General features: G+C 38.9%; 4 protein-coding genes and 1 long non-coding RNA gene across 13 annotated transcripts; 2 read left to right on the top strand and 3 right to left on the bottom strand.

Annotated features, from left to right (window-relative positions):
• Nucleotides 1–125,367: 125,367 nt before the first annotated feature.
• On the bottom strand, nucleotides 125,368–142,585 carry LOC106491272 (uncharacterized). Of its 2 annotated transcripts, none has more exons than XR_001293755.2 (5): nucleotides 142,558–142,585; nucleotides 132,718–132,822; nucleotides 126,548–126,622; nucleotides 126,085–126,146; nucleotides 125,368–125,618 (listed from the first exon to the last, which is right to left on the bottom strand). It is a non-coding gene; the product is annotated as an uncharacterized lncRNA (long non-coding RNA). The 2 variants fall into 2 exon arrangements; XR_001293756.2 differs by lacking the exon at nucleotides 142,558–142,585 and adding an exon at nucleotides 136,806–136,829.
• Nucleotides 126,218–180,719, top strand: PPP2R3B (protein phosphatase 2 regulatory subunit B''beta). 5 transcript variants are annotated; one of them, XM_013950830.2, is made up of 13 exons: nucleotides 126,218–126,663; nucleotides 157,007–157,192; nucleotides 159,078–159,181; nucleotides 159,779–159,881; nucleotides 160,623–160,697; nucleotides 164,231–164,317; nucleotides 164,750–164,906; nucleotides 166,888–166,936; nucleotides 168,205–168,294; nucleotides 169,009–169,184; nucleotides 172,592–172,710; nucleotides 172,795–172,901; nucleotides 179,230–180,719. In XM_013950830.2, exons 1-13 carry the CDS (start codon nucleotides 126,316–126,318, stop codon nucleotides 179,372–179,374), a joined length of 1,746 nt encoding a protein of 581 aa, XP_013806284.1. In that variant the 5' UTR covers nucleotides 126,218–126,315; the 3' UTR covers nucleotides 179,375–180,719. The 5 variants fall into 5 exon arrangements, with proteins under 5 accessions (XP_013806284.1, XP_067152036.1, XP_067152052.1 ...); XM_067295935.1 differs by lacking the exon at nucleotides 164,231–164,317; XM_067295951.1 differs by lacking the exon at nucleotides 179,230–180,719 and having other exon boundaries at nucleotides 172,687–172,710; nucleotides 172,795–172,878.
• A 1,341-nt stretch (nucleotides 180,720–182,060) lies between these two features.
• On the bottom strand, nucleotides 182,061–245,063 carry LOC106491237 (cohesin subunit SA-2-like). 4 transcript variants are annotated; one of them, XM_067295898.1, is made up of 33 exons: nucleotides 244,973–245,063; nucleotides 244,350–244,530; nucleotides 239,457–239,541; nucleotides 238,694–238,840; nucleotides 237,141–237,237; nucleotides 236,067–236,143; nucleotides 232,517–232,588; nucleotides 229,881–230,085; nucleotides 228,626–228,777; nucleotides 225,876–225,949; nucleotides 225,320–225,443; nucleotides 220,121–220,219; nucleotides 218,023–218,102; nucleotides 208,326–208,433; nucleotides 206,240–206,348; nucleotides 205,254–205,371; nucleotides 204,297–204,400; nucleotides 203,765–203,857; nucleotides 203,587–203,676; nucleotides 202,371–202,574; nucleotides 200,801–200,877; nucleotides 199,474–199,561; nucleotides 198,381–198,458; nucleotides 196,206–196,298; nucleotides 195,311–195,476; nucleotides 193,279–193,430; nucleotides 192,339–192,440; nucleotides 190,867–191,021; nucleotides 190,645–190,773; nucleotides 187,000–187,190; nucleotides 185,825–185,999; nucleotides 184,723–184,816; nucleotides 182,061–183,173 (listed from the first exon to the last, which is right to left on the bottom strand). In XM_067295898.1, exons 2-33 carry the CDS (start codon nucleotides 244,391–244,393, stop codon nucleotides 183,165–183,167), a joined length of 3,591 nt encoding a protein of 1,196 aa, XP_067151999.1. In that variant the 5' UTR covers nucleotides 244,394–244,530; nucleotides 244,973–245,063; the 3' UTR covers nucleotides 182,061–183,164. The 4 variants fall into 4 exon arrangements, with proteins under 4 accessions (XP_067151999.1, XP_013806262.1, XP_013806273.1 ...); XM_013950808.2 differs by lacking the exon at nucleotides 244,973–245,063 and having other exon boundaries at nucleotides 244,350–244,592; XM_067295910.1 differs by lacking the exons at nucleotides 182,061–183,173; nucleotides 184,723–184,816; nucleotides 187,000–187,190 and having other exon boundaries at nucleotides 185,902–185,999.
• Nucleotides 245,064–245,423: 360 nt separating this feature from the next.
• On the top strand, nucleotides 245,424–257,121 carry GTPBP6 (GTP binding protein 6 (putative)). Its single transcript, XM_067295876.1, has 10 exons — nucleotides 245,424–245,839; nucleotides 247,911–248,048; nucleotides 248,470–248,540; nucleotides 250,123–250,253; nucleotides 251,012–251,082; nucleotides 251,540–251,698; nucleotides 253,044–253,252; nucleotides 254,047–254,195; nucleotides 254,500–254,649; nucleotides 255,133–257,121. Exons 1-10 carry the CDS (start codon nucleotides 245,452–245,454, stop codon nucleotides 255,272–255,274), a joined length of 1,608 nt encoding a protein of 535 aa, XP_067151977.1. The 5' UTR covers nucleotides 245,424–245,451; the 3' UTR covers nucleotides 255,275–257,121.
• An 80-nt stretch (nucleotides 257,122–257,201) lies between these two features.
• On the bottom strand, nucleotides 257,202–276,845 carry PLCXD1 (phosphatidylinositol specific phospholipase C X domain containing 1). The gene is made up of 7 exons (XM_067295885.1): nucleotides 276,776–276,845; nucleotides 271,768–271,910; nucleotides 267,786–267,922; nucleotides 264,790–264,918; nucleotides 263,492–263,647; nucleotides 258,842–259,025; nucleotides 257,202–257,731 (listed from the first exon to the last, which is right to left on the bottom strand). The coding sequence occupies exons 2-7, from the start codon at nucleotides 271,877–271,879 to the stop codon at nucleotides 257,448–257,450; spliced, it is 1,002 nt and encodes a 333-aa protein (XP_067151986.1). The 5' UTR covers nucleotides 271,880–271,910; nucleotides 276,776–276,845; the 3' UTR covers nucleotides 257,202–257,447.
• Between the last annotated feature and the right edge of the window lie 11,513 nt (nucleotides 276,846–288,358).

The raw sequence follows: 288,358 nt of genomic DNA, 5'->3' as shown, positions 1-288,358 counted from the left end.
TCACTTGACAATGATGTATGGGTCTGCTGAAAAACACTTTTCAGGTATTATCATTAAAAAGTCTCTCTTTTTTTAGTTTCTCTTAGACTCTTGATACACAGAGAAATACAAGATGTCATGCATGTGAGGGCTTTTATCAAGCTTCTAATAATACCACTTAATTAGAAACCAAAGCCTGCTAATGTTCCTTCTGAGAGCTCTCCAGAATAGTCTTTCCCTAGCTTTAGTCATTCTTCTTCAACTAAACATTGTCTAATGACTTTATTAGTGATTTCAAAGGCTAGCAAAGGCTACCACTCTGGTCATTTCTTTCCAGATTACATCTTGCTGGTCAGGGAATTTGCTGAGCTCTACCATCAAGCAACTGGTTTGAATTGGGATTTTTTTTTCCCCTCTCTTGCAGTTAGCTACTTATTAGCATTTGTCAAAACAGAGGGAAAATGCAGCCTCTGAATGTTTAATATTGTTCAGCATTCTCTGAGAAACACAGTCAGACAGTGAAAATATACCAATTGTTCCCTCTGCCGGAACATACAGTACTGCTGAAACCCCAGTGGGATTACTGAGAGTAAATCTCTTAACTTAATCAGACTGATCACATAACTAAAGTTAAAGTTATTTAACTTTTTGTGTTTTTATAAAAGCTTTGGAAAGAATTTTTAAAATGTATGATTCGTTATGCAGAAGCCATTCACGAACCCACCAGCCAATGCAAACAGACTGCCTCACCAAATAAATGAAAACTGCCTGACTGATAATAAAAAGTTTTGGGTGGTATTTTTTTTCCCTCAGAAGACTGGTGCCTAAATATGTAGCATTATCAATTCTATTTCCAGGTATTTACCAAATCTGAGGACATCCATTAACAATAAGGAAAATGCCATTTTCTCTGAAGGCTCTCAAACCTAAGTCCAATCACACAAAACTAAAATACTCGAAGGATGAGAACTTAATTCCAAAGTGGATTAATTTCCTTAAGAAGATAAAGACTATTGCATTCATTCAGTTGCTTTTGTTAAAAGTCATCATTTTATCCTGAACAGAAAGGCAGAGTTGAATGGTGGGGGAGAAAGAGGTACTCTGGAAGGAGATATGCTAATTACATTAAAAAACAGATTTTATTTTTAAAACCCCTCGAGTATGAGCTGTGAATTTATCATTTCAGCTGAATGGTACGTTCTATTCTACACGAACTCAGAGCTAAACTCCCCCTCTCTCACTCATTCGGTATTCAGAAACACTTAAGAAATTATTACCACATGTCCAGGAGTCACTCATGATGATGACCACTAATGCCATTCCTCTTGTTACAGTATTAACTCAAAATATACCACTGTTGTCTTTGATTAGCACGAGCAAAGTTAAGAACAAAGACATACCACTGACATAATGACAGTTTTATGGCTCCCGTCTGAAAAAAACTGTGCTCATTAGCATTCAAAATATAAAACACTCCAATACTTCAGCACAAAACGACGTAATCTTCTTTTTGCTGAGAAGCCTCAAAACCACTGACAAGTTACTTATTTCCTGCAACACACATCTGGGGTACTTGCTAAATATAGAAATTAAAATATCAGGTAAGCTGAGCCAAATAAAAATTCCTCTTCAATCTCTTCCTGCAGCCTCTGAACAAACCCTTCCTCCTTGACCGAGAGTTTCTGAAGAGCAGCCATCGCACCAAGACATTCATGCAGCAACGTGGAGAACCATCTACAGGTGTCTGCAGGAACCAGCCCTTTGTAAACTCTCATCCACTGGGCCGCCCTAAAGCAGAAATGCCTTTTTGCTTCTCAATACACATTATGAAACAGCACACATTAAGCTGACCTCTGTGAAGAAGTCTTCCCCTCCTTCTCCCACCTTTGAAAGAAGTCCTACACATTTCCCACCAGGTCCCTATGAAGTCCAAATCAATAACTTGTTTATAAAATGTTTCCTTTAAGCATGGCACAAGCAGCTATTAACTTGCTCTTCAGTGTTTAAGCTAATGAGGTATAAGCACATCTGCTATAACTAAAAATAACATGCACCTCATTGATATTAACTGACCAGATTCTCAGCCAAAGATACTCAGTTCCCTTACTTATTTCTTTGCTCAGTGAAGAGATGGACCAAAAGGGTGGGAAGATCAAATTACAGCATAGAGGGCCCGTAGCCAAGAATATGCAATTTCTGGTCCCCAGATGTTGCTATCCAGGGAGCCTTGTCTCCTCATTGCCACACGCAGACATCTCCCACAGTTGTCCTAGGGAGTTATGTGCCTGCAACAGCAAAAGCTGACAGGGCCTGGAGTCTGCTAGTGAAAACATCGGCATGAAAGTAGCACCATCGATCTTCAGTGCCACAGTGGTTCATCACATAACCCACATAGGGCTGTAAGGATCAAAACAAACATATTGAGTAGCATGTAGAAATAAACAGAAAGAGAGGGCAGCCATCAGAAAAGAGATTTTACATGTTCCCTACAGTTAATGCCAACAAGAAGTAAGCCACATTTTGCACTTGCCTGGGCTCACAAATTGAAGATGTACCACATGCAAAACCTCTGCAAGTGAAACTGCCTGATACTTGAATAAAGGAACATTACCCTTGACCTCTCCTGCCAGTCCTACCACATAGGCAATTAGCTGCTGCCAGAGAAAATCACTCCTGTCAGTGAAGTAAGCCAAAAATCTCTTCACATCATTTGTGTGCTCTGCCTTCAAGTGAAGGAAGTCTGCAGACTGTGTACTAACTGTTATTCTCAGTAAACTATATATGAAAAAAACTCCTTTGTGAACAAGTTTGTAGGGGAGGGAGGCTGGAAAAAGACCGATGAGGTAATGGGGCAGTGCTGGTAACTGTTATTTGAGTGCTTGGTTTAGGAGTCCCAGAGCCTGGGGGTCCTGCTCTCTGAGCCCTTGGAAAATATAGACATTATGGAGCTCCTGAACCCTATGGGGCAGGAAGGGCTACTTCTGCAAATGGCTAATGCTGAGTAAATGCACAATCCAGAGTATTTCACATCGGAATGGTAACAAAGAAGACGTTTTGCCTTGTCAGGTAGAAAATGAGCAGGACGGTATTGGGAGAATACGAGAGAATGGGAAGGGAAACTTTACTGGGATACAGGGATCTGGAGAAGCTTCTCTTTCCAGTAAAACGAGAAACAGAAGCAAAGGCAGACCATGTGAAGCAAAGATAGACTTGCTCCAACAGATCTGCTCTAGGACTTGTCACAAGACCAAAAAAGGACAAGACCCAAATAAAGCCTTCAGCCAACACTGATGCTCAGAACAGCCTCAGCTGCCATGTGGAGCAGGGCCCCCCATGAGCAGCCCACAGTGCGTACCAGGGCACTGTGAACAGGAGAGACCCTGAGGGAAAACCAGAAAGTGCTTTGGGATTCCAGGGTATCTAGGCAAGCAGGCGGGGCCTTGTCAGCTCAATTAGCGGCCCCCCCCCCCCCAAAAAAAAAGCACCTATGCCCTTTTGTGCACCTTCCCAATCTCAATAAACCTGGATATTATTTGGATAGACAGGCTGCTCAGAGCCTTCTGCTCTGCTCCTTACCATGGCAAGGGTGAGCTCCACTTTGGGATGAATCTATAAGAATTCAAAAAAATAATAATATCCTCCTTACAAACAGAACCAGTGAGGACTCTATAGTCCAGTCAGAGGAATCAATAATCTGATCAGTAATTAGTACTAATTAGAGATTTATTAGTTTAAGCTACTCATAAATGTTCAGGTAATGTAAAGCCATTCATGAGAATACCAGTGCAGCATTTAGCTAAAACAAAATACCATGTGTACTGCTTCCCAGGACTTGAGCTTTCATTACCGCAGGCTCCAATCTTTCTTTCAAAGAGAAAAGACTCTAATGAATGGTACACAGATTGTGTGTGAGAAGAACATCAGTTTTTATTCAGCAAGATGAGAGAGACTTAAACCAGAATTAAAGATAAATTACATGTGAGGGATCAAGTTTTGCTCTCATTTACACTGATGTAAATCTGGAGTTGCTCTGTTAACTTCAGTTGTGTTGATTTCAGTGATTACATACTTATATTAATGATACTGAGCAAATACTAAAAGCAGTGGGGTGGGGGATTGTTTTCTTTAGCAGACTGAGTATCATCTGCAGCCTGAGTTTTGCAGAGATCAATGACTGAAATTTTGTAGCTGAAATGTTTGCATATGTCTGCTGTAATGAGTCCAAAAATTTGATTTTGGATGTGCAGAGCCACTTACAAAGTTCCAGTTCAGTGTACATATTATCTTATACATTCGGTTTTGCTGAAAAAAGGGTGTACTTTGAGACACCCAGAATCTTGCATACTTACTATTATTGGAATATATGTGGAGATAGTGACAAGGGTTCTTCGAAAGCTGGTTTCTAAGAGCATTTCACAAAAAAAAAAAGAAAAAAAAGAAAGGAAATGTGGTTAGAAATGAGACATCTGAAAATAAATCAGTAGCTAAAAAAAAAACCAAAAAAACAGCAGAAGCAAAAGTAAAATCAGGAAGATAAAACCAGAGAAGGCAAAACAATGAAGACTGCAATCAAATCATGAAGTTCAAAACTGATGCTTGCCTGCAGAGAGACGCTATTGATACTGGGCAAGGTTCTGGGCTTGGAGAACTGGGGGACAAACACGAAGACCTTTGTTGTGATTTCCTGACTCAGGAGCTGGCACTACATAAGACCCAGCACCGATGCAATGTGAAACAGCTTTGGGATTGCTCTAAATAGTGCCAGACAGCTACAGCCCTAAGAGCCATTCACTGGCATGAGCAGCACAGTAGTACTCCAGCAACCAGTCCATGACATGGCCCTAACACTCTGTGTACTAGGAGACACAAAGGGTAGGATTCATCTGAGCAAATGTTGACACCTGTGGTGCAGATTTCTGCACCTGTGGTAGTCACCTCAAACTCCTTTTCTAGTCAGAGGACAGAAATAGGCATGTCCCTGTTCCTCTCACCCCAACATAGCTGACCATAGCAAGCCAAATAAGCTGTTCCTTAAAAGACCCTATTTCTCTCGATTGAACTTCAAGGGAACCTCAGCAACCTAGCTGCAGGGCAAGATTTGGCTGCCTACATATAGGCATCTTGAGCCATTTGAGATGTCCTAGGGTTTCTGACCTCTACATCCTGTGCCATATTGACCAGCTCATGTGGATATCTCAACTACCCTAGTGCATCTCAGATGCCATCAGGTGCTACACGTGGGCAGCTGAATCTCACCCTGAATGCTCGGTGAGATGGATCCCATAAAGGGAATCGGCTGGCACTTCCCTGAGGGAGGTGCCCCTCTGGGACATCAGTACAGGGCTAGAACATGCTCAAGAAGCTGGGACGCTGCCAGTCCCACACTGTCATGAAGACAGGCCTGTTTAAGCAAGACTCCACATGGATACAGGTCTTTCCCTGGTTCTGACACGATTTCACTGATTTCAGTCATTTGCATGCATGCTTTCCATCTCCTAGGGATGCATTACAGAATCACAGAATCGCATTATCTCACATTATCTCCTAGAGAGGCATTATCTTCAACCCTGAGGGTCAAATCAGACTCTGGACTACCTGGCATGTTCTTAGCCATTCAGCAAATTCACGTAAGTCCATATGCAAACACTAGAAAACAATAGATCCAATGTCTTATGAACCCACTTACCTTCAGTTTTCAGTAATGCAGATCATTGCTAATTGGCATCCCTCTGCCAAAGACAGCAGTTAGGATCATATTTCATAAGGATGCTAATGATCTTCAGTGCCGTGATGCACCTGGAAATAGAGAGGCAAAGCAGAGCCACAGTCATCAGGTTGCTTTAGACATTTTGAGACCCCACAGACCCCCCTCCCCTCCCCCAGCACTGTCCTAGCAACCCAAAACACCACCTCTGAACCTGCTCAGCCTAGCAGGACAACTCAGGCAGCTTCCCCCCATTGCCACAATCACTGCTTTGAAGGAGGAGAAGCTGCCTTCTTGAAGGGACATGTCTTTCCCAGCACCTACTGCCTCTCTGCCTTCTCATCCTGCCAATTAAACCACTATCAGCACCATAGAGGCAGCAGTTGCCACCAGCTCCACCTCCATCTCCAGCTGGGGCTGCTAGCAGGCACTGCAGAGGGTCTCCCTGTGTGCTCTCCATCTCCTCCATTGTGGGGCAGGGGGCCATTGAGAAGTTCCTCACAGGCTAGATTTGACCCACAGGCCACCAGAATGCCCCAGATTTTTGCAGGGTATTCAGATACCTAACAGTAATGGCAGGCAGCTTTTGGGATTGTCAGCATGTGATTTCCATGTGACTTGAGTGCCTGGATACTTCTGAAATCCCCACTAGATGTCTATCTGCCTCCTTAGGCTTGGAGATACCTTTTTAAATCTTGTCCCATGTGACTAGCAACTGTGCATGAAGCACCAGCAAATGTTCTGGGGCCCATCCATGGTAGGTAGACCTCACTTTGGAGATCATTGAAGTTGATGTCCTTATGAGAACTCAGAGGGAGTAAATCTGTTGCCACTAATATTCCAGCTTGCAGTTCTGCTTAGTTCATTAATCTCTTTGCAGAACCATGCATAAGATTTGGGATGTATAGCTTTTAGCAATCTGCTTTTTTATGCTCTGATCTACTCTTGTGCTTAGATACCACAGCAATAGGCTACTTAAATAGAATAGCTTGAATTCTTTGTTCTTTTGAGTCCCTTCTCCATATATAATGCAATTAAGTGTGTTGTTAAGGCAGTCCAGATGGGCGCTGTGTTATCCTCTGATATACCCAAATATCAAAATCTTAATGATACTATGATGTTTCATTTGGTTTGTTTTTCCCTCCAATTTCCTGCTAACTGCAGCTTTTGAAGTTTAAATGACTGAAAGGAAAAAAAGAAATGTTGCTTACAGAAGTTACAGAGTTATATGAAGGATGTGATCAAAATATAGTTAAGTAAATAATAGCACAGCTTATATCTGCCTACTTTTCTGGTGAGTCCACAGGAGACATGAGCTCTACTGTTTCAGGTCCATGGACAAGAATATTGCCTGAAGCTATAGAGGTTTTCAACTTCCAGCAGAGAAGAACGCTAATTTATTAGGCAAATGTTGGCTGGATTCATTGCCTCTTTCTTTGTATGTATGTAGCTGAAGAAGGAATTTGGCCTCCTGTATCTTAGTAGATGAAATTTCTCTTTTACTAGAAGCTTATTTTTTCACATGTAAATTGTTGAGCACTTGATATCTTTATGAACTGTAATTATTTTTATTATGGAAGTGCAGTCTGCCTTGTAGTAGGAGACAGTTTCTGCCTCAGAAACCATACCATCTGAATACAAGAGGAATCACTATATGACGGCTGATCTATCGTTAGAACTTGATCCAGTGCTGAAGTTCAATTCCCTGTTTCTCCCTTCATTTGAACAAGTCACTTTAGTGTGAGCTGAACTGCTGAATGTAGGTATTTGAGCTGAATCACACCAGAAGCAGAGACCCATCTTAGATCCGCTGAACAGCTCTATAGGTTGCACTGTGTGGCAGAGCACAACTCCCCCCCCCATATCAGGCCCAAAGTGTGGTGGAACACAACCATCCCCCCTGACACACACACCTTATCTCAGGCCCCAGCTGACCACAAATAACTGACAGTGCCCAGGGCTGACGAGGAGGAACTAGGCGATACTGGTTGCAACTGGCGAGGCCAGAAATGGGCGTGAGGTCAGCAAAAAGGTATATTTTCCCCAACACAGCGTGAGATCAGCAAAAAAGGTACATCTCCACACCAAATATTGTATGACCATGAATAAAACTCCATGCCCATAAATAGCGCTGCAGCCTAGAGCCCGTTGAGCGTTCCTGCACAGCAGCGGGCTGCACGGCAGTGAATATCCCCTTAAGCTGGGACACCTCTCAAGGTTACTCTCTGTTAAGAGTTGAGAGAACCTCTGACAAAAAATCATTGGAGTGGTAAGAAACCGAGACTCGGGCACTAACAAATGTGCAGTAAGATTCGCTTGCTATGACTACACTGTATAGCCATCTTCAATAAATCTGTTTGCAATAAACCCAGAGTTAATAATAATAATAATAACCTACTAACCAATAACCTCCCCCCCTCCCCGCCCCCGTGACGCACTGACAGCAGCAGCTAGAGATCCATTGTGCCTCAGCTCCTGCGAGCTCAGACTTGAAGACACCTACATGGAGAAATCTAAATGCTCATATCTCTCTTTGTCCTCTCCTACTTCAGGTTCCCACCTATAAAGCAGTCATAGTAGCATTCTTTTCCCTCACCACAATGCTTTGAGCATAAGTGCCTCCAAGATTGTGAAATGCTCAGATATTATAGGTATGAGAGCTGGAGGAGGGGAAATTCACATCATCAAACTTCAAGCATTTAATTTAGCCAAAAAGGCACTCTCTAGAGTTGATAGAGAACATGTGTTTCTCACCCTATGGAGGCAATGCCTGTTTTGCACCAGGGTCCTCATCCACCTTCCTTCTGGGGCAAACTAAACAGTTTCCCAGTCAGGGAAATGCAGGTACCAACTATAAGAAGCAGGCAGCAGTGTCCCTCCTCTGCAGATGGTAACAGGGGAACCCAGACTGCCACGGGCCTGGGAGCCACAGGCATTCTCCAGTGCACCCACCAAAGGCTGTGAAAAGTCAAAAGTGGGGGGATAACTCAGAGTAGGAACCTGATTTAAATGGGCTGAATCACCTTCTGGAGGACCCTAGTTCTCTATATTGCATGTAGAAGGAGGCAGACAAGTCAGGTCCCTCAAATTAGGTGGTGTTAATATCTCCTGAAGGCCAGTTTTCTCCTTTTTTTCTTCTGAGTACTGCCAGCACTGTCATTGAACTGTTAGGACTGTGTTAGGAACTGTCTTCACTGTCTTTACCCCTGTTGCACCACAAATGAGAATGCTCCAGACACAATCTTGCTCCCACTGAAAGATAAACCAGTCACAAATTTTAGCCCTCAGTCGCTCACTGATTTTTTACCTCATGAAGGAATGCACAGCTCTAAATCAGCATCAAAATCAGCATCACAAAAACTTTTCTTTTGTTCACTGAATACAGGACAACCACACAAAGAATTAGAAGGACATTTAATAAAAACCGAAACAAGGGAGCGGTATTTTCTAAGACCCCAGCCCACATGTCAGGCCCTGAGCTTAGCTTCAGTCGTAACTGTTACGAGAGGAGGAAGCAAAGCTCAGGGAAACAAGCAGGAGCAGCTTTAACGGCTATACTGCTCCTCCAAGTCTTCTTTTTTACACCTATAGGGTGACTTTCCAAAGGCTCTGGCTGGCCAGGCACCGCTCCTAGGAGCTAATAAATCCCATCCACCAGGCCCCAGACTACCGGAGGAGCTTTCCCCGGCCCCCGGCCAGGGCAATGCCCAGTGGATGCAATTAGCCGCAGCCCCACCAGCACTGCCCCCACAGCCTTCCCCTCCATGGCCCGCGGGGCTGCACGCAGTCCCTGGAGAGTGTGGCTCAGCAGCCGCACCACATCTCCACTCCTTGCCCCACTATCTGGCCAGCTAAATTGCATGGGTACCATGCAGCTTCAGTGCCAGCAAGATGGGGGAGTGCATTTTCCTCTGAGGGCACTTATAAGGAGAAAAAACTCAGTGTGCGAAGAGCTTTTCTGTCTGTCCGTCTGTCTGCCCTGCCCAGCCCTGCCCCTGCAGGGTCTGAGCTTCTGGTGCCAGGTGCATGCGCATATGCTGTTTTCCCTCTTTCTCCTCCTTGGGTGGGTAGGGTTTTTTTTTATACTGACTTCCTCCAAATGATGCGATGCAAATTTGTTGACAGCTCCAGTGACATTTCAAAACATTTAGAAAGCAAACTCAGCCTTCCTTTTCGTTTGAAGTATAATTTTTAAACATAAGCATGGATATCATATACAGATGCATTAACAAAAAGACTTATAAGCAGGATGCTGGTATACATAATAAACTCCCAGAGAAAAGTGCCGAATGTGCAAGTTCACTTGCCACTTGCTCTGTTAAATTACTGAGTTGTTTGACCTCTTTCTTCTTTCTCCCACCCAACCCCCACTTTCAAAATACCAAAAGCAATTAGAGCACATTATAGACTAAATCACTTGTTAAATTTCAGTTTTTAAGTCAAAGCCAATTCTGAATTATTGCAAGCAAAAAAGTACCTTAATTGCAGTAAAGTTTAGGGCACTTAACTGGTCCTAGCTGCCAGATTTCAGGAGGATTATTGCTATTATAAAACAGAACAGCAATACAGCAAAGCAAGACACCGATAGCTTCCCAAGTGGGATGTGAAAAAAATGGATTTTTCCAGCAGTTGAAATAGAGAATATGATGCTATACTACATTTATAATGATTGGTAAATCAAACTATGCATTTAACTCTCTGAGTAGATTTCAGGTGGGCACAGAAATTCACTTCAGGTTATTCTCCTCTTCCCTCTAAATGAATTAACAGCCTGAGGGGAAATCCTCTACCTGTCTGACACTAATGCAGACTTTCCTAACTAATACTTTTCACCTATGACAGTCACAGGTCAATCCCCCAGTGCTTGGCACCTGGGACAGAGATGGAGTAAACTAGCATTTTCACAGCAGGAGAATAAATAACTCTGTGCTGTGATCACCCATTATGTTTTGCATGGCAGAAGGGCTTTTCTCTCTTAGATATTAGCTAAGGGCCCATTAGGTAAACAATAAAAAAAAAAGTGTTGTCTTCTTCATGCCCCGCTAAGTGACAATGGTGACTTCAGCGCTGTAGCTAAAGCCAAGTCTCAGGTGAATTTTAATCCTTCATTATTCAGGACATACTGTTTTTTCCCTTTCCCTCTAAAATGACAGTCATGCCGTTAAGCATAATAATTGTTCATGAGTGAGCACTGCTTTTTGTCCCTCTTGATTTTGCCTCTAAGGCAGGCTTCTTACTCAGCAGAGGTCAAGGGTCACCTGCTAAATCATGCATACCCACAATCCCTTGTGAATTATGCAGTTGACAAACTGCCGCTAATGATTAGTACAACCTGCATTAAAACCCTGGCACTAAATTGATATTACTTGAGTGATGGATTACACCTCTAATGAGCGGATTATTGCCACAAGTGACCTTGTCGGCTGAAAGAGTGTTTCAATATAACTAACATCTCTCACATTCTCATGTCACAGCAGTTCTAAAAAAAAAAATTCTCTCTCCTTTTTGATTTTTTTTTAATTCCAGTGTTGCTTTCTAGTCTCTCAAACAAGTGGGTAATCTGTAAACAGCACCTCTAATGGGATTAGTCATTAGAACCACACCCCAATTAGTGCATCCTCAGGCCTCTGAAATAACGAGTGCTCAGAGAGATAATTTTTCCTGATGAAAACTGCCATTTTTGTTTTACTCCTTATTCTTCAGAGCATTGAAGTTCACCTAGGAGCAGCTTGCTTGTCTGCAGAGAGGATCACATGGTCCCAAGATAAAAATGGATTTGTTGCTATTTTACGAAGAAAAGATGAAATGATGGCTGTGAACTTCAGTGCTCTTTCAGAGAAAGTCATCACTGCACAATCATATAGATGGGACAGAATGTGTTCAAAGGATCTTCTTTATCAAAACACGCAGCTGGAGTTTATCACCTGCACTGCTCGATTGCACTGAGTGAAACCATAAGCCCTTTGGAGCAGGGAGCATGCATTTTTAAATGTGTTTGTGAGCACTAGAGAAATGTATCGAACTTCCCCAGTGTTTTGTCGCGCGACCATTCATCCGGCAGCGCTGTGGCTCACCAGCATCCGAGTGGCGGTTAATTCACCAGGAGGGAGGAAGCACTTTTTACCAAGTGTTTCACCAAGTAAGAAAACCCTCCTGCAAAGGGGCTGTGTCTCAGCTGAAGCTGCAGTCTGTCTGTGGAGTTAATGGACCCCTCGTGAAGCCTCCTCACGCCTTTGTCTGTACACAGCTAGTGGTATATTCACAACGGCCTGTCACGCTAAACAAGTGCAGATGAGGCTGGGGGGGCACCGTATATTGATGGAATTAATTGAGCATAAGCCATGCTGACTGGCAGGGAAAATCACGTGAGAGAAACAAAACACACGTGCCTCACCAGTTATGTGCTCTAACAAAGAATGAGCAGCTACAAACAAATAAAAATCAAGGCAGAGGATGTCAGCACGAGCTCTTTATTACTAGTGGCATTTAATTCCCGGAGGAACCCTCACACCCCTTGAAAGCAAGAGTCATTCCCCCAAAGCCAGCAGCATTATACCAGAGAAAATCCAGTCTAAATAAATTCGATATTAAGTCCTGTGGCAATCTCTGAAAGGATCGGATTCAGTCTCGTGGTCCATTTTGCTTCTCTCTGATCACAGACTTTGCCTTCCGTGCTCCTCCCCCCTGCACCCTGCACACGCTAGCTAATACGTTTGATGTTCTGCAAAATAAGGAAAAACCCTAGCGCTATAGCTATAATGAGAATGTGTTCTGTGGATGCTCATTAATTAATCCTGAGAGACCTCTGCTCCCCGGTGCCTTACCGTTACAGTTACAATCAGCTAGGTTGCTCTTCCTGGCAGTTCGCAAGGCTGAGGCAGAGGTGGAGAGGACAGTTTGCAGGGCGCTCTGAGGCAACGGCTCTGCACATCCTTCTTCTCACTGCCTACCCGAGATCTAGTTGGCCGGCATCCGGCATGTGCTTACTTAATTGGCCATTTGACCTGGCTGCATAACGGTTGCAGCAGATACTTATTTCTCCCATTGCCCAGTGTGAGAGGGAAGAGGTATCATCAGTTTGCATTGAGACGTTACAACGAACATCAAGACTGGGTAGATGACCCTATGCACATGACAGCACGCGCAGAAATAGCGAAGGCAGTGGGAGTCAGAGGCGTATAATGAGCCTCCTCTTTCCTCCATTCTGTGGGTGTTCATGTTATAGACGAGACCGGCATTCTTACGGTACAGAGACCTCTGCTTTTTTTTAGTATTTCCAGCTCCCAGATGGTGTTTTGGCACAGCTCTACAAAAAGAAAAAAAAGTCACAATTTGAACTGACAGGTACATTCATTGTAATATTGCCACTAAGAACTTGTCGGGGGTGGAAAGGAGGAAGGAGAATATTAAAAATATATATTTCTCCGGCAAAGAAATTACCAAGTGCTGCATGATGCCCAGTTTTATTTCCTGTTATTTATAGAGAAGTTAACAAAACAACACAGAAACATCCTCTCACCCTCTCTGTAGTGATTATAGCATTTACGGTAGCTATGAGAAGTATCAATGGGTAGCAACAGGATTTGCAAGGACGCTGAGAATAAGAGAACTCTGTCACATTAGTGTGGCGTCAGTGATATCAAACATAAAGTGGCAGTCACATGCTTCAGAAACCTAATGGCATGATCAGTCTTCTGGCATTCACAGGAAGTGCTGTGCTGCAGGCTCTGGAACAATTCAAGGAAATTCAGTGGTAGGTCCCCTTTGTGAAGAGGCATCAGGAAATCCTATCTTCTCATTGCCAAGACCTGTGGTGCTACCTTTGCAAAATATAATGGGTTAAATTGCCTTTTGCCTTACTTAGCTACTCCTCATCTCTTCACCTGCAAAATAATCTCTCACTGTTCATAAAGTCAGACCTAAAAATATCCTGCCTTCAGGGTCAATAGACCATTTTGGACAATGCTGATGAGAAAATTTCCATTCTTTTCAAGTGTAAGATGTATATGAGAAAGGCCTACTCTGTTTCTCTCTCTCAGCTGCCTGGTGTGAAGTCTGAATGCATTCCAAAATTATAAAGAAAACATATACAGACATTTTTTTCTTCTTCTCTCCAGCTCTTTTCCATTCAGAGTCAGCAGGGAATGAACTTTGTTTGTACTTATTTATAATTGTGGTGCATTGAGGAATGTTCGGTCAAAGAGATGTTTCACATCTTGCCTCAAAAGTTAAAGCCTATTCTGATCTTTTCCAAGCACAGGATCAGATATATCTCCGGTTGCTTAGAAAGTTTTGTATCCCACACACATGAGTTCTGTTCTTGAGGATGGTAGATTTGTTCTTCTGCGGAAAGCAAGTGTTGTGGGTCGGAAAAGGAACATTTTGGTTATATGGCTCCTTCCAGTAAATTAGTCACTGCCTGATTTTGTTCATTTGAAGATGCAGCCCAACACCTGCTATGTCCTATTATGTTAAGCAAAGAATAGCTTGCTAGAGTAATTTGCTTTTGGCAGCGATTTGCAGAGATGGGTGCTGTGTGCTGAAACAATTGTGCCGCCCACTTAGCACGTATTGCCCTAATATTTTTATAGCTATGTACACAGAGGAGGGCTACTCAGATATTTTCCATAGAAAAACAGTTTACTGAAGGTTTCCATAAAATGCTTCTTCTTTCCAAGGAAAATTCTGACTACTGGCTGAGAAACGAAACAACTGAAAACTAGTGGGCTTTTAGTCTTGGGGCAATAACCAAAAAAATGTTAATTAAAAAAATGCAAAAATGGTGATTCAGAAAGCCGAACAGCTTTTCCTGTAGGAAAGCTTTATAAAGCAAACAGTGCTTTATAGGATGGGTAGTTTAAGTGCCTTATGTTCCTGTCCTGTTTTATGTACAAGGCTTTTCATCTGGACTAAATCACACATAATGTATGACAGTCAAAAACCTACCGTGATGCAATCAAGACAGGACATCGTGGCACATCAGAAGAGATCCGTATACAAGTATTGAAATATCAGTCACCAATAAGAGAGAGAAATTACACTGTGACCCTTACTAATTATTCCATTGTGAGTCTCAGATACTGGGGAGTCTTTCTGGAGATTCTTTTCCTGGAGTAATTTCAATAAATGCTGCATGTCTCTGCTTCTACTTTAAAAATAATAAAAAGATTTCAAAGTCTCTTGGTGGGGGAGCAAAGATTACTAATGTGACTGAGTGTACACTAAAAGCTTTAAAACATAAGGCAAATAAAAAAAAATCAGAACATATTGCTTTTATACATTCTCTCATCTCTAAGGCAATTTTGTGATCTGGGAGAAATATAACTCACATTTTTTCTCACCAACTTGAGTTGGCAATTCTGGACTTATTTAATATGATAAAAAGTAATAGAAGAAGATGTAGTTTGTTGAAGTTAAGAAACATCTCAACTTTTCTCACAATCAAATTTATTTGCTTAATTTCCCATGGTTGTAGAATACCAGTGTTTGAGGCACTTTGAATTAAGTACTGAGATTCTAGCCAAGAAATCATAAAAACCGTGAATCACGGTGGTTATCCAACAGGTTGGGGCATAGTTTTCTAAGTAACTGTATTACACTAAGACTATACTAAAAATGCACACTGAAATCCTTCACTGGCAGAGAAATTATATGACTAGGTCTTTTCCATCTACACTTTCTCTGGTTCCAGGTTTCTGTGGTTTTATTATTGCAAATTGTTTTAGGAATCCTTTTTCCTGTAACAATGAACATACGTGTTCTCTATCTTAATCACTGTGAGACACAACAAGGCTTATATTGCCATATATTAAGTAATTGCAACACTGGGCCTTCAACCATGGTGATATCCCATGAGATTTCCCCTCCTGCAGGGTTTTATCACTTAGACTACATAGTTCCTGTATACTTTCCCTCTTTTGGAGGGACAGAGTAAAATGCTGGCTAAAGGGAGAAAGAGGGGAGTCAAACGTTAGGCTTATTTTTTTTTCCTGGGTGTTTAAATTATTCAGTTGTCTTTCCTCTTATGACTATCCATCACTCCAGTTATTCAGAGACCATTCTGACATGAACTCTGTGAATATAAGCCTTGAACGCTAGCCAGGAGTAATGAGGTCCCTTTATCTGGGCAAAACTGTGGTACTCTTAATCTTAACAAATAATCTGAGTTTGGTCTACAGCCACCAGTAAATTAAGTTGCCTAACTTCTGGAGTAAAGGGGAGCTAAAAGCAGCTATGCTTTTGAGGAACTGAAACCCCAACAATGCCAAAGGCTGATATGAGGAGCAAAGCACTGCCAAATGGCCTGAAAAGCATCACTGCATGACCTTTTGTGAATGAAGGAGGCTGGAAAACACTTGCGCCATCCAGTTCAGAGTGGAAGCCAGGTAGGGGTTGCAGGAAGCAGTTTTGCTTTGTTGCCTGGGCTAATAATGTCTACTGCTTCAGACTGCTGCATCACAAGTAGATTTGTCTGAAGTGAGCAATTCTGCTGTGATCACTAGGAGTATTTCCATTAGTTACACATTTGTGGAGCTGAACCTCAATATAATGCCCACATTAATCTGAGTTGCCACAGAAAACAAGAAAGAAGAGGTCAAATAAATATGCACAACTAAAATCTAAGAGTCACTGTAGTTGGCCTGAGTGAAGAGTAATAGGATACTGAACTAGTATGGTCTGCGGAAACATCTGCAACCTAGGAAAGATACTGCAAGTGAAATGTGCATTATACCCTGAGTATTAAAACGCTGTGCTTTGTTTTAATGCTTCGTACAGAGGCAAACCCCATTTTTTCAATGTTTGTAGTGATCTAGTGAAAGTGAACTACTACAAGACCTTAACAATGCTCTCTCCTTCCAGTAACGAGTGCAGGCAGTGCCATTCCTTTTTTTCAAAAAACACTTCCTTTTTTTCAGTTTCTTTATGCCGTGCAGCACAGAACATAATTACTTTACACTGTAGGCTCAAAAAGTCACTAAGCAGCTGATAAAAGGCAAAGAAATCAGTACGATTTTCTAGCTGAAAAAAGGGCTTTTCTTATTGGAGCTGATAACTCTCACCAAGGGCTCCAGGCTTTTGTTACATCAATTTGAGGAACTCATAATCTCTGCATTATGAATGTTCAACCAGGATATTTCCTGCTGTAGTGCATCAGGCACCCTCAGTATTGCAGCTCCTGTTGTCATTGTTGGGTAAACAGCTTTTGACATGTTTTCAATATGATTACATTAGAACAAGTGGGTCATGATTGATAACCTAATATTCAGGCCATGCAAATCATCAATCACGGGAAGTATATTAATTATTCAATGTAACCGTCTAATGCAAGAATCAATGTTGGAAATGAAGAAAAGAAACTCACAGCTCCCAGCAGAGGCTACAATAGATAATAAAAAAGGAATACTAAATAATCTCAGCCCGTAATCCTGTTTAATAAAATCCATTTATTTAGCTGTCAAAAACATGATGCAATTATTTTAAGAAACAAGATAATGAAAAATATTTCTTTTTTTTTTTTCTTGTAGAAAAGAGACTTTTGGACTTTTATACCATGATTAAATGTGAGGTCTAAAAAAGACACTGTAAATAATGAGAATAGCTGTGACATATGTTAATAAAAAATAACACTCAGAGAAAACAGGTGTTCTCAGTTATGCTTAGTGAGGTTAAATCAGTTATGACAGTATGACACATGGTCTGCAAAAGCCGAAAAAACATACAGTTTCCCTGCACGCACCCCCCCCCCCACACACACACACTCACACCCCCCACACACCCCACAATAACAAATCCACTCAGAAGGGGACACATTGCCTCTGTAAACAATCTAGAGCCAAAATGACTTCAGTGGCCCTAGAGAAGAGTCTTGCAGGGTCCAACATCCTTTCAAAGGGTCAAAAATTGTTGCCAGAAATGTTTGTAATACAAAAATGGAGGAGCACAGCAAGCAATAGCAGAAGGTGGGAACTTGCAGAGCAGCCCTGATTATATGTTTTTGCATGGTGGAGAGGGGACTTAGTGACACTTACCTGGGCAGGTAGCTCTCTGTAGGCACTCACTGTGCCTCCCTCTGTCAGACTGGATGTCAATGATTTCCCAAGTAGCTCAGCCTGCTTCAAACAGCCCATAGCATTTTGAACATAAAAATATCTGATAATTAACACTGGCATTATCAGCATTCACTTAGGCAAGATTCTACACATGGATTTCCAGTCTTTCCTTGTAATATGATTGATCCCACATGACTTCCACTCCATCCACCTTCTTCCTGGCTATTCCCTCCTTTTATGACAGCACCTTATCCCTAGTCAACAGTGTCCTTTTCAATTTTTTGCATAACACTATTTAGGCTATCATTGAATAGTCCTGACATAGCTACCTTTCTTTTAATGCATTTTAGCTATGAATCCCTTTTTCCATGTGCTTTCCTACTACATTTTAGCATCAGATTCTTCAGATTATATCTTCTATTTATAAGATCTGGTTTTCTTTCAAAGGAAACATCAAAACCTATTGGTTCCCCCAGATGGAAAACCGTGAGATTTTTCATGAAAGCACTATGTCACCAGAAGGAGAAAGAAAAGTGAAGACAGGGCCACTTGACTTCCTCTGAAAATACAGAGCAAATCTCTTGGAGCTTGTCCTCTTTGAATTCATCTGAGACTTACAAAGGTCTATATGTAGTGACAGAGGGGCAGACTGTGACAGTCTGCAGTAAGAAGTCCACAAAAATAAAAAGATGACCATCAGCATTAGTATTACCCACATCATGCCAGTCCACCTGCAGAAAGAAAGGTAATAAACACCTTTATTTTGTGGCAATATCAAAGGCATTTTATCACTGCCAAGAAATAGAATACTCTCTACCAAGAATTACAACTTTTAAGGTTAGATATAGGAAGGACAGTGACAGTCATAGCAGTATCTCACAAGCAGCTCCAGGAACCACAACCCACTGACTCCAGAGAGGCAGCAGCCCTAACAGTTACATTACCTGCAGCACCTGCTCAGTAAGATACAGCCAGAGATTTCACTCAGCCAAAATTGCAGACTTTGCAGTTTACCTTCCCGCTGGGAAACAGCATAACAGCTTCAGCATCCACCAGCTTAAATTGGTCTAGGATCTGGCAGTGGTCTGTAGGTAGAGAAGCACAGGGGCTTGGGGGTAAGGTGACAGTGACTACCCACAGAATCATTAGTCCCCTTTGCCTTCATGCAATTTTTAACAAAATAAGGTTTGATTTTAGAAAAGGAAATTCTGAACAAGTGAAATAAGTGAAAGTTCCTCTCATTTCAAAATCACATTTTTAAATGTTGTTAATCTGGTTGGACTTCTCTTCAACTGGACAGCCACCCAGCTGTTGTTTAAGCCCTTAGTATTGGGCTCTGTGTGCTCATAAGTTTCTACAGGTCTAAATGCACTCCAGTGCTGTCTCTTACGTTAGCATCTTTTGAGCACATTTCTTAAGCACTGGTTTCTATCTGTCACTCCTTATGAATATAAACAGCTCAGATGGTTTAGGCCCAGACCAATGCCAGCCCTAAAGACATTCCAGAATTTTAAATACAATCTTTCTTGTATCTCCAAACCTGTTTCCTCTTCACAGACATGTCAACTGAAACCAACAAACACAAAAAGGTGATAGGGTTCCAAAAGCAATCAACGTTTATGAATATAAGACTGGAAAGGACTCCTAAGTCCAGAGTCCAGTCTCTTGCTCTTACAGGGACTATTTATATAACTGCTTTCAGAAACGTACCAAGTTCTAACTTTATATATATGTACATACATATATATATATATATACACACACACATATTTATAAACATGTATATTTTTATTTTGCACTTACCACTCTGATGGGAAAATTGTTCCAGAACCTCACTGCTGGAATATATAGAAACTCTACAGCCACAAGTCATAACTAATTTCTGCTGATTTATTCTGTTTCTAACACTGTTCTGTAGTTGTTCTCCTTCCTGATGTTCATTTTCTCCCCTCCTCTCCCCAAAACATATCTATAGAAAATGATCAAAAGATAGATTAAACATCTCTACCTTAATTTTGTTAGATTGACAAACTAGTATAAGGAATTATAGCTCTTGACAACATGTTATAAACATACCTATACTTATTTCTTTGCCCAAGTTTCTTCATGCTCCCTTAATCATATTGGGGATATCTGTTGGAGTTCAATAAAAAGTTCATGATCCCACATGGTTTCTCCTACAAATAATGGAGTTTCTTTGTCTCTCTCCTGTGCAACTTCTTTATATCTTGTTGGGCAAATCCACATTCAGAAATGACCTGCCATCATGAACCTGACCCTCTTTTCCTGTGCTTTGCCAAACTTTCCTTGCATCTCTGCAAACTGTTTTCTCTGGTTCTGCTTTGTCCCTCCTCCCCATATATCTGTCATTTAGTTACCATCTCCACAGGATCCACATGAGAAAAACAGTTTTGATGTGGACAAGACCTTTCTCCTCTTGGAAAGGTAACACATTTGACCGAATAATCTTCAAAGTTAAATGACCTTCTGTTGTTAAGCATCTGCAAGGATTTCTCCTGTCAACATGGAAGCAAAAGACATCAGAAAATGCAGACAAGGCCCATATTCAAAATGGAGTTTGATGCACATAGACATAGAAAGACCCAATATCAAACAGAATTCTTGTGTTGTACAAAGACAGTCTTCTCCAATTTGTCACATTAATAAAAAACTTCATGTCTGCTTTCTAAAAAGACAGAAAAAAATAGCAAATTAGATGCTGAATCAAAGCTTTAAGTGTTGAACCAATTCAAAATGAAGGCATACTTAATAAGAGAGCACAGACAGCTGCTTTACTGGAAAACAGATGCTGAGTGTTTCCAACTCTTTCTATCCAGCCTGTAACAGAAAAAAAATACAACAAAACAAGTGGGTTTTAAGTAACAGTTTTCCTTGGTAGTATATCAAGTAGTTGCGTTGGAGGATATAAAAAAAAGAGAAGAAATAAAATCAATTCACCTTTCCAGAGAGGTTTCAAAAATATTTTCCAGCACAACTGTGTGTAAATACACATAACAAAAAAGGTGGAACTCTATATTCAAGCAGCAGTATGACTGCACTTGTTCATTGCCTCTCCCACGACCTCCAGCCCAGCATCTCCCAGCCTGCTGCCCTGTCATGCTGCCACTCCAGGCTGCCAGAGAAGAGCATTGTGATTCATTGGAGGAGAGTCAGCACATGAAGTTACAAGCAGCTTCCACTATAACATAGCAAGGCACTTTGAGACTCTGTTAAACAAATGTTCTGATCACTTATTCAAGCACTTGCAGTTCTTATTTCAAGGCAAGTGAAATGATGGCACTGAGCAAAGGAAGTTCAACCATACTTAGAGCATTTTGATCACTAAAGAAGATAGTGCCATGCAGGCCTTCCTGATTGTTGTCAACTCTTGTTACTACATTCAGGCTTCTCCTTTAAAATAATTTTTTAGTATATCTTTCACGTTTAGTTCTAAAACGCATTGTATTTACCTGAGAGATCAGACCAAGTTTCTGCCTCCAAAACATTTAGACAGATTTAGAAAAATATATTTGCACAAGAGACCTAAATTCATCTTTCTGGTCTCCCAGGCAATTACATATTTAGGCGGTCAAAAAAGAAAGCTTTTCTTCCATAGCCCAATGGGCAGTTAATTAAATACACATTATTTTAGCTGTAGATTATCTTTACAGCTGTTAAATCAGAACACGTATTTTGGTAGGTACCTGGCCTCTTGCACAGAGGGAAATTACAAGTCACACAAAAGGCAACCAAAGCCACACAAACAGAAAACTTCAGTCAAAGCAAGTGGAGCCAGGAAACACATCAGAGAATAGAATTTGGCTCACAGTCGGTATCTTGAAGTTACTTACGGCAATTTATCCACAACAGTTTAGCTTCACTTCATTTTGAAATCTAATCTCTATATCAATTTTAATCAAAACACAAATTTGACCCCACATCTCCAGAGACAGAAGATAAATTTTGCTAGTTTTGCTTGGTATTAAAAGGCTCTTGGACCAGACTTTCATTGTCACTGCCCCCTAACCAGAGGTTCTGACCATAGCTCTGAATGTTTTCTCAAGCCACCTTCTATTTTCATAGTGCCAGCACTTCCAATATTATGGTATTGCTCATAGGAAAGCGGGCCAGAACAACTCCAGCATATTAGCATGCTGATGCAGCTCTCCAGGTTTTAAGACCTATGCCAGTATCTCCAAATGGAGTTCTTTCTCCTTTCTGTGCCTCAGGTTCCTCACTCAGTAGTACCAGGACATTCAAATCCCTGAATGTTCTCCTGAAGGTAGCTGTCTAAACCTTTTCATTCAAAATCTGAGAGGAGGTCAGTGCTTTCTTCCATAACTACGTTAGGGTTTTGACAGCACAAGCCACCAACAGGTGGGAGAACCAGGCTCATTTGCTTCTTTGTGATAGGATTCATGTGCCTGATTTCACAGAATGTTTTTATCTTCTCCCACTAGGCTATTCTGTAGAGAGAAGAATGCAGTTTCAGTCTTTCTTGGAAGCTATTCCATTCTGCATAGAAGTGGCTTTGAATGGCTACAGGTATAGAGAGGAACTAACTGTAGGTTTTTCACCTAGTCTAGACAAATGCTTCAGCCACTTGGCTGAGCAGAGGGAAATGAGGCAAAGGATGGAGGATTAGAGGTGCACAGCAACTCTATTTTGCACAGAACCCAATCGTCTTGGTATGTTTGGAGAACATCTGTTGGATTGAGCCCCTCAGGAAAGAAAATGGAAGGAACACTTCACTTGTGGATCCAAAGTTGAGGCATGAAACAGGCTCTGAGCTGCTCAGACTGTCAAGGCTGAGGCTCCTCTGAGAATGCCCAGAAGGAGAATTTAGGTGTCTAGAAAATCTGAATGTAAAAAATTTAGGCAGACGCAGAGTTTAAGCAGTAGCTGAGCAGAAGTTTTGAAAAATCTAGATTTTAGACTAAGGCATAAAAGCCCCACTTGGAAACCTTGGTTGTTTTATGGATCTGGCCCTCATTTTTTTCAGTGTTTTCATGCCTCTTCTGCAAAATGAGGATAGGAGCATTCTCTTCTCTGACACAAATACTGCAAAAATGAATGCAACAAAATATGTGAGGTGATGAATCCTATAGGAAAAGTGCAGGCCTTTGAAAGAGAAATTACAATTCATAAGTGGATTTAGCAAAGTAGGTCTTTAGCCAACAGCAAACATCCAGAAAAACCATTTTCCCTCCGGGGCAATGAGGCCTTGCACCTAACCCAGGACTCTACTGTCTGAACCCAAGTCAGCTTGCACTAGCGCTCACCAGTTTCTCATCTATAATACCTGGTGTGTTGTTGACTGTTTTTATCACACCATGGAGTACAGGACCGTATGTCCTATTTTGTACATGCGACACAAAAATACATGCAGAACATGCTAGTCCCTCATCCCACCCTGCTGATTCTTTGTGCTACCTGTGCAGTGGCAAAAAGAAATCCTGCTCTGCTCCCAAATGAGCCTTCTTCTGCTTCCTCCATCATGGAAATTGTCCAGAGTTCCAGAGAAATGTTAGCAGGCATTTGTTGCATGCAAATAGCTGCCAAATAAATCATTGTATATTGCAGCACAACCCCTGAGGGGGTTTGTACCTATGGAACTTGCTACTGTCACTCCACTTCCCCATATACCTTAATCATGTTATTCATTCAGCAAGAAGGATGAATGTTACAGCATGAGGCTTTAATCCCTCACTGCTGAGGATCTGATTCTCAGAGAAGAATAGCAGGAAATCCAGAGAAAAAAACTTTAGGAAGGATTCAAATACCTTTATTCCTCAGCACTGATTTTAGGCAAAGACTTCGTTATAAGAACACCTTACTAAAATACTTCAGAAGAAATTTACTGTGCAAGTACACATTCATATACATGTGCATATGAGAGTGTATGTATATACCTAAATAGTCTGTACAGCACCTTTAAGACTGTGAATTTCCAACCTTTTAAAGCATCTGAAAAAGTCTTATCTACTGTCCTCTATGGGGTCATTCTATGGATCACAGAGCAACTTTACAAGAACGTTTCCTCTATCCTCTAACCCTCTGGATTTTTTCCATAAAAACAATAAAAATGAAATAGAAGCAGACATCAGAGAAGAAGCACAGCATTTCACAGTAATCTAAGAGCCTTTCTTTTTAATAGCCCTAGTACATTTCAAAGGTGCCAGTTTATTTGATATCTTTTTGATATCTCTCTGTATTAGGGGCAATGCCTATTTCTTTATGCTGGGCCCCTTGACCATAACCCAAAATGTTGATTTCCATGGTAATTTAAGCTCTCAGACCTCTGTTAAAACTGCCAGCAAATAGTCTAAGTAGCATGTCCTTCACTGTAGGCAAATCTAGAGGAAACCATACTGAATCCACTAAGTCACATCCCATAATCCCCCAGAATAGCCATGCTGTAACACTAAGGGTGATTGATACTTTTACATACCTCTGCCAGGGGGTGGCTATAAATTAGCAGCTGAGAGATACGAGGCTATCTATTTCATTACTAACTAATCCTTCCAGCCCAACGCTATTATTCCAAACTCAACTAGCAAAGCAAATAATCAGATGGAAGAGTGCAGCTTTGCATATTTGCAAAGTATTATGCTTATTAAACAATTCAATATGAAAAAGGGCCAAATAAATCAATAAAAAGACCTGACACAACACAATCCAGCTTAGAGTTCATGAAAAGCATCTCTAACAAAAGTTTTTGTAGAGCTTTCCTCTGAACCTGATTGAGTGAAGACTTATAAACCATCTTCATAATGCTAGATCTACTTATACCAGCTGAAGATGTGTTCTCTCTTTCTTTTCCAATATGTCTTTCTGATCTCAGGCCTGCTCCAGAGATTGACCAGCAATAATTTTCTAGATCCGTTTTGACATAAAGGTGTCTGAAAGCCTTCTGATTGTCTCCCTTCTTGGCCTCATTCCAGGTCCTCTATCTATCAAGATGGGAAAGAGTACTGCCTTCCTTGAAACTCCCTACATCTGAGCAGCAGCAGCATAAGAAGAGTCATGAAGTTGGACATAACAGAGTGGAAGAGTTACTTAAGGTGGATATAACAGAGGCCTTAGCCCATTGATCAAATCACTGGTTTTAGTAATAAATCATAGTATTATAGCACGTAGTAAAAAATTTCATTGTTTCTGGTCTAGGAAGGGAGTGGGAAAAATAATTTATTCAAACTAGAGTAAAAGATAGACATTGATTCCAAGACCTCACTTATCAATCAGATTTCCCAACTGGTTGATGAGGAAATCTAAAGCTGGGGGGGACTCACTAGAATATTACCACCATTCAGTGATGTTGTGCCACATCTATATTTATTATTTTCATTCTTCCAGTACATACTATTCTCTGCCAGACAGGCTCTACACCCCTGTCTGCTCTGTAAGCCCCACATGACTACAAGTTTCCCAGGAAGGAGAAACCTGGCATGTAGGAGTAGAAGGAGTGATTCCCATTTCTGCTACTGCCACAGAGTCCTGAGAAGCCACAGCGCACAGAATAGTGACAACCATGACATTCCTGAGTCACCATGGATTTGCTGCAGTACTTTAATAGGCAAAATACAAAGGATTATAATGAGAAACAGTGATATAAAACCCTACACACTTCCTCATAACTATTCCTTCTAACTTGTGCCAAGCTTGGGAAGAATAATGGTTTATGGAAAATCTCAATTTACTCTCTTGCCTTTTACTATTAATCATGCTATGCCAATGAATGAAAGTATAATAGCATAACAGATTAATAATTGCTGCATCTTGATCTGTAATTAAGGGATTACATGTGTGATAAGATTTTCAGGCATAGATATATAACAGAATATGATGGGATACAGTATTTGGCATGAAAGTCTTGCTGACTGCACAAAATTAAGGTTCACCTCTGAGCAGCTACCCAGAAGTGTTTGAGTTCTGTGCCATATCATCTCAATTTGCATCAAACAGAGGAATAAAGATAACAGACTACACCATTTGAACTACTTGAATATCTAATGGAGACCAAGGCCCAGCTTAAGCATGTGTTGTGTGAGGGAGAATATTTTATTAATATTATTATTTTTTTACCAAAAATAAATGAAACAGAAAATGTCAGTGTTTTGTATTTTTCATACAACCCACAAAGGGGAAGGCACCAAAAAGGATGATTTTACACCAGATATTTTCTTCACAATAGTTCCCAACACACAAGAGTCTAGATCATCATGGTCCATTCTTACAACTCCCCATGGATGGACTCTGCCACACCAGACCTCAGAGCTTCATTGAATTGCTCTACAGCTACTATTCTATGTCGTGGCTAAGAATGGTACCTGTATCTTTAGGCCACCAAATCTGATTAATTGCCTTTGATCCCAAAGCCTTCTGCTTCCATCCCAGTGCTTCCCCAGAGCAGAATGTCAGGACGCATGTTCATCCGTGGTCAACATTTCCCCTTTCCCAATACTAGAAAGCCTTGAACCAGGACTAAAAGAGTTTTATTCTTACAATGGAGAAAGGTAATGGTTGTATATTCTAATTGACTGAATGAAACCACAGTTGTATGGGCAACTGAAAGTTGGTTGTTAATTTTAAACGTAACAGGTGCTCAACAAAAAGGTGAATAGGTTAAGAAAATATACCCAATCTTTCCGAAAACTGGAAGTCTGTGCAACATGAATGCAGTCCAGACATTCACTACTGAATGGTTTGGTCAGGTTGCAGGCACTGGTTTCAAAAAAAGTGTGCAAGAAATAGTTTTCTCGTTATATTTCTTTAGCTAGGTTATCCTGGAAAATACTAATTTAAAAGTGCCAGCATATGCTCTTGCAAATTAATGACAGTTACATTGTCAAAGGCAAAGACATTTTACTGGAAAGGGATTTCTTATATTATTCACCACTTTTATGAGGTTGCATTGTTTGGATTCAGCCCTAAGTTTAGAACTGAAATCCAAACATAAACAAACACGCACTCTTAATCCCTAATGTCACCCTGGATGTAAAGGCTATTAACATTTTTCTCTTAATTATGTTTCTCTGGTACAGCCTGTATTTTCAAAGACATTCAGCACTTTGTTTTGTACAGTGTGCAGAATTTTATTAGAGCACATATAAACTATTAAATTATAGAGAATATTTAGGATATGCACAAAACATGTTTTTTCTTTTTTTTTCTCCTTTCTATATTTTTCCTAGTTCACTGGCCAACATCAGCATAACAGCTATGCTGTCAGAAAAAAAAAAGTTCAGGCCATAATAGGCAGAGTCTTTGTACAGAAATTCACCCTATTCTGACAAGCCATTTCCTTATTATTTTTTTATCAGCGGAGACATGTGTTTTACAGGACAAATAGGAAGACACGAGCATTACCCCAGTGACCTTGCAATCCAGTCTTTGCAAAGCTGTGAAGGTGAGATGGCATGCCATAGACCAGGCTTTTATTCCTAGCTCTGCCAGTAGCCTGCTAGCAATTTTGGGCTCCCCACACCTCAGTTATCTCATCTGTAAAATAACAGTAAGAGTACTAAGTACATTCAGATCAATGGTTGACAACACTAGAGCAGTATAATACCTAATTTTCTGAGGGAATAAGTGGTATTCCTTCTCAGAGCTTGAATAAATTGGTGGGGCAGGAGGGAACACTATAGACCGAATCAAAGACAAAACCATCAAGCTGTTCCACAGCTCTAGCATAGGGGTCTGTGGCTAATGTGTCCCCCTTCATTCTGCCTGTGTGCAAGAAAGACCAGAGTCTTACAGATTTTCTGTTTCTCCGACCTGGGCTTCCCTCTTCCTTCAAAGTGCCCCTCAGAAGGTGGCTGGCTTTGCAGCATGCTCCTCCACATAGCTATATGCATAGCGGGCCACCTTTCTTACAGTCCTGCTGCACAAAGAGAGGGAAAGAATCAAGAATTAGTCACAATGAATGAAATGTAGCAGATTCAGCCATGTCACAAAGCATGCACATCCATGTGCACACACACACAACCAAATTTTTTAAATTATTTTTATGTTCTTACTGCAAAAGATCATCAGGTGCAATTGTCACCCCCTGATTTGATGACGCTGCACTAGTTGTAGCCCTGCCTCAAGGGATCTCCCAAGAATCACTGTCTCAGAGGAATGTTTGGACAGTGTAAAGCCATGACAGTAAGTTTTATGATATTAACCAGTGGCTATATCCCTTTGCATGGGGCATGTCCAGGAACTGGGAGAACTGGGGGGAGAAAAGTCCCAAGGCCCATCTCAAAGGCATGAGGCCATGCTTGCCTAAGCTCACCTCAGAGCTCTGGGACTACATCATCACCTACCACAAGCCTTAAACAGATTCAATAAATGTGGAAGAGCAAAGCAGCATGGTAAAGAGATATTGGCCTATCAGATGTTAAAACTGGCCAGTAGGAAGCCTGATAATGAATTACTACCAAAGCCTTCTTGGGGAGCAATATTTAATTATTATTCATATAAATATTACATTTACCAAGCTAAGTGTTAGTTGTCTTTTTCCTTGATGTAGTTTTCCTTGATGCAAAGGGGGGGGGGGGGGGAAGAGGAGCAGAAAAACTGCATAGTAAAGTCTGTCATATATTGGACCTAGTTAGCCTCGAAATTGTAATAAGCTGAGTTGTTTGTAGCTTAAAGAGGGAATGTCAAACATTTGAATTCCTCCCCACCCAGGATCATTTTATCAACTGGTATGCTTAAAACACCTCGCATAACAGTAAGATGTGTAAAAATATCTTCTTTCTTAATTTTGTTTTTATTTTTCTCAAATTCATTCTGTGGCCCTGTTTTTTATGTTATAGAAAAGTATTAAGAGAGCCCATGATATATTTATTTTATACCTTTCATCATTTTATATACTTTTAACATGGTCTCTCCAATTGTCCTCTCACATTGTAATCTTTTCATTCTCCCTAGATACAGTGTTCTTGCAATGCCTTTAATAATTTTCATTACCTCTTCTATTCACTGCCCCTTCTCTTTATGCTCTAAATGTTCAGGTATAATTGTATGATGACATTCCAGTATTTTCAGTGTTCTCTAGTTCCTGTTTTAAATATTTTCTTTGCTTTTCAGCCACTGTTGCTCACTGATTTGTCCACAGTGACAGCCCAGCCTTTTCTGCAGTGGCTGCGGTTCATTTAGAACCCAGCAATGTGAACAAGCAGATCAAATTATTCCTTCCAGTATGTATTACCATGTATTTGCCAGCACTGAATTTCATCTGACATCATGTTCCCTAGTCACCTAGCGTTGTTAAGCCCCACTGGAGTTCCTCATAGTTTTATTTAGTTTTGACTAACCTAATTTTTCAGATTTTGCTATCATTCCCCTCCCCCACCTCTCAGAACTTATACAGGGGTATGTTAAATACTTGGGATCATGCACAAAAACATCCTCATATCATGCTGAACACTGACCAACACCTTTTTGGCCTCAAAGCCAGACATGATCAGTGATGGAATTTCACTCGTCTCACCTAGAATGACTGGATTTTGTTGCCTAGATTTTCTCAGTGGCTTTTTGAAAGGTGAAAATTGTGCCTACTAGTTCTCAGAAGCTGAAGACAACTAGTAGTCCTGATTAGTCTATCAGCTGCTGAATGTATTAATTTGGAAGGATACCTTGTCTTTTGACATCTCACCTTCCTTATTCTGGGAGAGTATCCCTAAATGCTTGCCCCATTTTTATACTTTTCCTTAGCCATCTACTATTGGCTGCTTCTGAGACAGAAGCTGGGATAAATGGGCCTTTGGTCTAGCCTCGTACAGCATTCTTATGCAGTAATCTCATCTTCATTATCTGAAATATTAGGTTTCAAGTCGGGTTTTCCCCAGACTCTCTACGATGACAAATGATTTAAAGAAATCATTAAGACAAAAATGCTCAAAGGTGGCTGATTTTGAATGGCATAGGATGACAGTTTCGTATCATGTCTGAATGTAAATAACTTCCTGCTTACTCTCACCTTCGAATCCTTAATGGAGATGGTAAAATAAGACAAATCTTATATTAGTACACCCTGGAGCCCATCAATCATTTCCCTTCCTCAACAGAATACCATTACCTTTTGTTTATGATTTTTCCTACAGTTTTGAATCCACATGGCAGTGTCCATATCCAAGCACCTTTCAATGAACTGAGAAAAATATTTTTGAGATGCAACTGATGTTTTCCATGCTCTTAACCTTTATAAGCTCTGTTTTTTTTTAAGAAATAAAAATAGCAGGCAAGCATGTATATAAAACAAACAGTTTATAACAGCCTGCTTATGGTCACAGCTCCAGAGATTCTGCCGGTTTTTCTTTTCTTGTCATATTTTTCTTTTACGGTGTCAAAAAGACAACTTAGACAAGAGATTCAGTCTTCTTTCTCTTTGGGGAGATTCACTTGCCATTATTAACACTATATTTGAGTGGCTGGGTCCTAGACTGTTCCACTGACATTAGTTGAAAGTGTCTCCAGTATTAACACTGGGCTCTCCCCGATATTTTAAACTAGCAGTTGAAGAAGGGCAAGTATTTGTGCTGATTTGCTCATTGTACCAAGGCAGACATGTACTCTTTTGACAGTAGGAAGATTAATCAACAGTGAATATTTGGGTTATATTCCTCCTCTGGGCCTGTTACTTGCTGCCAGTTTTTCAGAAATGTTAGGTTTAGAGTACTGGTGATCAGGCTTTGTACTTTTGGCATGAGGTCTGACATCTGGACCACCCAGGTGAAAGTCCACTGCAGTTCAAGAATAAGTTTCCCCTAAATGCCTGGGAATGTCCCCTTCCAAAATGTTGTTTGGGAGCTGGTCTGTGAATTCTACATGTGCTGTGAACATCCACTAATGTTCCAAGCTCAGAAGAAGACCTCTGAAACAATGGAATCAAATAAACACCACAATGATTTAACCAGTAATTATTCTTTCCAAGAGCCCAAGCGGTAGACTCCCAAATCTGAGCCTGACAAGATTTTTTTTTAAAGGCAGTTTAAGGCAACTGCTCTGGGATTCTTTATCATTTTCTATTGCTATTTAACCTGGAGATGCCATGTTCCACCCACAAATCACATGTTCAGTAACCAATCCACCCAGCCACAGCCAGCCAGTAATTGTTTGCTGCACAAACTCTGTAACACTTCATTAGTTCTGCCACACATCTACTTCCACTGAAAGTAACTTTCCAAAATGAAAAAGCACAAGGCAACATTACAACTTCCATCTATTTTTAGTGCAACTTTAAAAAAAAAAAACAGGAAATGCAATTGAGGAAAAGGGCTGCTTGCACTACAGTTTACAATTTACAGCAAATATATGGTCTGTTTTGTTTTTTTTTTTCCTGTCAATCTTACATTTCTCCAATGAGACTGTGAGAAATGTGCAAAGTTATATGATCATTTCTGACAGTTCTTGGCAGCTGGGCAGGCAAGCATTGGAAAGGATATCTCTCTCCCGATCCAAGATTAAATTTGGACTGAAACACAGGGCTCATTTAGGCAGCAATTAAAGGACCTTATAGACTGAGGGAGAATGAAATGATAAATGCAAAGAGGCTTATTTAATGGGGATATTAAGTAAACTGCTGGTAAAAATGCCCATTTATCATCCACTGATTCCTAATTGGTTTCCTGTTCCTGCCTGCATGTGGCATTTTCAGAAGGAATTACCTTCCTTTAGAGCGACTGTTGCAAATGCAATAAATCAAGCCCATAGATTTTTAGCTAATTTAGATGGAGGCTAAATTGGAGCCAAAGCATGCAAGAGTGCTTGCAATTAATGTTCATTACAACTTTTAGCTTCAAAAACAGGAAGGATCATTTTAATGCACCATTCCCAAGCAGGGCCACATTTCAGGACTTGGCCACCCTTTGTATGCTCAACAAAAATCACTTGCCTTTGTAAGCAACTTGACTTCCTAAAAACTTCCCAGCAATTCAGGCTGAGTTCTAGAAACCCTTTAAACACCTGTACTTCAAGAAAATTCCCCGCCTTTTGTTTCCATTACATGCCTGTCTGTCCATAAAGGCCAACTTACTCAGAAATAGCTTACATTCACAATAGTTATTGATCACTGCTGCCTGATTCTAGCAAGGTAAACTTTATTTTCACCAAGTACTGTGAGAAGGTAACAATTTTCTGGATGAAAAATCAATAAAGTAAACTGCATTTTCGCAAGCAGCAACTTCAGTAGATGGTCTGTGGTATTTCAGCATACTCCTTTTCCAAGGGTTCAGCTTTACTGAAGAGAAGAAAAAGCTTGCTAGCGTGGGAAATACTTTGTTTTGCCATTCTCATAAGGTGCTTTAGAGATGGGGTCTGTGTTTCATTTTATGGCATTTTATTGTTTGATACAGCAAGCTACTTTTTAAAACACAGTGACCCAGACTTTCCTCAGCTTTTGGCACTGAAAATCTAATGCTGCTCCATTTGAACGTAACCCTGATATGCAGCAATGTGAGCGTAAACAAAACTTAGTTTGCTATTGTAAGTTCCAAACAAAACAAAAAGAACAAAAAATCTTCCACTTCCTGAATTCACTGAAGTTAATGGAACTCATTCACATTCAGTGGCAGGAAAATTAGATAGACTGGGCCTGAATCCCCAAGACAGGGGGGGTTTTTGAATGTGACAAGAATCTTTTATTCCCTGTTTGTTTGTTTGTTTTGCTTCCAAAAGTCTAACTGACACAATCTAAGTACCTTCTGGCAGTCCAAGAGAAATACATTGAGAAACACTCTCTGTCAGTGGTATCACAGAACAGGAGATAATCTATCTTTCATTTAGACTTGAACCCAGCTATAGTCAGGTTTTTTTCTTCTCTCTTCTGCTAGGTCATTTACCCTTTCTTTGTTTTCCTTTTGGATCAGCACTCACTGAATTAACACTCAGAATTTACAGCTTTCAGAGCCGGAATGTTTGTTGCAAATGATCAGTTTTGAGTGGGATAGGTTGAAACCCAAGTGGGTGATAAAGAAATCCATTAACTTACTGACACACAAATCTTCCGCCTTCCTCTGTAATGTACCCATGAACGGTTAAAGGCAGCACCCTGGGGAAGATAAGAGTTACACTTGTGCCCCCCCCCCCCCCACATCTATATGCAGATAAATATTCATTGAAAAAAACCTGACATGGAAATACTAATGTTGGTATTAATGCCCACACTGAGAGACCGTGCTGGGGAGAACACGGGCTGGCAATCTGAAGATCCAGTTCTGTTTTCTGGGCTTGGCTACCAACTTAGTATTTAACTGTGGGCAAACCACTTCATTTATTCATGCCTCATATTTTTCCTCACCAAAAAATGACTTGCATTCCACAGATGGGAATTGCCATATACAAGTGCTAACTAATTTTACTTGTTTTATTTTAAACAGATTCAGGTTATTTACTCTGAATGCCAGGAGCACAAGGAAAAACTGAGGCAGGCCTGGGAATGCTCTGCTATCACTGAAAGCAAGAAGTAAATGTTCCTGAAGTCAAACAGCCGATCTAGCTCTTGCCCTGATCACACTACCAGTTTGATGTGCGCTGCATACACAGTCAAAATGATATATGTAGTGTTAAAAGAAAATTTAGGATATACAGAAAGGGAGAGCACTTAAATTTGCCATTCTCCCTAATGATTCTAGTTGATTTGATACTTGATGATGCCAGCTGAGCCTCCCAGTAATGGTAGCTCACATTTAATTTAAAACAACACCTCCAACAATAGAAAGTTACACTTTAAAAAGTACTTATTCCCTTTCTTTCTCTTTTTGCATTTACCTAATACCTTAATCAGGGGCCTTCCCCAGTCGTGATTGTGTCTTCTCTCTACTCCAAGACTCTGCTCTTCACTCAGAGGGTAAAGCCTGTCATTTGCATGGATTTGGCCCACCTTTTACCAAAGCCAAAGCTCTGTAAGCCCAGGACTTGGCAGGAGAAGATGCAAAGTGGGGCCAAAAACAGATGTCCCAAGCATTGCTTTGCCTAGGTGCCAGCTACTGGGCCACAACTGGCAAGATTAGTCTGCCTGCTGAGAGCTTTCCTATCTTTCAGCCAGCCCACAAGGCAAAACTCCTTTCCAATTTCTTTTTCTGATCATTAAAAGGCCAGAAGCACATTCTCCTAGCAGAACATATAAAGGTGCTGGGGCCTGGTACTCTGAGCTATTACACTTCAAAAGGCAGGGACTGCAGATCTTGGACTACAGTCCTCTTAATTCCAAACAATTGACCTGAACCTGATCTCATATTAATGGGTTTTATACTACTTTAATTCCATTGAGTCCAGTGAAGCTACTGATGTTTTCTTAGCAATGCAAGTGACATCAGAATCAGGCCTAAGCCTCAAGTTGGTAGGCCCTCTTACCTAACTAGTTTGACATTTTTTTTAAAGCCTCATTTTACCACTATTAGCACCTCACAGTCTTCAGAAAGGAAGATGTTTGGGTTTCCTTTAAACCAGATGCAGCTTTTCTGCCAAACATTTAGTCCAATTAAGTCCCAATTTTATATTATTTTTCAGCCACATGTTACAACAAACAACAGAGCAGAAACCCACATATGGTTTTTGATACAGGAATAATGAAACTCAAAGAAAGAAAGAATTGAATTTCCTGTGGTTCCTTTTAAAAATATAAAATGTGTAATATTTTAATGGACTAAAATCAGTACACATGGAATATTACTTGGTCCCAACTGAATACAAGGTTGTACATTAATGGAAAAGTCCTGCTGATGCAAAAGAAGAGGCAGAACACTGCACTAAATAAGTGGGAATTTATTACTCAACCAAAACCATGTACAGAATTGGTACAAGTCAAATCCACTGGCAGAAGCGGAAAGCATGTTCATGTTAAAAGTAGCTGCCTTTAGCCCATGGTGGTAGAATGAACTGATTCTGATCTCACATGCCTGAGAAAGAGGAGTAATTTCAGTGTTTCCACAGGGGCTGCAAGAGTGCAAAACAGTTGTGGAGAAATCTTACTCAGTCCATGGTGTAATTGGCTCAGCCAGCCTCATGAACTCATCAGCAAAACACACAGTAATACTGCAGTTCAACAGACAGGGTCAACTACATTTAGTTCTTTTTAAATGGCATCCCTGTCCCATAAACAGTCTTTTTGACCCGTATCAATTTGTTGCTTGTTTGTTTTGCTCTGAAATGAATGGATTCAATAAGGGAACATCAGTGCTGATGCCCTAAAGGTCCTCGAACACAAAGGCGTGGTAGTGTGTGCTACTGGTCTGTCCCCTGTGTTAACTCCACAGAATCAATTACCACCCAGGGTGAGAGAGTTTCAGCTCAAGCTGTAGCTGTTCACGCTTTTGAGATCCTTGGTTCAGTCCCCAGCGTGTCAGTTGAGATGCCAGCAATCATATATGCACCACAGAAAGACTGACTGACTTCAGGGGGCAATGGCTAATACCCACAGGGCATAGCCTTCAAACCTGGATGTCTTACAGCAAGCCATGAAGACAAAAAGATGTTCAGGTGCAAATTATTTCTTCCCTGTGGGGCTGAAAGGAAAAGAATAGCAGAACCCAAAGCCTCTCTTTTCCTTCCATCTCTTAATCACTTGCCATGAGTTAGGAAAAGAAAATAGTGAAATAACATAGTGACCTGTGCAACCCACCTCAAAACAGTACTGTATGAGGAATGTACTGTTATTAATCTTCCCCTTGGCATATATTAATCCACAGCATTCTTCACATCTGTAGGGTATCAGACACAGGAGGAAAACAACTGCACTAAGCAGAAAACAGCACAAAGTAAAAATATAATCTGAGTGTCTTGAACAATAGTAAAATACAGTAATCCACAAGGGGAAAGTGACCATTTCAAAATTAACTGCAAGGTTTTACAACAGGGAATTAATTGCATCTCTATTATTATGTCAGGTAAAATAGTAGCCGTTATACACTAATTTATATGGAATCACAAAGGAAATCCTATTTCATTAAGTGGATGAAGCATTAATGTATTACCCTTTCCATTTTTATCTTCATTTCATAAAGTGCCTAACAGGAGGTCAAATTAAGAGACCAAATTAACATTTAAAAAAGTCATAGTGAATGCTATACCACAGTGATTCTAACCATAGTATTCTTTATCATCATGGTATCAAGGCTATTTTAGCCTTGGTGCTGGAAATGAATAACTGTTATTTCCGCAGGGACCCATTTTTCCTGAATGTAAATCATTCAGTAAAGTCTGGAAGAAGAAACAAAAGCATTACTCATTTCATACAAAGGTAGAAAGAAAGCAGAAAGTGCTAAATCAGTTCCACTTTATCCCAGAGCAAGCCATACGAAGGAAGCCCTCACAAATCTCAACTTGTGTTTATGACAGAAATCAACAGCATCATTGGCTTTCACAGACTACTCCGAGCCAATAAATCATATCAGCTATTTTGAAGGCCTTCCTTTAATTACCAATTATTCAAAACAACGTGACATAACCAATGCCTATGCAAAAACTTACACACATGCAAAGACTTATACACAGTTACACACCAGTAGAGTTATCCAAATCAAATTCCAGCCATATATTTTGTTTGCTCTACTTGTTTGTGTTTCTTTATATCACAGGTATTGTCCTGCTTCAACAGTTTCTGGTCTGTTGTTTGCTATTGGTAATTCATATTATCCTCAACTAGCATTAAAGGTTTATCACTCCAATGTTATTAGATCAGTTTTCTGAGGAATTTCTATTTTACTTGTGTAATGGTGTTTATATGTCAAATATGTGTCAAGTCTGAGGGCATTGAGAGTTTAATATCTTGGAGTAACTAGTGAAGTCACATCTGGAAAACAGCATTTGTTGGAATCTGAATAATAAACTCATCTTCCCGTTATGCCAAACAGGAAAGATTTCTGTACAGAAATACATAATTTAAAAAACATATTTTTGTACTCCAGTCTTCAAAAATACCAGAGCCAGGATGTAGCTGGACCATTTTATTTCATTAGCACATGTAAGAAAATCCATTTTTCCCCCTTTATTCATAGTAAGCTTTAATTTGGAGTGCTTTTATGCACCAGTAAAAATAGGTTTTCCACACCACATGGTAGGGAAATGAATAAAAGGAAAAGGACCAAATGCAAATTGAACCTGTCCTCTGCAAAGGAGTTAGATGTGCCATCTTTCCCACATCCTCTTCCCATTAGCAAGCAACCCCCATCCTCCATGTCTTTTCCTAACAGCCACTCTTTCTATGTAAGCCATTTTACAAACATCCTTTTCTAGCAGTGGCTGACTTCTCCACTGTCCTCCCCACCGTGCTAAAGGATAGCTTTCTGTTGGCTGATATTCTTCCTTCTTCATATTCCTCCTTCCTTTTTAAGTGACAGACTTCCTTTTCATCAGATTCTTCTTCCTCCTTAGAGACCTATGTTATGAAAAGAACACAAAAATATCTTTGACCACTCTCTGCCAAACTCTCCTTCTTACTCTTCGTCCACCTTTCACTGAAGGGCATTTCGGGTCTGTTCCCAGCATGCAAAAAAATGGCTGATAACAGTGGCTGATAGCTGTATGGGGAGAAGAAATGAAAATATGATTGGAGACATTTACAGAAAGTCTTTTCTGGTCAATCAGGATCAGTCCCATGGATACTGACACTGACAGTATCATTCAGGTTACAAAACTTTTGCAAGTTCAGGCTACTTTTATCTAATCCTGAGGATCCAAATAATAACTTGCCAGATTTACAAAAATTTGTATCCTGTAAGTTTTATATCTCTGTAGCTGAAAACTTATTCCACCTCTAAGAATTATTGCTATCATACTGTACAGGAAGTCCAGGAAAGGAAAGGGCCAAGTATATCTGAAATATCTTCTCTTCTTATTCAGCATGGCATGACTATCTTAGAATCTATCAAGGTCCATTTTTCACAGTTATTTTCAATATACATTTGAGCATGTAGTCTTGTAGAGGTGTTTAGGTAAGAAGTGCTAGCCTTGGATCAACTGGCAGTATGGAAATAATCTCTAAGGTTCTCTAAGGAAAAATTCAGTAAGAGAGGAAGTTGGTTTTGTAGTTCTGTCACAAGTACTCTTGAAAGTGAATCAGCACCATTCTAGCTTAATCAGTTTGGCCCTCTATACAGTCAAACGACAAAACACAATTCATGCCAGCCAGATATGCCTCTATGACAGCATGTGTGATTTGCTCTCTGAATGTGTTTATCTTTCTCAGCTGACTATGGAGAGAGGCTCGATGGCTAGTCTAGACTACCTGGACTTTTAGATGGCTAAAGTTAAATGGATGAAATCGACTATGGTCACGCCAACGGCCATGAATAAATCTAATACCATTTAATGTTGACCTATGACAGAAATAGAATAATTTCATGCCAGCCCAGCCAGTTCAACCAAGAAAGACAGAAAAGAAGGGAGAAAACAATGAGATGTTCATTCAATCAGTGGCTAGGTCTATTTATTACTGATAATCCAGCCATCTTCTAGTCTTGCACAAAACAAATACACAGATGTGTAGATGGGGAAAAGAAACAGGTATCTCTTGGTACTATGTTATAGCTTATTTGAAATGCTAAAGTTTACAGAAGGTACGTTCAATAAAAGTCACATTCTTCGAGGAAAATTTCTTTCTCTACTTTCCATTTGTCCAGGGAGTCATTGGGATGGCATCAAGAATGTAACAGATTGAGGAAAGTCACTTCTGGGAACTCAGAAGGGAGCTAGGAAAGTAATGTTCAATTTTTTAGAACTTGCTAGGAGTCCAGTGCATGGCAGCCCAATCACAGATCCAGCAGGCTGGTAAACAGAAACTGGCAAAGGGGAGAGTGGTCAGGAGTCCAGAGAAGCTGCTGAATGAGGTTGGTGTCCATTCATTTCTTCATAGCTCTGTTGCCTACATTGAAAGGAAGGCCAAAAAACAAGCCAGAATGGCCACACTGGCCAACCTTCCTGATGGCAGCCCTCCAACAGGTGGAGTGGATTATGGAAGGAAGAATGGTCTGTTCTGTACAACTTACTGCTGGATAGTTCCCAGATGTGTTATTAAAGCTGTAGTCTATCTAAACAACATCCCTGTGTCTATCCTGGTTCTTCCTCCACCTTAAGCTTTAAAAAACAAGACCGTTAGGTAAGCCAGTGACTGGCTTACTTAAGAGGTCTCACTTCGTCCTGTGAAATAGAGCAATTTTTATTGGAAAAAACATCAAAAATTCCAGAAACATCAGGAACTAGTAGGATTAAGCTGACTGACAAAAGTGGAATGACAGAGACTCGACATAGGTTCATATGCAAAATATCTCAGAAATCCGAAACAAGGACTTGGGTTTTAATGTAGGACCATGGATAGAAGTGTGAAAATAACTTTGCACAAAACTGTGCAAGGTTACATGGCTCTGATATAAAAACACATTTCTTTCAAATACAACCAAAATGACATGATGGCCTACTGAGCTGTGTCTTTCTTTTTTACCCAGTGAGCTCCCATTTTTTCCATCTTTCGGAGTCTGTGACTGAACTACAAGAAAAAAATGACTTTCTAGGTATGATCCCTGTCAACCGTTTACTTTCTCCATAACAATGCAAGAGAGACTGCTACTGCTGGCTTTTCAGCAAGCACATGACCAGCAGAAGTCAGGAAAATTGGCTTACTTCATGTTTTACCTAAGCACTGAAAATAGACATTCAAGCACACAAAAAATCTGCAGACATCATAAGATTAAGGTCTTCCTGATGATTTTGCTATGTATTCTAAACCTTTACTTTTGTTTGAAAAACAATGAAGTTTTAGCCCTCTTTAATGCCTTCACTATGTCAACTAACTGATTCTGTGGCCAAACAGACTGAAATAATAGCTTTATTCATTTAATAGGGTGTTAGCTTTGAAGTTTAATTATCAAGGATAGGAACTCTCCACATTCACAGAAATGCAAGCTGAAGTATGAAATCCAGTTGGCTGCAGATCATTTCTACTCCATGTCACTGCAAGGAAGAATTTCGATTGTGTGCCTGGAGAAGTGAAATCAGATCTGTAGACTCTTCTTGTTGCCTATTACAATCCCAACATTTGATCCAACTCCTCCAACCTCTTGCTCATTTTCTTCCAAGTCCTGAAAAATTCTACTCCTCTTTCCCCACAGTGGCCCCTAGGAGAGATTAATTTGATTGGATTGTATTTTTCATTTCTACCGCTGTCTGTACTGATCTTTGCAGCATCCAGCATTGCAGCTTTGGCACAGACATAAATGACCACATTAAAAATCCTGAGACTTTGGGAACAATCCCAACTGCCTGAGAACTCTCCCAAAAGAGGGAGGGACCCTTCACTGCTGTTTTGCACATTGAGTAGTCATTTTACCTTTGTGTGACTGGATGTAACACAGTCTCCTCCTAGTAAAATAACACTTGTCACTTGCTTTGGAATTATGTAAATTGGATTGATCAATCCAACTAGCAGATCTGGCCCAAACAGTCCCTCCACCCTGATGCCTCTTCTCCTTTGGCCTCAACAGAGATCAGGAACACTTGTTAGGAGAGCACAGAGAGCCCAAAACCATGTGGAAGCCTCTTATGCTTCCAGCACACAGTCAGGCATTTGGACCTGTGAGGGGCTGCAGTCACATGGGACATCAAGACAGTCCTCAGGCTGGCATTCAGCCCCAGCCCAACTGAGAAAGTTCAGACATGACAAATTGTAAAAGATCCCAAGGAGATAAGGCAAGAGCAAGGCAAGCCATGTGTCTGCAGCAAGGCAGATCTGCTTGGAATGAGGCTTACTTCTCAGGATTTGGGGCTTTGTGAACATTAAGCCTCAAGGTTTTTGAACGGCATTCTAAATGTTCTCTGAAAATGTCACAGCACTTCATCCAGATCATCAATCCAAACAATCCAAACTGGTAGCAATCAAACCAATCTTTTCCAAATTGAGCAATGGCCTCTCTTCTCAGTGCCCATTCTCACTCAGTTTATAGGCTTAAATGTCAGCCATTTTTCCTAGAGCCTGGTTCTCAAGCAGTGCTTAAAATATTGTATTTGTTACAGTAGACAAAAACTGCTCCTTTGCTCATCTCCAGTATCTCCAAGACTAAAGATTTCGTTTAAATATTGCAAAACCAAGATATGCTTTGTAAAAATCATTCACTCCTGCATCAATAAAATCAATTAGCACAACTTCTCAGACAAATGATTTGATATCTCATCTTATTAAGATTTTTCTAAGTGATTTTATATAGCTGAACAACCCTCTTAACCAAGCAGTGGGAAAAACACAATTATTTTGACTGACCTATCAATTATATATCATAGTATATATCTTATTGCACTATTTTAGGACTATGATAGATGAACATCTAATACAGAAAGAAAAATGTAGGATCATTGAATTCAATAGATATGCAGTGAAACTAACCAAGAATTTTAAGACATTAATTTCAGCACTGGTATAACGTGAATATGCAATGAACTGCACATATTGTGTTCATAGTAATTAACTCTGTGGCTTCTACCCCAGTATTAAAAGATCAGGCAGAAAAATAAACATTTATTATCAAAAAGTCACACTTCTGACAGATAAATCCCCTTAAGCTAAAAGAAGGCCAAAAGGATGCAATAATTAGGATGAGTTATCCAATATGCAGATCAGTTCCCATGGATTGCTCTGGAATGGCTGAAGGTTATTCAGCAGGTTTATCTAGAGACAGTGAATTTCCTTTAAAAAACATCCCGGGGAAAAAACACAACGAAATGAATAGAACCTGCCCTTTCACGGAACATCTAGCTGACATGTAGCTTGCTAAAAAAATGTAAATGATTTAAAGAAAGGCTAAGCAGAAATGTACATCAAGTGCCATTATTTTATCACCCACTTTAATCACACACTGCTGTTCAGAATGGCTTGGGTTGTTACAGAAGAGATTTCTGTACCATTATTAGTACCTCTGAACAAATGTGGTGAGCAGGGAAAAAAAAAAGACGGCGGGGGGAGAGAGTGAGAGCGAGAAGGAAATGTAGCAGTGGTTAAAGCATAGTTTAATAACTCCAATCTCAGTCACTTTTTTCATATGTATTGTATGTGCAAGTCCATAGTACAGCATAATGTGTCATAATTTGGCCTCCAATTCTGACAGCACTGCTTGACTTGGGCATTAAATCATTGCCCCGAGGAATTCACATTCTGGCAATTCCTGATGGTAGGACTGTCATCTCCTCCCACACATGACCTATCATTTTTGACATGATTGAATCAAAATTAGTCAGTACATTTAGATGTAAATTAGAGACATCCAAGAATAATAATGAGCACAAAAATATAGCTCTGTGTAATTGACACGGCAACAGCTTAGTACAGTCTTCCACAGTGTCCTCGAAATTATTAATATCATGATAACAGAAGTACGGTATCAAAAAAGTGAGAAAACTTTTTCTTTTTTTTTTTAGAAGGGCACATTTAACTAAGCTTTAAATCCTAGGGAAAGCTATAAATGTTAACTCCTCCTGCACTTGCATTATCCAGGTGGTCCTAACCAGAAAGAGATGTCATTGGCCATTCATGCAGGAGCTCCCGTATCTTGCCCATACTCATGTCTTACCTATCGATCCTCCCCATCTTTTTCTCTTCAACCACGGACATGCGGGATGCCCGAACGAGCAGCCAGGGGGCCCCGCCGGGGTCCTTGCCTGGGGCACTGCCCGGCCCTCTGCGATGGTGGAAAGCCACCCAAGGCATTCACACTTTCTGAAAAAAAAAAAAAAAAAAGACGTTCCTGCCCTCTGTGTGTTTCCCAGCGCTGTCCCACAGGGATGCCCAGTCTACCATTTTTTTCCATTTATGAGCATTTTCTTAGGTGAGGTGTGCATCTGTGTCTACGCGGGGCGCCGCACCTCAGGCCCTGCTCTCCCCACCACCACCCAGGCAGCCCTGGCCAGCCCAGCCCTGGCTGCTCTTCGGGCTCCCCCTGCCAACCCACCGGCCCTGGGGGCAAAAGTGAAAATCCTGGCGCACACAAGGGAGGAGACCCAAAACTCCTGAAGGGGCACAGTGGGGACAGGCCCCGCCATCTTCCCGCAGGGCCTCCTGCCGCCGGGGCAGCGCCTCACCCCGGTGGCTGGGGAGAGACCAAGAAACCACCACCAAACTCAGGGAGGGGAAGACCCCCACTCCAGAAAAAATGCCATAGGTAACACCACCACCGCCACCCCGCAACCCCCTAACATCCTCTTTTGTCCAGTGGGAGGAGGGGACAAGGGGCAGAAGGTGTCTTTTTTTTTCTCATTCCCCCTATTTCCAAATGGTTCGCTCCCCCTCTGGGCACGCAGGCCTGGCCACCCCCTTCGCCCTGGAAAATGACGGAGGTGAAAATAGGTGCCGCCGCAGAGGAAAGACTGAAACGCCAACCAGTTTCAGTCTTTTTGATGTGAAATACCATTCTGCGCTTCCGGCGGCGGTGTGTTTGGCGCAGGGTGCGACAGCACCACTGTGCCGGAGGAAATGTGGTGCCTGCTTGACTGTCCTGCCGTGGCAGTGCACGTGGCAAGGGCAAAGCCCGGATTTGCTCCCCTGCGCCCCATAGGAAAACAGGCGACTGTTTAGGACCAAAACAGTCTGCTGAGCCCTTTTTTTCCCATGGTGGGAGCATTTACATGTGTTAATGTGGCACTGAGTGATCTTGATAACCCAACTCTGTATTACTACCTTGAAGCAAACCTAAAATCTCCTGGGGTCATGCCAACATCTCAATGGTTGCGTACTGAGTATCTCCCTAAAGTCTTTGATTACCATGTTGCCGGGGGAAAAAAGAAATTAGCTGGAACAATTTCTGTGTCAGTTGTCTGTGATGAAAGAGGAAGTGCCCAAGATTACTATGTCCTCGATGCACTTGCCATACCTTCACTCAACAGAGATGTTAATATTTTGAGTAACCAGGTGAAGCAAGTGTCAAAGCTGTTTTATTGGAATATGTTTTTCTGGAAGCCACAAATCATAAAACCGTTTCTGAAACAATATTGCAAACACTACAAAAGTTTCCCTGTGCAGAGCATATATGGCCAGAAACACTGCTTAGTGAAACAAGAGCTGGTAAAAAAGAAAATCCCCTATCTCTTGCAGCTTGGTTTTCAGGGCTGGTTAGTACTTGCACCCTGAACACTGCAGTTTTCAGGCTTAGCACCTCTGCGAACTTGGCTACCGAGTGCATGTAATTTCTGACGCTTAAATTCCAAAGCTTACTGAGTGAAGAAATCTCACAGTATACATGGCCTCGATAGCTCTGTTAAAAAAAAAGCAAAAAAAAAAAATCCATAGTTATTTGTGTAAGAGAAGCAAAACACAAGCAGTCCTTGTGCACTCCTGGCAAATGCTCAGCACTATCCAATTTGACAGCAGTTGATGATAAAATGGTTGTTTTCTAGGTGTTTTCTACCCTAAAGTGACACTGGATATGTACCACCCTTTGAGACTGTCATAGCATCCAACGTGTGCTAACACACATTACATCTTACACTCACAACAAACTCGGGCAGGTGGGAGTATAGGTTGCTCCTTTGCTACTTTGGGTTGAAAATGATCCACCCAGCCATGAAAGAAAGCCAGAGCAAGGAAACTTAAATCCAGCTGCTGCTTGTGCCAGGTTTGGCTGGATGAGATGAGTTCTGTAGGACATATATTTAATGACAAAGAAGCTCAGCTGGACTCAGAAAAGGTGGCAGCAGTTAAGCTAATGAAAAGACTTGGGCACAGTACAAAGATTCACAGTCATATTAACATATCTATGCTAATTTATCAAAAATGAAGGGCATCTCACAATATTGTTTGGATTTGATACAGAATGCCACTAGGAGGATTGGCATTTGGGAATGTAAAAAATGTTCTCTGGTAACAAAGGGTTTTTGAAATCAACACAGAATGCCTGGCTTTCTGTCAATGCTTATGCCTGAAAATGGCTGTTATCTCCCATTTCTTCTTAACAAGGACTGACTCTATATGGCACTCTCATTTAAGAGGCCTTTTTTTTCCTGCTCAGGAGATGCTGCTCCTAGTAGAGATGAGCATTCTGGTGGGAAGTGACCAAAGAATAAAAATGAGGTAAAATAAAGAAATAGGATTCTCTTATATTTCCCAAATGGGGAACAAAATAGAAGGCATGGAAGAGAGAGGAGAAAATAAAGAAAGTAGGAGATGGAAGTGGGACTGGAATTCCTTTTTGGGGCAGTATTACTGGGCTAGATTCAGAAGCCTTAGGAGAAGGAAAATGAAGGAGTTGGCAAAGGACTGAGCGAAACACATTCCCCAGTTTTACAGAAAGCAGCTGAGACTCCATGAAGTTCCAAGGAACTGCCAGTGGGAATGAGCATAGAGAGGAAAGGCCTGCACTTCAGTGCATGTATCAGAGAGGGAAATCTGAATTCATCAACTATAAATTCAAGATGAGAGCCCCTCACTAAGGCTGAAAATAATCAGGACAACCCCCCTAAAACCTGGCAGTGTTTTATTTTAATTCCCTGCATTTTGGGAATGTGAATAATGTTTTTTTAGCTCCTGGCTACACTGCTTCTGATAAACCGTTCTACAGTCTGCACTACATCTAGCAATCCAAAAACTCAGAATAGGGGCAGAATTCAGCATTTCCAAGCAGCTACAGAAATTAAGTGATACTTTTTACAAGTTACTTGGGCAGGCTGCTGAAAGATACAGGAAGCCCAGACAGAGGACCCCATGAATTTAGAATTGCTTGGTCGACCCTTTTAGGTATGCATGCTCATGTTTGAGCCTAAGTACATTAGAGCGTTAAAACAAGGAGAGAAATTGCCACAGCAAACCTTGCTTGTGCTGTGTGCTGCTTCTCCACACAAGGAAGCAGAAAAGATTCAAGCTCTGTGCTAAAAAACTCAGAACCATCAGGGGAATTTACCCACATGAAGGAGCAGGGGAACTTCGGTGGGTGCTTGCCGAATTGGGGCCCCAGTCAGCAAGCTGGTTGTGCATGGTTTGGCAGATTAATTGCCAAAGCAACACTTCCACTTTTGTATCTGCCTTTTTTTCTCCATCTTACCCTAATGGTGCCAAGGAAACCAAATGCAAAAAACAAAGGTATTAAATATTACATTATAAGAGAGAGCATAAAGCGCCTTGATAAGGCTGACAAGCCAGCCTTGTGGGGAAACATTACAAAAAAAAAAAAATTCTCTTGCAAACTTTAGCTATGTTCTGTTGAAACAAGTCTTCAAAAATTGAGGCAAATCCCACCTCAGTTTGACATGCAACAATAATAAAAGGCAAGCATGATATACAAAATTTCTGTCTGATAAATAGATCAACCAAGCTACATTAAATTAGGTAATTAACACTTATTTAGTTTGTCAGACATGTTTAGAAGAGCAACCTGATTCATGAATATACAATTAAATACACAGACAGTCTCCTCTGGCTGTTTCTGCACTTGCTAAGAGCCTGATATAGTTAAAACTATAAGGTGTCTCGGATACATTTTGAAGTAGAGGGTAAGACAAATTATACAGCTGTATTTAATGATTGCCTCTACACTGTATCAATGACTGGTCTAACTAGGACAAGGTGAAAACCCGCCTCCAGCTCTGTAGAGGCAGGAAAGCAGAATGTATGTTTATTATCACCCTAGTGAACGGAAACTCACAAGTAAAATAATCATACATTGTTATAAATAGGGCAACGCAAAACTCACCTGCAAAGAAGAATATCAGCATCTTCCAAAAGTGCTTTGGCAAAATAAATCATGAATCACATGAAAACAAATTCTTTAGTATTTTGCATTTTAATCTCCTTTACATCCTTTGGTATTTTTCCTTGTATTTCCACTATAGTAAATGGTAAACATTTTGAATAGTTGGAAATATTTCAGTTTAATAGTCTTCATCACAGCAGGGAAAAGCTTTGTTATTACAGAGGCCTGCAGAGGTGATAGAAAAACTGACTTAATGCCCAGATTATGTTCTAGTTGCCTCAAGTAACCAGGCTTTTTAAGTGGCAAGAAGTATTCAGCAAAAAGCATTTATCTTAAAAAAAATCTTTCTTCCACAATTTACTTTTGAAATTAACTGGCATTTTCTGACTTGCAGAAGATATCAGAGAATGTGTCATTCCATGAGATTACAGGATTTATGCAATCCCTGATACCAGCTATGTCACAGAAGACAGCATTCTGGAATGTCTTTAGCAAATTAACAAACACCAGGAGGATTTCACAGGAGAGAGAAAAACTAAGTTTCACACTAAAATAGTTTCTCTTGCGTATTCCTCAAGGTGGTTCATAAAGGTATTCACACAGAAGTCTAAGATCGATTCAATTTTCTTGTTAGCACACCTCATCTTGAAACTATTACAGAGAAAGAACAAATTATTTCATACTATATGACAATTTTTCACAGTCTCACATTATATTCTTTGCTCATAAAAGCACATTTTCACATGGATTGATGCATTTTCTAAAAGATTTTGGATAGGTAAGTGGTTTGAATAGAAACAGTCATTGGCTTTAGTTGCAGTGTTCCAGATCAAGATAATTTCTTTAGACCACGCTAGGTCTTATCGAGATTTCAAAACCTTCCCTTCATTCACACACACTCAACACCAAAAATTTAAGACGGAGCCTCAGGAGAAGATCATCCTTTAATTCCCTGGGCTACCCTGGAATACGTTACTTTAACTGCCAGATTCTCAAAAATTTCCCCTGAACCATTTACACTTATTGTCCATCTGCGTCTCAGATATCCTAGTTCCTGAATCCTGCACCTGCTGTTAGTGCAATGACATGGATGCTTTTTACCAGATATTGAAAAAAAACTTCTTGATTGGCTGCAGTACAGTTAGGCCTTGTCTTGGATTTTTTTTTTTAAACTGAGTTCACTCCATGTTTCTTTCATCTGCAGATTGGATGAAAAATGAGTAGTTCACATTAGCATGTAAAATACATTTCCAGTCAGAGGGAGAGCTAGAGAGCTTAAACTCAAGCCTTTGTGAACAAACTTGCATCTCTTTTAAACATAATAATCTGGAAATTACCCAAAGTTACACTTTCATGAATGTAAAACAAAACAGAAACATCTCAAAAGTGTGACTCTTAAAGAACAAGTTCCAGTGCCCGTCATAGTAACAAATATGTGTTTTACCAAATATAGAATTCACCTTGGAGAAGAAGATAGTGCCTTTCCCCTGGCAAGAAATGGAGGATGATGTTTCAGGAAAAGGGTCTCATGGAAAACAATAATCACATATTTTAGTTTTTGAATGCTAAACAGGCAGTAACACCTGTTGAAAAATTTTCTTCTTGTTTCTTGCGTATTTGCTCATCAGTTGAATAATAGCATCAACTCTGAGACAGCCATCATTAGGTTTCAGAGTCAACAAGATATTGACGTGAGAGGAGTGAATGTAGGCCATTCTGAGCTGCTGTCTCCAGTTATTACAGAAGCTAGAGGCAACACGGCATCAATTTACTGTCAATCCAAGTGGGGAAGGCTATTTTTGCAATTATGTGCTAGAGGCTATTTTTAATGAAGGATTAGAATTTGGAGCACAAGATGACAGCTTCCTAAAACAATAGGGCTTGTTCAGCTGCTGTGAGCCAACGTCGTTCATCCACTGAGTAGTGGCCCTGATCCACCAAAGCACTGGACTTCAGTGAGAATATTTGCATATTTTTCATTTTTATTACTTGAGCACCTGGAAGCCTTTTGTCATGGGCAAGAATGTGACTGTGAAAGGCACTGTATGAACACCAATGAAACAGCCCTGTCCCTAACAGCTTACTGTCTAAGCTTTCTTCAAGTTAAACGTATACTTAAGGATTCTGTTGGATCAAGGCCTTCATTTATCTCCTAATCCAGTTCTAGCGATGCAGATGTTATGAGACAGTGGGCAAGCATGATATTTCTGTCTTCCAAACTGCACTAGTAAAGAAAAAAGAAAAAAAAGCCAGGGAAATATTTGAGAATGACATTAGGAAGCCCGCAGCTGGGCTAGAAAATGAGTAGGAAAATGCAGATTACCAGCCCCTAGTGTTGAATGCAAGCTGATATGATTGGCACTTAAGAATTAGAGTGTGCTCTGTAGTATTCTATTTTAGAAAGTGCACTGTCTTCTAAGGACTCTGTAGTTTGGCTTCCAGAGCCACTGAGTCCTTTACTATGTAATTAATTTACTCCATTAAAACATACTGCAAATTCCTTGGCTGAACACAACAGCCTTATTGAGGGGGTGAACCGGATTCTGAGCTGCCAACCCACAAGCTTAGTGAGGTAACAAAATTAAAATGGGCTTAAATTGTCATTTTTGGAAGAGCACTGTTTCCCTTAGTGTTTTGGCTCATCACAACACAGACTGTTGACATGCACAAAAATCTAATGCAACATGGTGAGTCAAATTATTTGGCTAGTGTCACTGCGCAGAAGTCTGTCACTGTGTTAATACCCAGATTTGATAGATTTTGGAAAAATGTCATTGTATATCCAGCGTTCAAGCTCTTTTAGCTAGGAGTGTAGTGAAAACTATTGTACCTTTTACATTACATAGAATACTCTAAGAGGCAATTACCCTGAAGTTTTATGGTCACAACTTACCATGCATTTACAGAATATTACACAGACATTCTTGCAGATAAATTAAAATAAACAAACTCCAGTGTGACTACAGCTCAACAGGAACTCAAAGCGTCTTACAGTGAGAAAAAGCACAGCCCTTGTATGTTTAAATAGGGGAGGGGGGAATGAGAGAGGAAGGTAGTTTATGACATTGGTGAGCAGATGTGGTGTCCATACTTTAAGAAGGAAATGGAAATAAATGGAAAATGTGAGGAAAGAACCACAACAGCTATATAAAGCCTGGAGAAAATGCTTTACAGTGAGACACTCAAGGAGCTCAATATATTTATTTTATTGAAGCAAGACTGAGAGGTTACATGGTTTCAGTATGTAAACACTTTCTCAGGTAGAAGATACTGTGCAAAATTCTAGAAGAAAAAAGTATGACAAGTATGAACCTAAAAGCTGGGGAGCTGACGCCAGACAATTCAGATCAGAATAAATATTTTTTCAGATAAGAATATGTTTTTAACGTTGCAAGAAGGCAATTAAGCTTGAGAACTCGGTGCCACTAGAAATAGTATTTTTTTTTAATATTTCTTGGCCTCTTCAGTGTAAGACTGGTTGCCTTTCTGAAGATATTATTTCACTGAAACACAAGTTATTTGGGTTCAATATATGTAATTCGGGATATGTAATGGTCTGTGATAACACAGAAGGCTAAACTAGATGATCTAATCACACTTTTTGCTCTTCAACTTGACACATTTTGAGAAATGAACAGATGCAATTTGTTACAGCAAAGTTTTTCTTTCTTCACTAAAACATTTTAATTTAAAATAAACTGGTTCTTAAGTGCCTACTTCTGTTCACTGACTAAAAAGGGAGCCTAGGTTGACTAATTCATCTCTGGCTGCGTAAAACCAGACTAGAAAAATCTCTCTGCTAATAGCCAAACAAGATCACTGTCCCACTGTACTAGATATATAAGCAGGAAGTAACAGACAGCCGCTACCCCCAAAAGCCCACATTTCAGACTTGACAAACAAAGGAAGGAAAAGCAAAGCATTATGACAGCAAATGTGCTGTTAGTTCTACAGTTATTTTTCACGAAAGGGCAGCGTGTAACAGGGAGGACATAATCTGAAAGAGCAGAAAAGTGAAAGGTGAAAACACATGGAAGAGAGGAATGTGAGAGCAACAGGGAAGTGGGGCAAAGGTAAGATAAGAAAGAGCCGAGCAGAGGTTAAGACACTGTAAGGAAGACGAGGCATGAGGGCAGATAGCCAGTCAGCACATGCAGGAAAAGCCCATTTGATACTGTAGAGTTCTTTGAGATTTTGGCAAGGGAAATAGAGGCCATTTGGAAGACATCCCTTAATTCTGCTTATTTTTGGACAGAAGCACTATCTCTAGGCATGCCATCTTGGTCTGTGAACCCATTGCAGTTGCGAAGCGGTCTTCTCCATGTGTTGTAGTTGGGCTGGAAACCTATAAAGAAAACCTAGTTAGTGAGGAAAACAGTACAAAATAGTTCAATAGGTGACATCTTTCCTCTGCATCATTAGTGAACAGAGAACTTTTCCATGTGTCTCTGCTCTCTGTGAGGCTTGGGGAGTGTGTTTGATAAAGCTGATCCTACCTCTCTATCTTGATGCAGTGTCACATCCAGGCATTGCCGTTCTGAAAAATGTTGGAGAAACAAATCAGGATGTAAAACCGGGCAAATCTTGCCTGCTTCAGCTTGCAATGACAGACAGCATGCCGATAAAGAATCTGAAAACTTCCAGAGAAGCTCACTGGCTTTATAAACTGATTTAGTTCTGCACAAAGGCCTTCTTTTCACATGGTTCTTACTTCTTCCTGCATCCATGTCATCTTCCAATTGAAAAAGCCGCAGGCATTCCTTTCCCTTCCTCAGAATCAAGAGGACGGGAAGAATTGACAATACTGTCCTAAGGAAACAGCTATTTGTTTGATTTCAGACATCTTCAATCTTCAAAGTGCTAGTAGTAGAACTATTTTTCCTTCTGCACATCAACAGGGGCAGGGAATTACTGCAAAGAGGAAAAAAAAATCACTATATTTTTCTTCCAACACCATTCCCTGTCTACTGGGCAAAGACATTTAATTCAGCTAGTAAGTAATTACAGGTTACAGAGGAAAAAATAAAAGAGAAAAATAAAGCATAGCTACCAGTCCAAATTCTACCCTCCTTGAACACTCCAATAATATTAATCCAGAAGAATATCACTGAATTCACTGGACTTGTTTCTTTGGATTTCCATTCCTGTAACTGGGAGCAGAATTTGGGGTCATCTTACGCAATAATTTGTTTAACACAAAAAATATAATAATTTGTTTGATTTTTTCATCTTTTTCACTTAAAAAGAACACAACTTTATGAACAAACTGACACTTTGCAAAAGATGGATTATTCTTAAAGATTTTGGGATGAATATTACAAAATTAAACACAAAATGTAGTTTTTCCTTTTACTTTCTTGTACTGTACATTTTTCTGGCTGAAAGACAACTTTTTATCCAATTGAGCTAAACCAATGCCTGGCAGTGAGGAAAAAGCACAGACTAGGGAAATGTCTCTGAATATAGTTTTAAAAAATATTTAGAATACATGTAAAAGAAAAGTAAATGTCATCTAATGTCATGAAAAGAACCTTTAAGCTGTTTAGAAAGTTCAGAGCAGACTTCTGGAGGGACGTATATTGCACTCAGGGTCCTGCTTCTCTCTCATTGCAATGGCAAAAGATGGACACAGGAGTGATGTCTTCTTCTGCTTGTCATGACAGGACTGTTAGGGCTTTCAGTGGCACCCATATGAACTACTCCATACAGACTGGCCTTAGCTAAAAACCTGTGTGACAAACGTGAAGCCCCATAATTTGGATGATTATTTGGATGATACGCAATGCAGCTGGTTATGGCAAATGAACCAGAGAACCGTTTCTCTAGAAATGATGACTGTTGCCATTCCTTGACACAGTATTTGCCCTAAACTTTTCTTGTGGACTCCAAGTTAACTAATATGTTTGCCTGGTGTAGAATCTTTTGATTAAATATATAACATTTATTTATATATATAATATATGTATACGCATACATATATGTATATTGTATATATGTATATGTATATAAAAGTATATATAAATATATATAGTCAGTATGACAGAGATCCATAGAAAATTAAAAGGTAATAAAATCTTTGTAGATTTAAAATCTATCAAGCTAACCATGAACAAAAACACACACAAAAACCAAAGCCCCCCCCCCAAAAAAAAAGTGAGCAGGAAGGGATGTTCGTTTTAATGAGAGGAAGACAAAATAGCTTTTCTGCAGAAGCTAGGTCTGGCATCAGGACACCTCAGGCTGCCTGCTGGCAGAGAGCCCATGCAGCACCCCGAGCAACCTGACAACCCCCTCAAAGGTGCCTGGTTCACGCCAAGAGGGTGCTGAGGTCCCCACACTCCCACCGCAGTGCCACTTGTGGTGCCCTATCTCAGGAGGTGTTTGCTGGAGCAGAGGGCCTGGCTGAGCCAAGTCTGCCCCTCACTCCTGCTGGAGAAGCAAACGGACAGTTCATGTACAGTTTGTCTCACCATGTTGTGGGCAGCCTGAATTAACTGTGAGAGATTGATTTCAGCTGCTTGACATCAAAACCCAACAGTTGCCCTTTCTGAGGCCAAGAGCAAGGCTTCCTTGCTCTGATAAAGTGTTCTCCAAAAGGAACTCATTGCATCTGACGGAAAATTAACACAGGGCAAAGAAGATCACAGAAGAATATGACCTTTCTCCTATATAAATATTTAATCAGGTACTTGACCTCACTGGATTACAAATTAACAGTAATTGGGACCCAAAAGGTTTCTTCCTCTTAACAATTTTTTTTCAATTGAACATGCTATTAAATTGGTTCAACTATTTTTTTTAGTAGAAGGGAATTTGTTACTTACAAAAAATATATTGAGGGACTTTAGGAAGCCTGCCATCCCTCTTCTTACCAGTTTTCTGAATCCCCATGTTCCTCTTCCTCTGCACAAGGAAAGTGCCTCAGCTTCACCTGAAGAGATTGTAGACACGAGGCACGACATTGTTTGTCCTGGACCTCACTTCCAAGACAGTAGGTGACATGCTTGGGGACCCACACTAATAACCTTTCCTCCTTGTACACATACACAACAGAAACAAGGAAACCCTCCACAGCTTTTGAGCATTTCCCAAAGCAGTGAAGGATAGATCTTGATCCAAGCTGGGACTTCAAATCCATTCAGGACGATGCTTTTCAGGCCTGGGGATTTGGTTTGTAACTATCCCCATTAAATAACATGCACATGTCATAAAGATTATGTGGGCATTCCTGTCCATTCACGGAGCTTGTGAGTCCATAATCTGCAGTCAAGCAAAACTACCACTGAAATTTTCAAGAGGAGTTTGACTTGCCCCAGGCTTTTTGATTCAAAAAAAGTTTCTCTCTCTTTTTCTTCATTAGTGCAGCAGTTTCTGCTACTCATGTTATATTTTTATCAACAATACAATTATTCACCCTGCATTTTCAAAAGTTCATAAAGCATACGGAAAAAATTGATATGAAAGGAAACAGAGTCAGCACGTTTTTTTAAGAGCTTTTTTTTTTCTTTTACTGGATATAAAATAATTTGGTTCAGCTGTGTTTAAGTTAAAAGAGCATAAAATACAAATATAGCAATTTTGTGGGATTGGTTGCTTTTTCTTTACAACTGTAATTCTAAAAACAGCTTTGAAATGACAATTCTGTATTAGGACAGCGATTTGTCCTTGTCTGCAAAGTGCCAAGGTCACGTTTAGTGCCCTGCCCCACAAGAAAAATCTCAGTGTCACAGTGATGTCTGTTCCTCCCAAATAACAAGGGTCTCATCCCCTGAGACTGCACATCTGCAGCTTCCATTTCATCAGGAGTTAGAGTGCTCAGCAAGACTCACTTGAGGCCTTTTGAATCTAACAAAATTTGCTTTGGATGACCAGATACTGCCCTGGATATAGAAAATGAGAAAGAGACCTGTGTGAGGAAGAGCTCAAGGTGGAGTGCACTTATCAGTGGCTGCCAGAGGTGGTCCATAGCACAAGTGAAAGAAAAATTCACAGAAATGACTTGTGGGAAGCAAGACTTGAGGTTAATTCAACTCTTTCCCAGATTGAGCTCAGTGCAAGGACTGATGGAGGTACAAAAGTGAATTTGTACTGAGTCTTGATGATTTATCGCTGGTGATGGAAGAACCAGGAGCTCCTCAGTGCTGGTTCTTCACTTCTTGAAGACCAGAAGATCAAGATCATGCTCACCCTCCCCCACTATTTACAATGGTCATTAGTCTAGCAATGGGGATAGCTGAATCCATACCGAACACCAGGCACCTACACACACATGTGCTACACCAGGCAAGTGCTGGGTGAGCTAATCAGGGAATCTTCCAGCTCTTTTATAAGGTGACCTTGTAGCCCTAATTTAAAAAAGAATGGGGATATCAGCCAAATACTAGAGTCTAAATAAGTTTCCCTGTAAGTGCAATATCAAGATGATAAGTTTGTCTGTGAAGTCTATTCACTGGCTGTGATCCCAGAATGTAAACCAGGTGATGTATCTTCACTCCTCTTTTCTGACAGCAGTAATCTTACCGAAGTCTGTGTTTCTGGGCTGTGGCAAACACCTGGTGACTGTTACAGTTCTGCATCCATTTTGGCTTCTCTAGGCTGTTTGCCAAAAATCACAGTTATATGTTTTCCTCTGATTAAGGCTTGTCTATGTGTCTCAAATATGTATGCGGAGACTCTATGGCTGATCTTCCAGTTTGTTTCCATGGTTCTCTTGTGTCAAGTGTTTTTTGAGCAAATCCTTCCTTATGCAGAGTGCGTGTTCTGCTAACTGGTTTGCTTCTGGATATGTATGATTAAAATGTTAATTCAGTTGCTCACATAAAGGTACTTTGTGGATTTGAGATGTTCTAGGGTGTCCATCACGAGCTCCAACTGTCATTCCAGTAAGACATATGTCTCCTTTAAGTCCTGCATCATATCTGCCAGTTCCATGTGGATGTTTTGGGTATGCCTGTGCACCTCAGATGGCACAAGAAGCTTATGTGTGGACAACTGAACCAAGTCTTTCTTGTCTTATGCTAAAATGCATACACAATAGAGGCATTCAGGAAGTCAAAGTAAGTGAACTGTGGTGCAATAACGTCTGTTCTCTTTCCTAACAGCTATGCATCAGCTTGATCACAACTAAATCTGTGGTCTTTTCAGTTATCTGTATGTCTTGTATGCTTATCCACAAATACCATGTTTTGCTTCTGATTTTTCATCTGGAACATATGAACATTATAGATATCCCAGTCTACCTCACAGAGTGCTGCTTGATGCTTCTGTTCCATTAAATGCAGATTTTATTTATGTTCACCATTTATGGATATCTCCCTTCATCTGTAACTAAAATACAGCTTCACTAGTATGCTTTTTGACTATTCATTCCAAGGTGTCCTTGATGAACTTCTTTCCCAACATTTTCTTTCTCCTTACAGCAGTAACTGCCATTATTGTATTTTTTGTGATTGATTTCCAAAAGATTCAGTGTGAGCATGAGAACTGTTTTTTATCATTCTCTGCTTGTAGCTTTTAGGACTGCTCGCATAGCTCATCCCACGTCCATGGTAAATACAGAGTTTCATGCATTTATAGTGTTCATACACTCTCTTATAGCTCATTCCAGATCAGCTGGTTGTCTGTCGTCAAGCAGAGCATATCATTTTGACAGCATGCTTACAATTACTAGTTAATGTCTTAGCTGGACCTCCACATTCACAGCTTTCTTTTAGCCTTCCAAAAGGAACTGCAGTAAGCTTGGCAACGCTTCACCAAGTCCTTTCTTGTGTTTCGCAAAAAGTGATTTATGGTTAGTCTCTTGTCTTTTGATTCTAGCCAAAATCCTCTGTGGCCATTTGCATGTTCTACACAGAATATGCATTCATATCCCTCTTCTGGGTGACTGTCAGAGCCCTGGCAGCCTCTGCTGTAGACCAGCCAGGCCTCCTTGCTTTCAGGGTCAGTTTCCCTCGTTAGCCTGAGACTGACAATTTGGCATTGTTCAATTTGAAGTTGTTTCTTCCTGCAGTTTCCACTATTCTCCACAATCATTCCTGATGTTCAATAGCAGTGCTGCCCCTTTCTATTATGTCATTCACATGCATTTTCATTCCTGTGAGACCTCCTAGCATTTGGGTCACTGTGCTGCAAAATGCTTCTGGTGCTAAAAAGATTCCAAAAGGCAATTTCAAGAAGCAGCCTCTGCAAAATGGTGATTTGAAAGTGCAAATTTCAAAGCATTCAGAGTTCAGGGAATCTGCCAAAACCCTCCCTCTGCATCTAATCTTTTGAAGAAGTTGGCTTCTGCCATCTCAGCAAACATTTCATTCCTTGAGAGCAAATGGAAATGTTTCCCTTTTTAAATGATCTTGTTCAGCATCTTGCGGTCACTGCGAAATCTAAGACCAATCCTTTTTACTATTTTTCTCCACAGCTACAAAGAACAAGTCTGTTTTATTGCCCTGGCTGATCCTGTGAATGAAGCCATCTGTTGTCATGTTTTGCTGCACTTTTATTAGTGCCACATGTAAGAGATTCTGCATCCTCCATTAACTGTACCTTGAATGTCACCAGGTGACCCCTTTTGTCTGCAAGCACACTTCACTTCATGCATTGGCACATTCACGTCTGGTTCGGGTTTGTTCATGAAGCTATGAATCTATTGGGCTTTGGCACGCATTCCTGTGACGACACCAAGCTTATGCCCATGGACTACTTGCTCTCCTTAGCGCATTACCACAAAGTCTTGTTTTACTCTTTGTGCCTTTGAACATCAGTGACACTTCACACTTGGCCAGGCCTGGAATTTGTCCCTTGCTTTCAGATTTCAGTCTCACCTTTGACTTCTCCAACTTTATACTTTCTTTTGAACAAGTGCGTTTCAGTTTCTCTCACTTCTTTCATTTGTGCTCCTGGGCCTAATTTGTGTATCACATGGAGGCCATTTGTGCTTTGTTTTATTAGCCATTCTTCTGGCTTTGCAGCATCTTTCTTTGTTGAGCAAATGCACAGCTCTCCCCTGCACACTACTCATTCATTTCCCTACCTGCTTTAGTCTGAATATTTTTGCAAACAGCATAGCTTCTTTTACTTTCTTGATATTGGCACGTATCCTGGACTTTTTTATATTCATTCGTATCAGCTGCCAAACCTATTTTTGGCATTTTAAAAAAAAGAAGTACCTTCATTTCTCCCTCCAGATCAGTTTAACTGGTGTTCACAGTTATGGGCGCAAATGTCTATTCTGAGTATTCAGAGAGCTTTCCAGCGATCCACCATGAAGTGTGTTGTTTTGAACAAGAGTGCTTTTCAATGCCCTAAATTCACAAGGACTGGCCTGGAAATTTTGAGTTCATGATACATTTCTCTCTCATTCTTTTTATATTCTGGAACATGCTTCTTCTAAAGGCTTTTTTTTTTCCTCTGGGAAGTTTGATGATCAAATTTTTTAAATTTATATTCAAAGTCTTTGTCCATTTCTTCCTCCTCCTCCTCATGAAAAATGTGGTATTTCTATGCACCAGTCTCACTCAAAAATTGTTTTGTCCCTCTTCCATTTTATTCACCTTTCCAGCTTTCATATAGCCACTGCATGTCTTTATCCTTTCCAGCACTCGCCATAATTTCAAACATTGGAGACTTTTATCTACTCATCGCACTGACTGTTTAGCCAGAAGAAAAATAAACTACTATTTTTCTGTGCAAGGAACAGCCCTTGTTGGCTCTACTTTTGGCATTATTTTTTTTTTCTCCCCTAGACCCTGAAATAGATTCTCTTGGTGGCCTGTTGATGAAATCTGGGAGCTACTCTAATTGTGTCTCCATGTGATGAAAGTAGTATCTCCCATCCACAAATCAGCAACAGCCCCATAAGCCATTCTCTGAGCAATCTCTGCATTTCCAGCCCTTACGACTTCTCAGGCAATCACAGAAGATTTGCAGACCTGCCAGCTCTCCATCAGTTTGTGAAAGTTAGTCCTAATGAGGACAGGAAAATGTCACACCAGATTACACTTCCCTGGACTTTTTGCCAAATCCAAAACACTCTGTTTCACTTCCCTCTTCCTCTTACCATTTATCCCGTTTCTTGGACTCTTAGCACCCTGGTTTGCAATGCATTGCACCGGCAGACCTTCAGATTGGTGCACCAGTGAGGCAGACTACTAAATTTGAAGCTGCAGCTGATATGACAGTGTTATATAACAGGCATAACCTCTAACACTGAACTTTTAGTAATGTATTTTCAGGGAAATCTGTGGCCTCATTTTATAAATCAAACAAAAATGACCATTAAAAATGATGAAGCTGTGCAACAGAAGATTTGAAAGACAAGCTAGCACATTTGGATCCAAATGGATAGGCGAGTATTTAATATACTGTAGCTAACCTTACCCAACCTAATACAGCTGCTCTCCCCCTTTCTCTGAAACTGCCTTGCCAACCTTCATGCCAGGCTTTATGGGGGACCATTTTTAAGCAGAACAAAATAGTTTTGTCTCCTCTCCTGTGTAAGAAAGAACCTACTGACTGTCTGCTCTTTGAGTCATTTCTCTGTCTCTTCTTGGAATCTTTTCAGATAACCTCAACTGTTGCATCTAGTTCTCTTCATATCAATACAAGGTTTTGTTTCATATTTGTTATTATTTATCATGCTGTTGAAAAGTTGTAATGTGTATGTGACCTAGAAATATCTGAGAGGTTTTGGGGGGGCTTGGTTTTTTGATTTCTTTGTTTCAAACTGTAAAATTGAGGTAAAAGTAGTAAACTTTGTATTCTTAACAAGTCTGGTGTAAGCACTGTTAGGCTGACTTGGGGCCTGATCCTCTGTACTAAACTAGGCCAGTTTATACTGGCGAAGGATTTGCCATGCAGCTTTGGGATTTTAACTGTCATAATGTTCTTCAATAATGTAGCAGGTGGTTTGGGGCTGAAGTATTATATTCAGTCCTTTGAAGCATGCAGCAGGATAGGTAGTATTGCTGAAATGACAGTGAGCATGTCAGAGGGGTGACTGGGCAGGTGAAGTGCCATGGTGATAGCAAGCTAATGTTAGGACCATTGTATTGCGTTCAGTTAAAATCTTATTTCAGACATAAGGCATTCTGCTGTGCTGATTGCTATAAGGAAAAATACTTCTGATATATGTACATATATTTAAAAAAACTCATACTGTTCCAAAGTAACTATACAACAATGATCCCAAATGCTGATACTGTTGTAATATAATTCCCTGAGAGTGGTTTGCTCGCATGTTTGCTTTTGGAAATGAAAGAAACAATATTCCAGCTTTGTACATCAGAGAGTGTGTTGCCTTTCATGTTTTATTCTTTATTCTCAGGCTTTGTCATTATTTTAAGAGTCAAAATATTTGCACCCAGGGAAAGGTATTACTCTCAAACCAGCCCAATTACACCTCTGCACTGTAAGTCTAAAGAATCACTGGGTAAGTCATTCAAAAGTGTCTAAGTGACTTAAGCACCTGCATGAGTTTCCAAAATGGGACTGATGGATTTGAGGGGGGGCTGAAAATCCCCATCCAAAAGGAGGCATCATTTTTTAATTTTGTAACCAGAATCAGGCTAGTTTAAATTTAAATGTCATTTAATGTAAATATTTTAAAAGATTTTGCATTTAACATTTCATTGACAAAGTGGGAACATTCTCTTGAAGATCTTCCCATCCAAATGTTGTATCATAAGAACCGTGAAAAAAAGCAAAAAAGTAAGATTAAAAGCAAAAAAGTAAGATTAACTGGTCATGTCCTGTCCATTAGGGATGAAATAATAAAAACTAACACAAATGATAAGTCACTTTTTTTCTAACTTTTATCTCCTTCATATTAGGAAAGCAAAAAAAAAAAAAAAAACTTATGCAACATTCTTTCCCTGATATTGTTCCCATGATAAGAATTGTACCTAATTTTAACAGTATCCACATTCATGCCCTTATGCTAAAAATTCTGTTGCTTTGCATGAGCCTCTTTTCTGTTAGAGTAAAAATATGCCATTACCATGCAACCAACCCATCCCACTGTGCATTTCACTTGTGCATTGAGTGTTCTCTGTAAATAAGAAGAAAAACCTACAAACTCTTCGCATCCAAACAATTGTTTCTTTTAATGTGGAAACCCGAGCTAAGGTCTAGAATAGGCAAGTATTAAACAAAATTAGCTTAAACATATGCCTAAGGACAGCTTTATGGTAATTCTATGTACAATCTCCTCCACAGTCCACTGAGTTAAAAGAAAAAGCACAAACATGAGGCAAACATGGAAAGTGCCATTATAGTATTTTGAGAAAAGAAGCAACCCAATGTCTATGAAAATTTAATAACCATTGACTTTTTTTTTATTTCTTATTGTGAATCCAGGACAAACTTTTATTTGACAACCATATGTCCTTTAAAAGAGATCCATAAGTCTTCAAATAACCCAGACTGTTCTTCCTTCTCTCTCTCTCCCTCTCCCTCTCCCTTTCTCAGTCTCTCTCTGTCTTCCTTTTTAATGCCCACATCTCCACTATCAGGAACAAATATGATTTCTGATTGAACATCACTTTATTTGCCAGTTCTGTGGTCTTTTCTTATCTTGTTCCACACTTCTCAGGCTTTGTGGTTAAATTATGTATTAAGGTCAATGTCAAAACACGGAAGATCTGTAATCTACAGGGAGCTCCCTTTTATTCGTTATTACAGTGAAGGCTGAGCACAACTGTCAGGGAGCTTGGGATGTGCTCAGCATGGAGGCTTGCTACACAGCAGGGCTCTACAAAGCCTCTCTCCTTGTTCTCCCAGGACGAACCCTTGATAGATTTACCCAGATAACCCATCTCACTTTAAAGCTCTCTTGTCTCTGCTTCAATCTGAAAGCTGTCAAGTGCACCTATATAGTAATGTCATAAATCAAACGTAAAACGTGTACACTGGAGACACTGCGAGTGTCATGTATTCACTTGTACTTTGAGATCTTCTAAAGTAAAATGGTGGCAGAATAAGGAAGGCTGGGAGGAATGTTTTTTTCCTTAAAAACGACAGAATATTTGAAAAGGTTGGCTGTAAACTTTTTAAAAAAACTTTTGTTGATATAAAGCCAAATTCTAGTTTATCCTAAATTAATCAGGGACAGCTATTTAGCAAACAAAAAAAAGAGGTTGCAAGATATCTATCTGTAAACAATGTGATTTAATGTAAGACCATGTATTGATTTTGTTTCTTTGGTTTTCCTCTTGACAAGCATTTGTCAACACGGATTTGTATTAGTTCCCAGGTTTGTTTATTAAAGACGCATCATTCTTTCCCTGAACCAGAAACAATCCTCTTGCAGCAGGATTACAACATCAAAGAGGAATCCTAAAAAAAGATGCCAAGCATGACAAGAAAGAAAAGAAGCCCTCTGTGTGGAAGGTACCACCACTGAACTTAATTTTTTCTTACCCTCAGATAAAGAGAATGTTAATTTTTTTACTGGAAGAAAAGGCTTGCTAGTTCTTCTTTAGAGGAGCCTGCATTTTATTTTTCTGGAGGGAGGGAGGAAGGGGTTGCATTTGCAACATCCAGGTTGCCCTGTAGTCAAATAGCTCATAGCAAAATATTCGTGATCCTACAATTCAGACTTTCTTGACTTTAAAAATTCTGGCTCAAAGCATATGAATTTGGGGCCAATTTCCACATGATGCTTACTTAAGGATACCTGTGAATCATACTGTAATGGGAGGTCACTAATCTATGTATTCCAGACTGCATCCCAAACAATTTTGACAGATTACAGCATTAATCTGCCATGGGCACTAGCATACCATTAAAAAAAATCTCACCCATAAAAGCCCTAAAAGAGGATGATGTCTCCTTTTAAATCACTTGGAAGTGAAAGGTTTAGATGGGATCCAGAACGTGTGTGCTTTCTGGTGGAGGGTGAGATTCTGCTCTGGAGACAGATGTGTGAGTCTGAGCTATAAACCAGAATCACAGAATCACAGAATGGTTGAGGTTGGAAGGGACCTCAGGAGAAGATCATCTAGTCCAACCCCCCTGCTCAAGCAGGGTCACCTAGAGCACATTGTACAGGATGGCGTCCAAGCGGGTTTTGAATATCTCCAGAGAAGGAGACTCCACCACCTCTCTGGGCAACCTGTTCCAGTGCTCTGTCACCCTCACAGTGAAGAAGTTTTTCCTCATGTTCAGATGGAAGTGTCTGTGTTTCAGTTTGTGCCCGTTGCCTCGCGTCCTGTCGCTGGGCACCACTGAAAAGAGTCTGGCTCCATCCTCTTGACACCCTCCCTTCAGATACTTGTACACATTGAGAAGATCCCCTCTCAGCCTTCTCTTCTCCAGGCTGAAGAGGGCCAGCTCTCTCAGCCTTTCCTCATAAGAGAGATGCTCCAGTCCCCTAATCATCTTTGTAGCCCTTCACTGGACTTGCTCCAGCTGGTGCCAAAGGTCACCCCAGAGGTGGGGTCACCAACCTGAACAGGATGTGATCCTAGTTTTTTTATTCCCTCTCCTATCGCTGGCTGCAAATCCCTGCTGCTCCTTCACCATACACACCTATGGTCTGCCTAGGCTTATGGTGATACTTGGATGTCTTGAAGTTATAAAATTATTCATCTTTCCATGGAGAGCAATCCAGTATTTCAAAAGGCTTCAAGGGCAAGCAGTGACTTTATCTGTAATTTATACTACCAATGGAGACATCTTTGCTTCATGAGGTGTTACTTTTGCACTTTCCTAATCTGTATGTTTTTTATCTTCTTATGGTTTTCATTTAAAGCAAAGGTCATTCTGCATAATAGCTTCTGTTTCATCCTCTTCAGAAATGCTGTGGAAATGCTTTGCCTTCAAGATCCCAACATGACTTCTCAAGAGCCGTAAAATGAGAACATAACAGTGGCCATGCTAGGTCAGATCAAAGGTCCATTTACACAGTATCCTGTCTCCATCTTTGGCCAACTAAAAGAGTATAGAAACAGGTCAAGTAGTGATACTTCTACCAAATTGCTCACAGGCCCCAACAATTTGCAGTTCAGGGACCTTCTCAGCCAAAGATGGCGTCTCTATATTTAATAATCAGTGGACTTTTCTTCCATGAACGTGTCCACTCACTGTGTCACTATTTAAATTTAAGCATCCATAGCAGGGGTTCCACAGCTTCACATTGAATCAAGGGCCTCACTTACACATTTTTGAATAGTTTACCCAAGATTCATAAAATGGAAGAAGAGCGGAGGAATGCTAAAAATCACCTGCATTTAAAGGGGTTAGAGGCTGTCATGTTTTGTTGTCATCATCTGGAAGCTTTTGGCTATTCCAAGCAGGAGAGGACTTTCATGTGCTTTGTACTTTGAAATGCATCTAGATATGCAACCCTATTGGTTGTGTTGTGCAGATAGATAAGATTTTATGGGGAAGGCTATTCCAATCTGTGCCGCTCCTTTGCTACGAGATTTTTTTCCTGTTTCCTCTTAAACATTTTATTGATTATTGAAGATGCAAAAGCCTGAAAAAAAGCTTTCTTTCCCCCTATCCTTCAGCCAGATTTCTTTGAGGTGATCCTCAAGTAATCTCATGCCCTGCCCTACTGAAATGTAAAGGACTGAGATATCACCAACTGTATCTCTGCTCTGCAGGTTTAAATTCTGTTAGAGGAGGCATTGTCTGTGCGAAATAAAATACGTTGGCTGGATGCTTGAATGTACAAATCTTTGTACAACTTCTCTTCTCAGGTAACATTCCACTGAGTCTGGTTATTACTAGAAGTAAGTAAGGATTTGCATGTTGAGAATCATGATTAGCCAGATTGTTGAGGGCAATAATGAAGTACAGAAAGGATAGATAGTGCTGTGCTTTTAGATAAAGGTAAGTTTAAGCTTTCCATAGAAAATATGTTTTTCTCTAAAGCTAGTAATTTGCACTAGAAAAACTTCACTTTCTTTAACAATGTCCAGGAAAAAAAAAGTTCAGTTTTTACTTGGTCCTTCCTCACAGAAAAGTTCCTGCAGCCTTTCAGAAGTATCTCTGGGTTCCAAGAACATCTTGAACTTGTGTGCTTAATGAAGTAACAACTAGTCTAACATGACTTTTTCCCCCCTTTTTTTAATAAGACACAAGTAGGATTGTTATTCAGTGTTTCTCTTTTTCTCGAGGTCAGAGGGTATACCCTAAAAGCTGGTGGTCACATTTTTATCAGCAACATCTGATCAAGAGAGAAATAAACAGTCAGAAATACAAATCACATTGTCATCCGTCATCCATATTTTGTACCTGCAGTTTCTTTTGAATATCAACATTCCTAAGTGGCAGCATCGGTGAAGGAAAGTCCCTGAAACCACTGCTGATTTTTTAACAGGTCACTCCGGAGAGCAAATTTAGGGCTTTCTTTAAATTCATGTTTTTATATTCTCAAGCCGATGAGTGTCAGGCTCACCAGTGCTGCACTTTACATACATGCTTTCCACTTCAGAAGGAAAAGCCATGGTGCATCTGAAGCAAACCCTATCTGAAGAGCCATGAAAATAACTTCTGACTACCAGGCCTAATTAATGCCTCCACACTGACCTCTACATCCAGCCCATATCAAAAATGTTACAGCAGAGCTGATTCAACATGAACTCAAGATCAGGCAAGACCTGGTACTAATGAATACTAATGAACAGTAATTACTGGAACTCTGCCATGGAAACCCACTGCAGAGACATATGCTAATGGGCTTTATACAGCCAGGCACAGGACTTCATACCCACTAAGAAACTTCTGCTAGACTAAAAGCAAAGAGAACCATATGTCACACTCAGCCCTGTTTGCATCCACTTCTTCCCTTACTCCTAATGTCTGACACCCAGCCTCTGCACCCCATACAGGCTAGCTTGGGTCCAGCTCAGTTCTGGTCCCCTCAGCAACATAGGCAGTCATTTGCATCTACTCGGTGGGTGGCTTTGCTTCTGTTCTTTGTTCTCCCTCAAGATGGGCAAAACATTACATTTGAAGCTGAAAAGGATTTTAGTAGGACAGGTCTTGGTGTTTGTCCATAACAGTTGTCCAGGTAGTATTATCAGTCAGTGGGAAGACATAATGGGAAGACAGCTGAGCATGACATCTGGACCTGCCATGATATATAATGGAAAATAACCATCCAGAAGGAATGCACAAGATATTTTTAAACATTTTATTTGTGAGTTTGACAACCCTCCTCCCTTTTCAAATATCCAGTGCTAGTCCTGCCCCACTGAGTGGATACCCTGACCTCAGTGAAAATTACTCCTGAGGTGACCTTGACCTTCTCATAATTTCCTAGGCCTAATGCTGGCAATAAAGGAATAGTCACAAGAATAAAGGTAACAGAATCATGTTTTATGCAACAAACATGCTACTCCGGGCTAGTGCAACAGGTCAACACAACAAAAGCAGTCAGGCTTAGGGGCAAGCTTCTAAAGCACTACTGTGAGTGTGGGGCAGCATGGAGCCAGAATGCCCCAGTAGGATGTTGAAGAGGGATTATCTATTCCTCCATGGACTTCCAGACACAAGTTCCATGGTATCTGTATTTTTACTGAAGCCTCAGCTCCTGGAATCTCATAATTGGGTGAGAATCTCAGCTTCCATTTCAAACTGTAGGCAGCTTTTTAGTCCTTATAGGGGTGAACAAAAGCTTGCAAATATGACCCATGCGAACACTAATGGCTCCAAAAACAGGAGCTAATAAAACAGTCCGATGTTCATTGACTTGTTTTAACTGTGTGATTTAAGACAACCTCCTCTTTGGTGTAGATGTTGACTTGCAATGCTTAAAACTTAGGGCTGTGTGCAGGATGCATAGGGATTGCGCTGAGACTGCTGCCTGCCAAGTGATTTGCACAACGCATAGTGACTGGCCCTGCTGCCCCTTCCTCAGACCCTTCAGGTCTCACCAGGTCCTCACTGGTCATACCTGACTCCTGGGCTACTTCACATGCCCTGAATTTGCCATGTGTTAGTGGTAACTGCTTCTGTGCTAGCCCTGGTGTCCCAAAACACTGGAAGGAGTTTCTAGAGGAAAAAGCAAACTGTCCCCACTCTTTGGCATGGGAACAGTAAGGTAAGAGAAAGCACAAGGGCACACAGGAAGCCTACCTCCCCACTTTACCTTCAGTAACCTGGCTGCATGCCCATACCCTTATTTTTTAAGATTTGGGATGCTAGCTTAGCACATGATTACCTAACATGAGTCAGAGGAAGAAAAATGACTGACATCACCAAGCAGCCACATGCTGGACCCTGTAGGGTCATGGACATTAAGGAACGCAGGGAACTGTGGTTAGCGCTGCCTATCATCTGTGTCCCATCACTTGCATAGCTGTCATTTAGAGCTCTATCTATTCATCTTGATTTGTTGTTCTTTGTAACTTTTTGGTTTACATTTCCTCTCTGAGGGTGTTTTCTGTCTCTGATCTTCAGTCCCCACCTCGCTCTCACTCACTTTGCCCTCCTATATGTGGAAGTGTCCCAATAACTCACTCTATCTCTAGTTTAGAGGTAACAGTTTGATGAGTTGGGGATGGAGAAGTTCTGAAGGTTTTGAGTGGTTGTTTTAGCCAGTGTGCTCACCCTGAGAGAGAGATGGCTGCATCAGCTTACATTTGAAAGTCTCTAGCCTTGTGGCTAAATCAGAAGTATTTTAGGTTTTTCCCCTTTAAATAAAAGCCTAAACTCCACAAAATTTGAACTTAGCACATCATCCATAGAAATACTTCAAAGAAGAGAGAGCCATCCCATGGGGAAGCTGTTTGACACTTAGTTCTTACTTCTGTACTTTTCCATCTCCCCTCCAACCTCCTCCCTCTTCTTATCCCTGCTGTGTTCATATCTTGCTAACTGAAATTGAACAAAACAGGACATCACAATGTACCTGTAATGGTCAGCAGAACAAGAGGTGTATTTGTCAGCTGTAACTATTTAGGAAAAACATGTACCTGCCAGCTGAAAGACCTCAATATACTTGACCTTCAGTCTGAACCAGCAAGCAACAGAGTTATTTTGCTATCACCCAAGCGATGCATGAAAAACCATATTCCTTGACCTCTAGGATGTCAGTGGAGTTATCCCATTTCTAGAAGTTAAGGGGTCCTATACTTCCCTTGTCTCTTGACCAGCTCTTTTCGCCTAACATTCTGGAATGGCTCTTGCTCATTTAAGTACCTCCTGAAATTCCTTGGGCTGCAGAGTTTGCAAAAGGGGATGGTCATTTTTCTTTCCAATGGAATCTTATTCAGTTTCTTCCCAGTTTCTATTGTTCAAAAGTAAGAAATTAATTTGATTACAGAGGCCTGGATCTGACTGGATTATTTCTGGAAAATATCCACAGTCTCTCTAATCAGCTACTGCATGCCGAAGGAAACAAATGCAGAGTCTCTCTGCTTTGGCTGTAGAGCAGCTCTTCCTGATCTCACCAGAACCAAAGCTTTTCTACCATTCAGCAATCAAGCCATTAAGCTAGAATTAGTTTTTCTCAATCAGGCAAGTTTTCCAGAATTTAATGCATTAACATTGTTGGTCATCTTCATCAACGAATGCCTTTCTCCAGGTTTTTCTCATACTATTTTCTCATAGGTGATAAATCAAATGCAATTTTCAGTGCAAATAGGCAGGACTTAAGTAAGTCAAAGGAGATGCTTCACGCTCTGTGAAGTCTCTCAATTGCACCATAAAATACAGTAAATATTCATTACCATTTTTCAAACTATTCAAGAGCAGTTACTCAGATACAGTCCCTATAATTCCCCTACAAATAAAACCCCTGCCAACATTTAAATACCTGCTCATTTCAGAGGAACCAGCAAATGCATCTGATGGAAAGTGGGCTCGAAGGAGATGGGTTTGAATCTTTTGATATATAAAATTCTAGATAATGGTGGTCCTAAATCTTCGCATCTGCCCCTTTCTTCTAGCAGAGGGAGAGCGCATTTGCAAAGACTGTAGCATGAAAAGCCAGTGCTGGGGCCAGTTTGATTCAAGAGTTGTCACAAGACATGGGCAGATTCACTAGAGGACAGACAAGGACAGTAGCTCTCAAACAGTCAGGCCCACTGGAGCATAGATATATTCCTAGTCACACGATGCTGCAACAGCTACAGAGCCTTCCCATTCACTTTGCCACTGTAATGGCTGTGAGATATTGTCCTATAATATCAAGTAGTTTGATATCAATATCAAAGATATTAGTTATCTTTACAAACTTTTACTGACTTGTATCCTTACATCTGCACTGGTATATTAAGACACCAACTATTTCATATCGTAACTGCTTTAACATTAGCAATATTCCTGAACTGTATACATAGTACTACTCCTTTTCTTCTGAGAGGTATTTTGGAATTGTATAACATCCTTTAGAGTTCATTAAGTCATAAAAGAACAGGGTGTATATGGCATCTTTGGTACTAACTATACCCTTAAGTTCCATAAAAAATACACTGCAGACTACTGGAGAGGGGAAGATGTGAGAGTCCAGCCCCTTGAATACTTTGATATCAACACTGCAACAGCCACACATGAGAAGAAAGAGATTTATCTGTGCATATGCAATAAGCTTTGCCAGAAGATTCCCCTTCCACCTGGCTGCTCATTATTATACCAGAAGGCAAAAAAAAAAAGTTTTCTATCTTCTCCTGTGGAGCAACGTGCTAAATTTGGGAGACTCCTGAAAACTGACCTCTTTCAAAAGCTCATCTGCTGTTTCTGAGGTCTTCTTCTTGCATGTGGGAAGACATTGCCTTTATTTGTGAAGGATTTCAGGTTTCCAGGAAGCTTAGAATAGCTGCTGCTTCATTCCTAACAAAAAGCTCCTCTGAATGATTAATAATGAGTGACTTCCTATCCATCTTGTCTATCAGCATGTGAGCAGTTTGCTAAGTACCTGAAATGCCTGAATGTTTCAAAATACAGTGTCTTTTAAACCTAAATGTAACTTAGCTTCAGCCTTCAAAGTCAGAACGAAACCAACAACATTGGCAATATGTAGTTTTGCTCCCTCCTGAGCCTGCTTTCCCTTGCCATGTTCTTCAAAGAGCTGCACGAATACTAAGAAAGCTCCACACTTCTCCGTAAGGCTAGATATCATTACAGACATTTTAAATATGGTGGAATCCATGAGGGATGAAAGAGTTAAACAATTTCAACCACACAATACATCAACTCCACATTGGGACTCCAGCATTAAAACTTTACAGAAACAGGCTGCAAGTTAGCTCAACACATCACTGACAACCTTTAAAATATGTAGTAAGCATAAAAACTTTCCATGTCCCAGCAATGAAAGCAAATCAGATGCTCGGCAAACAGGATTTTACACAGTATTAGTCATGAAGCACTTCAGCAATTCATATTTTAACAAGGCATGACAACAGGTCTTGTGCTTGAAACTTGAATCCTTGAAGCCTAGTCCAAGGTTATCAAGACAAAGGTCAAGTCAAGGTGAAAAAGCATAGACTTTGCAAAGCAAGTCACAAAGCACTGCACAACTGCAATCCAAACCAGAGTAGAATAAAATGTAAAGTATGCCAGATGTAGCTATTTTAAAAAGCTACAGAAAACTATGATCCTACAAAACTTTGGCTGACATCACTACAAAACTAGTAGAATCCAACATACCCTTCCCATTACTAGTTGGTTATGAAAGTGTTAAGCTGTTAACAGTCATTACATCATCAAAGAAGACATTGCTTTAATATGCTGTCAGAACAACGCAAACCCCTTAAATATTCCATAAAGAAATGAGAACACCACTGTGAGAGGGAGTAAATGGTGTTTTAAGATATGGCTCAATGGTATCCTTGTATTGCATCATTGAGGGCTCAGTGAACAGGTGCTTAAATAACATATTGAAATCACTGATGTTTCTGGGCTGGAAGTGGACCAAAAGAAGTGTGTTATGAAAATGAATCACTCATCTTCTAGGCTGTGTTGTAGATAGCAATGAGAAAGATGTGGACTTTATAATCAATGTTGAAAATGTTCCATGAATTCTGCAGATTTAGTGAATGGTAGGAATGGTAGTTTATCTTGATGACTGCTTAAAGGGCATCATTACATGCAGATGACTGCCTAAGTGAGTTTTTCCACTGACTTCATTGAGCCTTAGATCAGGTCCTACAGGGCTGGAATCTAATTTAATTACAGACAGATCAGTGAGTTTTTAAGTGAATCTTTGAAGATATGCTCTCTCAGGCTCTGTGCTCCCATGCTTCCTTACTCAGTCATAGCTTGGTTCTGTTGTATCTTACTGCTTTTGACAGAAAATGTTATGGCAGGATTTAAAAAAATATTTTCCAAGGGGTCCCCTTCAAACACCATCTCCAAATGCAGGCAATGTTTGAATGCCCAACTTACAGAAAAATAATCTCTTTCACTATTTTAATTTCTTCATTCTCCCTTATCCTTCAATTCATTTCATTCTAAATCTGCTGCAGATAAACCTCACCTTGACTCACCTGGTCATAATGTTGTAACCTGGTTACATGTTGTAACTTGCTGGGCAGAATTCTTTATATTGGTGCTAATTTAATTGAAGGTCTTATCTTGCAGTATTGGAGCAGTCTATCAGCAGTAAAGTCACAGGAGAGTAACTGTGCAACTGGGTATCTGTCAGTGACTTGCGAGGAAGCTCTGTCAGGAAATCATGAAAATTCAGTTTTATACAGGGAAAAGCTAATTTGTAGGACCAGAAAACTGCTGGAGCTATGCCTCTGCCCAGAAACTTGCTTACACATTTAGTTTGTCTTCCCCTTTGACAAACAGTACATTTCACAACAGGCAACACAAGGCAACTTCCAAGTATATCCATGTTTCTGCACCGAAGGCATGTATGCTCATTGTTGAAGACTATTAGTCACTGCCTAGTCATCTTCACCCCAACAAGGACAGACAGTTGTTAATATTAGCTGGGAACCTATATTTCATTCATATGGCCATCTGCCCTTGTATTTATGGAGGTACAGTTTAAGACAGAGTGTGGCAGACAAGAAAAATGATGCAAGTGTGAATGGTTATGCTGCAAGTGTTGCAACTTTTGGTTGTTATGCAGCACAACAGAACGTATTTGAGGTTCTTTGGTATCTCCGCCTTTTATAGTCAGGTCCACCAGTTTAGTCCACTGTCCTGGACAATCCATATCATCAAGCAAATCAGAAAGTACCAAAACACCAAACATTTTTGCTTTTGCCTATCTCATCTCTATTTGAGGATTGACGAGGTGAATGATTACGTTATAGAAAGTGACTGCTGATGTGAAGGAAAAAAAGATACCTCTTTAGTACACCATTTCAAATATGAAGGCAGAGAATAACTTTACAGTGTTCTTTTCCATCTCTTTGAATGCACTGCTCCTAGAAAAGGTCACTGATGCTTCCTCTGCCATTCCTCACCAAGATGGTCCCTTACTGAGAGCTGTATGAACACACAGCCATTTTCTAAAAGTGGCAAACTAAGGAAATGAGAGGGAAAATGGCTTCTGGCACTTTCACAGAGAGCTTGTGGCAAGACTAGGATGAGAACTGACCTGGAAATCTGAGATAGTAGCCTTATGTTATACCTGTTGATCAGCATTGCTCAAGTCACAGGGAGTACCCAATCAATTGCACCTCCCTGTCTACAAAAAAAAAAAAAAAAGTAGTGGGAGAAACCTTGGTAGAAGTCTGCGGTTGCCAGTACCCCAAGCGATGGAGGAATAATATGTTCCCTCTTTGGTCTTGCAGCTGTTCGGTTTCTGCTCCCTTTATCTCTTCTTCAAAATGCTCCTATCCTGAACAGGAATGTTGTCATTCTGTGCATACAACAGAAATCTCCAGAGCTTTGGCAGTGAACTTCCATTTAATGCCTCCCTTTGTTTTGCCACTAACCTTTTCGAATGCCTAAGACTACTGTGGATTCAGTGTACAGTGAAATCCTGCCACCCAACAGATAGTGGAGAAAGAGCAGAATTTACCCTTTAGTCAATTCCTGACTATACTGCGTTGTCCCTTCAGATATCATTCTGTTCTTTTTCCATTGTATCCAAATTGTCAAGAGTGATAAACCAAAAGCTGAAAAGATATATTTCCCAAGTTTCCTTTCAGATCTGATTGTACCATTTTATCACTCTAGGTTCTTTATTTTTTAATAAAAACAACCATTTCCCAATTTTTCAATAGCTTCTAATTTACTCTTAACAAAGATCTTCCTTTTTCTTTCTCTTTTTCTTTTCTGAACTCAAATATTCAATCCAATTAAATTATCATCTTTATCTAGAATTTACCATTAAGAATCTTACTGTTTAATACATGCACTCTTCTCTTTCTTCTGTCCACTACTTAGTTTCTTTCTCAACTGTTTGTACCTTGAGGGAGATACATATTTCATCAAAAGATCCAATAACACATTAGACACGTATTCCTCCTACCTTCAAAGATCATGCCTCTCCCCCTCTTAATTTGGTGAGGTATGCAGCCTTCACCCAGTTTCCACTGAAGACAATGAAAAGATAAATTCTGTCTTTAAAACAGCTAATTCAGGCCCTTGACAAGCACCTACAGTCAATCCAGGGCATCATTTTCATAACTAGAGGAGGACACCAAACTTCAAGCTATCAGTCTGATGCTCTCATGTGCTGAAAATCCATTTAAACTATTCCTTTAAAGAAATAGCGATAAAAAAACTCAGAATATCATGTGACACAATATAACCCATCACAGCAATAAATCAAAGGTTCTGTCCATGATCACAGATATTATCTCTTATTACCTGCAAGGAAAATATAAACCAGATATCCTATTTTGTAACCATAATGTCTCTAGTGGCTTTGCAGCTTTCTAATGAATATCAGCTTAAAATAAGCTCATCTCCTTAGAGATCTGCTTCTGTAAAGGCAATATTCCCAAAGAAAACCCTTGACTGCTAAGTAACTTTTGTTATAGTCACATGGCAATGATCTTTTGGCCTAGGAAACATGTACACTTTGTATAATTCTCAGTAAAAGGTAATTTTTTCCCTGGGAGGTTTTAAGAAAATATCCCTTTAAAATGTTGATGTATTACTAATTCTCTTTCCTGAGTGATTAACAAAAAACATTGCTACTGTGGAGGAGAAGTGTTGATTAAAGTGACAGCAACCAAGGCTTGATTTGAAAAACAGTAGAAGAAAGGCAGAAGACTATGAGGGACATATATTAAGGTAATACTTTTTTTAACAGTCTACTAAAATGGCATAAAAACTTTTAAAATCTTCCATATGAAAAATGAGTTTTTATCACTTGTATCTACTTTGTACCAATTTTGTATTGAAGAATCCTAGCGGGCTCATGATGCAATTTTTATTGTATCCCATGAAAGCTGTTAAAAAGTTACCACATAGTACCTTATGCTAAATCAATCAAATGAAATGAAAATCCATTATTTTACTACACCTTCCTGACAGCTACACTGCAGTAATGGGAAACTTTTTCAGCAACCAATCTGTATCCAGCATAATTACAACGTTTAATAGTTTAGTTTTGGCATATTTGTTACTTACCTCATTATCCTCCTATAAACCTAGATCATCACATTTAATGATATTTCAAATGTCTTCCATCCATGTTGAAAAGTTTTAAGCAACACTCTTTCTCTTGCTCTTTCAGTACCTCTGGATTCTGTTGCTTGATTAGTGGATGCCCTGTCCTCATTTAAATATGCTAAAACACTCACCTCTTCTGATTAGCAGAGTCTGCCATGCAAAGCCTTTGTGTTGTACTTTTTACTGATTTGTACTGTATTACACTGAGATCCAAGTATGTGTCTGCTCTTTTCTATTGAAGTCATTTATCTTTGACGGTCAGCCTCACATATGCGTTTGGTGTCAAGTGTTGGAGAGAAAAGCAGGCACAGAAATGCCTCTTCTCCTTACTCTTAATTTTTGTACTGAAAGGAATGTGGATTCAATGCCTAGCAATTGCCTTTCAAGTCGGCAGCAGAACCACAGATAATTATCAGAGTTTGGATTTGAAAACACTGTGCCAGACAAAAGGCTTCTTGACAAGTCTGCCTCTAGGGGATGGGAAAATCTAGTAGGATGAAAATCATAGTGGCCTGGTACAATGAGCTACAGTAGTATACAACCAGTTCTTGGCTCAAGCTCCCACGGCGATTTCAAGGTATTTTGCTACCATTCCCTGTCCAGAGTAGGGGAGGATGGAATAGGTGTCTTGTTGAATAGGTGTCTCTCTGTCTTGCTATATAAGCATTTCTAAGGTTTGTTATAAAACAAAAGGACCTTCTGGCTTCTTTTCTGCTAAGTTATCTTTCAGCTCTACAAATTTCAATGTAAATAAAGGACCCAAGCAGCAGTAACTATACGCACATGACCATTCCAAAGAAAGATAGAGTAAATCCTGGCTTACTGAGGCAGTCGATAGCTCAGGTGGCAAAACTGAAGCCTCCAGTATCCCGTTATCACTGGCCCATGTGGCAGCTCTGCACTGTGCAAGGAGTCCAAGAAGGGAAGACAAGGAAAAGGACACTTTGCCAAACTATACTAGGAACAAGAAACTGGACCTATATCTTCAGGTCTTTTGTACATGCTGAAAATCTTCTAAGAGCCATAAAGTGCTGAGCTGAGACAAATGAGCTGAAATCATTGAGATAGCTCTGAAACTTTACTATAAGCATCCTTAGTGCCAGCTCTGTTAACATCACCAGCTTCATGAGTCAAACTTCAATATGATACAGCTACATTTTTATCTAGCAATATTTGCTTGCTTTGGATGAGAATTTGGGGAAATGCTAGCCCCAAAAGGGACACAAGGCACACAGCAAATACTACTGATTCAGAAGAGTTGCACTGTTTTCTCTGAGGACAGAACTGAGCCTACAGGCTGCAAAGCTCTTATTAATGTTCACCTATATGCTGTTTCAAACCACTTCATTGCATTGGAAACATGTGTGTAGTCAGCTTACTGGGGTCAACATTCTTATCCATACAAAAGGTATACTGTCTCCTAAGCACCTGGGTCCCAACCTCCAAATATATCTCAGCAGCTCCAGTATAGCAAGGCCAGGAACGGTCAGTCTTCCTCTGGGATGAATGGGGTATGCAAACTGTGTTTATTCTTCCTGTGCTGTCTGCAGCTTTCCATGCCATGTGCCCAGTTTTGTACCTCACAGAATTTGTCATAAACACTTTTCCCCCCAAATCTAGGTGATGTGGAGATAGAATAAAACCCTCTTCGACTTCAGTCCTTCCATCCCCTTTCCTCCTCTCTGAAAACAGAATCAAGTTCCAGTCTTAATGGAGAGTCAACTAGAGGCAATTTAGCAAGGGAGAAAAAAAGGGCATCCCTAGTTCACTGATTATTCTATGGCAAATGCACTGCATACTGGGGAATTACTCTCAGAGGAGAATGCTGAGTTCCCATGAAGCAAAAGGTGACTTTTCGGTTGGAAAATGCTGGCAACTCTAGAACCCAAGTTTTTCTGTCTCTTGATGAAGATATGATTTTTCAATGTGCAAAAACAATGAGAAAAGAGAAACCAAAAGAAAACACTTTTCTCCCATTAAGAAAGTCTGATGAAAACTGTTCTTTCATCTAGTATTTGATACTCAAATGCACTTTCTCATTCACAGTTGGACAGAGAATTTTTTTAAGTTCAGCCCTAATTTATTTATCTTAAAGCAGGAATGTACTGTAATTTTACAATAAAGGACTCCCAATCAAAGCTTACCTTATCCAGAGGTAATTAATACAAAGATTGTTGAATTAAAGATGTGAGTCTTGACACTTTGGCAGGGGGTAAGGGACATGGTCTCAAAGGCCCAAATTATGCCTGAAACAGACCAATTAACACCATGTATCTTCTTTTATGTTAACTTCAATTAAGGTTTCTTAAAATTTTTAAAGTTATTTTCTTCTTTACAATCTCAGAATGTCAGAAATGTACATCAAAGAAAAACGCTTCAGTGTGAACACCATAGGTAACACTCATTTGCACACAAATCTGCATATTGCAAAGGAGTTCAGAGCCCATTTTGCATGAATTATTGCCGGATGTGAGTCAATGAATTAAACAGCTAAAAAATAACAACCATCGAAGTGATGATAAGCTGCACCTACTTATGTTGACATAATGAATTTCAAAAAAAAGGACATCAGAATTTGAGTTAAGTTACGGTGGAAATAAGGAGGTGATTTTAACTGCAATGCTAGGCAGGCCTGTATATTTTACAGTATTTTTCAAATTCCTTTTGCTCATCATGATTCAACAATCCTATACTGGGATAGGATATTCTTTTTTCTATGAAACAGAACTGGATGAAATTTCACTCTCTTGTCTTTTTGGTTTTGACAGTAAATCCATTGACTTTTTTTTTTTTTTCAGTGTTACGTATGGTGTGTCATCTACTTAGCTTTTATTTTGCAGTCATCTGTCTATAAGATCAGTTTGTCCTTGTGCAATTCCTCTTGCAAGATATCGTTTCTTCATTGGCCAGAACCTTGTGCTGATGCAAGAAATTTATTCCTGAAAATGCCACGGCAAAAACGAATGTAAGACAGCATGACTAATGCAGAAGTGTTTGACTAAGGAAAGAGTTAATTCTTTAAAGACTTACATTTTAATCATCCCAAAATGAGGATGAAATAAAAAGCACACCAAATCCAAAGATTTGCAATGTAAAGCCTTGTTTTTCTGTCAAATCTATCCCTTCTAGAACCTGTATGTGGCTCCTACTGGCTCCAGTGTGTTCACTCCTAATCAGAACAGGCTGCAAACAATGGAGTCCTCTGCTGGGGCCTTTTCTTTTTTTCCGTTGCAAATTCTCCACACATGTGGCAAGATTTTTCTGAGCTTGTATGCTCTTTGTAATCGTTTGACTGATTGCTTTATGAATATGCTTGGGTTTACGGATTTTCCACCAATATTCATAATGAGTGTTCCACAGGGCTTTCACCATTTAGAATTCAAAACCCAAATTGTGTGATTGGTTTTATATGTCATTTGGCATGTTTCTTCTCTGCTCATCAGATGACATCCCTTTTATAAAAAGAGTGGTAGCTGGAGAAGTCTGAAGTTGACTGAATTTTTCAAAAAAAGAATGGAACTTTAAGGAAAAAGTGATAAGTAGGATTACAAAAATTCTGATTGCATGTAAGAGGAAAATATTTCACAGTGAGGGTGGTTATGGACAGGAACAGGCTGTACAGAGAGGCTGTGGAATCTGTCTGTCTTGGAGATGTTAAAAACGCAACTGGAAAGGCCCTGAGCAGCTTGATCTAACTTGGAAGTTAGGCCTGCTTTGAGCAGGGGGTTGACCAGAGGTCCCTTCTGCCCTAAATCTGTCCATGATTCTAATCTGTATTTCTGTGGCCTCAACATTACTGGAAGAAGAATGAACAAAAATGGATTGGGCCAGCAGCCTGAGGTAGTTAACAGCAATGTATACATTTTCCCACATATTCTCTCTGCTCTCGTAATAGTTGCAGCACTCACTACAATGCTTAAGCCAGTGACAACTCAGAATGCATGCCCAAGAACAGAACAGGGTGTTTTTGCTAACTGACATGTGAGTAGCAAGTCTACTGTGGGTTGCACTTTCTATAGTTTATTACATTTATTATAGTAATTATAGCTGCTTCTCCTTTACAGAGCTTTAGGAGAAGTGGAGCATGACCCCAGCTTCCACTACATTAAAAATGGCTTAATCATTCCCAAACACCACAGGAACAAGTAAAAGTTAAGGTCAAATGCAGGTTTTATATTTGCTTTGCTCTCTAAAGACCCTCAAGAGTTTGCAAGTTATAATAATTTTTACACCTATATTACCTCCATCTTTTTATTTTTGTGATCACAAAAAAAAAAAAAGGAAGAAGAAAGAAAAAAACAGATCAGCTCAGACTGTAAGGGCTCAAATTCCATCTGTTTTAGCTCATTTTTTCTCTGAGATGTCAGTATTTTTCTAAAGACCGACTGTGATAAAACTTATCTTTGATCAACAATTCTGAAAACACTGACCCTTGGCCAGAATTCATCTATTTCTCAGTTCAGGCCCAATTCAAAATCTCTTCTTTTTCATGAAGTCTTCCATGAAACTTCTAAAGAACTGCAAATTTGAATAGAGGAGAACCATCCTGTCGGGGCAACAAGCAAATCCTGCTATCCTTGCTACCTAAGACCTTTTCTAAAATCCATCACAGAGCCTCATCCTTCTGAGAATCTCAAATCGCGCTCATTGTCATGAAAGAAAACTCTGTTTGACTAAGAGTGAATTTTGGCCACAACAAAGGAAACATCCTAAATGTTTTTGGATTTAAACTATAAAAATTCTGACTGTCATATAGATGTGTTGTTCCTCAGCTACAGACTGAGAATGACAGCAAGACTGTGGTAGCTGACATTTAGCCAGCTGATGGGACTGTATCACCATGTCAGTGTTTTCAGTGAAAAGTCTGTGTACAGGCACTAAGCTGCAAAGAATGCAGGTGGTCTGTATGATATTTTAGGATTGACTGTGGTCTCTTGTCCAAAAAGCTTGGAATCAGTGGTTGAAACAACCACCATTACTGCAAAGAGAAGCGGGTGCCAGTTTAGCATCTTTTCTGAAGAAGAGAACATCTGATAAGGAAACCATTAATGTTTTACCACAGTAATACTGAATGAGTCTAATTCTTGCTAATTCAGCCTCCAGCTAGACAAAAGAGCTACAGAAAAGGAAAAACATTGTATCCTTCCCATGTACTCTTGTTCTAAGGAGTTTGTAAATAGTAGGTATGAACAATGCTATCACCTCTGCAAAAAGGACTGAGAGAAGACCACTGTGCAAGCAGGGCAATCCCACACCGTGTTGTATCAGGGCAGGGTAGTAGAGGAAGGGCTTGCTAATAGTTAGCAGTGAATATTAATTTAGAGACAGGTTATTAAAGCTATTCAAGCACCTAACCTCCCATTAAAAATATGCCATGGGGCACGTGAATCAGTCTATTTAAACCGCAGGAAAAAAACTGAATGCTTTAATTTACAGCCAACCCCTTATAAACAGAATTGCAGAATTCAGTCTGCAAACATCATCATGAACCAAAACCTACACAATTCTCATAGTTATTACTATTAGGCCAAGTAATCATCTCCAAGGGTAAATGATGGAAGCACTGTTGCTTGAGTTATTTAAAGCTAGATTGGACAATTCCCTGGGGAATATTTTGGGGGGAGAAAGTGGGGACTTTGTTAAGATTAAACTGAGGCTATAAATAGGAAGACATTAATGCAGTGCAGCATTACTGAAACAGCAATGCTGTTTTATGGTTTTTTTATAATCTGAAACTAGGGAAATTCTGCCTTCCCACAGCAGTCTCCGCCATCCCCAATTGCTCCTATTACACTGACCAATAATAACACCCTGTGGCTTTTCATTCATTCTGCAATGCTGCAGCTTCTACCTTTCTTCCGATCAGATGTCAGAAACGGAGAGATCTTGTGCCTCTCCTGTGAGCTTGTGCATGGCTTTTGATACCACCAACCCACATACATTTGGTTGATCTAGTATGGTGTGGACCTTTAGAGCAATATGGGAAAAATAAGTGCAGTCCAGCAGCTCTGTGCTGTCCTTCCCAAATTAGGAATGCCAAAGACAGAGTCTCAGGTCCCTGTAATGAGGACCAGGTAAGGACGTGTTACCCACCCCTTTAAAAGTGGGCAGCATTTCAATCCACACTTTCATCGACTTTGGAAGGTGTCATGTTTTCTTCTGGATGGCAGGGATGGACAACAAATATGTTGCTTCCAGTAGGTGGGAAGGTGAGTTCAGGGTTAACAAGAGTGAGACCTGACAATTGCATGGAAAGTGGAAATAGTGGGCTGTCTCCTCAGCTTCTTGGCATCACAGGCATTTACATTTATGCAAGTGAAGGCAAAGCAGAAGTAGAAAACATTTCCAACTCAGAAGAACCCATGGTGTGTTCCCCATGCCCAAATGTAAGTCATGCACCATGTGCAAAGCACGGAAAAGCCAAGTTCTTCAGAGAATATATCCTACCCACATAGACAATATTTCAAGGGAACACATATCAGCAAGAAAGTTTGATGACTGGAGGAATCTGCTTGTTTATTTTTTTGTCTCCTGTTTTTATTTAAGAAGATTTCCTTTTCCAGAGTTTTGTTTGTTTGTTTTAGGAAGAATTAAAATGCCTTTCCAGTTCAGTCCACTCCATGAGGATTCTGGAAGGTGCTTCTTCCTCTACTGGATTTCTAATTCTGACCTGTAGGATCATTACAGGCACCAACATACAGTACAGTTTGTCATTAAAATGAACCTTTTCTTCAGATGCTTTCTTCAAATGGGGTTTATGTGTCTGTCAACATCAGCCAGAGCGGTGCGTATGAGCACCTCTGAGATCCATAGGTCTCATTCTGAATTCACCAGGAAAATGGGACGTGACACCCAGCGCTATGGGATATTCAATCATTTCTGACCCACTTGCACACTTGCCTTGTCAAGACCATGTGACTCAGTTCTCAACCAGCTTCTAACATCCCTGCAAACAGTACTTGGAGTGAGAGCTTGTTTTTTCCCCTTAGACTTTAGAGTGTAGGTTTAAGATGAAGCTGAGGAAAATGTTCCATAGGCACATGCATTAGAGTTGGGCAAATAGGTTCAGTAAGCTTGCCTGTATACACACACACACACACACACACACATACTTAAATGCACATAGGAAAACATTCTGAAGGCCTAATTCCCATCCTGTTCCTGCCCATCTTTCTTGTAACATTGCTATGCTCGTCTCATTTTCCTGCAGGAATAACGGGTGAGTTGTGTGGACAGGTATGTGAAATACCTACAGAAGTGGTATCAAAAAAATCACTGTTCATGAAAATAAATAATAGTAGCACTTCCACTCTCCCCATGAATGTACAAGGGGACACACTGTGAAACATGTCAAACTGTTTACTAGTTCTTGTCTCAGTTCTCACTGTAAGTCCCCACTGCTTCCTACTGAATACTAGTCCTTTTGAACAGTTAAAAAAAATTTTGGTACAGTGGCATTCCAGAAAGCACAAGCCATGCTCAGACCCCTCTTCTAGTGCAGTTAACATCCTTCTTTGTCTATCTGAGCAATGGTGATTTACTGCAGGCTCATAGAGAAGAAAAGCCCAGCACCTCTTGCACTGCGACAAGTAGACCTTCAGAGACTTAGCCCCACCCTTCCTACCACTGCTGTGTGTGGCCTTTGAGCTTAAAAATGCTTTTCTTTCACTGTATTTGTTTTAAGCCAGATATTTAAGCTGCACATTAGCAAAGAAAAATGTTCTAAATATTGTCCCAGCACCCAACATGAGGAAATTTTAGTGTGCACAATGCTATGGAAATGGTCTCTGCCCTGTTTCAGCCACGTGCTGACACCATGCACAGAGCTGCTGGTGACATCTCAGCAGCAGGCTAGTTACAGCCGCAAGGAAGCCAGGGAACCACCTCACAGAGAAGAAATACGGACCTTTCTCTTTTCCCATTGTAAAAAAAAAAAAACTTTTAAAAGGTGAAGTCTTGTATTTCACTTCCCCTCAGTGTCATATATGGTCAAAGTCCTTTCAGTAGCAGTAACTTGATTTTAAGTTTAAGAATGCCCAGAACTCTCCCTCCCCTGACCTGTGCATACAGGCATGCCACAAGGTATTTTCCAAATCCCTCTGCTCAACCTGGTTTAAAATCAATGCAGAGACAAACAGCAGAACGCAGGCTACAGTCACTGTCCACATTAACAGCTTCTTGTTGAAGACAGAATTAGCAGAAAGGCACTGGCAAACTGAAGGGAGGTAAAAAACCACAGTTGTTATCTTCTCTGAGATAGAGAAGTGCCTGTTCTGATCACTTTTATTTCAAGTGATTTATTTGAAAGATCTCTCACTTCAGCCAATACAGATCCCCAGAAGAAATCAAATTCAGTGTATAGTAACAGAGAATCAGTGAGTCCACTCATATCACAGCTTAGTCTTGCCCAATTTTTTTTTCTGCTTTTCCATTCATCTTTATGGGCATTTATGGATTATTTCCCATATTTCTAAATAGATAAACTTGTACTGTAGATATTTTCAGAGGTGTGTCTTCTGCCAGGACAATAATATGAGAAAAAAGAAATGCAGGACTGTCATGCTAAAAACATTAAGTCTCACAAGAACTTGTTTTGCCGTGGTTAATTTGTGTCAACATTCATGGTCCATGTTATGCAAGGAGTGAATAGAAATATGCCTTACAGCAGACTGCCTTTGTCAACATCATATGATTTGGCAAATTTAAAATGTAACCGTTGCAAAGCAAAAAGTAAACATCTGAAAGACCATGTTAGGAAACTGAAGCTCTTCCTGGAGGTTGCCTAGCATGTTCATTGTACTGCTAACTCTCATCCCCCTCAGAAGATTTTAACCTGACACTTCTCAGCTATTTGCCATTCTTCATCCAACAATTCACTCACAAACCTGAAGTTATAAAATTGTAAAAATCTTGGGCTTTATTTTATAGTGTTTTGGTTTTAGATTCTTTTTTTGCTTTTTATGATAAAAACCTATGTGATTAGTGACTCTTGTGACAGAGAGCAGTGAACAGCCTAGAAATAAATGTCAACTATAAACAAAAGGGCAGGTATTGAGTAAGTCCTAAAAGCCATTGGCCTTTGAAATAATGTGTTTTCTACAGAAGCTGTGTGGCAGAAGGTAAACTAACCCACCAGTGACTGTCCCAGCCACAGCCATAATCCCAAGGCTGCCTCTGTCATTCAAGCCCATTCTACTCATTGCATTAAGTCTCTTCTCAATACACTTTGGCTAAAATAATGCAATTAAGAAAGAGGTGAAAGGGGTACAAAAAGTCTTTTGTATTTACCTGCTCTTTTATATTAGAGCTATTCAATGTTTTTGCAGAGCACAAGGCAGAAAAGGAAGCAGGGAGGTGAATATAAGGAATATCATTGCTTCTGCTTATCCAAGAAGCCCAAAGTTCAGACTAAATACTTCCTTTTAAACTCTTTGAGAAACAAGTCATGAAACGAGCACGAGAGAGAAGAACATATTCATCACTCAGGTTAGCTTAAAAATGAAAGGATACATTCAATGTCCCTTTCCTACAGTTTGCCAGTCTTCCCTTGAGGTGATGCTTATTTCTAATGCAGTTAGAGAAAAGGGACCTCATTTGCTACTTCTTCCCATCTCATGCAGACACTGACATCTGTGAAAAACCCATCAGGCCAGCAGGACAACATACAGTGCAGATAACTACCCAGGATGCCAGGCACCATAGTACTAGAGCTGAGGGAGAGATTCTCAGATAAGTTACATCTGAGTAATTAGGAATCTTTACTTCTTGCAAGTTGTTCCTCTGGCTCCTGCCGAGGATTTGTGGACAATGCTTTTGCCCTCCAAGCTAATAGGAATTAGGATATAAAAAAAAAGTAAAACAAACCATTTTACTGTTGCCTGAAGGCCAGTGGGCTCTGACTGGATTCCGGCAAAATAAATCCAACAAGCTGCTAGTGCAAAGAACAAGTTCAGGATTATAATATATTGAAATGCTGAGTTAGGTACTGTATCAGCAGATTATACTGTCATCTAGTGGCAACTACATAACTTGCATTCCAAAATACTTGAGGCCAGTCTACACACTGCAGATATCTACCAAGGAATTTTCTCTTGACCGGTTTTTAAAATAGCCAAATGGTCGAAGATACTTTCAAGGGATGTCACTATGTTAATGGAAGAGGCAAACATGCATTATGGATTTGATCCCCCTGCATACCTTGAAAATAAAAAAAGGGACTAACTGGTGATATTTTATTCTTTTTTGTAGGTGTGTTTAGTGGAGCTCACTGACATAAGACTGCATAAAGCTAAATCTTAAGCTGGAAACAGACTTAGCAATAAAGTCAAATGTTTGACTCTCCAAATGTTCAGAGAGCATAAGTTAATGGAAGCGAAAGGACAAATTCATCACTAGATGAATATGAGAAGTAGTTTAAGAGTGATTAAGAACCCACAGGCCTATTTAAGAGCCACGACCTTAAGAGTTCATCCCATTCTAACAGAAAACTACCCATAAGATATTTAGTTAAGGGATTGTTAGAGTCCAACCATTACTGATACAGCCAGCCAGAAAGGAGCTCAACAGCACAGAAATGTTTATCAAGCTAAAGTACTGATCAGACTGCTGAGGGAAAGACCAGATTTAAACATCAAAGCATGAAAATCTTCCCCCCCCCAAAAAAAAAAAAATCTGGATTGGATTTAAGATCACTGTAAGAAAATACTGAATTCCTTTAAAGAAGCAGATAGAAGAAACAGTGACTTTCAGCCTTCTCAGGTCACCAACCAAAGCACATAGGCTGAAGGATTTTACTGTCTCCTATTTTTCTGAAGGTTGGTACAGACATGAAAGAGAGCCAGGAAAGAAGTCCAAGAATATCAGAAGGAAAGCAGCAAAAAAGCAGCAGGTTTAGCCTGAAAAAACACTAAAGGATGGACCCAATAAAAATACAGACAAGACCTACTGGGCCAGTTGCGGACTGAAAGAGAGGAGTGTGTCTTGTTCTTCAGTTCCTTCTGGTGTCCAGCAATAGGGATGGGTATGACTTGGGGCAAGGGAGAATACACAGTCCTGTGGCTGTGACCATGTCCTGCAGCAGAGAGACCCCTGCCTCCTTCTATTGCAGATATAGCTCTGCCTATCCAGAAAAACAGGCCTTGTACATGCAGATTTGCACCCAAAAAGCAGCTGTCCCTAGGACCACCCCAAATGGAACCACAGATTTAACCAGCCCTTTTGGATCAAAAAAGGGCCTTGAGTCTTACAGCCAAATTCTGCCTGCAGTGGTCTGCAAGTGTAAGTATAACTCACCTGTAACAAATCTGTGTAAAAGAAAGTAGAAACAAAAAAGTTCTTTCAAACCTCCTGCAAGAAGGCAGTCTTTCAGAAATGTTGCTGTTAATTTTTAAAAAAGCAGATAGTTACACTGTTTTCTCTGAATTATTTTATATTCCATTTCTTATACATCCTGATATTTAGTTTGCTTTGTGGATTGCTGTGGGAAAGACACTAACATTTGTTCATTTGCTGCCCCACATTAGACCTGTGCAAATGTCCTGGTTGTGAAATCCTGCATACTCCATTATGCATTATCCATCTCCCAAGCCATCCAGTTCTCCAGTGAATTCCCTTTTTATGGCTGTACCAAGTAAATTTTCTGGCTTTCACTGCTCATGAGGAAAGACACTGTTCCCTAATTTATTTATACTTATATTTTTGTAATTTGCACAAATGAAATGATCTACAAGAAAGAACTCTCAGTAGTATAAATATGTGTTATCACAAAGAACACATTTGTAACAGCATTAAAGAAACTTCAAAACTAAAAAGCATTTTGATTGCAGGCCATTTAATATGCATACCCCTCACTAAAATTAAGCTACATTAGCTAATCATTGAAGAAATAAGAGAAGCAATATCTCGGTGTGAATTAACAATACTGGTTCTGAAAGATAGTTAATTGAGATCTGAAACAGAGAATTACAAGCGAGAGACCAAAATACTTGGAATTAGCACATGTTCTGAAGTTTGACAGTACTTCCACTTAAAGAAAAACACCTGGTCTTTTACATAGAAAGTCATCACCAAAAACAAACACCAAGGGATAAAAATTTATTCATTTAACTGCAGTAATATTAGGTTTAAAGAGAAGAGTGGAGGCAAAAGAAGAGGCGATTGTTTTACCCTGTTGTTTCTACATCTGTATTATCATATGATTATTATTATCAGTACTTACTGCCACAAGGTGCAGCAGCCTTGAACTGCACCTTGGGACTCTTGTCCTAGGCACTGTACAGAAAGAGACAGCGCTTCCTTAGTTGCTGTTCATGAGACAACAGATGGATGGAGACAAACCATAAGGACATAATAAGCAGGCATGAGAGACTGCAGTCCCACAGCTTGGGCAGCCCATCGCTATCAATTATTTCATACTTTCTCGGCATTTCTCCGTGCTTTGAAAACAGTACTTAATCGAGGATACTAAAATCCTTCACAACATGATAATTAGATGGACTGTCTCCACTTTATAGGTGGTAAAACAATCTCAGCCAAAACATTCTCATGGATGAGATTCTGGATTACAAATGATGGTGACTGCACTACTTACAGGGCCTGTGCTGGGGAAGCCTGCAGTGCCTCGCTGTCCAAACGTAATGCTCAGAAACCAAAACCTCTGCAGCGTAAGCAGCCACTCATGTACACATGCATCTCTTCCATGTACTGCACTCTGTCAAGCTTGTGACAGAGGAGAGGACTAACACAGGTCTGCCCATTCTGTCCCTTGCTTTAACTAGTAAACACGCTAGCTCTGTAACATACCACTGTGGTATAAGCTTATAATATAAGACACATTACTAGATAGATTCCAATTTTAACTACTGTAACAGTATAAGCACTATATTTCTATGGGCCAACCTAACGTTCATTTTATACAAATAATCTTGTATTGATTACACATTGCATTTTTTTATTATTTTTCATATAATGAACTCTTGACTATCAAGGGCAATGGGGGAGGTTGGAGAAAGAATAACCCAGATAAAGCAAAAACATGGGTAATACAAAACAGATGTAAATTAGGCTGTAAGTAAATATATTTAACTTTGAAAAACAAAGTTAAAATGAAAAATGAGGTAGTAAACATAATGAAAATAGGTGGAAGGGGGAAGTGATTAATCCACAACTCAAATAATCTTCACACAGCTAATCAAAAGTTGACTGTCCATGTTTACACCTGCAATAAGCCCAGCTGTTGTTCTGACCAAAAATTCCGGACTTGGGGTTATATAGGCCTGAGACTGTAGAAACTAGGAAAAAAGGAAAAGAAAGAAAGAGAAAGAGAGAAAGAGAGAAAGAGAGAAAGAGAGAGAGAGAGAGAAAGGAAGGAAGGAAGGAAGGAAGGAAGGAAGGAAGGAAGGAAGGAAGGAAGGAAAGAAAAATCTGATCTGTCTCAGTCAGGAAAATCCAGTCTCTCATGGATATAGTTCTCAAATTGTAATTAGTGAAGGTGGAAATCATAAGACTGGTACCTAATGCTTTGCAGACCATAGATTCCAGCAGACCACAGATCTCTCTCTGGAGGTGGAAACTAATGGAAAGCAGCTCCCGCACTCCACACACATGCTGCACTTTCTTCAAAACGTCCTCACAGATTGCTGAACTGAGACAGCCAGCCTGGCTAAGCAGCCATTTCTGGTGCACTTGTACAAAATTAAGATGTGTTTCAATCCCTCAGAATTTTTTAAGTAAAAAAGAAAAAAAGCTTTAGTTCTCCCATTGTGAATCTCAGCATTAGTGACCTGCCATCATTCAATGACTTGGCTGTTTTCAAGCCAAATGAAGTTAGAAAGTCCATTTAGAGACATGTGCTTGTAAAGGTCATGATGAAGATAATCTAACTGCTTCAGGATTACATCTTCTGCTGGTTTCCTCCCTGCTCTTGTCCTGCCTTTTGAGTGCTTTTTTGCACCTGACACAAGATTCTTTCTTTCCTTCTGCTCTGTTTGGTTCAGAGCATCCCTTTTTCTGCCTTGTGCAAAAGATGCTCACAGTCATCTATTTTTCAGCCTCTCCTCTCCTGGGTCTTTACAATGCTTATGCAACAAAATAGGCTTTTTCAGGTTATTTGTATCATGGTGGCAGTGATGATCCATAGCTGAAAAGTCAGGAGTCATGCTCTGGTGCCAGTGTCCAGCGTTTGATGCACACACTGCGCAACGAGACTTGACATAGTCAACTGAAAAGTGAGACCAGGGCAAGTGAATGCCATTTACATGCCACACCAAGCAAGAAACTTTGCCCCACCTCTTCACACTGCATATATCAGTTCCTTTGTCTTACCGATGCAGTCACAGATAGGTTTTCGTGGTCTGTTTGCTCTAATAATGAAGTAAGAGCAAGAAAATCAGAAAAGTTATGGAGATTTTATGTCATTTTAAAAGCTGCTCTGAAAATCTCACATGCTAAAAGGAAAAAGACATCATCTCCCATCCATACTCTGGTCCCCAATGCCCTCCCCAGAAAACCAGACCAAAGAACAAATGACTTAAGAACACAGTGCTTGTTTTCAATACTGATTGAGAAGGGCGGGGAAAATGTGCCATGGGACCAGCGAATCTGGGAGATGTTAGACTGGGAGGCCTCTGGTTCCCCTGCTACAACACAAGAACTTATTTCAAGAACTCCTTTTGGTTTCTAACAAAAGACCTTGCTTACTTCAAGAGGTTTTGGTCTTTCATGAAGAACCAGATTTATTTGCACTGCTGCAAAGAGCTTAAGAGGGAAACTGGAAATGTAGCTCCATTGTGCCAGGTGCTGGATAAAGTGTATACTGAGTGACAACCACTGTTTCAAAGAATTTACAATCAAGAGGGAGAGGATAAATGCATTCCAGTTTTACAAATGTAGAACTGAACAAATGTAAACTCAAATTACACTGAAAGCCCATGGTGGCATTCAACATTCGATTTACATTCCTGAATCTTATTTAATGCCTGAGTGACAAATCTCTTTCTCTTTTAATTGTGCCAGTTTACTTTAAAAGTTATCTCATTTACAAAGGTTATTAAAATTGAAAACCAAAAGTAAAAACCAATGGAGTTTAAAGCATGAAATAGGAGAACAAGCAAGGCAATCTTGCACCCAGTCCAGATTCATACAGCCTAACCTCTGTCTAAATTCCCCAGTATCAGGATACCTCTTGACCAGACACTAGTGACGGCCAGCCAAAAGAGACTGAGTAGCACTTAGCTGGCTGAATCTGGCACAAAGCAGCACAAAACTAATGTGACTGCAACTGTGTGCTAATATATCAAAACCTGTCTTCATTTAGACAACCTCTTAGAAGAATGAATGACCTTGAACAGAAATGCCTTAGTTATGTGAAAATTAATAATGGCACAGGTGAAACAGAACCACGATGACATTAATGAAAATATCAGCCATATATATTTAAAAGAGGCTTCCTCAGTTATGTGAATACATCGTTTGTATCAGGAGTCTCAAAGTGAGATGTAACCAAGCCTTTTCAAGTTCCATCACTTTTAGGAAATGCAGAAACAAAAACCAGTTCGCCTAGCAAATTATGCACATCAAATTGTTTCTTGGCTTCTCCTGCTCTTTTAACCTGAGTCTACACTAGCATTAATTGCATCTAGATCAGAAGGCTATATCTATAAAGAGCTGTCATCATTTCAGTGCCAAATGTCATACAGCCAGTTCAGGAATCATCTGAGCTACAAGCTGCTGGAGGCTGGGAGACCAAATACCCCAGTACACTCATGCCACTCTTATGCTTCTCCCTAAAGATCTGCTACTGGCAGAGACAGAATACAGACTAATATACAACACAAACCATATAGGTTCAGGCCAAGGGATTGTCTGAGCTGCCTTTTTTCAACAGTGACCATAAGCAGACCCTTAGAGGAGAGTAAGAGCAGGCTAAGCACATGTGATACTTCCCCTCAAACTCTTCCAAATGTTTTCAGTTCAAGGAACTCTTCAGCTTGATGCCGTTTGTCAGTTTAGTAATCCCCATCAGATTTCTCTTCTGAGTACTTATCCAGTCTCCTCTGAAGCCCATGTAGACTTTTTGTCTCCACTAGGTCTACTAACCATTGTATGAGAAACAATCTCTTTCTTTTTCTTTTGAACTTGGCTATGGAGTTACATGGACCTGCAATCTGACCTGGTGTAGCTGTTCTTACATTCTTACACAGACACTTGGTTTGTGAGATAAAATCTGCAGCTCATACCTAATTTTACCATGAAACTCACGGAGAAGAGCTAGCTCCTTCAAAAAGGATTCTCAGCAGCCATCTGGCCCACAGTGTTACCTGAACTAACTGAAAGGAAATGTTGGAAGAAAGGGTATTGAATAAAAACCTTGGCTTTTCAGGCTAAGGTAGCTAAGGCCTCAGGGAAACACCAGTGTCAGATCAAGTTTTCTAGCCCTTATACTTCTGCTTTCTTACCACCTCTGTCATTCCTCTCCAAGCTGGAATGGGTATCGCTTTTGTCTGTTACAATATAAGAGGAGGAGCAACTCTGTAATAAGTTAGGATTTAGCATACTAGTCCAGGAAGAAGGAAACATTCAAATTCTTCTTTAACCTTCCAAATTTCTTGTCTTCCAGGATAGTGCTCCATCCTCTCAGCAGCAGACAATTTTGATGGGGAATCATTGTCAGGCATTCAGCTCCTGCTCGGTCACCATGCTGGGGGGAACTCTAAAAAACTAATGCCTGATAACGTACACAGCTGTTCTGGGCATTTACCTCCTGGGGGAAGGGGAATCAGCAGTTTAGTCCCTTTTCCAAATTCTGCTTTTGTACTTCATATTGAGCAACCTGGGCGAGTGCTCCTATCACTAGCTATTGTGACAGCTGCACCTCTATCACTTTTTAATAAAAGTGGCTGTAGACTCGGTGGTTTGTGAGGGCTTGCATTCATCACGTGGTCTTGGTCCTTGGCATTCACAGGAGGAGAAGTTCAGGTGTTCACTTGCCCACCCATAAATATCTGGTGCCACTTGAGATGTCCCAGGGTATCTGGCTTAGCCTCCAGCTGTCCCTCCAGAGACTGCAGGTCCTCCATAGGACCTAAGATACATTGCCAGCCTTATGCAGATGTTTCAGTTATCCACAGGTGTTTCAACTGGTACTAGATGCCTAGGTGTTGGCAACTGAACTGAGTCCTCCAATCCCTGAGCCCTCCTACATGTCAGGGGAACTTCACAGTGAATATTGAACACCTGTAGGATTAGGAAGAGGATTTGAGGCCCGCACATTACTTAAGTACATGAATTCTCCTTAAAACTCTCTTTAGGAACCTATAATCTCCCATAGATCAAGATCTTGTTGGCTGTCACATCTCACATTGACAGTGTAGGGTAGGTGTCTTGCATTGCTGCTGGACTTTCCCTTTCTCTGCTGTGTATTGTCACTGTGCTAGTGAAAAGAAATGCAGTAAGTACTTTCTACCTGATGCAGCATATTGTATTTAGGAGTCACAAACTAGTATGGCCATGAATCTCATCATATTACCTACATTTTTTTCATTACTCAGATTGCAAGAAACTTCCCATTATACTAAAAAGCTATATATCTTTAAAGTGAATGCTTGGAGTACATTTAGATCATACCTTCTCATGGTTAGTACTCAGTAGAAGATCACCATTTTTCTTTAGTGGACAGATCCACCACAGGGAGATAAAGTGACTTCCTCCTTGAAGCTATGTTCTAATAAATTTCAGGACTTTAACTAAACTTATATAAAGGCTGGATCTCAACAGTTTCTTACTAACTAGAGGTGGATTCTGCCTGTGAAGGTTCTTATCTTTGCTGCGGTCCTGGTGCATTATGAATTTGAATTTGCTGTTCAGAATCTTTAAAGGGATTTGCCCATATTTCAGAGCTTACCACTTGACCTGATCTTTCTGAGCCAGGGGAAGGTTTTGAGCGAAGCACATCTAGTCAAATAACATGTTCCACAGCTATATACCTTCTAAAAGACACAAAAAAGTTGTTTTTCCCTGCAGAATAGATGACTGAGATTTTCATTACATATAAAGTATCTAATACATTAAGCATATTTCCTTGATTATGAACCAATCCTGAGTCCTACTGATGTTATCATTCTTCACAAGTATGCTACCAATAGCTTGGACAAATAGGAGGTGGTTTGCTTGGATCATTTACTTTGAATATTTGATATTTGTCATTTTCACTGGGTGATATTTACCTTATGTCAATAAGGTAAATTTCTGCTCCTGTTTCTGCTCCTTGATTAGAGGATAAAATTTAAAGAGAGAAAAAATCGTACAGATAGAAAATACAGAATAACAACTGTTTCTCTTTACATTAATATTGCACTTACACATGTGACTTACCTCCAAACCCACATATTAACAAAACCCTACGTCACTGACAAACAACAAACCATATGAAAAGGCAAACAGACATTTTCAAATGGAAGCTGAGTACAACCAAATTTTTGCCAAGTCTTTACATTGCAACATCCAGGCAGCTCTAGCCTGTGCTGCCATGGTGTCTATAAAAAAACGGGTGATTTGTACACACACCTGAGATATTTAATAAGCCACAGGGCCACAAAATGCTGACTAAGAGCTCCTTTTTTTTCTTTTTTCTTCTTCTTTTTCTTTAACCTGAAAGATACATTCATCTAGTATATTTCTGCAGAAACTTTACTTAAGATTTTCTCTAAGTGCCTTTTTGAATAAGGGCCAAAGACCATAAAGTTAAGCACTCAGGAGTACAGAAATTAATAAGCTGTTATGCCTAGGGGAGCATATGAGAAACCACCATATGATGACAATAATAATACTTACATATGCATATACATATATAAGAATACGTGTGTGTGTGTGTGTGTGTGTGTGTGTGTGTGTGTGTATTTATAACCTCGCTTGCAAAGGTGTATTACTCAGTACCTGTTAGTAAAGTATTCATGACAATTATTTCTAGAAAAACATATGGGAGAGATCATACAGAACTTATTAATATTAGTAACTGCCAGTAATAATTCCATAGATCAGTTGTATTCTCTCTTGATTCATGTGCCTCTGATAGCAACTGTTTGCAGGACTGGACACCTAGGGAGTGCCAGGCTTTTGGGGAGATACCTGCTGGTACAAAGGCACCACACAAAGGGACCTTCACATTCCTGTGGAGCCAGTCAAAAACCTCCTACAGGACAAGTCAAATTAGGACAAATTAGGACCCCTGTCATGCATAAATGTAAACTTATACATAAATGCTTTTAGGACTCAGGTCTAAGCACTCTGATCCAGAGTCTACTGAAGATAGTGAAAATGTCCATTGTGTTTAATGACTGATGCATTGGCTCTAATTTTTTGCTAAATTCACGTCTTAATTCAAGCCCAGCTCAGCCACTTGATTCTATTACTGCCAATCCCAGCTACAGGAAACTCATGATTCATCTTCTTCCAGAATTTAATTTGATGGCTAAAAATGGTAAGATCTTCAAATAGTCATGATATGGGGTGCTTTCCTTCTGTTTTTTAGAGCCTATGGGTTAGAGTCTAATGCACTTATATCATATTTTTAAGTTGTCCCTGCAATCCTAAAACTTAAAAATTCATTTATCTTTTGTTAATGAAAACAATGATTCTCGCATAGACACTTGCTCCAAGGATGCTGGGCTTTAAGAAAGACACACTTAATGAAAGCACAAGGGTGAGACTGTGTTGATTTGCGGTTAACTTCTGTTAACTACGCTAAATAAAGCTGAGCCATAAATCTGGGGAAAACAGTATTGCTGAACAGTAAATTTGACAAAAAAATGATTTTCTAAAGAGTAAGAATATTTGCCAAGTCAAATCATCTCTTACAGACTGTTTGGCCAAAAAAAAATGAAGAAGAAATGCCAAAACACTTATTTTCAACATTTTTTAAGTGAAATGTTTTACTTCAGAAACATCAACATCTTTTAACCTCATTTACCAAACAAAAACACTTAAGTTTTCTTTTTGGAATGGCACTTTCTGCTTACAAATTGAACCAAGCTTCTGAAATGAGGCTTTAGAAACAGCTAAATAGCCTGACAATTAAACAAAATGAGTGGCCTCAAACAAGCTGGTCTTGGTGATCTTTTTTTTAACAAAAAACTTCAAATTCATTATAACTTTTTTTGATGAAACCAATAGCTTCTTAGCTGTGTGGAGATAGTTTAGTAGTTTGAAATGATTGGGAAGGATTTATCTTCCTAAATTTGACTGCCAGTTTTGACAATATTTCCTCAATGACCTTGAGTACATAATTCAACTCTCTTTGCTTCAGTTTCCTCATCTATCTACTTGGATTTTACTAGGATAGTATTGAAATCACCTTGTGTCAAGAATATTCATTTATCACTATGGATTGTCATTTACTTATGAGTTTATCTGTGACAAGGCTGTCCTGTAATGTCACTGTCATCTTCTTAACTGAGAAAGTAGAGCTTTAGGTGTATTTTTATCCTACAATGGATTAGAGGAGTTTGGTTGGTGTGATTATTTCCATCCCACTAAGTGATTAAGTGAATTTTCTTGTTTATTTGTATGCATTTCTAAACCATTCCAGCTCACATTTGCCCCTCAGTAGCATTTCCTTCAAAATAATTGTATTGAACTGTGAAAAATAATAAAAAGAAATATCTTTGTATTCATGGTGCAGGACATGATTTCTTTTCTAATGGAGGAAGTTTTCTTTTGCGACCTACTCCATGTTCATTCTTTTGGTTTTCCTCACAAGAAAATTAAATGAGTTCCACAACCAAGCTTTCAACTGTCAGTAAAATACCAGCCCGCTGGCCACACAAAGTGACTTACATAGGAGTAAGTATTTGTGCCAAATTTGTGCTATGGAACCTCTTAGAAGATTTGCAATATCAATAACTCAGACTAGACCATCAGAAAGATGTTTGTGCACAGCAAGTTTCTAACTTTTATCTTTCTAGCCCACTAGGTGGCATCTATTACTACATGTGTCATTAGGTGACATGACATCCCTTCACTTAGGGCAAACAAATCTCTCTCGGTAACAGGCTGTACAATACAGTACGCTGTGCTCAGCATTACTGTATGCCAGTAGTGGTAACATAAAGTAGTACAGTTTCTCAAACTGTGGTGGCATTTGCTAACTGAAACTATCCAGTCTTTCACTAAAAAGCAAGCACTGAAAATACTGGACTATTACCAGCACCCACAAGTTTCATTTTTTTAAAATGGAAGCGTTCTGCTGCTTAACTGTAATAATCCAAACAACTATATTTATCTAGCTTAGGTATGGATTTGAAAACTACTTGTAGCCACATTTCTCATATTGTTAAGATAATGGAAACCCTCCAATTTTCCCCTTCCAGATTATGCCTAAACTCCTCAATTAAACATAGCAGGGACTATTCTTTCTCAAATCCCCACACTTAAACTCTCTTTCTCCCTAAGCAGGGTGGCCAAGTCCAGAATGCCTACTGGGAACAATCCCAGCCACATGCTGTGCTGCTTGGGGGAGCCTGGCTGCCCTGGTCCAAGCCTGTGCCGGGCTGTTGGCTACCAGTTTAACAGTGAGAACACCCGCATATGGCTGTGCTGTCTTGGAGGCACTAATGAATATATCTTGGAAGGAAAGGTAGAATAACACTGCTACCGCATCAAGGACGGGACACTGATTTTAGCAGAACAACTAAATTATTTGCCCAAGGTTACTGCAAGAGAGCTGGGCAGAAAGTCATAGCATTGGCTTACCACCCAAGTGCCTTTATCTCCCAACTGTCTTCTGAAAATACAGGAGTGTCAGTATGTATCTTACTGTCTCTCTTAGAGTAAAAATGATCACAATAACACGTTCCTCTACCTTCTGTCTGTAGAAAGCAGAGTGGCTACTACAGACAGTTTTAGTTACTGATTCCTAGTTCAAGGACAATTTATTTCACAGTTCTCCAGTTCCTGATAGTTAGCAACAAACAAAAATAACTTCTTCCAAACTTCTTCCATAGAAGCACTATGACACATACATAGTATGCCTTTTGGGGTGTGACTTGTTAAATAACGTGCATCTATGTTTTCCAACAAAACTGCAAGGCAGTCAGTCAAGATAAAGATCTGAATTCTCTCAGTACCATATAAAGACCCGAGCTCCCAGAATCCAGCGTATTCCATTTTGGACCCAGGAATTGTACACTTTGTTTATAAACTTTCTGCAGTTTGACAAGGATAATGTTATATTTAGCTTCACATTTCTTATTCAAATCCAGCAATGACACCTCACAATCTCGTAACTTTAACAGGACTTCAGTATAGGCTTAACTGTTTTGCTGAATAGGAATGGATTTGATCACCCACACAAAGATAATCAAATGCTTCATTCCTTGAATTCTCTCTGGAAAAGAGGTCAGAAGAAGCATGAATTTCCTTCTCAATCCTAATCTAAATTTCTATTTTATTCATTTTGCCATTACCACTAGTTCCACATTTTTCTGTTCCTTACTGAAACATTCAGAGAACATTTTCAGTCATCCCATTGTCTTACAGAAATAAAATATACACTTAACTCCATAAAAGATGTGCTTAGTACAAAAATCCAAACGTTTGACTAATAGTTGTTACATTTGTAAACATACCTTTTAATGCAGGGACCTGTTTCTGAAACAGGGAACACGCCCAGGTTTCCAAACTAGTAACACATATTTTTAACAGGGAATTGTATTTTTTCATAAGAACTTTGTTTTCTGAGATTATACCCTCTGCAATAGTCATAAAAGCTTAGTTTTTAAGCTTAGAATTCTTCTCCTGTTAAAATCTATGGCAAAATTCCAGTTGAATTCTCTGCTAAATGCTCAGAACCATCTTCCTTTCACTATATACCAGCATGGCCAACTTTTCCTTAAAATATTTAAATTGTAGTAGGGTTTTTTTGAAGATATTACAGGAGACTGAGAATTTATTTGCTACAACTTTTTTGTATCCCTGTAGCTGCACATTAGGTATTTGCATGTTTCAAGTTTATCACTACTCGATACTATCAGGTCTCTGCGTATGCTTGCTGGTTTCTCTCTGTTATTACAATTTCCATGTGTTTTTTCAACATAAGAAAGACTTTGATTTTAACTAGATTACAAGAAAGCATTTTGATCAAAAGGCAGTTTTGTATAGTACTTCCAAAGAAGTAGGTACAGAGAGAGTTTGTTAATTTGAAATGTGGAGTAGCCCTGATCTTCAGATTCATTTCTTATCAAGGCACATCTCCCAGAATCAAATCTTTCATCATTGTTTATGGTCTATGCTAGGCCAAATCCCCCCAAAATCAATGGAAGCTTATCTTCATTGACTCTAAGGTTTGTCCTCTACTGACTTGGTGATGCGGATGACTGAACTATCAGAGATGTCTAAGGGAACAACTCCTTATGGTTGCTGCTGCAAAATGTCAAAAGCAAGAGATATTAACACCTACACTGCCACTATTGTACACTACGCAATACAACAGAGAAGATTCTTAAGCAAGAGGATTTTTTTTGATGTTTTATTTGCCTTAGGCTGGATTATAGAACATTTTCTCATTGTACATACATCTTTTAAAAATATGGTCATTATCAGAGCACTACCTCTCCAAGAAAAAGATTTGATAGGAAAAAAAGACAGCTGAAAATCTGTTTTATTTAGAAAGTCTGTGTTCTTCTGCACTAACATGTTCATTTTCTTATTGGCCTTGAGGAAGCATTGCTACATACATATTGGCTGGTTAGCAAAACCAAGCAAGAATGACTGTCAGGTATTTGAAATGCCTGCACATCTTTTCCATTACACCAACATGAACACAGCTCTCTGCTATAAATGTAGGGTCTGATCCTATTCCCATTAAAGTTAGAGGCAAAATTCCCATTGACTTTAACAGTGAAATACAGGATCTTTACAAAATAGAGAGGGCACCTTTGTATTTCTTACTGAATACAAAAAAGAAAAAGCTGAGTACCAAAGTCTTTGATCAAAAAGAAAATGAGCATCTCTTATGGGCGTTTTAATAACTTTTTTTCCCAATAAAAAGAGTATGGTTGGTCTGAAATTATTATACCTGTTTGAACCGAAAGCATATTTTCTTCCTAGCTAGACATTATATCATTCAATATCTGAACACAGAGATGTAATATAAAGTAATAAAGAGGAAATACAACCTAAAGTAAGATTCAGACATATTAAATTGCTTAATGAAAACACAAGAGAAAAAGAGTGAGTAGGAAATATGGTTTGCTTTATTGAGAAAAATCCCTTTTCAAATGCTTAATCAATAATAAAGTTCATATTTCCTGACTTGAAATATTTTACACATTTATTTTTTGAGAAAATTATTAAATATCTTTAATGAATATAGATTGTCATTTTTCTGCAACATGGCCTGACAGCATCCTGGATAGATTGTTCTCTGCTTAATCTGTTTCCCTTCTGCAATTGACTGTTCCAAGCAGAGCATTTCATAATTTCATTTCAGGATCATTCTTGTCACTGAATTCTATCCAGTAAATGTAAATATACATTTACAAATGCACCTGGGAAAAAGGAAATCCTATAGGATCATGCTGCCAGTAATTTGGAGATGAGTCAAATTAATATGGAATATTTGTTACCACTTAACAAAGTATTTAATTTTCTTGTACTATGTGAGCAGATTCAGGCTATACAAGTATTGATCACATGCAGTCTCCATATTCTTTGAACTTAATTCACTGTCTACAGATTATTAAATATCCAGAGTCCAGTGACTAGGACATAAGAATGTGGGACTTCCATTAGTGTATTAGACTTTACATCTATCTACTCCACTAATTTTTGCCTGAATATCTAAGGTACAATAAGCTTCTGAGCCTTCTTACTCCATGGGATTTTATACTTTCTGCTCATCATGGCCATCTTTCTGCCAGCATGGGACTGCAATCAACCAGTACCAGCAAAGCATACAACTGGTAAGACCCAAACCACTGCACGCAGTTCCCAAAGGGGGGTGGGGGGTGGGGGCAAGGCCCAGCAAATCTGTGAGATGGTTTGGAGCCTTCACGGTGCTTCAGGGTGCTGGTACTCTCGTAGGATACAGATTCTGCGGCACGGGGACCTACACAGGTCATGGACAGGAAGCAGAAAATTCCCAGTGCCTGGGGAAGCTGGAATGGGAGTGGGGAGAGAAGGGCATCTGCGGGGGGCTTCAGTCCAGATGGTGCAGGGAAGAGGAAAGGTTCAGGAGTTCTAAGAGATAGGTATGTAGACAGGAATGGGGAGCTGCAGGACGTCATACAGACAGAGCAGTACAGGTCAGAATTAGGCCATGCAAGCAAAAAGAGAAGAATACAGGGTTCCTGGGGTGCAGGGTGGCAAGTGCAGGTAGAGAACAGGGACAGGGGTGTTCACTGGGGGGTGCAGTGCAAAGCAGCAGTCAGGTGTGCTGGGAGATAAGGAGTACTGGCAGGAGCACCCTCTGGGGCAGAAATGGTGGGGACAGAGGGGGAAAGATGCAGGAGGCTCTCAGCCATATTCAGATTTTAGTGTATGGCTTTTAATATAAAGAAGTATGATCGCTCCTGGGTTAGACCATTTCATCAAGACAGCAACTCAGAACCTACATATATGTGAGCAACGATGTTCGGGACAGCATGATATCCAAAATAAGTGCCTAGGGCTGGCAGACATAACAGAGAACCTATGAAGACCTAGGTTCTTCTGCAGTGGCACATGGTTGCCAGCTGAGAGGCCTCTAGGCTTCCAGCATGGCACCAATGTTCAGGTTATATTTATTCTTTGGTAACCGGTCCCCCCCACAACTGCTCTCTGACTTTCTGGAGATGCTTTGGATGGTCTGTACAGGGAAGAGGGAAGCCACAGAAGGTCAGGCAGATAGCAAGTAAGAAAGAGGTGACAAATCAGGCAGAGTGGTTGTCCTTGCAAAAACTGACAAGTTGCCTTTCATATTATTAACTTTATAATAAATACTGTAGTGTATTGAGACAACCTTATTTACATATTCAAGTTAAATTTGGCTCATTTATAAGGACTATCACTACAGGCAGTACACATATATCATCTGGAACACCCTCTCCTTCTATTATAAACACATAATAAAGGTTTATAAACAAAAGCACGGTCAAGCTAGAAATAAGCTGTCACACAAAGTGCTGGCATCTCTCAATACCAAGTCCAAGAGATTTTTTTCTCTTCTTAAAAATATTGTATTTATTTTGCTCAGAGGAAGCAGAAGTCATAAGAAAAATCAACATAATGTGACCTAATCTTTCTCATTTTCATTTTTAATTCCCCCAGTATGGGGTTGGAATTGCTCAATTCCTTTACGCAGAGTGTCATGACAACCAACAGATCCATCAGGTATCTGCATAGCCATTCTGCTTGTTACCTGAGGAAAAATGTAAATACCAAATACTCAAACTCTTTTTAAACCTATTAAATATAAATAACTAATAGGATTTGACCTAGATAACTGAATGTATCATAACATGCCAATATAAAAAAAAGTGAGTGTAAAAGCACTTATGTATTTTATGGAGACTAAATAAAGCCACTACAATGAGGTTTATCAGTTGTATTATGATTTAAGAGAACCACTCCTTAAACAAAATGCTTTCAAAGTGAGAGATGTGAGTCAGGTATTCAAAACTTTAGGTACCACTTGTAGGATGCAAATACAAATTTCCATGAACAGTGCAGTTAAAGCATCTAGGACATATATATTTTTATAAGACATCTCAAATCTCCATAATTAGTATCCCCAAAGATAAATTTATTTTAAGTTGCCCTTACAGCTCTGGCTTTTGCATCTTATTGAAATCTAGACTGCACAGGTAAAATACTGTATCGCTAAACATTATTAATTACTGTATGAAACAAGCCATAGTTATGCACATTCAACCACATCCAGTTTGCCTTTTACATTGGATGTACAAACACCAACAATATATCCAGCTTTGCTCCTTGTCTTTATAAATTATGCTATTAGTAACTTATTTTAATTTTCTAATGTTTTCCCTAAGAAGCACCATCTTTCTGGCAGCTGGCCTTTGCAAGAGAACATAAGATTCTCATTTAAAAATGACAAAGAGATGTAAATCCAAGCATCACAGTGTTAAGCTGGCTCAAGGCTTTCATTTAATTAGCACATCTTTATCTCAACCAAATTTAAATGAATACATTTTTTGGTAATACAGACAATAAAAAAGGTCTAGTATTTGGACCTTATGACCTACGTAAAGATATTGCTTTAAAGATGAAGGGTTTGGAGTTCTCTGATTGATTTCAGCTTTATTCAGTTTAATTCTCTGATTCTCTAATCAGTATTACCCCTTCTATTCTCTTCCAATGCATCTGTACCTTCCTCCTCAAATACCTCTCCATTCTTCCTTCCCTATACTGCTGAATTCCCAAAGCATTTATTCTGTGCTTGATTTTATTTTCTTCCTTTAAATGTCTCTCTAAACACTTAACTGCTTTTCCAGTTTCCCAGATAGCATCAAGAGATGTTTAAACATTAATGACTGCTTCCAGCTACTGATCAGCCATGTAAATCCGTTCACACACCACAACTCTTTTTCTGAAAATTGGGTTCAACTCTGTCCTAAACTTCAATACAAAATCTGTTTGAAATCAATTGACTTAAACCAGCGTGCCCCTAAAAACACAGTTGTTGATGCAAAACCAGTACTTGCACGACCCTAATGTTCTGAGACATTTGAACCTGCCAGGAAGTCCAAAACAAATGAATTTCATTTGCAGCTGTGAGACAAATAAAATTCATTTGGATGGAGGTTTCACTGTAAACTAATCATATTAGACTCACCACTGCTTTTCATCTTGTACCACATTCATTCATCTCTTGCCCAGGAACAGGAAGAGGAGGCTTCTTCCTCCTAACATAGCAGTCTCTGCCATCCCTGATTCAGACCACATGGACTCCAGTGAAGATGCACAAGTTTGCCTTGAGGCAAGGATTTGGCCCACAGAAGCCGGTGAAATCACTTTTTCTCTGAGACCAAATGAGACCAAGCTACACTCGCAGAAATGCAGCAGTAAGAAGGACTGTACGAAGATATAACTAAACTGTGTGTATAGTATGTCCTCTGTGGAATGTTTTATAATATATTAAATTTTTATTCCTCTGCTTCATGACAGTCTAAGTGAAAAAAAAAGAAAGGAACACTTAACCAACATTTGAGAATACTTCTCAAGATAATACTTTTCAAGGTCACCCCAATTATTTATTATTGGGACTTTTTTTTGGTTTGCAGCTGTTGCAAGGAAATCCCTTTCACTGAAGTATCCTTGGCTGCAGTTTTCAACAGAAAGTCCATTAACTGGAACTGAGTATCAAAACTACCAGGTATGCATAGTTGCATCGTAGAAGTGTACATTACCTGGTCACCTCTTGTATGGTATTCCATTTTTTTAAAGTTCAAATGAGTGTTTGAAAGGGGAACCTGGGTGTATAAGATTAAGAGGAAAAATATGTAAAGAAGCATCAAATAATGCTCTGCTAAAGACTTCTCTCAAAAGAAGGAACCAGAAAAATGAAGCCCCCAGATATGACCCCATATGACTAAAATGACCAAATATGAAATACATGTACCATTTTGTTAGCAGAAACAACTCAGAAGTGTGTTTTCAGCAAATGAGGAAGACTGACTAAACGATGCATAAGCCCATCCCATCTGTCTGGAGAACAAAACCAAACAGACCACTGTTCATAATAGAAGAAGCAGATAAACAGGAGAGAAAATGGAGAAGCCAAATGAATAACAGGATTATAGTCTGAAATTGTGCGAATAAGCAGGGGGTAATGAACAAAAGCAAACAAGGAAAATCAGAGATGTCAAGAGCAGAAAACACAGCTATCACATATGCACAGACACCAGTATGTTCTATTTCTGGGAATGCTGCATTTTGGGACTACTTGGGCACTATTTTTGCTGAATTACTGCATATCAGCTCTGGAATGGTGTTCTCCTTAGAGACTGATATATTGCTGAAAATGCAGTGCTGGCAACATCAATGGCAAAATTGACATCCGGGTAATGTAGACAGTGCCCTTTCTGGCAGTCAGCTACCTGCAGCCAAATTCCTTCCAGTCCATACAGTTTCAGCCCTGCGTATAATAGTAATTATAATATCTCTGTAACAAATTCACTTGCAGTTCTTAGGCACCCAGATCTTGCCAAAATATTTGCCTCCCATTCATGCACATGATGCTAAAGTTACAAACAAAAGTTACTTTCATTTCTTCAGTATAGTGTCCCTTTTCCTACACTACTGTTGCACTGGATTATCCTAAGCTTGGGGTCAACTCTGCACTTTTCAACTTGTGAGCCATTAGACTTATGCTAGTCTCTAAGTGCTGTTTTACACTTGCTCCTTTAGATCAGACAACCATGTGGGGATCACCTGAAAAGAATCAAATGAGAAACTCTTGACCCTCCCTCAGATATAGGATGTGGTGATCATGGCCAGAATCTTGCCCACACAAAATTGTACTTTTGATCAGAACAGTTCTAATCAACAGGACAACTCATGGACCACTTTGGTGTGCATATGGTCCTCAGTGTCAGGCTCTTGGGATCAAGCAACTGGATAGAAGTGCTAGGCAAACTTTCCACAGCTTTCAGTTCAGGGTAGTCATCATAAGAATCCAATGCAGTGTTGTATCATGTCTGCACTTTAGACACTGGTCATATATATCACAGTCCCTTTGTCAGCAAATGCAGCCTACAAGAAACCAAGATATTCAGAGAGATGTTTTCTTACATCTCTGTGTGCCAGTGCCTTGACCTCTCTGTCTCTTATCTTCAGCAAAACTCTTAGTCTACTGGTGTAACCATGTAGCCCTGTAATATGGTATTGTCATTGCTAGTAACTGGCCATAAGTTTTGTACTGAGTTCACAAGGCATCAGGACTGAGGCCTGCCAGGCCTGCTCTGTCTGAAATTTTCTTTACCTGCATGTAGCTTTTTTTCACTTGGTTTAACTGTGGTTTCTAATTGACAAGATGTCTGTGGCTTTTTTTTTCTTACTTTTGTTTATTTTTGTGTGATACAACCTTTTTTTACAGACAGCAGTAACAAGCAGTTATTCTATGTAGAATGAGATACCTATGACTGTAACACAATGACATAATGTAGAGAAATACAGGCCTGGTACAATAGCAGAGGCCTTGAGAAGCAGAGACACAAAATGAGGCATAGAGGAGTACAGGCACGGGGTGAAAAGAGATGCAGCGCAGGCTGGCACTGGAGACCCCACAGCTATAAACAGCTCACTAATGGTCAGTTTTAAAAACGCAGACCTGGAGCTGAAAAAAAATGGTTTTAGGGGTAACAAAGAGAACAAAGAAATAGTATCTGACATGCATAAAGGGCACCATGTATAGTAAATTTGGATGTAACCTGGAGCTGCAGATCAATGAAGAAAGAGAAAGGTGTGAACGTGTGTTAGCAAACATAAAAATGACCCAGGTGGGGTCATTCCTAGGGGGGAAGAAAACATCAAAATGAACATCATATTCCTCCCAGTGAAGACTCCTAATGCTGACAACTTGCCATAACATCCCCAACCCACTGCCAATATCAGAGTGAAGCTACCAACTGTAAGACACAAAGATTCAGGGAAGGATGAGTACAAAGCAGGAAAAGGGGTAGAAAGAAGTGTGTGTTACAATTTTAATTGTATTACTACTTTCATTGTGACCTTTTCTTATATAAAAGTACTCTAACTGCATTATTATTATGTCTTTTTCTGTAATAATTAGATCTGGACTAACGCTGATTCTTGAATTAGGCTGTTAAGATTTCCAATATACTAACAATAAATTCTTGGCTTTACTTACATATGTATGTAGAGTGCTTCCTCTTTGTCCATAAACAAGATTTTGAGTGCAAAACTAGTGAGAATCTGCATTCAGGGTTGAAATAAGGAAAAAAAGGAGGTTTGACAAAGTATGTCCTACGTACAAAGTGTGTGTGGAAAGAAAAAAAAAAACAAGTATAAATTTCTGCTATCTTTAAGGATACAGGCTTTGGCATCGAAATTTTCCTCCTCCCTCTATCAGTCCAGTGTTGTTTTTAAATTCATTATGTTCTAGCTCTCTTTATTTTCAGTGAACTATTCCTCTGTCATTTTTACTGTCAAAGAATCAATACATAGTAATAGCATTATATAGGTGGGGCTGTTAGCTTTGCAATAACTTCTGGAGATGCAGACATATGGTTTATTAATATATAACTCTGATTGGCTCTTTTCCCCTTTGCCCTCTAACCCACCTCCTAGGGACTCATGCTAAGATTGCACAGCTCTGAGATGCTATTATGCACATCCTTGTTTTGCTTAGATAGAGTGGTCAGGAAATAGTAGTTTTCTTTTCCTACAAATATAGAATCACCTTTGCTAAATATTACACTAACTTGTACAAGGTCTAAGAACGACAAGAGTTGTTCCCTGGTTTGTGAAATGGTTGTATATGTAATAACATACCTGCTCTGAAATTCAACATCTAAAAACATGGTGGCAACAGAGTTTTGCAACACTGAAAAAAACACTGGTTTCCCAGTGAGTGACAGTTCTTTCTCCTAGCCCTGGAAGAACCCAATACAAATGCTGAGAAACTATATGGGGTCACATTTACAGTTTTTGATTCTGTCTTACAGCATGGTGCAATGAAGCAAAGTGGACGGCTGTATTACCTTCTTCCATGATAAAACACATGGACTGAGAAGGCAAAATCAAACATACATTACTGAAGTTTCACATAATACTATCTCACTAGTTTTTGAAATGGCAGTTCAGAAGTACGGACGTGCTTCTATTCCTACCGCAAATGTCAGTGTAAGTGAAGCCAGCTTACGCCAGGCCCTTTCAACCATTGTCCAAGAACACCTGCTACTCATAACGACTGCCTGTTGTACACACTGTTTACAGACTTATTCCATAAACTGCATTTATTTTTGTTTGTCATGATTATATATGTGAAACTCATTAACAGTATCAAGATCATTTTTCACAGATGTTTACTAATGCCCAGACAACCGAAACATCATTTTTAAGATGTGTTAAATAAAACACTTTCTTTCAGCTCTAGCTGCCTTCATTTGGCCAAAGCATAAATACATTTTCTAGATCTGCATTGACTCTAAGGGTAGAGGATCAGTCAGACTCATCAGTATTGCAGAACAGTGAAAACAGATGCAGTAAACTTCCAAGCTGCCACCAGCAACAATAAACTACACAGAATGCCAGTGATCCTTCCATACAAATACTGATTTTATTTTTGCTGAAATCTAGGTTTCTTGTTTCACGGTATTTTTATAGACTACACTTTGCGTGGATTATATTATGGAAAACAGTCATGATGCAAGAATATTGTTACACTCCCTTTTATAGTTATATTATAAAATGGTGCAAAATGAAAGGAAAAAGAAATGTTTCAGTAGACCACTGGGTCAGTACTGCACATCAGGAGACAAAAAGCAGTACAGACTCTGTTTGCATTTGTAACATTCAAAGATCATTCCTCTGCACAGTCTTGGTTTCATTTAGATATTCAGAATAAGGTATATTCCACTGTAAAAGACACAGATACCTTTTTTTTCCAGAAAAGTCTTTTATGAATGCTTGTACAAGACAGCTTTAGGTACCTCTGACACAACATTTAGCTGATTTACCATAAATGCATTGCTTCTTCAGCTACCTCCAAAACAACAGTAAAAACCAAAGGCATTGTCAGTCATAAGAGTACATGTATGTTATGACCTCATGTGGAGCTGAACGGCTGAAGTTTCTGTTAGTAGAAGAAATGAAGAAAGCAAAAGATCGAAATGGTTAATTTTATCTCTGCCCAGCTCACCCGAAATAATAGAAAAACATCTCATGATTTGGAAATTACTACACACTGTGACAAAGTGACAAAGCATTACAGGGAGACAGAGAAGCACATGACTTCTTATATGATAGATTAGGAGAGTATTTATGTCGTGCTTGTTTTTGAGAGAGAAAGGAAGATCCATCCAATTTATTGCTTTTGATAGCTAGGAGAGAGGTGATTCTTCCTGCACTGAATAGTTAACATGGATTTACACACATTTTGCTTAATTTACAGGTAGAAATATACTTGCATGTCTTCTCCCGTTTGTTCTTGATGTAACTTACAAGCTTCACTTCATAAGCAGAAATAGCAAGTCTAACATTCCTGGTAAATTTTTACGAATTTTGTAATGCTGAGGACATAACTAATTACTACAAATATGTCCTACAGTCATTGCAGTTGCCGCAGGGGAGATACAGTATGCACACTTTGGCATGGGTGGGTGCCAAAGAGGAGAGGAAGCACAAAAATCCTTTCCCTTTCCTTTTTTTTGCAGATTCACATTGTTACCATTTCCCAAAAGACAGGACCAGGCATGTACCAGTTACACCAGCTCCTAAGATGTAGGCAGACAAGAGATGTATACTTCACAGGCAACCTTCTTTGGATCAACCAGTGCACAGCTGCTGTTGCCTCTGTGGGACTTCTAATGTTTGTGCTGTTAAGAACCATTCCCTGTACATCGGTCTGTGAGGAAGAATCCCCAGCAGAACACAGCAGGAGGATTCTGGAGACACTTCAGCTGCAGCAATAATGAGAGATTCTTTATATCTTTCTTTACTTAGACAAACATTTCAGAAGAGTTCTCTTGCAGCTGAGGTCAAGGTTGTAAGTGAGGTTAATACAGGTTTCTACCTGTATTAAGAAGTCAAGGCGCATGAGAAATTCTCTTCTGAAATAAAATTCATCAGAAAGGTTTGTATCTAGACAAGGATTAGTGTTTCACTCTCTTAATATGGCTAGAAGTATCCTGTCTTGTTTCTACAGCACAAAGAGGAATGGGTACCACTGTAACATCCTTTATATCTTTTTTATCTTATTTATCTAGAACAGATTAATTTGAAGCTTCCTCATTCATCCTTGGAGGAGTTGTCTAAGGAGTTCAATATTCACAGTTATGTATTTTTAGCAAAATACTTAAGATGATATCAGCAGCATACCAGCTGATGGGTGTTTTATGCCCTGTGCATATAAAAGCCCATTCAGCTAACTTTTTTGCAGCCTTTGGGGACTGTAGGAAGTGAGGCTTTAGCTGATGAACTGTGCAAAGTTACCACTAAGGAATCCCTGCATACATACTCTAAGCAATATAATTTTCATGTTCTTTCTTCAGCAGACAAAGCCAGTGGGCAGCATGGCCTCCAGAGACTATATTAAAAAGCTTCCAAGAGGCTTAATAGGCTTCTCTTTTCCACAGTAAGCCTTTGTACTTGACCGTGGACCCACCTGTATTGGTTTGGTCTACTTAGTTTAGGCTTTTTAGCTTTTCAGACTGGCTGTACTGAGAGACCTGAGAGGATGCTATAAAAGCCCTATCTATCCTGTACAATATCATCAGGAGTTCAAAACTCAGAGTTTTCACCCAGTACTTAATTTTTTCCTTTCACTCTCTCCAACCAGAAGTCTCCCCTCCAGTTACACCAGCAAGTCTATCGTCAAGCACATTGTATAGATTTTCAGTTGAATTGTGTCTCTGGAAATTACATTGGTAATATATAAATATATATAAAAATATATACATATATCTATAAAATTGTATAAATATATATATATATATAGTGGTAAATAAAGGGTATGGTATAACAAAAGGTTCTTTTTGGTTCTGATCTGCTTGTGAGGCAAAGAAGAAGGAAGGGGATCTTTCTTTTCTCTGGGTAAGACCCAGGCACCAAAAGAAATAATTAGATAAGAAAATTCTGTGTCTACTGATTTTTTTTCCTAAGGAAAAATATTCTGTAATAAAATCACATAATCCTATTAAAACTCATGTAAACCAATTATATAATTGCATTTATCCTTTTACATGTACTTTACCCTTCCAGACTGCAAGCTATCCTTTGCCCTCTGTAGTGTATGCAGAGCAACCTCTCAGACAAATCTTGCTTGAGTAATGGCTGGAGAATTTTACCAAATACTTATTAAAACATAAATGACTGAAGTATTTTAATAAATCCACGATTCAGTAGATAATGAAGAAAACAAGAAAAGCTCAGCTGGATCCAGAGTCTCTCTGGGCTTGTCAGCTGTCTGTTTCTGTATGTAAAGTGATTAACACATTTGTAAAGGGGAATATATGCATACATGGAGGAAAACAAGTTCAGGATTTAACTATCAATATATGCATACAGCATTAGGCCAATTGTTGCTAACAAAACAGCTAATAAACAAAGCTTTGTGAGTTTACTTTTCATTAGAAAAGTTCAACAAACACAAATGTTTACTTTTCCTAATCTGCTCTCACCAAATAATCTCAACATTAACTTATTCTACGCACTGAAAATTTACACTGGTTATCAGTCTAAAATTGATCACTCATTTCTTGTTTACTGTTGTAATAAGGGGCTCTGCAGTTGAAAGAAAAAAAGCAGGTTTATTCTTATAAATAATAAGAACATAATCATATTTATGTTAAGCTGTTTCCCTCTTAGTTTATTGTAGAGTTATAAAAATGGAGAAGGAAATCGTTGGGGAAGGGGGTTGCCACTCTGCAAATTTCTCCTATTAAATGGAAGAAAATATTCCATGGAATATAGTTACACAATTCTGGTGGTTTCCGCCTGCTTTTATTCCACTTGCATTTTACTGAATAAAACTGTCTTCTACTACATCCGCATCTCTGTTTGTCCTACTAGGGCAGCATCCTGCTGGACGCAACATCAAGTTTTGCTGAGTTTTCTGAGAGCTCTAGGTATTTGACATCTCACTTAGATTCTGATTCAAAATATATTGAGATAACAGAGATATTTCTTCTTACTAGAATAGGTTTTACATCTGAGTTCATTGGGCAGGCCCTTTTTCACCAAGTGGTCTGTTATACATGACAACATTTGCACAATGGCCTGTTCAGAAATCATGTTGTTGACATGTTGGAGGAAATTCCCTTGTACCTAAGGTGTACACAGTTGCACACTGCTGGCTATGGTTCGTGCTCTCTTAAAGTCAGAGAGGACTCCTCCAGCAACATCAACGGCAGTTGGAATGGATCCTTAGATCAGCATACCGTGGCCCACAAAATCATTAGTGTTTGTAAATTGCTAAAGTTGAAAACTTCAGAGGGAAAAAAAGATATGTATTACTTCTGCTGGCACAGCCATAAAGACTTGTCACCTGCTCAAACAAATTCCCTCCAGGTTTCCATCTCCAGAAAGAACTCTTCCACTCTTCATGGACTTTTATAAATATCTTGGCAAAATGGCAGCAAATTTTAAAAAGGCATTAGAAAGTAGTCCCATAATGTTAAAGATTTGATGCTCATTTGCCATGAGTCCAGCAGGGGGCCATATAAGGCACAGTGACTCTTTTCTGGTGCTTTTTTCCCCATTCCCCCTACTGCTCTAGGGGCAGCACAGCCACACAGGAAGAAAACGGGAGTGGGAGCACCTCTACAGAGCCTGGTTCATCCCCTGGGCAGCCATTCATGATGCACAGTGGTAAAAAGTGCACTGTCCCTTTACCAGCTTACTAGCCTAGTTGCAATTTGGCTCTAATGTGCCAGCCCAAGTCCTCAAACACAAGCAATTCCACATGGACAGCATGCTCTAGCAAAGCACATTGTCTCCTGCTCCACCTGTGTAACATTTTCTCCACCATGAAATACTATAGGGCTGAGCTTACTACCTCACCTATCAGGAACTCCTGACTTCCGAATACTTGATTTCACAATCCTAACACTGCACGGAAATGGGTTTTGATATTTTAAAAGTCTTCCCAAAAATAGTCAGTTAAGTAGCTCAGTTTCTTACCTAGATGACACATTTCCTTTCCTTTACTACAGAACAGTAATTAGGCTGCACTTTCAAGCAGCGTTTTACCATTAAAGCGATTTTCCTGCATTAAGCTAACATACCTGTGTGCCTTTCGATTGTTTACCTCTGGCCTTCTGTGCTGTTGGTTATGTCTTGGAAGCGCAAGCTAGCACCTGGCCTCAACTCCCCTTGATCTCCTTCAAGCTGATGGTCTTCAGCATCTTCAAGAGACACACAGGACAAATAATCTTTAGGCCTTTCATAAAACACATTTTCTTGTTTGTTACATACACCTTCTGGCCTCTCTGTTCCTAAGTGATACCTCTGCAGTGAAGAAGATGTTTCCTGTTAAATCTTGACACATTTGCAAGGTATGTGTAGTTCTACTTGATGCTTGCCTCTCCCCTGCACCACCTATCCCCTACTATTGCTTTACCGCACAACCATTTCTGTTGCATTTTCCAGCAGTCCACAGTCCACCCATTCCTTTACAAAGTTAGACAAGAAACTGAAGTTCCTCCCTATAATGCAGGTGGTCTACATTTTTTTAATTCCCTTTCCCAGGTCTTAGGATTTAATGACCAAATTTGTACAGAAGAGCTGCCCCATAAAACTTTACTTCCAAACACTGAGGCTTAGTTTGCTTTGAAACATGAAATACATTTATTTTATTTTACATTTATTTTGATATTATTTTGGTATTACTTCTTTTAATTTTAATAATCACTTAGTTTTATTTTTCTGCGCTGTATATATTTTATTTGTTCCCATCACCCAAGCAGTTGTTTAGTGGTTAGCTATAAATTTGCATCTGTTTGATCTCAGATGTCTTTCTGCCTAAAGAATTAATGGTGCTTTTGATAATATATACTCCAAAGGTATATTGTTTTGAACAACTCTTTTGACCTACTTGTTTCGACAATGTTTGAGGTTTCTGTCAATGTAATTTCTCCTTACCATTTTTCTTCTGTTCCCTTTACCAGAGGCTGATTTTCTTCTAAAAACCTATTTCATTTCTGTTCAGTAAAACTTCCTTTATTTTTTAATTTTCTTAGGTTATTGAAGTCCCCAGATTCCAAAAACATTAATTTTATATTCTGTTAAATAGAAGAAAGTTCAGTAGATTCAAACAGAACCAGACTGAATAATCTTACCTATGTAATGTCCTTTTTCCTTTGCTTTGAAAAATTCAGCAACTGTGGATGAAATACTTGTTCCTGTGATAGGCTGAAAGAAAAATTAAAGTCAGTTTTATTTCATTAGATCTGGAATACAAAACTCTTTGTCACTTTTTGAAAAAAAAGTTTTATTCAAATCTCTATGTAAGTAACATGCAGACACTCCTGATCCATCTAATAGGAGTTTTATTTTACAAAGACCCCAATCTTGCAATCCAGTCTGAACAGAAGAGCTCTTTCACTTCAAATGAAAGTCAAAAAACTGTTAGGGATTAGGTTTACAAAGGTATTTTGGCACAAAATATACAGACATGTACATAGTAACATCCTCAAAAACGCATACAGAGCAAATTTCCACTGAAATATTTCACTCCAGCTCAATTCAGTGTCTATAACACAACACATTATACTTTAAATGAAATAAGTCAAAGTTGAAATACAGTTTTCTTTTACAAAAAAATCCAAGAACTGGTATCTGTGTCGCATGGAACAAGAAAAGGCTGCTTTGGGGAAGGCTCAGTCCATAAGTTCTAAAGGACCTGTGAATTTCTGGAAAAATTATTCATCTCTACAAACATTCCCTTTCCTTTGCCTTTTACTCATTCAGAAATCTCCTGACTCACCACACCATTTTGTTTCTCCTTCCTAATAATACAGACTGCATTTGCTCATGAAGTGGCAAAAGACCTAATTTCACATCTGCACATCCCACACTTGCATGAAAGCCCCTTTGTCTAGAGAATGAAGGTTCTATTCGCTAATTGCAGGTTTTTAAGAAGAGACTATTTTGTTGACAGGAAGAATAATTTCAGATTCCATATAATACACTTTTAACAATGATACAGTATCACAAATATATCAATAAGGCAATGTTCAGATTCAGATTATTATACTAAGATAAAGCCTAAAGATTTGTTTTCCAGGTTATATTACAGACATGACTGTATTTGGCTTGAACTGCAACTACACTTTCAAATTACTCTTTGCAGAATATGAGCAAAGTTTCACTAAGGCCTACCTGATATCAGATCCAACCCAAACTCAGAACTGGTATTTGAAATATGAATCCAGCACTCTTAGAAATAAAATATATTTGAAAGCTTGATTATATATGGTACTGCTTATCCTAACTAGACAGACTATAAACAATTATGAAATGCTGAACTATTAAAAATGACAATTTACCAAACACAGAAAGGTATCTGTGAATACCGCAGTTATTTCTTATTGGAAAGAACAAATGATTCATGAATAAATACAAATAAAAGGAAAAGTATAGATGCAGAATAAGAAATCCTGAGCTATCCAAAGCTGAATTTGAAGATCAGTGTGTAATTTACATGGTAAGTTTAGGAGGCTGCTAAATTAGCATTCCAGGATGCTCATTTGGAAATCTATTTTCCTGTAAAAAAAAAAAAAACAACAGGAAACCTGTCCTGCATACACAGGTACACTGACAAGAATGGCATTAGTAATACAATTAGAACTAAGCAAGCACAGAAACTCTCTGCCAAATCAGGGCCTGTATTTGTAAATGTTAACATTTCTGAGGTGGCCACAGTAGAAAAGGTCTGTCTTACAAGTTCTTGGTATCTACATTAAAACAAATAAAAACATTCATTTTTATGGCATAACATCAACATGCTTCTACAATTATTTTTAACATTACTCATTTCACATTACAAGCTAGAGAGGGAAAGCTGCAGAAATTGTTATTGCAAACTGTCTTAAAGGAGAAACTGATTATAAAACTTTTGAGATTTTTATTAACAAGACAATTTTATGCATATAAATTGTTAGCTTTATATAATCATAACCTCTCCTGCACCACTGATTAACCACCTAAAACTGAAACAGGTAAGGCTATGAAGAACTGGATTCTCTATTTTCATATGGACTTTTACGATCTCCTTATAACTGATTGAGAATGCCCTCTGATTTGTATTAAAAAGTTTAAACTGCTTGACAAATATTTCATTGTCCTCATACAGCTCACTGCTGCCACTTGTTTGGAAAAATGAAAGATAAGTTGAAAAATGCACCTTTTCCATTTTCATCTCTAATTGAATTCTCTCTTGACCCCCTTATTCCCCATGGCTGTATTTCAGGTTCTGATGATAAGAAAAAGAATTTTGTATTTGGATAATACAATTTTCTAACTTGCCTTCAGCGACCTTCAGCTCAATTTCCTCTCCCCAGAGACACTGTATATTATAGAATTGAATCAAATTCCTTATTCATAGGAAAAAAAGTTCCAATTTAATCTGAATATTCAGCATTTTACACTGGTCAGGGTGATGGATGGCATATTGAAATGCTTTTGGTTCAGGTAATCAAATGGTAGAATTCAGACTTGTATTGAAAAAAATAATGAAGTCTATTCAATATTCTCATAAGGTGCAAAAATGCACATTACACAGTAGAACGGGGGCTTTTTCTTATTACCTAACCAATAACATCTTCCCTGCAAAAAGTATAGTAAAACATTAAGAATTTATGTAGGTTAGAACATGTGAAAAGCAGCCACTCTTGAAGGAAAAAGTAGGCATCTTCCTGAGAATGCTCAAATGAGCAAGTACCAGAACTGGGGAAAAAACAGATCTCTCCCAGTATGTAGCCAAAATGTTCAAGAGTGGCTTACTGAAGCTGCATAATATATACTTTAAATGCTTTTAGGAAAAGAAATACATCCTTTTGAAATGTTTCAAGTAATTCGATAGCCTAAATTATTGTAATGCTTTATTTACATCCCCAAAACTTTTGTCAAGTAAAAGTATTAGGTATCTCATTATTTCTAAAGAGCTGTTGGTCTCGTTTTGAAACACTGTCATGCTGCTTTTGAAATACAAACCCAAAACAACAACTGGTTAGAACAATTTCAGCCTGGCACCACCCTACTGATGTAGGATGCTTGGACTTGGACAAAAATGTTTCCAGGCAAACAACAGGATAATGGTGCTGGATAAATATGGTTTTGTTTTAAAAAATGTATCAACAGTTCCTTTCATTCCTAGAGATGCATGGAATTACCCTGTTTTATTTTTAAATAGTGAATTAATGTTATTTATTTTGTATTTATTTGGATTATTTAAAACACAAGGAATGCTTAACTGTAGGCATTACTAGCATCTAATTACAATTTTAATGAAGCAACTTAAATGTTAAGGCATGGCATTAAAATGAAGTACAAGGTTGTCTGTATTAACAACTATACTGTACCTTATGCAAAACGGGAAGCCTCCATGTTCATTTTCTCACCTTACACAGTCCTGTTGTACAGTCGCTACCCAGAGAAGGAACATATGATGAACCTCCTCTTCAGAGTAACCCCCCACACCTGACAGATGTGAGGCAGCCTTCGCAACTCGGGGGAGAACATCTTTCCTCCCTCCGTATCATTAGCAGCTCACAGGGACAGTGCTCACACTCAAGCCTCCTATGAACATAGAGCTCTGCCATGACGCTGGGCATTCTCATCTGCCATTTATTTTCCTTAAGTACCCTTTACATGGAATTTACCTTAACAGCTTGTGTAATTTCAGAACCACAGGGTAAAAATGGGGTGCGAGGCACATGGAAAAAGCATGCACATAAGCACTCTCAAGAACAGTGTAAATGTTCATCACCACCAGTGATAATGGCCATATTAGAAAACACTTACAAGTAGAGGCCCTTAATGCTGAACTAACTCTTCAGGATTAAGAAACATTGGTAGCACAAGGCGAATGTTAAGAAGAACTTGTGATTCCACCAGCATAGTAATGGGACAAGAGCAGAACCTAGAGAGACACACAAATATATTCATTTCAGTCAACTCTCAGGTAAAAAAGGACTGCATTTTTCCAACTTCACTTTGCAAGATCAATTTAGGAACCGAACATTATATGGCATCCTGTAATGGTATAAGGAAGGTTTTGCAATGAAAGCCACTAACAGTTCCACTCATGAATGAAAGAACAGAATCTAATTACTGTTCCCAGTTATCTTACCTTTTCAGGACTAGCAGGAATAGAAGTCATTAAAATGCAAACTTTTATAAGCTAAAGGGAACAGATACCAGATACATATCTGACGGAAGAAAGTGCTGGGTGTTTTATACAATCAGAAACACAAAAATGAACTTAAGGAGTATCCTTGTTATAGATCAGGATTTAAGCATGTGATTACAAAGTAATTTAAGTACATGCTGCACTGTGCCTTGAATAGGATGGGAAATAAGCGCATACTATTTTCTGACTAACCTATTAGCTGCATTTCAAGGTTCAGAACACCAAGGCCTTTTGCTGCATGTGCTTACTTTTGTAGACATTTATTGGGAATTGCTTTTTTTAACACTTCAGTGTGAATATAAAATGTATAAATAAGATGCACATGTGAAAGGTACTTGTACAATATAGTACAAAAAGGAATTAGAAAAATGTTTTAATTTTCTTTGAAAGCTGCATTCAAATCTGGACTGCTCTAGTAAAGTTCTTAGTACCCTCCCCCTGTAGTAGTGCTCAACACACAGTCAAGACAGTAAGGCTGTGTGAGAAGGGCCTAATAGTCAGGAAATGTCAGCATTAAGATAAAAATACATCTTGTGTTAATTCAATTCTTTTGTGTGTGTGTGTGTGTGTGTGTATATGTATGTGTATGTATATGTGTATACACACGCACACATATGTAACAACACAATTTGTTTTTATGTTATCGTGTGGGGTATCCCCAAAGACCAATTTTAGCCTGACATTTATAGCCCTCTCAAAGCCCCTCAGGAACTTTCCCAACCAAGGGAGAGCAACAGGCTCCTCTGGATGGCAGCTTGGATCAGGAATCCAGCTCAAGCCCAGGAAAGTTTGTGTCACCCAGATGAATTTAGCCCCTGCAAATGCTCCCCATACATTCAAATGATATTCTTTAGCCTAAACTATTTTCCCCAGCAGCATGTGTCACATTATACAAGCTTTGTCTTCTTTCTGCTCGCACTTTTCTCATTTCCATAATATTCCAGTATTCTTCTAATGACCCAGATCTTATTTACATTAATTACAAGGAATATTTCTCTATGTCTCTGGGACAGAAGATTTAGTTAGGAACAGCATAGTCAGTCACAGCTGCAGTCTGTTTGACAAGTGCTTCTTAAAAGTCAGACTTGTTGTCTGCAGAGTACTCTGCATCACTGATGACTGGAAGGGGGGGGGCAGTGTGAGGCTCTTAAAAGGAATAACTTGGCTCAAGGTAGTCATTTGCTAGTGTGCCTCAAGTGCCTTCTTCAGAAAGACAGACAAACAACTTTGTAACAATATACAAAATACTCTGGCCCAGCCTTCAAAGAGCTTTTGTTCGTGCTGTGTATGCTAACTCCAGCAAATGTAGATGGGAGCACAGGCTCCCATATTAGCTGGCACACCACACATTAGTTGCTGATATACTCTGTCTTGTTCACTATGAATATAAGCCAGCTTGGGTAGCAATTTAATAAAGCAGCTGAAGCTAATGCCATTTTTTGGCACCACATAACAGAATTTGTTATAGGGTCACATATATGCATATAAAGGGTCATGTACCAGCAAATTTTCAGGAAATAGTAGACATGCCCATTATTAGACTGAATTGCTGTCTGGCTCCAATATCTGAAATATGCAACCAACTCTTAACCCTAAGCCTCAGCACTCTGATGCATTTAAATCACAAAAACATGTAACTTTTTTTGTCTTAAACTCAGCTCCTAGAGTAGGAAAAGAATATCAAGAGCGTAGCAGTAGGTCCTATACAGAAATACTTGAAGAGCCACAGTGCTGACACAATATTTAGATTAATAAACACTTTTCAAAATCTGAGATTGCTTCTATAATCTTGATTTTAAAATAACAATCTGAGGCTCTTATAATTTTTATAATTAGAATTTTTGAGTCATTAATTTATTATTTTCAAGATTTTCTTTGCAATCACAAGGGCTCTTTTTAACATACACATTTAACAGCAGATAATATTATTTCATAATCATGGGACTCCAGAGCTGGAACTTTATAAGAAAAACACTAAATCTTATGAAACTTGTAATAAAATTATTGGTGTTGGCAACCTTGCAGACATATGCCTAGAGCTGCACAGTGCTTTCCTCCTCTAACTACTGTAACTAAAAAGACTTTAATGAGAGCAAAAGAATGTGGCTCTGTCTGCTCGGAATCTTTTGGAATTTTGACTTTTCCCTAATGAAAATGAAAACAAGTACTTTTTTTTTTTCCCCTGTAAGCTTTTATGGACATCTGAACTGACTTTTGTAATGAAGAAGGATTAAGTAAACTCCCTTCTAAAATCAAGGAAATGATAAATGTGGTTTGTATTAGTCTACTAATTAGCTCATAAATTTAGAAATAGTTACTCTTTTAGTTTTGCTGGATGAAAATAGTGGCTGAAGCACAGATCAGATCTTGGATCTGGAGTAATGTAGTGGTGAATTAAAACCCTCTGAGCATAAGTGTCTGATCCCACAGCATTATGAAAACTAGAAATTTTGCTACTGGCTTTGAAGAGCAAAAGGTGAATTTAACAAAAGTTGTAAAATACTACTCAAGCAAACAGTTACCTAACAGTTAGTAATAAAAAAGTGTGATTTATTAGCTGAGTGCTTTTCATTGCGTGCTAATCCAACAATTAACTACATTAATTATCTTTAGTTCAATAGGTGAATTAGAACACCGATAGCCAGCGTAATCCTATGCCTTACTGCAGTTTTCATTTAATGTATTTATGTACAGAGGTATTCAAAGACCATGCCCCAGAAACATAACGTTATTTCAGAAACAGTTCTGGGTGCTAAGTGATAAAAATGTACTTGCCCATCACATGATATACATTCCTTTAGAACTGACAAGGTAGAAAATGAGTAGAGGCATTATGTATTTTACACTGCCCCCTTGACAATCTGATGAAGACTGTTCTGATGAAACATGAAGAAATGCATATTCTATCCCAAAACAAGTTCAGTTCTCAGTTCTTTGGGCTGGCTCCTAGCCAGGGGGTGGAGATGCAAGGACCAAGCACCCTGACATGGTTTACAGTACAGTAGCAGATAAGTAGTTGGCAGACATCGCCGGCTGCTGAATACAATAGCTCAGAGTCTCCTCTCACCTCTAATGGTTGCACCAAGACAAGGTTAGAAGAGAAGTGGGCTCAGTAACACTCAACATGGAGAATGAATAGACTCCCATTCTCACACCCCATAAACGTCCTCGTGCACACCTTGTTCAACACCACCCTAGAGACTGCATTTCAAGCAGTTTTCCATAAACTCCATGTAACCTGCATACAATGTTGGATAAAACCACCAGATAAAGTACAGCATTAGAAATATGCAAACCCAGGATTAGAAGATCGGGGTGACTTAATGAGGAACCCATCTTCACAACTGGACTGCTGTAAACATTGTCCAAGTCAAGGCCCCTGAGGAAAACATAACACTGATTCAGTAAAATGCACAAGGAATACTCACTACTAGCCCTACAGAGTGATATACAGTGGAATTAATCTAAAGCCATGACAGCAAACAACTGCTGAACCAATTTTCTTCCTTGGCTTATAGTGCACCTGCTCTTACAGTATTTACATTTTAAACTGTCTCTTTCTTTTTCCCTGCAGAAATGTAAATATTCCCACATGCAATCAGTTACTCATGTAAAGAGATAGGCAGTGATAAGGCCTTATTGTGACTACACAATGTTATAAAGAGGAAATAAAATGTGTTTGCAAATATAAAAATGTTTAAGTAATGTCTGTACTCATGATACAAACTGACAAGTTACAAAGCAGTTTGCAGTTATACCTCTGACTTGCACTTAAGGAGTTGCTGATCAGCAAGCAATTAACCAGACCCTGCATTTCTGCAGTATTCCACCTTGAAGTGGAAGAAGAAAGACCAAATTTAAGCCTTGAATCTCAATATCATGCTTTTCTCAGAGCTTAGCTGGCTGCAGAACATGTACATCAAGTCAGCATTGCTGACATTTTTTGTCTGCATATGATGCTACTTCTGGAGGCCATATGATCTGTAGCTCACCATCCTAGCTCTATTTTTGGTCAGCAGCTGCAAGAAAGGATGAAGTGGCAAGGTTAGCTGGTATGGGTGGGTAGCTTAAGGGATTCCCAGTTATTAACATTTTCTTAGCCTTTCCCTTCAGTCTAAGGGAGGCTGCATAAAGCCCCCAAATCCTCTCCATTCTCAACAAAAATGGTACCAGAACTAGCAACTTAGGTCTGAATGGCAGTATGCTAGATTTTGTCTTTTACTCAGTGGAAGGCAACATTTATACTCTTCCAAAGTCTCTGACTGCACAACATGAGCAGGTTTTACAAGGAGCATCACCTTGACAGCACAACCTTAATAAGCACCTATGGCCAAAATTTTCAATTATGACGATTTAAATAAAAATGACCTGCTTGTCAGAGATACGCGGCACACTCCCTTCCAAATAAGTCAACACCTTAGGAAATCAGGACACAGTTATTTTAGTGCTTATATATAGGTTGGAACCCAACTTCAGATGCCTAAATTTGAAAAATGTGAACTCTGTCAGCAGAAGCACTATAAGAAGCCTGATTGAAATTCAATATTCTTTTTAAAGCAACATCCTAAGGAGGTACTGCAGTTCTCTTCCCCATATAGCATGCATATGAAAAGCTCTAGAATAAGGTCTCATAAAGATTCTGCAGAGTGAATTGCATTTTGATCTAGAGTATGTATTTCACCTCACTCTTACATGCTCTGTGGAATGATGACAACTCTACTTTCTAGATAGAATAAAAGTACACCTAACAAAGCCCAGTGCAACCAGGTAAACTTACTACTGCAAACACATTTATTCTATCTATCTTTAGATTTCTTTAATGTGGTCATGTACGCTTCAGATAATAATCCAGATTCCAGATTCCTGTTAATTAGTGGAGAAAAATGAGCACTTTCACATCATGATTCATCTGACCTAGGTTAGATGTTTATCTTAGGATAAAATTAATAAGGCTTTAGAAATGTCTCTTTACTTCCACCAAATACAAAGAGACAACTCATATGCAGATGTCTATGCTTTGCATATGCAAGGTTGTGTGGGAAGAAGCCCATCCCATGTACCCGAAATGCTGACAGACAATGGGAATATTTTCAATGAACGCAGTTCCCTTGTGTCACTGTAAAAGTGACAAACAAGGGTAAAGAAGGATTTTGATATTCAGCCCTTAATGTCTATTAGCGGCACTGCTAAAATCAGTTTGTGCATCAAGACTGGAAAAAGAAGGCAACTTATGGTCTGAAATGAGCTACACACAGCAGAGCCCACAGGAGCTGGAAGCTGTTGCTTCTTGCTTTCTGCATCTGAGCTAGTACCTCCATACACTACATGGAGGGAGATACTACATTACATGGACATACCAGTTAAGGTGTACTAACTCCATTGTACAGTGTAGCTAGGCCCAAGCACTCCTATTGCTTATTAATTGGTACAAACTATACTAATACACCACTCTCCTGCACTTGTTAAGCAGATTCTTGCCTTATTTGAAGTGTATTCTGCATCTTTTTCAACAATCCTGAATATGATTCCATCACTTTAACTTTCAGACATTGACTGGATACTGCACATTCAGTATTTTTATATATTATTATTATTATTTATTATTCAAAAAGGAGTTTCAAGTATCAATTACCAATGGAAGATCTGAACAAACAGGTTCAATTTTAAGTATTTTTCTCCTTTTGGCCAAGTTTGGCTTTATATATCTCTACAAAGACACCTCCCTAGTGGAAGATATACTGTTGAAGAGACCTGATCCATCCAGAGGCACATTCAGAATATTCCTGTCAACTGCAAGTATCTGTATTACTTGATGCTGCTGCTGATCACTTTCTGTTCCTTCCCAAATATCCCTGTCAATTGCAAGTATCTGTACTACTTGATGGTAATGATCACTCTTCTGTTCACTCCCAAAGCACTTTCTGTTTAACAGAAGACATGTGGAATTGATTCCTCTCTCATACCAATGCTGATCATGACAAATTCTAATAAAGTCAGAATTAGAATTGCTTTGAATTTACATTAGCATACACAAGAGAAGACTGTTACTCTGTGTATATTTTTCAGATACTTTTTTTAACATCTTTTTTTTCTTTTTCTTTTTGGAGATCTCATTGCCAGCTTCAACAAAGGGCATCATCTCTATGCAGACGATATCCAACTCTACAACTCTTGTCAACTCAGTTCTCTGATCCCCCTTCTTGCCAGCTGTCTTCAATATGTCAATCAACAGATGGCTACACCACCACTAAGGAATGCTTCAAAGGCATTCATAATGTTTTAAAAGTCCTCTTTGTTCCATGTCTGTGGTTCTGCTATCGCTCTTCTTAATTCAGACCCTCAGTTCTCGGCCAAAAGTCTTGTCGCTATCCATAATAACACACAGTTTTCATCTTCTTTTCCCCTGCTTTAAAACTACTTCTAGAATATTTACAGATTTATTCTTACTTTGACATCTGCTTCCTCTACTTTATGTTGAATGCTTTACTCCTGCTTAGAGTATGCAATTTTTTCCACTTTGGTCTTCCAAAACCCTGCTCTCTGAACTTCATAGATCAATGGGCAGGAAACAGAGTACTACTCTGCGTCAAAAGTGGAGACTCCCTCAACTACTTTGAAAGTAGTTTTAAGCTTAATCCCATTATAAGACTTGTGTAAAAATATTCCAGTGCCTACAGCAGCAGGTCAAAGCCTTCCAATATACCTATAATAGCACCATTGTTTTTGCCTGAAGACTGCAATATTTTGAATACGCATAATATTTTGAATTGCTGTGTTGATATGCAGGAGATCTCTCTAATGGGCATCTAATCCTTTATTTCTCCTTAGTCCTTTCTTATCTGTGTGTCCTCTCTGAAGGTCACTTACCCTATTTTAATCTTGTCTGCATCCCTAAGGCTTCCTTTCACTGAAATATGTCTCTTCTACTTCTTAGCTGCTGCTTCTTGTAAATGGTGTCATCTCTGGTACAGCTCCAGTTCCACCATACTGGCATTCCAAGAACTCATTATATTGATCTACCATAAATCTTTGGAAAATCTCTCACTGTAAAGACACTGGATGAATGTAAAAGGAAATAAAAAGAAAGAAGAGCCACATAAAAAAACAGATAAGTGAAAGTAGGAATCTGGGGTTAGTGACTCGCTGATGTACAAAATACCAATAAGAAAACTGTATGGTGCAAGGATGTACTATGTAACAAACCATTGCCAAGCCTACCTAGAGAGCCTCATAGATGTCCCTGTGAAGGCTGGCAAGAAGTTTCTTCTATGTGTTATCTGGTGCTGAAAGGGTCTTCAATAGATGGGCACGCATTGTTCTCTTAATGAGCAGTTTATCTGTCTGTTCATTCGCTACTGCCCCTTTCCACCACCATTCTCTATCCCATTTGTAATCCTGTAACAGCAGTGGCAACTGCAGCAATTATTCATGTAAAATGCAATAGGAAAGTATTTTTTTGTTCTCCTTTAATGGGATTTAACAGCTGGAAACAGCAAGCAAAGGCAAGATCATGCCATTTGCCAGTTCCTGTCAGCAAACTAGTCAGCGGCAGGCAGACTGTGAGCCATAGGCTAGGAGCTATGGTTTTAAAGTTGTCACCATGTAAATTTAGTACATGCGAGTGCAATGAGAAGGTCCTGGGATCACGACAACATGGGTAGAGAGTGCCGTGACCTTGCAGTGTGACCATTTAGAAGCAATCAAACTAACCAGCTGCACCCTAACCTGGCAAGAAGCAATCCTGCAACACATTTGATTACAAAACCTGGATTTTGAGGGGGGAAGTCCAAATTACGAGCACTCCACTGCCTCCCCAACCAGTGGGTGACTTTGCTCTTAGCGGCCCAGAGCAACAGCCTCTGGCACCAGAGGGACTCCTCAGCAGCGGGCCAGGCCACACAGGCCCAGTCTGGCACCTGCCCACAGCAGCCAGGCCACGCAGCTCCCAAGCGGCACAGGGAGCGGGGCAACGCTCCCCGGCCCCCGTGCCAGCACCAAGACACGTCATCACACGTCCTCTCACGCTACTACACGTCACGGCGGCGGCCACCCGCCACGACCGACAGCCACAGGCCCACACTCCGCCCCGCAAGGGCTGCCGGGAAAGAAGACAAGCTGCCAGGCGCTCCCGCGGCGACGCCATGACGCACGCGGAAAACGGCACTGCCTGACCCCGCCCCGCTCCGTCACGTGCCCCTCTAGCGTCTCCTCCCCGCCCCGCCCCTTGTTACCATAGTAACTGTCCGACGCGTCTCGGAAAGGCCGGGGGAGATTCTCGCGAGATTTCCGCGGGGCGGGAAGGGCGGGAGGTGTTTACATAGCCTGCCCGGCGTGCGGGGCGGGCCGGAAGCAGGCGCGGATTTGAAGGTAGCGGCGGGAGGAGCCGGCGCAGGGTAGGTGAGCGTCGCCGCCTCTGTTCTCTGGGGTCGCTGCCCTGCGCGCGCTCGCACGCGGCCCTTCCCCCCCCCCCATTCCCCTTGCTCCTCTCGCGCGCCGCGGAGTCACGTCACCCCCAGGGGGCTGGGGCAGAGGGTGCCCGCGCGCCAGCCAACGGTCGCCCGGCGGGGGGCGGGGCAGCGGGGAGCAGGTGCCCGGCACTCCCCGTCCCGCCCCCAGGGCAACGGCTCCCTCCTTCCTCTCTGGCGCCGCCGGCTTTTTCGCGCCGCTCGCCTGGGGTGAGGTGCTGCTGCGTCGGGCTTGCTTTTCCCGAGGGCTCTCCTCTCCCCTGGCTTCGGGCGGGGCTTGGTAGGGGGCAGAGGAGGCTCTCGTGGCTCGTTGCCTGTCACGGTGCCTGCTGCCCATCCTTCAGCCACACTGCAGCTCCTTTTCCTGTGCTTTTAAGTCATCGCCGGTACGTTTGCACCCAAAATGTAGGTTTTTTGCAAGTTAAGGCTTTTGCAACAAGCAGCATGACTGCCTTCGTTTCCCTTTGGGTTTGCTAGATCTGCTAGCTGGACTAGTCCAAGACTTAAGAAAGTGCCTGTGTCATGCTGTAGAGCGTCACTTTCTTTCCAGCCCAGATAAACGGTACTTTTGCTTTGCTGACACAGCAATGAACACTGTAAAAATATTGATTTTAAAAAACTAGCAAAATAACTGGACAGTAAATTTCAGTACTGTATGTCCTACTGGATCTGTGGGGGGAAAATGTACCCAATGAAATTGAACTTAAACTTTAAGTTATTAGTTAACTATGAAGGCATACAAAATCCCAGATGGTGCAGGTGTCATAAAGAATTACAGGTCTGCCGTTTGAAGACTCAGTTTTGATTTTAATATGGCATTTAAGTGCTGTGTTACTTCATATTCATCTTAAGGCTTCTTCAGCAAAATATTTTGTACATCTTTCTGCCTTCTAAATAAGGATCAAATATTTATAAACGTGAAGGCTTTTGAGAGGCTTAAAAAAAGGCAGCGGAAGCACAGGCTTTATTTAAGCTGTACCAGATCACTAAGTAATTTGACTGCAGAGTTGACAATAACTTGGGTTCTGTCCTCAGTGCTTAGCTCCAGTCCTCTTGCTTTAAAAAAAAAAAAAAATCCTTGGAAATGAGCAATTGAACCTGAAATCATACTATTCCAATTCTTGAATCAAGTTGTATTTCAATTGGCTTTAAAAACTGTAAAAGTAAATATTAAAATAGGTCAGTCCTTAAAATATCAAATGACTTTGTGGTACCAAATAAGCAGACAAATCAAGTCCTGAGGAAGGAACTATGGGAATTTGACTGGACATAACAGCACAACCTCCAGAATGTAAACTGAGCTTTCAACATTAGCTCTAAATCTGTTGACTGAGAGGCTTGCTAATTCAATCATAACTGTATTGTCACCGAGGCTTTTTGCATAGACTTTTTGTTGATAGATATTTAGTCCTTAGCAGGTTCAATTATAAGTCTTCTCAAGACTATTTCTCATAATAAATGTGTATATTAATACATGTTCCTGGAGAGTGTTTGTTAGACATAGCTCTGTTTGAGGAAGTTTAAGTGCAATTTCTTTCTGTCCAATTTCCATCCTTTACACAGTATGCTTTTAAAACAAACTGTCTTGTGGATTTGACTTTGATTAATAGCTTATACTTACGAAATGGCCATATGTCAATGTTGTCCCATGATGTCATGTATTTCATCACATCTGTTCACATCCTGTGGGAATAAATATTGACACTTTGTTAAAACTGTATGATTAAATACTATTATTTTTCTTAACAGGAACCTTGACTTCTGTGACAACTTGAAAGGCAAAAGGAATAAGTAGATGATTTTCAAACTTTTATTTTGAATTTGAGCTGACAAAAAGGTAAACTAGTGGAAAATGCCAGCTGGGAAAGTTCTGCAACCTGTACTGAAAATGAAGGTGGATGAACTCTTTTTGTGTTGGCTGAGTCAACCTGCAACTCAGCTGGCGCTAAAGGACTGCTTGAGAAGTATCAAGAATGAGGAGAAAACTGAGGTTGTTAATGGAGATTCAGGAAACAGTAAAAATGAGAGATTGACTACTAAAAATTCCAACTCCAAGCAAAGCATATTAGGAGATATCAGGTTACCTTTGATGTCTTTCAATCCTCCTCATCTTTCTACGGCTCTTCCACTGGCAACTTCAACCAGCCCAAGGAACATTTCTAATATTAGAGGAATACGTAGATCTTCAGGGACTAGAATAGTAAGTTTGTTTCTCACTTATTAGAAATATTTGTTTAAATAGAAGTGAATTTTAGCACTGGTGAGTTATGCAAGTAATTAGTCTTATCACAGGGGGAGGGAGAGAAGTGAAATGGTACCACAGAACCTGAAATGTCAACTTTTGTGTCACTAGCACTTAGTGACAAAGTAAGTGGTCTGAACTTCCAAGAGACTGTCTTGGTTCATTTCAGCTTTGTTGCTCTTTATAAGCTATCTGTGCCTGACACAAAATGAAAAATCAAGGGTTTTTTATTTCCAATAATTTTTCTGTCAAGAGCAGTTATTTTGATAGTACCATGTCTCTCTAAAACTGCAGAAGGAAAGATATCTTAAATTCCTTGTCTGGTATAGCTGATTAGCTTTGGTATAGCTACCCTGCTTTTGAGGTATAATTTCAAACATCATGCTATACTAATCTGTGTTGCAACCAATTATATGTTGTGCCCACTTCATTGGATGCAGCACAGATAAGGAAAGATCGAAACAAGTGATATTACTTTCTGAAGGACTCTCTCTCCTGTGTGATAAGGTTAGGCCTAGTATCTGTTTTCCTGTATTTCTTAACAGGCATGAACAAACTAGAAGCAGTGGAAAAACTAGAATAGCCATACAATGGCCAAAAATGTGGTTTTCCATAATGTGCTTGTGTCCATTTAGTGTCTAGTGTGTGGAAGTATCTATATTTAGAATCAGAGGTTGAAAAAAATTATTTTAAAAGCCAAAACCTGGATGATTAAGTCAGGTAATCATGGCTAACCAGGTTTCATTCATGAAATACAAAGAACATTGTATATTAAAATAAAAATCTAGCTTTTCTTCAGTCATGATAGCTTAAAATGGCTATCTAATTTACTGAGCAGTTCAGTTCCTGGCTATCTTTGGTCTGACTTACTTTTGCCAGAGGTAACACACACCAGTGTTGATGCTTCAAATGCCATTCATGGCAATAACAAGACCTTCCGCTATTAAATATAACCTAATTGTGGATAAATGTAAGTCTCCATATGCAGTATTTTTGAAAAATACTGTCTTGACTGCAAATATTCCTTTGTTGAATGATACCAGGCGCTACTGTTAGTACAAGACTCAAACTTGGCTCTGTTGAAACTGCATATTAACAAAGTAATTGTTTTGGCACTGCATGGTACACTCAATGCATCCTTTCTGAGAGGATCTTGACTTATAACAGACAATGCTCTCTCTGCAAGACTGTAAACAAAACACATCCTCCCCTCTTCTCCCCACCAGCTGAGACTTTTTTTTTAAATTTGCAGTTAAATTTACATCTAACTTCTAGCCCTCTTAAACTGTAAAAACAAAATTGGATGTAAAATCACATGGTGACTGATGTAACGATGATTACATACATGATCTGCCTTATTACAGAGGCATGCTGTTTCTGCTTCAGTACTATAAATTCATCTCATTTAATAATGCTGGTAACTTAAGTGGTTACTTAACTCCCAACCACTCCCCATGATTTGGTGTCTAATTCTGTCCACTAACCAAACCTCGTGGTATCCCAGTTTCTCCCAGCTTCCTCAGGTGTACCTACACAAATTGCCATTGCAGGCCTAACTCAGTGGAAAATGATGTTGTGGAATTGACTTGAACCCAAGTTCACTGTTTACATTTTGAAATGCAAGGTTTTCATAGGGAAATGTGGACAAAAGTGTTAATGGAATGGGAGCCTACTCAGGTTAATAAGGGTAGAGGGTTAGAGCTGAAGATGGTTAAGAGTGTCAGTTAATTCCTGTGTCACATACGTTGTTCACACTGAGCGTATATTCCTGTATTCTGACCCCCAGGAGTAATAACATGATTACTGTTTCATACAAAAACATTTGACTTGAAGTGTTGACTTGATTTTTATATATATTAATTGTCAAATCTAGTTTGACAACCTGGAATCTCCAGTTCTTAGTTTTGAGACATCACATTTCCAATCTAAAGTTAAAGTTGCCTTTAAAATAATGTGGACTTGTATTTCATGCATAATCACTTAATTGCAAGTTGATTAGCAAAACACAATTGATTTATTTTTCCTTTATGTTCATACATACATTTCCTAACCTAAAGAAATTTAGGAAGTTTGCAGATGCTCAGTTTATTCTTATTTCAGGCAAAACCAGACAAGTGGAGAGTTTCCATTAGAAGCCTGTGTTACTTGGTGTACTTGATCCCTAACTGATGTGTACTATAATTTCACTAGTGAATCTTGGTTGATTGTTTTAAGTAGATCACTCAGAGAAGAACTAGAAGAGATTTATAAACAGTAACATCCTTCATGTAATTGAAACTGTTTGTATAGTGCTCAGAAATAACCTAGGGGGTTGGGTTATTTTTTTCGATGAGCTATGTGGGGGAAGGTTCCAAGTAATAAGAAACTTGTTTGTGGCTTTATTATTCAGCTGAACTGAAGCTTCATCCAAAAGATTCTAAATCTTTTTAAGGAAGTGAAAATCATATTTGCAACAGGCATCAGCTCTTGAAATACTACCCAGAGTTGCATAATTGCATGTTCTGCCATGACAGCAAACTTTTTCTTAGATAGCAAAATGTGCCACTTTTCTTTCTTGTACATCCATAAACCACTCACTGCAGTGTCAAAAGTAATGTTTCTGCTTTTGTGCACTTAATCATGGTTCACAAATTGAGCTACGATGGTTTTACCCACTTCATTCAAGTTTAAATAAGTTTGAGGTCATGGTCATGTTTCTATAAATGGAAGAAAGTGTTTCAAATGGCTTTTTAAAAAAGAAAGCTTGTACTATAGCTCCAGTAATCCAGGTTTAAGTAGCAGTCCTAGAAAAAGATGGTAAAAATTAATATGCTTAGGACTATGTGCCTGAGGGTGATACCAGGAAAGGGCTTTTGCATCCAATCATAAACAGCTGGTGAATGAGCTCCTTTAGGATTATATAAGTCAACTCGTGTATCTTCTTATTAAAGCTTTTCTTACTGTATACAGGAATTCTTGTAATGCAAAGTACAAGCAGTAAATTCATTTTGACAGCATACATTTTTTTTTAAATATCACTGGGCTGAATCACTAAGTTTGATTACTGGTAAAGTTGCTGTACACGCTTTCCTGTCTCCTGAAATGTTCATGCTAAAGCTTTTCCGAAGAGCATCAGGCAATAGATAGATATAGATACTAGATAGGTAAGTACACACATATAGGAAACTCAACTTTCATGCTATGGTTTTCTGTACTTGATACAAAAGCAAGCCTTGCAGAATGGGAAGCATTCTTGGAACACGAGTCTCAAAACTAGTCAGATATTTAAGCTTTAACACCTTAATTAGTAGCGTGTGAGCAAAATAAAAACCAAGTTGGTGTTTTCATGGCAACTGTTAATTAAAAGTACAGTGTTTGGCAACTGTATTCAGGGAGATCTTTTCTCCCTTTTAGAGGTTAGCTTTTAATTGAAGTTTGAGGGTTATTCTTTTATCCAAATTCAGAAGTTTTCAGGTGTTTTTGCTGAAAAACTAATGCCTTAGCAGAAGAATTTGCTGTCTCTCAAAACAGTTTAAGCCTTCCGCTGATTAGCAAGTCCCAAATACTTTCTTGGATAATGAAAGCCTGTTGCCTTTTTGTTAAAGGTGAACAAGAAAACTAAAGTGCTTGAAATGGGATGTTTTCATCTGGACTGGGTACTAAATTATTTTTTTTCCAGAGCCTAGCTTTAATAGTGGACTGTTGGCTTAACAGATTTTGGATTCCTGACAGCACTGAACCAGCAAAATTCATCTTACAGTGTGTTTTGTTTAAGGTTTTCTTTTGTTTTTTTCTTAGGGGAAGTACTTCCCCTTTGTTCGTATGGTGTTGCTCACAGTGAGGTCAGGGTCTGACTGCATCCATTGTGCAAACACAGTAATTGCAAAGTTCTGGGGATCTTGGTTATGTAACATAAAGTGCTTGCTAGCACTAACAGTATTTTGCAGGTACATTCATGACTTGTATATGCTAAATGTGTTAAAAGCAAATTAGAGACATAGATTTCAATATTTAAGTCTCAGAATGACTATTTTATAAGAGTACATTGTTGTGAAGAAAGGAAATTCTGGAGATCTAACTTTTTCAAACTTGAGGAATAGTTGTGTCATAGTTTTCTTCTAACCGTTATCACTCCTGTACCTGGATTTAACAGTGTATCTGGCACTCTAGATTATCTTAAACACATGGAGAGTACACAATTGTACACTGTTCATCACACTGTCAAAAATGCCAAGCCTTCAAGCCTCAAAGATGCTGCAGGCAAGATGTTTAATCCTAACCAGCTGTTGTGCAGGGTATCTAGGGAAACTATTCACAGAATTCCCTATGGGCGTTTTGGGGAGGGTGTAGAGAATGTGATATGATCTGAAGAAGTCTGCAAAGTTATTTTCCGTTTTCTGCAGGGGCAACCTTTGGTATAAAGATATTTCTTGGTTTGATTTCCATATATCTTTTGTTTGATAACTATACTATTCCTGTCTGTTATCCTGTGGTGATTATTAAAACTCATTGCCCTGTGTTTCACTACTTTTTACTGCTTTATTATATTGTCATATAGCTTTTTCATCACCATGTTTCTTGCCAAATTTTTGTTACAAATTAGTTGATTCAAACTGAATGGTACTACTAGAGACTGGAGTACAACCTTTTAACATTGAGACAAAGGTTTGAGTATAGTAACACTAACAGTTGCTTATTGGAACAAATAAACTCTTCTGATGGCTTGAGGTAAAGTATTGCAAGGTTTAGATCTGCAGCCTTAGACCAGTGGTGGGCTGTCACCATGTTCTGCAGGTGTGCTGTAAGGTTTGGGGGTGGGGGGAAGGAATGGCATTCTTCCGTTAATAGGGAGAGAAATGTCCTCATAAAACATTAGGTAAGAACAAGAGGAATGACTGTTTAAATCCTGCAAGCTTTCACTTCAGTGGTTATTAAACTTTGTCAGTCTTGACACTCCATGTGTGTAGTTTGTACATTGTCTCATCTGAATTGCTACCTATTGTACTCTTAATACTAGAAGCAATGTTAACTACAAAGTCTGGATTAAATTAGCTATATTAGCATTGCACCACACACCAAATCATGCTGTGCAGAATTGAGTGTGATCTAGTACATATGCTCCCTAACTCAGTATTAAGCAAAGTTAGTGTTAATAGTGCTGTCTCTCATCACTAGGTGTGGAGGGGTGATGGACTTGGCTTCCAACTCAAGTCTGTGACTTAAAGGCAGACTGTAAATAACCTGGTATCAAACTGATGTACTTTTACAATGATAAGAGGGTACTATGACAGATGTCAGTGCTAATGTGTTCACAATAAAGGTCATCCTATGGTGCCAACAAGGGAAGGACAGCCTGAAGCTCATATTAAGGTCTGGAAGAATGTAGCTATAAAGGTATTCCTAGAAAAGTGTTTAGTCTCAACTGTGATGAAATAATAGTCAACACAAGCAGTACCAGTAGTATGTTGTGTTATTTTTCTTAATGCTGAATAGCTTGGAACAGAAGAATCATTTTTCTGATTAGAGAACCAACTATTCATTTTATGTATAAATGAGAAACTGAAATTATTCACTGTTATAGCCTCTTGGTATGGTGTTCTTGATTTTCACTGCACATAAGGCCTTGGGACATAAATATTGCACTGGTTTTAGCAGTAATAATATTAATTCTGTTTATACATTGTGCTTTGTTAGATGAAATAATAATCTCTTGAGTAGTCCTCTTTCAAAATGGCAATTGAACTTGAAAGAGATAATAATTCTGTCCTACTGGAAATGCATAAATAGTTCTCATATGCTCCTTCCAATCTTAGAGTTTTTGTAATTTCTAGTGCTGAAAAAATTAAATTCAGAATTATACTTGGCTTTCTTCAAATTTAAAATTCACCTGAATTGTGACATAGGACAAATTCAAATGTTTGGATGAAACTGATTAATCATGGGCACTGTTTCCTTTGTGAGTAACTGTCATTTAAAAGCAAACAAACAAAAAGCTCATACTTATGTGAGAACATTACATTCAGAAATACTTACTTCCACTTACTCCTCAATGCGCAGTTCTTATTCAAAACACTTGAGCTTAATTATAGTTTTACATCAATCATAGAAACAGTTCATTGTTCTAAGAGATGGTCACTCCTGGAAGAAATTAGGTATTGAAATAAGGAACCCCCCCACCCCTTTTTTTCCTTCCTGCTCCCCCCCCCCTCAAAAAAAAAAAAAAAAAAAGATGTGAGAGACTCCACAGCAGGAGAATCCTTCACAGCCTTTGAGAATATTTCCATGTGCCCTATGCTTGCTCCATCTGTGAGAAATGAGTTTGAGGTCAAAAATATGTATGGGCTTAGTTGAATATAAAACAATTAATGCAGTTCCTCTGGTGAACTAGTTTGTAGGTTGATGGATGTAGTCAATGATTGCACAGAATTTTTCAGCAAGCCATCTTATGGCAAAATCTACGAAATACCATCTGGTCATATCACACAGCCCAGCCTCTCAAAATTAGAAGCTTTGCACACACAACGGTCCTGAAGAATTCAGTGAAGATCAGGCAATTTATGTAGCTGCATTGATTTGAGGAAGATACCAGTTAAGCTCTTCCTGTTTTCTGTAGCCCACAACAAATGGATACTGAATTTATTGTTCTAACTGTGGCATAATATGTAAATAACTTTTGTGCTGGGTTGGGTTGTTGTGTTCTTCTTGTATTTAAGCCAATCAGAAGGTACCAAGGTAAGGTTAGTTTGTATTCTGCTAACAACAGAGACAACATACAATTACTCCATAGCAAGCTAACCAGCAATCAAGAGATGTTTTTACAAGTGACTGCTGCTACATGTATTACATGTGCCCCTTTCCCTTATCACTTGCTATTCTGTTTAAAAAGTAGCTGGAAACTTTGGAGTCACATGCACGCACCATTACTTCACTGCAGGTACTTGCAGTGATGTTGAGCTCTTAAGACTGTTGAGATATGTGGTTAAATAACCCCATGCATACCGTTTAGTCTAATTTCATGTGGAAACTAGCCTTATATGTTTGTTCTATGCATATCTTACTAGAAATTTTGGCAGAAATCAGCCAACAAATCAGACAAAATTTGGAAGACTACAAAACAATTTTCACCACACTTACTGAAACAGATATCCAGGAAAAATGCAGGGAAAGACCATAGTAGGTGACCGATGGAAATGCTGCAAAACTATCTACAAAAGGAAGCCAAGCTGTAAATATGCCAGCAATGAACAAGCTTCAACAGGGCTTTCCTATGTTGATGCTAGCTTGACAAAACAAGGCTTGTGGAGCTTTATCAAACTGCTTGACTCAATCTGTTTTTAAATTTTTATAAAATTAGGATAATAGTTTCTAAACAGTTTTATTCTTTTAGAAGCTAGATCTGTATTAATAAACAGCTAATATTCTTGATTTTGATAAACATTGCTACCAAATGCAATCACCACTAATGTATACTGAATAACACTTTTCCTTGTGATATATTTCATTGTCTAAGAAATCAAGCAAGCTATTTGAAATTAAATAATACTGAAGGCACTTAATGGGCTAGATTTTTCTTACTTCAGTATGGTAATAGTTTCATTGCATTTACAGCAAATACTTTAAAGTCTTAAATTATGACTTAAGATTTTAAACAGATCCCTGACTTCATGGTCTGACTTGCTGTTTAATACAATATAATGCCACCTAAAATATCAATTAGATGCTTATTTATCAAGCAACAACTGAAGTTTAAGCTTAGGATTTTAAAAAGATCTTCTAGAATGTTTGGAAGATACTGAGACTTCATATCAAAACTTCCAGTGATGGAGAATCAAGCAAGTTGCTAGTCAAGAATACTGTTGCTGTTCTGGCAATGTTTTAGCATTGGTATACCTCTCTAAGTTGCCTTATTACTTAAGTCATCTTTTTTAATCTGTATGTAATTTTTGCCCTTGTGGTTATTATCGTGGACACTAAAATTCAGCTGGTTACAAGTGACCCCTTTTTTAGCTTGCCTTCTTTCTTTCTTTTGTCCATACCCTGCTTGCAGGTTTGTAAGAGACCTTTCTTTTAGCTCTGTTCAGTGTTTGGTTGGTTTTTTGGGTTTTTTTTAATCAGGTTGTTACCTTGTGCTCCTTATTAACCAGTAACTTCTCTGTTGCCATTTTTATTACCTCTCAATTTCCTATACCTGGATGATTTCATACTGGTATATGATCAACACAATAACATTAGGCTAAGAGTAAATCTTTATAGGATTCCTACCAGAAACCCCACTATTGGTTGGTAAATTACAGTTAACTTTCATGTAGGAGGAGTCTGTATCTTAAGCTATCCTGATTTGTTTTTGTTTTGGGAATCTGGAGCAGAAGCATATGCAGGAAGATGATATGCAGCTGTAATTGAACCAAAATTATTGTCCTGTGATTTCAGGGACTAAATTACGTGTGGTATTAGTCTGTGGTGTCTTAATTAAAGTAGCATTTAATTGAAGTTCTTTCATATACCAATCATTCTAGTTTTGAAAATGGTGAAATTCAAAGATAGAAATGTGTTCTTGAAAGGATTAGTTGAAAATTCAATTCATGTCAAAATGATGAAGTGCTGAACAGCTGGTGCTATGTTTAAAGTAGTTCTTGGTGGACAGTTAAAGTACATGAATGACAACGCTTTATACACCAGATTACTATGTCAACTTCTAAATTAAGGTGATACAAGGTAAATATACCAATCTAGAAACAGCTAAATATCCAAAATGGTCTCTGTAAAGTTGCATAATGCTAGACTCATTATAAATATCCATGTCTTCTGTAGGAAAATATCAAAATGGCGTTCTGTATTAGGCTAGACTGACTTGTCATTTCATCCTATTCTGCTATTCTCTATTGAGATTTACCTTGATAAAGTTACAAATGCACATTTTGTGGACTGTAGCTTCTGTAGATAGTCTCTGTAGCATGATAGTTCATGTAACTTTTATTTAAAAAAAGCATTCTAGTAGAGCAGGTGTAATTTTAATTTGTATGATCCATACTAGATATTTTGATTATATCTATCTCTGCTCAATAGCCACCTCAGTTGTGTCATTTCAGATGTTCCTGATTTTCATGTTCTGAAGATATTCATGATCATCTGAAGATCATGAATAATAAGTAGGTTCCAAGTGCAGAGCATCATTCCAACAACGTGTTTCCATTAAAACTCTGCTATGCACAAGTAAATAAATGTAAACTGATAATGTTTTCCTAAGGTGGAAGAGAATGAGAATTGTTTTGAAAGGGATAAACTGTCCATTAACAGTCAGGCTTCAGTTTTATAGTAGCTGGTGTTGACACTTGCTGAAGTTAGTCTGCCAGATGCAGTTAGCAATCTAAAAAGGTCCATACTACTTCCTTGGAGTCCAGGCAGTGTAGTCATAGCAAGGTGACATGTATCTTATCTTGCTTATAATCTGATAACAACCCATGGCATGGTGTACATACCTGATGCTGTTTTGGTAATGCAGAGAATATGATCAGCCCATCCTTGGCTGCCAGCATGACCATGTCTCATATCTAACTGATGTCTTTTAACTCACCATTTTATCTCCTTAAAATTCTGGTTTCTCCAGGTAACTGTGGAAAGAACTTATAGGTACAGCTCTGTCTCTACCAAGAGTATTGGAAAATTAAACGTGATCATTAAAAAAGGCATGTCTATGCAAGAATTCTGTGTTCCTTAAATTCTCTGCATGTTCTATAGGGAAGGCATTGCATCCTCCAAGGAAAAAAAAAAAAATGCATCCAGATCCAGGTTCACATGGATGAACTTCCTTCTAGGGCCCAGACTGTTAGGATCAGTTTCTCCCTGTGAATGTAGATGTCTTAACTACACAGTGACAACATCTTGCAGCTCAGTGATGTAGTACAATATACTCAAAATGCTATTAAAGCAATCAGTGTAGGTAGCTGGGAGCTATTCTCTTTGCACTGGTATGAGCATCATAACATGATTCCTTCTATGATATAGACATGCTAGACACTGACTCACTTGGGTTTTGTCAAAGTTTGCTGGGCAAACTGTTCGGGCTCTAAATCTTAAAGGACTGACACTTTTATCCACAGCAGAATTAATAATAGTAATACCTTGCCATTCTATTCAGCTCCCAAGTATATTGTCCTCTTGTTCTCTTCACATGTAGAGCATCTTGAAATGGGAAAGCATTGGCAAAAAGCAAGTTAGACAAGCATCAAAAGGACTGGGAAAACTGCTTATTTGGAATCCCATTAAATTCCTTTCCTTAATCACCTGCATGAGGTTATATACTGAGCCCTAAGGATAGACCAGTTTCAGTCTTGTGTGTCCTTATCTCAGGATAGAGCCAAGGGTTTGGGGCAATGAATAGAAAAATCAATATTTGTAAAATCAACATTGAAAAATCAATATCAATGTGTTTTGCTTGAGTGGGTCAGCTTGTTGATAGGCACTAACGTTCTTGGTTGCTTAGGCTGTTATCTGGATAAAGAGCAGGGTTTTTTCCTTGCTACTTTCCATTTATTCTTGTATTTTCCCATTCTCTAGAAATTTCATGATTTACAGTACCTGTGCTACTGAAATTCAAGGTCAGTAAATCTTACTACATGTTGCAATCTTTTGAGAAAGGAATGTTTTTTTTATTGCTCATATAAAATAACTCTTGGTTGACTGAGAATTTAGGAAAGCTCCTTTCCTATAAAGAGGTGGTTTCTTCCGCAATGACCTTTTTGAAGACCATGAGGGGAAGTTTAAGAATTATTTCCAAAGGAAATCAAGAATGACAGTGCTTCTTTTGTTTTGACTATATCAACACCGTGAGTTGCTATATATAGTCCTAAGCAGAGAGGTAGTACAGATGCTACCAAGCGAGCCTAAGTTGTTTTTCTCACTTTGTAGATCATAAAATCAAATCTGACTGAAATAGACATTGAGAAGCCTTCTGATCTTTCCTCTTGCTTTTACTCTATACCTTGGGAACTGCTGATACAACAGTAGCCCACAGTCTACTTTTCTGCAAAATTAAAGCTCCTCAGACTAGTGTAAATAATACAGCTACCCAGCTAGCATTGTTTATTGGGTTAGAATTCTGTTAGAAATTTGGATTGGCCTAAGGAGTTGGAAATAGCTAATTATCCCTCAGATATCTAATATTGATTCAAATAATGGTGTGTATCTTAGTTTCCTTATATAAATGTATTACACTTGGGTCAGAGGCAAAAATAAATGCTATGCATCTCTTTTGCCAGTGAGACTCAGTTCTTGTCCCTCATTAGTTGATGGTGGAAGATTTGTCTTCAAGATACAATTTTCATCTTGAAGACTAGGTACAACTTCAGTCTTATTACTTTTAGATAGGCTAACACATCCACTCTTTTCATGGCCACTTAATGGTTTTTATTTGTCTTGTAGTCTCCACAGTAGGGAAAGTAAAACTGTCCTATTAGTTGTATACTTCAGTAGCATGTCAGAGCTGAGTGTAGAATCCTAGCTGAGTTTAAGGCACTCTAACACAAGATGCAGAAGATCATTCGCAAAGGTACCACATACTGTGAATACCATTCAAACAGTATGTGTGTACATTAAAGGTACAACAGTTACAAACACTGGAGATGCTTGTTTTTAGTATTATAGCACTCGGTTCTGGTTTGGCTAATTATTTCCAGCTTTGTAAAGAATGTTGACTGGACTTCAGTGAAGTTCAGCATACTAATTTTGGTTTTGAAGTGCACTTAAAGACTACTCTGAATTCTGATTTTTTTTTTTTTCCCTGAAGTGTTAGCCCAGTTCTTCAACATGCACTGCAACACAAATGTATTTAAGTCTTTTACATTGATATTAAAAATAGAATAGGGCTGAAGACAAACTACACTTGAGAACTTTCTGTTGTGTCTCATCTTTTAGTACACTTAATCTGTTACCACTTGACAAGCTTCCTCTAGTTTGTATGTTACACTTTTCTGGCAGACTATGTTGAAAACCCTTACTCTAGACCTAGGTATCTTGCATTTGTTCTTTGCTTTGTCCATTGGGTCAGTTAACCTGATAATGGGATTAGATTGGTTTGTTTTGATCCTGGTAAAGCTGGTGGCTTATTTTTACTTCTACAATAGTTTTTTCTGATCTGGAGATCGAGGAACTCTGTAAATGAGGTCATAAGCTTCAAAGAAGGGTATTACTTATGATTGGATTTGAGTCCAATGGAAGGAGTTCTGTGCTAATTAAGTGATAGGAAATAGCTTGTGAATGATTGCTTTTGGTTATTAGAATGGGTTGTTCAATAACTAGTTCCAGCATCTTTCATTATATCAAAGACCAGGTGTAGACTGTCTGGTCTAGAAATAACTCTTGGTAATATTAAGTAATGGTGATACTGGTCACAATCTTTTCTCAAGACTGAGGCAAAAAAAGAAAACAGCATTTCAGCTTTTCCTGTATTGTTTGTTTGTCTTCCTGATACAGCAAAGAATTGCTGCTTTTGTTTGTTTTCTAGTATATTTATCTAATTTTGTCTATCCTGCTTCCTACCGGTTGGATTTTACTTAACATCGTTAGCTGCTTGAGTTCCTTTTTGTCTATGTTGTTGAACTATTTGCTGGTGCTTTTTATCCAAATATTTAATGTTTTTTGAGATATATTGCAGTTTTCTAATTCTTCTACATTAACCAAAACATTAGTGATTTTCATCTCTGTCCAACTTGCATACTTTTGTGTTACAGCCACACAGGTACTGCACTGCTATTGTGAATGTTCAGATCTCTTTGCAAGTGTGGGTATTTGTTAAAGTGATAAACTCTTTAACCACAGTCCCTTGAGTGAGATCCATTCATAGCGTGTATCTCTAGCTTTGGAAGGAAGCTTTAAGCAGGCATCTTCCCCCCCTGTTTATCTAGCTAATAATAAGCTGCCAGGATACTTGCATAGCTTCATGGCTGGCATCCAGCCCTTCACCCAGGAAAGCATTTTGCCTTAGCTTTCACTGGAGAGAATTCTGATTTAAGATTAATGGAATATTATACTGGTTCAGTCTGGATAGAAATGTATTCTCCCCTCCCCCTGTGATGAATTTATAACTAAAAAAGTTAAAACTGATCTTATGGGGCTCTTGACCATATTGCTTTACAAAAGCTCTTATCTCTTTAAGTGTGGCAAGACAAAAAAACATTTCTATCCAGATGGTAAAAGGGAGGTGGTTAATAGCTGTCAGAGTACTTACCTTTCACAGTGTATTGTGACTAAATGCTTCCTCACATGTGGATACTTCATATACTGCAACCTGTATACTTTTGAAAACTACACTGCATATAGGCATATAAATGACCACTACATTTGAAACCAGACTAGTGACAATAGAGTTAATACAGTATTAGGTTACCAGTAGGATTGATGTAACCTCTACCTTGGCCAGTGAAATGATACTATGATAATGAAATATAGAATATTCAGAATACTGAATATAATAGACTGATAAGTCATGACAGACTCTGAGCTCATTTTGAAAAAAGGAAAGAAATCCACAAGCCTATTCTCAAAAGTCAGTTCAGAACACCTGTTTCTTACTGAGGCTCCTTCATGAGATTCAGGTGAACTGCAGCTTCAGTCTTGCAGCTTAGCTTTCCATGTGGCAGTCAGTCATCTTAATGACATACTACTGCCACTTCAAACAAGACCATAAACTTAGTAGTGAACTGGAGCACATCATGTTGTGATAAGGGATGAAAACAGTAAGCAACTTAGGTGAGAAGATACCTTTGCTTACATATTTTGTTCTGTAAAGTAAGGCCTATTTTGCCTAACCTGAAATGCAATCTGCCTTGCCAGCGTGCAATACAACCTTCCTGACCTTCCCCAGACATCTTAGATTGGAGCTAGGATTCTTCTCCTACTCTAACATCTCAGCCTTTCGTCTCAAGTTCCAGGCGTGCTCCGTTGTGTGCTGCAGTCCTGGCTCCCCTCTGGCTTCTGTTTGGCCAACTGGGTTATCATAGGTTACTTGATTTAATCTTCCTAAAAGACAGCGAGTGATAGCTAGTTTTGTTCTGTGCAGTTTGACAATCTGGTCATGCCAACCACAACATGTCTGACTCTTGCCTAGTCAATTCCTTTCTTATTCTCCTACTTCTGAAAGAGATGAATATCTTCATAACAAGTTGTAACAAGGAAGTAGGTGGGGAAAACTGGATACCAAATTGAAAACAAGCTTTCTAGCTTCATTTATTTCCTAATAGTTTGTGATTTAAACTAAAAAGGATCCAGTTCAAACAAACAACATTTCACTGGTACCTTTTCATAGTTTCCTTTTTGGTAAATCTCACAAGGGATTGTGGTGTGTTAATATATTGTTATATGATAGAAAGGCTATGAATAGATGAATGGGGCTAAAGATTACAGATGAGCACAATGCTGGGGTAAAATAATTAAGTCCAGTAATGGAAATCTGGATCTCAGTGGTAAAATAGTTGTTTTAGTGTTTCGTGGGTTGTGTACAGCTTCATGTAATCAAGACAGTGGCCTTATCTAAAGGATGAGGGATCAAAACAGAATAAGACTAGCCACATCTCTCTTCATTTATGTATACTAGTAACTGCATTCATGCACGACAAGGTACAGATATTAAGCAGGCATCATATCAACATCTTAGAGAAGCTGGGGTGCTGAGAGTGTTCACAGCTTGAATTGAATACTAAGTGTTGCCATTCTCATGTAACTCTAATGGTGATATTTGAAATAACTTCATCAAAATAGTAGCATTTCTTAAAGGCTGCTATGGTAAAAGCATACCTATTAAAAATGATAAAAGTTCCTCTTTTACCATTTTAGTGACATTAAATGGTAAATGGTGAAGGGCAGAATGTCACTTTAAATGCAGCAAAAACTAATCAGGCTTCTGTTTCTGGAAAAAGATTGCTGCGGACTAAAACTTAGCCTCACTCCCCCACAAAGTGTATTTGAGGTTCAATAAACTGAAAATAGAGCAGAATGGATAGTGTTACTGAAATGTGATATGTATGCAATCTAATATTTGTATGTTAATGTTTATGAAAATCCTATTTAAGCAAGAAAAATATATCCTGACAGCTTTTTTGCCTCTTATTTCTGTTAGCACTTTCTGCCTTAATTTTTGAATTAGAATCTTGCAATACAATAACTTATATTTAGATGAATGTAAAAAATCTTCTATTTCATGAAACAATGAGAACCATGCCCTGAAAGTTTGTCTGTAGTTTATTCTGCTGTTGCCTTCATTTTCCTAATGTAATAGGGTTTCTGCTAAAGGGCTGAAGAGCTTAAAAGGAATTTAACTACTGTGTAATAAGCCCTATCCTTTGGTGAGGTACTTCACTGAAGCTAGACAGTGAGTGTTTTGTGATAGAAGGAAAAGCTGGAGGGAGAGGGGGAGGAGGAAACTACAAAATGACCACGGCTGGCCTCTTTGCATTCCTCCAAGGCTTGCTTTTTTTAAAATTGGAAGCTGCTTTTATAGATGCTCCTCCAAGCAGGTTTGTTTCTTTCCATACTATCCCATTTGGTCTTTGGAATGCATGTACAAAAGGGCAGGCCCCCAAAGTGACTTTCCAATCTGTTTTTGTGATTCCAGCCAAGTTCCCTTTAATGTATGGAGCAGGCGAAGTTGAGCTGACTCTCTTAGAGTATCACAGAACTCAGGCGCAGCTGCTGCTTTAAGTGGCACTGTGTGATAATAGAACAGCTCTGCTATTTACTGGGACTCAAGTGCCTGGACTGGCACACAGAGACATTATATGAAATCCGAAAGCATGAGGATAAAGGAGATTTCCTTGCGGCAGGATCCTGATCTAAGAAAGGAGTTGGCATTGCTAGCTCGAGGATGTGATTTTGTTTTACCTTCTAGATTCAAGAAGAGACTGAAAGCTTTTCAGCAGGTCCAGGTTTGTGTTTCAGTTTTTATATGATTAAGTTGTTGTCAGTTGTACCTTCATAAGAACCCAACCTTCAGGAAATGCATGGAAGTTCTTCCTCAACTAGCAGTATTTCAATAGTCTAGCCCATATATGGTATCTTCTGCTATATTTTAGAAGACTGAGCAGGTAGCTCTGCAAACCATTAAGAAAACAAGGAAAGTACTTTGAGCCGTGTAGCATACATAAAATTATGATGTTTGCACAGGGGCATATGAAAGAAAGTTGGTACACTTAATGCAATTAGACTGTTAAAGGCTATTTTCTTTAATCTGCATACTCATAATCTGCATGCATTTCTCCAGGGGGTTTAATTTACATTTTACTGAAACTGGGCATATAAAATCCAATGAAGTAGGCTGTAGCTTTACTAACTCAAACAGAATATATAAAAAGGTGCATTCATACTCACCTAATGATCCTGAATTCCTTTATGTTGTGCTTTAGACTTTGTATTTGGATGAGGTAAGTTGTTGCTACGTGGTTCACGCATCTGCCTCTTTGCTGTTTTGCAACAGTCAGTTAAATCCACCATTTTAAAGCAAGCTCATAATTGAAAATAGAAGCATTTTAAATGCATAATTAGTAGGAGAACTACTTGTAGAGTAAATATTCCAAAGAGATTATCTTTTGGGAGGGGGGAAAAAGCTTACAGCTATTTTATAGGAGAAACTAAAAGTTAATAATTCCACAAACACTACTAACTTTTCCTCTTTTGGAGATACGTGAATGCATTCATTTTGTCTTTATCTCACCCTCACCACTAATCCATGTACTAAAGGTGTATCAAACAGGGATGTAATATATTATGTATGACATCTCTTTTTTTTAATTAAAGAGAGTTTGGCAGTTGGATACAAATTACCTTGTTTTAGGATTTCTGACTTTTAACATCATTCTAAATATAGCCTGCCACTTAATTTTGATTTCAGTGTGCTAGTGTCCCTTTCAGCTGACCGTCAAGAGTGGGCCGGAGAGCCATGTGACGCTAAAAATGTGTTAGCCTTCTACCTACTTCTACCTACTACATGAATATTTCAAATTTGGTTCAGCTGAGCCATATAAAGAATGTTTGTTTCTCTGCAAAGCAGATTTCAAGAACTGGCCTGTCTGTTCTAATCCATTTGGCATAAACTTGTGAATGGAAGGATTTTACAACTCTAATCTTTTATGTTGAACACTGGAGACAGAGAAGGGAACTTGTTACTGGAGGCAGCCAGAAGAAATGAAAATGTTACCTTAATTACCCCAAAGTAGAGTATCAGTTGATATTTAGGCATGTCCGAGCCTGAAGCAAGTTTAGTCTAGTCATGGCACCCTGTTGTAAACACGCTATTAGCTTTTGTCGTGCCCCTTAACTTGATCTATTTTTCATCAAATGATAGTTGGACCACTTTCACTTTTACAGGGCTTTTTCATGTTGAGCTGGAAAAGAGCTCTCTGTAGTATTATATGTACAAGCAACTACATACTTCAGAAAACAGCTTGTCTAATTTGTAGGTTGTTTTCCTGTTTTCGCATGTTGCCAGCTGCAAGCTTACAGTGGAGATAATGAACAAACATTTTTCACTTTTAACCAGACTTGCACTTTGGGAGTAAATGACAGTTGTTGATTAACATATGTTAGAACACTTAACTGTATTATAGACAAAACTCTGTGGGCAGAACAGACTTAAAAGCAGTGGAAAAAACTAAACCTGGTGTCTCTCTTTGCTCAATTTGATATAAAATACTTTACTTGAGCTTCCTTTTTAAATGGTGCTTTGGTTCTACTTTGTGACTTTAAGAAGACCTTTTTGAAAGTATGTTAAAAAGCAAAGTATGAGTGCTGGTAACTCTTGATCTTGAAAGAAGTTTGGTATTCTTTACCTGACAGTTCATGCTAATGTTAACTTCAAATTGTGTGTCATGGGTTAGATGCGTTTCAAAGAGTGGTAGTCATCTTTGTTGAAGAAATTTCATGTTGAAATTAAAGATTGCTTAGAGCTTTTGTAGAATAATTTGAAATGTTTTCTCCTCTCAGTTGCTGAATTTCACTGACACTAGAGTACCTATTCCCCTGGAATACTGCCTTTCAGACAGATCAGATCATAAATCTGATGTAAAATTAAATGCTAAAATCAAGCAAAAATGGAAGCCAGTCTGTCTTGTCTTAAATTAATTTTAGAAATTTTTATATGAATGTAGTTTCTGCATCTTGTTGGACAAATGCCAGTTTTTCCTTAGGTGGTTTAGTGCTGTTAGACATAAACTCTTAAAATAAAAAATGAGTAACAAGGGTGTATGGCAATATAACATGTGGCTAAACATCTACTTTGCAGCTGTTTGAAGTGACTGGGTCTTGTACAGGTTCTAGGAGTTCTAAGTCAGTGGCCTTTTATATAGAGCTAGGCCACCTAAGTAGTCCCCTGTGTCTTGAAAAGGCATTCACTGAGTCTAGGAAATGAAGTTTTATGAAAATATTTTAATAGACTCAAATAGGACTGCTGGCAGGGTGGGTAGCTCTGTAAAGTGGTGGTACGGGCTGTTTCTCAGTGGTTGCTTTTATCTATGAAAACTGATAAAACTGAGGAAAATGGGGCTTTCATCTTCATTTTGACTGATCTTCTTTCCGGAAATAATGCTCAACTGTTGAAAATATTCTCTATTACTTTGGGGTATTGAAAAATTTTCAATAAGTACTTCTGAGCAGAACTTTAGTATCCCTCTACTTATAACTAAATATATTATAACTATATAACTAATGTAAGGAGACCTTTTTTAGGTAATTTAACATCTGCAGAATATAGTGAACTGGAAATGTAATGCTTGAAGAGGCACTGTATCCATCATGCTCATCAATTTCTCTGAAACTTTGGAGTGAGAATCACCATATGTCAACTCTACTGGCAACTTAAAGATGTGAACTGAAAGGCTTATTACTTGCTGATAGCTGAGTAAGAGTGTTTTGCCCAACAGTTGGTGACATCTCTACCTGTGAGAGCTGGAATATAAGCAACATCATTACCCAGACTGTGTGAAGAAAATATATCTGAAGTTGGAAACAAAATGATAACAGAATAAATTACATCTGTGTGCAGTGTGACATTTATACCCTTGTAGCTTGGTATTTGCCAAACTAGGAAAATAGGTATTTTTGCTACTTAGTCTGACATCACTTTGTAGAACAGTTCAGTTCCAACTTTGAAACTAAACTTTTTCTTAAAGCCAGATCAACTTGTGCTGAGTAGTTTTAATGAGATGATTTAAAAAAAATAAAATGGCCAAAAGTTTGAATTAATCCTCGGAATTTCAGGGCCAAACCTAAGTACTGGCCTTTTTTATAATATCTTAACAGTTCCACATCTTTATCTGCTGTTACTACTTGGTGATCCCTATAGTTGTATGTGTCACACCTCAGTGTGGAAATGGAGAACTACCAGTTCTATGACCACCTGTTACTGATACTAAATGCTGCTTACACAACCTATTTATGTCAGCTGTATGTGAAATATTTCTTCAACTTCTGCACAGTGGCTCAAATGATTAGCTTTCCTTCTGAGTCAAGTAAGCTGCCTAGCTTAAGTGCCTCTTGATCATTTTCCCGTTCTTCTGTTACTAAAATGCTTTTTTTGTGGCACATTCAAGGCAGCAATGAATAAAGAGCCTGTAGGTATTAATGTGTGCTGGGCTGGTGTGCAGTTGTGCTGTAGTTTACTGATTCTTCCAAGGTTGATAACATTCTTGTTTCTGGGGTAAAATGAATTTTGAAAAGTTTGATTGAGGTAGTTTCACATGTGTAGTCACAGAAGCAAGCTGCAAAACAATTAGTGATTATTGGCAAGCTAGCTTTCCTAATGGAGTCTATTTTCAAATTTAGCATCGTATGGAGACCCTTTAACACCACAGAGGGAGAACCTGATATCCGTTTTTAAATAAGTTTTTCATCACATACTTTTTTTTAAGCATTTATGTATTTGCTGGAAAAAGATGGAAGTCTCTCTCAAACACCTGATGTTAGTTTTTTACTGGTATCATGCCTGTCTTCTGGAACAGTGTCAACATTTCAGGCAGAATGTAAAACATCTGAACTACCTGCTGAGACTGACTAGTTAAGGTTAGAGATTTTTTTTTCCTTAAATGGTCCTTTGATAATGGATTGCCAGGCCTTAAGCTCTAGCCTCTTAGAGGAAGGCTGCAAGCAAACTGGTATTTTTCTACCACCTCTGCAATAGAGACTACTGATACAAACTTAAAATGTATTGACTACACTGTGGCAGCAGCTTGTGTACCTGCTCATAACTGGTAATAAATGTGCAAATGTGTACTGTTTTTGCAGAACTGCTAATGTGGTGCAAGCTTATACTACAGCCTACTTGAATGTCTGATTTAAGAGTCTAGGTCAGTTCTCTCTGCAGTTAAGTTCTGAATTTAGACATTCAAGAGTTCTAGTGTTTTTTTGTTTCTTTGTTTTCTGGAATAAAAGCTTCCCTGGCCTTTTCCCTATTTTAACATACTTCTGGTTTTATGGTCACTAATGCCACCAATGGTAGATGGTCTATGTCTTTCAGCTGTACTACTTTGTATGCTAGAAAGCCTGAAGCAGTTGGGCATATCTTCATGTGAAATATCCTTCGACTTTTTCAGGACAGTAAATAGTGGGATATGAGTGTAGGGTTTTTTGTTTTTGTTTTCCTCCCCACAACTGTCCCAATCAGAATTTGTTGGGGAGCTGACAGACAAGAAGTTGACAGAATACTTACTGCAACTGTTGACTCTGCAGCTCAGTAACAGGGCTGAGCTTGCTGATATTCCTCTTGTTTGAGTATTTTTTCCAAGCTCAATTGAATCTAGTGACTGAAACTTGTTTTGCTGTAGACATGGAAAGATGAGAAGCAATTTCAGAGTTTAAGAATAAAGTGGATATCTTAGCCCTATTTGTTACTTCTTTGTCAGGACGGGCCATCACTTAAACATCAGAACTGTTTTCTGTAGACAAATGTTAGGATTATGTGAGGTAACTGACTGTCAGTTTTTCCCTATTAAAATGATCTGTTTGGACAGTTATGGCTCCTTTGCAAATAGTGAGTCCCAGTGTGGTCCAATGGCTGTGTACAATCAAAATGATTATGTTCTAAGAGGATCTTACCAGCTGGTTTCCTGAAAACAGCTGGAATAATAGATTAAATTAGTATTCCTATTCTCTGCCAGTATATCCTACTATCAGAGTATTTGCTGGAGAGACTGCAACTATATGAAACTCTGGTATATTAGATACTTGAATACTTGATTTGACATAATTCGTAAGAGGGAAGCTGTTTGACAAAAACTCACAGCCTATGATTAATATTTCTGCACTGCTTCCACCTTACTATGGAAAAATGTTGTGGAAGTTGCCTTTTGCAAGATGTCTGCCAGGTAGATTTTTCTGAAGAATTTTGCATTTTTTTTTCCATGTTATCATCTGTACCATTTTTCTTTCATGGATTAGCAAAGCAGGCAGAGGAGGCAAAAAGCATTCTTGCTGGTCAGTCATCATGAACTGTTAGAGGATCTCATCTCTAAAAGCTGTAGTGAAAGTTCTGTCAACAAAGAAAGTAAGTTATTGATGGACATGCTGGTAAGATGCAAACTTCTTTCTCATGTTCATGGTTTGGGTGCAGGTAATTACCTCTTCCTTCTTTCCCCTTCACCAAAGTATCTATAAATGATCATGGAAATCTTTCTAACTGCATAGCTGGGACTTTTTTGATGCTGAAGCTCTACTTTACTTTGCCAAAAAAAACAAAATATAATCAGCCATATTTGGAAGTGTTTCTACAGTAATAATGCATTTGCAATAGAGTACTCTAGTTCCCAGCAGGACTGTGTTACTTGTCTAGGTCAGCTATATCAAATTGCAAATCAGGAGAATCCTGGTATTTCTGAAATCATAAAGTTGTAGAATTCAGGTCAGAAATCTCGCTTTTAGTGCAGCATGTATATTGCTGAAAGTGATGAGATTGACAAATGCATTCTATAATGGTGAGGTGTCATGCAAAAAAAGAAAGATGCTAATGTACTTCTGATGGAGTGTTTAGTCTTTACTGATCTAGTTTTGAAAGCTTCATTTGAAAGCTTCCCTTGTGCCTGCTTATTTATTGCACATTCCTTTTGTATGTGTGCATGTAATTTGACTTGTCAGAGATAACCATTTACACATACTTTGGATGTATTTTTAGTTTTAATGTGCAAGATGGTGTGTATGGAATGTATTTCATAGTAGGCAGTGGGATCTAGCAAAAGTTTCTACCTAAAACTTTCTCTTCTACATAAAAATTAATCCACTATCCTGAACAGGTTGTATAAATGGTCCAGACCTTGCATGCTCTGCTGAGATACTTGGGCTTGGATATAGAATTTCCTTCAGTGGCTTTCTCTTGGATCTTATTTAGGTTGTTTAAATAGGACTTGGTTAAATTAAATGGCGGGGGGAGGGATGTTACTGATAGTTGGGCCACTATCAACAATTTTTGAAAGAATGCTTTAAGCTGTAGTAAGCCTTTTAAAGCTTTTAAGAGAGCCAGTGATGGCTGGTGCCACAGCAGTTTCACTGAAACTTGTGGGACGCTTCTTTCCCTGGCTGTCACGTTGTTGAGTAACTAGCTGAACTCTTTGTTACTCTGCTGTCATGAGTGAAAATAAGGGGGAAAAACTACTTACAGTAATAGTGTCTATACCATGAACTTCTGAGCTGTGACCTGATGAACACATTGCAGTTGGCATAGAGTTAAACCATGTGAAAGGTTATCCATCCTTACAGTTGTTTTTATATGCTTATAGCAAATAAGAAATTTAATATGTTTTTAGGTCATGGAACTCTAGTTCTAATTGCATCCTCTTCCTCTGAGTACTTCTGCACGTTATATTTCAGGTCTAGAGTCTTCCTTTGGGGGAGGGCGGGGGGGGGGTTGTAACTTGCAGAAGGATCCTGGACTTCTGCTCTAAACCTCACTGAGTCTCTTTGGTTTGCTCATGGAATTGCTACTTACTGTAACTTGTCAGGTCCAGAAACTCCAGGACACTTTTAATTCTACCAAATGGGACAGAGCAGTGTATGGCTTAGTCTCTTAACCCATCTAGGTTAAGGCTAACAGCAAAAATAAGCTAGTGTAAAACTATCAGGGTTAAAACTAATAGATGTTTCTCCCTTACTATGGAGAGGGAAGAGGAACATGTATGATAAAATTAGATTTTATAGAATATCCAAAACAGCTGCCAGAGAATAACTAAAGGCTAACAAACTGCAGTGCAGGATAGGAAGAAGCAGCTGGGACTAAAACATTTGTTGCTAGAGGAAGGACTTTTGCATATATCCCTGATGCCTGTTTCTAACATAGATTAATTCTCTGTAGGTGTCTCTCTTAGCTTGACCATTCACTTATGTTAACTTTCTGATTGCAAAAGGCAGGCAAGATGAATCCTGATCTTAGTATGCTTTTAAGGCTCATTTAGGCTTATATCAAACAATACTGCTGCAATGTTCCTCTAAACTTCCTTGTTAGCACCGGAACCAGGTTGCTGCTAAGTGGAATCAACTGTGTGAGATGGGGTAAGAACAAATAAGGGGGCGGGGACACGACATTGCTTTTCAGCCAGCTCAGTGACCTGAGGCGATTCACCATACTGCTGCCCTATCACTAGTACTAACACAAAGGTCAGTAAAAACTATATGTGGGAGCAGGGGGAGATGAAGGTGTCCTATGGTTTAGCTTGGCTTATGCCATGCTGAGAAACTTTGTTATTAAGCTTTCAGACTAAATTACTGTCTTCAGATTTCTTTCAGTGCAAAAGCTAGATTTTAGAGGAAGACCCTGCCTGGAAAAGCTAATTTTGAAAGCTTTAAATTGTCAAAGGATCCACTTTTGCTTAGGAAAGTACTGTTAAGCATGCTAGACTAAATGGGACAGTGAACAGACAGTGAACTCTTGTAATAATAAATCTTCCTTCCTAATTTAGCTACAAGGAAGATAATTAACATACAAAGTCTTTTTTTTTTTTTTAATTGGATAACTGGAAATCTGAACATCTACCACAAAGTCAAGAAAGCTGCTATTATAGAAGATGCATTTTTCTAGGCTTGTCCTAAGTGAAGTTCTGGTAGTAAACTTACCTATCCTGAAATAGATTTTTTTTTTTTTTTTTTTTTTTTAAGCAACTTTAACCTGCCAAAGTATTTGGAATATTGGAACAGATTTTCTAAATTAAATGTCTTTTCCTTGCAAATGAGTCAGAATCCTTCATCAAGAATGAGATTTTCTAGACAAGTGGTATAACTCTTTAATCTGATGTTTCCAAGATTTAAATTTTGTAAAACTTATTGATAGTGCCACTTGCTTATCTAGAAGAAACATTGAGTTTCGTTGTACAGTCAAATCAACAGGAAGTTAAAGCAGAATCATTCTTGAGACTTTATGGGTCAGACTTGAACTACTGCTATATAAGAGTGGAGAGGCAGGAAGGCTGATCATTTTGAGCCTGCTAACAGATAACATTATTTTATATTCAAAATTATCATTTAATTTTGATAGACATTCTGTTCTATGAGAATTTACTGTGTTTAATAAATGAGAGGCTTTTCATTTAAAAAAAAAAAGTGTAGAATAAGTTTAGGACTTCTAAGTTCATGTGCTAAACAGCATTTATGTCTTTTCACTGCCACCCTATTGCCCTTCAGGACTAGAAGTATGTAACCTGCTCCCCAGTGTTGACTTCCATTTTCTCCTATAATCAATATTTATCAGTCACAGAAAGGAACTTTATGCAGTATCTCACTTTCTTGTTTTGTGTCTCGTAAGCTCTGTAAGTGGATGATTGCAGGGATAATATTAGGTTTTAAAAGGATAAATATCATATCTTTGCAGCAAATCTTCTTAGCTTATTATGCACCTAGGCAACATTTGCATAAAATGTGATATACAAAAATAGAAGAATTAATCTGTTGAACTCAATTTAAGCAAAGCTGATTTAAAATGTGTTGCAACACTTTTTTGGTAAATTCCCTGTCTAAAAATACTAAAGATTTAAACAGAACTTTTACCTATTTGATAGGTAAAAATCTTTTAGTGTTTTCAGTATGTAGTGCTATTTTTTGTTTGAGATCATGGTGTACCACTTCTTAGTAAAAATTTAAATGTAAAGTTGGGCACAAATTTGTGGTAGAATTTTTTTTGGTCTTACTGACTTAACCCTATTGTGTGTATTCCTTTGCCTCTTGGTTCTAATATGAACATCCATATGGAAATTCACATTGGCTTATACAGTGAGAGCTGACTCTTTTAATGTTTTAAATGTTTTTACAGAACACCAGGCATAACAAATGTCCCTGTCTGTCAGATACTAGGAAGCATAAGTATTTCTGTATGAAGATAGCTTTTTTTCCTTCTTCTGTAATCATGTCAAAAACAATGCAAGTACCAAGTTGGTTTAATGAATTGGCATCTTAATATATTTATATAGCTAACTGATTAAGTTCATCAATATTTACTTTGTCTTTTCCAATAAATACCATTTAAGTGATGGTATTTGGGGCTTCATATTCTGTTCCTTTGTCGGGCTTTGTATTTTTGTGTTAGACTCTATGTAGATCTAGACTTCACTGAGTATGCAGCCTTAAAATAAGTGGGAACAAGCACCTCCTCCCACATGTTTCAGAAATGAATCCTGTCCTCCAAGGACTCCATCATAGTGTCAACTCTTTCTTTCAGTTAGGAGGGAGAGGGAGGAGAACACTTCACTTTAAAAGCCCTGCTGTCTTCATTTTTGCTTAGAACCAGGTTTACTGCTCAGTGTAACTCATCTGTTGGTAGATATAAGCAGGCAGACAGGATGACTAGACTTGCCTCTTTGGGGTGAGGTGTATCCATAATCTCTGGTCCATTTACTAATATATTACTATATAGTAATTATAGTAATAGTTTTATTTTCCATTCACTGACAACAGCTGGAAAAGGATCTGGAGAGTAGCAAAATAAATTAGGAAATTTGCCCTTTAAGTAATTACCCCACTGGGATATAAATTTCCTTATAAATTTCTACTTCCTTACTTATAAAAGTCAAGGCAAATATGTGTTGGGTTAAGTGTGGACAGTCCTTATGGTTGTATATGTCAGGAATGAAAACTGGTTATGTATTAAAGGTTTTCTTGAATTCTCTTTATGGGCAAATCTTACAGAAGTTTTTTTACATTATTGTAAATGAGAAATTTTTGAGAAACTCTCACTATCCAGATTTAGTATAAAACCTAAACTTCAATGGCAACTTTAAAATAAATTACTGATTCTGGACCTAATATATACTTATTTCAAAGGTTAGTATGTCATTCAGTCCTAATACTGTAGCTCATGTCTACTTGGCTGAATTATTTACAAGCTTTTTTAAAGCTATTTTCCTTAACACAGAGTATGTATACTCTGAGTATATTTTTTGTGTGTATCTTGGCAAGTTACTCTAGAATTCTTTACTTACCAAGCCAGTGCCTTTTGGCAGTTTATCTTACTGGTACTAGTGTTAAAGGTTTTAACATACAACCATAAGAAAATTCAGGTCTTTCTAAATGTTAAATTGACCATTAGAGAAAGAATAAATAGCTAACTGTTGCTGCAGATTTTCAATTCAAACATTTGTCATTCAGACTTCTAGCAGTTCTTGTTAACGAAGAAATTCTGTGGTTAAAAAGGTTGTAATTCATTTTATAACCACTTAATCTCATAGAATTGGTGCGTTTTGATTGCTCTGGAATAATACAATTGATGCTTTCATCATCTATACAATATGGACATCTAGAGAACTACCTAGATGAAATTACGGAAAGCAGTGGAATTTTGAGCCCCCTGGTATTATGCATTCCTTCATCAGACCACATAAGGTAGAACAACCTCAGCTGTACTAGGAGCTTTTTGATTGTCACATGGGAGTTCAGACTGAGAGAAGAGAAGAAACCCTGGCCCTTGTTGGGAAGGTGAGGAAAAAGAGGAGGTGTAATACTAACTTTTCAGTGCATTATCTAGAGCTGATGGTTCTGGATGACTTGTTTCTTTCTTTGGTACAGGCAGTTATCCCTGTGTTGACCGTCATTAACAGTACAAATCAGTTTTCTGAGTGCAAGTTGCTAGTGGCATTTAAGAAGCATTAGTGTGTTCAGAACATCCACATGGCAGTTACAACATGCGAGCTGTGCTCCAAGTTGGCTGCTGGATACCACATGGAATATCCTTGGGCATTTCATATCATGCCCTAGATAGTCTTGTCACTAGATGCCTATGTGTAGACAACCAAATTAAGCCCTGGGGTTAGAACATTGTTTTGGTACTGAGAATTATGGTCTAGGAATTTTTATCCTTCCTTTGTGGTATTCACCAATGGTTCTAGTACATCTTTGACCTTTGAGGAAACGCTTTGAGGAATACCTCCTTGCTTTGAAGGAAGTAAAATACCGAGCCTGGAAAAATAACTACAGGAGGGGAAGAAGTTACAAATTCTTTGAAAGGGCACCAAAAATGAGAAGCTTCCAAAGTTTCTTCCCAAGAGACCAAAGTGATCAGCTCAAAGGTAAAGAATGAAGACAGCTGTGCAATGGTTCCAAAACCTCAGCATATTTTTCTCATCCTAAGTGAGAGAACTAAAGGATCCAGACCTGCTGGCTCTGCCTCTACCTCTTTGCTTCTTGTTTATCTTTTCTAATGCAAATGAAGCACTTCTATAGTTTATCTTTTTTCACCTCTTCTTGAGAAAGCAGCATGCAATAATAGGCAACATCTTTCAGTGTAGAGAGAATTTTTGTCTTGTAGCAGGAGATTTGCATTCTGTACTTGCTTTTGGAATGGAATAAATATCTAATGCTTAATTTGTAAAACAGTATATTTTTACATTAAACAAATGCTGAATTCAAAACTGACCTGAATATAACTTTTCTCTTGTATCTTAGACCCATTTTTCTTCCTGTGTGAATCCATCTTTCTGCAGTTCTGAATCTGTTGTTTAGTTTCTTCCTCGTAATTGCTCTCTGGAACATGTTTACAATAGGCTAAAAGATGAACAATATATAAAAGAAGAAAAAATGCTTTTATTGTATAATCCTTTTAAATAGCACCCACGGAAGTTGCATGTGCTAGAATAGCTGTTATCAAATCCTGAACTGAGATTTCCACGTGCATTTAAGAACAGTGTTTAACCTGCACTAATGTAAATTCATTATTGTGCAGTGAGGTTTCTGAAGTAAGAGTAGTTTATGAAAGAATATAAAGTTTCCAATGAATGAACAGCTCTGTTGCTAACTTTCTTCTTTTAGAAGCTTTTTCCATCCGTTCTTCTTTTTGCCTCAAATTTTCCTTTTCGAAGAAACAGTTTTTTAACTTGAGACTTAAAATTTTCTTACCTGTGGATTTTAAGTGCCTTGTCTGCCTGTACTAGGCTTTCTTGAAATAGTGATTTACTTGGTCTTACCTGAAAAATTAATGACATGCTGGTAGTTTATAACTGACATTTATCCTTTTCTCAGTTTAAACCTCAGGCAGATCTGAAGAACCTGCCCCTGCTGTAGCAATTTGAGCAACTCACATGAGTGTTGCTATCCAGGCAGATGTTGTAAATAGGGTAGAGGGGGGATTAAATGATTAAAAAGAAAAAAAACAAAGCAACCCTTCTGCTTCACCCCGGCTCATTGGAACAAACAGGATTTTTATTCTGTTCAGTAAAAGATGATTTGATCACTAGTGCTGAAAAGCATGCTAGCTATGTGACTCTGGTACCCGTCCAATTTAACATTCCTTTTTCGCATAGGGTAACTGTAAGGGCTCTATTAAAATGTTGATATGTAGAGTTCAGTTTCTAGAACTGAACAAGAAATTAATGCAATTGCATACGTTATTTGTAGTGCTGATGGTAATGTTACTTTGAGGATAAAATGTTGATATTTTTATTCTTTCCAAAAGTTTGGAAGTCTGGAGTTGAAAGGGTTTTTTGATACCCCATGGCACTTTTGTTGGTTCTAATTTTAGTGATTCAGCTGATGAGACTTCAGCTAATGACTAAGTGTCAAAAGTTTTAATTTACAGGATTGTTAGAAAATTGCAAGCATTCATTCTAGGTGTCACAGATTCAAGGTAACTTCTTCCTCTGTGAAATAAAATTTAACTCAGTTGAGGGAACTCAGCAACTGTGAACATGATCACTGGCTCAAATGCCAGGGCAGAGGGGACACAGTTAATTCAGGCTTTTTTATCCTGTGTATTCCAGTAAAGGCTCCTGGATTGGAACCCTGAAAATAAAAATCTGCTGTCTGCAGAATGCTTGCTTTAAGCTATATCAAAGCACCCAGGTCTTTCACTGATTTAAGGAAGGATTTTGATTATAGTAGGGAGGTAGGTATCTTTACAGGCATTTTGATGAAGATGGTAAGGAACAAAATACAACCTTGGTTGGAAATGAGAGAAATGGAATTCAGGATCTTGGGCATATTTAACACTAGGATAAGCCATCATAATAGCATTAACCATTGTTGTTGCATTCAAATAGGGCCTTGGGATGAAAAACTTTGTATTTAACTGCAAATTCTGAGTTGCCTGCTAACTCTATTCTTTCTTTGCTTGCTATCTTTGTTGCTCTGCCTTACTGGCCTTTCTTTTTGAGACTAAGTAAAAGGTGAATTATTCTTTACTGAAGCTAAATACATTTAAGTAGATAATTACTCTTGTTATTGTTTGTTTTGGGAGGGGGGGTTTGGTAGCATGGTATATCACTAATTCTAGTGAAACAGTTTTCTAAATTCTTATGTCATAATCGTGTAGTATGCCAAAAAAAAAAAAAACTCTGAAGGAATTATTTACTTCCTTTCAGAAAATCAACAATTTTTTAGGATTGAAAAAAAAGCCATGCATCCTCATTGTAAATTAGACAAGCTGGTAGTTGTAACAAAGTTGTCATGCTTATTTCAAAAGTTTGAATATGTAAAACTAGAAATATTTTAAAAGCAAATTCCCTCATGACCTGTCTGTTAAGCTAAAAGTTCAATGTTGTTTTTTTCTGAAACTGAAAATGGTAAAATAAGAGCATTTCAGATGTCTCCAGGAAGCAGTGTTTAGTGTGCTAATCTCGAAACTTAATATGATGTAAAAGACTAAAGTTGTTCTTACTAAATTTTTAACACCCCAGAAATCTTTCTAAGTGACAGTTTTTGAAAATGCTCGTGAATTTTTCCAGTGTGCTCTCAGACAGCTTATTCCAACCTATCATAAATCTTTTTGAAGGTATGTTGCAACAGTACCAAAGAGAATGACATCTTTCAGTCCTCATCCAAGGATGGCTACTGTAAGTGTTTTCATTGTACCTGACTGTCAAATGTGTGTGTATCCATTTAGGTTCAGACAAAGAAGGAAGAACCTTTGCCACCATCACTTAGTCAAACCATTCCAACTTTCTATTTTCCTCGAGGATGTCCTAAGGAAAAAGTGAATATAGATGCTGTGATCACCAAAATTGAGAGAACTTTCTCTCAGTTTCCAAATGAGAGGGCAACTTTAGAAGATATGGGGAAAGTTGCAAAGGTAAGGATTTGCTGGCTTTCTACATTCAGTACTGTAAACCTATGGAAAGGAAATATGAGTTCTGTGTCTTTTGTTTTCTTGCATTATGTGTTTTCATCTCTTACGAGGTAATACCAGTAAGACTTCATATTTAGCATGACTGATAGCACAGTTATGTGAGAAAATCTTTGCATTAACTATGTCCCAGATTGCCCTACATCATACTTACCAAAAGGAACGAGCCAAAAAACAAAATCAAACTAACTTTTTAGTTGCTTAAACAACCAAATACTGAAGGGCACATTGTATGTTCTGCATTCGCTATTGACTACCAACCTTCAGACAAAGCACTGTTAATATGCATTTTGGTTTCAGGCCTCCAAAGTGTTAGTTGTGTGATGAAAATGACCATGTAATTGATATAAAAATTTGCAGACTTCTGTTTTCTCATTGAAGTGTCCTGAACCTCCGTTGTAGAACACTGAAATCCACAATGGTTTGGGAACTCGGGATTATTGCTATTTAGTGGTTATTGAAGCACTAATCTAGAGTTACTGCAGAGTGACAAAATACTGGGTTTAGAAAGCAGCAAAGTTGGGGAGGTGGGTTTGGATGGAAGCGGGGTTTGTTTGTTTGTTTTTACTTCTGCATAATGCATGATAAACTAGTTTAATACAACTTACATTGTAAGTGTATTTCATCACTGAAAGTCATGATCTTGGTCATGAGTCTTGGGTTCTCATTCCTGTTCCCATCACTTTGCACATTAAGTCCAGGGTCTAGAAAACAGAAACAAAGACCTTCTCAAGAGCACAATTAGGAGTTCAGAAACTCCTGGTTTGTCCCACCAGAAGTGTTTAACTACTAAGCTGAAAGATAGGATTCTCTCCTTTCACAGCTCCGTTCTGCATAGAAGTGGTGCTTCAGCAAGAGGTGTAGGGTGCCAGTCATCTATAATTCAGTGAAAAAGGCACCCTCCAGAAACAAAGAGGAACAGTTTGAAGCCTCTCAGGCTGAGGAGAGTATTTCTCAAACCCACATTTCTTTAGCATGGGTTTTTGGAGTTCTTTTTGTTTTTGTTTTGTTTTTATTTAAGTAACGGTTAAACTACTGTATGAAAAGTAACTGTGCTTTTTCTCCAGGGGCTTTACACGTTATGTAATATGCCAAATCTTGTATGAGATCCTCAGATGCTGGTATGTCTGTGACTACTGAGTCAGTCCGTTTTAGGCAGGAGTTGGGTACTTTGTTGTTAAGATTGAGGAAGTTTGGAACAGACAGAAACAGCATTGAGGTGAATGGGAACTCTGAAGCTTTGAAGGTGCAATTGCTAAATGTCCTGAAGCAAGCAGCCGCTGCTCAGGGCAGGCTGGCCTGCTACTGAAAGTTGGATAGAAAATACACGTGCATATGCACGAATTCAGAGAGGTTGAGCCATTCTGTGAATCAAACAAATGTAAACTTGCTCCAGTCCAGAAGCTGCATAGCAGTTTGTGCTGTCTTGAGCCCAACTTAAGCGTATCTGGCCCTTTAGCAGAGCTTATTAGCTTGGACTTTGCTCAGCTGCTTGGAGCTTGGACAGAGCTGATATGTGACTGCATTCATCTATTAGGCATGCTGAAAATTGCCTCATGTTTTGCTTTCCTCTTTTGGATTTATGCCTAAAGCAATTGCTTAAACTTAATTATTTTGGAGTGTACAGTTGGTTTCAGGAACTGTTTTAAAAAATTGTGCTCATTGTAGTTTCAGAAATGCTTTTAATCCTCTATGCATATGTGCAGTGATACAAACGTTTCTCCTGTGATGTTAACACTTGCAAAATTTAATTTTTGAAAGGCTTATAAATGAGGGAGTAACCCTCAGATAAGTAATCAATGAACTGAGTTGATGTACGCTTTAATTCTAGGCTTGTGAATGCCCGCTTTACTGGAAAGGTCCATTGTTTTATTGTGCTGGAGGTGAACGAACAGGATATGTGTCAGTTCATAAATTTGTTGCAATGTGGCGAAAGTAAGTAGGTTGCATTTTTAGAGGTACTGTATTTCTTGATTTAAATGTGATATTTTAAGCTCTGAAAGAGATCCAGCCTGTAAAGGGAAGAAAACATTTTCCTACAATCAAGCATTGACAGCAGACTTGTACCTAGGGAAATGTAAATAGTTCATCCCTTTTAAAATAAATAAATCTTTATTTACTGTGTTTATAGATTTTTAAATGTTTGCGGTAAATGACTGCAGCTGTTTGTGGGGAAAGTGAAAACTACGGTTCTAACTCGCAGAAGTCAGTTCTGGAAAAAATGCATTTTCTTCTGTCTAGTTCTGCTTCCAGTTCTAACTTAGTATCTTTTCATATAATCAATCTGATTGCGTACCCACCTCCTTTAATGTAAATGTAGGAGACTATATATATTGTCTAGAAATGTATAAGAATGCTAGATGGCAAAGAAAGCTTAACAGACGCCTGCCTATTCTGTTTGGATAACTTCACTTGGAGTGCACTTTGACACTTGTAATTTGTTTTTGAATTAAATGTTGTGGTTGCAGTTTCATAAGCTGTGCATGAGTAATTTTCAATGTAGAGTATTAAATGCATATATTTACATTTCAGAATACTTCAGACCTGCTATGATGATGCTGCAAAATTTGTTCATCTTCTAATGAACCCTGGATGCAACTACTTGGTGCAGGAAGACTTCATTCCTTTTTTACAAGTAAATTGCAACTGGAACTAGTTCTGGAAAGCACAACAAAATGACCTGGCAGAGCAATTTTTTTTGAGTTAAACATACTTTTTCATGGTTTTAATTTAAAAAGTTCATTGATATTTAGTGTAACTCACTTTGCATGGTCAGCTAGGTTGCTAGTGAGTGACTTCATTTATAGTTAACTGCTATTTTATGTAAGGTGAGATTTCTTTTTTTTTTTTTTTTTTTTTTTCAAGCTACAGTGAGATACATGGACTTAAAATTGCTTGCAGGAGCGGCTCACAGGTCAGAAGATCTTCAGGATTTAGAAAGGAGTTGAAGCTATTTAAGTTAAGGAGGTCCTTTGGAAGGCAAGGGAAAAGTGACAGATGAATCTAAGACCTAATAGTTTCTCCCAGAGCAGCAAATAATACCAAGTAAATGAATAAAACCTAATTGTTTTTCAGTGGACTGCAGTCAGACACAGAAGTATGCTACTAAGAGTTGTAGCAGCTTATAACTTATGTCCATCTGGTTAACATATTCTTCTAAAATATATTCTGTTATTCTAGCTTTTAAAAGATAATTTTGTTTTTAAAAATCAACAGGGATATTTACATGAAGTACTTTGTAAAGGAGATTATCATTAATAATGTAGTTAGATATGACGTGTTGTGGTTAAGGAAGCAGATGTGCTGTTCTGTGCTAATGATTTTATATAGACACTAATGAATACTGTTTGGGATATTGTTCTTCCTTTCTGTTTAGGATGTGGTGAATAGTCATCCTGGCCTATCGTTTTTAAAAGAAGCATCTGAATTTCATTCTCGGTACATTACTACAGTAAGTGGTTTTTATTTGGAAAAGTTGCTTTTTGTTAGCTAAGTATGAAAAGCAAAATGTTTAAAATTAGTCACTATATATAAAAATCTGTCATACTTGTCTTTGGAAAAAAGTCAAATATGCTGTCAATCTTCTACATGACTAGAAATCTTGTGAAGACAGACTCAATTTCTTAATAATCATAGCTTTTCTTAACACTTAAGAAATTTGCTGAACACTGAACTTAATATTTTTGAAACACTGAATTGTAGTAGTGTAGAATAAGCTAATGAACATTAAATGAAGAACAGACTGTTCTTATCTTAAACACTTGACTGTGGCTATAGATTGTAGTCATTAGAATCCTGGCCCTACTCTGGGATTAATTAAATGGAATTCTGAATGAAAGGTCTACATTAAAGTGATTATTTCAGTATTAAATAAAATAATGATAATATTGAAGCTGCTTACTACATTCCTCTTCAGGGATTTTCTTTCTTAGCAGATTTTATACATGAAAAGTTCCATTTCTCTCTTCCTAGAGTTATGTGACTGAAGTAATCATTCTGTATGCAAGAGAAAAATCAGTGGCATTAAATTTTCTCAACCATGGACTAGACAGCCAGTTTCACTGAAGTCAAAAGATTAAAATTCTCCAAAAGGACATTCAGTTCACTTTCTTTGTGCATGTCAAAACCAGCTTAGCAAATATTTTCTAGCAAAAACGTGCAGAGAATTGGTCATATTTTACTTAATTTATAGTTGGACCTAGCCCTAAGCTGTGGAAGCTTTTATTTTAAAATAGAAACTTTAGTTCTGCACACTCTAATCCCATTTGAAAGTGTTTGGTTCTGGTTCCTCATATCGTTCCTATAGAGACTGCCAGCCTATCAAGTATATCCTGCCATAGTAGGTTTTGCCTCTTATTACTGTGGTAACATGAAATCCCAGAACTTTCCTGTCAGATATGATTCTTCCTGTGAGTGGTTTTTATTAATGGATTAACGATATCAAAGTCTGCTCTGCCTGAAATTGTGAAAACTTGCTGCTTTTCCTGAAGGACAGTAGGAGGAGAGAGGTCCTGCCATTTCCAGTTGCTTTTCTTTGGAGGAACAGCTTATTTGAGTAGGTCTGAGTATAGCAATATCAGACAAATTAATACTAGCAGTATTTTGCTAACAAAATTTAGTCTAGTCTTCAACAGAAATTCATGTTTAATCAAAAATTTAGAAAATAAACTAGTATTATTATGAATATAGCAAGAATATTTGAAATACCTGTCTGCAGAACAAGAAATGGCAGGAGGACTGTCTGCCTTTTCTTGTCTTATTTTAGGATGGAGTAACTGTTGACCAGTGCAGACTTCTAAATTTATGTCCTCCAAGTCATTACTAAAATAACTATAGATGATTTTTCTCTTAAGCTGAAGCATGGCATTTTATACTTGTATTCAAGATAATAGTTAAACTTGTAGAAGCCTTAATGTTGCTATGTGAAGGTATATCTAAAGGACTTTGTAAGCGCTGTAGTTGAGGATTTAATGTCTGTTAATGCGAACTTGCAGTTAGAGGTTAAATGATCCATTTTTCTGCTATCACGTGTGTGTGTGTGTTTATACTTATATTTATACACGCATGCACACACACATATATATAATCTTTTGTGAAGCAGGTGTCTTGTAAGTGTTCAACCATACAAGCAATCGGTTCCATCTGCTATGCATTGGTATAGGTTAGTTGGTCACAGTCTAGTGGGGTAAGGCTAGGTATGTCAGTTCAGGATTAGACTGAACTATATTTAAAAAGCTTGTCTTGGCAAATAGATGATACATTTAATCTGTAAATAAGTGATGTATATATCTTAACTGTGAATTCTTGAAATTGTAATCTGTGTATTGCACAACTTCCTCTCCCTTCTGACAAAGTATCATGCAGCATAGTAAAGAGGACAATTTTCAGACAATTTACTTGCACTCTGATTGGATTCACTTTAGAAAAACAGTTTTTGTTCCCTGTTGTCTCCAGCAAACATTCAATTTTGTTTTTATTTTTAGAGCAGTTAAATGTATAACAGATGAGATAATGACATGCAGATGGATTAAGTTGCAAAGCTAAGGCAAAAACCTTTTTAGAAAAAATTGCTTTGTAGTTTAAGCCAAAAATGGGCCTTCCCTGAACTCACAATTAGAATTGAGCTAATTAAGTTTCAGAAGTAGGCCAGTTTATTCTCCTTTCTGGGTTTATTGAACCAGCTGTTCTTGTTCAAAGTAAGAGCTGCAGAGCTTGCTGTGTGCTACAGTTTAAGCTTTATTTTAAAACTTTATGAATACATTATACTTTTTTTTTTTTTTTTGTAATTTAGAAATGGTCGGTTGGTTTAAACTATTGATTTACTGCAGTTAAAATCAGAAGTGATAAACTTAAATAACGAAATCTTTAGTTTGGAAGAGATTTTATTTGGGGAGAGAAGTTTTCTAAAAAGATTGCTTCTTTTTGGCTGGTAACTACTGTATTGCAAATAAAACAGTACAAGTGCACTATTTAGTGCTTTGATAATCAGCTGTATATAGCCCATCTTCAATTAAGCAATTATAGCTTGTACTGTGTTTAGATGTTTTTGTCTACATTTTAGTGGTAAATGACTTATTTGAAATGTATAACTGGCTGACGAGTCAAAATAATTGATGTGACTACTGAATTCAGTTGAAGAAAGTGTTTTGAAATAGTTTAAAGTTAAGCAATTTATGCTGAATGCAGAAATCTACTGAAATATTTTGCATGTAAAACTGATTTAAACAAGTATTAGAAACAAATTAATTCAATTGCATATCCAGTTTTCATATCATTCATAGCATAAAAACTAGTCATCTTTCTTGCATAAATATTTGTTCTTCAGTTAGAAAATATTTTACATGCTTTTTTTAATACTGCTGTCAGTTTTTTCAACTAGCTTTAAATAGAATAAAATTAAATGGAAAAATATATTCTCCCTCCACTCGCAGGAAGTATTGTTTCCATCAAATGTTTGTTTGTTGTCTTTGGGGACTTCAGAAGTAATGGCATCCCCAGTTCTGTAGTTTGATCTTTCTTAGACAGTCCCCCTTCTATCTCTGCTTCATTTGTGAAGTAAAATATTCTTTTACAGTAAACATTAAGTCTTTAAATTTGAAGTCATGAGATATATTGCTAGGTTTATTAGATGATATCCTGCTGTTCTGGAAGATTGGGAGGTAGTGAAATTGTCAGCAGACATATTCTGGATAGCTACAGGTATTCTACAGCTTCACTGTATGAGACATGGCTAGTGCAGCACTGAAAAAAAAAAATATCCAGATGAGTTTAGATGCAGATTTGGAAATAGTTTGATAATGTGACTTAAGAGAAGCATCAGTCTGCTAAGTGACAAGAAGAATGGAGTTGTGAACCCTTCAGTAGAGGGGAGAGATGGAGTCCTAAAATGCAATTGAACTAAGATTTATCTTTGATCACAGAGATTTTGGGAGGCTGTTTAGTTAACATAGTTAAGATCACTTTTCAATTTTCTGTTTCTTGCAGGTTATACAGAGAATATTTTATACAGTAAATAGGTCCTGGTCTGGGAAAATAACTTGTAACGAGCTCAGGAAAAGCAACTTTTTGCAGGTACAGAACATATAAAATTTTGCAAGACAGATGTTTCTACAAGTCTAAAAACTGCTTTGACTAAATGCTTAAGGGAGTAATATAAGTAGCATTTCTCCCTTTTCCAAAAACTAGCGAAGGCCAAGTTCCATTAATTCTCATATACTGGAATGTGTTTTACTCTAAATGTCATCTTTTATCTAGAGTTGTATGTATACATAGTTAATTAGCGGAAGTCTGGCTGATCTCATATTTCTCTGCATACATTACCTTTCAACCTTGTGTATTAAATGTTTGCTGTCATACCTCATGGTGTTTACTGTCTGAAGATAAAATAGTTTCACCGAAAGACTTTTAGACAATACTTATATTAACCTGGTTATGAAAACTCAGATCATGCAACAGCCATTTTAGAAATTCTTTACTGTGTTCTGTTTATCCTTTTGTTAATAGAATGTGGCATTATTGGAAGAGGAAGCTGATATTAACCAGCTGACAGAGTACTTCTCATATGAACACTTCTATGTAATCTATTGCAAATTTTGGGAGCTGGATACAGATCATGACCTCTATATTGATCGGAAGGATTTAGCTCGGCATAATGATCATGGTATGACAAATGAAGTACCTTTGTGGGTTAAAGGAACTGTAAACTTTAAACTGAGGAAGTAGTTAATTTCCAAAGCCAATGTTCATGAATCTGTTAAATAGCTGATTCTGCTGACTCAGGGAAATAAAGCAGACAAGTCATCTGTGACACCACTTCATGTCTAGTGATATCAAATTTGAAGAAAATTCTGGATTTGAACCCTGATCTTGGCAAAGTAGTAGAAGAGGAAAGGCACTTGTAAATGTATAGGCTTGATTTAAAAAAATGACTTAAGTCTTGGTACGTTATAAATGGCTTCACTTGAAGGTTTTGGGTTGTTATCTTTGGAAACAATCCATTTTACTGATATTATTCAAGTAGCATAGCTTTTATGGAAAAGAACATGGAAAAGAGTAGAAAAGTAAGACAAACATTTGGATGCTTTGCTTATCAGAAGCTTTTGTTGACTCAACTACAATATATTTCAAGTTGTTTTAATGCTATTTAGTGGCTTTGTTTTCTGCATTCACAAGCTGCAATGATGTTGAGATTCTGCAGTCTTGCACACTTGTACCTAACAAATATTCTTGTAGCTTGTATCAAACTTATTTTTCAGATGCTTTGTGTCTATTGTCATCTTAAAATTATTTCTTTCAGGACTGGAAAGCTTACTTAAACACAAAGTGGCTATGGTGGCTATGGAATATTATCCCTTACCAAAAAGAATAAATAGAGTTCTTGTTGCTTCCTGAAGGCTTGCCTACTGAAGTCTGACACATTAGGACACTGTGGAAAGAAGGCTTTTGTTTGAGCGGTTGCTCTACTGAGCTAGTACGCAGCAGGAAATAAGCAGAATAGAAATCAGGCCACAGGCAGTTTAGTTCTGCACCTTTCTGCATCCTTTAAACTACAGAATACTGGTCTAAGTTTTAAGGACTGCTGCCTAATGAGAACTAGCCTAAATATGAACATAAAATGGATATGATTAAGACCTATGTCTAAAAATGGGTAAACTTCTATTTTTTGCATGTCTAAATTAGGTAATCTTGGTTCATCAGTCCCTTCCTTTCTTACTGTGGCTGGCCTAAAATTAGGCTATATCAAACACTTTTTATGCATAATAATAAAAAACATTAAAGTGTATAGGTGTTGTTGAGAAGAATGAACTACTTCCTCAGTGTTTTAAAAGTACATAGAAGCAGCACATGATATGTCTGAAACAAACTGGCTATCCCACAGTTCTGGGGATAAATGTTAAGCAGGGACTAATGTTCCAATTAATATGGTGATAACATCATCAAATGTATATAAGACAGATTAACTGTTTTAATGGTTAACCACTTGGGTTAATTATCAGTATTTCTGCAATGTCTTAAAAAAAAAAATCTGAGATAGAATAATCAGAAGTAATTCTGCTTCTGTGAGAATAGTATCTTGTGCAGCTTTGAGTACCATTCACAGATTCTTCAGGATACATTATCCTGAATACAATATTCTGGCACAGTATCCTTTACAGAAAGCAGTACTCAGTTAAGATATCTCTAACATCCCTGAAGTGGTCTCAAAATAGAAGCATGGATCAGAACCATGTTGGAAGTAGACCCAGGTCAGAACCAGTTAGGTATGCTCATTATGTATTAACGTGCCAATTCTATTTTTAGCTCTTTCCCAAAAGCTAGGTCATATAAACTGGAATGACACTTGAAAACATGATTTACTGGTAAATGCTGTCTTAGTAATCAGCCAATTTTGTTGTTTTTATTACGTTACTATTGTTGCATCAAGCCTGAATTCAAAGGTGGTTAGTTCTAGCATTGCTTTGGAGACTGTGTGTTAAATGAACCTCTTCAATGGGACTCAAAAGGATTAATAAGAGCCTCACTTGATCTTTCTCACAGATGTGTATGTATAAGAGGTTTCCAATAAACTCGTCAACTAGACAATACAAAGCACAAATAACTTGTGTAAAATGTGGTGTCAGTTATGTACCTTTCTTTCACAGCAATATCAAATAGGATGATAGAGAGGATCTTCTCAGGAGCAGTAACAAGGTAATTACTTTGTATGCTGATTTATATCTATATTTGTTAAATCAAGCATGACGTTTTTAGAATAGATGACTTCCCCTAGAATGGAATAGTGAATTTCAAGGCTTAATATTGTAGTTCAAACACTACAGTATTCTTGGAATCTTTGGCTCAGTCCAAGATCTTTACTTTTCTTTCTTTACCCATATTAACACAAGCCATTGAATATTGTACAGCTCAGCAGGGATGGAAATGAAGAAGGGAAGAATGTTGGCTTTGTTTTTTCCATCCATCAAAGCTGTAGAATTCTCAAAGGGAATTGCACTTTTCAGTAGTGCTTGTAAAATGAATGCTTATTGCATAAGCAAGTTTAGAAAAATACCTTCAGTTGAGGTATTTCATGCTTTTGACAGTCATTCTTCATTGTTCTACTTGAACTGACTTTGTCTCATGTAGATACGGTATTTTACTCAGTTTTGAAACATTTTGCTATCATTCATGCTATATTTGCAGCTAGAAAGTGATTGATAAACAGAAATGGCATGACAAAAGTTGAAATGACACTTGGCACGCACATGTCTAGAGCTTACTCCTTCCTTTTTATGCGAGTGATTTGGGCAATACAAAAAGCACGCATATTTTTCTAAACATTGTGAGGGTAACAGTAAATGGGAATTTTGTGAATGAATATTCCTGGGAAAAGCTGCCTATCTGACTTTTTACTAGAAAGCTTGATGACATCTATTCAGAAAGTATTCAGATGCTATGTTCTGTGGTATAAGAGTAGAAACAGACAATTACTTTCTTGTCACATACATTTACTTCCTGAATATCTTCATTTCATTCTTATTTTCATATTTCCATCCTAGTACTCTTAGCTGATGGAGCTCTGTACAACTTTAAATTCTCAACACTTTTAGCTCAATAGGGATTCTAAAAAGCACGTGTGCTTGTATAAATTAAAAACAAATTGAAATAGCTCCTTTGTTCATAACTAAGGTACTGTATTGCTGTCCAAGAAGGGAAGCTGTAGGTTCCTCTGCGCAGGTACTATTCGCTTGTTACCCTTCTCTATAAATACCCACTGCAGTAGAAATAGAACAGAGCACGTGAAGCTTTCTTGCCCTCAATGATCAAAGCAGTCTCTGACAAGCCACCTTACAAACACTGTCTTTTAGCAAAATATATAAACGGTTAATAGCAACGAGGAAAGTAATTCTTAATTTTGCTTACTAAAACTTAAGCATTTTAAAACAAATCCTTTATTTTTTTTTCCTGCACTGGCCTTCAAGAGGTAGAAAAGCACAAAAAGACGGAAAAATTAGCTATGCTGATTTTGTCTGGTTTTTGATATCTGAAGAGGACAAAAAGACTCCGACAAGGTAAAAATGAATTTATTTTAACAGAACTAAAAATTGGCTTTATTGGTTTTCTAATCTTTGAACGGGAACCGTTGATGCTCAGTTAGAACTCTGGGAGAAGCTAAGCTGTGAAAACATGAATGGAAAACTGGCTGCAGTTCATTGTATGGTTCTTATTTCTCAGTTGCTTCTAGTGTTACCACTGTAAAGATCTATCTTAATGACTTTTACGAGGGTAATTAAATGTTACTGTTCCACATATGTGTAGCCTACTAATGGACAGAGTCATAGATAAAGGAAAATGTGGCTGTTTCATGATGCTGGAGGTTCTTGGGAACTACCCAGCTAGCCATTAGCTGTAGGATATTGATAAGAAACTTACTGTGTGAAGTGTTATTGGCTTCTTCAAAACCCAAGATCTTTTTTCATATTGATGGTACAATTTCATTTTTTCATTGGCTCCCTTGAGTTCTCATATAATGCCACATGTTTTAGACTTTTATCTTCTCCATCATCCCCTCACAATTTACAAGTTTTTTCAAATGCAAACAATGTCAGAAACTCTTATCACAATATATGTTTCTTGTTTAATGACTTCCTATGGCATTATGGAACGTAGGCATAAGTCTAGGTTTGCGTCTGTAAGCAGTGCAGCCTTTAAAACAGGCAACATAAATTCTTAACTCCTTAATAAGCTTGTATAAACTGTTCTTTAATAAAATTACTGAATTTCAGCATTGAATACTGGTTTCGCTGCATGGATCTTGATGGGGACGGTGCTTTGTCTATGTATGAACTGGAGTATTTTTATGAAGAACAGTGCCAAAAATTAGATAACATGGCCATAGAACCTTTGCCATTTGAAGACTGTTTGTGCCAGATGCTGGATCTTGTGAAGCCACAATATGAAGGTAACAAAATCCTTTTCCATTATGTAACTTCTGCCTCTATGGATTAGGAGTTAGTGTTCCCCTAAGAACATTCTGTTGGCTATACTGAGAATATGCCTTGGTGTATCTCTCTAAAGCCTATTAGTGCTTATTAATTGAATGGTCTTCTGAGGACAGGCAGATATTCATTTTCATACTAAAAGGTAATATGCTGTTTTAAAATTCTTCTAAGGCTTTTATTTTGGGCTTATAGCCATGTTTAGTCTCAAATGAAATCTTGTCACTGTCTGGCTGTGGTGGTGCTCTCAAGAAAAGCTCTTGAATGTTCTGTTTCTCTTGCTGCCTACCTGTTCCCAATACTCATTTATTTTAGATTCCTGCAGAGGGACAAGTGTCTAAGTGGTGCTTGTCTCTAGATCAGTAATGAAATTACTTTAGGAGCCTGAATTTCCACTAACAAATTCATACCAATGGGATTAAAAATAGCTGAATATTAAACTGTCCTTAGTTTTTGGCCATTTTCCATGTTTTGAAGTTCATTAAACCTTCTGCGTTCTACCCTCCTGTATTTGACATGTATGATCTTTAGCTGATGAAATTTGAGTTTACAGGTTATGCCTTAAAAAGTATAATACATCATGATGCTCACTTTATTTGCTGTTCTGTACAAAAAAATATTTTGAATGTCTTTCTGAACATGTTACTGTGGTGTTGAGTAGTATTCCACATGTTCGCTGCCTCTACCTCTGCGCTGTTTTTGATACTTATCTCACTAGTTTAATAAAACTGTTGTAGCCCTCATGTGGATAAGTGTTCAGGGATTTCTTGAACTCAGCACATCTGAAATCAAACCATCTAAATGTGACGTCTGAGCACTTCACTATAGGTATCACTAATAATCCTTATTATGGCTATACTTTTTTTAATGTCAGTTGCAGTGTGTAAAAGGACTTGGCATACAATCTAGTTGTTATTGTACAGACTCTGCATTGCAATAAATTTAGAACTGGCCTCTTTGCTCTTAGTGTTTGCTAGGAGTAACAGATTCTCTATCCATACACATATGTCGTCATTTTTTTGTGTGTGTGGTAGAAATAGATTGTTGACCATCTTAATTCCTTTGTTATGCTAGTTTTTTATGAAACAGCTTTTGCTACCTGAATTTCAGGCATTGCTTCAACTGTGTGTAGGAAGGTTGTTCTGTTTAATGTCTCTACATGTAACATTAATTTATTCTAGAATAAATTAATAATAAATAATCATCTTGCTTATTGCCCAGCTTATTTCCTGTATTGAAGATATTTAAATTACAACAAACTTAAACTTATTGAAGAAAAAGGCACTTGTCCATTATTGAGACATGATATTCTGCATGCTAAGGGAATTGAAATAGCTCAAAATTGGTTTTAGAGAACAGAAGCTTCACATTCTTATCTAAAACTGAGTTAATATGGACTTGTGAGATGAAAACCCATTTGTAGAAGCAGATGATAAAATTGTAAATGAAAAAGGAATATAAAGTATGTTTAGGCTGGAAGCTCATTTCTAGATATCATGCAATGAAGTTCCTAGACAAACCTTCCAATGCATGATGCATTGGTGGGGGGATTTACAATGAAATGAAGTAAGCTCTCAGAATAAGATTTCTGTGATATGGTTCCCTATGACAGCCTCCTGAACTTAGGAGATCCCTTCCACTCTTGTACATTATACTCTTAAAAGGCAGACATTTTCAGTAATGTTGCTGTTCTGCATTTGAAATCAAAGATGATTGATGTGTATCTGTTCTGTATCATGAAGATGATAAAAGGAGGCTGTGAAACACAACCAAGAGAAGAATTATTTGGGACAATGAAAATGAAAGCCAATTCTGAAGGGCTGATAGGGTTTTTACAAAAACTGTGTGACATGGAGAAGGTGGATTAAGAAAAAATTCTTGTGCAGCTTTCCTAACACAAACTAGTAGCATCAAATGAAATTTCAACTTGTAGATTTAAAACAAAAAAAGTACTTGCATATAGCTAAACTGTGGTACACTTTGCTACAGGATGCTCTGTGTACCACAAAGCAAATTGTTGAATTTGTAGAAACCTGAATTTAGTTATGTCAATTCTGTTCTTTTTAACGGTCTTTTGAGAGACAATGTGGGAGTCTACATGAGCCTTACGCCTTTAAGTTCCCATTGCAGTCCATGGAAGCTGGAGTGCAAATCAACCACCCAAATGCATGTGACTAAATAGGGAGCTTATATAACTAGACTCAAATCAGTTGCTTGGTTGTGGGGGGTTCCCACCACTTGAGATGGCCTAGTACATCAGACATCTGTGTGGATCTGACAGATTCAACACAGGTGCCATTCATGTCCTTCTGTAGCATCAGCTCTAAGCTGGGCACTTCAGATGGCACTAGGCACTTGTGTGGCAAAAATTTCCCAATGGGATTCAGATTCAAAGACCTTACTTCCCTTTCATGTCTTTGAGTTATACATTGTTATAGGCTGAGATAGTATGCTGAAGAAATACTGTTGTAAATTTAGCTGTTCTTGTACTCTTCCATGACATCTATAGTTAGCCTCTCTTTGATTGACAGCAGAAGACTGGCTGTATCTAAGGTGAATTAATAAAGGAGAGTTTTAAGGATTGACATCTGTCTTTCCTTGTATGTCTGGTATTTTTCAGTCATTCTGCCAGGTTACATTTCTGAGCAACCTGACAAATAGTTCTAACACTCAACAGATCCATTGCTTTGGGTCTTTAAAGTATCACTTAAGAAATCTGAACATTTAGACTTCTGAAGCAGTGAATATTAATCATGCTGGACAAGTGTGAGGAAACTAGTCTTTATGGAAAAAGTCATTTGTATGAAGCAGTCACACACAGAGGTCTAAACTAAATGCCACATTTTGAGGGCCCATAAAAATTATTTCAGAGGTTGAAGGAGCTTAGTGAGATGGATTGCCTTAACTTGTGTCATGCAAAATAGATTCCTCTGCTCTTTTTATATAAATTATCTCATACATTTATTAGTGGGGCCACTGTCAGAGGAGATTCCTTCCTGCTACCCAAACACTTCTTGGGATGGAATGACTAGCTTGTTGGGGGCTTCCATCTCTTGAGGAAACCTGGACAATTAGCTTAAATGACTTTTAATAGCTACATACGGTAGACTGCATCTCATTCTTACACGTTGAAGGACAGTAGGAGGGCAGCTAAAGCAAATAACAAATCTGAAATATTTAAAAGGTTTTTTTGCACTTCGAAGGACACTTCTGTAGGTATTTAATCTATTCAATTTTTTCCTATTGCACTGAGCCCTAGTGGCAAATGTTCTTGAGTAAAATTTTGACTTAACTTTTGAATAACATTTGTCCTTTTTGGAGGAAGGATAATTACAGCTCTAAATATCTTATCTTGAAATCTTCTTAACAGGAAAGATTACTCTGCATGATTTAAAGAAATGTAAGTTGACAAATGTGTTTTTTGATACTTTTTTCAACATTGAAAAATATCTCGACCATGAACAGAAGGATCAATATTCTGTGTTGCGGGTGAGTATGAAGCTTTAAAAATTTTACTAGCTACATGCTTAATGCCTAATACACTTTTGTATAACTTGCAATGTGATTGTTTAGGATGGTGAAGGTGAAAGCCAAGAGATCTCTGATTGGGAGAAGTATGCTGCTGAAGAGTATGATATCCTGGTAGCGGAAGAGGCAGCAAGTGACCAGTGGAATGATGGGTAAGGATGTAGCAGGAGAGTTGGTCTGAGTCCTATCTGCTGATATAAAGCCTCACCATCAGTCTCATCCTTAATGTTATTTTTTGTACAACCTTGTTCTTTGTCTTGTTTAGCCGCATGCTCAGTGGGGAGGAAGAAGTTTGCTTATACCCAGAAAAAAATATTCCTTGACAGTTTATGATCACATTGTTTTTGTCAAAGATTAGGTCCTACTTCAAATATTTGGAGGAAAAAAGATTTTAAACAGTTTCACAACAAAACAAAATGACATTTAAATTTTGAACTTGTTTTTAAGTGAACTAAGAGCCTGTTTTGAGAAACAACTCTTATTTCCAAACTCATCTTTGATATAAGTTGAACTTATATCAACTTAAAGTATTTTCACCTGCATCTGCAGCAGTACAGGCTGTGGGCTGACCTGCTGGAAAGGAACCTTGCAGAGAAGGACCTGGGGGTCTTGGTGGACAACAAGTTGGACATGAGCCAGCAGCATGCCCTCATGGCAAAGAAGGTCAATGGTATCCTGGGCCGCATTTAGGAGGAGCATTACCAGCAGGTTGAGGGAGGTAATCTTTCCCTGCTACTCCATGCTGGTGAGGCCGCACCTGGAATGCTGGGTCCAGGTCTGGGCTCCTTGGTACAAGAGACATGTACATACTGGAATGAGTCCAGCAAAGGGCTACTAAGATGATTAAGGGACTGGAGTATCTCATATGAGAAGATGCTGAGAGAGTGGGACTGTTCAGCCTGGAGAAGAGAAAGCTAAGGGGGATCTTATTGATGTGTATAAATATCTGAAGGGAGGGTAAAAAAGATGCAGCCAGACCTTTCTCAGTGGTGCCCAGTGACAGGACGAGAGGCAATGGGCACAAACTGAAACACTGGGAATTCCATCTGAATATAAGAAAAAACTTTACTGTGAGGGTGACTGAGCACTGGACCAGGTTGCCCAGAGAGGTTGTGAAGTCTCCATCCTTGGAGATATTCAAAACCTAGCTGGACATGGTCCTGGGCAGCCTGCTCTAGGTGACCCTGTTTGAGCAGGGGGGTTGGATCTCCAAAGGTCCTTTCCAACCTCAACCATTCTGTGACTCCTTGCAGTTCTAAAAGAACAAATAAATAATAAATGTTACTATTTCTAAATCATTCCTTTACTTCTTGCTGCATTGCTTCCACAACCTCTTGGAATCTTACTGTACTTGCTGTCAGGTTTTCAAATCTTGTTTTCAATTGGGAGCAATGAAGTTCAGCTTTTAAAGTCTTGGATTTGCCATTTATCATTCTTGTTATTAAAAATAAGCAAAATAAGTGCAGTTTTAACTTGTTTTTGGCCTTAAGTTGATGGACCTGTCTAGCAAAAACATTCCTGCATTTCCTTTCCTCCCATGAGCAGGAACATCTCTTCAAGCCAGACAACAGTATCAATTTTTAAAATGTCTGTGACTCTTGCCCAATCATTTGGAGAAGTACTAGTTATAGATATTCAAGACTGCTCTAAAACCTGAGATAGAAAGATGCTCTAACACAGTGAGTTCAAGAAACGTATTAAAAGAAAACATGTGAGAAGAGGGAAGGGAGAGAATTGTTATAATCACCTAGTATCTTCAGTGTTAAGGGGATCATACTCTTAACTCTTCATGGGGCCATCTCTGGAATTGATTAATATTACAGAACTGACAAGGGCTTTATTGTGCTGTGAGTTAGGCAATATTAGCCTTCAGTTTTTCATCTTTTTTCATCCCTTAAGATCATAGACTAAGTTTGGGGGAGGTGTGGAATATATATGTACCTCTTGACACTTGTTTGTATACTTTGCATTACACAGTCTCAATAACTTAAACTTGATGAATCTAAGGTTGTGAAATGTCACATTGAAATAATCAATGGTAACTGCCACCACTGACAAAACTAGTGGGTTTCCTATAATCCAGCGGAAGATGCAGATTTTTGGCCCTCAGTTCTAGAATGCCCTACTAAAATTAACAGGTTTAAACCATCAGGAGTCAAAACTTAATGTTATTGCTGGACCTAGGCAGACAGGATCAGACTGGCTCCTACAGTGTTGTCTCCTATCACCTCAGTTTCACAAAGGCTCCCCTTAATATCATACAGTAAATCAGTGCATTGGCAGGCCAGCCTGAGAGTCCGAGCTGGAACAGCTGGAATGGCTTTTGGAGACTTCAAGGTACTGTTAAATCTGAACATCTTAAATCTTAGCCAAAACCACTTCCTCAAACTTGATACACTGTAGTGGTTTTCACCTTATTTTCTGTATCTTCTGTTGGTCTTTTTGTTTATTTCTGTCACAGCAATCATCCGTTTTCCACTTTCCTATTTGAAAATTGTGCTACTGCTGTTGTTGTGATCATCTAGAATTTGAGTGGTAAGCTCATTCTGACTGAGATACTAAGTTCCAAAATTCAGAGTTTTTCTGACTAAATTTGTCTTAAGTCCACCTGAGATAAAGTTAGTAAATGTGGATTTTCTGAATTCCAGTAAGATACTATTATCTTCTAGCCACTTGAGCCTCTTATAGCGTTGCTTTGGAATATCCTGAGAAACTAGTTCTTCTGTCACTTAAAGTATACTTTATGGTTCAGTAGCATGCTATATGGTCTTTAAAACCTAATCCTTATCTGGATTGTCATAGAAAGATTTTGGCTGTTTCTCTACCATTCTGTCCTCGGATTGCAATGCAATATCACTGACAACCGAAAGTAAATTGGTGGTAAAATATCCTCTACCTTTTGATACAAGAAAAGAGGGAAGTCAAATTACTCTGTACCTCTGATTAAGGGTTTGAAATTACTGGGCTGTTGTAGGCAAGTATAATTTTGTAAAGTTCTGAGATAATATTTAGGCATGATTCCACCCACAGGTACAGATGGGGTATAAAGAAAGAGCCTCAGGGTACTTTGATTCTGATTCAGTTATGAGCTCACTGACTGCAGCTGTCTCTCAGAGTTAAGAGCATTTCTATGATTCTTGTTTAGGCTAAATTTATATATAAATTATATATACACCTATATATATATAAATCTATATATAATTTAGCCTAAACAAGAATGTGTGTATATATATTTTTATTATTATTATTCCCCCCCCAGATGTCTAATTTTGGTAAAGATGAATGCCACAAAATTCACAGCCAGTATTCTTGCAGTTGGATCACTTTTGTTTCTTTTTGCACAAAACTTTCATTCAAGGTGTACTTGGTATTGTAGTTCTGTGACTTTACACAGAAAGCTTACAATAAAAGCTAAAATACAAAATGTTTCTCAAGTTAAATTTTAGGATTGTATTTTTAAAAAATTAACTTAGAATTTTACCAAAGAGTGAAAATTTAACAAGTCTTGGACACTTAGTTTTTCAGGTACTTCCCTGAAGTTTGTTCCCCTCTCAGCACAGGCACCAGGTTTTCTTTATATGTCCCTGCAGTTACAGTTTAAGTACTATAGAAAATATTGTGGAATTTATGATATGTAAAACAGAGAATCCTAATGACCCTAAAACTTGAAAAAATACACCTTCACTGTGTAAATACACTTCTTAGAATAAAAACACTGGTTTTCCTTAAGGATAATGTAGTGGAGTAGCATGAGATATGGAGGAAGAGGGAAGATGTACAATACTAAAATATCCAGTTTTGTAATACATGTGAGCTTGATGTTTGTAAACGCAAGCAATTCATTAGTTTGAAATTACCTATGCTTCTGGCATTAGTAGGTTCATTACAAATCTTATAGAAGAAAACTGACAGTAATTAAAGAGAAATTAGGTGCTGTATAGAAACACAGCCCAGAATTGATGCAATTTATTAATTACTTTACTTCCGGTTGAATATGATGCACAGACCATGGCTTAAATGTTGGTCCTCCACCTAGATGGATAAAAGCTTTTTTTCCTAAGTGTTCCTGAAGTTTTGCTGCTTAATGTTGCCTTGGAGTACAAATTGTAATGCTGACTGTCTCCAACTTCCATGACTAATTTGTCATGACTTCCATGACTAATTTTGTGTATAACATACACAACTGTATTATTTGGATTGACTAATTGGAGACAAAAATTACATATATTTCATCTTGCTGATTTGTGCCTACATTTGTATCAGCAATTTGTAGGGACTATTGCATTAGAAGTACTGAACTGAGATTTAAAACACAGCAAAGTGAGGATAGCTACCAAGCTGCATGTTGAAAATAAGCAATTGAATCTAAATTGTAAGCACATATATGAACAACTAAAGAGAAGGAACTATATTCTTATCTTGCTTAAGGAAGCACTGTCAATTTGACATGAATTCTTTTTAAGGCTTTCCAAAAGTGAAGGCCAGCAAAAATGTTTTCAAAATTTAACACTAAAATAGAACTAAATCTTTTTCTACAGTTTGATCTGAAAAGGGAGCTTCTTTTCTATTGCTAAAGCTGAAAGAAATGCAAGACCATTAAAAGTAGCTTGCTTGCTACTGCTGGAATAGGACAGTTTCATGAACAAGTATATTAACAAAAAATGTACTATGACCATTTTAAGTTACTGCATTGTACAGAAACTTGCTTCAATTCTGTGACTTCACTTAGTGGCTTGTATTGCCTTGCCTTAACTGAAATGATTGTTTGACAAATTGAAGTAGTTGACAAATTTGATTAATGAAGTTGATTTGATTAACTCTATGGTAAATTTTTTCCTGGCATTCCTATCAAAACATTTAACTTGAAACTTAGGAGTGGTATGCAGAAATCTAGAAATAGGCTGATTTCTTTAACTTTGCATGAGCCATAGAACTGCAAAGAAAAAGAGGACCTTTATGGAGCTGTTGTAGCTGTATGTTTAGATTTTTATAAAACCTCTCTGCTGGGAAGTAGGAATAGTCTTTTTCATACTGTGAGAAGTAGCTCAAAGTACCTGGATGTGTGCCACTTGGAAAGTGTTTTTAAATTTCCTTAATTTGAATATCTTGAAAAGGAGTAAAAGTTATAGTCCATGAGGACACCAGAGCTTTGGAAGAGAACAGGATTTCCATTTGGTCCAGTACAGTTTGAATAATAATCTTCTGAGTTATAGGATAGATGGAATCTACAAAGACTATCTGCGATATCCTCATGCTGTCATTTTTATTGACAGAAAAACTTGCTGTCACCTCTCTGTATCACTACATGATAAACAAATGCAAAAGGTGTGTTTGGGGGGTGGGGGGGGAAGGTCCAAAAAAAAAGGTCCCTCTCAAAAAGATGGAATTAATGGTATAGAAGACTCTAAATTACATGGATGTGAGCTAACACTGTCATTATGGTAGAATACACATTTACTCTATTTTAGGGTTTGTAGTAGATTCCTAGTATTTAAGTATTCTTTGCCCTGTGTCTTCCTCTGAAAGAAAAGACTACTTTCACTAAATGCCACAAAATGCCATATAGAGTCACATTTGAAGAACACTAAAGGAAACAAAGGTTTGGGCCAGTATCTGACAGGACATATTTCAGTGTCTAAACAAGCTTGTTCTTTGCCTAGTCTTGAGGAGATGGAATGATCACGTGCTAAGATGAGATTCAGTAGCATTTAGGAAGATGTGTGTGAACCTAAGTCAACCTAGTCTAGAAAATGGTCAGTTCTTTAATGTCACATCATAAATCTCTACTGAGACTAGAGTTCATTCAAGTTAATTTTTTTTCAGTTATCAATTATAGATTGTTTCCACCTAAATAGTGCTGAAGCAAATCTTTTTAAATATCAGCCTTCACTGATATGAGTTAGTTAAACATTACATTTCATTACCTGTCATTACCTATCTGTTTATTTTAATGATCACCAGGTGGTTATGAATATTTATTTCTCATTAAACAATTGACTCTTGCTTTCTAGCATCTGCTTAAACGTACAGTTGGTTACTATCACTTCTTTGTGCTCATGCCCATTTTAATAATTTTTAGTATTTTCTGCTTTGTTGTGTATACTTAAGGTGTATTCTGTTCTCCCTAATTCAACCTAATTTAAGCTTCTTTGAAAAGAAAGTGAAGGATTTCTGTCAAATATTTACGTCTTGCATTTGACAGTTTCAAACTTAGGAGTAGCCCACTAGAGCACTATGTGCCTTGAATCCTTCCAGTATGGCTGTATATGTCAAGTTCTACACATGATGGGAGAGTAAACTAGCTTTAACTTAAATGAAAGTGGTGCAGAAACTGAGTGCTGCATTTGGTTATGTGTTTCTTTACCCTACTTTAAATATAAAATATTGGAAACTATGTTCTTCCTATAGGGTGCCTCATTAAGGTTGTAACCCTTAGGCACTTCGCAACATACCTAAATTTTCTTTCTTGTCCATTTCTAGGTATGAAGCAGAACTGAATCCTGTAGACCATCAGAAGGCCAATGTTCTAAAGTATCAAATGGAAAAAAGACCATTTTTTGAAATGCCTTCCCATCTGGCTGATGTAGACTTGGATGAATATGACTATGAAGAGGACTTTGAGTAGTGATTATAGCCAACACTTGCAGAAGAAAAGGGACAGTCTGCAGCAGGTCTGCTACACACCTATATGTTTCAGTGGGTTTTTTTTCCAGGAAGTCAGCTGAGTTTTGTGCTAAAAATAATCACTAGACTACCTTTTAAAGAAAGTAAGTGCGTTTGTATGGAATGATGAAACTTTTTGTATTTATTCAATAGTCTATAGTTTGTAAAATAGTTTAAATATTTATTTATAGATGTTGCATAATTCCTTCTTGGAAGAATAACAATATTTGACTGTAGAGAAAAGTAATATACTGTTTTTAAGATGACTATATAACTCTAAGTTGATGTGTGGTGCACTGACCATCTCCATCCCATATGTAAATAAATGTCCCTGTCCTGGTATGGGAAACAAGGAGACAATTTATACATGACCTGCAATGCTTATGCTCGTGACAGTTTCTAGGTTTTTGGGGGGGGGGGGTTGCCTTGACAAGGAAGAGAGATTACTGTGAGTACATGAATCAGCTCTTATTTACAAACACTGTTTCATTTGACAAGCTGAGCGTATTAGTGCACATGGAAAACTAATGGCTGAAACAAGTTGCTCCTCTTTTCTGTGTAGTCCTTGTTTGCCCCAACTTTAACTTTGCTTGCCCTTTTAAACTTAAGTCTTTTCATTGATGTTCATTATAAAAAGATTATTTAATAATGAAGTCTGTTTTAGTGTTCATACTTGATCCAAAATGAGTGTTTTAATTCATGTAGAAGGAACCAACTTTTTTAAGTCCTTTGTATAAATGTTACTTGATCAGTGATGTGCACTAATTTGTTGTGGGCATTCAGTGCTTTTGTCTGTCCCCTGCCTTCAGTTGTTTGCTATTGACACATTCCATGGATACTCAGTGTCACAGCAGCTTGAAATTGTTGCCTCACTTTACTGTTAAACAGATTTTGTTGAAAAATGTATAAAAAGATGTAAGTTATTTTTGGTTGCAGTGTAGATCTCAAATGTTTAAAAATCATGTTTGTATTTTCAAATAAAGATTTTCATACATGTAATTTACTGATTCTAATTACTGTGGTATGTGCTACATAATTAACTTCTTACTGTTAAAGATCCATTTAAGATAATATGGGTTACATATGTATGCACTCTGGTTAGGTAATTGCATCAAGCTGCATGCTCAGAAAAATTAAGCTCTAGCAGATTTTTCTTCTTCCAAAAGCCAGTGTTTCTAAGCAGCTGGAAGTGGTACAGAAAAAGCAATTCCACTCAGCTCATCACAAGATTTACATAAAGAGACTTAGAAACCTGTGTCATAAATGTAGTGAAACTAATCACTAACATGTGTTAGTGAATTTTACCAAGGAAAACACAAGTTATTCTAATCCCATTCTAAGAAGTTCTCTGTTTTGTTTTGTTTTTTTCTTTTTAATAAAACTGTGGTGGTTTATTCTAATTTTAATGGAAACTCTTAAGTGTTAAATTTCTTTAGTATTGGTCAGACACCTTCCCCACCTCCTTGCCCTTTTTTTTTTATATTTATATATAAATATATATACACACACTAGACATGTACAGGGCATTTATTTTAAGCTCCCTCTCTGAGGTACCATGTGGAAGCATGATGAATTTGCTCTCTAGGATATGATCTTAAATTTCTTCTGATGTTCAAGAGGTTGTAATCTGCTGCTTTTCTCTTACCTGAAACCCTTCATCTGGAAGTCAGTTTCTTAAAAACACTTGTAAACGGACATATACAGCCAAGGATTTTCTCATCACACAATGACACTTCTCTATTAAACACAAAGAGGTAAGGTACATGGTAGAGTTTCTTTGCAGAACCAGTAGGCAGTGTTGCTGCTTTATATTTAATGAATAGCCTGTTAAATCCTGCTCTCAATTATACTTTGATAGCCCTGTCCCATTTTCCTAAAGGTCTTGCACAGGTTTAATAGAGTAAAATACAGTGTTACTGTGGAAATAGCTTTTCTTGCAATGCATTAAGTAGACAGACTAGTGCACCTTCCCACAGAAGGATAATTTACATCCTTATTACTTTTGTTACAAGACTAACTTACACGGTAGCTTAAATCATCTATGTTTGCTGTGGTCTGAGGTATAACAGCTGTATTCTGCCTACCACATAAGTGTTTAGGCTAGATCTGCATTTGTGGATGATGGCAGCACCACAGTGCTGAACCCTAACTAACTTTTAAATGCCCACCCACTGTGTATTTCTAGGGACACAGTTCAGGTAGGAGGGTATATAGAGTGAGTCACAGTGGGATCAAAAACAAATTGATCTGAGTGAGAATCTATATTATATACCAGCCAGTAAAAATGCTGAAGACTACAGCAGCCTTAAATTTCACCTGTCTGAGACTTAAGAGTCTAGAACATACTTTCTTCTATTCTAACTGAGATGGAGTGAGGGCTAAGGAAGGACACCTGCTAACTCCCCATTCCTTGCACTAGCTTACTGAATACTTTAACTATTCAAATGAAACACAATGGTTTCATTATTGCCACTTCAGGATACCTGATAGCCTGTTACCTGGGGGACATTCATGGCTTTCACTTTCATGTTCTTGGGAGCTGAATTCTCTGTATATTTAATAAAAGGGCAGATTAGAAGACCATTATCACTACTGTTCTTTCTCCAGACTGTGTGGAAATATCACTTGCACTGTCCAGTACTAATAGATAGCAGCGGTTATGTATGTGGTTTATTTTGTACAGTTACAATCCAAAACAATAAAAAAATCAAAGCTGATGATTGATTGATTGATTGATGATGATGAATGCAGCATACAATTCCATTGAGCAGTGACAAAGGGTCAGCAAAAGCAGCCAGAATCCCCCGGCCTACTGCCTCTGAAACACTCTGAGTGAAGAACATTTTTGGAAAAATGGAAAAGCTACTTTTGAATTGCCATTTTTTTTACAATCTATTTACATCGTATTTTCAAGCTTTATGTTTTCCAATACATTATCACTGTGTAAAGGATTTCTGCCCAAGTAAAATACTTAGTTAGCTGGTCCATTCTTTTTTTTTTCTTTTCTTTTCTTTTCTTTTTTTCTTTCTTTCTTTTTTACTACAAGTCTTGATGCAAGTTTCCCTGGAGCATACCCTGATTCCCACAGACAACTAACTATGGTTCTATAAGCATCAGGGTTCAGAAATACTTTAAGAAGATTTGATCCAGCTTTTCTATTTAACAGGCAGGAAACAGTACAGCCAAGTCACCCAGCAAGTGATGTGGTCACCCAGTGGTCACACCTAGGCCAGGTCCCTTTCTCCCCATGACCAGGTACAAAGAAGTACATATGCGCCTTGGTTATCTCAAATGGCAAAGAGTGCATCCAGCAGAACAGTGCCCCAGGTCTGATCTGAGCCAGTTAGTTAGTCTCATCTAGTTTACAGACTCTTTGAGCTAGTATTTCTAAACTACTCTGATTCCAATTCTTAGTTTGGGCATTTTTCCAAGAGAGTACAGAGGACGAGGATGACAAAGTTTAGTAATAATGTCCAGAACTCCCACAACCTTAGAAGCACAATACCAGTCAAACCGACAAATGGCAATGTGGAGAAATCAACCACAGTGCTAACAACTGGTTCTGAGTGGGTGCCTACACAGGGAGATTTGACTTTGTATCTATCTGCTACTTGCTGGCTAGGCTTTAGATACCCAAAAAGAACTGTCTCACTTCCTTGGTTGATGCTGTCACAACCAAGTTTTCGGTTAAACAGTTTCCAGAAAGAAGTGGTAACATGTTCTTAACTTCCATTTCTCCTGTCAGCTTCTTCTCAGCTGTCCTATACCAGAAGAAAAAAAGAATATTCGTCAGTCATACTGTCAAGAAAACATCATATAGGTGCACGTAGAGAATTAGAATAAAGGTGTGGCCTCTATCCACTTAGCAATTTGGCCACAGCTGGCTACTGGAAAGCACTACACTTAGCTTCCACAACAGGAAAGAGGTATCTCTATACCATGAGGAGCCCAGAAAAGACACCGTATACACTGTCCACACAGGTAGAGGATGTTAGTGCATTTTCTGTATGGCTTCTGTCTTGGTCCACTGATTTACTTTTATTATCTTCTATTGACTGCTCCAATCACATTGTCCAAACAAACCAGTATTCTAAATTTTAACAGGCATATGACTAGAATAAAAGGTAGGGAAAGTCTACCTTTTCTTCTTTTTTCTTTTTTTTTACATACCAAGTATGGTCCTTTTAAAGGACCACTCAAGTATGAGAAGAGATCATTTGCTCAACTTTACAGGAACACCTCATTTAAGAACTCAAAAAAACAGAAAATGTCTTCTAATGTGGCTATAGATCTCAGATAATCACAAGACACTAGAAATCAAGGGGCTGCCTGAATCACTGCAAAAAAACTGGCTGCCAAACCCTGGGTTTACAAGTGCAGAGGGCAGGAGCATATACAAGAGGAAAACCTAGAACTTAGCCCCATGCAATGGCTGACACAGCAAACTGTTAGAGGAAGGAAGGGAAGTGACAGCTGGTGGACATGGCTTCATTTTTTCCTGTTTCAATACAATCACTGCTTCAAGACTCAAGATTTACAACAGCCTATTTGAGACCTCGCACTTTCCTGTCCCAAAGGGCTAGAAGACCTTCACTGCTGCAAGTATTCATTTCTGAGCTGAGACCCAGGCAGACAGCTGCAGTTTTGCTACACTAACATCTGATCTTGAAGGCAATCAGTGCCCACAAGAAACCCCAGGCCATGCCAGCTGCTCTCCAAGCCCACAACATTCACATGCTTCCCTTCAAATCCCCAGCTGGTTTGGAGACAAGTTTATCTCCCAGACAGGCTCTTATGGAAAAGGACAAGAAACAAGGGACACTTCACAGAAATTCCTGGGCTGACCACTGGTCAGACCACATCATTGAGTCTTTCAATCTAAAGAGCACAATGCAAACACCATTTTTGCAGCTGACATTCCCTACAGGCCATGCAGCAATACGATCTCTGCAATGCACCAGTAATATGAAGCAACTAAAGCAAATGGCTCTTAATTAAGAAGTTTCACAGTATGGGAAAAGGAAACTGGATCCTCCTCATAACATATCCTAGCTGGTTTTCAATGTACCTTAGGATGTCTAGATGCTACAGTAAGAATTGTATGAGACATGCAGATACACAACTTTTGAACAAGGAGACCTCAGTCAGGGCTGGAAAGGGGAGAAATGAAAACCTCTTTTCTCAGGTTGAAAGGGGTGACAAATGAGCATGCTAGCCAAATGGGTTCTCATGTGGTTCTGAACTCACATTCACCCACCTCAAGTACAGTTGTCCAGAGAGCTGGAAAACCCAAGGCTAAATTACCATTACCTGGTCTGCACCAACCACATCAATATCAACATCTTCACTTGTGTCTTCTGCTTGATCCTGTACTGAGACAGCTTCTGTCTTGATTTCATGTTGGCTGAAACAAAAAGCCAAGTCTTGAGAAGCTGTTTACAACAGAGGTTCTACATTGCACAACTTTGCTTAAGGCAGAGTAGCTCACACATTAAGATCTGGTTTTGAGATACCCACATAAGGCAGCCCAAAGTTTCTGGCCCGGTATTTCCCAGATACAGAAGAGCTTATGCTCTGAGGAATTTCTATTAAAGCAGTTCAGAAACAAAACATCAATCTAAACAGGGGCTGGATCTGCAACCACCTACATGTTTAATTAAGTTCTTCCTATTTCACTTGTATTTAACAGGTCCATGTGAACAGGTGTCCCATGATCTGGAAAAATATGCATCTTTCTGGGATTTGTGTTTCATCTTTTAACCTACCAACATAGGGAAATGGCATGTAACATCTCAATAAATGAACTGTATTATGGAAAAAGATGTCCCAGTTGAGCACTCCAAGTGTGTTACAGAGCTCTAGAGTGCAGACTCACTATTTCTGCAATACATCCAGTTCTGCAGGTTTTCACTCGTGTGCATGCGCAAACTGCACACAGATATGTACCTTCCTAAAAGAAAGGCACCAGTTACATAGTAGTTAGTAGCAGATCTGCAGAGTCAAGAATCCTCTCTTTCACTCTCAGACAGAGAAGCAGAAAGCACTCATCTCCAGGCTGCAGCAAACAGCCAGGGAGTAACTGAAACCACAGGTCTCTGATCAGGATCAGAGACGAGAAGTGGGGCAGGGAATCCTCCTTCTTTCTTGTCTTTTTCTTCGCCTGCTTGAGGTTACTCCAGGGAATAATGGGAGCCATGGGACAGCGGGGAACAATCAGGTTGAAGCAGCAAATGTAGATACTGGTCTGAGGAAACCAAAACCACAACTTGTCCTTGGGACACAGCCTATACGACAGACAACAGGCACACACAGTCTGTCCCTTTGCACAGGGAAGTATTATATAAAGCAGTAGGTAGACCCCACCTATCAATACCAGGACAGTGAAGGAGCTTGTAAAGTGTAACACTCTCACCTGTATCTTCTCTGCAGCCCTACTGGACAAAGGAATGGCAAATGTTCCTGCAAGTGCATCTCTCGAGATTTCAGCTTCTTTCTGCTTTTCCCTGCAGCGGAGGCAAGCTGGGAAGCACACTGGAAGTCTGGATCTTTGCTTGCTGCTTCAGTGTGGCTGGTTTCAGGCAAAGACCCTGGAACAGACAGTAAACAGACCCTGTTCTTCAGCCTCACCCTCAGAGGTCATGAGATGGCCATTTCCAACAGCAGCGTTCCTTACTATGGGGAAGCAATGGAGGCCAAGCTCAAAGAGAGACTTGGAGCAAAGCATTCATTTGTTGAAGGACCCAGCTAAAAGCCACACAAGAGAAAATCAAATTAATTTGCCCACTGGTCACTTTTGCAATTTAGATTTATGATCCTGTCCCCATTCCACTGCCAAGTCTACATAAACCTCAAGAAAGGAGTGCCTTTGAGACACAGAGGAACAAGCTGTTTGAAGGCAGGTCACTGAAAAGAAAAACTCTGAGAAAGAATGAGAGAGAAACTAAAGGATGCTCTGGAAAAAAATGCCCTTTCCTTCAAAAACAGTATGTGTCCATAACATAGAGCATTTTTACTGGCAACTGTTTTCATCACGGCTTTACTACATTTAACTAATCCTCACCATACTGGTGGGGCAAATACCTCATTACAGATTGGAAAGCCATGAGAGCTGCTAAAGCCTGGATTTAGCCCACATGACTGTAACCCCTGAAGGCAGGAGCATAGTCCTGCAGGTCCTTAGAGATTCAACAGAGGGAAAGACCCCAGAGGATAATTCAGCCCAGGTATCTGAATCGCCTTCTGGAAATACCTCTCCTCTCTTGATTATCTACAAGACCCTAGAGCAACAATGCCCGTAACTTAACAACTGGAAGTAATGAACCCAGCCCCAAAGGCACAGACAAATGCCAGAGCTCAAACAGAGAAGAATACAAGATTATCTGAATATGCAGGGTCAAAAGACCAACCTTTCTCCTAGCGAGTGATGAAAAGGCCTTTAACAACAACAAGGCTGAAGGCAAAAAACAGAATTCAAACTGGTAAGTCTGCAACATCCAAACTGTGATACTGCTAATATAAAGCATGAAGAAGTGTGTTTTGCTGGGACACGGCAAACCCAGCTGATCCAGAACAGTGAAGTTTTCATACCATTAGACAATTTCCTTTTAAAAGAAGATGTCTTAGATGTGCCCACGGGGGACCACTCTCCTAAACTGCTGAGGACAGAGCTCTCCTCATCTTCATTTGCCAATAAAGAGTTTCTGTACCAAACCAAAGGCTGCCATTCGTCTCCTCTGCAAGACAGTGGTTCTGCTATATACCTCTGTAAGTAAGCGTACCTGGAGAAAACCAAAAGCAAGCATAAGAAAACTCGGTATCTTTTCCCTCAATATCCAGGGAAGGTATTGCTAGAAAGGCATTTTTCCTTAACTCTACAAAGAGTTCAGGCAGAACTGTCAATCAGGAAAAGGAAAGGGCATCCTGTTTCCTAGAAATCAAAATCAGTGTACATGCCCTCAAAGCTAAGAGACTGCTTAAACTTTAGCATTAGAAACGTTTGATTCCTAGGAACTACAGAGCTACATCAGTCTCTAAAAAGAATTCGTTATGCAGGAAAAGTCACTGCCAATTGCTCCTGCCAGGAAGCAGTTTGAACAGAGCAGTACTCTGAGAGGATGCACCCCTTTTCCTGCCTCATTGATTGCAACGCAAAGAAGAACCCAAGTGAGTGATACTCCTTGTGATGCAGTAGTATAGCAGGTCAGGAAATGGGAGATTTGGACCAGGAAGTGCCTGTTCTATCAAAATTTAAAAAACAAACATTTTTTTGTACTGTCATAACAACCCCAATCCAATTCTCTCAGGTTCCTAATAAAATTTCAAGTATCTGAAAAAAGCAGTTAACAGCTCTGCAGTTATGACAATACAGGGGATACAGGAAACATTGGTTCAAATTCCTGTTCTGCCAGATTCTAACCAGAAATTTGACATCAGGCCTCCCTAAATCCTAGGTGAATTATTTAATTGCCAAGCTATCACCTTTTCTGGAGCAAGGAGGTCTCCTTCAGACATTCGTTTTGGAAAATAAGGATATTTCTGACAAAAGTCTTTCTCATCCACTTCTATTTCACAACTAATAAGAAATGAAAAGCAGTCTGACTCAGGATTAGAAACTGGATATTTGCTACATTTCAGCTACAGCTCATCACTTTAAAATTAAGTCCAGTGTTATTAAAACAGACCCCACCTTAGCAAATACCAGAAGTGACAGTTTTAACACCAGCCTGCACAGTGTATTATTCTTTCTTTGATTAGGAGTGTGGCCTGGAAAATATCAGACATTTCAATCGCTCTGCAAAACAAGAAAACTAGAGCTGGGAGGCAGTTAGGGTAAGCACTGACTCTGAAACAATTAGAGTCATGCACCCGGGGAGCCCCAGGGATCAAGAAGCCCTGGTAATGGAATTTGTTGGTTTCAAACAAGCACGTATTGTAACTACTGTTTTAAGGTCTAATCCAGCTGCTATCAAAGTCAATGGAAAGACTCCTACTGATTCAGGAATCAGGCCCTTCATGCTGCTTGCTATTCAATAACTCGTTTCTTGTGCATATTTTGTGGCACAGACCAATTGACAAGTCAGATATTTTACTGCTATAATCTGAGCAATTACAGGAAGAGGAGGTTAAAACCCATATACTTAGATGGTGTTGAAATATACTCCTTTCTAACAAATGCCCATATTCTGTATCTCATCTGTTATAGGTACATTCACATATGTTAATATACAGACCTGGACATCAATCCTATGATTAATAACAAAAATGAAAATAACCAGATATTTATTTCCAAAAGTTCACGTTGACTTAAAACATTCCATCCAGTAATTTATGATGCAGCTAAACCTAAATATTTCTACGAGAAAATATAATCTCCAGCCCCTGCAAGGCATTTTAAGCCTCCCAGAATAGAAACTCTAGAAACATAGTCTGAACGTAGTTGTGGATAAAACTGCAATTTCCCCCCCTGTGAATTTTATTGTTTCCCATTTGTTTCCAGCAGCAGTGGGTTGGTCTAAGGCAGTAGAAACTAAAGTCAAGGAGCATTCCCTGCTAGGTTTTGTATTTCTCACAAAAGTTTTCAAGGAATAAACCTGCCTGAATGTATATAATACTGCTTTCCTGGAACATAACCATAGGTCAGGAAGTTAAATACAGCTATAGGAGAAAAATCATCAGGATATATAGCCTTAAACCTGCCCACATCAGTGATGAAATATTTCCCTCTTGTCTAATTAAAAATACTCCCTGGAGGTAAATGAAATTATGAAGTTTTTCAAGGATGGATTAACAAAAGTCTACTTATTGTGGAAATGTCACCACATTGATGATAACAGCAGTTTAAAATCCAGACCACAAGGGCCGAATTGTACAGAAATTGTACAAAACCAGTTCTAGTGCTGTATGTCAAAGATTCTGTCTGAGAAAAATGTAAGAACAGAAAGGGAACTTATCACTACCTATAGATAAACCACTTTAGACTACCAGGTTTCTAGTCAGTCTATGTCAAATATTTTTCTTCTATATTTTTCATTTTTGGTTTGAATTCTTTTTTTAAAATACAGTCTGGGTAGCTGGCAATCAGTAATGTATTTTATTTGCCATAAAAAGTAACAGGAAATTACACATTTTACTGCTCTTGACCTTTGCTATTTAAAACCTGGTTGATGAACCCCATGGAAGCTAACCTCCAATTTAAGTTAAAAGTGACACAAGCAGCAAACAAGTTACATGGGGCTCAGCAAGATGTGTTTTTTTTGGGTTTTTTTTACTCGCTGCTGGCTTCTTATCCAAAGTGAAACCTTTCTTCTCAGGTACTAGAGTAATTTGCTCAGAAATTCAAAAAGACAAATGTGTCTTAATATTTCATCTTACATTCCAAAGTCTTCAAATATACTCTCAGGAAAAGGGAAATACCTGCTATATATTTTGAAATTATTTTCACAGTGTCTATAAATAGAAGACTGAAGTGCAGAGATCCAAAAGAAGCAGCACTGACCAAGAAAGTAATGACAAAGGTCAAGTAGAGGGAATTATTTCCTTCCTAAAAATGAGCTGAGGCAGGTGAAGAAGGCAATAACAAATATAATCATCCATCTCTCTGTTAAGCATGCATAATACCCAATGATGCCAGAATAAAGATACTATTCTTATATCATTAAATTTAAATATTTAAACCACTGTAAAACACAGAGGCTTTGAAGTAGACCAGGCCCCATTTCCCTGTAAACAGCAAATTCTTAAACATCCCTATTATGAATAGTGACATGTATATCTTTCTATTCCAAGCATATTACATGGGACTTGCCATCCAGTCCTGAACTTGTGGAATTTGATCATTACAAAATAATGATCCATGAATTACCTCTTCCTCAATATTTTCTGCCTTGCTTTCTCTTCAGAAAAGCATTCCTGCTTCTCCACTAGTCACTCAAGTTGCAGATCCCTTCCAACAAGTTAACACTGTCTTCTCCTTAGAAAAATTCCTACATGTGGCTGTCTAAAAAAGGGCTAGAACGGATACTGCATATATAATCTGGAATAACTGCTACTACAAAATTAAATGGAAAAGAGATCAAACAAGTGACTCTCCAGGCAACAGCTGACTGATTTCAAAAGTTCTCTGAAAAATCCCTGATCAATTTTTCCAACATCGCAGGTCAAGCATCCTATCTACAGGGATACAAACAGGAACACAACTGTCCGTGTATGATAGTGCACAAGAACTTAACTTACACTAGCCTTTTGTCAGGCTTTAGCAGCTTGTTGGAAAATTCACTGATGATTAACAGAAAGCTTAATTTAGGAGGCAGACATTTTCCATCCATTCCAGTAGCTCCTTGAAAGGCAAATTCAATTCCTTCCCTATTGGGAGGAAAAAAATAGAGAACAAAGTAACATAATGAACAACTAATAAAATCAATGACCAAGGACAAAGTGACAACACGTGGCACTTACTTGTGTATCATGGCTACAGATTCTCTAGATTTCACCTGGTCCCAGCCAAACGTTAGCGAAAAACGACGAGCGAGTTCTTTCATGTTTGTGAAGGAAGCAGAGGACAAGTCCATACCACTGCTGCTGTCATGGCTTTCTACGTGTGTCTGAAACAGCTGCAAAAAAAGGCCCAAATAACAGTATGTAAACCTAAAGGCAAGCAAAGTATCAGAAGGACATAGAGAGATGCACACCAAGCAACAGATTGTTCGCACAGACAGAAGCCTTACAAAAGAACAGGCAACTCATGTACTTTAGAAGTATACATCACTGGAACAAGCATGAGGAAACTAACACAAAGGACACTGCTGTGCTTAACAGACAGACAGAAATTAAAAAAAAAAAAAAAAGTGTATATATAGAGAACCAGTCCTTGAAGGTGATGACCCCTCTGACCCCATCTCCTGTTGGGACCTCTATATCAAGCCCAAGGACCCAAATTTGCCTGGGAGGTTTTCAGAAAGTCAGAACACAGATATACAGCAGCAAGTGTGGTCGCAGTGTGGTCCAATTTCTGTGAGGGAGATAAGGTCAAAAGAGGGTCTCAAGCCCAGTTGCTATCAGGGGTTTTTTTCCCCTAAACAGAACATGGAGGTAGCTTGTTCCCTGCAACCTGCAAACTTTCAAGGTCAAACAAAGGCCAAACAGGGCCTGCTGTCTATGTGATACGTAAACACAAAGTCCTGACTATGTCAGCAGAATACATGTAGCCAAATGCTGCTTACCATCATCTAAGCTCAGATTTCAGGGGCTGGTTCACAGATCTAAGCCCCTGGTGATGTGTGTGAAATGAGCAAAGCTCATGTATCAGTACCCCCCGGGAGGAGCCTGTTCTGTGGCTTACAGAGCAACTCCAAGCTGGGAGCAACACTGGTCAGGAGCAGAGCTGGCAAAAGCAGCTGCTAAAATAGCTGATTGGCCTCACCAGTCAGCAGCTGCAAGTCCAAGCAAGTCAGACCCTTCAGAAGAGCTGCACCCCACTTTCTTCCACAAAAAAATACTGAAATAACAGGGGCTTAGAACTGGCTGGGCACAGATATATTTGCGGTTTCTCAAATCCAGCAGGAATTGAGGGTGGTCAGTGAAACACAGAGGAATACTGTTAACCTCTGTTTAACACAGAGACACCTACCATGTCCCAAGAAATACTCTTTAATCTCAAAGTTTACACCAATCCTAAAACTATGCCTCTGATGATTTAAAAAAAAAAAAAAACTGTGCAAAAAATTACATTTTAAAACAGATGTAATGATTTGAAAGGAGTTCTAATTATGAAATGCTAGGATACATATGCATAACAAGTAAAATCAAGGAATTTCTTCCATTATGTTTTTTAATGAGTTTGAATGATTATGGCAAGGTAAGTAAAAGACTCCAATACCAATACAGCTGTCATAAGAGCTCCAAATCTCCTGCTTTAATCTTAATCTTACCTGCTGCAGACAGAGAATCAGTGTTTTGGCACTCTGAATTTTGTTATTGTGCCTCGTCCTGCTTAGTGTTTCTTTAATTATGTCTCCAAAATCATTGTAGGTCTATTAATAGCAAGAAAACAAATGCGAATTATCATTCCCCTTCTGTAGCGCTTGGAATACACAGAACATTCAGGTTACAAAAGAAGTTCATAAAACACAATCTCTAGTACATCCAAGTTAAAAGATGAAAACTGGACTTTTTATATTATTTCATACATAAAAGAATGGTATGCTCCTTTATGAGCAATGTGAGGTTTAAACTTACACTGAAATTTTTAAGTATTTATTATGACAAAAAAAATCAAGTGTCTTCAGTAGAGGAATACAGAGGTTTTTATATTTGGCCTATCACTTGCCTTGAGTCCCATGAAATGAAGATCAAGACACATATTCAGGTATTTCCAATGTCCTGTTAGCTGGCACAAGGCAACTGCCCACTCTGTGCTGTGCTCAGCCCTCCTGACAAACACTTCAGAGGGGCTGAAGCTCTACCAACTGTCTAGGCCGGGGGACCACATGAAATCTAGGCCATCTGAGTATGGACTGTGTAAGCTGTATGAAATGAGTTGATCGTTTTGATGTAAGAATGTCTGTATTTAAAGAATTGTCCCACCAATAAGCTACATCTCTGCAATGGCCTCTTCTGAGGAGCCAAGGAGCAGATGTTCAGACAGAATATATCCTCCTCTCAACTTGCAGTTACCTTGTCTGCAGTGAAGTACCTTTGCAGAGCAATAAGGAGAGATTTGTGCCACTCCTGCTTAATTTTATAGCCTTTTTATGACTGAACGGATTCTGAGCCATAAGACTATTAACCCTACACCTTGCATAAACACCAGAGTCACTTTCAATGACTGAAATGCACTGATAAGCAAAACAACCATATCTAAAACCTTACCTTCATATAATGCTTATAGATCTCAGCAGCTGCAGCCATCTCCACCACATTATACACTATCAGCTTGCAATATGCTGCAAGAAGACTCCGCTTTTTGTGCAAGTCATTCAGTTTGCAGTTTTTGTCCTTTCTCTCCTCCTCTTCTGTCAGGTCTAGGGAAACAAAAACACTGAAGCCTTGTTCTGCTACTTTATTCAAGGCATCTCAATTTTAATGACCAACTTTCATCCAAACTGTACAGACTCAGCTGTTCAGTCAACTCTCTAAGCAACAGATGCTAGCTCACTTGTGTTCATTTCTGTGTATATCAGAAGATATAGGTTTATTTCCATTTCAAAGCTTCCAGCTGATGACAGTGAAAGCAAGTTATTTACATAGTCTTCTACTCTGATCTTCACAGGGATTTCTCATTCCTACTAGTCAGAATCTCCTTGTACAACACTGCTCACAACTACAGAACAGAACCAGAGTGCAGAATAAAAAGCACAAACATACTGAATGACAAACACTGACAGACATTGTAAACATTTTTTTTCCTTAGAATAACACAAACGCTAGAAGACCAGCACTTAACTCATCAGCAACCCTACAAAAGCTCCCCTACACAGTCAACAAGAGAAGAGTTCAGGTGAAACTCTCCAAGTGGTTATCAACAAGAGTGAAAGAAAAAAGTAATTTCACATGATTATGAATATACTAAGTCTTTGGAAAATGGGTTAATTCCCAGTTGGGTAACTTATGAAAAACAAATATTCTTAACAGTCTTCTTACACAGCTATGAAGGTACTTGAAGAGAGCTTCCTGCAGCAGGAGAGCTGGGATACACTCTTTCCTGCTGTGAATGTAATCTGCCAATTGCCAAAAGGCTCACTCTTTGACCTATAATTTTCACGTGGTCTGTTTCTGCTTCTACCACCACTGTGTGCCTGGAAACAAAAGGCAAGTGGACAATTAGAAGTATCTACAAATCAGAGTTAAAACTGAAACAGAGTAGTTGCCAGGTGTACACACAGACAGGCAAAGCCACAGCAAGACACAACATCACTCTTTCAGGAAGGAGCCTGCAGTGGGATAGCAGGGATCCTTTGTGAGGAAGACTGAGAAACTGAAAACATCATACAAAATGGGTTTGAGAGAGATCTCAAAAAGCCATTTAACCCCAAGCACGATCAACTACATCAGTTTCAGATTCATAACATATATAACCTGAAACATAACCCATTCCAAAAACTTCTGTGACTTCAACCTCCTCGGGCAATGTTTTCTATGGAATCTCTACCTTTACCATTAAAGAATCTCTCCTAGTATTTCCCCTCCTGCAATATAGGCTCACCACTTCTTGCCATATACACTGTGACCTGGAGAAGTGTGATGCCCAAAACTGGACACAGAACTCCATCTGAACACAGCAGAAGGACAGAGGTTGACAAGGTAATATTCCACTTCTTACAGGCTGTATGCCTGTTTGCACACCCTAGGAACATACCTGCCTCCTGCTTTGCTTTTTGAAGCATACTGTTTAACTTCACTCTCAAAACCACAATGAAGCACAAATCTCTTTCCAAAACACTCCCAAAAGAAACCAGCCTTCACAATAACAGCCTCTATTTGGCAACTGAATCTGACAATGGCAACAGAGCAAAAAGTAGCATAATACTTCCTGCAAAATCCATCCCCCTTTAAACAAAATCCACTAGTCCTTTACTCTGATGGCTTTGAAACTGTCCATGCATCGACAGAATCACACTGTAACACTGCAAGGCTTTTCAGGAAGGTGGTTAACACAATCATCTCCACCACCAAAGTCAGTCTGTCAAATACTTTTACATTCTCATGCACCCCTGTGTTACCTCATTGGCAATATTCCCATGGTTGATCCACAGTGGATATAAATCAGTGAATAACAAGTAAGTCATTTTGTTTGTAAAGGGGCCAAAAAGTAGACCAGCCCCTTTTCCTGCTACGTTCAGTGCAGAGGACAAATGACAGCAAAAAATGGTACATTGCTTCTTCAGTGATGAAGGTGCCTAACCTTTGCTTTCCTCTTCCTCCTCCATGAAAACATGTTCCTGGATAAACAAAAGCAGTTTTTCCTGAAGCGATGTGCTGGGAGGATAATCTAGAAGTCCTGCTGCTTCATTATTATTTGAATCTTGGTGACTCAAAATCAGCAGCCAGTCACAGAGTATCATGAAGGCCTGTATCAAGCAAGCAAAGACAAAGAAGGATTTAGAAACCATGTTGCTTTCCATAGCAGCTCCACTTTTCATCTCCATCACAAACCACAAATGATGATCTGGTTTCTACTCTACTTCTTCCTCTCGGGCTAAAGATTTCTATTTGCCCTGACCCCAAGGGCAAAATGCCACTGCTAAGTCGTTCCAGAACTCATACCTTAGGATACAGCATATACAGTATATACTTGAAGATTTTCTAACTTCCATAGAAAGGAAGCTGAGCTCTATTATGCCACAAGATCTGCCTTTTAACATATGTGAATCACTGCACAATTTCTCTCAATTTTTCATTGCTGAAATGATATTCATAGTAAGGTCATAATGCCTTTGTCAGGCATTAATAAAAATATGATAGCAACAAATACACTGATGTCAGTCTAATCAGAAAACACAGTGATTATCAACTGGCAAATTCAGTCATTCAGATTCAGGCTTTGATTCTCCAACCAGATCCATGCAGACATACACCTATGCTTGATTAAAGCATTCATTTTTGTAGCATTTTAATGTACATAAGTTTAATTTTCCTTTAAAATAAATAGTTGAGGGTTGTTTTTTTAAGAGGTACTTCTCTACTAAAAGACAAAAATATTGGAAAAAAACAGTAGAAGGAAATACTGGTATGAAAAGAAAAGCATTTAAAAGGAGGAGTGAGTATGAGTGCTAATCAAGTGATACACGAACACTGACCTTTTCTCTTACATCTTTTTCCTTATGGTGGAGGAAGCACATGCAAATCTGACAGAAATGCCTCAGCTCTCTTCTTAATGCCAAAAGAGTCTCCTAGAAACATATTTAGGAAAAGTGACAGGCCTAAGACATTAGGGACTACTATTCAATGGAGAATTATAGAGCAAACTTAATGGTTACATCTTTTTTCCATAGATACTATTCATCTCAGATAGCACAGCTGATGGCATTATGAAAAAGACTGACATCTCACAATAGCAGCAGCTTACCAGCTATGAACAACTTAAAAAAACATGTCTTGCTTTCAGGAACCATATCTGGGGTAGAAAGGCCAACTCATAAAAACATAGAGTTTTTCCCCCACTCTGGTGCAGAAAGGTAACAAATCCTGGAGGTAAATGTGCATTTGTCACATGTGCTCAGGCTAGTAGAGTTCAGCAAGTCACAAACTCCTTGTTTCTCCGTCTATAGGATGGGCAGCTCTGATGATATTTATTTACTTACACGGCCCTTTAAACATCCAAGTATTTGCAAAATTCACTTCAGCTTGTCCTTTTAAAGCAGTGATACTAATTTCCAGTTCAGAGATGGGAGTAGTGTATAAAAACCCTGGTCCATCCCACCTAATTTTCAGCACCCAACATGCGATTTGCCCTCTGGACTTCTCTCTCTCTTTCTCTCTCTCTCTCTCTTTCTCTCTTTCTCTCTCTCTCTCTCTTTCTCTCTTTCTCTCTCTCTTTCTCCCTCTCTCTCTCTCGACAGAGGTATGGAAAGAGGTAACCCAGGTTAACTACACTGCTAACTTTGGCATGCCTAAACGTAGTCGCCTCTATTAGGATAAACCCAGCAAGAGAGACTTCTTGATTTGCCAACAGCCACATAAAAGATCTCTTGATCCTTTGCTAGGTCCAGCTGTTATACTGCACTGAGCTCTCAGCAGTCAATAGAAGTGGAATGCCATTACAGGCAGGCTGGATTTCCTGCTATGCAACTGTATCTTTATAAGAAAGAGGATCCATCCCAGGGCATGCTGGGAAGAAGGGGAGGGGGAGGCAAAACATCGCCTTAACAGCATTAGGGGAGAGGGAGAAAGAAACAGTCCTAGAGCTGCTGTCCAGGAAAAGTTCTTTTTTGCTCTTGGAACTTCTCTCTGCCAGTATCCAGATTTGGTCCTGCAGAGTGGGCCGCAACATCTCGCTTCCAATCAAAATCTGTTCCCGTATGAAAGGCCAAATTCAAAAATGTGGTGCCCCGTTATCAGTCAAGCTAGCTGTGTCTGGATTGAAAGGCAGAGCATATTAGAACAGAGAGAGATGCAGACACCCACTCAGGAATGGAATGGGACGGGAATAGATAGTGAATCAGTCACCAAAAGCGTAACCTCCCAGCTAGCATTTCTCATACAAAACAAATGTCCATGTTAGTGTCCTGTTCTGTATGCACAGGAGAACCAGAGCAAGGAGACAGAATGGCAGAAGCAGCAACACTTAGTGTCATCTGAAATCACCATAAAGAGAAACTGCACAGGTACAAATCTGTTTGTGAATCAAAGCATAAAAGAGTTTTACTCTGTAGTGTTTAAAACTAGAATGTCTTCTGAAATATCTGGCAGAGCTTGGGAACCACATAAAACCAATTAACCAAGTAAGTAGTCAGCTGATGAGTATATTACCAAACACTTTCAATAACTTTCTGCATACATCACACAATATATAAATAAAACAAGAAAATAAGAAGAAAATAAAGCAGTAAGACTTCCCGGAGTTTTCACTGAATACTCTTTGTTGCTTAAAACAAGAAAATAACAAACTGTTTGGCACTAGAACAAGCTCCTTATCTCCATCAAGCACCAGGAATTTGTAGCACATGTTTTGCAGTAAAAATAGAGGTGAACCATTGTTCAGTTATTCTCTTGCAGACTGAAGAAGCATAAACAAACAAAAAAAAAGGGGGAGAGGGGAGAGAGGGAGGGGGGAGAGAGGGGGGAAAGGAGGGGTAGAGAGGGGGGAGAGAGGGGTGGAGACAAAATGCACCAACTAAATTTGTTTTCCTCAAGAAAACACACAAATTATCATCTTGAGAAAGCGTGTCTTTTCTGGCCATCTGAGATTAGAAAAGCAATTTAAACTTCTAGAAGCACAACCCTGGGTTTCAAAATGATACGGAGTGGCCAACCTTGGGAGAATTTTCCGCAACTGCTGCTAGTTGCCACAGGAGAGAAAAGTATGTGCACTGGAGAGCTGGCAGGATCATCTGAAAATAAAAACACAAGTCCTTTATTTACATGAAAGGCTTTACAGCAAAAGCTCAGGACTAAACAAAGCATTCAAGCCTGACATTCTGCACACTGCTTGCACTACCATTTCTACCCTGTAAGGCATTTAGACCCCCAAAATAAACTTAATAGGTTCACATACAACTAAATGTTGCCTCCTGAGAAAGTTAATTATTAACTAAGGTCCTGTTTCTGCAGAACCCTGACATCTTAATGAATTCAAGCAAACGTATAGGGGTGTTCACAGAAGTTAACTTTAGGTTAGCTGCTTAGGATCTCTCTGCAGTGTTTGGATAAAGCAGACTCCTCCAGAGGGCAATTCAGAGCAGAAGCCAAACCTTGGTGCTCCGATGCTCTATCTAAAGGAGTATACCTCTGCCCACTGGCTACAGACTCTCAGCTCTCTTCCAGCAGAAATTCACCCCTGTCCGTATAACCCCATATTTGCTGCTGCAAACAGTGCCTGATTAACATTAACGACTGCTGGAGCACATCAACTTGTAATGCCAGGGAAATACCTCCATCTTGGCACAAACAATATTTGAGTTGAGGCAACCAGACAATCAAAGGACTGCAGTTTAGGCAACAGGTAATTACAAACCATCTTCACCAAAAGTCAATCAGCGAGCAACAAGCCCAAAGTATATGGTTTCCAGTTATGCAAACCATAAGGGGCTTCTCACTGTCCAACAGTTTCTTATCTACTCATAGCAAGCTCGTACAATCAAGGTGAAATACTGAGCATGAGAAAGGATTAATCTAGATTTCAGATGATTCCTCTATCACAGATCTTCAAATAAATGAATCCATGGCATGGAATCTACTCATTCCAATAACATTATACCAAAGGCAGCCTCAGTTTCCCACACTGAGAAATGGAAAAATACCTTTCTGCATCACAGGACACTGGTATATACAGATTGTTTAATATGTGCTACTTTTCCTGCTTTCAACAAGAAAAACCTCTTTCAGTGTTAAGTATCAACAATTCACCTGAAGAGACAAACCCCCACGTTCCATTTCAAACACCAGCAACCTTAAAGTCTTGTCATACAGATTCCACTTGGTGAGATCATGGGCACTGCAAGTAAAAAAGAAACAACAACACACTAAGCAAAAAATGGAATCTCACCTCACCAAATAGGTTAAAATGATACCATTTTTGCCTGTATCTAATGTACAGCAATAACTTTAAACAAAATCTAAGTCAAACCACGCCACAAAAGACTAACTTAGTTTTCTGGGTACTGAATCCCTCACTATGATCCTGATGTTAAAACAAGTGACTGCCTACTACGCAGAGACCTCACATGAGCAAATAAAATACACGGACCTTCCAACAGCATGCTAAAGCTGGTCATTACCTTTCCTCCTTAGCAATGAAACTTACTGAGAGGCACCTTGTGAAATCTTCCACTATAAAGATATAACAATTAAAGGGGAAAAAAAGGAAATTAAGTTTTGCATGGCCTCATGTTGGCTTTAAGCTTTAGTCCATAGTTTCACAGTCTACGTTCCTGCTACAAAACAGCAGTGTCCATGAAGACAGTAAAAAGAAAACCAACCTCCGTACCTTTTTCTACATGCTATATCCACACTCTCAAAGTGCCCAAAAAAGGTCTAAAGAATACTATTTTTTCTCTTTAAAAGAGTTTTTTTTAACACTCTTGAGTGCTTGCAAGCTGCCCAGTGTTAGACTTCTCTCTGGAAAAATAGAGCAACCTTAGCATGCAGGATAGGCAAGACACATTGAGCCCAAGGCCCAATTATCCCACCCTCTACTGTCTTGCATATTAATTTACATGGTGAACAATCCCAGAAAAAGTAAGCTTCTGAGAGACCTGTGTTTTAACAAAAGAAGATCAAATAAAATAGGACAAACAAAGCAGATTACATCCAAGGGAAAAAAAGATTTCACTCACTATACTCTCTTCAAACTGACTGCCAGCATTGAGAGTAAGACAGTGCAACAGCATCCAGCTAAGAGAGAGGGACCATAACAACCCAGTTGAGAGGACCTCTGTGTCCACTCTGCCACCCCAACTCTATAACACACGCTTCTTAGCCCCATTAGGGCTGATGCTCCAACCTCAGTAACAAGTCCAAAAAGAATTCCACACCCAAGAGTACAGTCCTGTTCAGGAAATCATAAACTTTGCAACATCTCTCATAGGGACCACTTTCATTTTCTTGCAAAAATCTTGCTAAACCCACCAAGCAAGGGCAAATCATGCTCTGCAGCTGTTTAGTTAAGCTGATACTTAAGTATGGAAAATAAATTATGGAAAGTAAATAAGCACTGTGTAAATAAACATCTCACTTATGAAAAGCTGCTATTCTTCTCAAAGCAGAGTGTATCCGGGAAATTTCTCCTGCATCTGCACAAAAACCTTCTTCCTAAATTGTTCAAGTTTGGAAAAGAGAAAAGAATTAGCCAGTGTGGGGTAAGGTAACTGCTATGTCCTCTTCCCAACCCACAGACTTGAATTACTCTCCTCCAGCCTTCCCCAGTGCTTTCATCTTCAGTCTTGCTACTCATACCTTCCTCTATTGTGAAAAGCAAACAACATATGTTGACTGCACAGAAATTGTGTATAAGGAAGTGCCCCATCATTGCCAAATCCACAGCAATCTTCCAACACTGTGTTATTGCTAACACACTTTAAAACCTAGGGATTAGGCTAATGTAGAAGTCCTAAAACTCAGACCCACAGGCCATTCATGGTCCCTCACACAGTTGCTAGGGATCTATGGAAAGCTAACTGTTCACATGGTGCTGGCTCTTCTTGCTTCCAGCTGCCAGATCACATTCAAAGATAGCTAAAAATACATTAAATACTTTCCCATAGATGCAATTGCTGTAGTTTCCACAAGGATACTACGTGATTATGGGAGATGGTCTGTACAACCAGGAATTAGAAGGGAGGGGTTCCAGGAGAAAATCTCTTTATTTAGATATGGTTCACACTACAAAGGAGTTGAAGAATCCCTGGTCTAGCACTTATCTTGTTTCTCATAAATACACATTCTCTCACATTGACATAGATGTCTATTTAAGACCAACAAAATAAACTCAATATGAGGTTAGGAGATTTTTTGGCATGACACATTTTACAATATCCCAGCATCCAATAAAAACCTGTCAGTGTGAACTCTCATACCATGGCATGACACCTGTTCATGACGGCACAGTTGATCAGATCAGCTGCAGACTTCTGTTGTTCAGTTCAGCCAGCAAGCTATTCATATCACCACCAGCTGTTTCTGCTTTTTAGAACTAATGAAGAACTTTGAGGGAGACTCTGCAGTTCTCCTTCAAGGGGAAAGTCATCATTTCAAAGACCCCATAGCTATTTAATCTGTATTACAGACTGTAAGGTTTTTTTCCCCTAGCAATATCTCTACAGCCAAAACAACTATAGAGGTCATCTTGTGTACTATCAAATACGTAGAAGTACAGAACTATACCTTTTTGGAAGCAGTCTCATCATCTATAGATCCATAGCACTTCTTAGCTGATGTTACACATAGTATCTCTGGCACAGTAATACTTCAATTTGTAGTACTGTGGTATACAATTGTAGTATACTTACAATATAGAAATATTACGTAGCCCAGGTCCAGAATATCAAGAAAATATGAAGTGCCCTGTGGCTACTGTGAGCTACTCTATTTTTCACCCTATTCCTGCCAAAAACATCGACTTCATTAAAACGTCAATCCCCTTCATTAAATAGTCAATCTTTTTAGAGTAAGACCCACCTTTGAAAGCTCTGCTCCCATAAAGCAGAGAAACAGATACAAAGGGTGATTCCATACCCCCTTTAATCTTATCTCTTCTTTTTTGATGGGGAAATGGCTTATTTATCTCCATAAGGAATCACACTCACCTTTTGCCAGAAGCTGTTTAGTAGCTGGTTAAGCTGCTCCACCAACTCATCTATCAGTTGGGTTCGGGCGCAATCCACCTGGCTGTAGATGGCAATTTCTTCACTGCAGAGGACGTAATAAGTCCTGGAGGAGGCCTCAAGGACAGACATATCAGAGTGTTTGGCCACAATGTCTTTTACCTCTCTTAGCAAAGCATCCAAATGCTGCAAGTAATAAAAGGGGTATGACAGTTAAATCATAGTTAAGTCCACTATGTTTCAGATACATTTCACCTGGCCAATATATCACTACAGGTCATATAACCAACATGAAATAAATGCCAGTCTGAGGAGGAGAAAGGCAGGACTATGGGATACAGCTTTCTTCTGCATTTATAGCCCTTTTTAATTATTTTGTCTCTGGATCTCCCTAAAAACTAAAATAACTGTTTCAAGCTCTATTTTAGCAATATACCTTTGGCACTACATGAAAATAATTACAATGGTGGCGAAGGAGGAGTGTCTTTTCCTCCAAACAGTGGAAGTTGTCTTCCTCAGCAGCTGAGGACGAAGCAGGTTTCAGATCACCCCAGCAGCTGGGGTCTTTATTCGTAATGAGAGGAAAGAACAACATTTCTGCCATTTGTCTCTTCCTGTTAACTTTCTGTCCTGAAAGTAAAACCTAGAAGTGTTTGCAAACATCATCTCCCTGTAAACACCCTTGATTAAGAGCACATTAAGCTATTCCAAGGATTTCACCTATCCATTTCTGACCACCCCTCTCCCATCAGCAGATATATTATCCCCATTCTTATCTTTCAGTTACTATCATCCCCCAGCAGCTGGGAGACAGTCTTCAAGGAGAATGAAAACCCATTTTGTAGTAACTCCTGGAAATGCCAACTCAGACACATGGCATAACCCATCCTCTCTCCACCCAACAATGAAGAACCCAATCTATTCTCAAGGGCAGGCCTATCATATGAAACCATAAATCATTACCCACCAGGGCATCAGGCCAGTCACAGCATATCAGAACTGACAAGCACTAAAGCTTTTCTGGCAGTCCCAAATCAAAAGGTAAAAAGCCTGAACAAGATCACTTTCCTTGAGATATGAGAATATTTTGCTGTATCTCAACAGTCCCCTATTTGTTCCAAGTCACACTAAACCCTGTAAATTGTCACATAAATTTGGTACATTCCACATGCACCCGACTACACCAATTCCTATTTACCTTCTCTAGATGTCCTGTACTGTAAACATCTAAATCATAATACTGAGGAATCTGCAGGAGATTTGTCACTTTTTCTGCATCTGTTGAATACTGCAGAGAAAAAAAAACAGGATATGAGTGCATTACAGGAATTTTAATGAAATATTTAACATGCATTCACAGAGCAGCTGTTAGTTACCTTTGCCAAGAGCTGAGGAAGCACCATAATAAAGTGTTCAGTAATTTTGGTACAATCTTCCAATTGTATTTTCTTCTCTTTTACTGACAGAATCTGCAGACAAAGCATTTCGTTTCAATTATAAAATCTCTTAGATCTGAGTGGAATTTTACATTTAACCCAAGGTTAACTCACATGCCTCTATCTAAAATAAATCAAGCCAAGGCAAAGATACTTTTCCATGGAGTCAACCAGATGGTTTTGGTTTTGGCTACATCTAATTAAATTAGATGTAAATCACTGAACAACTATATATCATGGATAAAATGCTTACCATTTTATCAATAACATGCTTCCACTAGCTTTCTTCTAATGCTCATACCCTTCAACATCCACTGCTAATAAGACCTAGAGGTCAAAAAACACTGTGCCATTTTATAAAAAGTAAGCTATTTTATTTTTGAAGATGTACCAACCACTAGGAACATGCTGTTTGGCAAAGCACAAACAGAATGTGATTACAGCACAATAAATCAGAATAAGATGCACTAACTTTTTTGGCTGCACCTCTGCCCACTGGAGGATGACCTTCAGCTGCTTCTCTAACAGTTGCGAGGATAATTTCAATGAGAGCACTTTCATGGGCATCACTCAATGCTGTAAGTAAATCAGTCTCCTTTCAGAATCACACAAAGGAAAAATGAAGACACAGCAATAGATAATGAAAAACCTATCATTTATCTGAGCAACTGTGGAAGGACACTACATAAAGAAAGATGCAGTGTTGCTAAAGAAATACCTAGAGAGTGTTAGATTTAATTTGAAGAAAAAATATATATATTTACTGAACACAAAATAAATTATTCCTCTCATGGCCAACCTTTTCAGGGCACTTAGGGTCCCAAAGACACAGGCAGCTTCAACCAGGCCTATCCCTGTTGACTACTATCTCACTTAGTACACACCTGCTTCTTTGAATTACAAAATGCTTTAAATCTCTGGGTCCGTAAGCTTTGATTTCGATCATGCAACCACCTCCACATCTACTATAACAACTACTACTTAAGTTCACTTTAAAATATTTTTTACATAAAACTAATCCTCTGGAGTTCTAGTTGAGAACAAATTCAACACAGTATTTTTTTCTTTTCAGGCATGAACAATAGCCTAACAGTACTACACTTCAAACAATCAATACTTTTAGATTCTTACGTTTTGAATAAACAAACAAGTCAAGTCAGAGTTACTTAAGCATTATGGCTTAATTACGCAAGTATTCTTGAAAAGTTTCTATACTAAGATTATACAAATACAGAAAAATAAAAACAAGTATGTTGATACAAATATCACAGTGGCAATATCTGAGTCATATCTGCTTTGTGACCCTTGAGGACCACAATCTGAGATCAAAAGGCACTGCAAGGTGCAGTGATCCTAAACTGTCTGAAGGCAAAGTTCAAAAAACAACAAGATACTCATACAGACAAAGCTAAGCTCTGTGCTGACCCACCTTCTTCATCTTCTTCAGCATTTTTTAATAGAAGAGTGGTCATGCACTCCCAGTCCTTCAGGAATTTGCCTGCCCAGTCCCACAAGCTGTCTACGAGGTATGTGACATGTTTGTGTAGCTAGGGAATAAAAATAAAAGCTTAGAGAAGCAAACCTTTCATTAGAAGGAAATAGTTTCAAATATTCTTCTCCCCTTTTCCAATTACAAAGCTTTGTCATCCATGCATACATTCATATGCAGTGCTCCAACATACCTAGTTTGAGGCTAATCAATGTTAAACACCATTTCTTCAGTCTGATACAAAAGGAGCCATAAAAGCAAGAGAAAAGCTTTTCTTTCCTCTTTTTAGGATATCTTTCTCCTGTAATTTAAGTAATCACTTTAAAACTAGCTTCTGTATTGCTTCTATATTGCTGACCATAACAACTAAAAATCCAAACTTGGGGCTAGAAATGAGTTAACATTTTAGATTATGTTGATCAAGTTCTTTGCAGGTAGATTAAAAGCTACTGTGCCTGAGACAATTTGGCTAGACACAGGTCTAGACCACAAAAAAAGCTAAGCAAATAAAATACAGCCCTTAAGTTGATAAACTCTCAGGAAGGCCTGTTAGCATAGGCAAAACCACATGGTTCTTAGCCAGTCAGCATAGAACAGGTGCACAGCAAGCTCATATCTGCCTGCAGAAAGACACAGACACATACTAATATTTCTCACTCATTGGCATTAGTCTTCTGGGTTATTTTCAGAAGCTGCTTCAGCACTAGTTCTCTCCAGCAGTATAGCTGTAAATTAGTTTTGATACAACAGAACAGAAGTGCTGAATTCTGTCTCCATTAAAAGTCATTCTAGAGAGTCAGAACATCCCAAAGACCAAACAGTTTTAAGTTCATAACCAGAAAGAGCCTTCAAAAGGAAGCCAATACTTGACTCAACATGCAACACTGGGTGTAAAAAAAACTTACTGCAGGGGATATTCTCCTCACCTCACTCTCCAGGAAAAAATGTATTAATGCTTTCAACTGGTCAGTACTCGCCCGAAACTTCTCTCCTCTTTTGGGCAGAACTTCTTCATCTCCCTCATGACTAAGCAGCCTGCCAACAGAAAATAAGTCAATCCAGTTCTGCCACATACTCCCTAAGTTCATTTGCCAGTGTAACACTAATTTTGTCAAGACTTCAAGGACCATATGTCTTCTAAATATCTACTTATTTATTTCAAATCATATTAGCCTTTTTATCAGATGAAAGGAAAAGAGATTAGATTGTTTTCCACTATCAGAGATCTGTCATCCTTATGAACGCAGAGATTCTCTCTAACAGTTTCACAGGTACCCTGCCAACCTTCTGGACAACAGATGCAGATTCCACAGTTTTGAACATATAATGAGGTAGGCATTTGCTCACGCTTGAGAAGGTACTTGCTCCAGACTGAATTTAAATCTTAACAATATTACTTAAATATTACTTAAAAATATTACTACTTGACTATTTTTCACATTATGGTACATCTTGGCACTGAAGCTCCTTAAAGAAAGCATAGTATCTTATATTTACAAGAGGCAATTTATTCAGCTTCAGATACACTGCAAAAAATGTTGTTCTTCTTCTGCCTAAAGTATGAAGCATATTATACTTCATTCCAATTTCCACTTCCCCCTTATCCAAAATGAGTGTCACTGTGCTGCTCATGAAGAATGCTAATCCCCAAGATACATACAAGAAGGTCATCCCCACAGATTAACGTAAAGCTAAAGTGCTTGGATTTAAAGCAGGGCCACACTACTTAATGTTGGCATAAGCTAATACTTCAAAAAAGTGCTTCTGCTAGTATAATTTAGTCCAGCTCAGTAAGTAAACTAAGTTAAAAATGCAGACACTGAGGAGATTTTACACATACACACACACACACAAAAAAAAAAGAATTAATACTGTAACTTTTATCAGTATGACTGAGAGGGAGGGTGCCACTAACATCTCCATCACACCAGAATCAACACTTTTATACTGGTAGAAGTATGAAAGAGAAGAACTGGACAAAAAAGAACAAGGGTGAAGTTTACAGGGTCAAAGCATCCATGCTGCACTGGGAGGCTGGATATAAAAAGTAAAGTTATCAAGGCAATCATTTCAGTGGCAAAAAGCAGCAGTGTTCTGTCAGGAAAAACAGCTGGGTTATGATAGAATACTGGGACCCACAGAAAAGATGAAGTAAGGCTAGTAGATGCCATAGAAGACTCATCAAAAAAAAAATTTATCTTCATTTGTCTTTTTGTTGGACTTGGCTCCACAAACCCCAGCATGTCAGCAATTCAACTGGATAGGAACAGACAGCCAGGAGGAGATTCTACGTGTGTGAGAAAGACATCATTATTATTTCTGATTTTTTCCCTACAAAAGCCTTGCCAAAATATTTTTACTTTCATTCCCTTTTGTAAGGCAAAATTATTTCTCTCAGCTGTAGAGATAGAATATTTCTTCTCTTTTTAGCATGCCAACTCCATTCACTTCATGCAACCATTGTTAAAAGAAGCCCATTTATAAGAGTTACTCCTGGGGAAGATAAACCCTATACTTCATTAACCTGACAGAAAATTGAGAGGCTTTTTAATCTGCTGCATCTCTCATTATTCAAAGCCTTTCCAGTGTATAAAGCAACTTCCAAAGGGAGAAGAGGAGGCCATTTTTGTGATTAATCACTAAAGCTATGAAAATCCAGCAGATGCCAGGTGATGAATTAGCTTGTAAGAAACAACAGGAAAAGAAAGGAAAAGGAAAGGTGGTATACTCTCAACCTGGCATAGCACCTGTGGACCAGCAAGTTGTTTCATATTCTCTAGCCTTGCACTTTTCTCATGCCTAACATGTCAGGGCTGTGCAGGGAACAAACGATTACCCCCAAACACCATTTCTCTTCGAATTCAACTGAAGAAAGCACATCTACTATCCTCATGGTATTTACTTTCAGCAGAAAAATAAATGTTTAATGCCCCTCTTAAATAAATCTACCTTCACTCTGAAACAAATAAGAATGTGCAAAAAGTAGGCAGGCAGGCAGGCAGGCAGAGATACCTTTTATAAAGGAATTCCCCAGCTGCTACTGCAAGCGGACGGTGTGTGGTATAAACAAACTGGTATAAGGTTTCACAGTCTTCAGCTGATAACACATCCTCACAGTTCCTAGACAAAAATAACAACGGAAGTTATAGTTCAGGTTTATCTGCAAAGAATATTATGAATGCTATTCCCAGCTTTTACTAGACCCGATTCTTCATAACCTTGCAATGTGTTTACACAGCTAAAATTTTAGATGTGTCCTACACATTTTAGATGTGTGGAACACATCTAAAAATGCTATCAGATAGAATTGAAAGCATTTTTTGTACTCACTTTGTAAAGAAACAGAGGTCTGTACAAGCCATGAGGAATCAGGCCCACTGCATGGACATCAATTTAAAGCATAACTAAGGTTGATTAGTGCTCATTGTATTAAAAAAAAAAAAAAAACAACAAACAGGAAAAAGATGCCTCTACTTTATGCCTTAAAAGTTCATCACAGAAGATAACAAGACGACAACTTCATTTTGCAATAAAAATTGTTTTAAAATTATTTAGTACAGTTTTTTAAGATCTATACTCTATTACACTAAGTTTATACAGTCATGTTTAAAAAGAAATCAAATCACATCAAATCACAAAGCATGCTTGTGACTGTGACCTTTCTGCCCAAACATACAGTCACAGTTTTTCTCACAGCCATTCAGCTATGCATCCTGAGAACACCGCTTGCCAACTAATGGACCTTCAACACTCTATGGGAGGTAGAAATGGTATTAACATCAGCCTTTTACAAAAGGGAAACTGAAACATCAAGGTTGAATGACCCACCAAAAAGATACCAGAGGAGCAAAGCCCAAAGCAAGGACTATAATTTCAAAATGCTTGCTTTCTACTGCCATAGCAATGCCATTGGACTAAGCTACTTCAGAGAATTAAATAGCAGCATCTGAGATCCTTCCACTTTCTACAGCCAGGCAAGGGGAAAGGGGCTTTATTTATTACTGCTATCAGTCCTCAGGTACTAACAGTTTAAAGCCACCTACAACTGCAGACCACTACCATCTCTAAAATGGAGGATTCACGCTCTGCATTTGCTGGGACTGACATCATACAAAAATTAGCACCCATTCCTGCGCTTGTCTATTTGTCACCAATCCCATCTCACCCCTTAGCACCCTGAAAAGTCACTAAGCCCCAAACGATCCTCAAACATTACTGCAAGGAAGTGAACTAACAGTAGGTGAGAGCATCACCACAGCGTTTGTTGCAAATAGCTTTTAGCACTGGCAGGGATTTAGAATCAGTAGAAAAAAAGACAGCACTCATTTCTTGAAGTCAACAGCCTCTAGTTTACGGATGTTGAGACCTCATGAATTTTACCTTTTCAATGTATTTACTTATGTATCACTTGCATTTTTTCCCAGTTTTCCTCTGTTTGTTTATAATGGTCACTGGCACAGTAAACAGGTCTTAAATGGAAGCACTGATGATGTGCCTTCAGAAGTGATGGGTCAATCTTGCAAGAAAACGCTTACTCCCAACCAGACTCAAAATCTGGCTTACATACTTCAGGCAGGTTTTGATGGCCTCTTTTAACATGCAATTCCCTTGAGTATATATTTGTTGTAATAGATCAAATGGAAAGTGCTCTGAGTATACATTATGTAATCAGCATAAAGAAAAATATTTACAGGACTGTAATTCAGCCACCTACAGAACTAAGGAAATAGTGTAAAATGTGTTTATTTATGTTAAACAGTAAGCAATTGAAAAAGGTAACATGGTGCAGTAGAGTACATGAATAAGCACAGTGAAGTCATTAATGAAATATCAATTATTAAACTTTGAAAAGTTCTCAGTTGAGATGATCTGTTCTTTAATTTGCATCTTACAGTCAAGACAAGTGATAGTAACACAAACAGCAACAACAAATAACACAGGAGTAAGAAAGGATAATACAGCAAGTATTTATATTTAAAAGTTATGGAGAGTTTAATGAAATAAACTAACAGTTTAACATGGTTGCTTTCATTCTTTTTAGTGTCAAGCTATTATTTAGTTATTTTAAAGCATTTAGTTTCCATAAAGCTGCCCTTCTCATTTTCTCTATATACATGTATTTTTTAAAAGCTGGAGGCAGCTTGGAAAATGGGGAAGTTCTACGCAAACATACTGGGATCTAGACTGGGCCAACACACAATCAGAGGATCACAGAAAGGTTGAGGCTGGAAGATACCTCTTGATATCTTCTAGTCCAATCCCACCCTGATCAAGTAGGGTCAGCTAGAGCAGGTTGCTCAGTGCCGTATCCGGTTGGGTTTTGAATATCTCCAAGCACAGAGACTCCACAACTGTTCTAGTGTTTGACTACCTTCACAGTAAAAAAGTTTTTTCTTATGTTTAAATGGAATTTCCTGTATGAACATGCCAGGCAAGTGTGCACATTTTCTAATATTTGCATTTATTTGTCTTCATATATCAGGTTTTTTCTTCTTAGCACATTCTAGGGAAATAGTGATTACAACACCTGTGTGTCCCTATTTAAAAAAGAATTCCTTGCCTGAATTTTTTGGATAGCTGGAAGGGCTCAGTAACACGGCTGCAGTTATAAACAAACCTCTCTCTGAGTAGAAATTAAAGACTTTGCCTATCCAGCACAAATGAAATGCCAGCCTCCATGATTTTGACTTTGTCTTCAAAGAGGCTAGGAAACTGTCCCAGTTACATTAATCTACAACAGTGTTATTCCCCCCCTCCTCAGGACAAGAGTAGGTCAAAAGCAAAAGCTCTCGCTATGTATGAAACACTGATTAGTAGTACAGTAGCAAAGGAGGGGAAAATAATCCAGCTCTTCGCAACACAGGCCGACAGACACGGGTGACACCTCTTGAGTCCCAGATCTTTCTTTCTTGAATGAGAAGGAATACCTGCATGTACTTCCTCTCCTTTTCACACGCTGCTCAGCCACTACTCTCTGTGAAATGCAGATTCCCACTCATTTGAGTGTTCAGGGGTTTTACTTGCCTCTGGATGTAGCAACGCTTAACTGCACCTGCTATCATTACCACTACTGCTATCGCCTTAGATGGGTGCCTTTCTTTTTTACATACATAAGGCAAGAATCACACATTCAAAGAATACTTTAAATAGAGTAAAATACTTTAAATAGAGTAATACTACTACTGCAAATTTACAGCCCTCAGAATGCCAAGCAACAGATAAAGGTTAAGCCAGAAGTTCCTGCCAGTGTTTAGGTGTCTAAAAATAAACAGGCATGCCTTCCACATGCCAATGTCATGACATACTATTTTCTCTGCACTTCTGTGTGAATATGCCATGGAGAAGAAGATGGGATATTCTAGGGATAGATCACAGACCCATTTTATTAGGTGTATGGCACCAGTTGAAAGATCTCATGTGTTTGTTCCATTTTACTTTATGCAAGAGACATGACCATATACAGCTGCTGGAATCACTCCACTTGCTCTGTTCTATTGCTTATACTAAGGATAATAACAATATCACAACAGTAAAATAAAAATACATCTGATGCACTTTTGAAAGTTTGCTACCTTATTCTTTTTCCTTTCTAATGGCTGTGCAGGGAAAGATTAGACACACATCATGAGGACACTGTTAATCTAAGGTATAGCATCTCAATCAAAAGACTGTTTATTTTTCATGTAAAAGAAATCCAAGTTATAGAAATTTGCAAAGACATTACAAAAACAACATTACTGTTGCCCTGATCATTACCATCCAAAAAAATACAAGCACTCTAATGCTTGAGACAACAGAACATGATTACCTGATTTTTATAATTATTTTATTTACCTCTTTCTACCCTGCTGTCACTGTAGGTATTTCAAGATGACATTTTGGTGATCAGAAAGAGAGATGACAGTGTGGTCGTCACTACAGCATAACAAGAGTCCTTCCCCACTCACTTTAAAACAGGATTAGTGTGTTGCAATACATTGTGTCCTACGATTATGCTGTGACAGAACACCAGAAGATGCACATTAGATAGATGCTGTGTAAGTAACTATTTATTTTGGTTAAGAAACATAATCCAGGGAAACAAATAATCCATATTTTTTCTTGTTAACTCTTCAGATGGGAAAGATATTAAGACTTCTCAGTAGATATCAAGGTTTCTGAATAGAAGTACATAATGGCACAAAATGGTTGAAGAGAACTTCCACGGAAGCATAAAAAAAAGAGAAGACAGAAGAGAAAGCACAAGCCTTCTTTCAGTTTTGATCTTTCACTTTTTCTTTGTTTAGAATAGGCTTGACTCTTCTAAATCACGAAGCACTACCATAACTCTACCTGGATAAGAGTGTGGACCTAAAGAAATCGTGGAGGAGCTGTAGCTCCATGTCATTCCCTTTTACTCATACACGATCTGCTACAACAGAGTGACTCATGCAAGGAATCAGACCTGTGCTGTCTAATTTGCTCCACTGAAGAGAGCCCTTCACACTGCTACTTTTATCACTTTCAAGATAACATTTCCTTATTTTTGCTAAAAGCCACTAAACAAGACAAAGGTAGTTAGTTTCCTTATTTGTATTCAAACTCTTCAGCTTATTTTTTAAAATCACACAAAAACACTTTCTACAATAGCATTTAAGCTTCCAGTGCAACTTAATGTTTTTCTGCACAATGGATTGTCTGAAGGACCTTGTTAGAAACAATGCATTTGCCTATCAAATGCCACTTTCTCCTCCAAAGCCCATGAACCAGCCATACAGAATCACCTAGTTCAACCCTCTGCTGAATTATTTGTCATTGGACATCTACAAAGTGTAGTAACGTGTACTATATTATTAGCCACGGTGTATTTTGCCAAATCCAGTTTTCAAGATTCTCATAAAGTGCAGCCCTTCCCACTTCAAATTAAGAGATCTCTCCCAGTCCAGGTGAGAATCAGAAGGGACAGTGAAGGTTTTAAAGTGCAAGAGTGAAGTACCTTTACCTGACTTGTGGCTCTTGCACTGAGCAGAACACTGGGCACTTAAAAGCCTCATTTTCCTGACCTTTAAGTTGGAATAACTCTACTTACCACTGTCAAAGCACTGCAGTAAGAATTAATGCATTTATCAGCTCCAATAAATAGTTTAAACATGAAGTCCTCAATAAGTGCAATAGACACTGTTTTCACTAAGAGGCGGCTCTTCCAGATTTCAAACTTGGAGTTTTGTGCTTAAAACTCAGTTTAATTTCTAGTTACATTTAACTGATGTGAGACAAAGTAATTTTCTCCTTCCTTGCTGTTTATATCTTCAAGTCATTTGTAGACTTGTGCCCTTATGTGCATCACTTTTGAACTTCCTTCATCCACCTACTACAGTTACCTAATTGCTTTTGCTGCTCTTTTCCAAACTCCCTCAACTCTTTTGGGTAGTTAACCATATAGAAATGAACAGAATTGTCTGGCACTAGCCTCACTAAACAATTTGCCTTCTCAAAGGGCAGTATTTCCTGTAAGTTCCCATGGTTTCTGTACCTTTTTTTTCTGTTCTTTTATGCTCTTTCAGTGCATATTTATCACTCATTCTTTCTCCCTCTTTATTTCCTTCCTATTCCCTCTCAGATGCTTTGCAGCATTAATGCTAACAATTATGCATAATTCAGTAGCATTAATAATTTCTGTTATGCTAAACCTCACAGGCTCATTTCAGTTTCAGGATCCCACTGGGCTGTGTAAAAATAGAAATCCACTAGCCCAAAGACCTTCGCATTCAATTGAGACAACATGTAATAAACAAGAAAAAAATAGCTCAGCTCACAGGGTGAAAACACAAATATGGATTTGAACAGACCAGGTATATGCACAGCAAGAGGGTTTTGAGTCAGCACTGATTTTTTTTTTAAATAATGTAACACATTAAGTGAATTGAAAAGGTCAGTGTTTTTAATTGCCTGTGTGGCTAGTAAGAGAGAGGATAAAGGCCAGCACAGCAGTTTTATGGGCCAGCAGCGTACAGAATAACCAACGTATATTCCGCAGTACTGGAATGCAGTGATGGTTAAGAGATGGTCAAAGCTGTTGCTACAACACATGGAGCACAGAAGTTCCACTGCAAGGGAAGAGGTCTTGCTACTATACTCACCCAAACAGACAATTATGGAAACCAGAAAGAGCTGCTGATATAGTGAATCTTCCCAAAAAGAGTGACAGGGCACATAATGGACTAATTAAAAAAAAAAAAAAAGTTACTCTTGGCCTTGCTTCTGGCCAGTGCATGCCATTAAATAACAAGAGATTTATTCCAAGATAAGAGACATGTCCTGGAGGTCAATGCCAGACCATTTAAGATTATTTTCTTGGAGAAGAAAAAAAAAAAAAATTGTTGTTAGCTGTCTCCATGATTCCAAACCAAATATATGGAGTTTATGAGATACACGTTCTTACCAGTAGCTCTAAAAATGAAAAGTTGGATCTGAAAGATCTTTCATGCCTCAGTAAAAATGTACTTTGGGCAACTAGAATATAGTTGCCAAATTCACAGATGACAAAAATGAGCCACCCAGAGAAAACAATATAGTATGACTGAAAGCTGCAAAAAATGTGGTTACATCTACACATAGAAGCAGAGGTGTGCTTATACGAGCTGTTGTTTATTATTCTTCACAAACAGCGGAGTCACTGTCCACAACCCCATTTCATGCTTTACTGCATGTACCAAGTAGCATAACTGCTTAATATCCAGATACCGTTTATAAGTCATAAAATGCACCTATTTCAGACACACTAACCCTGAAATTCCTTCGCTTCTGGAATGTCAGCACTGAGTCCTTTCTGACACATTTAGGTACAGGGGCAAAAGCTTCTCCCTCCTGGAAAAGCATCTTGATGCAGACTCTTATTAAGAAGTCTGTATTAGAGACTGTCTGTAGTGTTTGCATTGTCTTCACACGGGTTTTATAGACTGGTCAGTACTAGTTTTATCAAAGAGAAGATTTGTAGTTGAATTTGTTCATTAAGTCCCCAATTCCCACTTTCATCGTTGTAGTAATTAAGCCAAATCATCAGGGCTCAAAGCAATTGGCAGGGGGGGCTACGCAGCAGATGAGCAAAAACAAAGAAAAGTATGTGTTTGCTAGGCCTCCACACAGCTTAATTAAAAACAATTTTAAAAATTTATTCATTTTACTCATGAAAACTACATTTTATGATGGACAAGTGTTATTTAGAAAACTTTAGAAAGCGCTTATTCACATTGGAAACCTAATTGCATTTAAGAAAAATTAGGAAAAAAGAAACATTGATCAAACTTTCATAGCTGCAGCTTGCAATAATGAGAACATGATCCCACATAATAAAGCCAGAGATGCTAAACAGCTGCAGTGCCAATATAGCACTTGTTAGTTAGGTACAGAAAAAGGGGAGCCGTAACTGGTCCACAGCATCTTTGTACTTCAACAATGGTGTGCTACTCCTCCTAGCACAGGGAAACATTCTACACACAGACACAGCATTGTACTTTGTTCCACTAGCTACACAACACAGACAGCCAAGTGCTGTACAAATGGACATTGTAAACATAGTAACAATACAAGCCTATCTACTCCTGGTGAGACCCAAACAGTGGTACTTCCTTCAAAAAAGCATGTTATGTCCATAGCAGTCATATGCTGTTCTGATGTATATGCTGGAGTAGGCCTAGAGAAATGCCACTCAAGTCAATGGAGTGTGAAGTGAAATAGAAGGCAGTCCCTCCTCCAGACTATAAAGCAACACTTCAGGATACAAAAGTACTTAAGATTTAATGTAAACAGCAACGTTAAAAAAAAATCCAAGTAGAACTGTTTTTACCTCAGCAATATAGAGTAACCAAGATAACTGGCAGTGGCATATCCTTTGTCTGTTCCCATGAATAAGTAGGCACTACTCTTGAAGAGTTTGTTAGCACAGCAGCTTCAAAAAGTTATTGATACAGACAAGTTTTAAGAGTGGAGGAGGAATACCAATACTGGCTTAGTTTGCAGCTGGGTCCAACTCTGCCTATTCACTGGGTTGATGCAGGAGGAATAAAAAAAAGCCACTTCTATCTCCAAATGCAGATAGATGCAGCACAGCATCCATCATGTTCTAGGATGTTTTTCAGCACTCATGTGGAGAGGCATTTGTTCTTCTATGGGAAAAGCAAGAGCAGCTTGCATAAGAAGTGCATGAAAAGGTGAGTAAAAGTGGGAGAGAATGACAGGAAAGGCAAGTTTGATACAACTTGTCTACATCTGGATATTAACCAAAGCTATTCCCATTTTTCTGGAACAAGTTCCTGCCTGAATGTTTGCAGCTTGTTTATACAAGGACCTCAAGGAAAATCCATATGAATGCATTCAACCATATTAAACTCCTGCATGCATTCTCAGAATTAAGTCCTAATTCAGTGGAAGTTAATTCACCTTCAAAACGATCGAACTCACCTTAAAACTATTTTATCCTCAACAGGAACATTAACTCAGAGGTTTCATGCAGTTCATTCATGTCTTAACTCTCCTCATGTATACATGCTCTTATTTTAAAGGGAGAGCACACCTATGGAGGCTTATCTTGAAATAACTCCTGGAAAATTATTTAGAAGTAAATCTCCAAGTGCAGATAAGTCTTAACTGTCACTTCACAAATTTCATTAGTAACTCTTCCCATAGTTTTCAGTTCTATGTACATAGCTCAATATTTATTCTACATTATTTGGTCGATTAAGTTCTATAACCTTTTCTAGCAGTAGGTAATACTTTTAGATTACCTCTGAATACTGGATTCAAAATCTGTATTACTTTTGGAATACTTCTGAATACTTCAATGGAAAAGCAAATCACAGAAGGCTATGGACAATGCACCATGCTGTACATGAAGGCATCTGCATCAGCAGAAGTCAACTTAAACACTGAAACAGAAGGGCACTTATGGAGTCCTAAATCTATTTTGCATTAAAAAAAGAGGGACAGAGAATTTACTCATCCCTTATTTTGCAAAAAAGCCATTTCTAAAATAAACATACTGCTCAAGAATGTATCAGAACAGGATTCATACAGTTCTGTAATGTTAGTCTAGTTTCTTCCCACACTTCCAACTTGACATTATCCTACTGAATCTATGGCTGGCGGGTAATTTCCCAACAAAACAACTTTTCTGTTGTTAGCCTTCCACTTCAGCAAAAACGAGATGTCACATATTTGCTCATTTCTTGTCAGTCTGTTGTGGGCTCAATAGCTCCCAGATTCTCTGCAACAGAGCCAAGAATCTGGAAGTCCAAATTCTATCAACAACCTCAAAGCTCAAGGCTTCCTGCATCATCTGGGGAAACCAGGATGATGGCAGAGTTCACTGAGTTCCCAGTCAAGACCTGGAACACTAGGATGGAAGACTCTGTAGTGGGGGACTTCCCCAGAAATAGGGATGCTCTATTTGAGAAAAGCCAGAATGAAAATGCTTTGGAATTTCCTTTCAGGGGGAAGTATAAAGATACAACAACGTACTTTTCATACCAAGTCTGAGCACAAAGGTTTTCATAATGTTGGTGTTTCCCACAGAAAGAAAATGCCATGTTTTGAGCAGCTTTAACTGTAACTCATATCCTACTGGGAGCAATTGTTTCTCAGCATGTAATTGATTACAGGAAGATTCATCAGGATTGTATCTGGATCTTGTCGCCATTAAACAATACAGTAAATTAAAAAAGAAATTATTTACTGTGACACAAGCATCAAGAGTTTCATGGCTTGAACTGCTACTTCATGGTCCTTGTCCAGAGGCATGGACACAATTCGATCCTAATGGATGTAAAATGACAATAAAAAGATGTAACATGTATTGTTCTCAACAAACATTTTTCCTACAGCTAGAACATCTACACTAGTAAAGCAGAGATTTATTTTTATTTCAGCAGCTATTTCCTAGGAGATAAGGCAACTTGATTACTACCAAGTAGTTCCCCAGCCCCTGAAAATTAACAGCATGTTAATTTTTTAACTGAATTAATTATGCAGTAATATAATATTTTTTATAGAAGTAATGTATGCGTTCACAAGAAATCAACTACAGTCTACAAATTAAAAGTGACTGACAACTTGTTTCTAAGATGTTACTACTGGCACTTCAATATGTTAAATGAAGGTAAGGCTCAAATTACATAACCAGTTTCTCCCATCAGCAATAAAGTGTGTATACGTACACATTACAGCAGCCAGTGTCTTGCTGGAAAAATAATTAGGGCTTGGGTCATAAAGTACTTCCTGGAATAAGCAATATTCCTGACCTCTAGAACTCACACTACTGTAACTTGGTACAAATACAAAACACCTCACAACAGAATAGAAATTTTCGTCTCTTGTGCACCCAAGAACTCGCACTGTCCCCAGCACAGCCTGCATTTTTAAGGCACATTAAACCTTAAGGTTTACTTGTTTGGGGACTAACAACTTTCTCACTTAACATATCATTTCCAAATCTCTAGATTCATTTTACTTTGCACTTTCCTTCTCACAACTGAGCTGCAAGGTGTGGAAGACCATGAATCCCAAGTTTGGCAACCTCAAGGATAACAAAAGAAGAGTGTGAAATCAAGCTTGTGGGAAATGGATTAGTGGTTACGTATTTCCATTTACCATCACTGAGAAAGTGTGATTTTAACTTTGAAAGATTCCAAACCAGTCTGTATTTTCTCTGTAGGTGTTTGGGTTTCTTCAAGTTTGGGGAGGGGGGTGCTATAACCTATTTATATAGCATCTTCCACACAGAGAGAGATCTCAGTATGACCAGACTGAAGCTATTTCATCAGTCTCTGAATAACAATCCTGCAGTTGCCTAAGCAGCCTACAGTAGCTTACAGCAATCTTCCTCTAACAGGACTGCTATAAAATGTTTAAAATATAAGTTGATTTTAGATAGCCAAGTTTCAGTCTGAATAATTTATTCTTAAGACTTCAATATTAATCTATTTCTTGTTCTTTGAGAATGTCATAACATTTTTTTTAACTATTGACAACTGCTTTGACAAATGGGTAAGCACTGCACCTTTGGCAAAAAGAGTATCAATTACCACCGCATGCAGGCATTGATTACGTACTGATTCAGAGAGATTGAGATATCAGTCCCTCCTCTCACAGCATTCTGAGCTTTCTTATCCAAATAATGAAAAGGCTCAGCCCCACTGGGATAAGAACAGCTGATGAAATCATCACCACGGGCAGGATTAAAAAAGAAAAGGGCTGAGCTCTTAAATTAATCAGGATGTTGGAATATGATAAAGGTAGCATACAGGGTCACTGTGGTCACAGAACAAGTACTCAAAATTACAGTCTATCATTTGACTTGTCATGACAGGAGATCCAGGGATCCTTCTTCAATATTCACACTGACATAGTGGATCAACAAGGAGTCATGCATTCCCACAACAGTGTAATACATGATCAGCCAATCTAATATGTATCAGGTGAACCCATTATTGGGAACAGTGAAAAAGGGACCTTTGGAGTATCAAATTCTTTCTCATCTGCCAAAGATCCCATAAAAAAAAATCTGGCCATTCTGGATAAATGGTTAAGATGACTGACTAAAGATCATGCTAACACCACTCTGTGCATAAGCCAAAGTAAAAGAGAAATGTCCATATAAACAGAGGGAAAAATCTCTGCAAACCACCTTCATCCACACAGTCAGACAGACTGTCTCTGCAGTACTCTAAACTTTTGTCAGTCAAGAAAATAGGGAGATCAGCTCTGATTAAAATATCAGACCCTGTACGTACACCCAACCCATATTTAAAAAATAGAAAATATAATTCATTTACCTTGAATCTGCTAGTAAAGAGATCCATCCTGGAAACAAGTTCTTTTCTGCTATAAATTCCCTGCAGTCCCAGAAGACACTTCAACCGTACTTCAGCTTGCTACAAGACAAAGAGGAATCTGCTAACAGTAACAAATATGCATCTTTGATGTTATTTACTATTGATTGGCATTTATATTAAGAAAATAAGAGCTATATGGGTAGCCTACAACAGACTAGTCAAATACTGCCTCATCTTCTTTAATGGTGATATCAGTACTGTTATGTCTGTGTGCACACACACACATTGTCTCTCTCCCACACACACCCAGGAAGCCAGTAGTGAGCCAAACTTCAAGTCCTCAAAGTTTGTGTTAGGCTCCCTTAAGAGCCAAAGAAACCCTCACAGATCTCACAATTGATAGAAAACAGAATTTAAAAATGGAGGAATTGTGCAATTCACCCTTCGAAGATATGCAAAGACAAGAATACAGATGACCTATATAATACAACCAACACTCTTTCCGTACATCAGACTTTGCTTGTTTCCTTTCAAGACTTGACTCAGACAGAAGTGAAACATGGATAAGGACTTCAAGAAATTCCAGTCAAGAAAAAAACTCCGAAAAGAAGAGGTGCATCTTAGAAATGCACTAGCTTATCATTGTGGGTCCCTATAGATACAGAGTTAGATGTTATGCCTTTTTCCTCCCATTCCTGCTTTACACTGGAACATTACTCTGTATTTTAAGCACTCTGGGGGGGAAGGGTTGCTTTGATTTTCACCTAGGTAGTTATTTAATTTAGGCCAAATATACTTATCTCTGCAAGGAGTTACTTCATGCTATTAGCACTGACACTTCACAAACACCTTAAAAAAGAGCACTTTTCCTTATCCAACTTCTAAATATCTCAGGTGTACTGCTAATGTACTTCAAATGGCAAAAGCTTTAATGTCATTAAGACAGTCATTCTGACAATCTTACATAAAAAAATCAGTCTGTTCTATGAACTTATATAGCCAAGGATATCAGTAGAGACACCTGAATGAACTGCAGGCTTTGATACAGCCTCTTCATATTTCTTCCTTAATTCTTGCTGCTAACAATAGCAGTAAGGAAAATCAAGGAAACCCAAGATGGGAGAACACCTACACATAGGCTATCCATTACTACAAGTTCCTGTTCACTTGCTTATGATGGAAAGCAAAGGACGATATCTAGCAAGAGGCTTTGACTGACAATTTTGCATAAGGCAACAGTTACTAGAAATATAAAAAGAAAGATCAACAGGCAATGATGAGCACTGCTCTCTAATTTGTGACACACATGCAGTACACATTCCAAGTTGTGCTCATCTCTTTAAAATTAAGGGCCTTGTCCAAGAAATAAACTGTTGGCCCCAACTATTGCTTCTTACAAGGGCTCTGTCACATGGAATTCCATTCAGGAACAGTCTAAAGTTGCTACTCATCACTGCCTGCTGCCATGAATGTCAAGGACAACAGCTCTGCAAACTTACATGAACTCAGCTCAGCCAATGTACTGCAATGCTGACTTGAGCTGCCCTCAATATTTTATTATGAGGCTGTATTCATGAATAAGGACTGCATTTGTGCTAAAAAAATAAAAATAAAAAAAAATAAAAATTGTTCGACAGTTTTGGTTTGTTAGATGGTCATATAGCCCCTGGAACATAGCTAAGGATGGATGTCATTTGCACTTGTCAGTCAGGTGGCATTCAAGTGTAGGTCTGCAGATATAAAGTTTAATGCATTAAACTACACCTGCCTTCTTCTAACGTATTCACTTCCCACCCAAAAGCTCTCAGCCATAACCCTGTAGGTGTACAGTTCTTTTAAGTGTTGAGAAAGTTATCTCTAGGGTCTAAAAATGAACAATTACTTCTGCTGTGACTATTTATGCTATCTTCCTATAGCTTAGCTGCATTGTCTCTTTCTCAAATGCCTCTTCCTTTCCTAGATTCATCACTCCTTGCAGGTTCTTCATTATTCAAAAGTACTTCACATCCTTCTAAAACCACCTCACTCACTTACCTTCATCTCCTTTTGACAGCAATGCAAGCAAATACAAATACCCTACCTTCTATTCCCCTCACCAAAACTACCATTCTGATCTTGAGAAAATATCTGCCTGTTTAGTCTTTCAAAGCTGTCACACAGTGAAGGGGAATTATATAAGCATATCATCAGGATGCTCTGAACACACACTGTCCCTCAGCTATATTGTAGTGTATTTTGACTCTGGCCTGCAAACAGACTGACATGGAAAATCAGGAAGTCAGCGAACAGCTCTAGTGACAACAAAGAACTCTACATGGGCTTCAGCACTTAGACACATTCAGTTACGAGATTTCAGTCTCACCCCCATCTCTGTGAGATAGGAGCAAGGCTATAGATCTTATAGATGGACAAATCAATGAGGTTGGGCTGGGTCACTTTTTTTTCCTCCTCAACACATGCACCCTCCCTAGAATAAACTGGGAAAACCAGGTCTTCATCTGAAATATTCCTGATTTGCATAGACAATTCAGCTTACGTCCTGTTGAGGTAAAACGTAATAAAAGAAATTGCTCACACAAAGAATGCCAGTATGTACACAGGGAGATGATCTTTGGAGCAGAACATCAGTATTTTAACAGGGACATTTGAAGAAAGAAGTATTCAGAAATTGCTGTAACAGTGGGACCAGTTTCTATGGCCAGGCTGAATGGAAGGCCTAACTGAAAACCCTTTCAATCAGCTGAAATTTGCCAGGAGAATCACATGGTCAGGACACAAATATTCATTTCAACAGAAAGTTCCTGCTTCCCACAGGATTTGTTTGGGGTGTTTTTTTATAGTCTAATGAGAAAAGCTCAACAACTTGCCCTGAGGTCCAAGACAAAGCTAGCTTAATAACCTGTGATGTTCCAAGTGTCTGCGTGCATCTCCATTTTCATTGCCTCTGCTTTCCTGTCTGCTGCTTCTGCCTTCCACTTTCTCTCATTCTTACTCTCGATCGTCTCTATTTTTCTGCTCTTCAACTTGATTTCTCCACAGCATTCCCCTTCAACACCTGCTGCCCACATCAGCACTGGTTTGATTGGATCCGAGTGCTGATTAGTAGCTAGGTATCCCCTTGGAGCACCAGTTAGGTGCCTGGGTTTCACAAATGCACTGATAGGTGACTGGGCTTATATATAGCATTATTTAATTGCATACAGCTGTCAGATTTAGTATTAAGTATTGTTTGTCATTAAAAAAAAGTTAAATTTTTTGTAGCAGATGAACATAAAACACTTAAAAATACATCAGCAAAAATTATCTGTTTATATCACTGCTCCACAAGTCTTACTGGGCCAACAAGAGATTTTCATATACAATTTTAAGCCTATTACCACTGAATTTGGAACACCCTCTTGCATCTAGGAAATAACCTTTCATAAAAACATAAAATGTTTAATATTGGGATAAAGTATAATGGAAAAATGGTATTTCAGGGACAAAAAGGAATAATTATATTCAAATAAATCTTTGAAGACAAAATGTTAATTCTATACTTTCTTTCTTCTCTAAAGCTTCCCAAATGACTGAACTTAATCTCTGTTTACAATGCTGTAGATGATCCTGCCCAGATTTTCCCCACAATTAGAATACTTTTATGGTTGTTCAACTCTGGGGCCTAAATTATTTGGCAAACATCTCTACTTTATATTCAAAAAGAAAATTGGCTCTGGGAGTGATCAGTTTCTTGCTGCCTAACCCCATCAACATGGAATGGAAATGCTTATTAAGGAGGAGTAGTGGAAAATAACATTCAGATATATATAAAAGCACTGCTGCCCCTGTCACTGCCAAAAATGCCCTGCTCTCACTTTGGACTCTGGCAGCTTAACAGTGGCTACAAGTCACAAAGCACAGCCAGGACTGCAACCACCACTAATGGCACACTACCAGGGCTCAGCCAGACCTGGAATATAGAAGACTTCTGACCTTATCTCACTCTGCTGGCATCTACATTGCTTCCACATAAGCTTTAAAAAAACATCCTTTTCATTTCCCAATAAAAGGCACTGGATGAGCTGCATGTATTAATCAGAGACACCAGCTGTTAATTGTCACTGTACAGCACCGGGAATGAAGAAACATCATCCTCAAAAATGACTTTTTATCTTCATAGTTTGAGAACTCTCTCAACTGAAACTAAAAAGCTGGTACGTTCTGATCAGATACTATTTTTGCAGGAAAACACAACAGTTCCTGATAGATTTGTTGCTTCTAAAATAAAATCTAAATGCTACCTTTACAGTAATGGCAGAAAATAGGGAAATAAGAGGCTTCGTGCACCCCCTCCTGGCTTTGTTGTAAACTGCCATTCTATTCACAGCACACAAACGCCACCTAACGAAAGCGAGGATGTTTAAGAATTTATACAGGAGCTAGATACATTTTAAAAGGTGGCCTGCAGAAGTATAGCATGCAGATTCCAGTAATTAGCCATTGATGATAAATATTTCTCTCTCCCTAAAATTTATCATGCCTTTTAAAAGCATGAGGAACAGTATATTTCTGAGTTAACTTTTCTTACAAGTGCATCTCTACTCAAAAATAAAAACATAGTTACTAAAAGGAAAAGAGAAACCCCTTTGGCAAATGACTGAAATTAAAAAATTGTTTCAAAGAGAGAATAATAATTAAGGAAAAACCTCAACTATAACAAGGTGAGATTTTAAAAAGCTTTCTGCAAAAATTTCTATATCCATTTAATTCCAAATGAGAAATATGATATTGCAGAGTATTTTGTGATTGGTAATATTTATCTGTCATATTTATAAAATAAAACAAAATTTTAGATATAATCACCAAGACTTAAAGCAGAACTGTAGCCAACTTTTAACACTGCATGTACTCAAAGGATATAGTCCATGTTAAATTTAGTAAGAATAGTTTCCAATTCAATCCATTTATAACACATGAAAAAACTGCACAATCAGGGACACACACTTGATCACTTCTCCCAGTTCTGTAGCAGTGCTTCTCTGTTATTTAGTGATAAGATGGCTTTAAAATTAAAACCTGAAATGAGGCAGAAAGGAAATTCTTTTGGTACTACCACGGTTTTAAACATATACTCTTAAGAATCCTAAAATTTAAATTCTTAAAAAGAAGAGTTTTCCTTCTACTGCCCCCATAAAGAGGTAAGAAAAATTAAAACTTTACCTTATCATACAGCATCCACCCAATATATTTTAAGTAACTATCATTTAAAAAGGCATCTGGGTATGTTTTCATCCAGCTGCCAATTTCTTCAATGCAGGTGGCCCGGATCTCAGGGATCACATCACTGAAATTATAAAACTGTATATTAGCACACTAAAATACCTAATTAATATTAATTAGTTGCAATATTTTTATTTTCTGAAATTGCAAAAGTATGTACAATCCCAAATATTAAAAATATCTTCATATTAATGCTTTAAGCTAATCTTTAATCAACAAGTAACCTACTTTCAGCTACAAATGTTTCATACTGTAATTATTTTGAAGCTCTGGACATTTTCTAGCAATACTGAGCAGGAAGAACTTAACAGAAACGCACTTAACAGAGGTCCCTTTCTAAGCCCAAATTCTCTAAAAAAAAAATCAACTGATTACATGTTTTCCTTGACACTCTCAGTGCCTCTAAGATGTTTAATTTCATTCTGGTATCTGGGCAATGTGAGCAAGATTTGCTTGGGAAAGCAGATACACATCACAGCTTTATTTTTATTCTTACCGGTAACGGTTTAGAAACGTCCCTTTGAAAATAGCATCCATCATGTTCTGTATCTCCAGAAGCTTCTGCTCATACTGAAATACAAAGAGAACTTATTGTTTATACTGTTCCCACCAATTTGCTTCACATGAGAAAGCTGCATCAGTGCCTTCACAAGGCTACTGCAGTGCAAATCTCACCAAAAAATGGTACCAGCACAAAATTGAGTGATCTGTAGCTACATTAGGAATTGGCCTTTTTGTAGCTATGTCCTGATGAAAGATTATCAGATACCAGCTACAAATCTGGATAATCAGGACAGAAAGTCATGTCAATACACAGAAAGATACAGCACAACTATTAAATGATCCTCGCATATAGGTCCAAGTCCTCTTTTTATGCACTGTAACAGAAATGGAAGAAAGGCAGGCAAAGGAATTCTCAAAATTAATCTATAGCACACTACTAGCATGTGTTTTAACCAAGCCCTGAAAACTTAGTTTTGAACTTCTGGAAACATAAGTCAATAAAAACATTCTTTCATGGATGGCATCAAGAAAAGTGACAAGTTTGTTCCCCCCCATACACATTTCCTGTTTTTCCCATAAGACCAGAAATATGATGATGCTAAGAACCTCCGTCTCACCCAAACAGTTCTTCCCATGAAAAAGGGGCCATTTTTCTATCAGAAAAACCCATGGGCATCCAAAGCTCAGAAGAAAGGTAATTGATTCTAAGGTCAGCAGAGCAGGATGTTGTTCATACATCAAGTTACCTCAGCCATCAAACTAGAATTATTTCTTATAGTTAAAGGCCCATCTCTGGGAAGTGACAAGGAGCTGTCTGGCTGAGCAGAGAAGAAATGGCAGAAGCTGAACAGCAGAAGAGACAGAGGCCATTCTTGAACTTAAGACCATTTTAACCATCTATTATTCACACAGAGATAACTGTTCTATCCTGCCTTCTACTTCATTCATTTCATTCAATGAAATCCAATCAAAGACTTAACATTTTGGCTCAAAATTTGCATAAACATATGCAAAACTGGAATCCCACAATATCAAAGCTACTAATGCAAGTAAATGTGTTTGCAAAACTGTATCTGTGTAGAGATCAAGGGCTAATGAGTCAATTTAAAGAGGCAATTAGTAGGACAGACATCTCAAGTTAACAATAGATAGGTCAGTTATCACCTTAGTCATTTTTGTAACACTGAATCTGTTCAGTCAGAACTGCTCTACAGCATGCCTTTGATAGATAAAACTCAAAGAACTGCAGTAACCCAAAAGCAAGGTGTCAGCAATACATATTTTCACATCTTCACTCATCTCCCACATAAAACACCTGTCTTGCTAGGTTATGTGACCAAAAGCTCCTCTGCACACACATAAAGGAGCACAGAAGGACAATGGCAGTTGAGAGAACCAGAATAATACCCTCACCCAGCTGCTCTCAGGCCCATTATGGGAGAGCAATCAGCCCATAAAAGGCTCGTCTCGACATGCAGGAAGGAGCACTTGGCAGGTGGGGGAACCCCAATAACCCAGGCAGGGAAACAAGCCTCTGTCCCAACCCCTCCCAGGGCTGTCACAGGTAGCCATAAAACCCAAGGACCTGGGGTGACACCCACCACAGTGAGTCAATGTGAGCCACTCTCCAGATCACCTTTCAGACTGAGGGAGGGGGGTTACTGCCTATGGGAGAGTGGGACACATTATGGTATGCAGGGGAAGAGCATTTGGGGATTGCACAAGACTTAGTATGGGATGTTTAGGGGAGGAACCAGAGGCAGGGAAAGGTGGTTTGGGGAGGAAGAAACATGGGATAAAACGGGCTGGTTGCATGTAAACAGCGCTGGTCAGTATGCTCATCTGGTCACACCCTGCACCTGATCAGCGCCGTCTGTCCTGTCTTCTTATTAAATTCCATTTCTAGCTATTTTCCAGAGTGAGGGGATGCCTACTGTTTTTGCACCTGTGTGTACGGAGTTCTAAGTGCCAACAACCAGGGTCAGATCACAAGCCACAGGGGCCCCTGTGTCTGTGGTGCCAGCAACTGCAGTGAGTGTGAGGGTGCAAGCCAGCATGTGATCACTAGTGAGTATCAAGCCAGACTAGCCAGAAGTTAAGTGGCCTGGAAGCCAGGTACGTATGTGTGTGGCTAAGGGTGAGACCACAAGAGGCTACTGGAGGGATCAAAGGAGTCCCAGCCAACTGCCGGAAAGACCATAGGGTCTGGGAGTCAATCAGGACACCTGCTGGTGTGTGTGTATGTCTGTGTGTGTTTACATATATCTCTAAGGGGTGAAGCACCTGGGAAGAGCAAGGATCCAGGACCAGATACTGGAGGGACTGCATGTCCAAGGACAGCTACCTGGGGATCCATAGCATATATTTGTGTCTGCCTGTGTGTGCATCTCTGAGTGACGGGTCTGTATCAGCAACTGGAGTTGGGCTGTGACCTCAGGGCTCACATACCCAGATGCCAGCAGTTAGAGAGACCAGGGATCCAGGGGCCAGCTGATCATCCTAATCAGCCAGAAAGGGGAACAGGATGAGGTCATTGGTGCTGTTTGTGTTTGAGGGCTGAATGTTTCTCTCTGCATTGATCTGTGTGACTGGCCATGTGTGTGTATATGTACATGTATTTGTGGGTGTGCCTACTGGGAATACATGCTCAGTCTTGCTACTGATTGGACCTGGGGGCATGGACCTGTGGCAACCTTGCCTCTATTGAGCTACCAGATTTGGCATTCCCCTAACCTGCCTAACCTCTTTTCTTCTTCTCTGTAGTTGGTCAAGTCTGTAACTGGTCCTCTTGCCACTTATCCTGTTCTCCTCCACCTCATATAACCTTTGAGCATTATGCTTGTTGACGTCAAGGTTCAGATGTACGCTTACAACTGCTGTCAGAAGCTTCATTGCTGAAAAGGAAACAAAACCAATTTTTTTAGCTTAGCTCAGAGATACAAAGCATAAATATTCACCACTTTACCACAAAAAGGACATGGTCACCCAAACCCAGTTTATTATCCCAAATGCAAACAATACTAGATTACAGTAATTTGTTTTAAAATACAATGTTCATTTTAAAGGCAGAGGGTGACCAGAAGGGAAAATTTATTTATATTACTGGTGATTTACAACTTTTGGCCAAAGTAAGAGAAGTAAATTACTGGGCAACTCTCTTCTTAGTTTATGTAACGTAGATTTTTCTGCAAAAGAATCTAGAGCTGTGGAACAAGTGAGTTGCAGTAACAAAAAAAAAAAATTGGGAAAATGGCTCATCTTTTACTTGAACTGACAAAAGTTAATACTCCTCTAAAAATCACTAGATGTTGGTTCACGTAGATTTCAAGAGCTTTTTTAAGTCTTTAAAATAAACAGTGTACTTTAGGGCTGTACACACAGCAGCGAGGGCACTTACTTGCTTTTTTTTTTAAAAAAAAAGTGACTTTAATATCATCATGCTGCATCAAATAAAAACATGTTACAAGCAGTGTTCTTTTTAGCTCAAGTACCAGAAGAATAGCAGCTCTCCAAGGGAAGCTTTCATAAGCGAGGTGTTTAATGTAACCTCTTTGCATTATGTATGGGGGGAGGGAAACTAATGAAATAAAAGACTGACCGTAAAAAAATCCGTTACTGCTAAAACATCAGAACACAGCATAATTCTAAAATTAATTATCTCAGACATTAAAGATCTCACTAAATATCAAAATAATACAGGCAACTGCATTTGAACTTTTCACAGAAGTTTGATGTACTGAGCTCCTCAAAAACTTCAAACATCCTCTTTTATATCAGCCATTGGTCTAGATATACCATATCTAAATCTTCCAAATTCCATTCAGATACATGTGGAAACAAACTATATTACAGTTGCATACATTAGGAGCAAAGCACAGTCAATGCATATGAAAAGAACAATCATTCCAGTAAAGAGACCTTTCCAGTTTTGAGAATTTTTGTTAGCATACAAATCAACAAAACTTATGGTCTATGGCACTTCTGTGAGTTGTTTTACCTGCCAAAGTGCTTGTGTGCCTAAATGCTCTGACCATAGAGTCTGCTAAGCCTGTAAGCAGCGAGATGATGGTATCCATCAAGTAGCTATCATACAGGATGCTGCGCTGGCACTGCTGTACAAGCACTGCAATGAATTCACAGAAATTGGCTTTGAACTTCTTCCAATAGGGTCCTGTTCTGATGAGTGGGTAGTCTTCATTTTCCTACATGAGAAAAAAAGAATAAAGAGAAACTCATTAATCAGTTTTGTTCGTGTACACCATTTACATCTCTCCCACTTCACTCCAGAGAGAGTTTTGCTGACAATCAGTTTCATCTCAGCTCCCCAGTAACTTTTTTCATAGTTAGGATTCCAAGGTAGGGACATGCAACAAAGTTACAGGCAGGCATGGATACGAACTAGCTTCATCAGAGCTACTGTCATGACAGCTTGCATGAGAAAGCAACAGATGTGAGGTAGATGTGAATGGACACACAGGAGAAGACTTTTGTGAGGCCACAGTACCATAAATACCTTTCACTGGCATAAATCACCAGCACTCCTGGCCTCCTCTACTTCCTCGCAGGTAGTAACTGTTTCCCCACTGCCCCTTCCTTCCTGTTCCTGCAGCAGTAAAATTAATCAGGAGCTGGTATGATTCAAAAAACTGTTACTTTGCCAAATTGTTTTTTAGTTGGACTAACTGCCTGAGCCTGTTTAGCATGTGACTACACAAATGTCCCCTACCCAAGAGGGCAGAGAGTAGGGAAGTGAAAACAAACAACTGTGGTGTGGGGCAGGATGGGATTGTTTTCCCAGCAGCACTGACAGCTTAGAGAGTTTATCAGGCTACAGCTTAACAACAAATACTGTGTTGCTCACCTATACCACCAACACCTCAGTCTCTGGAAACCTCCAAAGAAAACAGTAAGCAGGTAATACCTTTTATATTATGCAGAAGGTAAGTTATGATAAAGCCACTAGAGTGATCACAGTACATTTGGTACTGCCAGGAAGAGAGCAGAAAGATGGAAGTTCAAATGACTTCCCAGACAAAATGGTAAGCCTGGTGTAAAGAACACTCCGCAAAGACTTTATAGATTCCAACCTCAGACCACCTGAATCTTTCATTTGTACCTCACAGACACTGGAGCTAATGAAAGATAAGGCATCATAATTAATCCCAGGAATGACTCTGAATATTCTTTGGATCCTGATAGTTTCCAAGTATTAATGGAGCCAGGGAATTCCAAAACGCCACTCACTATGGAAAACAGCATCCTAAAGGCAGGACATTACTCAGCTGGTCCTTCACTATTCAGCCAAACACCTTCTCAGAGGAATTCCAAAGGGCAGCTTCACACCCAGAATAACCTTAAGTACATCTTAAGTGCACTTTATGCTTTTGTTCTTGTAACTTTGTCTCCAAAGCACAAGGCATACTGCTTGCTTGGAAAATAAACACAAATGTGTTACAGGCAGATCTCAGGGATGCATGCAACCCAAAGCACATTAGTAATTTCGGAACTGTGATGCACTCCTGATCAGACTGCAAGAATCAGTTCAGGGCCTAATAGTAGCAAGTGCCAAGTAAGAAGGGGAAGCCCCCTAGCAGGCCTCATTCAATGCTCGTTGATCAAGAGACAGACAGCAGAGAGAACTTGCAATGTCAGGAAATACCTACCTTATCACAGTAGCTTACTCCTCAATTTGAAAAGCAGTATAAATGCAGGAAAAGATCCTAACCTTTAAAAAGCATTTGTCCTATCCATGTATACCATATTGAGATACTGTATAATGGTATAGGCGTATTCTAAATATACCAACAGCACAATGGGGCACACAGCCTAAGTTTCAGCACCTGATCTGGGATTGCCTTAGAATCCCTCAAAAGCCAGTAGAGAGAAGCTGCTCTACTTCCAGAAACCATGTCAGATTAGGAGCTTAACACGGGTTCTTCCAGACAACTATTCAAATCACCCAAGTGAGGCTCCTGCTCTGAGTCATGCTGGAATTGTTCATTTCTTCCATTTCTTCCAAAGTCTAGGGAGACAGGAAAGCCAGACTGAAATGCCAACAAGGATTTGAGATGAACGCTCCACAGTGCTGCAGGTGATATATGGAAAGAGGCATTGCAGAAAAGCAGTTTTTGTTCTTAAAATACTCTTCCAGTCAAACATTTGTTTGCAGAAGAATATTTTGATGCAACAAGTTTTTGAACAAATCTGTCTACCAAAAGCTGTGTGTGTGCACCCTCATGTGTGTGTGCGCGCGTGTGCATGTGTGTGCATGTGTGCACACGTGTGCACGTGGAACTTGCTGGAAGGGAGGTAAAATCCTCTTGAATACCACTGTAACTTGACACACACCATTCTATCTACTTTAAGAGCAATTCATCTCACCCAATTCAGCGGGTCACCTTCCTTAAAATCAATAATAAGAAATGGGCACTTCCAAAGCATGAGCGAGTTTATTCCAAACCAGAGGTCTAAAACAGACCAGACAAAATAGACCTCAGAAGTGACTGGATACCTCCATTCACTAACAGGGAGTTTACGGTGACTAGTTCTGACACACACACCTAAACTGAAGACAACTACAGCTGTAGAAAACTATACACTACAGTCACAGAGAACTACAAGAGAGCTTTTTACCATGTCCACTGGCCAAGTAACTGTCAGAATCCAAGGATAAGCCATGAATTTCTTGTACTGCAACCCCGTTTCCTGTAACGCATGAGAGAAAGTTGTAAAAGCTTTTTGAGGAAACTGTACATTTGATTCATAAAGATAAGAATAGCAGAAATTGTGCATTGTATTTAAAAGACTTAAAACTTAGGACAATTTATATTACACATTCCTCATGCAATCCAGCACATTAAGCAAAATCTAATCCCTTCTCATCTAGTTTTTACTTATAACCAATAAGTACATCAGCAGATGAAAAATGCACTTTATATAAAACCTGAGTTCTCTTGATACAACTAAGAGACAACTTGTGTTTAAAATTTATAAGCAGACATATGCAGGGTATGGTCCTCATAATTAATTCTAAGAGATGCCTCCCCAAGAAGTCTAAGTATATATTCCTCTCCAACACTTTGTAACTAGGTACTGTTAACCAGTTGAACCCGAGAAAACCATACTGAGCTTTTCAAATTATAGAGAAATATTTTCAGAACAAGTATGACTTGATACAGAGAAACTTCCTCAAATCTGCAATCACTCCAAGACAAAAGGCATGAAATCTGCAATTCTTCATTAGTCTTAGTAAAACATTACAAGTATTTCTATCCCCATCTGACTGTACAGTTGCACCATAAACTTCTCTCTTCTACTGCTAAACATTTCAGCAAAAGAACGAGAGAGGGAATGAAATCTACAAAAGAACAAAGAATGGCTGCAAGAAATAAAATGCCACACACAGGAAAGCAGAAGAGAGAAACAGAAGAGACGAAGAAAGAGGGAAGACAAAAAGAAGTGGTTCTAAAGGTAAGCCTACTTCTCCACTCAGATGTATCATGGCCCACAAACAGGAAATAAGCGCATCTGAATGACAATATTAAGATCATCATCTGCTTCTGATGCCAGCATATATTTTCTCAATAACATCAGCGAGAATTTTGTGAGGATGCATGGGTAAACAGATATAGCATTGCAATTACTTAATTAAATAGCAACAGTTAAATCACAGGATCAAGACTGAACCTTTAATTTTCCAATCCTCTGAATGATAGAAACAAGCAATGTAAATCAAAAGGGAACATCAGCTAACAAAGTAGATATCTGGTAATGTTCTCCACCTTCATTTGTACTTTTACTACTATTATCATTTGTTTTCCAAAAATATGGTAGCAATCATGGTAGTCCTGTATGGTAATACTTCTCAAATAACTTTCACTAAGTCATGCTTCCATCATATTTATGAAAAAGATGACAGAGAACTGTATGAGAAAAGAAATGCAAACACAAAGAGGAAACAATTCATTTTAAAATAACAAACTACTTTGATCCTCTTTCTACTACTTAAAAGGTTAAACCTATATTTCATGAAGACTGATTTCAGTGAGCATTCTACCTCCACAAGCAATGCAGAATCAAGCTCAGTATTTAGATTTATAGAGAGTTCTACATTTTTCACATGAAAAAAAAATCTCTCTTAAACAGAACTACTATGCATTTGCAAACATATTCTGTGCAACTACAATATGCCTGTAAGAGCCATAGAACCATCATTTTCTACTTCTCCCTCTGTCTGTCTTCAAGACTTACCTTCCACCTGTCTCATTGTAGACTTGAGCCCACAAAACTTGATGGTATGAATGAAATCCCTATTATCACAGTTCTGCTTTAACACAAATCAGTCTAATACTCAAGCATTTTTTCAATCACCTAGTAACTGTGGTAATATAAAAATGGTCACTTCGAAAATAATTCTTTATATATTAATACTGGTTTTATACTAGTCTTAATATATCAATGGTAAATAAACGAGCTGACAGATACTATCTTTAAAAAATATTTCACTCTGCATAAATCATTTTTGGAGATTTTTAGGGTTAGTCTATTTAAAAACAGACAAAAAGAGTTTTGGAATTCACCAGATTCAGGATTAAGAAAAAAATAATTTGTCTCTATGTATTCTGAACCATGCTAAAAATAATTTCAGTTTTGTAACTGAAAGCTTTTAGATATCATCTCACACTGCTGAGCAGTACCTTTGCACACTGCAAAGAGATGAGAGAGATGATAGAGATGAGTGTTTCACCAGATCTTGTCAGGTATTTACCTATGCCATTACACTTCAATGGTATGATGAATTAAGTATGATTCAAAAATAATACTTTCTCCATGACAATGGGAATGGTCACAACAGCCAAGTTAAGCATGCATACATAGGCCTTCAGGACTAAGGTCTTCACACAGTCTTTTAAAAACAGACGTATGAATCCCAGAATAACGAAAAATTCCCAAAACTGAAAGGATAAAAGAATTAGTTTTCAATTTTTTGGTTTTACAGAAAAAAGGATACAAGCTTTGAGAAATATCAAGTACAAGGATTATCACTTAGTACTCTTCATAAGTAAAATGTTTCATTAGAAGGTTAAAAGAGTGCCTAAAAAACAAAGCTGCTTTGTTTTTATAGGATGCAGAATACGGCTTCTAAGGCAACTGTAGAACTTTCTTTTTTCCCCCCACCAGGACAGGAAAAAAAGGTTCCAGAGCTGTAACACATGGAGGGTGATAACAACAATAATCACTTCTTCATATCTTCATGAGTGCCTGCCCTATCACAGCTGCTACTCAGGGCTAATTTAGTTGTGAAAGAAGTGCCAGATTATTAATTCATATGGCCAGACACATATCGGATCATTTCTGTCAAAAATTAGCCCAACTGCTACCACAGTTCTAAAATGAAAAAAAACATGTTGGCAAATTCATCCTCTGTGGGAATTTCTGCAGCAGCTGGTCTTTGAGAAAAGCTCAGTTAAAGCAAGGCTGATGGCTGCAGCTTGACAAATCAATTCAGAGGTGGCAAATACAGAAAAAAGCACAGAAGCAACTGTGAGAGAGCAGCAGAAAATTTGATGTTAGCATAATCAGCCAAAGATCAGTCAAACAGAGAAAAGGTATTGTAAAGGTACGCATTCTTCTTAACAAACCTCAAGAAATGAGATACTATTGTTTTGACAGTGTTCCAAAATCACAAATGCATCTTTCTTCTTTCATGTGACAAAATATAGTTACAAAAATTCATATTGTCAGCAAAATGGGAGAAAAGGATTCAAATAAAAATATCAGTGAAAAATTATCTTTAAAATAGCTCATCAATAATCCACAGTAACATTTTTAAAACCATCTATCCAACAGATACCAAAGGAACTGTTTACCTGCTGCCAGGCCAGGTCATATCTACCTCTGTAAAACTGCATCAAAAGAGCTCCTAAGCAAATGCCAGATTCAGAAAGACTGCAGTTAAACAACCCTAATAAAACTCTGAAAATAAAAGTGACTTACAAAAATTATTCTGCTGATGCTAACATGGGTCTTTACAACATCAAATTTCTCTTGTGGAAAACAGGATTATCTTCCTGAAGGAAGGAAGTGTACTCCTGATAACCAGCAAAAACTCTGTCAGGTTGGCTATTAAGGTAGAGCATCTTGTTTATATAAAAACACCATGCAAAGTCAAAGCTGTGCCTACCTCATCAAAAGTCTCTGTCATTTTTCGCATGACATCCTTCTTGTGTAAACTTTGAAACATCTCTGCTGTTACCATGCCTAGAAAATATTGTAAATAGAAGAACTATTGGTAATCATATTACATTAATCAAGTCCAAACTGTTGCAAGGAGTTTAAATTCAAAATTAAATTCAAAAATATAAAGAAAGGGGGGCTCACACTGTTTTATCTGCGTTTGCAGTGGTACAGGGTGACATAAATAGATTTATAGTAGAAAATACTGATGATCCAAAACTGAAATTCTCATTAGAGAAACCTGCCCCACATTGTCTAGCACTGCTACTGTCTTTGACCATTCATTTACTTCAAGGATTTGCTAAAATTTAACCCCCTAAGTCCAAGACCCCAAAACACTTTCCATATGAGAAGGCATTGTTAATCAAAGTTCTGGAAGAAATTTTGACATGTAAAAGGTAGATTCTAGCTGCTTAAATACACTCAGAAGTTGCAAGTAAACAGAATAGTCTTGTTAAATACTCATTTTCCATCCTGAAGCTTTTAGCTAGCAAACCATCCCCAGAAGTCACTGCATCTCAGTGTTTGTTACGAAATAATCAGATGGCTTCACAACCCTCTGGTTGCTCTTCTAGACACCAAAGCACGGGGCTTAATTTGTTAGTTGTTTATTTTCAAACAAAGATACTAGAAAAAACAAATGATACTAGAAAATTACCAAACAAATGGCAACTGAAATACAGAATTTTAATTAGAACTTTTAAATTAATTTAATTAGTATTTCCTATGTGGGGATTCTGCAAAGGGATGTGACATGCCACTTCAGAAACTTGACCTTGCAAACCATCTTCAAAGACAGCTCTCAGAGTTGGTAAGCTGCATACACAGAGTTGAAGAATTTGACCGATAACATTCTTTGTTTAAAACAAACTCCAAATGGGTTAGGACTAATAGCAAACAGTCCAGATTCTAAGTACACAATTTATTGGAGAAAAAAAAAAATCAGTTTTAGAAAGCATAATTCAAATGACCCTCACCCACTCCACAGGCAAAGCAAAGGGCTATTAAGTGGGTGAATTACCTTGACAGCCTGAGCATTGAATGAAGAAGTTGATCAGATCTAGAAGTGCCACATTCCGGTCTTGTTTATAAGCTTCAACCCAGTCATCTACTACGGACTAGAACAGATTAAAGAAACTCAATAGTCAGAAGCTGCTCCCAGCATGCCACACACTCCACTGAGGACATCCATAATGCAGATATACTCTAACTAACATTGTTCTGTCTTCATTCAATTATAAAAATGAGACCAAGTTCCACATCATTTTGTTCCATCTCTAATAGTATGTAAAAGACACCTTCTGGGGCAAAATGAATTCTTGAACTGCTCATTCACAAGTTCTGCTCGACGCAATGTTGCCTTTCACAAATGCTTTGCTTCCTATGAACAGGGAAAAAAAACCCCACAGCTTTAATAAGTTTAATATATAAAACACAAAATGTCCTCTTCCTGACTTCTTGCCAGCACTGAAGTAGTAGATTCACTGGGGTCTTTTGTCAGCATTTAAATTCTGCACAATCTTATAATTAATATTAGCAATGGCCTCTGGAAGTTCTTTTATTCTGCCTCGTTTGTGTAGAAGGCTGAAATAGTTCCCATACTACAAGTCTTAAGTTAGAAAACAACTCCAAATTTCATTTCTAGGACAGTCCAGCTTACAGCCTGCATGTGACACAGGACCTGCTGGAACAAATCATCTAGCCTTCAGCCTACTTTTGCTGCCCCACAGGTCTGATGAATTCCAGCAGAAGCAGATGAGTCTCAGCTACTGCCTTTCCAAGCCCTTCATACCATGCCTCACACAGCAGATTCTGGGCCCTTCCGGGAGCCCTGCTGAAGTTCACACAGCTGTAGCACAGCAAAAGTGCATCCACACAAAGACCTTAAAAGACTGGGGCCTTAGCATCCAAAATATAAATACACGTTCCATGTGCACAGACATACTTCACATAGAGACACTGCGCACTGGAGGCATATGTATAATACTGTATAAAAATATTTGGGGCTCCAGTTTCTAATCTTTCATACAAACATAACATACACATATGCATGTACACACAGAGTATGGGGAGGTAGGCTTCATCATACTGAAGAAAATTACTAACTAGATAGAGGCACAAGGAACCTCACTATTATACAAAGTGCTTTCAAATTGCATTGAAATGGGGACAAAGGAAAACTGCCAAAAGGATGTGTAAAGGAAGACTCTTAAATAAATGGCCTTATTTTCAGAATCCTGAGCAACCAACATTTTCTACTGATGAACATTTTCTTTATTTTTTAAAATAACTCTCTTTTTGTATGTTCAGACAATGCTTTAGGAAAACTGGTTTAGGTACATATCTCTTTTCTCTTTTTAAATACCTGACAGCTACTTTTTTGCTTATTTCTTGAAGATGCATTCTTTTCAAGAATCACTGTCATAACCTTTTTCCAATCAAATATGTTTCTCCCATTTATGTCAAAAAAAAAAAAAAAAAAATTAGTGCTCCAGAGAATAAATAATTTAAATGACCACTGTTTATCCATCTTCCCTCCCACTAACTCCTCTCAGAATTTAGAGCTGGAAATACCTGCATGGCCCGTTTCCCCATGCTAACCACTTCAAACAATGTAACTGCTTCAACCACTTCTCCATTCTGCAGATGGCTCACTCTTCTACAATCGGAGGAATTTCTCCTTATGTTTTCACACTGTTCTCGGATCTTCCGTTTCTCTCTCTGAAATAAGTCAAGTGAAGAAAGCATGTGAGAACATGAAACACGTAACATCCATTCACTGGTATATGAATTATCCCTTTATAACACATTTATGTTACTCTCATTTTAGTGATTTCCCCAGAATGCCAACTATTCAGTCTCACTGACACTGACAAAACCATATCAAACATGACTGTACCAGAGGGTGATGAAGGAAAGAATTTACCAGTTTGAAATTTTCTCTACAAGGATACGTAAACATAGGAAGTTATAACTGGAAAGAAGCTGCTGAGCAGTTGTGTACTACCTGGAAGGCATTTTTCAATGGCAGCTGTAATTTCTGAAGAGTGGACAGCAAGCACAGCTCTTCTACATCTGTTAACTCACCGGATAAGCACACAGCCTGCAAATTAGCATCAGCTGCATAAAATGGGCAACTAAGAAAGAACACATGCTGAAATGAACTGACTGTTCAAAACCCAGTATTGAGGTTCTGATGCCAACAGAATTTGGCGGTCAAACTGTAGCCAGTGATTAGGTTTTAGATGCACTGTGTTGTCATTGTTTTATGCAAGACCCAATTTAGTACCAACTGAATGAGACAGAAAATAAATTCTATCATGAAAAGTTAGCTTACTGGTGTTTTCAGGTTGCCATTTCTCAAACAGCTGCCATTCTGCACAGCAGACTCAGGCACAGTCTCATCATGGACAGCATTCTCTCTGAAGCATAACAAACAAATGTTGAAGGGGATAGCTGTGACAACACAGAACTAAATAAATATATACAGAAAATAAAAGCATACATAAGAATTTTAATATTTTATTTATATATAATGGCTTGGAAGGGTTTCTTTTTTTGTTGCTAAGAAACTAAATAACTAACTTCAAAAATACAATATAGATCTGGAGCCTTTCTCAAACTATTTTCTTTCCTAAAAGATTTCACAGATAATTAGAAAACTAGTGAAACTCTATCAAAGACATCAATCGAGTAGAAGGTAAGTAAATGCAATGGAAAGCTGACGTTGATTTAAGGCAGCCTGTAACAGCTTTGCACCATCAATAGATAATACAGCTCTATATCAACTTCGTGGGTCTTCTACACAAAACACGAGAACATTTGATGGGTCTGTGACTCAAAAGGGGAGGAAGAAACTGCTTTACTTTCTCTATAAATCATGTTGGAGAAAAAAGGTACATAAGACATTTAATTCACAGGTTGTCTCTCATATGATGGAGGAATTGTTTTACAAAGAAAGATGTACCTTTTAGGAGAGCTGAAACCACACATTTATCTGTAATGAAATCATGCCATTTTTTCAGTATTTTCCAGTGCTAACAATATGCTTTGCCAAAAGTCATGTTTGAGTAGACAAGTTGGATCCCACTTGTGCAGCAGGTCCAGTACTGGCAGCTGGCTGTTATGGCCTCCTTTCAAACTACAGTGGCCAGGCTATGAAGCCAGTTGGCTTGTGCTATAAGAAGGCACAAAAACAAAGTAAACATAAGAGCGTACAATTACTTAAATGTTCATGCTACTGCTATGACAAAAGGGCGTACTAAGTCAAGTGATCACTTTATGAAGAACAAAACAATGTATCATACTGTCAGATATAGTCAACTCTCTGAAATCCCATATTGGTTAAAAAGATGGAGAATTAACTGTGCTGGATGCAGAGCCAGCATGAGTCCAGCTAGGTTTATCAATGCCAGATAAACACTATTCTTCCTTTCCTTCCCAAGCAGCTTCAGTCAGACACTGCCTCGGCAAAGCAAATCCTGAGTCTGCATAGCAGAAACTGGAGGACCAAGGTCCGGATGTTATTTCATTAGTAAGAGCAGATAGATGTTTTTAAATAAAAACATTTCAGTTTACTTTTTGAATCTATTGGGACACTTCACCATAACTGAGTGATGTGGAATTAGGTTTCCAAAGAGTCATATGCTGCTGTATAGCTTCTACAAAAATATGTCAAATTTCTAAATAAAATTATGCAAATGCTTAACTTCCTTACAGAGAAAAGTCCCATTAAAGTTAAATTTAACAAACTTCTTGTCAAAGAAGAGTTCAAAGAGTACCATAGTGTTTGATGGATAGAAGCTAAGGAAACAAATCAGAATGAACCAATCCTTAAATCTGTTGCACAGACTTCTACATGTGATGGAAAAGAGGGGATGAACTGTAGCTCACAACCAAGTCAGAATGCTATAAGCAACTCTTTGCTTAAGTTTTCAAAATATTTTCTTTGATTTCTGATTGTGAGCCACAGAGATTAAGTCAAGCACCACCAAAAACTTTCTAGTTCAAAAGAACATGTAATAAAATTTAAAAAAAAAGATAGCAATACATATTGCTTTTCTGATGCAGTCTCTTCCCAGACTCTTCTACAGACCACAAACAAAGAGAATTCAAAAGTGCTTGCCAAGGAGCTGCTTCTCCTATGCAAGTAAGTCCTTTTACTCTAGACTTCAAAGGAGAATGCAACATTATGGACCTAACATGTTCCTATCTATGCTCTTTTACTAAAACTGCCACTCATATGCTAGCCAGTATTTCACTATGTTTCCTGTTTTTGCATTATACCTTAATGCTCAATATACTCTCACACAATCTTCCTGAATTGTTTCTACGTACTACGTAGGAATTTGCCACATCCCATAATCAAAACACACATGCATTTCATTGCAGCAACCATAATTGGGTCCAATTTGAATTAAAATATTTAAATTATGAAAAAAATCAAAATTGCTGTAAGACAGTTCAGTCAAGTACTTGTCTGAACATGTAGTGCTTTTAAAACTACGTCTAGAATATACCTTACTGAAGCTTTACCTCATGCAGCTCTTTCCCAAGAAAATCCTAGAGGTGTTAAAGCTGCTGTGCAAGCAAGATGCACATGGGAAAACCACTTTGAATTAATGGCACTACAGATGTCATGTACTGACCCCACGCTACTTATTTTGTCAACTCATGCCTGGTAAAAGGTGCCTGTAGCAAAAGGCGCTCAACAAAGTAAGTGAATGAATGTTGTATGGAACAGCATGCTTACCTAGCCTGTCTGAACCTGCAATAATGAGGAAGAGACTGGTGACCTACAACTTTCGCATGTTGGGCTAATAATGCCAAGTAAAATGATATACCCTATGCAATGATGCCAGTTGAACTTTCACACATATACTGAGCATCTCTGTTAAACACACAATGAAAGTAACTAGGCACAAAGCAAATACTAAAAAGCTATTTAGTCACTTAAGTTATCAATGCACCACTGCACATAGCAATTGCCACAGGAAGCACCATGCTCCAAAAGTCAATCTACACCAGACACCCCACCAAAGACAACACAGTTAAGCAGGTTTAGGCCTCTACCTGTTTAAAAATTATTTTAAAAGATCCTTCATCATGACCCTGTAACAAATAAAATTGCAAGGGGGGGGGCAGGGGAGAAACCTATCAAGAGCCATCACAGCTTGACACCACCTTGAAAAAAAAATTTTTTTTTCACTTTATTATGAACTTAACAGTTCTTCTAGACTAGTAAGGTTTTCTATATTTTAGGTATTCTTTAGCTCCCTAATTTTTAGGCTTATTTTGCATTCCTTAAAAAGCTCTTATTGCTTGTTCTCATTTGGTTTCTTTATACAGAGGATTGTGAAAAAATATATATATCACTGAATCTGGAAATATTTTATTTAGTTTTGGTGGAGTTTTTTAAACCCAGATACTATCAATACTCTAGCTTCTTTTACCCCCTTTTCTTTAAATACTGATCTTTCCAGTACGGCTATTCATAAGGCAGAACTTAACTGCTTAACCATTTGCAGGAGTTAGACCAGAGCCTAGAAACTGGATCCCATGGAGCCACTTAAAATTCAGTGAGGTATTTTCATGGGATTTTTATCAGCACAGCTGAGACTCTGTTGAAGTAATTGCAAAAAGAATTAAGAAATCCTTTTATCTGTTATCTTCTTGAGCAAAATAGGAACTACTAGACCCAAGGACGACACATGGTTACTACTGCACTGATCAGTATGCATAACTCCATTTAACATCCTTTCAAGGATATCAGTGCAACAGTGGGTGTGGCGCATTTTGAAGTATTCATCTGCCTTTCCCCCCCCCTCTCCGTTAGCCTACACCATATCGAACATGTTGGCATATCTAAATTCACTGCCTGGTGCACTGTTAAGTAATTCTCAGTCATTTACCTTCTTTCCATCAGGAAGCAATAAGGACACATAGGCAGAACTACTTTCCTATCTCATAACAATTCTGACCTTTAGACCATGCTACCTATGGCTCACAGGCTTTTTACCTGGCTTGTCTGCCACAATACAGTCCTTTCACTAGTACTTGAATATACTTATAAAACACTTGAAGTAGGAAGGAAGCAAAGCCTTTCTTCCAGTCCTGAAACAATACTTTCTTCAGCATTTCTGAGTTCAATTTTCTCATCTTTGTAAACATTTGGAGCAGATTTAGCAACTCACATTTGAAAAGAAAGCTACTTCTTTAACATAGAGAGAGATAATATATTCCTTTAGTTGTGTAAAGGGGACAATTAATCTATGTTACTGGAAGACTCCTACTTACAGATTCTTAAATTAGAAATTCCAATACAACTGCTTCACCTTTTAGAAGCAACATAAGAAGCTCAGCTAAGCAATTCCCAGATACCTTCCCGGCACTTCTGAAACTAAAAGGTTGGCTTCAGATGAAACATCTTGGAAAAGACATTTCGGAAGCTACATTAATTGTCATCATGAACTAGGAGGAATACATCTCACAGCTTTTGTAGAGCTTAATGAAGTGACAGACTTGGAGCAGACTTGCTCAGAAGGTGACAAGATCAGCAAGGACTAGGATGCAAGGAGTCCAAAGCACACAACAGTGGACACCTAAGAAGCTTCACTTTTTGATTCTAGACAAATTGTGCCTAAATGTATTAGCTTTACCACTTAACTTATTTATACCTGCTATTTCTACTTCCAAGTACATTCTGTAAACAATGATATCAATCTGTCTGGTTTATAAATCATCTCAACTAATGACTGAAAACATACACTATGTCCCTGACCATAGCTGTTTAAAAGGAGGGAAGATACAGAGAAGCACATTGTCTCCCCTGTGATGTGACAAGGGGTATGCACTGGCACTGACAGTGCCAACGGGGAGACTACAGATTAGTTGGCACTTTTCTCCCTCAGTACCCTAAATTTGCCACTGAATCGTACTTTCAAAGTAGGCTCATATGCACTGTACTGAATAAGGCACAGAACAGCTTGCAAGATCAGGGTCCTTGCACATCAGCATAAAACACTACATTAAGAAGATGCTAAACTATACTCAAGGGGCAATAAAATACAGACATTAGTATCAACATGTAGTACCTAGCAAATCCCTTTTTTCCTCCCTCCCACCCAAAATAACACATTGTAGACCCTCCCAGTATCTACAGTATACAAACTGTAAAGGGATAGTGCCCCAATTTACCAACACATTTTACAGGCACTTGTGCCTGTCTTACTTTTGATTGGGAAGATTGCTGGCTGGGTTGGGCTCGGCTATCATTTCTACTACATTATTTCAGCAGCACAAACAGCAAGCTAACACTTCCTTTCGAGGAAACTTCACCAAGAACATGATTAAGAGTAACAAAGACACAGCTTCACCGCCTTGGCTCTTCTGGACTTAATAGCAGCAAAACACTGTCAAGAAAATGAAAAGAATTAATTCTAGGCATCTCTTCTAAAGAAAAAAGCAAACCCTGCAAGAAAAAAAAAGAAAAAAAAAGAAAAGCTTCAAAAGAAAAATGTATGCAGAGGGGGAAATTTGGAGGTATGACCACTACACCTGGAAGGAGCTCTGAAGAGGCAGCACTTTGCGAAGATGCCCGCTGTCAGAGACGGGGACCGCGAACCGAGCGCACGGGCTACACCACCCCGCTGACCTCCCATCCCCTCAGCCGAGACCCCACTCCTCAGCCACCCTCCCCTCGAGCACAAGCCCACCCCGCGCCCCGCTTCGCCCCACATCCGCCACCCGCAGCGGCCCGGGGCTGCCACAAGCCCGCCGCCGCCGCTCCCCAGGGGGAGATAACGAAGCACACCCACGGAACACCAGCCCAGGACGCGCAGGCCCCTAGCACACCTGCATGTCCGCGTAAAATCCCCCGACACGACCGTGCGCAGGCGGCGGCAGGAGGACGGAGCAACGGTGCACGGGCGCGGCACTGCGCTGCTCCGGGCCGGCGGGGGGAGGGGCCCGGGCCCCAACGGCCGAGCGCGCGCCCCCCAACGGCCGAGCGCGCGCCTTCCCCCTCCCGCCCTTCCCCAGCGCCGGCCGCACAGGCCCCCAGCCCAGCCGAGTGTCAATCACGGCCGCCTCTGGACGCCGCCCGGCCTATCAGAGGCAGGGCTCGCTGCCACGTGCCCTATCCGCGCTGGGGGGGGGGGAGGGGGAGGAGCGCTAGGTGTCTGTGCGGGGCGAGTTTGAGGGCGGAACGCGCCGGTTCGTGGCGCTCGGTTTCTTCAGGGCCGCTTAAGCGGTGGGAGCCAGGACGGAAGGGTGCGCTCCGTAACGGTCTCTCCCGGCCGTTTCTCTCGCGAGGCGCTGCCAACCGCTGGGCCATGGGGCCCGGGCTCCTCTCGCGCTCGCTCCTGCTGCGCTGCCGCGGGGCGGCCGCCGCTCTTGGCGCTGCCGCGGGCCGCTGCCGCCCGTTACCCGCTCGGTCGCTCGGCGCGGCGGCTCCCGGCTGCCTGTGGGCTCCCCTGCGGCCGCCGGGCAGGGGGGAGCCCCCGCGGGCGGGTGGCGGTGGGCCGCGGAAGTGGGTGGTGGGCGCTGGCGGGGGGGAGGAGGAGGAGGAGGAGGATGAAGGTGAAGAGGAGGATGAAGATGAAGCGGAGCCGGAGGAGTTGCTCGGCCCCTCTCCGCTCGCCATGGGCCCCGGCGCGCAGCGTGTGGCTGTGGTACACCCGGCTGTCAAGTGGGGCCCGAAGAAGCCGCAGCTCACCACGGGTGTGTGGGGGCGCCGGGGCGGGGGGCGCGCAGGGCTCCGCCTGCCCCGGGGGGCGCCGGCTCCTCGCCGCGGCTCGGCATGGGCAGGGCCACCTTGCTCGCTGCGGTCCGGGTAGCCTTAGCGGGGTCCCGCTAGCCAGGATGCCTCTGCCTCTCCTTGCCCATGCCACTCACGGTTTAGTTTTCTACAGTTATAAACCTGTAAGGTCCGCAGGAGTAAACTTACGGAATTAATGCCATTAACGTTCGCCTGTATCAGCTAGCAAAATGCAGACTCAGAATAGGTGGAGGTCTAGATCGGTGCGTTCTTCTGCGATTGCTTTTTAAAAGAGAATGTGTTCGCAGTGGCTGTCTGCATATCTGTGCTTTGACTTGTGAATTACACTAACCTTGAGTCTTAGGCTGCAAAACAACTTGGTGCACATAGTGCTTAGCTTGCATCAGGAAATAGCCAGGTTTCTCCCTTATTAACCTAATGTTAGTAGCCTTCAGTTCTTAACCATGCTGCCTGGCCAGGTAAGCAGGAGCCTTTCAGCCTTAAGATTTGCCTGGAAGTTGGTTTAAGAGCAGTAGTACTCTTCTGTCTATAGAAAACAGTGCAGTGAAGATGAGGCTCTTAGGCTGTTATTTAGGCACATTCACTAATTCATAATTCCTTTATCAGGACTTTATTTAGCATTGCTATTCTTAGATTTGTAGCTAGCTAGCTGATACATATGCATTTATCCTGCACATTTAGGATTTATGAGGCGCTTGTCTCTGATGATGCCTATCTGAACACTTCTTTGATGCAAAGTTGTATCAGAAAAAATTAAATATCCTGTAACTTACATATATATATATATATATATAGCTATCTTATATCTCAGTTCATATTTGACATGTCTTCTCATACTTGCTTGTATTCAAGTTTATTATGCTATAAACCTAAATTTCATTCTATTTTATTACTACTGCTAACTGTAACAAATTGTTACTATGCAGAATAAAGTCTGTAACCTTTTCAGGATTTAATTCAATGCTTAAATAAAACACACTGGACAGGCATCTTCAAACACTTTCATACTATGTTCCCATTTTACAACTGGAAAAAAAATTATGAAGGCACCTTTCTATCCAGAAATACTGAAGAATAGCAGTGACCCCTTTCCACTTATTTAGGCCCTCCAGATGAAGAGCCTGAAGTCTGAACAAATGTTTTGGAATGATTCTTGAAACCCCTCAAGTACAACAGAAAATGTGTGCTTTTTAAAAAGAACACTGACAATATGAGGAGAAAGAGAATTATGGTTACTTTAATAATATATTACCTTTTGGACCAAGGTAATCTATTTAATATATCAAATGTATTCTGCTATCTAGAGGAACGCGATTAAACTGCTATGAAAAGAGAGTCTTATTCCGACTTGGCAAAACCAACTTGATCCACTGATCTGATTTGCCCTGGTAGCCCTTATAATTGTATGAAGTCTCTTTAAATCAGTGCTATGCAATATAGATTAAAAAAAAAAAAAGAACTATTCTAATGAGCCTGAATACGGTGTTGGAATTTGCTGTGTTTTTACCAAGTCAGAATTCAGTGTAGGTTCTTTATGAATAAGCAGTAGTGAAGTTTGCAGCAACGTATGCAGTGTTAGGAATTCTTTAAATACTGCCGCTAAATGCTAATGAATTATTCACATGGTTCAGTGCTCATCTAAAACAGTAGAGTATGCATTTTCAACTAATTACTTGTTTAACTTTTTAAGAATGAAGTAGTGTGTTGAGGCAAAAAGCTGGGTAATTTCTATGTTGACTACACAATTCAAAATTCTGCCAAATCAACCACCCTAGAAATAATTTGTGCTGGCAAAAAGATGCTTTGTGAGGTAAAATTGCATCTAGGAGTTTAATTACTCTAATTAGAGGTAAAATATTTCCTGCCCTGTACTACTAGTTAAAAGAAATACACTATTAGAATTTCAGTGTAGTTCAGGTCTTTCCCTGTTCATGTATGTACTACAGTTATTGGAAATCTATATACAGAGTTATGATGGTATATTATAATCTTTCTTTTTTTCTTATTCTAAAGCTGAATTACAGATTGCTGAAGCTGTTGCTCTTGTAGATACCCTTCAGAATTGGACAATTTTAGATAAAATAATTATTCCTACAAAAACTCCTGATAAGAAGTTTGTTTTTGGCAAAGGAAATTTTCAGGTTTTGACAGGTAAGGACCAAGATTTTTCAGCAGTGTATTATTCTAAATGTTAAAACTTCTGTAAGTGAACTATCCAAAGATCAGTACAAAAGTTGAAGAGAAGTACAAATTTGTTTATCTGTTAGGCAAACAGACTTCAACGATATTTCTTTAAAGGCTACAAAAAGTACACAAAATCGAAATAACCCATAATCGCTTAAAAAGTGTAGGCAACTTAGTACCTGCATTTAAGTGATTGACTTACATGAAACTGGCAGCTGTTTTTGACATTGTACTAAATCAGTACAAATACATTTGTGAACAAAGAATATCATACCATTTGATATTTTATTGCCACTGTTTTCAGTGCAAAGTGGTTTTATATTCCATATATTTTTGAAAGAGATTTGATATTTAACACTCTATTTTGTAATGGTTATCCATCTTTTAGAAAAGATTAAAAAATTGCCCCATCTGACAGCTGTCTTCTTGAATGTGGAAAGAATATCGTCATTAACAAAGGTAATTAAATATAATGTCAAATTATATTCTTTACCTCAATACTGTTTGGAAAAATATTGATGTTATGAAAAGGAAGGTCAGTTATGACTCTGGATTTACAAATGGTAATATTTAAAGCCAACTGAACTGAGTTGTATTGTATTGAAAGGAAACATAATTCTGATTAAATATGTTTGGTGTTATATTCAGCTATAGTGCATAAAATTTTACAGCAACCTGATAGCCATTTAATATAGACTCTACTCCCACCTTTGCCACTGGCTTCATGTAAAATTTTGGAAGAGTTGCTTATGGTCTTTTTTACAAAATGAGGATAACAACACAGCTTCTGTTGTGAAAAATATCAAGATTTTGGATTAGATATATGCACATACTTTCTATAGCTATATGGATGCTGTATTTATTTTCTGTAGCTATATGGATGCTGTACTGTATTTTGAATATCAGTTATAATTTCAAAGCAAGCCTATATTTGAATTTTTGAAATTAATACACTTTCATTCATCGTCCTTAAAAACAAAACATATTTTAAATAGACAGATAAATTGGGACCAGGGGAAGCATGCTTCACTTTTTTTGTTTGTTTGTTTACAGTGTGTATAGCATTAAGACAACTGATGCATGAACTTTAGATGCTTTTTGAAATACTTAGACAAACACTGAAAAAATACATTTTAGTTCTTCTGCATGTACGGCATCATGCAGGGTGTGAAATGCAAACACTGCAAGCAAACATTAATTCTTTTCAGGTAGTTTTGAATGCTTTTGCTGGCTTATAAAATGAATAGAGGTAGTAAACTATCTTGAACGCTTCAATTTAATGCTGAATTTATTGATGGAATGGAATTTGAAAATCTTTACATTAAATGTTCTAGTTTTTCTTCCCTAATTTATAGTTTGAGTTGTTAAGAACTCTTACTTAGATCTTAAATGCAGCTTACCAGGATCTTAATTCAAGAGAGTTTGTGAATACATTTATAAAACGTAGCATTCTGGGTTGTAAAGACAGGGAAAGGAAACTACTTGCATACTTTAAGTGTCTTTTGATGAATTAGAACTGTTTTTTTTTGTTTGTTTGTTTTTTTAAGTATTTCATGGGGGGCTGGTTGTGAAATAATTTTCCTGCCTTCCTCTCTTTCCTATTTTTTTATTGGGGTAATCTTTTCCTCCTCCTTTGTTATCCCTATCCTTTCCCATACAAGAATTTCACCATTATTTTTTGTAAGGATTTAACCATTGAGATTCTTGATTCTTCTAATGCTATGAGTTTTGCTGTAAAAGTTGTTGTGAGAATCTATTAAAGACAATAAAAAGATTCCCACTGAAATACCTGGGCCTTGACTCAGAACAAAGATTTAGCCTTTAAATTTACCTTTCACCTTTCTTTCTTTCTGGCCAACCAAAATTTTGTTTTACATGCTTCTGATCACTACCAGTCCATTGAAAAGGAATCCTGAGATCCTCTGAGTTCAAGTCTCCATCAGCTATCTATAACTACAAATACAGTGCTGTATGCAAATTGATTTACTGATATTGTTGGGGGAAGAAAACATTTAGGTTATTTTGTCTTACATGGTTAAAGAAAGAACTGGAAGATGCCTGGGGCGTGAAAGTTTTTGACAGATACATAGTTGTACTTCATATTTTTCGTTGCAATGCCCGGACTAAGGAAGCAAAACTTCAGATAGCATTGGCTGAAATTCCACTTCTCAGGTACCGCCAGCTGTGCAATCTTTAACTGATATTTCCATATTTTAGTATCCATTTCTTTACAGAAACAAGAATGGTAATACTGTGCTGTAAAGAAAAAGGCTACTCTTTTGGTGTTTGTATTATATGCTCAGTGATTAATTAGAACATAGAAATATTTGCTTTAGTGTCATTGCTTTAAGCTCTAGCAATGTTGACAAGCAAAACCCCATACTGTTCAATAGATAATCTTACAAAATACGTTTTTACAGAAAAAGGTACTGATTATTTCCAATCTGGAAGATGGTTTGCAGGAATATGTAGGAACTGGATTAACATTTGTAGGTAATTATGTGTATTTCATGCATAATATAGATAGGTTTAATAAGGAAAACTAAGGACAAGGACAATTAAAGGCCTTTATTTATATCTGTCTTTTCCACATTTCTATATGACATGGTATAGGCCCTTAACATTTGTACACGGAAATTGGTGGGAGTTGCATGGTTGTAACTAAGACATTTTTGGCTCCCTGAAATTTCAGGACAGCCATTATAATTTGCTAAGAGACTTATACAATTTATCAAATTTCTTTTGGGGAGACAGGAAAATCTGGATTTTTCACCAGTCTTGTAGCCACGGGCAAGTTTTATTTAGACTTCTGTCTTGTAGCGTTTTCATAGGTACTGTTAGATCATCGCTACTGTTTCAGATTTGTTAGGTGTTTTATGATAGCTTGATTAAAGAATATTGCTTCTAACTAAATATTACTCCACTGTCAGGTCGAATCTGAAAAATGAGGTATCTCAGTTAGATCAGCAGAGAGGTGGATCGAGATACATCATGGGCTCAGGTAAAGTCTAAATATATTCTCATGAATTAGAGGATTTTTCTCTGTGGCCTTTAAACAGGGAGAGGCCAGGAGGAAAGGTGGTTTGTGTGCTGTATCTTATTGAGTGAGAGTATATTGGAAAGAAACTTAAATCGCAACCATAATAAAGTTTTGATCTATATTGACTCAGTGAGTGAGTCATGGACAGAGAATAAATTTATAATAATTTTATAATAAATATTTACTGCCACAGCAGTTAATTATATGTGCACATGATTATTCTAGAGCACTTAGCATATGTTTTAAAAATTATTTATCACTCTGATTCTGTCTTAGGTAAGAATACATGGTTTCAATTGCATATTTATAACTTCATATTCCATACTGCTAACTTAATTTCCAAATAATTACATAACATCGCTTGATTTACTGCGTCTCTTGTAGATTATTCTGCTAATTATCAGTTTGGATTTTTCAGGTGAGACATTCATGGAGACACAGAATCGTCTCTTGAAAGAAAAAGAACTTAAAATTAGGTATGCCCTGGAGAAGCTAAGAAGAAAAAGGTCTATACTTAGAAATCAACGTAAAAAATGCGAGTTTCCGATTATCTCTGTAATGGGCTATACTAATTGTGGTAAGCAAAAACTCATGAAATTTGTAACATAAAAAAGCTTGCATTATCTAGTTTTTAATTAGAAGCTCTTGCCAGAAGCTCATTTCAGTGTGAATAGGCTTTGTATTTTAATTAGTTCCTAGACTCTGTAATGAATATATGTCAGTGAGGATCTTGTTAGGAAAGCAAATGGTGCTTGTTGTTCTAGTAAGATTTTCTGCAGTGTTCAAGCCATGCTTTGGAGAACTACCGAGCTCCTGTTGTGTCAAAAGGATTCTACACATAGTGCAGAAAAGGGCTGTGTCCCTTAATATGAATTTTTGTTAGTTGGTCAGAATGAGTAGAGAAAAGTACATGGGTTTTTAGATAAGTGGAAAAAGTTGAGGCATAGGAAGAAAGCTGAGGAGAGCTGCGGTTGCTCTGAGAAGTGTACTTAAGCAGCACTGTAGCTTTTCATTGAGGAACATGTATTGTTTTGAGAAGTGTTTGTAACAATGTAAATAAGCTAAAGTTATTTTTCCATTTATTTTTTATAGATTACACAAGTGAATTCATATACAAGGCATAAATTAACTTTGAACTAGACTCTTTCTCTGGTTACATTATTTTAAAACCATTTCATTTTATTATTCAACATCTTTATAAAAAAAAAACTTACCTTGCACTAATTTTATTATCGGTTGAATACTCGTAGATTTTGAGTTCCATTTTATTGTTTTCTTAGCCATCACACTTCTATGCTTTTAAAACTGAAGATTCAAATATACTGTAATTTTGCACATGTAATTGAATTACTTTAACTAGAATATATACTGAGCCACCTTAGTTTAATAACTGTAAGTTGTGTGAAATATTCATAAACAATTAAATCTCTCTAGTATTATGTTCATGATGAACCTCCTAATAAAAGCATAAAAATACTATAGTAAATATCATTAGTGCTTCTGATTTTTGTTGGGTTTAACTAGTGAATGATAATATGATTTATTTGAGAACAGATGCACTAAGGAGTGCATCAGTGTAAGCTTCCTAATGCTGTCATGGCAGCATTCTTCAGTCAGTCTTAGAGGTGAGACATGTAGATAGGTCATTTTCCATGTCAGTTCAGTATTTGATCATCTTGTGCTTTAGCAGCATAGCTTCCAGACATGACCTTAAATCCAATTCCAAGTCACAAAAGCCATAATTGTCTTCTGACTTCATAACATCATATAGAAGACTAAATTTAGGATAGATTTAAATTAGTGAACTAGAGATGAAAAGGTCTTGTATCGTACACTTACCTGAGCCTTATGAATTAAAATTTCACTTGAAACAAGCCATTAACATTTCTTCAAATTTTTTATTATTTTTATTTTTTTAATAGGAAAAACCACCTTGATCAAGGCCTTGACTGGGGAAGCAGGACTTCAACCTAAAGATCAGCTGTTTGCCACTCTTGATATTACAGCCCATGCTGGCTATCTGCCCTCACATATGCCAGTTATTTATGTTGACACTATTGGGTTTCTGTCTGATCTTCCCCATAATCTGGTTGAGTCCTTTTCAGCTACGTTAGAAGAAGTTGCTTACTCAGTAAGTAGTTGACTTCAAAAATTGAGAACTCACATATTTTCTTTTGGATAATCTTCACCCCTTCAGAAAAGGGAAAGTTGATTGGAATATCTGGCTGACTGTAATAGTCCTCTACGATAATAAATATTAGGTAAATATCTTACTATAAGCCACTTTTCTGACACTTGAAATTATGCAGAATATATAAATATGAAAAGATTTTAGAAGTGCTTTATTCAGAGTATATGTGTCCTTTTCCATAGTACCTTAATAAGATTCTGATGATTAAATATATGAAAACATAGACAGTGCATTGGAATAAGTTTAGTCTAGCTTTCTTGAGGGGAAAAAAAGAAAGCCTCCAGAAGAATATATATTTTACATAGGTTTCATACATCACTAAAAGTAAATGATTGTGATGTGATGCAGGAAGCATGTAATAAATATTAATGTGCTTTTCCTATCATTTACTCATGAAAACACACAAAGCAAAGTATAAGGCTGTGTATACACACAGACATTTAAACAGCAAAGCCTATATCCTCAGAGGTAATGAAATCAGTGGTAGTTGGATGTTGAGTTGGATGTGGAGTGAAAGATTAAGCCACCTACGAATGGCATCATGATTATAAAAACTGGTACTGCTTAATACTGTTTTGTTAGTTCATTTGACAATGTCAACCTGACAGTGTATTTTCTAATGGATAGGAATGTATCTTGTATGAAATAGCAATGTAAAAATAGTATAAAATCCACAAAGCCTAATAACGGGAATATTTCATTAGCTAACTGTCTTGTATATTGATGCTTGCTAGGATCTGATAGTTCATGTGAGAGATATTACTCATCCAGAAACTATTCTCCAGAAAGCAAGTGTTCTGTCAGTTCTGAAGAATCTTAATCTTCCCAGCCACTTACTGGAATCAATGGTAGAAGTTCATAACAAAGTGGATTTGATAGAAAGGTAAGCAGGAGGTGCTAAATATACTTAACATTTCTTGTTCTGGAAACTCTTTAATTCTTAGTCTGGAAAATAGCTTGCACACTTCTGCATATACTTAATAGTGTTTCTAATCTTTTATGTATGTAAATAGAAAAGAACTCATCATCTTTTAGTTTTAAAAGGACTCACTTGAGTTATAGAAGAAGTAGTCACTATAGGAAGGCACGACTATAAAATAAACAGATAGGTAGTCTGTGTTTGGAATATTAAAAAGTTCTAATCTTTAGAGTTATGAGCAAGTCTGCTGGCAATTTTTGCCTTTCAGGTATAAACCTGAAGAAAATGCTGTAGCCATTTCTGCTTTACGTGGGCATGGTTTAGAAGAGCTGAAAGAAGAAATAGAGAAAAGAATTTTGAAAGCAACTGGGAAGAAGATTCTAACAGTTAAGGTCAACTTAGAGGGAGCTCAGCTAAGGTAAATAATTTGAACTTGTAAAAAGGACTTTGACAAATATGAAACTCTTAGTCTTGCATGTCTTGCCAAATTATATCATACTTATTTTGATCTGTGATAAGAATTACAGAGATAATTTTCAAAGCTTTCTAACATACTAAGAAGAAATGTTGACCCATAGACACCATAGAGCCTGCTTCTGAAAGTGTCCTTCAGAGTTCTGGTGTTAGTGCACTAAAATAAGCTTCCTAAAAGACCATTTCACTGGTCCTAGAGCCATATTTCTGATAAAAACACAAATCTGAAAGATCGATGAAAATATTATGCCTTATTTCAGAACAGCAAATAGCAAATGGAAAGTTAGTTGAAGCATGTCATCTTTCAAAGTGTGAAATTATTTATGTTAGAATGTGTATAAATATCCTCTAGTTGACCTAAAACAAAGATCACTTTTTATGAAATGTGGAATACCTTGAAGATGCTCATGAGCTTTTGTTTTTATAGTTGGCTATATAAACAAGCAACAGTCCAGGAAGTAGAAGTCACGCCTGAAGATGGCACAGCCAGTGTGAAGGTGATAATCAGTAATTCTGCCTTTGGTAGATACCAAAAACTCTTTCCCAACAGTAAGTTATTTATCCCATGAAACTGCATCCTTTTCTGGAAAAAGAAACTGATCTCAGTAAGAGCATTTGAAATTAACTTAATGACTTGATGGCCCAAATGTTGTAAAGAGTGTATTTCTTATCCACTTGATGTTTTTGATATACTGATATTGTCCCATTTTTCAGAATTTATTACCTCCAAGGTATCTCAGTAGCTGATTGGGAAAAGAAAATTACATTTGGCCATATTTAAATAATCATACAGATTCATGCATTTTGGTTGAACACATATTCAGTTAAAACAGCTGCCATATCTTACTGCACTGAAGCAGAAAACATAGATTTGTATAGTTAAAGCAAAAAATAAAGTTATCTGTGAACATCTTTTACCCATACAGTATTCTTGGATACAGTAATTTATTTGCAATACCTATTACTGTAGCAGTTCTTAAGGAGAAAACATTTAAGGTACAGTGAGGCATGGATTTCAGGTAAAAGTGGTATTTCACAAAAGAAAATACCAAAACCTGATCCATTACCTGAGTAATGAATTACTGAGACTGGGAACGAATAAAACAAAGAGTACTACAGAAATGAGAAACAAAACTGTATTTCAGTCTGTATTGAACAAATAGATCAAGCTTTATTAGGTAAAGTAACAAGACACTTTAGGTACAGAAGATATACAGAAATACATTCTCAGTCTATGTAACATAGCACTTCAGGCAGGTGGTGACTCTTAAAAAAGTCAAACTGAATGATTGCTGTACATAAAGTAAACAGAGGTGAGATCAAGGATAAAAAGCACTGTAAAAAAAGCATTTTAAAAGCCATCTTTCTAAATGGAATGTTTGGTTTTCACTCCCATGTAGCCTTTAATTGTGGGAGATTGCATGAGGAGGTAGTGTCTTAGCCTTTCGTTTCGAGAAGCCTAAGGTATAAGTTTGATTATTTAATGTCAAGTAACATTTCATTTCAAACTTGTGCAAATATCTACTGCAAATGTGAACATCTTGCCAGACATTTGAACTCAACTTTTCATATAAAGTGCATCTAAAAAGTGAGGTATGTTGATGAAGCTGCACAGTGAACTTTTATACAGCACCTGCTTCATTTTATTCCTGACACTTGCCAGTTCTCTTACCTTCATGATCATCTATTATTGCACAGTTCATTAAAAAATTAAAAAAATAGAATTAATGTGCAATGGCAAGCAAGGTAAAACACTTAGTTTTTGCATAAGCATAAAACATTTATTGGGATGAAAAATAATTTTATAGCTACTAAAATAGGTAAATAAAGGAAAATCAATTATAAAATGCAAATGAGCACAACAAAAGCCAAGAAACTGCATTTTTAGAGCAGGCCCTGTGTATATTACGCACTAGTTTCATGTGTGTTTGTTTTCTGTGTAAAGGGTCCTTAGCAGCTCCTAATAAAATAATGGGCAAAACTGTCTAGGGGCCTACTTCTAGTATCTTGAGATCAATAGTAGTGCTGGCATGAAGGTATAAAAAGTGTAACAATGGTTTTCAAATATATGCATCTTTAATAAATCGTGAAGAATATTGTGACTACCCTTTGGTAAAGCGGTTCACAGCTGACACTCAGCACACAGTAGTACAGCTGTTTCTAGACCTCCAATGCTAATGATGTATTGATGTATATAAAAATCATGTCAAATAGGATTGCTGATGAACTATCTTTGATATATCAAAAATATTTTTAAACTGTTTATATTGTATATTTAAGACAAACCATGAAAACAGACAAGTCAGTTTCACACTGATATAAAATACTGAGAAATGGAGCTTGTGAGTATGTGCAGAATATCTTTGAAGTTAGTTGAAGTTATAAGAAAAATAAAATCTGATCACTGAATAATTCATACACATAGTGACATTATATTTATCCTTCTTGCTCAAATGTAAAATAAATCAAAATAGGATTAAGTTCTTGGGACTGTCAATATTAGTGAGTGTGCAGAAACTAAGCACCTCCAAGTAAATTATACCTATACTGTAGTTCTCTAGAAACTTCAGCAAGGTCTTCCTGCTCTCTCCAGTTTTCTCTGAAAAGGCCTTTAAACCCTGATGATTGATACTCAGTCTTGAAAACATCCCTAGTTTAAGTTAATTGGTCCTTTATGTGGTCTAGGATGTTTAAAGCAGGAAACATTAAATGAAGACAAAGTCTTTTCAAAGATGAAGAAGCTCAGAATGAAACAGTATTTCCTCCAGCCCCTTTGCTACGGCAGTATAATGGAGGATTAATTTTTGTGTTAAGTTCTATAACATCTTTCACAAAATCATCATTTCCTATGAAGTCTCCAGCAATGATGTTAATACATTCTTTTTTTGGTCCTGGATACTGTTGCTTTACCCAGATTTTCAGGTATGGAAGATTCTGGAGTGTCATTTTCTTCAATGATCCAAATGGGTGTGCAAGAATATATGCTAAATTTTCAGTAAGATTAATCCCTGCTACAAAGAATCTTTCTGAAACAAAAATCAGAAGGTGACACATTAAATATTCCTTTGACAAGACTATAAATTGCTTGTCATTGCATTAACTCCAGATCTAGTTCCTCTGGGAATCATTAAAATACTAACTTTAGGATCTTTCTGTATTGTTCCACTGTATTTAGAATTACTTCAGTAGATTGTCTTCCTTTGTTGCAGCTGTATGCCATACTAAATAGTTATTAAAACACAACTAATGTATTGAAGCATTCCAGTTTGAGCTATATCTAAATTATTCATTGCAGTCTAAACATTCTCTGTTAACTAGTCTTCCTTTGTAAAGTATGTTTTCATAAAAGTTGCTTCCAGATGACTAGCTTTCAGGAACACAAGGTGCATCTACATTAGCATTTTTCTTTGGATCACAGGAGTATGCTTTTGAAACAGTTCTCCCCTCCCTCACCCCTTATGTTCACATCACAGAGCAGCGTCAGAGGTTTATGAACTGAATTCCTTTCAGCTTAGACTACACCAGCATCCTAATGGGGTTTTCATTCCACCAGCTGCAACTGGACAAGTAGTAGTCCAAAGTGAACTCTCCCAAAAACAACAACAGCGGGTCCAACAGAACTGACTGTTTCACTCTACAGATCCTGTTGAGCTCCACTATTTGCTAATGTAGCTATAGCCTTCATGTACCATTCTTTTAGCAACTTATTTTCACAAAAAGGATAGCATAATACACTTCTCATAGTAAGAGCTGTTTCAACTGGTATAAAGCCAGCAACCACTAGAATCAGGAAGCAGTCTCTTTTCAGTGTCAATGACATGACAGAGCCAGCTGTTTTGTGTTGGGGGGGCCTTTTCCCTGTGATTAAGTAAGTGAGGTAGCTGCCACAAGTTACATAGTCTATGTATGTATGTGTGCTTGTGCACATATTTACATCACGAGAGAGGACAAAATACATGTTGCACTCACCTGTGGGTGAGTAGACCACTCACCAGCACAGCAACATATGGTGCACATGGCATTTAAAACGTGACTATTCCATTGCTTAATGCCATGAATTCCCAGCTCCTTACTTCTAATTGTTTTGTGTTATTGTATGTGCCCCTAGTTGCCTTGGAGTGAAACACTGTACATACCTGGACGGCCTATCCGCTTCATGCGTTCTAAATACTGGATAAGCGCACGAGTGGCAGTTTTGTTTCCCCACCAGTACGGAATTGCAGGCCACAGTTCACAGTGCTCCTTCACTAGGGTCTCCTCTTCATACGAGACTATTACCTGATAGCCGCACTGCCACATGGTCTGTAGTGTTGGCACCACCTGAAAGAAATTGCATCCGTGTTGAAGCCAGCTGGGACCTGCAAGATAACTCTACAGCAATTTTCCCAAAGCTCAAATGCCAAAGTGTGAAATTGTCCTAATAGACACAGATTCAGTTCAAATACTGCTGTTAAACTTGTAGCCAGAGAGGTTGCTGACTGGATTACAAGCTGCTTAATGCCGGCCAGGTTCTGTAATGGCAATAGGAGCTTAAGAATTTCAGTGGAATGTGGACAACTCCTTTACTTAAACAATTCAACTAAGGTAAAGTACATATTTCACATTTGTACTCCTGTTCAATAGGAAACCATCCCCATGTTGGCTCTTATGCACATACCATATCTGAATAAATTTGGAAGATAAAGACAGACATTCCGTAAAAGGAGCTAGGAGGAGGACAAATCAGTACACCCGCTCTATAGGAATGTAGATGCAGAGAACCAGAAAAAATTTGGCAGCTGTTGCCTAAGTGATTCAGAAGTGTCATTAGACATTTGTGAAAATTGAACTGTTTAGACTATATAAATATGATTTTTTTTAATTGCAATACACTTTTTCATTAAAGGCAAAATGGTACATGGAGACGTGTTAATTCTGATTTCTGTAAGGGGAAGGTGTCTAAAATTGATAATTGAGTCAGAAACCTAAGAAAAACAGATGTTCTGATACAAGTTTGTAATTAAAATGTTTCAATATGCAATAAAATTGTCCAGTCCTCAGAAGTTGCCATCAGACAGAATTGTGGCCCTCTGACTATATTATTTGCAAAAAACGTACATTAGTTTAATAAACATTGTTTTTAAGAATTTTGGTGGTGGAAAGGAAATTACTTGTGAAAAGGAAATGGTGATTTTATTATGGTCCAATGATTTTATTAAATAAAATAAAAGCCAATGTTGCAAATTTTTAATGCAAATCTTGGAAGAGAGCCAGGGATTTAGTGAACATAGGAATTCCTCTACCTTCATCCAAGAAAGAGGGCATGTGAGTCCAATTAGGTCAGAAAATGCTACAAGAATTAAGACGCAAGCCACTCACGAGCTACAAAAATCTGTGGCTGACAGAGGCCTTTGCTTTACTACAGCTGCCAGCTTGGAATCTTTCTAAAGGCAAAAATTGAGGTAAGAGGCCTCCCCAAAAAAGCTACCAGAAATGTATACATGACCACAGGTGCTTATTTTGCAAACAAAACAGAAATGAAACTGTAGATGTCTGACAAGGGATTTTTAAACCCTAATAATCCAGATAAAAGGATTTGAACAGTCAAGGCAATCAAAATTTTAAACACAATGTAATATTGACATGCTGTGGCCTGTACCAGTACTACATATAGAAGTTTACTTACAACAATGCTTCATAGGTACTTTGACGCTTATTTTTGCACAACACTGGAGCTGTGGTCTTGAAATCCAACAGATTATTTAAAAAATAGTGAACAAGTGTGTGGTATTTGATGTAGGATAGGTGGAATTTCTGTGATTCTGAAAAGCCCAACTGCTGCCTAACATACAAAAATGTTATCACTTAGAAATATGGCAAGATCTATTGTGCAGGTCACAGACCCCCTACAAATACATAGTCTTCAAGCATGAGGGAAATACTTGACGTCTCTTTTCTGCAGTGCCCTTCCTCCCTCCCTTTGGGCACAACTCAGAAACAGTCTCCTTTCTACGGTCAGGTCATTTCAAACCGTTTGTTATCACCTTTGTTCAACAAACTCTCAGCAACAGCTTGTCCCTCTTACAGCTGGTAACTTTTAGAGCTAACCATGTGTCTAAATGCAAATTTAAATCAGAATCCTCTAATTTGGCTGAGACTTGTTCTATTTTAACTCTGCTGTACAAAATGCTTTGAAATGGTAATGCTCAGCCCGTTACTGATACACTAGCTTCAAAGGCTTAATTCGAATCTCAAACAGGGTCATCATTATCCTGTACCCTTCGCCCTCTCCAGAGAAAACTCTCTGTTCCTGTGCATCTTTGAAATGTTAATTGTTTAACTGTTAAAAGCTCACACACATAGTATATAGAGGAAGATTAAGTTCCTATAATTTAACAAATAATTTTTGATTATTTATATTAAGACTTTGCCACAGGTTTCAGCGAATGAAAGCACATTAGGCTGGTTGGAAGGTCAACTCCAGCTGAAGTCCAGTAAAGAAAGTCAATGCCACCAATGCAGCCATTGTGTGAGAACACCATGTGTTGTCAGCCCATTCTCAAGCAGTGAACACATCTATATGGCACAAAAGCCTTGGTACCAATTAGTACATTGCTGGCAGCTATAGCAGAGAGATCCTGATTCAGAAAGTAGAGACTGACCCTCTCCTTTATCTGCTGCCTCTTCTGGCATTCAGGTGGCACACACTGACACAGCAGCATGCAGAAAACTCTGCTACAGCTTATGATGCACACTTACTCCAAAGCTGAACAAAAAGCACTAGACAGCAGTGTTGGGAGGTTGACACAACTATTAGAAACAAAAATGCACTGGAAGGCAGGGCTGCTATTTAGAGAGACCTCAACAGGCTGGAGAAATGGGCTAACACGAACCTCACAAAGTTCAGCAAAAGCAAAGTCCCACACCTGGGATCGAATAACCCCACACACCAATACAGGCCAGGAGGCAAGTGGCTAGAAAGCAGCTCTGCAGAAAAGGACATGGAGCTCCTGATGGACAAGTGAAACATTGGGCAGCAATGCACCCTTGTGACAAAGGCCAACTGCAAACTGGGCTGTATTAATAAGGGCACAGACAACAGGTCAAGAGAATTAATTCTTCCCTTCTATTCAGCACTCGAGATACTGTCTCTCAAGTACTGTGTACTGTTTGGGCTTCCCCAGTAGCAAAAAGTTGTTGACATACTGGAATGAGTCCAATGGCAGGCAGCCAGGGTGACTGGGGGCTAGAGCACAACTTCTGATGACAGGCTGAGAGAACTGGGTCTGTTCAGCCTGAAGAAGAGAAGACTATGGATGCACCTTATTGCTGTCTGCAAATACCTAATGGGTGGATGTAGAGAAGATGGAGCCGGACTCTACTCAGAGATGCATAACAAAAGGATGAAAGGCAACAGACACAAGCTGGAGCAAGAGAAATTCTGATTAGATACAAGAGAGCAGTCACTTCACTGAGAGAGTGGTCAAACACCGCACCAGGCTACCCAGAGAGGTTGTAGAATCTCCATCCTTGTATTTGTTCCAGGATGCACTGGACAAGGCCCTGAGCAACCTAATCTAACTTTGAAGTTGGTCCTGCTTTGCATGGTGGGATTGGATCAGATGACCTCCAGAGATCACTTCCAACCTAACTTATTCTAAATAGCTAAATACCATTGCAGTTAACTCATAATTATTGCTGTGAAAAGGCAGAACAGGGTTTGTTTCAAATCTATCAATAGAACAAGGAAGTCAACTCCAGCTGGGACTGAATGCCCTTTCCATAGTCTGGACTTTATAACTTTTTTTTTTTTTTTTTTTTTGCAAAACTCAGACAGAACAGCGGATGGCAGTTGTGTCCCTTCTATTGTGCCACAAGTCAGTAGTTCCCTCCTCCACACCATGGTATGTGGGTTTGTTTCATATCCTACTTCAAGTGAGTGAGTGAAATCCCAGAGTCATCTGGGGAATGACACTTATTAAGTAATGTGACAATGTGCTTTCCCCCCTCCCAACCTGATGTGCTCTTTCCCCACAACCTGACCTCTCTGTAAACAGCACATAGCCAAAGGCTAATTAAGCATGCGCCCACCCAAATACAGCTGGTATGCAGATATGACTACAAGTCAACCATCTTACCCCATAATAGGGGGCAGCCCAGAGCCCATTGAGCTCTCCTGCACAGCAGTGGGCTGCATAGCAGAATCTCCCCTTGAGTAGGGACGCCTCTCAAGGCTACTCCTTGAGGTTGAGAGATTCCTTACCCACAGCAGATCCTCAGTAAGTGACTAATAGCGCGCTGAAACTTTGCAAATTGTGCTAAATTGCCTCTTAGATTCATTGTGCACATAATCCTTTAGACATAAACCGTTGACGAAGTCTGGGACTAAGATTGGATCCAGCCGCACCCACACTCCTCTGAGAAGGAGTTTGGAAAGCAAGAGTCCACTCTGAACCTCATGACTCAACTGGGGAGTCTCCCTGACAATTTCGTCTGACCATTCCCTCCATGCAGTAAATAACCAAGCATACCTTGCCATCGAATCTTGTTAAACCACTGTCTTATTTACCATTGAACTTTGTTAAATCACTGTCTTATCTCAATAAAACATATTGCTGCTTCTTTCTTACAAGTGAAGTGCATCACTCATCCACGGCAAGTAAAGACCTTATCTCTGATTGAGAAAGTGTTACTTGCTGGAAGTGAAGGTTGAAAATATGTAACTGATTCAGAATCTTTATATATCTCACCATAATGTATTATATCTTCCTTTAAAAAAAAGGGAGGAAAAAAGATCTCATACTTACATTTCTGGGACACAGTTTATACTGGAAAATCTCTTTTATATGGGCAATGAGATGACAGTGAAGCTTCTTGGTTAATCCATCAAAATTCCTGCAGGCTAATATAACAACTTCCTGAGGATGAGTTTCCAACCACTTTAAGACTTCACACAGAATATCCTACAAAAGAGAATCATGACAACTTAGAAAATATTCTGTAATATGCAAGGGAAAGGAAGTAAAACAAACTGAGCATTCATGATAGGGCAGAATCAGAGTAATAAAAATCAGTGTAGGGTTTTGGAGAATGACTGTCTGGCAATCCACAAGATGTTCCACAGGGATGCATGCCAGGACAAATTAATTTCTGCAGATCAGTGCTGATTTGCTCTGGGCGTGGATCCAGCCTGGTACATTTAGTGGCTTTGTATTTTGGTAATATCCATGAATCTACTTCAGAGGAGCAGGTTAGCAGTAAACTCATCTTTGCAATCTTTTTTAAGAACAAACAATGTGTTAGTGGCAAACTCAGAAACTGGGAAGAGATTTGTGCTTGCTTAATCATGAGAGGACCTGTTTCCCCATTTGTTCCAGGCAAGGAGAACTTCTTGTAGATCACATGCAATTAGCATTGTAGTCAGAGTTTATAAGAACATGCCATTAAGCATGAAATCTTAAGACACAAAGGGTTCAGACCCATGATCACAAAACTGAAGTTTAGCCAATTACCATGCAAATCAAAAGCTTCAATAGCTGGCTGTGCATTCAGCTGTAACTGGCTATACAGATCCCAGCAAATGCAAAGAAAATATAACCTAGTCTTCAGTGAGAGAGCGCACACATGGAAGAGCAACACAGTAATTTCTAATGGCAGATAGCAACTTGGTCATGGGGTGAAGACTCAGTTCTCTCTGCCTTTCAGTGAAATACTTTTTCCTAAAAGTTTCTGTGATTTTATCAGGCTTTTAACACCTTCTTCTTCTTAATAACCTCTCTCCTTACTGGAGAAACAGGATTGCCCTGAGTAGCATCCCAGGACAGCACAAGACAAACCCTGGAAACATCAGCCACTTGGTAAATGGTTGGTAAATGATCATGATTGAGGTGAGAAATTGACTGGTGCTGAAATATTACTGGCAAATGCTGAAAGTAACTTCCAGTTCAATAACCAACTCTGCAGATATTTTCTACTTTGAAATCTTCACATTAGGAAAAAAAATAACCTACCTTGGGCCAGCATTCTCGGAGTAAGATGGTTCTGTTTTTAAATAAAATAAGCAGCACCACTTTTATAGCCTTTATTCCAAAGGTAAGGACAATACCTGAACAGTAACAGTTGTGTAAAGCATATGCACGAAGTACAAATTCATAGATGGATCATTAGCCTTGTGGGCAATCCTAAAATCCAAATATCTAACTCCGGCCTCGAGTTGCTCTGTCACACTCAGTTCCTGAATGGTTAAACAGAAAACAAAGATCCTGAGAGTTTGGAAGGGATATGTTCCTTTATTTTAGAAATTGAAACAAGGATGCGAAGTTAGTCCTGTGACATTTTTCTTAGGTCTTTCATCTTTAAAATGACATTATATGGCACCAAGTCGTAACTTTGAATTCTCATACTATCTGACAAGAGGGATTCTAATTTCCCTGTGGAATACGCCCCAGATAAAAATTAGATTCATTTCAGACCTCTGCATTTGTTGCGTTCTGAAAGTTTAAGATCCATTAACCCATGCACAAACACACAATCACTGTTCACAAGACTATTCATATGAACAGAAGTTGCAGGATCAGCATCTTAGAAATGCTGTATTTATTTTACTAGATCAAAGACTTTACAGTGGTTGTCTCTGTGGAGCTCACTGATCCTCAGCAGAAGGAAAACCAAAAACAGAAAAAAAGTATTGGCTAACATTCTTTTTTAGGATAAAGCCTCTTAAAAAGTTTGAATTCTCTCATAGAAGTCCTATAGAACAGAAGCCCTCTTCTATTTTAACCTTTCCTTAGACCTGTCCCACTTGCTTTGAGGGCTGAATGGAATGGATGGTATAGCCAAGCTTACAGGGCAAAAAGTCCCAAATAATATCTCTTTTATTTATAATCAAGGATCTCTTCGCACAATAAAACAGAATCAACTTAATTAAATATGTTTAAAAACTAATTTGTCTCAGTCCAACCTGCTTGTAGGGACAACACTTTAAGGAAGAATACATTGCACTATTTTAAGTCAGTAGGGATTCAACTAAAGCTAAATCAGTACAAGACACTGAGCCTGAATAACTACATTCTTAGCTTTAGTGCCAAGACAGTGCTTAGATACACTGCAGTACATTCACCCTGCCTAACTTTAACCAAACTAACTTTCTAACTTTTCGTTCTTAGGATTTTTAGGAATTTAATCTCCCTAGGCAGTGCGTAAGCTGCAGAGCCAGGGTGCAGCCCCATGCACCCCAGAGCGCAGATGCTGCAAGTGCTCGGGCCAGCAGCCCTGTGGGAGCTAGCAGCAACTTGCTCCCTGCCTGCAGGCCCTGCCCTGGCTCCTTCAGGCTGAAAAAGTTGCAGGAGTGATTCATGCCCAAGTCCACCTTTGCATGCAGTGCACTGGAGCACTCTGTGTTTGACTATAGGTCATATATAACCTTTGCGACCAAGAGAGAGAGAAAGAAAGAGACCTAGAGAGAGAGAGAGAGAGAGAGAGGGAGCCAGGAAGGCTTCTCCACAAGACAATCAGAGCACCAGACTAAGTAGGTGCTCTGAATTGCCCTTTGGACAAATTTCTTTCTTTCTGAGAATTTCAAGGGAAAACTAGAGAGATCAGACTTCTTAATTAGTCACCTGAATTTAGATGCTAAAATTAAGCAGTGTGAATATACACCCTAGGGCCAAATTTAAGAAAAGGCCTTAGGTAGTGATGCTGCTTAGTGCTGTAATCTCATGTCAGACATCTAGGGCAAGAATGGAAGCTATAAAGCTGCCTTGAGCATCTAATACCATAGCCATTGTACGGAAAAGATTTGCACTTCTAGACTAACATGCATGCCAGCCAGAACTGCAGTTAGACATCGCCTAGAAATCGGGACATCCAGGAATATGTGGGTCCTACCATGGGTAGGATTCCTTGATCTGCAGTCTGGATAGCAATGGGTGGAGTCACCTCCTTGCAAACATGACTCAAGCACCGAAGCGTTAAGGAGGGGTGGGATTGCAGCCAAGCCTTTCTCCATTAGTGCTGGGCTGTTTCCAGCTTAGCAAATTGGGTTCAGACCACAAAAGGATTGTAATGATACAAGGAGCTTGTTTGTCTCCATCAAGGTCACTTCATCAGTCAGCAACCTACAAGTCAGTAGGTATCTAAATCTTTCATTAGCTTAAGTCACAAAGCAAAAAGCAGTTCAAGGAAAGACACTGTGAAAAAAGAGTGCCATTCCATATCAATTGATTACTTCTGTTACATATTTGATATGTAATAGCATCTAAGACCCCAGTTTGCCAGGCCTGCTCAAACACAACACAAGGAAGCTAGGCATAATTATTGCTATTTATCAATTATTCAGTTTTAATTCGCTAATAACGAACTGTTTCTTCAATAAGAACAAAAGTGAATAGGTTTTTGGTACCTCTTTGATGCCCTGAAAGTCTGTTCTTTAGAAAAACCTTCAAAAGTTCTAGTTTAAATTGTGATTCCCCAAATCTGTCTTTAACAATACATTTGTGAGGAACAGAAAGAGATAATTACTAACTTTAAATGCAGTAATTTTAAAAAATGAATTAAGACTTATTTGGGGTTCCACACCATCATTCCCTTAATCTTTAAGAGAAAAAAAAAAAAGACCTTAAACAAGAATTTTGTCACTGCTGCTGACTGAGATGCACAAGAAAGCAGGGGGAAACAACTGATTTCTTACACAATAGTGACAGCAAAAATGACAAGTTTTACCTTATGAACAAAGCTAAAAAAGAGAAAAACCCTTTTACCTCTAACTTCTTTGGAATACAGTAGTATTAAATGTTACTTATAGCAATAATAAACATGACAGAAACATGAGTTTCTAGGTGCAAGTGGCCAATTTTAAATGTCATCTTCATCTATTTCCCCACAAAAGAAGATCTGGTATGTATTGCATGCTTGTTTCTATTTTTTTTTTTTTTTTTAAACAGTGGTACTTAACATACGCCCTAAACACAGTATTTCTTAGTAACACATATTTCTAGGCAGCAGTGTATTCTTTCACTGGCATGCAGGAGAACACGACCACTTTCATCACTGCAGCACAAACTTCAAAGTTGTTCAGGCTTAAGAATGCCAGACAGTAATTACCTGTGTCGTAGACCACTTCATAATAATAGGATGTACAATGCAGGGCATACATTTATTTAAAAAATTCACCAGCTTTGATTCATTGTCACTAACAGCAGAGTCTTTATCCAAACAGTAGGTCATAGTGTCATGACTCCCTGTAGAATGCAAAAATAAATGTGAAGTGAATGTCATCTCTTAACCCCTCAAACACCACAATACATAGTCATATTGCTTGCAGACACCTGACATGCTACCTCATTACCAAAACATGCAAGTATATTGCCTAACAGCCTATCTAGTTGTGGTGAAAAGGTAGGCTCTTCTACAGAGATCACTCACTTGACATTAATAGCTTAGTGTGAAATCCTGGTGAAGTGAAGGCACTGAGGCTTTTCAACATTTTTCGATAAAACAGTTCCCATCCAAACTATACATCATTGCTGAGGTTTGCCTCAACAAACTGTATTAAAATGGCCTGTTTCAACTAGCATCTTCCACTGAAACAATTATCTTGATGTGAAAACTCACTTTTTGCAGGTAACAAACAGCTGAAGATTGAACCTATCTAGAATTTGCCCAGATTCCAAAGTTGTTCAAATGCAGGATTTCATATTCCAAGCCCATCATCTTTGCACAGGAAAATACATAGAACCAGGACTGAAGAGTAAAATTCATCTTCTTACACCTTTGATTGGACCAACTCCATCTAACTTGGTGCTTTAAGCATTTGTATTTTACATACCTAGTAAAAATGCCCTCCTGGAGTAAACACCCGCATCCCCTACACAGACAATGGAGAGAAGTAGATGCTTGAAGGTTTCAGACATAAACCCAGTCTAAGTTTATATGTAATAGATGGACAGGATCTACTTCTTGGTGGACTTCAGAATTACCTGACTCTTTCCAGCCCAGGGAACTGAAGAATATTGCTTCATCAGATGCCGAAAACATAGGGGCAGGTTAAGTATCACAGTCAAGCAGAGTATAACCTGTGCAAACTTTTGCCTTCAAAAGAAGTCTTAATAAATCTTATGCATCTCTTACATCATATTTAACTGAATCTCTGCTGCAAATTACAATTTCTTCAGGACAGGCTGCCAGTGATTTTGCTGGCATTTTTTCCATTATTTCTTCAGATTTTGTAAAGCATCAGTAAGAACAGCTAACAACTCCATGAAGTGACTTACTGGGATTTTTATGGAATATCTGTAGAGAATTTGCATATCATTTTGTTTTTTAAGACTTCTGACAAACAAATTGTTCACTGATGATGGGAACTGCCTTGTTGAAAGGTCAGTCTTACTGGTGCCAATGGCAATACTTCCAGTGGCCATCAAAGGAAAAGAGCAAGACTGTATTTGAAATAAAGAAAATTCTTTGAAGCAGTCAATAATAGTTTAAGGGTTTACTCTGTTTTTTTGCACTTTTTAAAATCTGATTTCTTTCTAATTTCCCATTTAAAAGCCCAAACTGAGATTATTGCAGATCAAAGACCTATAATGAGGGAATTCAAACAAAGTTTGGTTTGAAAGTTGATAGAGTCAAATCATTAAATACCAATGGACCAAATCCAAGTCTGAGAGAAGTTAACAGGATTCCATCAATGGGCATTGCATCTACTGATGCCAATCAGCCTATGGATAGTAGCCTTTAATTTAGAAGTCTGGTTTTGTGATGTCAATGAGTTGCAGTAATAAAAGCAAGATGGGTATATCCACAACACAGCACAATAAGATGCAGAGAGAGTGAGCTAGCACCAAACCGGGTAAACTCAGAAAACGATATTGCCTTGGCAGCGCAGGGCTGAACCTGGTGCAATGCAGCATTAATGACAGGGATTTGCATCTGTCTCCTCATCATGCTTTCAGAATGCGCTTTCTCAAGTTTCTTGCAAGCCCTGGTGTCTTCTCTGTTCTGAGATACAGAGCCTGGCCATTTCCCTCCAGGACCCACCCTGGGATATGATGCCTTTCTCATCCCCTGAGGACAAGAAGGGCAGGCTTGGCTTCTGTAGGGATGTGAGTAACCTCCATTTCCAAGTGGGGCTTCCTGCAGTCATTACTCCCTCAGAAAACCTGCTGGAGCTGTCCAGATCTGGTTGGTCTTGATCTAGTTTGTTCCGACTGGGACCAAACCAATTTTATAGGTCAGCTGGAGAGGCAACAAATCTTCCAAGCTAGGTGGCCCGCAATGCTTTGTAAGAGTCGTCTGAACTCTACAGAAAATTGGCTTGTCTTCAACTATTCTTCCTGCCTATTCTCTATGCAACCTCCTGTGGCTTTAAACAAGGCTAATTCAGAAAGTACCCCAAGAACTAGAACAACACAGAGAACTTACAAATTAAGCAGCAATCCCGTCTCAAAACTAGCAAATGTGCAACACAAATGTTCATGAGAAAAAGGACATTGTTACAAAAAGAGTCAGGAAATCAGCCAAAGGTACACATTAGCAGGCTCTCAGTTTTCTACAGCATTCAGGAAACAACATCTTGAAAGTTAGTCCAAAAGCTCTTTAGAAATAACATGGTTCCTTTTCTGCCACAACAACACCGAGCACACTAGTGATTTTTAAAGGTTTTTTGCAAGAGGAACAAAAAAAAAGAAGAGGAGAACTGGACCTTTATTTTTCTGTCACATGTAGAGATAGATATTTATTTTCTGCTCTTGTTGGTTAAATAAGAAATCTAGGTTTTCTTTAGCCTACCTGTACTTGGGTACTCTTACATAGACTTTACCCAAAATTAATACTCATCTCCACTGAGCTGAACAGTTGTGGGTCAAGCCATCTTGTCCCCTTTTGCTGTAATTCCAACAAATGGAATTATATCATCTCAAATACCAGAAACTTCAGCAACTGAGAGGTCCACTTGTTTTGATGTTTAACACTGATTTAAATTAAGCCTCTGACAAAATACCATGAAATAAGATTCTGTTTTTCAGTTTTAATTACTCGCCATTAGTCCATGGAGAGCAGAAAAGCAGTCCATGAAGAGCACAGTTCTCAGGTCCTCCCAGGAGATCTACTGAAGACAAGACTTGTTTTTCCCAGCATCTCTAAATATATGTCTGTGCTGAAGTTAACCTAGGATCTTGCCTGTAACTTCACAGCCAGCCACCTACACAGAACACCCATCTACATGGTGCTGCTTTCCACTCAAACTACCTATCTCATCAAAAGGTGTAAGAGAAAATGTGGGCTAGACCTTTTATTAAGTATCAATAGCCCACCTTCATTGTGGAGGCAAAGTGAATCACTTGAGAACTAACACTTCTCCAGTGCCTTCCCACATGCCAGTGGAAACAGGTTCTCTAGTAATTTCTTCATAGAGAATGAAAAACAAATTCAGTTCAAGGTAACGGAAAGAACCAATAATATAACTAAAGAAAGGTTAATGGTGCATAAGTCTGAGAGTAGTACCAATGAGGTCACCAGCTACTGTGCAACTGTATTTACCCATACTAGGATAAATCCAGTTTTCAGAAACAGGGGACAGTAACCACGCAATGAAGTCAGACTTTACATTAATAAAAACATGCATTAATTAAAAGCCCCATTTTGCTTTTTCCATACCTTCCCAGCCTCCTTTAAACTCTACAAAGAAACAAATAAAAAGGTAAAATTCTCTCCTTTTGGAACTATTTTAGTACGTATTGAATAGCAGCCACGTAACAGAAAAATCCCACCAAGGCCCAGATAGACAAATGCTCGGATTACTAACATTGGTCTGACAAGATGATTCACAATGCCTTTTAAAAGTCCCCTCTTTCTTCCCTTCCCTCAAAAAATCCTTTTGCCCCTCCCCATCAAAAAAACCCCCAACCATTACAGACTGAAAATATTCACATACACACACATACGTCACACAAACACTCCCCCAAATGCTTCTCCCACACGCTGACCCAAATAATAAATATAGCCATCCTGAAATGGAACAAACAGGATGTTTCAATGCTTAAATGACGTGTTAATAGAACAGCAGAGAACAAAAGTTAATCTTTACCTGGAAGAGATAAGTTATAGAGAGGAATATTCCAGAGATTTTCTGGTAATTGTGACATCCACTGACCATTTTCATGGCACAGGTGAATGGATGTTTGCAAAGGGCCTTCCATTAGTACTTATCTTAAGACTTTATAAGATGTTCTGGGGGAAAAAGAAGAAAAAGAAGAATTAAAACATTCCATATATTACAGTTGAATTTACACTTTTCTTCATGTACAGAATGTATTTATACATGATATAAAAGGTCAATTCTTCGCTCAAGCTGTTGCAGCAAAATGTCAAGAGCTTCTCAGCTACAAAACACACTGCTTTTGAAAACATTGTCTTCCAACACGATGCCAAAGTCACATTCCAGTTTTCAGCTTGTAAAATGACCATCTGAAAGAAAAATACAGTCAAGACAAGTACATGCAACTTAGCTGATGTGGAGAAATCACTACCTACATTGGCTATTGTGACATCGTATGGAGTAGTCTCCTTCCAGTGTGAAACAAGGTCCATTCCCAGATTCTCAACAACCCCAGGAAGCATGGCAGTGGGACTGATGGCAAGATCGGGGCAGGGGCCAGGTCTGTCCCCCTCCAGGCTCCCAGTTCACACTTGAACCATCAATTTGGCTGCTACAACAATATCCCTATGAAAAGTCTTGAAAACTTCTACAGGACACTGGATTTCCAGAGAGTGCTGGCTTCTTGGGTCAAAGAGGAAAATGTCAGTCATCTTATTCTCTTGAAGCAGCAAAGTTTGTTTTGAGAAAATCTCTTGATGCCTGTCCTTAACACCCCTACTGAGCACTGGCTCATGATCACAGGTACTTTAGTTTAGTCAAATCTTCCTGAAAACTACTCTGGAACTGCTCCTTCTTGAATATAAATCTCTCTAGGATCTTCTACAAAACTTGCAACTATGATTCAGGAGTCCCAGTGGCTGAAACTTGGCTGAGAAACCATGGTCTTCTCCAGGGTCTGCTAGAACCATGATGTTCATTTTTCACTTTATGTTCTCCTGAATGATGCATAACATGAAGACAAGCTCTCCATGCTATTTTTTCTTTCTAGGATGTTGTTGAAGTTCCAGCAGTGTTTTTGAGGGTGAGGATCTTCCATCTTTTCAGTGATTTCAAGGCTTTCTCTGTTTTCTCTCAACTGGCACAGCAATTACCTATAATAATATCACACCTTCCTTTTTATTCCTTTGCTGACCAAACTTCCTGACAGGTCCCTGTGTCCTTTTGCTGCATCTTGACACATTCATCCCCAAGATTGCTTTTTCCCAAAATTTTCCTTGGGCTGCTTTTGGGGTCCTGTTGGTTATTTCTGGATTAGAAATGGGCCATACTGCTTAGATGAACAATCTGTGGTTTTCTTAAATGCAGTGTCATAGATTTTTGTGGCGATCACATCGGATCATCTGAAAGGCAACTTTAGGAATTGCTTTGCTAAGTTTTATGTGCATATCACACGTAACAGATGCAATCTGCTTTTATATCTGCCAGTGTGTGTAGCATCACCAGTCCAACCTGCCTTGCTGTGCCTCTGGTCTCTCTAAGTATGGCCACTCTAGTTAAGATAAAAATAGAATCATGTAGACTGAGGGAAATGTCCAGCTGTTCCTGTTCCCTACTTACATGTTAAGGATCTTCTCCTGAAGGTGAAGAGACCTGCCTGTACTAGGTGGACTGAAAAACTGTGACTTGCTTAAACCTGTGAAGAAAGAGCCATTTACTGAGGGAATCCCAGCTTGGAAGATCTGTGCCACAGTGATCCCAAATCTCTACAGCTACCAGTGGTGGGGTAGCAGGGTGTTGCAATGGCAACAGAGTCTGGGATTTCAAAAGGGCAGAAAATCATCTTTTTACCTAGGCCACAATGACCACCCAACACCATCTCCTGGAACACTTTCTTCATGCGTGTGATAACATTAGCTCAGCCTCAAGGAATCCTTACAGGACCAAAGAGAATCTGACACTGATTCGTGCAAGAAATTGAAACTGAAACTACTTGATCAAAAATTCCTAACAACATGCTTCTATTTACCTGTGTTCAACATCAACTAGGGCATACCGCCTGTTGGAGGAGTCAGTGCTCAGGGCAAGGCTAGAGTGACTGGACGTCATCTTTGAGCAAATGAATGTAGCACCTTACGGAGGTCAGTTGGAAGCTTAAGAGCAGATACTATTTCCTGAATATCCCGATGCGCTTGTGCTTACCACCCTATATGAAAGCACCTCCAACAAACTGGACAGCAAGGCACAATATATACTACGTGAGATGCTGTTCAAGGACATACAGGCTTCTGCCCTGCTATCAGCTTGCAGGAGCGGTCTCTAGACCACAGTGCAAGTCTCTGTCTTACCGAGACCACCACTAGCACAGGGACAACAAGTAATAGCAGAGACAGTGAGCCCTGTGTCCCTGCCAGCTCTCCCATCTTTACTAAGCCAGATGAGCAGCTACGAGTTCTAACATTCTCTGGAGACATTTCAACAAGTGTTGCTGTGCCACAGTCTGCTGTGGCCAGAGTGACCATGCCTGGGATATCGGGACATTCCTTCATGCATCCCTTGTGCACACAGACTGCATGTGTCCTGGGTGTAACCTGAGTGGTTCCTCCAGGTGAACCACAGCTAGCTCAGAGGTTATCCATATGCACAAGACCATTGCACAGGCAGGAAAGAAGTTTAAACCATGTCTTGCTCACTAAAGAGCAGATATGTGATAGGCCTAGTGCAAAGCCCAATGGAAAAAAAATTCCATGGATTTATTAAAAAAAAAAAAAAAAAAACAGATCCCTTTATCCTGCATAAGCGAATGATCTTTACATGCCACATCTTATGCTTACCCTTACTCTTCTTGGGAACACAGGTTCAAATCTCAGGTAGATCAGCTCAGTCTTCTTCTAACTCTGTAATTTAACATGCCAGGTTTCTGCCTTCTGAAGACCCCTTGCTCTGACAACAGAAGACTGCAACTAATCTTGTCCCCTTTTCCTATGTTTTGTGCTTCCTCTGACTGCACACGACTCCTCTCCCAGGACCACTCTGTTCTAACTGATGTACCAGGTAGTATCAGTGCAGAGAGGGGCTGTAGAAGCTTGAAACAACACTACTATTTAGCAGTTGCAGAAGGTCAGATAGTCTTTCTACTTCCCCAGCTATAAAGCCAACAGGAATTGTAAGGATGCAAGATCCCAGCATATGAGAGCATTTACGTAGGTGTTGTACGCTGATTAGAAGCCCAGTTACAAGCACTGGGTGGTTTTTTTTCAGTTCTCCTCTTAGAACCAACAGCTCCCTTTCCAGAGGCTTTAAGGCTGCCTAATTCCTGTTCCCTAAAACCACCCACATACCCCAAAGCAGGCATGCAGCCTCTCAGTGGATGCCCTAGTAAGCCCTGCTGGCCAGGCGCATTGGGCACAGCCCTCAGCCCGGCACAAGCCACTTTGCATGGGCAAAGCTCCAAGGACACTTTTACAAAACATCACTTTGCTCTTCCTCCTTTCATCCAGCATTGGTTTCCCATTGATCCTCCAGTAAGCCAGTTCAAAGATGCTAAATCAACAGAGTCACCCATACAGAAAAAAAAGTGATTGGTTTTCTGCCATTTTAGTCCCTTATGCCATTTCACCACCCAGTTAGGAAAGCCCCATCACTGGCCTGTACTGGGGATGATGACTCACGGCAGTGGGGAGGGAGCCCTTTTGGAAGCAGCGAGCTGTGAGATCAGCTTTGCCAGGTGGTAAAACTGACCCTTCAGCATTACCAGGTTGAAACCCACAGGAAGCATGTTCTCAGCTGGTGCGAGCTGCTGTTGCTGCCATGACCTCTGTGGGACCAGGACACCTCACATAGGCACCAGCCCTTAACTGAGGAACATGAGGAGCATCTTGCCAAGCCTGGGAGAACCAGCACATAGCAGAAATGGTGAGAGCTTTTTGTGAGATCAAACCTGCAAGCACAGAAATGCAAGAGCTTCAGTTCTTCTCCTCTTCCCAGCTTCCTTCCTGGCATTCTGGGGCCAGGTGACACACTGGAGGAGCAGCAAGGGCATAGGGCTGTTGCTTATTGAGTCCTATGCAAAACCAACCTGATCAGATTTTGGTCTGATCCCTTGTATAACACAAGCCCCAGATCCTCACCCCACCATTTCCAAACTGAGCTACTACCTTGCGTTTCAGACACAGCACATCTTTTAGGGAAAAACTAAGGCTTGCCTGGAGGGATGAAATTACAACTGTAAATTAGCCCTTTTTATGAGTAAATCTCAAACTCTGCTAAGGAGAACTGTGTCTTTATTCCCATCTTCCAGATTGGGAAACTGAGAGCAATTCCACCATATACATTGTTGCCATGATTAACTACCCTCACTCCTACAGTGCCTGCTTTCTAACCTGATCCCGGTGGTCTAAGTGCAGACACTAAACAAGCTTTGAGAATGCTCCTGGGACACAAACAAAAAACAAGCAGTAAAATATGCAAACTTGCAAATAAACTAAAGATCTTTGACACAGAGCCCCATTCTCTAACTTCAGGAAGCCAAAAACATTGGGTGGGATCTCTCCTAGGTGAGGGTTATGTCCAAAGCACACCTTGCACACGCAGTCCCCTCTAGGCACTTTCAAGTGCCTTAGGCACTGGGTGAGAGCCAAATGCCACACAATTCCAGGAGGAAAACATGCTTAATGAATGTTTGATGACATAATTAAAACATTTTCTGCAGCTTACCTAGCAACTAACTAATGTCACAGTAATTACAGGAAACATTTTTATGTGAATTAAATGAACTGCAATGAAGAGTACTACAATGGAGAGTAAATTGCCAGTCTCACCAAACATACAGGCAAAAGCATACACTAACTGGAAACAGTTTCAGTATTGTCGAATCTAACTAGCAGCTTGCATTTCTGGGTATGAAAAGGACTGCAGCGTTTCTGATCTATGTTATAACCTGTTATTTTGTTCTCAAGGGAGACAGATTGTTCTCTCCCTTTTTTATTGTTCTACTTACTCCGATATATGATTTAGTTTCCATTTCAGCTCTCCAGCTCTTCAGAGAGACTTCCACATCTCTAGATCTCCCTGGGTTCCTGTAAAAAGATTGCACCTCACGCACCGAAGCAGGAAATAAATGCAAACAAGCACTGCACGCTACCAGCCATTGGTCAGGGTCTGCAACGCCCAGCTCGGGTCAAGTAACAGCAAATTTTAGGAAGGTGAAGGAGGAGCGAGGAAAATGAGGAAGAAGAACAGATGTGATCCTGGTTAATTGGAGCTGCGTAAAATGCACAGATGAGACACTTAGTGGCCTGAAGATGTACTGTTTCAGGAATAATGTGCAGGCAGGGAACAGAAAAAGAAGTGCCAGTGCAACACAAAGTAATAGTATGTAGCAGTCTTTGAACTGCATTTAAAATCTGTTAATACAAAGAAGCCTGCTGACAAATACCATTAAGATCATTAGTGCCTTAATTGCCTGTTTTGTCCAACAGAGCTTCCATTCTTCAGTTTACAGAGCTAATAGATGATCTAATAATTCCAAAAAATTCTTTAACTTTCAGAGTCTCTCATCTGTGGTGAAATTCACTCACACTTATGGCATCTTATAGAAAAAGCTAGGAAACCTCATCAAAAAGCTGTCTAAGTAGAACGGAGGCAAATAAGAAGTGAGTGAATGACATGTAGAGACAAACGTTCAAATCCCCGGTGCATTTTTACAAGCAGAGTGCCTTCTCAGTCTTCCTGGAAGCTCTGTGATGTGGGGGAAGAAGCCTCCCTACTTAATCTCCCTGTTGCAAAAGCATATTGAAATACATAATACTCAAATGAAGAATGTTGAACTGAAACTGAAATGAAAAGAATGAATGAATGAATAGAGAAAATGACCTTCTCTCTCCCTTCCCTGGGGTAGCATTCCTAAAGGGCTGCCCGCAGGGGAACTAGGCATGTGTGGTGCTCCAGGATCGCATCACTGTCAGGACCAGCAAAATTCAGGTTGCTGCAGTGCTGTGCTTCTCAGTGCAAGAACATATTTTCCAACTATTCCTTTTTCACCATCTCCTCTCATTGGAGGCAGAACAAAAGGAACAGTGTTCTTGTGCAGAGCCAAAATTGCTGGGGCAACAGCAGTGGCAGGACTAGGTTCACAGTCAGCTAATGGGGCCGTTCCCATTAGTGAGTTCCAGGACCTTGAGATCATCTAGACTTCAGAATTATGACACAATTCAGACTGCTGTTCATATATCATCTTTTTACAGAGTGTCACAAAACTTTCCAGAGATATAGAATAGATATGCAGCACTTTGTAAAGCTAGGCACAAAAAGGACATAACAGTGAAAGGGCAGAGCAAAAGAAAAGTTAATAAAGAGAAGATGCTGCGTAAAGGCTGTGAGGATTTGCACTGGCATAACAGAGAGGACCTAAGAACAGTTACTAGAGAAATATTACTGTACTTTTCTTGGATTAAAATAAATGGGAAAATGTTTCAAGCAAGAAAAGTTAGGAAAAAAAATCAGACAAAGATCAGCTTTAAGTCTTAGTTTATTTAAAAAGTTAAGGCTGTGGAGAGGCGACAAAACATTGGTTGTGCTGCCTTTAGATACTACTGTGATGAATACAGTATAACCAGACACAGTTCTAACCTTAATTCCAAAGCAAACCTGTATCAAGTAGTTGAGACTATCCAGAAAAACATGGCTGTGGATAGGAAAATTAAAAAGCCATTTTTGTCTTCATTTGAGATGAAGAACAGAAAACTCAGAAACAACCATGGAATTGAAGTCCCAGAATATATTTTTCTGGAGGCACAAAACAGGATTGTTCACTGCAGTGAAGTGACAATATCTGCTGACTTGTGTAGAAACAACTCTTGCAGGTCTCACCACAGTGGAAATATTCAGAAAATCTCTAGCCGTCTCTAATCTGCAGCCTTTCTGGTCAGAGTTTGGGGCTCAGTTCTTCTTCATTTGCACTGGAATTACCACAGATGTCAAGGGAGTTACTCCTGATTTAGTCCTGAGATTGCAATCTCTCTAGAGGGATTTAGGAAGCCAGTAAAAGGAGGAAGGACAGGAAATTAATCAGCAGGAGATTAAACCCTGAATAAACTTGTCTCCCGAGGAAGGGTCAAGGCAAGGATAAGTTTTGGCAATATTTGCAGAAATAATGATAAGCAGAGTTCAAGAAGAAGAAGCTGGGGGAAGAAAAAAGCCCAAGATTTCTGACCATGGTTGCAAAATAAATGTCTGCATTAAAAAGACTGATAGTAGAATTCAAAAATACCAGAGAAAGAAGAATTTTTTGAATGGTTAACATACACAGGATGTTGCATGAACCTTTTTTCCTCCATTCCCAATTCTTTAGTTTCAGACATCACATGCCTGCTCGAAACAAAGAGCTGAACGCTCTCACAATGTTGTGCATACAGTAAGCGTTCAAACAATTTTTTTCCCAAGATTGATGCTCCTTTCTCTATGCTGTAACATATGGAAATGCTGCTGTTAAGCATTCAGACAACCTTAACTGAATCCCCTGGGCTTAGAGCATTTGCTCTGGGGACACTTGCAACACGCTGGGCATGTGCATGTTTGTTTTGTTACCCTGACTCACTGATAAGCCCTCTCAACCCTCACCTAATTTTGGTCCTTCTCTGGGAATGAACGAGCAATTCAGTATTTCTGACAAGACACCACAGCTAGTGGCAGCAGTCATGATGGCGACCGGGAGGCAGAGCTGGAGGGACCCACTGGCCACACAATGGGCCTGCCCCTTGGCAGAACCTTTATAGCATTTATAGACTGAAGGGTCCCCAGGTACCTGCCACCAAGACACAGGTAGGCCTAGAGCCTTGCAAAGTCTCCTAACAGGAAAAAAAAAATAACATCACACCAACAAACCTGAATGCACTCAAGGGAGGCAGCCTGGAGGGTCCCTGTGCCTCCAGCCAGTCTCTATGGGCAATAAAAAAAATTGGGAAGGGCTTCAGTGCAGCAGCTACACCACAGCCCTATGCCCCAGGGGTGAAATGTAGCCCAGAGAGTCTGACTGGGGTTCCCTTATTTGTTTCTGAAGTTACTGGACCACTATGCCTTGTCCAAACCCACCATGATGTGAGTGGGACCACAATGAGGCTCGGGTGGCCACAGTCAGGAGTCCTCATTTCCACTGAAGCTCCTGTGCTTGGTATTGCCTTTTCACGAGGTGCCTTTGGTGACCTAGAACGGGCCAGCAAGAAACTTTAGGCACAAGTATTTTGTGGGATTGAATTTGCCTGAACACCTCCCAGCATCTCAATGCTGTTGTGAAGAAATGCTCCTGGCTTTATTCACACCAGGTAAACCAGTGTGCTGACTGACAAAAATGCTATTGCGATAGTTAGACACCAAGTACAATATTGTTCCCTTGACATGAAGGATTCCCAGGAATCAGGGCTACATGAGGTGAGATTTTTCTTCCCCCATTCTATCATCAAAAACAGAGTATTGCAAGAGGAGGAAACTTTTTTGGCTTATTTTAAAATAATAAAAACAAGAAGGAAAATTGGGATTGAATGTTATTAGCAAAATTTTTAATTGAAATTTTTGAAAAAGAAAAAAAAATCTGAAATAAAATGGGATTCTTCCACAGTCCCATCAATATTAACTGCAAATTCAATGTGTTTGGGACAAGGTTCAAGCAAATAATTTTTCTCTCAAACAGAAGAAGCAGAGATTTTAATTTCAACTTAACTACACAAGTCCTAGTAAGAAGGGCTATAAAGCCCTAAAAAACATTTAGTAAAGCCACTCTTACTTCAGTCACACCTGAAAGGGAAGATGTTTTTCCCCAAATGCTTTGAGCAAAAACCCTGCTTCAGCTCTGGTGCCTCTAGTATTTTAAACAAGACAATTCAAAATCCACTTTATCACTGACCTCTAAGGAGGACTTGAGCTCCAGAGATGTGTGTACTGTAAGGAGGGAAAAGACTGGAGAAATGACGTAGGTTTCCTAACTACATGGGACACAGACTCTTGCAACCTTCTTGTTATAATGACGCTTTCTTGTGGCACATCTCATCCAAGGATCTCAGAGTCCTTCACAAACACTCATTCCTTTTCTTGACACCCCACTGGTAGGCAGTAAGCAAATGTGCCGTTTGTATTTTTAGAGCTGCGGGAACATGGGCAAGGAGGAAGAAAGAAAGGAGCAGAAGAATACAACTTGCAGATCCCAGGCTGCTCTGCGCCACAGATGCACTGGCTGAATGAATCTGCTGCCCTTGAGACCGAAATCCGAGGTAGTAACACATGTCTGGCAGGTATAAAAGATCTGGCACTTTAGGGAAAAGGCACAAGAAAGTCCTGCAATAAACTACTTGTTCATAGCCAAGAAGTTCAGCGACGGGCTGATTTGCACTTTCAACCATAACTTCCCAGGGAGCAAGACCTTATAAGGGCCACACTTCAGCACAGGCGTGACTCATCTATTGAAAACAAAGATACAGGTCAGACAAACTGGGTCCTCAGTGTGGAACCAGGCCTGCTCCATGCTCTGCAAAGCTGTATCTGTTGCAGTTACGTAGACCTGGTGCTCACACTTGGTCTTGGCACGTATGTCATACATATCTGGCGCATGAGCAAAAGCGTACCAGGATGGATGTCTCAGGCAGTGCAAGTGTGATCTGAGGTAACCTGCCACAGAGGTCTGTCCTCTAACAGTACATCGCACTGCGGACAGTACAAGTCATCCATGGCAGAGGCTATAGGCGCAGGGCTGGCTGCAGCTGAGCTCAGCATGTCAATTTAGGTCAAACATTGCTAGTATTAAAGGCTAAGGTCTGCAACAGAAAAATGACACATTAAGCAGTTTCCAAAGGGGCAGATAACTTTACAAGGTATTTTATCCTCCAGGGTTTTCACCCCTTCACCCATCATGTCTTTTAAACTGAAAGAGATCAACTGTTGTAACAGAGTAATAAACCTCCCATGCTACCACAAGGCAGTAATTTATAACTTAGTCACTTGTAAACCACTGAATATATTATTAGTGGGACTTTTTTCTTTCACCATGGCCTAAACCCAGCCACCCTTTGGTGAATTGTTTTCCACTGGTACCCAAAACAACAGAGATTTCAATTGTTTGTACTTGCTGAAAACTTTTATCAGGGACGTGGAACTGAAAAGTTGCACAAGGGCACAACATATACAAGGACTGCAGCTACTGAGGTAATTCCACTCTTGCATACTCAGGCTATGCTGGAAGTGTATGTAAAAACAATCCAGTTAATATTTCTTATCCACAGACCAATTTTGTGTTGTATTTTATTTTGCATGAACCAGTTCATCAATATCCAGATATACACTCAGCATGGCCCACCTTCTCCAAAGTTTTTAAGAACGGCATAACAAATATGCTTTGAGTTGTTACGTTGCATTCTTACTTAAGGGGCTGTTACTAGCACTGCTGTGCACAACATACAGAATACAATACAGATGCAATTGTTTGTCTTTGATGAACACAAGGAGATGCAGAAGAACTGCTCAAGCAGCGAGCAAACCCTACCTGACTGTCATTTATTTCCTCCCATGAGCCAATTTTCCATAACAATTTTCTTTCAGTTGGACTGAAGAGGCACTAAGACTTTTCAAACCATGCCATGCCCTGTAGGACTTAGTGCACCCCTCTCCCAGAAAAAAAGATCACTGCCTCGTAACAACAAAACAGACCCTACACAAGAGCTAACTCTAAAGACTGTCTTTTTCATTAATTGATTTTTTCATTGATTAGAATGTTCCTGACTGCCAAGTTTTGCTGCAAAATAAATAAATAAGTTTTTCTTAAATTGTCAATACCTCCATATCTCTTCCACCTGTAGTGATCATGGCAATGGTAATTAAGCATAAGCAATTCAGGAAATGGTAATAACGCTTATTTATAAGAGCCTAGGAGCACATTTATTATAGTACATGTGTTAGAAGCTGCAGAGAGCAAGGACATTTGTGACAAGATGAAATATAAGTTTTTCCTGTTCCCGGACTACAAGCAAAGAACATGATGGCACACCCAATGTACACTGTTGCACTTACAAACCTTTTCTAAATGAATAGTTGCATTATTGGAACAAGAGAAGCTCATTCAGTTTGTGGCTGTGATCAGAACCATCAACTACAAATTCAGTCATTGCTGTAAATATACTTGATGCACTTGAAGTGCATCCTTCAGCTGTTACAGGGATCCTGATGTTGAAAAAACTTTATATCAGGCTACAGGATTAGATCCTTATTTTCAATCTCTAGTCTGTACAGAAACAAAGCTTGTGAAAGGCAAATGAAATGAACTAAGTAACCCTGGTACCAGCTGAGGAAGCCAGGACTCTACTAATGGGGAACTGAAAGCAGGTTAACACAAAGCTAAACGACTGGCAGCTTATGGAAAACGGAACTTGTCAACTAACTTGTTTTTGGTTTTTGTTTTTTTTTTTTGGGGGGGGGGAGGAAATTAGATTTATGCAATCGCATTATCTTGCGCCTGTCTTTCTTCCTGTCTTCTTTCCCCTGGTACTTTTCAAACCACAAGCTGAGTTCAACCAAAATGATAGCAGCTATAATATGTGCTCTTTGCAAAAAAACTTTTTTTAATCTTTTAATAATTCAATTAACAGGCCCTTCCACTTTGTGCCAGATCCCAAGGACTGGACCTTGCTGCATCCCACAGAGGTCATGCAGCAGGATCAGAAGGGCAGAAAGATCCAAAAAGTTTGTTTTGAGTTTCTTCCCTTGGCCATAGCTGCGCGAGGGCTGATCACCATGCAGACAAGCGTACACCTAGGGCACTGACAGGACACAGCCCTGAGTACTCTGGTCAGACCCCAGAGCTAGCCCTGCTCTGGGCAGCAGGTTGGAGTAGGGACCTTCCCAAGTCCCTTCTTGCCTGAGTTAATCTGTGAGCCTACAGTCCTGGTTGCTGGCCAGGAAACTGGGTCTGGACCAATAGAAAATTAGGAAGTGGCTAACAAAGTTAAAGCCAAACAATCCTAGCCTTATGGGAGATAGAACTAGCCAGACTAGCTCAATTTTTAGACTGGGTTTCTTTTTAGCAAGTGAGGTATAATGCAGTCACACTGTCTCATGTTTGTCTCTCTTTGTGAGATATCTTCTCTTTCCTCCCCCTAATTTCTGAATGCAAACTAACTTCTTCCTAAATCAATAGAGAGAAAAAGGCACATCTAGGATGCCCTCATCTAACCTGCTTCAGATTGGCTCAGAGACATACTCCTACCAGACTTTTCCAAATGGTTTCCAGCCCCTGGAAGTCCTCCCTAAGGGCACCACTTTTGTGAAGACTCACCCTGCAGCAGTCCTTACATTTCCAGTGGGATAACCACATTCTCCAACCTCATGTTTCTTCCCACTGTTTGTCTCTTTCATTTTCATTGCTGATCATCTCGGCTCAGCGAGGAAAGCTCGGTCATCTTTCAAAATATCTGCTTTCCTTAGTACAATCTGCCTCATACACGTAAGCTCACTCCTTCACAAGCTTCCTTCCTCCCACCTGGTTTTGTGTTCTGCAAGGACTGTGTCTACACCTTTAGACACAAGAATATTTCTCAGCTCCGAGGTCAGGAAGCACAACAGGGCTCCATCTCAAACACACGTTGAGGTGATCTGCCATGCACACCAGCCTCTGTGCTCCTCATTTCTGTACAAGGAAAACCTCAGCAGGTCCCCTAATCTGGGTAATCAAGAGAGCAGAGCCTGTACTTCAGGACAGAGACAGCCAAAGACACTGAAAGCTGAGAATTTTTGCCTGTGATGGGAGTTATGACAAGTTTTAAGCACTCACTGTGGCACTGCAGGAGGATGGGGAAGCAAGTAAGCAAGATATCACTATGTTAGAGTGGAAGAAAGAAGAGAACCAGCATGCAAGGAGCAAGCAGACAGCTACAATTGAAACACAGCTCTGCTGCCCTCTTGTCTCTGTTTGACCCCCCCCCCCCCAAGCAGACTATTGGGAAGGGAAAGTGCTGCCCTGTCCCTGCTGCTGATGCTTGACAGTAGATTATGAGATCACTACTTAGAGCTATGATTTCACTGTAGGGCTGGGAGAAGGGGAAAATAATGGTCCTAGAAGGATTTAAATTGTTCTGAAAATACATTAAAAGAGCTTTAAAAAAATAAGAAACTTACCCCTCATCACCTGGCAGTCCTGAGCTTCCCCATTTTAAAATAAAAGTGAACATGAAATCGCCTAAAGGATTTCAGACTTGTGGCTGTTAGCATTAGATGAGAAATGTCCTGTCCTAAATTCTGTCTGTAAGAGCACAAGGACCTGCATTTCTCAACAGGATCACTGGATACACCTAAATAAGTGCATTTATGCAGCAATCAGTGTTCTCTCTTGTAGCCTTGCTTACCAGAGTGTGACTGCTTCTTAGAGAGCCAGAGCCAGTGACACAAAAATGCTTATGTGAAACAGGAGAAATGCAAATTTTCAGCCTGTCTTTTCTCAGGCGTTAGTTATGAGCTCTGTACACCGTGAAGGTTCACCCTGAGGTCAGGCATTAATGGTCAGGATGTGTGCTTCTTCCCTCAATTCCTCCCATGTGCTTTCAAAGAAGCAATCAACAGTGGTGCAAATAAACAGATGGACAGAGCTGCTATCCTAATACCATGCATTAGTGGAACACGATAGCAGAAGTCCCCAGCTTGTGCAAGGGCTTGGCATGACATCATGGCTTATCATGGTATTTGCACAATCTCTGGTCATTATTTAATCCAACACCTAGGGCTAAGTGTAAGACTGTTTTCTTACACAGTGCAGAGTGATGTCAAAGCTCTAGAATTTCTTACATGAGCTTTCTCAATTCAGGCCAAGAGCACAAATAAAAACATGACTCAGATATTCTGACAGAGCAGCAGAGTTTTAGCTTCCACTTCCAGTAGAACATGAGCAGGCGCATACCTGCATATTACAGCCCCTCTTGTCTTGATTAGGCAGGTTTCCTTCCAAAACAAAAAACTAACAACTTTGCTCACTACACAACAGAAGAGGGCAGGAGAGCCTGTTTCTTACGTCAGTCTTCTTTAAAACATATCTCTGATGGCCAGCCCAATGGCAACAGGCACAACTTCTCTTTAAAAAGCACGCAAACTGACAGAAGTCAAAATGAGGTATGGATTAATTTTTTTCTGCCAGTTAACTCAGTAGGCCTAAAAGTCTTTGGGGAGTTTCTTAAATCCACAGTGCCCCTCAGGTTGCATGTGCAGGTGCCCACAGAGGGAAGAAGAGGAATACAGTCATCTCCTAAACAGAAGATTCCCAGTCCCTATATGGGCCCCATGGCAAAGGAAGGCTCCTAGTACAGGGGCAGCCAAATTCACATAGTCATCTCCTACTGTCATCCCTCCCTATACACACAGTCTTCATTTTCCTGAGGATATTATGCTCTTTAGCGTCATTTTGACTACTTCACCCATCAGATATTGGCATCACCTGGAGCTTGATGTGCACCTGGAAGTCGTTCCCATTGGAGGGTAGTAGCCATATGGCACAAGCTGTTGCAGTAGCTGCTGCTCAGCTCCAAAGGGGGAAAATTCACTTGACACCCCCACTGGAGCTATCTGTATAGCACCTCCAGAGAGCAATTCATCCTATCCTCAGCTAAATCAGACAAACTACAGCCTAGAAATGTCTATTTCTCTCCATCAGGATCCCTTAATGCTTAAGGCAACTATCTCCTGTGACAAGTTCCCTCTGGAAGAGATCAAGCTTGCATTATAAGGGAGATAATCAGTCAAGGCTGCTTTAGAGTATTGCATAGAAAGAGTTTACTCACAGTGTGCAGACACTGCATGATCAGGCATGACTGATCCTTAATTTTGGGTCAACATACCACAAGATCATACAGCAATACAAGACTGATTGGAGGCCAGAATGGGCATGCAGTCATCATAAGTCAGAGCATCTGGTACAGATTTTGGGCATACTTCATACTTTTAGACTGGTAATATGCCAGCTGCAGGAGGACAGAGGCAATACCTGGTCCGTCATAAAACCTGCTGATACAAAAGAAACCCCTTAGCTTTTTTAGTATATTTAAAACTATGTGTTAGATTTACTGTGGCATCAGAACATGGCTTCATCATGAACTGATTGTATCTCAGGTCTCATCTCAAATATATCAACCATTTTCAAGAGTATCACAGTTAGCATTTAAAAGCAGCTTCAGTAAGAAGGGATGACACCAACAGAGATCAGTGCATCACCAGAACTCAGCCTCTCCTAATCTTATCTAGTGAAAATTGTTCAGCTCGTTGATTGCGATTTTTTAAATGGGGGAAGAGACTAAAAGGAAACTTGTAAGTGACATCTTTTAAGGGCAATTGTCCTGGTCATTAGCTCATCCTAAAAATTACAATAGAAAAAGAACAAACAAAAAGAAAACCTATTTTTGAATTCCTTGTATGGAAAGATCTTTAATGAACATAGCAGTTTTTAACATTTTTCCTCCTCTCTCCCCCCACCCACACACAAACTTTTAAAGCAAATATTTAAAATACATGAGAAGCTTATAAAATTACCCTATGTGGTTTAATTATTAGAAAAGTCATTAGCATGATAGGAAATACACCTTATGAACTATTGCTCACCTTAGGACATTCTCTTTGCATCAACAAGGAACCATACATGGAGTCTTGAAACGAATAAAGCCATTTGTTAAAGTAAACAGAGGTTTACTTTCTGCTCTATTGAGAAAACTCTAGTGACAGATTTCAGAAAATAACAATTCTTTCTCAGCAACCTGCCTCTTAATGAAAATCAAGGGCAAATTCCTAGGATATCAACCTCAAAACTGCCCCTGACAGCCATTGATGCCTACATTCTGAACAGAGATTGCCTGGATTGAGTAAGTGATAAGGACACACTCAGAACTGACTCAAGTTACTCCCACTCACTCTTGTGACAGCAGGTGCAGATAGGCCTTCAGAGCAAGTGGGAGGAGGATGGAGCAACAGCAGCAGCCAGAGGAAGAAAGATGGAGTCTGCAGGGCTTGTTATCTGTTTTCCTAGGCACTAATTTTTTGCATTCCCTTTTCTCAGCAGTCACTCCCACAAGTTCCCATTGCCAACCCATACCGCAGTCCCCATGTCGCCAAAACCCACCATGTGTTAGCTGGGTTAGGGCTCTGCTGGGGCTCTCTAACTCTGCTAAAGATTTCTTAAGCAATCCTGTCTGTGCCTCAGTTACCCAAGAGTGGAGATGGTAGCACTGATCTCTCTCTAGCTCCTCCAGGCAGATGGTCTTTGTATATTCATACCACACTTTCCCTAGCCAGGTATCAGCTGTCCTCAAAGTCCTTTAAAAAGTCCTTTACCCTGTGCTAATGCAAGCAGTGTAATGAACATCCCATGCTGCAGAGAGGTGTATTAATCAAGAGAAAACAAAGTTCACATCAGATCGAGTTGAACAATGCTAGTCTCCAGCCTTTCTTCACTGAGAGGACTTCCAAGCCAACTCGCACAGATCTTTTCTGGTGAACAGAGCTTAGAGAAAGCCACCAAGCACCAGGAAAGCAAAAGTTAACAATGTCGCTACTTAAGCATTACTATCCAAAG

This window comes from Apteryx mantelli, chromosome 1 (assembly GCF_036417845.1).
Source record: "Apteryx mantelli isolate bAptMan1 chromosome 1, bAptMan1.hap1, whole genome shotgun sequence".
Taxonomy (NCBI): Eukaryota; Metazoa; Chordata; class Aves; order Apterygiformes; family Apterygidae; genus Apteryx; species Apteryx mantelli.
Note: the sequence above shows the minus strand (reverse complement) of the source record. Positions and strands in the feature narration are given on the sequence as shown.

Bases quoted from the DNA above. Each gene is read 5' to 3' on its own strand.
- PPP2R3B (XM_013950830.2), top strand. From the start codon at position 126,316: ATGCCAGCTGGGAAAGTTCTGCAACCTGTACTGAAAATGAAGGTGGAT. The intron at 169,185-172,591 runs GTAACAAAATCC...TCTTCTTAACAG, and splicing joins TGTGAAGCCACAATATGAAG to GAAAGATTACTCTGCATGAT. The intron at 172,902-179,229 runs GTAAGGATGTAG...GTCCATTTCTAG, and splicing joins AGTGACCAGTGGAATGATGG to GTATGAAGCAGAACTGAATC.
- PLCXD1 (XM_067295885.1), bottom strand. From the start codon at position 271,879: ATGGAAGGCCCTTTGCAAACATCCATTCACCTGTGCCATGAAAATGGT. The intron at 267,923-271,767 runs GTAAAGATTAAC...TGCATTCTACAG, and splicing joins CTATAACTTATCTCTTCCAG to GGAGTCATGACACTATGACC. The intron at 259,026-263,491 runs GTAAGTATGAGA...AATTTCTTTCAG, and splicing joins ATAAACTGTGTCCCAGAAAT to GTGGTGCCAACACTACAGAC.
- LOC106491237 (XM_067295898.1), bottom strand. From the start codon at position 244,393: ATGATAGCCGAGCCCAACCCAGCCAGCAATCTTCCCAATCAAAA. The intron at 225,950-228,625 runs GTTAGGCAGGTT...TTTGTATTTCAG, and splicing joins TACAGAGAAGAAGAAAAGAG to TATGAGCAGAAGCTTCTGGA. The intron at 203,677-203,764 runs GTAACTAACAGC...TTTTCTCTGCAG, and splicing joins TTCCTCAGCTCTTGGCAAAG to TATTCAACAGATGCAGAAAA.
- GTPBP6 (XM_067295876.1), top strand. From the start codon at position 245,452: ATGGGGCCCGGGCTCCTCTCGCGCTCGCTCCTGCTGCGCTGCCGCGGG. The intron at 250,254-251,011 runs GTACCGCCAGCT...CTCCACTGTCAG, and splicing joins GCTGAAATTCCACTTCTCAG to GTCGAATCTGAAAAATGAGG. The intron at 254,196-254,499 runs GTAAGCAGGAGG...TTTGCCTTTCAG, and splicing joins AAAGTGGATTTGATAGAAAG to GTATAAACCTGAAGAAAATG.